This window comes from Polyodon spathula, chromosome 20 (assembly GCF_017654505.1).
Source record: "Polyodon spathula isolate WHYD16114869_AA chromosome 20, ASM1765450v1, whole genome shotgun sequence".
NCBI lineage: Eukaryota > Metazoa > Chordata > Actinopteri > Acipenseriformes > Polyodontidae > Polyodon > Polyodon spathula.
Genome location: NC_054553.1, coordinates 30,148,594 through 30,387,320, shown reverse-complemented (window position 1 = coordinate 30,387,320; position 238,727 = coordinate 30,148,594). Strand labels below are relative to the sequence as shown.

The following is a 238,727-nucleotide window of genomic DNA, read 5'->3' as shown; positions in this document are numbered from 1 at the left end:
CGACTCCTACACAGTCCCAGCACCCCCAAGACTGACTCCTACACAGTCCCAACACCCCCAAGACTGACTCCTACACAGTCCCAACACCCCCAAGACTGACTCCTACACAGTCCCAACACCCTCAAGACTGACTCCTACACAGTCCCAGCACCCCCAAAATTGAATCCTACAGTCACAGAACCCCCAAATCTCTTTGATGAGTAAATGTGTGATGTGTTAATTTTTGGTATGTTATCTGCCAATAATGTTGTTGTTTAGTTTTTATTCTTCAATGGGATTTTTTACTTGGTGTCTAGCGCCTCTTGGTGGTAGATTATTGTAACCTACACTGTTATTTTTACGATTGTTTTGATGTTGGTTCTAGAGTTGACCTGCGAGCCTTTGGGGTTCTCAGAGGGTTACATTTGCCAGGGGAGTTCAACATTCCAGCAAGGAAGATAAAGATCAAAACAAATGGACTACAGATTCATACATTTTATTTGTACACATTACCCTTCAAACTACAATTAACAGGGAACCAAAGCATAACATGCAAAACAAGTGTAGAGAAAGCACTAGTTGAGAATTCAGAAAGAATTAATAATAACAATAATAATGACAATAACAATTATTATAATAATAAGAGGAATAGGTACTATAAAGACGATTGTTAAGTAAGAATTAGTAAAAAGAACGAGCACTTTGTCAAGAGCAGCCTGTAAAATACAATGAAATAACAAGAGAAAATAACTTTCTCCTGGTACCAAATGAATATCTCAGAATTGTCACATTCCCAAATGGTGCTTGGCTTCTCTGTTAAAAGTCAACTGATTCACAAAGTGCAGCAGGTATAAACTGTGTCGTACCTCTGACTGGTTACTGTATATAAAACTGCTGGAAGTGCATTGAAAGAGCTTCCTTTGAAAGAGGTAAGTGCCAAGCACTTTGTCACACTGTTACACTAACGTTGATAAGAATGTATTTATTGTTCCTTAGAAAATGATGAACTGTTACATTTTGAATACCTCTGAAAACAAACTTTTTTACAGTAGCATAAAGCATGTCTAAATAGCTTTGTGTTTATAAAGTGTTATATTATAAACCATGGAACTCGAAGGGGGTGATGTTAATTTGGTCAGCATATTTAAGATGTGATTGTCCAGCATTGCTAAACTATATATATAAGAAGAGAAAAAAAATGGTACCATTTCATAATTAATAAATATTTCCAGTGAGACTAAGCAGCAGATTAAGGGAGTAGTCAGGATTAGCTCAGCACAATAGACGGGCGGCAGGATTTTAATATCTATCTATCTATCTATCTATCTATCTATATAATATAGATAGTTCGTATATATCATGATAATATATAAGAATATATATAATACTAAATATATATATAGGCTATATATATATTTAAATATAGCCCTCAACCAATGGTATAAGTAGATCAACATGTGCTAACTGAACAAGAATGGCATGCAAAGTTCTTTAAAACTGGCCAAGGCAGCCTGAAACAATATCAGATTTCATTCACATGATATAAAACAAAGATAGGAGACTTCATCCTGAATGGGAAACTTTCTGAACTCATCCCTAGACAATAAAGGAAAGCTGTGGGGTATGTGTTAAGCTGTGGGAACACAAAGACACTTTTTGAGGAACAGTGGTTTGAAACCTGACTCCAGGAAACCTAGTTTGAGGCAGCTTTGCTGTATCAAACCCCAAGGAGCAGCATCTTGAAACCTGACTCCAGGAGACCTAGTTTGAGGCAGCTTTGCTGTATCAAACCCCAAGTCTCCCCTGGTGTGCCGCGCAGTGGCCTAGTCTCTTGAAACCAAGTACCAAGCCACAAAGTGGCTTCATGTTCACTTAGCTTTAAAATACCCCAGGTCTTACACATCTGAATAGGATTTTATTTAAATCAAAGTCCAAAGAGAGTTGCTGTTTGGCGCGGAATTTTGTTTTTAAGTGCAAAATCGATATTGGCAACATTCTGTAATAACAACTGGGCTCTTCCTAACTAGGCATGCCTCTAGCCAAAGTCCAATCGCCTCTAATAACTGCTGTTAAAAACTAAACAGAGTCTCTGTTGTTATTCCTATCGACCAACCAGTAACTGTCTGCTGAAATCTTTCTATTTTTAGTCCGGCATTGTCGGAACCAATGGGAGAAAAATAAAACCTTTAATCAAGAACCACGAGCATCATTCTAGAGCATGAATGAAAACGTGATTTTGTCTATTTCTCAACAATGGCAGTAGCTTGTAAAAGGTCAGAGACCGCTTGACACTTAATTGACATGCTGTAAGAACTGCGACCCTGTTTACTGTATGAACCGCGCATGCAACACCGCATGCAACACCGCATGCACCTGGCTTTTACATGCATCTCCGGAAGGCAAAACTGTTTAAGTCACTGACAATACCAACAAAAAGATGCATTCAATCCAAGATATGCACAGAAAACAAAAAAAAAAGTTAAAAAAATATATATCTTCTAATACATCTAAGAGCAACAACATCCCATTGCACCACTGCCAGTGCACTGACAGCAAAGCTAAAGAACTCACTGAAGATCGTTTCCCCCTTGGACAGTTGTCTTTCATTTAAATTATCAGCTGACTAATGTAATAAAAGCACATTCAGTTATTGGTATAAAAACTGCAAGCTGCCATAACTTTTGAAAGTAAGACCATTTCTTGTAATACAAAAATTGTAAATCTGATTTAACATGAATGAAACTTTAACCCTATTTAATAAACAGAAAGAGAGAGAGAGAGAGAGCGAGAGAGAGAGAGGAGAAAAACAAACATTGAGTCAAGCATAAGGTAATATCTCTAAAAGAATAAACGTTCATTCCTCGACATCTAATTTATATAGCACACTATAGCACAATGTGAATTCAATATAATACTCTGTTTGATAGGATTATAGGGTTAGTACAGGTCTGTATGGAGGTTGAACAGAAGCATGCTAAGAGAACTGCATGATGGGTACAGATTCATCTCCATTTCTCTTTATGTACACTATGTCTAGCATCTTTTTAGTTCTGATTTCTTTTCATTTACTTTATAATTTTATAATTGTAAGTGCTCTTCATTTTTTTTCAGTTTCTTTGAATTTAGATGCAATATTTTCTCTAGCAGTCTTTGGCCTGCTGTAGAGCCCCACAGTGATCCATTCAGTTGGTACCTACAGTGCAGTACAGTGCAGTACAGTGCAGGACAGGACAGTGTGGTGCAGTACAGTGCAGTGCAGTACAGCGCAGTACAGTACAGTGCAGTGCAGGACAGTGTGGTGCAGTACAGTGCAGTGCAGGACAGTGTGGTGCAGTACAGTGCAGTGCAGGACAGTGCGGTGCAGTACAGTGCAGTGCAGGACAGTGTGGTGCAGTACAGTGCAGTACAGTGCAGTACAGTGCAGTACAGTGCAGTGCAGTGCAGTGCAGTGCAGTACAGTGCAGTGCAGTACAGTGTGCAGGGTGCAGTACAGTGCAGTGCAGGACAGTGTGGTGCAGTACAGTGCAGTGCAGGACAGTGTGGTGCAGTACAGTGCAGTGCAGGACAGTGTGGTGCAGTACAGTGCAGTGCAGGACAGTGCAGTGCAGTACAGTGCAGTGCAGTACAGTGCAGTGCAGTACAGTGCAGTGCAGGACAGTGTGGTGCAGTACAGTGCAGTGCAGTACAGCGCAGTACAGTACAGTGCAGTGCAGGACAGTGTGGTGCAGTACAGTGCAGTGCAGGACAGTGTGGTGCAGTACAGTGCAGTGCAGGACAGTGTGGTGCAGTACAGTGCAGTGCAGGACAGTGTGGTGCAGTACAGTGCAGTGCAGTACAGTGCAGTGCAGTACAGTGCAGTGCAGGACAGTGTGGTGCAGTACAGTGCAGTGCAGGACAGTGTGGTGCAGTACAGTGCAGTGCAGGACAGTGTGGTGCAGTACAGTGCAGTGCAGGACAGTGTGGTGCAGTACAGTGCAGTGCAGGACAGTGCAGTGCAGTGCAGGACAGTGCAGGACAGTGCAGTGCAGTACAGTGCAGTGCAGGACAGTGCAGTGCAGGACAGTGCGGTGCAGGACAGTGCGGTGCAGTGCAATTGCCCACTGCTTTGTCACCTCTTTGTTTACATTCCTTAAAATCTACAAGTAGGTTCATTTTTAGCTTCTTAAGATTCCTCTGCACTCCTTTTATTGAACCTTGCTTCCTACTACATCACTCTAGCAGCCAAATAGTCACACTACTGCTAGTTAAATAGGGATTCCCTATTTAAAAAAAAACAGTATGTTTAATATGAAGATGGAATTTCTCCAGTGTCTTTCATAGACTACTATTTCTGAAACCATAAGGGGCACGGAAGTGGAACATTCCTGTGCATTCCGGTGCGAGAGACAATACTGCAGTTTTCCAGTTCTTGCTTGAAAGCGCAAATACATCTTAACCTCTGACTTTATAAGGTAAAATCTCTTGTACCAGAATCCCCCTATCCTAGTACAATAGCATTTTGGCACACACAAAAATATATATATATATATATATATATATATATATATATATATATATATATATATATATATATATATATATATATATATATATATATATATATATATGTGTGTCACACACAATCATAATTTATAGTAGGAATTTTCTCATATGGTTGTATCATTTCTAAAAAAAATAAATAATTAAAACCAGTTACCCTCTTCTATGACAGAACTGTAAACATGACGTTCATGTCTCAATTGTGATTTAGATTGCACATGCATGGCTGAATCAACCCTGGGCTCGGTCAAGACAAGAAATGCCCTGCAACTGAACTGGCAGAAGCCTATGCAAGTGCATTCACTGATTAACGATAGAGGTTGGTTTGTAAAACGAGGATACACTATTGTAACCTGTTCCAGACACTCCATCCAGGCCACCCTTTCATTACCATTGGTACAAAAAAAACTCCTTTCTACACACCCTTGTTGCTCAACTCTGTTTGAAAATAACTGGTCTTGCTTTAACTGCCGAGTCTCGGCACTTCCACTAGCATTCATAATGGGAAGAGCCAAGAAAGTAACTGGTCCCTCTGGGTGTAACTGGAACCACAGGTTTAGGGGTAGAAGTACACAGTGAAGTACAGCAAGAAGAACAATATGTTAAAAGCTATTTTAAGAACTTCTCTTATTAGAAAAATCCAGTGGTCCGAACCAAACATGTTATGAACAGTGTGTACAAATTTTTTTAATCTAGGTTAATGCTCATTCAAATTCCAAACTTTGGCCGCAATGCACACTGGTTATGAACACATTTATTTCCACCATGATATGCATGTTATGTTTATTTTCACTTATTTCCATAGACTCAGTATGAAAAATTATTAAAATGTATTTTTTTGGTCTTTTTTGTTATTTGCTCCTGGATTAGAGATTTTGCAAACACGTCTTCTTTTTTTTCCTTCCTTCCTGTTTTTTTCTGTGCATGGTTGCTTCTCAGCTTCATACCACGCTCAGCAATGAGGGGGGGATGTACTGGGGGTTGACGTAGGAGAACCCCTCAAACTCATCTTGGTCGATGTTGGCGATTACCAGCTGATCCGGCGGCGTTAACATTGGCTGAGTGCGCGTGAAGAACTTGTCAAAGTTCTCTGCACCTTTACCGCTCTGTGGAAATAGAGAGAAGGAAAAATAGTTGCATACATGTACTTATGTATCCCTACTAATTAAACACTGAACAGAGTTAATTTAGAAACATTTAAAGAAACTTTAAATTGTTTAAAGTTTCTAAACCAAATAAACACAACGATTCGAGTTCCCAACAAAAGCTAAGATCCCACACCTACCACCAACTGTTATCTGTGTTATCTGTAAGAGAAAACCGCTCCACAAAAAGCAGCACTCTTCATTTCTCGCATCGACAAGACGTTTTGTAATTTACTGCACTGCTATTCTGTTTGATTTTGCTCGTTTAAATCATTTTTACATCGATCCTCTGGCAGCTTCCTTTTAAAACATAAATCCATGAAAAATCATTAGCAAATGAAGGGAGAATCAGAAACCACCTGGGGTTCAGGCTTAATCACTGGTAATGCTTCGCCGGAGAGACATTTCATTTACACTGCTGACTGCACTGGGGAATGTACTCAATCACTATCCTATAAATCAACCACATCTCTCCAGGGAAATGAAGGATTCCATGCTCTGGATCGCTGGAGTGGGTGAATGGAGCGTTGGGGGTGCCGGCTGGCTCAATGCAGGTCTATGAATGCAGGCATCATTTTCAATATGAAATTGCCTTTTAATGCTTATAATATTTTCCACTCTCTGCAGCTTTTAACTCTTTTATAGGAAAAATTCAGCTGATCAAGTACATATCATTACAAAATGAAACCGATTTTAAGGTATTTAAAAAAAATAAAATAAAATGCATTGTTCATCAATTTTGAAAAAGAACATGAATTGAAACCGACTACCTTGAAAGAGCTTCAATATAACTTATAGGAATGTGTGCTGTTGTTTTTTGTTTCTTATTTTTTATACAAAAGAATCTCATTAAAAAAAGCAAATTAAATGGCAGTGAGATCAGGCTTTAATAAAAATTCACCTTTACCAAAAAACACCAACATTGTTCAAAGGCTGGTAAGCTGCTGTACAGTGGTTGTTTAAAATAAAGTGTGACCCAATTAGCAAAATTAGAGAGAGAAAGCAAGCAGTGGCTTTAGTGCTGTTACCCAAAATAAACGCAGAAGAAAATCAATATTCACAATTTCATCACGACTTGTGTCCAGATGCGACTAAAATGATCTAAAAAGGTATGTGCTGTAAATACATTCATGGAAACATCTATTGATTCCACAAGTTCTGATATATTCCAGTTCGCGATGGCTCTTTGAAGGTCTCAGGTCAGTTTTACTGAGGCTTTGGGACCCTGTTAAGACAGAGATACGCTCTAGACTGCTCATCGAGTCGTCTGAGCAGAGTGATGAAGGAAAGCACCAGCGAGCATGTCTCTCATCATCCCACACAGGATGAAGGAAAGCACCAGCGAGCATGTCTCTCATCATCCCACACAGGATGAAGGAAAGCACCAGCGAGCATGTCTCTCATCATCCCACACAGGATGAAGGAAAGCAACAGCGAGCATGTCTCTCATCATCCCACACAGGATGAAGGAAAGCAACAGCGAGCATGTCTCTCATCATCCCACACAGGATGAAGGAAAGCACCAGCGAGCATGTCTCTCATCATCCCACACAGGATGAAGGAAAGCAACAGCGAGCATGTCTCTCATCATCCCACACAGGATGAAGGAAAGCAACAGCGAGCATGTCTCTCATCATCCCACACAGACTGTAGTGCTAATGCTCTGCACCGGGACTGTGCACAAAGGAGATTAACAACAGGAAACAGGAGAAGAAAGTCAAAAGTATATAAAACACTACAGCACCAGTGCAGGGCTGTCCCTTTATCACTACAGCACCAGTGCAGGGCTGTTCCTTTATCACTACAGCACCAGTGCAGGGCTGTTCCTTTATCACTACAGCACCAGTGCAGGGCTGTTCCTTTCTCACTACAGCACCAGTGCAGGGCTGTCCCTTTATCACTACAGCACCAGTGCAGGGCTGTCCCTTTATCACTACAGCACCAGTGCAGGGCTGTCCCTTTATCACTACAGCACCAGTGCAGGGCTGTCCCTTTATCACTACAGCACCAGTGCAGGGCTGTCCCTTTATCACTACAGCACCAGTGCAGGGCTGTCCCTTTATCACTACAGCACCAGTGCAGGGCTGTTCCTTTATCACTACGGCACCAGTGCAGGGCTATCACTACAATGGCCGTGGTCACGGTCCCCGACAGGCAGGTTCTGGGTGGATGCCGTGTGTGCACTGTGTCCCACCACGGAACTAGTGAGTGCAGTGGTGGTGGTGCCGGTGTGGTCGGTCGTCCCTACAGGAAATAGGATGGCGTGGGGTGACACGAGCAAGGCCGACAGGGAAATAGTAAGACTGGTCAGTTCATATAATGCTGACTGGAGATGCTCTAAAACGAAACTTTTTATTTCTTAAGAAGCCTTTTTTCATTTCTGAGAGAATATATTTATATATATATATATATATATATATATATATATATATATATATATATATATATATATATAAAAAAACACAGTTCTTAACTTTCACACCACATTCACCCCTCCTCTAAAACAAGGTATACAGTGTATACCGCAGGAAACTGGCTTCAATACAAATATTTTACAATAAAATTGAGCATGATTGTTTGTGGGACATTGCAGCTTTAAGAGGCTGTAACACTATATGTGTGTGCGCGTTTCTTTTTTGTTGCTGTACAAATGCCCTAGGCTGGGAGGAAGCCTGTATCTGATTAGCAGCTGGCTCCTGGCAAGAGCAGGAAGCCTGTGTCCTCTGTGCCGTGTCTGTGAGGCATGCTGTCCTGAGATGCAGCACTTGATGAATTCACAGAATTGACCGTGATGTGATTGTGCTGAAGACAAGCTTCTTTTCAAGTGCGCTTCAATACAAAACAACCTGATTTATTATCTTCTCCTCAACCATGGCAGGAAAGGTCATTTTGATCTTTACGCATTTCATGAGCAAATTAGTAGATTGTATTCTGTGGAGTTTTTTTTGTTGTCTGTTGATTTATTCTGTTGAATAAAAAAGATTAAATTAATATGTTGCTGTTCTCTCCTTTGAGTTATCAGGAGAGTCAGACTAGCCACACATGACCAGTGACGGTCACATGTATCTCCAATCCCATTTGGAGCACTTGGATCAATCTGACCCTGGTTGACACCAGAGAGATTTCTGATGCAGAACATCAAACAAATAGAATGCACCAGCCAACATAATTGCTACTATTAAGAATGTGTAGCTTGTCAGAAATCTGTACAGAACACATTGGTACTGGTGTGTTGACAATTTGCTACTAAATGATGGGCAAATTCTAGTAGGCTGAGAGTCATTTTTAAATACTGCTGCATGCCAGACTGTCAGCCTGTATATTAACCATCACGCACCAAACAAACCCAATACATCATTTATTTCTGCATGAAAACTATATCGCTTAACCAAGAGCTACTGAACAGGCTCTAAATAATTTACAATGTGAAAGAGGCAAAGCAGAAAAGAAAAAGATAAATGATAGATGGACTTGCTCCATCTGTACAGGTTCTCCTGATGGTTTTTTGTAGGGTTCTTAACAAGCCAATGGTGAAGAACCATTTCAAAAGGACCAACACATCTGCCTGCGCTTTTATTGAAATTCTATCAGCCACTTCCTTTTACCGGTTCTTCATTCATTTTCTTAATTACATGAATATATTGCACATAACGATATTGGAGTTCAAACCTCATCTACTCCTGCACCCCCTCTGAACCCCCCGGGGTGTGTCTTCAGCACTCACCACTTTGGGTTTGAAGGGCGGCTGGATCTCCCGTCCCTCCAGCCTGTCCCAGTCGATCCGCCTGAAGAAGGCATGCTCCTTGATGTCTCGCTCCCCCTCCGACCCGCAGCCCAGCCGCTTCGCAGGGTGTTTCGTCATCAGCTGGAAATGCCGGCAAAAAACAACGACTTGAATCGGAAAGACTTGATTCGTGGAGATCATGTGCAATATGCCTTGCATTTATTTCTTAATGCATGCTCTGTTTTTTAAAAGCACTAAAATGTGTTAAATTATATATATATATATATAATATATATAAAGAAGCTCCAGCTGTAGCAAACATTTTCTTTTTAAAAGGCGATGCATGAAATGTTGAAATGCATTTTCATCGTTGGGGAGCCAGTCTATACTGCACTGGTGCCCTGCACTCTGTGGAGAGGCCTGCCTCTCTTTCCACACTCTCTGTGTAGCAGTGATCAATGGAGAAAGCCCCCACACAGGGACAGCAAGCTCAGCTCCACGGGCTGTGGATGAACGCCTGAGGCTCTGCACTGCTCCTTGATCAATGTACTCGGCAGGAAGAGAAAGCCAATACGCTGTCATCACGGTCTGGAACTTTTTCCTTTCTCATTCTGGCTGTTTTTCAGCCCCGATTAAAACGCAAAAAAAGAACACCAAAAAAAAGGTGCCTCTTGGTTTTTGGGAGGTTAGGGTTAGGGTTAGGGTCTTCTAGTAGGACTGACTGAGGAGGTTATGGTTAGGGTTAGGGTTTTCTAGTAGAACTGACTGAGGAGGTTATGGTTAGGGTTAGGGTCTTCTAGTAGGACTGACTCAGGAGGTTATGGTTAGGGTTAGGGTCTTCTAGTAGGACTGACTCAGGAGGTTATGGTTATGGTTAGGGTTTTCTAGTAGAACTGACTCAGGAGGTTATGGTTAGGGTTAGGGTTTTCTAGTAGGACTGACTGAGGAGGTTATGGTTAGGGTTAGGGTTTTCTAGTAGGACTGACTCAGGAGGTTATGGTTAGGGTTAGGGTTTTCTAGTAGAACTGACTGAGGAGGTTATGGTTAGGGTTAGGGTCTTCTAGTAGGACTGACTCAGGAGGTTATGGTTAGGGTTAGGGTTTTCTAGTAGGACTGACTGAGGAGGTTATGGTTAGGGTTAGGGTTTTCTAGTAGGACTGACTCAGGAGGTTATGGTTAGGGTTAGGGTTTTCTAGTAGGACTGACTCAGGAGGTTATGGTTAGGGTTAGGGTTTTCTAGTAGAACTGACTGAGGAGGTTATGGTTAGGGTTAGGGTTTTCTAGTAGGACTGACTGAGGAGGTTATGGTTAGGGTTAGGGTTTTCTAGTAGGACTGACTGCAAACCAAACTATAACAATGTCAACGTGCTTCACATCTAACACCACGACTAGACCTGCAAACCAAGGAGCTCAATTGAAAGCCTTTTTAAGAACATAAGTTTTAGTCTTTGCTAGAAGAAAGTCTGAAAAAAGGCCTATAGGCTCTATAAGGAACCACAGATACTGCACGCCCATACTCTCTTTTTATGCTGATTTCAACACAGCTGTGATTTATCAAATGTTACAGCAAGAAAGCTCGGCTCATACATCTCCTTCTCAGATGAAATATATTAAGTACTGTCTCTTTTTCCCCATGCAACACAAGGTAGTAACACAGCTTCAAGAGAATGAGGTTTTACTGTGCCTGGTATCATTTTAATTGCTTCTTATGTGTGTCATTTGTTATACAGCATTCCCACTGAAGATCCTACTTAGGCTATCCAGACAATGCATATAGCTTTCCAGAATCACATAACCACTGCACAAGCTCGCACATCCCTCTCAAACGAATTCCCTTTGTTAGAATGAATAATACAGCTAAGCTAAGCTGCAGTATTAATTTGTATTACACTATCACATTAGACAGGGTTAGGCAGGGCGGTTTTAAGAAGCGCTGCCATGGCAACACAGCGAGGCTGACCCACCCCTTTGCAGATAGAGACCGCCTCTTTGGACATGGACTTCGGATAGGACACGTTGTGCTCCATGATGGACTGGAACAGCTCGTCCTCGTCTTCTCCATCGAAGGGCGGCTGGAGGGAGACACAAAAACAAGATATGCATAAAAGAAACCAAACACAAAGCATGCAAAATGACTGATCCTTCAATTGCATGTTATATATGAAGGAGGAAGACAAGCAGAACTAATACCATGCACAGCCATAGTGTATTGAGCCTGAACTAGATTCATAATCAGGAACAGGAGATGAAGGACATGCCAGTGAAGCTCTCCTACATTCACTGCACCAATCCTTCTCTATTTATTAAGCCACCCTCAAATTTAGATGTGCCAAAAAGAAGAGTAGACGGTGGCTAGTGGTTTGAAAAACACCACCATCCAACAGAAATTCATTTATACTGTGCATGCGTCCGGAGCTGTAAAACACTCAGCAGAGTTTAGAAATGCAACAAGATTTAGTTAATCCAATGACAAATATTTGGAATATTTTTCTGTATATTTCCTTGCCTGCTAGCTGTCACTGGGAGGGCACCATGCTGTATACACTGTACAGTGCACACAGCACATCTCCAAGCACACCCCAACTTGATCCTGTCGACTGAGTCAGAGTTTAGACAAAACTGACAAGAAGACGGAGCAAGATTTACAGAGTGAGAGAAAAAAAACAACACATCATAAGATAGAGGAAAAGATCAAAAATGAGACAGAAAAATGAAGCCAGTCTTAAAGAAACTGGGGCACCAAGGTACCAATCTATGAGCTTCCATTGCACGCATGGCATGTCACAGTGTGCCGTGCTTTTCAACATCTACACACCTCGCCACTGGCATCCCCGGGCAAACCAGCAGCCAGCAGACACCGATAATGGGAAGCGTTTCCGCACAAGCCATGAAGGAAGAGGGTGGACTGACTTGGTCTGTGCATGAGCCCTAAACCTGAACCCTACTGCACTGTGGATTTGTTAACAACCTGGTCTATTTAACCAAGTTCGGTAACTAACCTGCCCGGCCAGCATCTCGTACAGCAGGACTCCAAAGGCCCACCAGTCTACTGATCTTCCATATGGCTGATATGCAATAATCTGTCGAGGCAAAAATATAATTAAGGTTAAAACAAGTAAAACATTACAGTCACAGTCTTACTCTGTTTATAGCAAGAATCAGATTCCACATAGTAAACCTTTTATTTATTTATTTATTTATTTAAAGAAAGACTACTTGTACTACAGTTAATTCAACTTAAATATATATATTTTTTGTGGGATATTTTTAGCTGTAGAATCAGGCTTCCATTTCTTTAACACACATGCATGCAGTGCAACGCAATTAGGATGCACAAGGCAATATTTAACATATCAATGTCAATCGGATAATTTGCAGGAGCATCCCGCAATTGCTGAACAAATGCCACGTGAATACAACTTCTTTCCAAGAAATGCTTCTAAGAAATAGGAAAATGCTGAGCATTATGGAAACAAGAGTGTTATAAACAGAGATGTTGGGAACGAGACAAGGGAGAGCAAGGATGGAGAGATCCAGACAAACAACAATCTGCTTCTTACTTGCAGCACATTGTTTATCAGTTGTGAGGATCAATGCCACTTGCTGTAAGAGATACTGCTGCAATAGGAAGTAGTTATCTCTTTGCATAGCCTGTGAACTCATGTACAGTAGAATACACTATCTGTATTCTCTATTGCCTGCTTGCTCAATCGTTTACAGTAGCGTACACATTTATTAGAACACCTCAAGATTTCTCATTTAGTCAGAATTGCACACAAATACGTTACTCATTTACTACAAAAATTCATCTTGCATGAAACTAATTCAAAACTAAAACAGCTGTGTCTGAAGCTGTTGTTAATGCTAATATTTAGTCTGGCCCCCCTTTTGGTATCAGCAACAGCGTGGCATCTTTTTGGCAGTGTGTCTGTGTACTTTCTCAAAATCCCTGGTGTCATTTGATTCCAGTTTTCTTGAAGTAGTATCCACATTTTCTTTTCTACAGTTGGTACTTTTGTCAAACATGGAGTCCAATAAACTACAATTTATTGGACTCCAATAAATTGATACAATCAATCTTTATTTTATATAGCGCCTTTCATAGTGGACCAAAGTATGAAATGAAATGACCATTTAAAATAACCCTGAATCTGGAGTCTTCTTCCAGTGGCCGTGACCCGGAACTGAGGATGGGGGAGAATTCAACTCAACAATGATCTTGGAAGGAGTGAAAACTCTACCAAGGAGAAGAAACCATGGCTTTTTACAGTACTTGAAAATATAATATTATTCAGTGTGATCTTTTGACAGTTAATTTGATTTATTTAGTGCTGCACACGTTAGTGTAATTTAAAATAACGAGTCACAGCGTGGAAGTGCAAGGTCTTGCATAATGGAGTGCTGAAAAAGACAAGGCTAGGCTTGCTCAGAGCTCTCTCTTCAGAGCTGTTCCAGACACAATTCAACACATCCAGTACATTCTGTAATCAACCCAAAATATCAGCCTCCTTATCCTTTCAGAAATCAGAACAAATCTGGAATATTTAAGGTTGGAGGGGATGCAATAAAAAAAAAAAAAAAAAGTATAGTGACAATCTGATGTGACGTTTGTTAAAATGCAGTGACAGCTCATATGGTGCTCGTCGTCAGCAAACAATGTTGATTTGCAGGACGCGATGGTTACCGGTTCTGCAAGCACTTGAAATTCGTGAACACCTTCCTGTACCATGGACTGTCATGCCAGGCACTCTGCAGGATCAGTAGGGCTGCGGACACAGCGTCCAGGCCTGGTCCCATAGATCAATCTTTAAAAACTAGCAGCTCTGAGCTCCACATCCACCTCCAGGATGTTTGAAATTTTGCAAGCACGCTGGTCGTAACAAAGGAGAGATGAAATCTTTCAGCTAGCACGGGGTGACGTGACTCTACAGAAAGACAACGCTAGGATAACTTCATAACTAATTCCAGTAGAGGACAAAAAAAGGAAACATTGACAGTTTTCTACATGGGCTTACACAAGATTCATTTAGTGGTCTGCTGCAGCGAGTGGTGTTATTTCCTTCACTACAATAGCAGTCTGCAGTGCTGACTCTCTCACACACGCACTCACACGCACGCACACGCACTCACACGCACTCACACGCACGCACACGCACGCACACGCACTCGCACGCACGCACACGCACACACACGCACGCACACGCACGCACGCACACGCACACGCACGCACACGCACTCACACGCACGCACACGCACTCACACGCACGCACACGCACGCACACGCACTCGCACTCGCACGCACACGCACTCACACGCACGCACACGCACTCACACGCACACACGCACACGCACGCACTCGCACGCACGCACACGCGCACGCACGCACGCACTCACACGCACGCACACGCACACGCACTCGCACGCACACGCACTCGCACGCACGCACACGCACTCGCACGCACGCACACGCACACGCACACGCACGCACGCACACGCACGCACTCACACACGCACGCACGCACGCACACACACGCACACGCACGCACTCGCACGCACGCACACGCACGCACACGCACTCACACGCACGCACACGCACTCGCACGCACGCACACGCACGCACACACGCACTCACGCACGCACGCACGCACGCACGCACGCACACACACACGCACGCACACGCACTCGCACGCACTCGCACGCACTCACACTCAGTAGTTGAGTAGTTGCAGTAAACACATCGGGAAGAAGCATGTTTCCAAACCAAGGAAAGCAATTATTAAGTATGCATAGCATCATTAAAACTGTAATAGGGTTTTGTAACTGCTCAGCTCTGCGAGCCTGCAGGCACTTTCTGCACTGCTTGTTATCAAAAATCCAGGTGAATCAACATTTACTGCTAATTTGGCTCCAGATACATGCTCCCTTGAGAAAGATAGTCAAACGTTTTTTTGAATGGTTGCCTTTGCAAAATATCACGACTTAAACTGCAGTTTCACTTTATTAGCCATTACAGGGACCAGGGAGCTGATGACAGCCGAACCTCTAAATGTTTATTACGTTTCTGATTGCTCATGGTGCATGTGACTGTTCAGTGAACTTACAGTAATACAAGCAGGGCAGTTTACTCTTCTCAGTTGTGCATAGCCAGCATTGCTCCACACAGACTCCACATGAAAAAATCTGAATTGAAATTCTTATTGGAGGACGGCTGCTGGGTGCAGAATGGCTCCTGCAATTGTCGGCTACTGTTGCCGCCCCCTGATCTCTCTCTCCTGCATTTGTTCTGTAAAGCACTCAGACCAAGTTCCGGGAGAGATGCGTCTGTTGGTTTACTGCTCAGTAAAAGCCCTGTCCATTAGATTTCATAAATCCACACACATTCAATTGAACTGTCTCTTCACCGCATCCACGTCAACACAGCCACCATTAATAATGACAACATGGGCACACTTCCTTTAGGAAAAGGACGGACTGAACCGCGCTGTACTTGTGTTGCTTTAGTTCAATCTGATAAACTCATGCTGATAAACTGAAGAATCCCTATTTCAATTACACAATCGCAAGTCCAAAGTCTATGCATTCACTGGCATTACAGGCCAGACTGGTCTTTAATTGGGGAACGGGCTGTACTAATGAACTAAGATTTCTAGGCAGTTTTTCAAAAGCTAACCATAAGAAATGCAACACGATTACCCATCTGCTGTGCATCTTGCTGATTTTCATCTATTCCACACAGCATTACTGCTGAAGCTTTATAATGCTCAGCCTGGATTACTTTTTCACATTAAGTGACTGGCTTTGTAACGGCAGACCCTGAAGCTAATCTTCCAGCGATTCCATTAACTGATCCGAGTGCTGACCCCATTCCCGGACGTATATATTCACTTAGAATATATTAATGTGTGCCAGGAAGACCTCTGATGATATTTTCTGTAAGCTGTTACAGTGTTTGCCAAAACAAAGACAAAATAATAATTTTCAAGGATGTTCCTAAATAAACCAGCCAGTGTCTCTCCTGTTGGAGGAAGCAGACACTACTGCATGCTAGCAGAGCTAAATCATTCTGTGCTATGCCTAGAAGATGTCTGCCTGCCTGCCTGTCTGTCTGTCTGCCTGCCTGTCTGTCTGTCTGTCTGTCTGTCTCTCTCTCTCTCTCTCTCTCTCTCTCTTAAGAGAACTTGGCACAGGGAAGACTGCGTGCAGGATACCAGAATAGAAATGTTATAACATAGAGGCCAGAGATGGTGAATAAAGGTCTTGCCAAAGGAGCTAGAGGTTTGGCCGTCATCTTTGCATTTTCTAATCCTCACACTCCTAACAATCTAGTGAATGTGTTTTTTTTTTTTGCTCTTCTCCAGCTCAGTGCTTCAAAGATTAATGTATCTTGCTCTCCAGCTGAACACTGCTAATTCACTCCTGTGCCACTGCCACCGAGTTCTCCCGCCTGTTGCACTGGGAAAAGGAAGGATGAACAAAACACTTTCTAAGCAGGATTTTAAACAAAGAGTCACAGTACAGCACAGAGCAGAACAGGGGGAATGCTGTGCCTGGAAATACCTGACCCTGAACGGCTCTTTAGTGGAAATCAATAACTTTGTTGGGCTGGAAACAAAAGTACAGCACATGCAGTGAACCACATTTATCAGCACTGTGCTTCAGGGTGCAATTGATGGTGGGGGAGGGTTTGTAAGACTGCTAGTTATGTGAACACAGGCACATGTGTTCCACAGCATATGGTCTCATTTCTCAGCACAGACCCAGCCACCCGCTCTATAATAAACACAAGAATTTATAAAGACTTCACATGTAAATGTCTGTCTAGTCGTTATTCAAAGCAACAGCTTCTACAGTGAATCATTTCTTATGCTCTCCTTGCCTGCGTTTATATGCATGGTGTAAAATGCAGTATAGCAACAGCCCTGGTGTTCTTACCTCGGGTGCAATATAGTCTGGGGTCCCACAGAACGTCCTCGTTGTCACTCCATTGAACATGTTCTCCTTGCACATGCCAAAATCAGCAATCTTAATGTGTCCCTCTGCGTCCAGCATTACATTGTCAAGCTTTAGATCCCTGCGTTCACAAACAAAAAGAAACTAACTGAAGCACACCAGTGGGACTTGCACAGCGCTGGGGAGCAGCAGGGTTGCATGGTAGTCTGCCCACTGTTCAAAACCAAAGTAAAGAACAAAAAAAAAAAAAACAACACCTGACAAAACCATATTGTGACATCAGGGAGTGCGAGCCTTCCTTCATTTCTGTTTATTGCCTTTTATTTGGAGCAAAGCTGCCACTCTGGTCTAAACATCAAGGCAGCAGCTCAACATCTTTTATAGAAGCATCTAAAGAACATTTTAGAACGTACAGCAAGGAGCCTGCACTGCCACCTATAAAACCCATCTGCAAAGGCATACTAAAGTACTTCAGTAAAAACACTTACCAGCTTTGTAATCTATATAATTCTACAGATTTACATAAAGCTGGTGCAACACAGCATTTACAAGGTAGAATTACATGTTAGAAATATAAGCTGTACGAGTAGTATATTGGATATACTATATATTTATATTATATATACCTCTAAAATAATACACACACATATACAGCATTGTGAGAGAGCGGTTTTGTTTTAGTTTTATATTCAAGTGGAATCCCTTGTTTAAAGGAGTGGGACTCACCTGTATATAACTCCTTTCTTGTGCAGGAAGAGGAGCCCGACAGAAATCTCTGCTGCATAGAACCTGCAATGAAACACAGCGGAATAAAGGGTCACAGCCACGGACTGTGCAGGGGTGCCACTTCCTCACTCATTTTACTGCATGATGTGTTGCTGGAGAGATGCTGCTTGTGTACAGTGCTGGAGAAATGCTGCTTGTGCACTGTGCTGGAGAGATGCTGCTTGTGTACAGTGCTGGAGGGATTCTTACACTGCTTGTGGTTCTTTGAATTTCCCCACATGTTGGATGTGGTACATGAGGTCTCCTCCAGTTACATACTCCATGACAAAGTACAGGCGGTCCTGGGAAAGAAGAAACACAGAGATGTAAACAGTCAAGGAAAACTAAAGTTTATTAACCCTTTCAGTCCAGAATTATTTGTCAACCTGAAGAATGTGAAATTAAGTTATATCACTAAAAAAAAAAAATGCACATACATTTTGGTGAATGGGACTTTAAAATCCTGTGAGTACTTTAAGAACTCTAAATGGCGCTACGGTCCCGCCAGGACTAAAAGGGTTAAAATAGCCACCTTATGCTACAGCACTTTCAAGCGTGGGGAATAATCCTTATTGCATCACCCACTGATCCATACTTAACCCTGGATATCCACTAAAAACAAGTGACTGAAACCAGCCAGGTGGGTTAAAAAGCTCCAAAACAAATCCAGCACTGGCTTATCCAGGAGGGGTCAGGTAGAAACGCGACTAATGCCTTCATCAGTGTTGTGCAGTGTTGCTGAAAACAGTCCGGAATGGACTAACACAGGTAAACATGATGAAACACGAGTCCCACTGAACGCTTCTGTTCCTGTCTCCTGACAGAAAGCGGCTGAAGTAGAAAAGACAGCAGCTGTGTAGAGTTACACATGAAAAGAAACTTTGATTAATACAGAGGCAACTACTTAAGACAAGAGCAGGCTTCTGTCACATCTTATTTTAGAAACACTACATGAATTGCACGGGTGCACGATGGAGGGCAGCCTATTTATTCATATTCCAGGCTGTGTTACACGATAATATTTTAAAACTAAAATGAAACACCCCGTGGGTATAGAAAGACTGCAACCACTCTAGACCCCCCCACCTTTTCAGATTTATTAAAATGCAATTCAAGCAATGAACCAATCTCACCTGCAAAATTAAATTTCCGTGCAGATAAAACAGAACTCGTGTAAGCAGACGACAAGAAACGACTCTTTGTTTTCCTTACTTTATGTCATTCGTGTCGTTTGAATGCCAAATCCGTGATCAGATCACACACAGTGAAACAAATCATATTACTGGTTCAAGCAGTTAAAGACAACATCAGTCTTTCTCTTTTGACACTAAGCTACCCTGAAGTGTGCTCAGGTGGAGACTGTTTTCCATGTAAATCACATACAGCACCAGCTTGCCTCAGTAAAATCACACGCATCACGTGCAGTACCTACGAAAGCTGCAGAGTCAGTTATTTTACCTAAACACCACATTTGAAGGCGCCGTTGCAAAACTCTTTGAACAGCTGATCTGCCTCCCCATTAAACCCTAATTTACACACTATGCAAACAACCTCTCCACCTAATCAGAGAATTACTGCACAGCAGCACTATTCACATTCAGGGAATTTAAAGATGAAATACATTGCGTGCTACAGTCCCAGAATCAGCTTCTTAACAGCCTTTTGACAGTGGCACTAGAAAGACCCAGGCCACTCTACTCCCTGCCATCAAGTCTCATGTTAAGCACAGGCTAACCGCAGGGAGACGGGGTATGAAAGCCCAGTCCAATCTCCTGAGCAGTGGAAGTGAAAGTATACTAAAGCACAGGTAAGCATTGTAAAGCCCATGTTTAGACAGTAAGCTATCACTGTGCATCCCTCCGGGCTGCTTACCACAGTCTGGAAGCAGGAGTGTAGCTGTGTTAGGAAGGGCGGCTTGTCCTGCTGTGCCAGCACCCTCTTCTCCACCATGGTGCACTCCACGTCATCGTCCTGGATCACCACGTCCTTCTTCAGGATCTTGATAGCGTACAGCTCGTCTGAGCCCTTCATCTCCGCCAGCATTACCTGGAACACCAGCAAGGGGGCGCCATTCAGTCCCATTTCCACCACCTGCACTCATTACACACTCTCGGGCTCATCCACAGGGTTCCACTAGGGGCCCTATCTGCAAATACTAAAAAAGACTAAACTAGTTCAATGGTAAACATTTTGACTACAAGTCTGTTTTCAATGCCTTGAAAAAGTTTTCTAGTCGAAAAAGTCTGGCACTGAATTTAGTTTATTTTACTTTTTAACTAAGATAAACTGTATTGGGATTTTTGTATATTCCATCCCTCACAATGAAAAGTGGACAGAATTTAAATAACAGATGACTAAATAAAGGAAGTGTCACCTTGCCGAAGCTGCCCTTGCCCAGAACGGCCAGGAAGTTGAAGTCAGTCAGTTTGACCCGGTCCAGGTTGTTTGAAGGTAAACTTTGCTTATCATCTGGAGGGCTGATCACCTTCTTAGTGGGGCCGAGCCTGGCTTTCTACATCAACAAATGAAAGAGGTTCAGAGGCTGGACCTGAGGGGCGCACCAGAGCCAGTTCAGTGTGATTCAGGACCTGGATTCCACCAGCTCCTTCATTGAGGGGTGCCCTGGGGCTTTAGAAACCGCTGCTTGATAACCTGTCCTTGCATCATGTTACCAGCCAAATACAATCTTCTGAGGTCGGAATAGTTTGCGGGTTACTAGTTTTTTTTCCCCAGCACATTCCAGCCTTTTTTGACAGTAATATTTAGCTAAATTATATAAATCTGATATTGTGGGATATCACTTATCTAACGATCCAGCAGTGACAGACTCCTGCTGCAGTTCATGAGGTTTGGAGGAGCACTGCACAGACAATTGTGAGATCAAAAGATACTGGATTACATTTACATTTTCCTAATGTGTCATTTCTTACCTGTTTAATATGACATGACGTTGGTTCTGCAGGACTCTCTATTGTTGTTTCTTACTAACTATTCCAGACAGAATTGCTTCTGAAAAGACTCCTTAGTGCTGATTGCGGGCAGGTATGTTCACGTTGCTCTGAAGCCCCAACCGTCTTGCTCAATGCTGTGCGATGATAACGAGACCACCGCAGAGCAGCCTAATTAAAGCAAACTATTAAAGTCACTGAGTGTCTGAAAAGAGAGGTGGGGTCTAAATCAAAGTCATTGCCTTGATTCTAATGAATGCCTTGCCTTGCCTTGCCTTGCTTCAGCCCAAATCAGCTAAGAGTTGGATTTCTCACTGACTGATTTGTGTTACAGCAGGCAGGTCTCAAGCTGCTGTGTCCAGGAAGAGTCACAAGGAAAACGCAAGCACAGCACACACTGCCCCCGACAGGGCTGAGCGCTGCTTTGGTCCTGTTCTGCAATCTGCCAGTTAGCCTGTCAAGATCTCTACATGCTGCCGGATCTTGCCAGGTTGACCTGTCAAGGCTTTTGCAGCAGTGTAAAGAAGAGGTAAAGGGTGTTGTGACAGAGACTGTACACGTGTGGGCTGGTACTATGCACGCCTGTGCAAACGCATGATGTAACCGCCCCCCCTGACTTGTGTATTTTTATTTATGGCACAGAAAAATAATGCTGCCATCTAAGGGATATGTTTGTTTTTGTTTGTTTGTTCATTTACAAAACATATATATATATATAAGATCTAAATCGGAAATCACTTGCATGCTGCCGGATCATGCAGTTCTGTTTCTTCTGGGTTCCCTTTTATAAAAGGCTCATCACATGCATGCTTGACTGCAGAGAGACTTGGACAGGCTGGAGAAGTCATGCAGTGAACCAGGTTACTGACAGAAACAACAGGAGCTGGCTCCTGTGTCGTATCACTGAGGTGCCTCCGTGAGGCTCACTGTTGTTTCCTTTACTTCTGGAAACCAAAGCAAAGTGTCACCCAAAGCAAGGCAGAGCACAGAGCAAAAGCCATGAGCCTGTAGAGCTTTCAAACACCTGGAACAGGGGCACAGGAAGACAGCTTTGGGTTTACAGGGAAGAAGTGTATGAAACTAAAGGAATGCTATAACCATAACCCTTTTCTGATACAATTGTGTACTTAAATATCTTGTGCAAAATGATGGACACGTTAAGTAGATTGTAACTCTACATAATAACATGGGAATTATGTGTAGGTACACATGTATTTACAATGGAATTACTGTGTAAATACATAGTAATTAGAGACACTTAATGTTAAGTGTTACTGTTGTCCTGACTCTGCCTCTCTTTTGTTGTGGCTTCTGTACTGTACCTAACCTGTTTGTGTTGGTGCCTGGAAGCCACAATATTTAAAAAAAAAGCACCACACACAATAGAAAGAGACAAGTTCAATGAAAATTATTACAAGCACTGAAACTAGAACAGAGTTTTACTGTCACACACCCCTAAATAATATGCAGAGAAGAGGTTAACTGAGCCAGCCTAGAACACACACACAACTGCATTACCAAGTTCACTGAAGCAGCTTTGAATTAAAACGTCAAAGCAGATTAGACTGCACCCACGTGCTCAAGAAAACGATTCACTCTGAAAATCCAAGCCAAGCAAGCTCATCTTACTTCCTTCAGGACGCACCTTATCAGGGTCCTCCAGACTGTGATCCTGTAACCATACAGGACAGGGCACTTTACAACTGAGCAGAGTCATACTGCTGTGACCACTGGCTCAGACTGTGATCCTGTAACCATACAGGACAGGGCACTTTATAACTGAGCAGAGTCATACTGCTGTGACCACTGGCTCAGACTGTGATCCTGTAACCATACAGGACAGGGCACTTTATAACTGAGCAGAGTCATACTGCTGTGACCACTGGCTCAGACTGTGATCCTGTAACCATACAGGACAGGGCACTTTATAACTGAGCTGAGTCATACTGCTGTGACCGCTGGCTCAGACTGTGATCCTGTAACCATACAGGACAGGGCACTTTATAACTGAGCAGAGTCATACTGCTGTGACCACTGGCTCAGACTGTGATCCTGTAACCATACAGGACAGGGCACTTTATAACTGAGCAGAGTCATACTGCTGTGACCACTGGCTCAGACTGTGATCCTGTAACCATACAGGACAGGGCACTTTACAACTGAGCTGAGTCATACTGCTGTGACCGCTGGCTCAGACTGTGATCCTGTAACCATACAGGACAGGGCACTTTATAACTGAGCAGAGTCATACTGCTGTGACCACTGGCTCAGACTGTGATCCTGTAACCATACAGGACAGGGCACTTTACAACTGAGCTGAGTCATACTGCTGTGACCGCTGGCTCAGACTGTGATCCTGTAACCATACAGGACAGGGCACTTTATAACTGACCAGAGTCGTACTGCAGGATCAAAGTATGATTACATGAGGTTAGGACAAGTCTGGTCCTTGTCTGGGCTTAACCTTAGTTAATGGAGGGGAAAGTCTGCCATCTAGTGGTGTTCCTGCTACCCTTAAACACACTAACCCACGCCACCATAATACTCTGCTTCCACTGTAACAATAGGCGATAGGATCGGTATCCTGGCTTTAGCAGGGTGATTTGTTTCACTATTTCTAGAAATCTGAAACAGTGAACATTAAGATGTTTGCAGCGTGATGCTTTCTTAAGTCTGTAACATTTGTTTCAGTAACGGCATCAACCTCCGATCAGGTAATCAGTGAAATGAGTCACCCTTCTAGACCCATGAAACCAACCTTAATCTAGAGTTAGAGGGATGTGTGTAGATGGTCCTCCTCTCTTCAGATCATTGATAAAGATCCGCAGACTCGAGCGCTATGATACCCGCTCATGTTTTATTCAACCCCTTGCTCAATTCTGTGAGCTTCTTTGGCCGTCGATGGTCAATCTAACATCTACTGCAGTTCAGAAAGTTACAGAGCTGTCACCAGAGGAGGCTGCAATATGATTAAGTTATGTATAATGAGATCCTTATTAAGAAATCCCAACTTCCTTCTCTTACACCTCAAAAGATCACAGTGAATCCCTCCTCCCTCCCTGGAGAATTACCCTGCCGGTACTGAGAGTCTATAGAAACCCTATCACTTCTAATCAACTCTACAATGAGTATTTATACAAAAATGCGTTCAAGGATGAGGGATTTTTTGCTCTGCTTCCCGTTGCCTGGGTAACAAGCATTGAGCACATAGAACTTAAAGACTAAAGTAATACTTTTGTTAAGAATGCAGTCCTGCAGTAAAGCGAGCTCGCTCTCAGTCAGTGGCTTTGATAATTTCACACAGCATTTCAAAAGCTATGCGTGGCACGGCTGAACCACTGAAAACACGAGTTCTGCTTCTGAACCATTGCAAGTGCAACGGGCAGTGTGGTGTGATACACTGTCGGTTAAAAGCTCCAAAACCACAAATGCAAACAAGCCCGGCTCTTTTGCATTGTGGCTGAGACACTCGTTTGCAGATGCTGTGGTTTCTGAATAACTGTGCACTGGACTTGAAAGAACAGAGGATCCATTTTCAGTAATATTTCCTGCACTCTGTTCTTTTTTTATTTTATATCATGCACTGATTAATTTCTGTGCTCAAGATTCAAATCTGCCTGGAAGCTTCACAGGTTCACAGCAGCTGTAAATCTCTTCTCCATGGCTGCACCATCCTGAGCACTTTGGTTCCTGTGTGGATTTGTTCCTGCAGTTTAATACTGCAGCACAAGGGGAAGGAACTTAATTGCGCAACACCTGCTAAAGTTTGTTGCAGCTCCTTTACTGAACCTATGCACAGGTGGCACACGCATGCCTTCTTTATAATGAGAACAGCTTACAGAAGAACATCTGCCTCCTAGAACAAGTAGTGCAGAAGATACACCCTCACAAATCAGTGTAGGCATGAACACAGAAATGCAACTTCCAGTATAGGTCTTTACCCAAAGATGTGTAGAAGTGGTAAAGTGAACCATCTATCCAGGTTTATATAAGCACCACATATGAGCACAAAGCAGTGCATTAAAATGACAAGTCGTCATTAAGTAAACAGTAATGCAGTTCCATCTCAGTGCAGTGCAACAGCTGAGAGCAGCCCAGTGGCTTTCTTTTCATAGGCATTTGCTGCCATCTAATGGTTCATCTTGTCCTTGCAGTGAAAGGGCGTATTATGGGTATTTTGTCATAAAAATTATTATAATAATAATAATAATAATAATAATAATAATAATAATAGAACAGCTTAGCATTCATTGTTTTCTTTAGACATCTCTACTCAGTAAAAGTGTTTGTGTAGGACTAAGTATTTTTTTTAGCTCAGTTAGTGTTTTTTATCTAGTAGTATCTGCCACTATCTTGCTAATACTCTATCGAAAATAAGAAGCCCACCCCAAAAGCCTGATTTTGATAAAAAAAAGAAAATGTAATTTAGAGCAAAGGTGCCATCTTAAGGAAGTATATTTCTATGTATATATATATAAAATATAAATCCAGGGACCCTTTTTTGAAAACAAGTACCTGGTTGTACGTTTTAAGCAGAAAATACAAACTCTGCATTCATTTCGGCTCTTAAGCAGCAATAAATTGTTAATCAGGAACATTTTCCAGACAAAAAGAACCAGTGCACAGCACAAAGGGGCTTTTGTGTGCAGGTAGTGAGCTCGGTAAAAGTGCTTTAAAGTGCTTTCAAATGAAACAAGGTGTTGCCAGGCACTGAACCCCCAGTTTAACATGAGAATCAGGAATAAACCGTGCTCAGAATAATTACAAACACGCAACAGAACAGTGTCATTAAAATCTATTGTAAATGCATGTATTGCAACTGTACTGAATAAATGCATATGTCTGGCTATGATATATCAATCCTGTTTAAAAGTCATACACCCCTTAGGAAAAAACTAATTTACAGAATATAGAATGTTCCTCTTAATAGAGATTCCTGGATCACATTGGTTCTTGTCATATCTAAAGATGCTCTACAGATATGCAACACTGGCAAAACACTTCATTTTCTGTAGATTCCTAAAATATATCTGTAGAGTCTACAGGATTTTAATGTTAGGGACTGGCGCACTGAATGAACTACAAATAACAGTTAATGCAGTTTACAAACTTAATGCAAGCTGCAAAAGGAATAGGGCTAGCAATAATGATCCTGCTGTGATAATCCTGGACAGGAGGAGCTGCTGTGTCCTCCTGCTGCCTTCGTAACGACTGTGCTATTCCTGTTTCCAGGAGAATAACGACAGTATTGTACATCACTGAGCCCCTGACCCCCTGTCACTTTGACATTTCCAGAGAAGGACACCATCAGCAGCTATTTCCTTCAGCTCTCCAAGCTTCCTGATTGGAGAACGAAGTGGCAGTTTAACCCTTCTCCGCCTGGGTTGCGGTGGGAGTTCTACTATACATCACAGGGTCCTGCTCTGTATTTGCACAGCAGTTCTGACTGCTTTGCAGAAGTGAAGCCACTGATGAGGAATTGAAAGTCCTAACATAAGACTGTATAGGAAGTGTGAATAATGCACTGTGTTGTGAAATGTTTCAAATGTTTGGAGTCGTGATTGAAGAAACATTATTTAACATCCATTCATAGCGGGAGGCATTTGCATGTATGTACCCACTGTCACCTGTTATTCAAATAACTCAAAATTGCATTCAAATGATGAACAATTCTTCTGGCTCTGGTCCGAGACAGTCATGACACAGTGCATGGTCCGTACACCTCAGTAAATGCGTACAAGGCATGCCATTGTAGACCATGCTTACAGGGAAAATGAACCTTCTATAGTCTGTTGATGCAAAAGACTAGTAGAAGTAAAACACCGTACAGGAAAACAACTGCACAGTATTTCAGTGTTGTGCCATTTAAAGGGTGTCTTAATCCAAGGTGTTCAAATCCAAGGTCAAACCCCCACAGTACCTTTATCACTGCTTTTCATTTCTAATGCCGAATCCAAAGGCTCCCTGCTTCAATGAGAGCCCCCCCCCAGTTTAAGAAAAGCAGGATGGCACAGCATGTGTTAAGTGAAGGGGTCTCTAATAGAATGGACAAGCTGGACTTCACAGTGATAAGGACAGCAATGTCAGAACAACAACGCAGCTCAAAAAACACCTGGATTTTAAAAACCGCAGGGATCACACCTTTAAGAGCACTGGAAATGGGAATGATGGAGACGTGACATTTGAACTCGGGTTTATGCAGCGATGATCAATGCCGTCGCAACGCCCCAGTGAACTCACAGCTGAGCTACTAATTTACTAACAACTGGTTCCGTTCATCCGTGATCATCCCTGGCAGTGCCCGTGCAGGCCCCTGGCACCCAACACGTGCGCACCGCTGTAAATCAACTAGCACAGGCGGACGAAAAACATTGAAATGTTATGTTGCAAAAAAATCAATACAATTAAAGGCTTGTTTTGAACATCACTTATATTTTTAAATGGTGCAAATTGTATTTAATGTAAAGACCTTAAAAATAAATGTGGTACACTGTACTATATTTTACCTTCAAGGTATTGCAATATAAATAATACAGAGCTAACTGTTTTTGCTGAATTTCGAAATGCTAAAAAGAAACTCAAATTCAATGACAAACAGGTCGACTAGAAGTCTTTTTGATTGGTCTGCTTTTGAAAACAGTACAACATATTTCTTGTTGAAATGTTTGTCATTGAAATGCAGTTTCTTTCAGTATTTCTAAATTCAGCATTGCTGAGTGTTCTCAGAGACGTACATTTTTTAAAACTAAAATAAAGAATAGATTGTTGTATTTTCGGATGTTGCTTGTACGCTATTGCTGAGTTTCAGAATGACTAAAACCAATCACGGCTCCCGGATCTTGCATAAAACAAAAACCCACAGCAGGCTTTGTCTCATTGTTAGTAAACTGTATCTATTTGTAGCAGCAATAACTACAAACACCAGCGACAGAAAGTGTGTGAGGAGATGTGTGACTGGAACATAAAGGAGGAAGAGCTACCTTTAGGAAGTGGATATTAATATGACAGCCCTGAAAGAGACAGAGGAGAGAGAGACAGAAAGAGAGAGACTGTGGAATTAGTAGAGGGACAATGCCAAGCAGCTATTGTTAATAGTAAAACAATGTAGAGCAGAGAGATGAGAAGAGCTTACTGTAGTTACAAACCTACCCCTTTTAAAAGTTTACCACGCTGCTTCTGCACTTTACCTAGCTCTTTTGCATAGTGGTTAAGGAGCTCGACTGCGGTGCGCATGGTTGCAGGAGTATCTTTAAATTCAAAGCTGTTGTTTGTTTTGGAACTTCCCAAATACCACTATAAGGATAGTGGCTGCAAAACTGTAATAAAAATATATCCACGGAAAAAAAACCCACTATAATAAATATTTTTGTTATATGCTTTTCCACACAGCTCTATGATTTACCATGTTTCCTTATGTTTCTTTGTGGCCAGTGCATGGCATTTCAATATAAAAGCACACATTTAGATTTCACAGCACTGAAGAGACACAGAGTTTCATCACTGCCAGTGTCTTTCAATGACCCTCAGGTACCAAGTCCTCCCTCAGATGGTTCAGACTGGGGGCATCTCATAATGACTAACTGGTGCCTGCAACATTGCTATGGAAACAGCACAGGCCGTCAAAGACTGATAACCGGCAATACGTGATTACAGGCCCCATTGCCACAATGAAGCCTTGGATTTTACTGCAGTTTAATGGGCAAAAGCACTTCACTGGAGCATTAGAAACACGACCATGCCAGCCTGCCCTAATGGGGCTGCGTTTATACAGAATGAAGTCCCGACCGCTCCTGTTCCACAGTAACCAAGACCACAGGATGGCCGCTTGGTTTGTGTTCAACTTAAAACATGTGGTGATTAAAGGAGCTGAGCCCCAAGTAAACTCTGATCGACTTGGAAATGTGAGAGCATTCATATCATAATCTCACTGGATCAGCGTCAAGTAAACAGAAGCTGTGCAAACCAAATATGTACGTTATTATGAAGAAGTTTGAGGAAAGTACAAGAATAAATTATAAATACTCAACAGTGTAGCAGTGTCCTTTCTATATAATAAATACGCACCATGTCTAAGTGTTTACTTAATAAAACACATTGCTCCTTTTAGCCCACCCCAGGGACATGAGAATGTGTCCAGTTCAGGCCCTGGGCTAAAGGAACACCACAAAATCAATATTACAAAACGAGAAACAAACATCTAAAGGGAAATTGAAATAAACTGCAGTACTCGGTTGTTCGATTCTAGTTTTGCAATACTAAGATGTTTTTATTTAAAAGCTCAATTTAAGTGTCATCAACGTAATCCTTATTCTACACAATTACCCCAGCCGGGGCAAGGGTCTCACCTCAAACTTCTGCCTGAGCTCCAAGTTCCCATCGTCAGCCTCAGAGATGGGCACGTTGTAGTACTCGCCCTCCTCCTGGTTCAACAACTTAAACCTGAACGGAGGGGAATAAGAAACAAGTGAGGCCCTGGTGAGGAACACAAGCACGAAGGAACCGAGGAAAAGAGGACCGAAAGAAAGCAAGAAGGAAAAAAGAAAAGAACGAAAGAGTGGAAGAATGAAAAAGAAAGAAAAAAGAAAAAGTTTGCTCGATATATGTCGATAGATAGATCAGATAGGCAGACAGATAAGACAGACAGACAGACAGACAGCTCAGGCTCAGGGTTACAGCCCCTTACCAGCCACACACAGGGGACTTGATGAGCTCGGACACCCCGAAGGAGAGGGAGCCCATGAAGTCGTTCCTCGTCGTCCTGTCCCAGTCCCAGATCTCCACAGACAGGCGCCGGTCTTTATCTGTGGGCTTCAGTTTACTGGAAGCAGAGCAGAGGGGTGATGTGTTGAAACAGTGTCCTGGTAAACTTAGTTGAAAATCTCTTTAGTGCCGCTTTCTATCTTTAGCCAATTACAATTAAATAGCTAATTACCTGCATTCCACAATAACTTCTGAGAACTGCCTGGGACTTTCTAAAGCAGTTCCCTGGAGTTCAATTGTGAGGAAATGCTGGGCAGTATCCTCCAGTGTGTAGGACAAAACATTTAGTCTCCTATAGATGAAATGCTAATAACAGTGAGCGGTGCAGCACAGCACAATTCCAGTGTTACTAATGACCGCATTTATGATCTACTTAGTAAACGTTACAAAAAGAAGCAATTTATTATATGCATACAGTAAAATGAAAGACACTGCAATGATATGGAGGGGAGAAGCACAAGGATCTGAATGATACAGGGTGTCTCTTGTAATGATATCGCCTCTCCTCCGCATGTAAAAACCTTGCTCAGAATCTGCACGCTCTGTGTTTGTCATGTGTGCCCAAGCTTACAAACTCACAATGTGAAGGATTCGTTCCAGTTGGGGTTGAGGCAGGAGCGGATGGTTTTGGTCTTCTGTTTGGTTTCGTTTTTGGGATCTGGGATCAGCTTCAGCTTCACGTAGGGGTCAGAGGATCCATTCGGGTCCATCGGAATCAAGTTCTTCCCCTCTCCCACTTTCAGAGGAAAGAAGAAAACAAACTGTTACAAACATTAAAGAGAATGAAGCTCGGGAAATAAATAAATCAACAGAAGCAAACCCTTAACCTGTTGGAATTCATCGTTTAGTGTCATGTTCCAGTACAGAAGAAGAGCACGCGCCGAGAGTGCCAGTGTTAATCCTGAAACATGAGTTCATTTTCCATAAACTTGTGCTGATCACGAATCACAAAATGTAACCACAGTTTTCTGCAGCTATCTACATCCCAGGGCCTCACCCTTACACGGTCCTCCAGTGATACGGAAGCCTGTGGATGTGTCATTGTCTAACAGACTGCCAAGGTGTGCCTGTACCTTTTATCACACACAGTGCATGCTTCTCGTCAGCATTGAGTAAAATCTCTATTATCACTTTGCCCATCAAGAAACCTTTTCATTATATAACCTTGTTACCCTTAAATACAAAACATACAGTACTGCACTGTACTGCTAACACCAGAGGCAGGTTACAACATTTACTATGACACTACCAAGGGGGGCTGTTTGGATAAATAGAGGAGTTTACTGCATCTCAATAGCTTTGTGTCTGTGTACAGAATGATCAGGACTAAGCAGGGAACACAATCAAAAGACCACCTGAATAACTGCCTTGAACGCCACGTACTCTAAACACCAAAGCAACTCGAAACTGTTAAAAAACTCTGCCAGCGGCGACAAGGGATTCGGAGACCTGTGAAAACAATGTGTCTAGTCCACAATTACTGCTAAAGCCACTGTCTCGTTTCATCTGATATTTGCCCAAGACTAGAGACAGATATATTTTTAATAAGGTATGAAGAATGCCACTTATTTGTTGTGTAGGTGCCTGCTGTCCACAAGACTGTACACATCCAATTCAAACCACACATATTGACATAAACTGAGTTTCTGCTTCACTACCTATGAAAGGTATTCCACTCTAAATCGACTACAAAGGTTGTTCTTTTTATTATTAATAAATGTCTTTCATAAGACAGATGGAAAGCATTCCCTAAATTCGAGGACTCGCTTGGTTTTCGGGGCTCATCACATTATTTCTTTATAGTGCTCACAATCAATGCATCCGGCCAGGAAACAGAAGGATTTCTTCTCTGAAAAAAAAAGTAACTGAACTATTAATTGTTTGTAGACTGGATCCCTGCATGCTCCCGTTACCAGTGCATCAAATGCATTTTTGTTTTGCACTTATGCATTAAAATAAATAAATAAATAAATGAGAATATATTTTTGCAAATAATTCTGTATCCTTTTAGATACAGATATTGTGTGCAAGCTGAGGCAAAAGCCTAAGTTGATGCAATAGGAAATTATAGTAACAAAAAAAAGGTAATCATACAGTCTGCAGCCTGCTCTAAAAGCATGTTTATATGAGTCTGTTAGTAGTAATAGGAGCAGTAGGAATAATGATAAAAAAAAGAAACACACACACACACACACACTGGTTAGGGCATCTTAAATTGACAGTCTGTTGCATGTAGTTTTATTTCCTCCGGGAGTATTTCTCACTGTCAATAACATTTTCCCCTTTCCATTCTCTCGCTTGCTAAAGCTTGGCCACATGCATTTTTAATGCAGAGCATCCTTACAGAATTGGTGAGAGGCTTCTTGTTCTTGCACACTTGCAATGCTCTGCGGGGTCATCTGACAAGCATGAAAGCCTAGGAGAAACACTTTGCCTCAAGGCAGCGTGTTCTAGTTGATTAGCACCACAATTTGAAGCCCTTCGCCTCTTGGTTACAATGTTGATTAGGAAGACATGAACATCATGTCATCATTACAAGGTGAGCTGCTGTAATTGGCACTAATGGGCCCCTCGTTGTCAGTGTGTCAGGGAGGGTAAGTACGTACTGAAGCATGCCTGTTCCGTTCACAGTAAAATGATTTGCAACGGAACCCTGATTACAGGTTAGAACCTTGGCAGTTGACCCTGTCGCTCAGGTAGCTTTCTTACCTTCCCAGCAGCAAGATCTGCTTTCTGACTCAGTCGGGTATGTTAAGCCAATGGAATCCTGACTTTGTGCATGGCTTCCCAGGATTGCGATTGTAGCTCATGAGTTAGCATGCTGGTAGGACCTGTGGCTGTCTGATGCCTACAAGAGACTTCAGCACTGCCACTGTGGGTCTATCACTGCTATCCACACAACCTTGCAACTTCTGCCTGCCTAGTTCCTGTTTCCACCCGAATACACTGACAGCCAATCATTCTGAAGACAATGATACAAGCAGTGAGCTGCAAGTGTTCTCTGGCTCCCCCACAGTGTGTACTGCAAGTGGCGTAGGAGTGAATGAGGCTTAAGCTAAATGTCTTGTTCTTGGTAACGTTTCCAAGGTCTAATGAAGAGAACACTCTTATGCAAGATTACCTTTTTCTTTTCTGAATGCTTGTAATGAACTTTCACTATTAAAAAAAATCCCAGTCTGATACAATGCAAATGTCAATGTCAAACTGATCATCACTTTATTAAAGCTAATATTTCAACTGACAAAAGGCTGGTAGTGGACGGTCTGCGCCGGCAGACTGACTATTTGAATAGGAGTTAGTTCAGCTTGAGCTTCCATGTCTCTTTCAAATAACAGTACAATGCAGCAGGAAGACACAGCATTCGGCAACAGAAAAATAAAGCGATTCTGTTGGTTGAGAAACAATTGTAGTTTGACATTTTATTGTGGAAACAGTCTAGCCTCAATGCTCCTTTCTTTACAGCAGTGTGACAGTCAGAGTCCCGTCTCTGCAGATGGCAGTAGAAGCGTTCCAGGGCAATTAATATCACACTTCGAATGATAACCTGCTAATTAGAAGTAATTAAAATGCTGAAAGAAAAAAAAGAGAGCTACACTATCAATGTCAGTTTCAGCGTCGGGACCTTGCAGAATGAGGGCTGCACTGCCAAATATTTTAATAACCTGAGCGTGACAGAATTGCCATGAGAATCAGTAGTTAGCAGGAACAAAGCTGTCACCCTGTTCTGTTTGTTTACAGAAGCAGCAGAACTAAATCAAACCTTCAGACTCTGGCACAAAAACACCCAGCTGCTTTCATTTTTAGCTGCATCTCTTTGTTTCTGCATCTGAGCCTTCAGCGTCATCCAAAAGTCTCTTCAACCTCATTTGCGTGCACGTTACTGTAAACAAAGAAACTTGCTTTTGATCCCATCACACCAAAACAAGAAACAAAGATCAGGCCCCGAAGCTTGCTTGGTAAACAATGGTGTGCAGAGGACATCTGGCGCTTCCTGATAACATTGTCTCCACTGTAGCCTTGGGTGGCCACAGTCACCTCTGTGAAGGCTTGGATTACATTAGCTTGTGACAGACACTATGGAGTTCAGACACTCCCACACTCACGGAGGCTGCTGGCTTCTGATGTGTTTATCAAGAAAAATCAGACGCACTCACATAGAATAGGGCTTCTATCGATCGATGTGCCCATTTGAACGGCACCTTGTTACTTATTTAGAATCTTATATATAGACTTCTCCTGCCTAAACTCAGTATTGAGGTTTTCTAACATTGCCATAACCTTGATGAATGTCATGCATGCTCATTATTTTTTTAGTTTTGTTTTTGCATTCGTAAATTGCATACTTCCATACTGTGCTGTGAAGACACTGAAAAAGCCTACTAGTCCAGACGCCTGTCATCGGATTGTAGTTTCTTTTAGTTTCTAAATTCAGCACCCTGGACTGTTCAATAGCTAAGGATCACGGAATCAGACAGTTTCCAACTGCATGTCAAAAACTGCCCTGAGGTGCATAAGGACCGATGTCCTCCTTCAGTGAGACAGCAGGGCATGCAAGCAGGATGGGGCAGTGAATTAAATAATCCTTTTACTGGACCAGCCAAGTACGAGAATAAAAGTAGCAGAGCATTTTGAAACTACGAAAGCCTTTACACTGTTAAGGATTTTCCGCCCCAGTTGCAGAGTGAGACAATAACCACCAAGCCGCACGTGTCTTTTCAGCTGGCTCACTATCCACAAGGAGAGCACACAACCACGGGCAGGAGAAGCAGCTGGAAGGCTGTTTACATTCATCATCTACAGAAGGATATATTCTTGGCTAAACACTGAACATATTGAGTCGCTGAATTTCATGCAGACGTGTTCTACATAAATTCTTATCAGATTCTTATCTGTGGTAAAACTCTAATTGATGTACTAATTAATATGCTTGAGACCAAGTTTACCAAAACACACATCAAGACTAGCAAGAAGGATCTTTGGTACTTGTTGGAGCTGTTAAATGAATCCTGTATTTTTTACACTGTGTTGTAAATTGGGCCGTTAATGTTTTCTGTTACATATTGCTTTTTTGCTCTTCCTAACTTGTTCTTCACCCCTTCACCTCTGTGAAAACAGGCGTTGCTTTTTCTGAATCTGTCGGTACAGTCTCTGATAATCAAAACGCAATGCGTGTGAGAAGTGGAACTCACAGAACAAGTGGGACTCACAGAAAACATGTTAGTAAAGAAAGATTCGATTGCACAATACAGGACTAAAAACGACTAGAGAAATAGATTTTGCATTTAGTTGTCTACCAAGTGTGAAGCCACTATCTCAAAATATCCCCCGTCTTTAAATCTGTAAACCAAAAAGTGAATTAAGCGCAACATGACACCCACCTTGGATTGCAGTGGCTTGTAAAAGGTTCTCTCGTGGGGATGCTTAATTCACTTGAATATCTGCTTCGCACAATAAACAGCTTTGCAATGAGATGCTGTCAAATACTGTGTTTTTGTTCTGGTAATTGCTCCACGCCAGGTAAGGGGATCTTTTTAGGGCCATTGACTGTCCCCTGAACAATGGTGAGACTGTCAGCTTCAATTCACCCTTTGAAGGGGATGAATGCGGTACCATTAGTTTGCAGCATGTCAATACTAGATCAATACCACCCATAAACAGAACTGTCTGAAAAGAACAACTGCCTTACTGCTTTCCTGTAATTGACAGTGTTGTAACTCATTGCAAAGCCGACTGTCATTACAGAGCATTGCTTCCACTTTCACAATAAAAAAATTGCTCATTACTCCCTCAGCTCTGTGTTTCCGAATAAACAGAAACAGGCTCCACCGAGCAGAGCACCGCAGAGTGGCGTCCACGCTGCGAGGAATATTTAACAAGGCAAGACAGCTCCACATCTTGCTGACCTTATTCTAGGTAATATTTCAAGCTTTGCATGAAGTTCATTACGCCCCGCTCTGCATAGCGCTGAACGCTCTTTCTGTGGCATTAACTGATTCCGGTACGGTGCCAAGGACAGTGGATGTGTCCCTTACACTGTGCAAGGATAGAGAAAAAATTGACTCATGCACCTTAGCACGTCTAGTCTGTCTTCATATTAGCCGTATTCTATCTGTACAGCTCAGTGGCTGGGGCATAAAAATGTAAATCGCTCTGATTCTTACAACTGTATTGTTATATTCCATGCTGATTTTTTTGCATATTTATTTATTTATGTATGTATTTATTTATTTTTCAAATATGGATTCAACTCTTCTGGTTTGATTATCACTTGTTTTTATTTGCTGGCTAAAGCTTTGGATCGAACAATAAGCGCATGGTTTGCGAATCATCTGGATTCAAAACATCAAAGGAGTTAAGAATTTGGTGCTCATAAAGACAGTAGGCCAGGGTGTTAGGAAAGCTACTGCATTCAACCAGATCAACCTGCTACAGACATTACCAGCCAGGAATTCCACGTCTGTGTGGGCGAGGAATCGTCGTTGTTATTTCAATTGGAAGAGCGTTTTCAAATAGGGCACACACATAAACAAATGGACGGTCAAAGTTCTTTTTGCAAGTGAACAGTAAGACACAGCAGTACCCTGAAAGTCCCCACTGTTCTAACACAAAGCTTCTCTAGCGGTTGAATTCCAGCCACATCCATCAGTTCAGCACAATCGCTACCGACTCTACTCCAGATCCCATTAGTACCCAGACCATTCATTCTGGGCTGCAACTACATGCACTGCCTCCTCTGTAGCTCCAGACTGGGCACCAATAAATGTTCAGGAAACAATCTAATCAAACCCTGGCCTTTCATGACAAACACTGTGCAAACTGGGACTCCCATCTTACCTTTTTTGGTCTGCATGGTATCAGATTCTCTCAGTTACATTTCCTTTTTAATAAACAGCCACACAGATGGCAGAACAACTACTGTTGTATTTTCAATAGTCGTGGTGAAAGTGAAAGCTAAGGGACCAGCAATTGTGCACAGTGAACAGCACTCCATATTCAAAGAGCAGGCCTTGCCAGTACATAACCAGCAGCCACTGTGCAAGCCTCCCCACTGGAACCATTACTACATACTGATGTTTACAGCCGTTTCTTTTTCTTCTATTTCTTCATCTGTCATCTCTTTTCGAAACAGGCTGTATAAATTAGTACACTTCAATTATCTGAGGGGGATTATTATAAACCTAAATAAACAAAAGCATCTAATTGCATTGCACAGCTGTTATCTTGATACTTATACGCATATTACAAAGAAGCTCATTAAACTGTATCCCAATGGCAAGCTTTTCACAACGATACTGTTCTCTACACACACACTCACTCTCACGCATGCATGCATGCACGCACATGCAAGCACATGCACGCATGCACATGACTGTTATTCCATTAGGACATGACACTGTGCTGCATCGACAGCCCCCCCCCCACTCCTCCTCTGCTTTGATCCCTATCTCTTTCTTTCCCATCTTTTTTTCATTACCATTTTATTCTGACTTTATTTCTTCTTTTAATTTCCTCAAGCCTGTTTCATTATGTTTCCTAGTAGGTATATTTATCATCTGTCATCGCAGATTTATCCGATGGCTACGATTTCTGGGGGGCATTAAGGAAACCCAGATAAGACATCTTTCATTTTTCAGAAATATTAAGTAAGAGAAGTAAAACCAATCAGACACTAAGTCTGATTTGTTTTGGCTAGCGTCTAGAGTGCACTTCTTCAGTTTCAAGCAGAGCGACGTTGATGAAGGCACCAGCTGAAGCGCCTGTCTGCTTGACTTAGTACCTTATAGTCTTACCTTGCCATTGCGATTGAGCGTTTTGAAGGTATGGCTGATACACCAGACATCTGGGTTCACATACCTGTGACGTGCAGCTTGTCTCCAGTCACTTCGATCTTCAGAAACAGCCGCCCTCTTCTCTCCGTGAAGTCGGTGCCACAGAGACTGGGCACGTTCATTACACACACCTTGTGGACATTCATATCACAAGCTGGGGAGAAAGGTGGTGGGGTGGAGGTCAGTTTGCAGTGTAAAGGCAACAGGACAGAAACCAAACAGGGAGCAGGTACGACTGTGGTAATAAACATGCTCCACTTTGTGACCCGAGTGTGGCTTTCAATCGCTTTCTCCAGGCTCGAATGAAGATATCAGCAGACACTAACACCAAGTTTCACGATTTTTACCTAGACTGTGTTTGAGGCAGGTCAAACAAAAAGGATGACGTCACTTTATAAACTTACAGAGCACCCCCGTGTATTTTAAAAAACTCCAAAAGAAATGATAAGATTGGCACAGAAAATAGATGGAAACACAAGCAAGTGCCGGAGGTGACAAAGTGGAGCCTTTGACTGTTTTAATAACTCAGGGCAGACCCTCTCTCTGCCTAACACACAGCGCGTGTGAACGTGTGACAACCAGCATGTGAAGTCAATTCAAACAGCGCTTAACTTCCTTTAACAAGGAGACTGCCATGACTGTGAACCCGGGGAGAGGCATGCCCGTGACTGGAATGCAGACCGCGCTTGTTATTAGCACCAGCCTGGTATTTCTCAGCGGAGTCCCTGCAGACATCATTTAGTTCTAACGGCTCTCTTCATTAAACGACTGCGCTGGTCTCAGGGGGTCATTAATTGCATTTATTTTGTAATCTTCCGAGATCCAGCAATGCTAATAAAACTGACATGAGTTACAATGAACTCTGAAGTCTGAATTCTTAATGAGGAATTGAAGAAAAAATATTTCAAATGTGTTACAACTTACAGCATGTAATGCATCGAATTGCTGAATTTCAATTTGTCCAGCACTCGGGGATTACAAATCAGTGTCAAGCTTATTAGTTTGCAGGCTAACTGAAAACAAAACCTACTGTCACATTTCATCCCTTGGTGAATGAGTCCGTAGAGTAGTGAGCCGCAGTGATCACAAAACGTGGGGCTTCCATATGTGTGGATTTTAAACTTGTGCTTGCTTCTAGGATCCTGCAAAGAGAAGAGAATGATACTTTTAAATATACAGACACCTTACACTTACTAATGTTACATCACTAACAACTGTATACCAATAACAATGCTTTGTGCATTTCGTGTTCAGTACATATTGCTCTTGATAGTTTCTACAGTTATTTCAGCATGTTTGTGATGTTCAGAGAAGTACTGCAGCAGGTAAACTAAATTTAGGAAGCCTAAAGCTTAGATTGCTGACTCAGTTTGCCCTGTACTTAATGGAGATGTACAATCTTAACTCTGACAGACTCAAGACAACTACAATTATTTTTTTATTTTTATTTTTTTATTGTCAGTTTGCGTCTGGAATTCACTTTTGGTTATCAAATCATTCTTTTAATATGCTCCCTTTGAGAGACAAAAATCACACAAAAGCCAACAGACAATCATTTATGAGGAGCACTGGGTCTCATTGCTGGAGAGAGGAATGCGGCCTGCGCTTGCAACCCTGGTGTTTGGTCATTGCAAAGAGCACTAAAGGGGTATCTGTGGACAAACAAGTACACAGATATTACATAAGGATATGGCAGCCCTTTGTTTCAAGAACAACTCTGGTATATTTTTCGCAATCTCAGCTGAGACGCAGCAATACAATTCCTACTGCAGTAGCCTGTAACCTAACTGCAGTGCCTCCTGCAGACAGCAGCTCTGCATGTACCAGAGATTTTACCCACTGAAGTACCGAGTCATGCGGCGCATGAAGGTGCAGCGCTGGTCTCCTGCTCCAGTGTCATGCCGGGGAACTGTCTGCTGAACACCCAGCACACACCACTGTAAATCTCAGCTGTCACTCAAGCCTTGAAGCACCGAGGCAAAGGATCTTGGGTAGCCCCTGAGCACCCAGGATGCCCCCTGGCACAGCAGACCAGGTTGGCAGACTAATTATTAAACTAGAAACTGGAACTGGAATCCTAGGAAATTATAATTTCTACTAAACAAAGAATCTACTTGTGTTAAGATTCAGAGATTGAGAGCCATTAAAACCAGAGGTTCCAACTTATGCAAAACAGAGAGAGAGTATGATGCAACCTGTCAAGAACAGACTCACACTTGATCGGCCAGTATTCATTCCCTGATCTTTCAGTCGCTGGAGCTAAAAACGCTTCCTGCATTCCTTTGAGATTTGCATCATATGGCCTGTTACACGCTAACAGGTAATTTATGACTTTAATGCTGCATGTATTTTGAATCAGATATTCAATAGGAGGTTATTGCTAGAAACATTATTTAGGGTTTCCGCAGCTTGTTCTGTGTGTCTGCATGTTCTAAGACGGGGTCATACAATTCAGAACGGTAGAACATGCAGAAAACACAAAGTACAGAACCTGTGATTGTACCAAAGAGCCAAAGCTTTCCTGTTCCATGACCTTTTTCTGCTGAAACATTATCCCTGCAGGGTGAACATCATCACACTAGATGCTCACATTTTTTTAAGGTCTTTTATTAGCCCAGACACTGCATTGTAATATTGGTCAGCTATTCAACTACAACTACAGTTGGCCAAGGCTAGCGATAAATATTGTCTTTGAAACTAGACTTAAAACATTAGAGATCAAAGTTTTACCACATTCTCCCTGCTGTACTGGATGCCAGCTTTCTCCTGAACAGCAATTGAAAATCACTTTTTAAACCTCTCCTGGTTGTTTAGATATGTATTTATCCACATGATATGTTGTATCTCTTTAATTCAGTCAGTCTATGAAGGAACCAGCTCCCTGGGATAATGACGGATTCATTGTATCAACATACGCGTCACGTTTAATCGATTTGTGTGCCGAGAGAAAAAAAAAAGCTGAATTAACACAGAACACTATCCGTATTTAAGCAGGATGGGTATTAATGCTTTCCTCGTGTGGAGACATTACCTATTGATTAGTGCTTTGAGAAAAAGCCGTTAAACTGCAGATAAACAGCTCAGTTTACCATGTGTACTTCACTGACATTGACAATATGGGCGTCCTCTTTCAGAGCACAATACTCGTTGCCCACCATTGCTTTCTCCTCCACACATGATGAACGATCAGGGAGTTTGAATCCCTAACCCATTAACTACAGAACCTCTCAGATGAACATCCCACCCCAGCAGGTGCATCTCCCTGTTCCGTGGTGCTCTATACTTTTGTAAGGGAGTCCTGCTATTTGGCTGCAACACCAGTGGATGGTAGCGCTTGCGTTCTCCAGATGACTGCTGACCCACAATGTTGGAATGATGCTTTTCAAAACCCTTACAGCTACAGATGGCATATGTTCCTCAAGTCACCTTTGTTTTTTTTTTTACCTGATTTTCAGAAGTGCGAGTCACCTGAGCAGTCCAGCATTGCTTTTAGCCTCATCGTTTTCCCTTGACAAAGGAAACCTCTCTCTTTGTTTTTCTCGCTTGTTTGGCGCTCTGTCACTCCGCTCCCCGGCTCACAAAGCCCTGTCTGTCTGAGTGTCTGAACTTCCATCACTCATCGAGTCGACACAGAGCACCCCCCGAGCCGTCCTGCTGTCACCCCGAGTTGGGTAGGGGTTACCCTCTCAGTCCAGTGTTCCTGCTCTATGCACAAGCCGTGCGATGACATAGGGCCTGGCCTGGCTGTGCCAGCGGATCACCAGTGACCTGCTCATCCTGTGTCACTGATCAGAGGGGTTTGGAACGGGGCCAGCAGCAACTTCTCGGAGGCAGGAAACCGTTAACACAATTCATTGTTACTGACACAGCTATTATTAGCATGCATAGTCATGTTTCTCCCCCCCCCCCACTCTGCTGTGACATGTCATAATTACAGAGCTGTCATGTAAAGACTGAGTCTTTGAGTGAGTCATATCTTTTGGCCCCACTGAGTTTGTGTTTTTTGTTTCTCATAGACTGAACAATGACAAAGGCCTCACCAAGATACTAATGACTTAATGAACAGCCGGTTGCTGTAGCAGTGCTATATTTAGCGGTCATGCACAATACATACTGTACACGATGTGAAACCGGACGGCAGGCAACACAATTCTCAGAGCAAATGATGCTAGCTGACACATGCTGGTGAGATTTGTCCCTGTCCTGAGTGATGAATTGCAATGATTCTGGTCTACTCTGTTCTTTCTTGAACGCCCCCAGTATAGTTCTCAGACTGGCCCTGGAGTTACGTTTGAATTACAGCAGCTTAGTCCATTAGAAAGTACAGAGTTAATTAATAGAGGAAAAAAAAGAAGCTAGCAGCAGTTCTGCAAGATTTGAGAAGACGTGACCTTATTATGAATCCCCCAGAGATGTTTATCGTTTTTTTTTTAGATCCAACAGGAGAAATTGGGTTCTATTTAAGAGAAAAAGCAAATGCAAGTTTGAATTAGTCAAGAGCCCTATAGCCCTCTATTTATTAGCAGACACAAGATACAGTTAGAGTTAGGAGCAGTAGTTGAATGAGGCAAGGTATGGATCAGTTCAGTGCAGGTGCAAGCTGATGTAAGAACTGGTACAGATGCATGACACCTCCTTCAGCACTCAGCTCGCAATGCACGGTACGTTCGCTGAACACAGCCTTTCTTTTTCTCTTTCTAGAAATGAGGATTCCTATTATTGAAAAGAAGAACCACAAAGCTGTCACTGTACTTTCACCCCAGAGCGTTCTTCTGGTTTAACCTCAGGAGATAATTATGCCAGACGGGCGAGGACTGGGAATTGCTTCTCACTTTCGACTCAAACTGACCTGCTCAGCATGCCTTGCTCACACCCTCACATTCTCTGACTGCCATCACATCAGGCATGACTGACCCTTGGTGCCACTGCAGGGTAAACACTGCTCCATGGTGTCAGTCCGTGTCAGACCGGCTGCCTGTTGTACAAGCCTGCTTAACAGAGCTCAGTATACACTGGAGACATCACGGCCATGTCACATCTTATAAAACAGAAGCCTCTGCTGTTGATCCAGCTCATGTGTTTCTTTGTTTATTTGTTTCTTTGCTTGTCTGTGAAGTAGGACGTCGAAGTTACAAACCCACCCTTACAAACTGGCCACAGCGCACACCAGCCGGTCAGGCTGTCAAACACCATTCCCAATGGTCCGGTATCGTACCCAACACAGCCAGGTTTACTACTGGTCTGTGCTGACTGTGTGCAGACCCGGTATATCAAACCTGCCCTGGGCAAGCCGACCCCTGCAAAGAGAGACCAGACTGAGCTCACAGCAGACCCTGTCAGGGCTCAAGTAGGTGTAAATGTAAGCAGTTAGTTACCAAAAAAAACACAGACTACCTTGTGTCATGATAGACATCCTTTCGATGTCTTTAGGTAGGCACCCTGTACTCTGACTACAAGAACATATCTGCATTCATTTGGGTTCTTCAATAATGAAACGGAAAACAAAATAAATAAGACATACGACAGCTGTTTTGTGAGATAAGAGTTTCCCTCTGATCGAGTTTTCCTCTGGAAAGCTTCCGCTGTAGTTGCCTGTTTCAATACATTAATAAAAAAACCCATAATTCCTGGAAACACTTCAATTCAGTTTACTGTACTCAGCAGCCACAAGTACACTCAGCAACGCTTTCTACAACTTTATGAATTGCTGAACCAGTTCTCTGATTTACTTTCATAAAATGCCACAGTTTAATTGGGCGTCCGTTAAGCTTTGTCCCTGCAAAAAACATGATTGCAATTCCAGCTGTTAACAGACAGGGGGCAGCAAATACACATCCTGTTTGTCAGGCATGCCAGCGATTTACCCTGTGCTGAATTCACTCTTACAACTTTTTATGACACATTAAGAATAATTGCTTTGAAAAACAAAACAATAGAACAGAGTGGCTATTTTGAATGTATATGGAAACAAATTGAAAGTCGTTCCAGAAAAATGACAAAGTGTATGAGCATGAACATTGCGTAATATTAACGCATTACAATAAATTGATACGAACTGTTATGCAATAGAAGCTGTGCTGTTAAATGCAGCACAGAACTGTAATTAATAACACCATCCACTGTACAGTGCATCCCATAATACAGAGAATCGAAGGTTCTTGAGTAAACTACAAACACTGGATACAATGTATAAGGACTAGGAATAGGGTTAGGGATAAAGTTAGGGTTAGGGAATCTCACCCATAACTTTAAACACACAATACAAAAATACAGTCCATTAAATAATCTGTTTGGGGGGGGTTTACAAGTTTTCTGAGACCGCCCAATTAAAAACATATCTGTTACAGCTCAGTCAGAATCTTTAGAAAGTTAAGCGCGTACACATCAGCGCCTGGAATTCGGCATGTTGTATTTGCTGTTGGCTATTAAGACAGCACAGTCCCCATCACATCCCTGATGAAAGCAGCTTTGTTTTAATTGCACAGTGCCCCGAATCCCAGGCTCTCACAAGCTCTCTAATTAGCACAGCAACAGCCCCTCAGCACTGCACTGTACACTAGTTAACGGGAGTGATGCAGCCAGCTGCAGTTAGTCACGTCCGCCCACACACAGCTGATACACATGGACTGGATTTCTCAGCAATCACGGGTTATCCTTTAATAATAAATGTCTCACTGCGCTTACTCCTGCACCTCTCTCTTTCTCTTTCTTTCTTTCTTTCTTTCTTGTATCGTTATTGAGGGAGAGGTGTTATAACAGTATCATTATTGAAAGGGGGTGTTATAACAGTATTATTGAAAGGGAGGGGGTGTTATAACAGTATCATTATTGAAAGGGAGGGGGTGTTATAACAGTATCATTATAGAAAGGGAGGGGTGTTATAACAGTATCCTTATTGAAAGGGAGGGGTGTTATAACAGTATCATTATAGAAAGGGAGGGGGTGTTATAACAGTATCCTTATTGAAAGGGGGTGTTATAACAGTATCCTTATTGAAAGGGAGGGGGTGTTATAACAGTATCCTTATTGAAAGGGAGGGGGTGTTATAACAGTATCATTATTGAAAGGGAGGGGGTGTTATAACAGTATCCTTATTGAAAGGGAGGGGGTGTTATAACAGTATCCTTATTGAAAGGGAGGGGGTGTTATAACAGTATCCTTATTGAAAGGGGGTGTTATAACAGTATCCTTATTGAAAGGGAGACAAGCAGAGTTCGCAGGGGCAACTTATCTCGTGGTTAATAGTTTGTACATCAGACTGAGTTGTGTGCCCGCAGCTGGGTTCAGAGCGGTGTCGCTGTGACCAACGCACGCAGCGTGGCACTGTAAGCAGTGTAACTGAAGTCACACAATCTCTGGACCCAGACTGCTGCAGAAGATGAGAAAGGGCTGAGCAGAAAGTAAAGAAATACTATTGGAGATGCAAAGAGGGGTGTGGAGGGGTGGGAGGTTCAGAGTTCAACGGACGACCTCCGTTCCAGCTGTGAAGCCACTCTTTTTCCTCAGCTGGCCCAAAGCCACGGATGTTCCCAAGCTACTGAACTCTGGAGACAAGTGGAGAACAGACGGAACTCATTGAGCGCTTGACCAGTAGGAGTCACTAGTGTGCGAACATTCCCAAGTCAACTTTCCTCTTTAACACCATGGGAGCGCAAAGGCCAATGCATCGCTCCCTGGGGGTCTCCAGTCAAGATCGGCAACTTAGATTCGAACCACACTCTCATTACTCTCCCTGCCCTGCCTTTACTTAGGTAGGCCATTTATGAATCTAAATGCATTTAACCACAGAGCATGTGTCAGCTGCTATCTTCAATTATGATATATCTTTCACTTCATTATTACTGTTTCCTCATTTGTTTTTCTTTTTTTAATGAATCAGAAACAATATCCCTGGAAGGAGAGAAAGCAAACACAGCCTAGGCTAGCAGCGACATTTCCATTATTGCTTTCTCCCAGGCTGACGAACAATGGGATTAAAGATTATTTAAAAAGCACATCAGAGGAGACATTGAGGTATTAGCAGCTTAGAAGGGATGAACATAACTCCCATTGTAATGGCTCTGCACTGTGTTCCTTACAGAGAAAAAATGCATGAATGACAACTCTGTTTCATTTTCAACTGTGTCCTCAGGTCCTGCTTTCTGTGCTGTGTTAGTGTTACTGTAAACATGTTTAACCTTTTAGCAAAACAGTCCTTCCTTCCTTCCTTCTTTCTTTCTTTATTCATTAATTCACTTACTTTTAACAACAAATGATGGGGTGTCCAGGTTTTGGCCTTGGTAGAATCACATATAATACCAGCCCTGACACAACCCTCAGGCTGCTGTTTTGTACGGCCTTGGCTCACAAAGAGGTGGCTCTGACAGAGGGGTGTGTGGGTAATGTAATGCAATGCAATGCAATGCAACGCAATGCAAACCACCACTGGTGTGCTGCTGAAATGAAAACTCCTAACAGGCAGTGAAGGAAGCTGTTTTAAATATCCTCAGTATTCATGCAGTTCTGCCATACTGAATAATGAATGAAACAGTGAACCTGCATACAATATCATTTTATTACTTACTGGAAGCGCTTTGACAGGGAAAATGATTTGGTATCTTTTTAAGTAACATGTTGCTAAAGCGAGCTTTTCAGCTTCCTGTTCAATCTGAGCTTGACAAGACCTCTCAATTCAGGCTGAAATTATCACAGACTTCAGGGCTTCTGAACTCTCCCACTTTGAAATTCAAAGCTACATGATTTCAAACAGGCCTCTGCCTTGTCTTAGTGTTTACTAATGATTGGCTGCCTGTCAGTTTACACAGGGAATAATAATACGCTATTTCTTTGCAAACTTCTGCAACCCTTATGAGATTTCTTTTTAAGTCAGCAAAACACACGTGCACAACACAAGTCTTCTAATATAAGTTGACTGCACTATCATTGAATTGCATGGAAAGGCAAGAGCTGGACATGGACTGCAAACTGCATGGTGCAAGGATAAGTGTCTTACCATCAAACAAAAGAGCATGCTCTGTAGTGGAGTGGCGAGTACGTGTTGTATGCTGATGTCAGCATGTTTAACTCAACAGCTGCTAGGAGGAGATCAGTACATTGTTTTAATAGCCAGGATGTCCTGTACAGTATATAACTGTAATGGAAGTCACAGGATCATTATCACCGTATGGTTAAAAACACAGCATCTCCTGCAAACACCAAGCCTCAGTGATCAGCACACATGCACAAGGATGTTGGTTTATCAATGTCTACATCCTAGTGGGGAATGTGACACTAGCAGACTTGTTGGTATGTCACTTATTACTTTACTGCAGTGTTCGATACTAAAAGCTGTAGTGAAAACTGACAGAGTTAAATACTGCATGGATAACCCCTGTTTTCTCAGCCTTATTCATGACTAAATCATCAAAGAAAAAAACATACCTTTCAGCGGAAATGCAAATTCACAGCACTAATTTATAAGACACCAGGAAGTACTAATTAGAATGATTGTGTTGTTTCACCATTTCCATTAATGATTCAGTAATAGCTATAAATAAAGGAGCAGGTGAGTGGGCTTTACCTACCGTGAGACTTAAGTGGAGCCAGAGGTGACTGAACAGCGGTCTTTAGTGGCTCAGCCTCTCCTCCTTTGCAAATCCAGCTGAGGTTTGAGAACGAGATTGCACTACTGTGCTGTAGTCTCAATACGATCTGTGTACAGTATTACATTATAACACTAAAGTAATCTCTGTGGCTTTCAAGCAATAAATCTGGGGAAACACGGGGCTGTATTCATCACAGATCTTACACACAACTGCAATTTAAATGAAGATGCTTCTTTCATTTTGTGTTCAGATGAAGGCTTTTGAAAGGAATGCATTTCAGATTGGATTACTGTGTGGTGCTATTACAAAAAGGGTATAAAGCAAGCGTCTCAAATTAATCTTGTTTCATAATACATAATATAATACCTGATGATGGACTGCAAAGTACTGAAAAATGATTATATATTAAACTGACAAATTTGTTACGTTGCTCTGAAGCGCAGTCTACTCTGCAGCTCTGATACTGAACTTCCTTCAGCGCTCGTGGCGAGTCAAGTGGTACAGCACAAAACAATAAAAGCAAAAACAATAAAATAACCTGCAGGATTTTAACTTCTAAGTGCTTTCTCTGGCTGTGCTGGGAAAGAGAACCCACAAACCAAGCCTGAGAATAAAAACACAGGAAGTTCAATACTTGAAAGCAGAAAGAGGATAGAGCATGGATGGTATCCAACCACTTCCAACTGAATAATCCTCTTCTCTTTACAAAACCAGACCATGGCAACTCTCCATACGCGAGCCCCAAACCACACCAGTCACCATGATCTCTCTACATGCAAACGCTCAACACACTTCTGCGTTAAACCCCCCCCCCCCCCCCCCCCCCAAAAACAAAAAAAACACATGAGCGGAGATCAGGGTTTGTGTGCAGGAGGAGGCTGGATAATGTATAACCTCAATTAAAATACTGTACGAGAGTCTCAAGTGGCCACCCAGGCTGCAACATGAGGCATTCATTTAATCCAACGCCTGTCAAGTAAACCCCCATCTCCCTTGCTGAACCCAGTCTGTGAGTGACTGTTTACCATCCACAGGCTCCATCTCTCCAGCGGCAGTGCAGTTGAACCACACCACTGACGATGTGAAATGCCATTTCAGAGGCACTTCTGCACGGCGGGGTTGTATCAAAGCTTTTAGCTTCATTAACACTAAAGCGTGACAACAAAACCGCTAATGACAATCTGGGCATCAGACTAATACATACTAATTGGTGCACTTACTCTCACCGGCACTAGTTTAAACACGTCTCCGAATACACCTACTGTACATTGTGACAGATATGAATGCGTAGACCACATCTGTTCAGATGAAATACAGACCATTCTGTGGAAGACGCTGAGCCATGTTGACACATTGCTTGCTCCATTTTATACCACTTGTTCTGGAGGTTATTCTTAATAAACAACTAACAGAGGTTGATTTCAAGAGCTCCTACATGCACTAGTTCTCCTGGCTTAGTTTAAAGAGAGCAATCTCCTGTTATTACTGTGTAACTGAAAGCTTGTGAGCACCACCTACGAGGAATGGTGGGCTTGCTGCCTTGTGGAGAGGAGAACAAGAGAGATGCAAAACCCTTGATATAGAGCATTGTGTTTCATACCCAGTGGAAGCATGACTAGTACAGAGCGCATCAGAAGCAGGGGTCTAGAAACTCCATGTAAACTGCTCTGCAGTGGACAGGCTTCATCAAGCTGCAGGTGGCCCCTGCCATCAGACAGCAACGGAGTCTGCTAAAGATAGACTGAGCTGGGAGATTGATTACAGACAGCTTCGCTAGCACTGGGCACTGCACTTAAAGCCATGTCAGAAATGACTTTTAAAAGCAAAACAATTAAATGCAGAAGAGAGAGAGAGGACAGAAGTGTAGGAAGTGTTAAGTCAGTGGAACGTGAATGGTCTGTTGAAGTTGTTATAGAAAAGCAGGATTTAAAAGCGTGGTTTCTTTAATTGCACAGAAGCTGTGGAAAAATATTTGGCTGTTTTCAATATTTCATGGATGCAAGGGTTCAGAATTGTTTTGCAAACAGTCTCTAAGGTCCTTCTCCTTTCAGCCCCAAACCCTAAATCCTTACTTGACCCCAAAGAAGGGATTTAACATCAGGAAGTAAGCCGTACACATTCAATATTAAGAAGATGTTGGTCTACCATGATTCAAAATACACTCTTTCCACACTTCTTTCGAAATGCACAATGTGATATTTGCAAAGTAAATGGCAATGAATGGCCGGTGATGTGTGTGGGATTAACCTTCAGCTGTAAAGGGTTAAAGTGGGGATAAGTCAGCTTTATTTGGTGCACATGCTCATCTAGACAAAGTGCTCAATAAACATGTTATTCAGCGGGGGAGCAATTCATGTCTGGGAATGACTGATTCAGAGGTTGCCTATGTTTAATATAGAGATACCTGTGTGGGCTGAAGGAAAGTTGAACTCATTTATGGGGTGCAAGAGTATGCTTTGTATGTTTCTCAAAACGCCTCTATCCACCAACACAGCACCGCTGCATCTTAACCCAGATGAAAGAACAGAAAAGACGGCATCATACTGGGTGCAAACCAGGCAAGTGGAAGCAAACCAAAAGCGGAAGGGTATTATTTGCTCATACTGTACACTGAGGTGCAGCACACAGTGAGTGACCCTTAACTGAGATCAGAGGTTGGGTACGGGTGAAACTGACTGCTTTTCATGTTGTATCAGAAGGCCTCCTCGTTGCTCTGCAGTAAGCAAATTTGCATAACATTGTGAATGGAACATTCATAAGACTGATGCTGTAGCTTGATTTTAAGTGACTGCGCCACACAACGTCTGCAGCTCCCGAGTGCACCATGAATCAAGCACCTCAGGTCAGCCCAAAACAGACAGAGCAATCGGATCCTATATCTCTCGCAGTGAATGCTTATCAGACCATACACTGGAATGCTGATAGATCTCGGTGTACAAATTGCTTGTTTACAGAAAACTCCGCCTCTTCTGCTCTCCCATCATCTGTTTGTAAGAAATCTGCATGCTGTACCTTGTCTCCTTCGCTTCATTATGTAGTCAGTGTGTGCATTTCCCTTGCACTCCAAAGTGCCATTCAGATCTTTCATCACTTACCTTTGGTGTCCAATTCTAGTTTTAGATCTAGACTACCCTTCAACAAGCTTCCAGACACCCTCTGTCCAAAACAGTACCAGTACATGCTGGAGGGTGGTTTAGTTCTTCTGTGAATTCTGCTTTTAGAAAGATGATGTCTTTTGAAACCTACTTGTCACTTTGCAGCACAGAAATAATTATCCTGATGTGCACTACTTGTAGCAGAAGGTTATTCAGAAACGAAACCCAAAAATTCATTCTACAGGGGATACTTTAAAACTTGGTATGGGCAAGAAAAATCAGTTACCTACCTTATGCATTATTCTTTAGATCAATTTGTATGTAATTTATTAGTTTCAGTCATCACATCCCAGAGACTTTTAAGCTATCAAATTGTCTGCAAGACTATGTGGTATTTCTTTGTGATGTACTTCCACAAGTGTTGCAGGGGGACAGGTTAGTGGTTACACTCTGGTGTATCCATTGAACCTAGAAAGAAGACATGTTTGAGAGCTCTATAGAGGCCTGTGATGAGTCAAAGGGATTTCGGTCTGTGATTCAGCCTCCCGACAGTAGATGGCATCAAACCAACTCGGGACTTCCCTTACCAAGATCTCGTGACCATGGCAAAAGTCATCTTTTTGAGGGGCGGCACCTTGGTGAGGGGCGGAAGTACGAGTATGTAAATTCCAGCCACTGGAGTCAAGTGAAGGATAAGGACACTTGTCAGTTGGGGATTGGTGTTCCACTGAATACAGAGGCGGGACATTACATACTAAAGGGAACGTACTACTGTGTTCGGGGTTGGTCCGAAAGTAAAATAGGAGGAGTAACGGGTGGAGGGAGAGACTAGTTTGGTGCAGCGGGATTTTAAAAAAAAAACACTAACATTTCTTTTGTCTTTTTTTGTTTATGTATGGTTCACCACGAAGACGATTAAAGACGAGTTCTCACGATCTGTTTTGGATTTCACCCCTGCACTCCTTCCCTCACACCACTTTGTTTTCTTTTGTTATTTAATTATTTTGTTGTGTATAGATAATAAAAATAAATTATTTTATTTCTGTACCCATAAATTACTGTCTGGACATGCCATTTAATACACTCTCGCCTCACAAGGCCACATTTTTGCTTTAAACCTTTTTTTTTTTTTTTAAAGTCACAAGGATATGATATCTGAAACAGAGAATGATATACAAAGTAATTCTTAAGAGCAAGATGAATGCATTCATTACTTTATATATAATGGTCTCCTGAAATTATTTGCAAACCCATATGGGAGACAGGAACCTGTTTTTGGGCAATGTTTCATTGTAACAAACTCCGAAAGATTAATTAGTCTTGCAAATGTGCTAAGAGGAAAAAGCATCGATTGATCAAGCACACAGGCAGAAATCAAATTTCTCTTTGTGTTCATTCTTCTAATTAGAACTGGGGGCTTGGGTTACTCCTGGTTGATTAGTTGCACACGCTTGACTTTTCCGATGAGCACATTATTTTTTTCTTTTTGCATAATTGACTCATGTCTGAACCTATCTCTGCATTAGCCATTAGCTCCGAGACCTCGTAAACTAATCAGACAGGATTAAACTGTTATTCAGAAGACACTCTGCTGTGCAAGGGCTCTGACAAACAAAACATTTGTTTTTTAAGCTGCTGTTGGCTTACTGGGTGTGTATGAATTGTGGTACGTTTGTTTAATGGTGACACACCTGGGCAGTTTCATGACAGGGCTAGGGAACGGTGCAGTTTGCTGTTGAAACCTGAACACAAACAGTCTGATACTGACTGAGCCCAGTCATGTTATACACGGTTAGATGTGCCACTTCAGATCAGTTTCAAATTGATTTCTGCTCCGCCCCAGGAACATCTGTGTACTGTACAGCAAATCTAGTTTTGTCCACTATGTTATAACACATTTTGCTAAATTACTAACTGAAACGTTCGATTAAAAAGCGACCTGTGATTAAAATGCCCGGAGACCTGCCGATATATTCAGTGGGTAGACTTTGTCCCTGATAGAAGCTCTCCCTGAGGAACTGGCCACAGACAGCTCCTTTCAGAATAAGGGAAACCCAGGGTCTGAGGAGAAGCTCGGCTGCCATGTTCAGAGAACTCAGCTTGACGAGATCACGGCTAAGCTTCAGATACTGCTACACATCCCCACCCCACATTAAAACACTCTTGACTTTTAAAAGGTCAGACCTGCACGCTGATATTCATACAGCAATCTGTATCTCATTAAAAAGCCATCGGCTAAGCATCACGAGGTCTTACTATGCAACCCGATACCACATAACAACCAGACTGGTCTCAATAATCACTCCCAGTAGCACTGGGGTGTTTTTTATAGTGGTACTGTATAGATCATTTACATAGGGCCCTTCTCAAGATCACTAGAGCAGAGCAGTGTCTCCACACATACTGGGACAAGTTCACTAGAGCAGAGCCCAGTATCTCCACTCATACAAGGACAAGATCACTAGAGCAGAGCCCAATGTCTCCACACATACAGGAACAAGATCACTAGAGCAGAGCCCAGTGTCTCCACACATACAGGGACAAGATCACTAGAGCAGAGCCCAGTGTCTCCACACATACAGGGACAAGATCACTAGAGCACAGCCCAGTGTCTCCACACATACAGGGACAAGATCACTACAGCAGAGCCCAGTGTCTCCACACATACAGGGACAATGGGTCATAATGGTCGCTAAATGAATGGTACATTGAGGAGTCCATCCAATACAATGTCATTCTGCACGTGTGCAACCGCTCTAGGCATGGCTGTTGTATGATGCTGTATTTTGCTCTTGCGCTTCATAAAGTCCAGTGAAACCTTCTGAATAATGTTATGTTAACATACCGAATTACTGCTTTGTAGTTTTCCATATACAGTACTTAACAACAAAAATGACAAAAATTGAAAAGATATGACATTTCGAAATCTAATATGAAAAACTGTACTGTTAATATGGCTTCCAGTAGACTCTTGCGATTTCATTTTCATTGATTACATGATGTAAATAAATTATGTTCATATGTATTTCTTTTAATTATGCCTGAACCCTAAAATTCTAAGAGATGCAAAACTTTTGGTCACAGCTGTACATGGACTGGACATCCTATTTTCATTCAATTTGACTGTGAAGCAAGCCTAGTGAAGTTTATTATGCATTACTCTGTGCCTGTTGGGAGTCCTTTTCTTTTTCTATGTAATTCTGTAATAAGTGTGTGGGAGGAGGAGATATTTAGATTTCTATAAACTGCACCACTCGAACACATAAGGAGAAAACCAAGCTGAGCGGTAGATTTCCACTGTCAGCATTTTCCGCGTGACAGTTGAAGCAATGCACTGTATATAGAAGTTGCTTTTTTATTACACGCCTTTCAGCGCAGAACTTGGGCGTGCGTGGGATAACCCACTGCAAAAGAGTAACATTTCACACAGAATTAAGATCTGAATACACCTTATTTACACCAGGGATACCACTCATTCAGAAAGCGGAATACATTCGTAGCGGAGACCCTTATTTATTCCAGGGTGGTTGGCACAGCCTGCTCAATGATATACAGTAAAGAACTGAAAGGCTATGATATGGTCAGACATGCAAGTTCAAAGCTAGTTAGAGACATCCAATAGATACAAATGAATAACCTTTCCATTTATTACCATTTGTTTGAAATGGAAAAACCTGTTATTGTCTGTTGAGGCACTGTGACTCGACTGAAATGTTTGGGACGTGGTCTGTATTAAATGTCATTATTGTTTTTCTCGCTGTTATTTGCAGATTCATCGCCGTGCTGAAGTTCACTGTGGGTGGCAGATGACTAAAAGAAAAGAGGTGGGTATATAGCTGAAATGCAAACGCAGACAAAGAGTCATTATACTGAGCTGCAATGTTGCTTACACTGTAGTAAATGGCAGGGTAGGGTTAAACTGGTTCTGTCGCTTGGTGTAAACAACGCTTTACATTGTTGGCAAGCTCACCCCCCTACCCCCAACGCCCATGAAGAATTCCGGGATGTCTCGGATGTCTTTCTTCTACAGAAAGTACAACGTGTGAATGCGCTTGGGGCTCTCGTCCTGTTAAACATTTTCACAACAGCTGTTTGTTTTGTTGTAACTCATTTACCGCCCATGGCCAAATAAAAGTGAAAGCACCTGGAATGATGCGTCTCTTCCTGCTGTGTCTGAGATGGGGACAGCTTGCTGTGTGTTCACCAGCACACAGCACACAGCACACATACAGTATGGAATATTGATTTTGTGGTTTGAAAGAAAATTAAGTTTCTATTTGTTTCTTTGATTTGCATGATAGTATTACAGTCAATAATTACATGATTGGGTGGGTTCAGTATTTCCACATGCGGCACGCTTTACCATAAATATAACACTATAGGCTTGGTTTTCAATGCAGTAACTAAGCAAAACTTCACATCATACTGATGGATAAAGTGCAAGTAGCATTAGATGTCAAGGTTTTATTTGTTCACCTTTGCCATGTATATTGATGGTGTTTTGCAATAATTCTGCAGGCTCTGTGTTCTGTTGCTCAATCATTCTGAGGGGTTCTGTGTTCTATTGCTCAATCATTCTGTGGGTTTCTGTGTTCTATTACTCAATCATTCTGAGGGGTTCTGTGTTCTATTATTCATTCATTCCGATGGGTTCTGTGTTCTGTTTCTCCAACGTTGTTGTGACAGGCTAGCCTCACGGCCCAAGCTGTTACCAGAAGGAAAGAGACCCAGAGAGGAAGCTGCAGTTTCTGATCCAGTTCCACAGTTTCTGAGGCATATTGTTTGTCTCTGTGTTTCTGATCCAGTTCCACAGTTTCTGAGGCATATTGTTTGTCTCTGTGTTTCTGATCCAGTTCCACAGTTTCTGAGGCATATTGTTTGTCTCTGTGTTTCTGATCCAGTTCCACAGTTTCTGAGGCATATTGTTTGTCTCTGTGTTTCTGATCCAGTTCCACAGTTTCTGAGGCATACTGTTTGTCTCTGTGTTTCTGATCCAGTTCCACAGTTTCTGAGGAATATTGTTCGTCTCTGTGTTTCTGATCCAGTTCAACAGTTTCTGAGGAATATTGTTTGTCTCTGTGTTTCTGATCCAGTTCCACAGTTTCTGAGGCATATTGTTTGTCTCTGTGTTTCTGATCCAGTTCAACAGTTTCTGAGGAATATTGTTTGTCTCTGTGTTTCTGATCCAGTTCCACAGTTTCTGAGGCATATTGTTTGTCTCTGTGTTTCTGATCCAGTTCCACAGTTTCTGAGGCATATTGTTTGTCTCTGTGTTTCTGATCCAGTTCCACAGTTTCTGAGGCATACTGTTTGTCTCTGCGTTTCTGATCCAATTCCACAGTTTGTTATAAATGAAGAGGTCCCTACTGAATGTAGCAGAATTTGCTGAGACTGGCTGTGCCCAATGGGCTCCTGTTAAAAGCTTCTCATAAACATTTAAGGCCATTTCCGTAATGCATCGCGTTTGGTTAATAGGGTTAGAATTCTGCGCCAGGAGACAAACTGGAGATTAAATCCCTTGAGCTAGAGGATGTTGTTATCGTATCACCATGGTAACAGTGAAGCTGAGGAAATTCATTTTCTATAATGTGCAATGCAATGTCTCTTTGTAGACTTTGGGCATCTTTCTGGTTCTGCATATATAAAACCGGCAGCCTTTGACATAATGGGATTCATCAGCCAAATCAATGAGCGCCTTTAATGTTCTTTTTGAATAGCTGCTGAAAACTTTCATTTTTAATTACAAAATAAATACATAACATGTAATTTAGGGACTGGAAATGAGGAGCATGTATTACTGAAGCCTGACGCACATTAAACACAGTACCAGAACGGAAAAACGTTTACAGCCAATAAATATGCAAAGATCTCCCTGTCCCACGCAGGTGCCTCCTCAATGTGAAGCAGCGGGCAGCTCTGGGCTGACATGCTGCTGACTGCAATATATTCACAGCACAGATGGACCAGAGTGCCTGTGTGCACTCAGGGCTTACTGCCACTGAACATCGATCCAGCCGCCGTAGGTTACAGCTAAGGGCATAGGGCTATTTTGCCTTCCAAATGGACTGTTGGCAAACACAGGAGCCTTAGGAATTTGTGAGACTGGTGTGAAGACATGCTCGAGAGCAAGGCAGGGATCTAGGGTCAGTTAGTCACTGTACTTCATTACTGTACGTTTCATCTGCCTCATCATCTCCTGCTCTAGAGTCCCTCTCGGTTCTGCATGAGAAGTCCTTCCAGCCCTCACCAGCCACATAAATTCAGCATAACAGGCACTATCACAGATTGCGCCACACGTTTTCTCTCTTAAACTGGACGGCCACACCACGTATCCAAACGATCCGAATATGTTTTCCACCTTGACTTGGCAACATTTCACACCAGAGAGACAACTCAACATTCACTTATGGGAACCCCCTGTCCTTCAATACAATATGCTGCAGCACACTAGAATGACAATGCCTGTGCTCATGATGTATGAGCTATGCACATTATTATAATCGGTCCAAATGGTAAACAAATCACTTAGACTGGAGCGTAGTGAGACATCGATATTGGCACTAATTACGTTCTTCTGGAGCTTTACTACAGCTAAAGGCATTGTTAATCAATTAATGTAGCAGAAACTACTTTAAATTCAGCTTGTGCAGCCAGTGAACAGACACACTACCAACGAGAGAGGTGGGCTTGCAATGCACTCGCAGTACACTGAAACATTTTTAAAAAATCACCAAGCATTTAGAAAAACTGGATGCTGTTCAATAAAATTTATAGGGGGTGAAACTATTTAACAGATTTATGAGCTTTTGAAAAACCCTTGAGAAACCCTTGTCAAGTGAACCCCACAGCTCTCCCTGCGCTCTCGTGAGGTTGTAATCCCTGCCCCTCGTCTACGAAGACTCTCGCGTTGCAATAAACAGATGCTTCTCTACCTGTTTCTGCGAGATCTGTAACGTACGAATGACTCTGGCGATTACAAAACCCAAAATGAAAACAGCAGTTCATTATTGAACACGACATCGCTGTTTCTATGCACACTGTTGTACCAGAGTGCAACATGTCACAGCCAGCTCCTGAATCTTGTTAAAGAACAGATTGCTTGAACTGAAGAAGTAGAGATAAACAGTGACTGAATGAGTACTCCAAACTGAAGCCAAGTTGAAACAGCTCGTAACAGCTGCCAAAACAGAATTTTTCCCTTTTTCCCTATGGAAACTGCCTGCATTCTTTATGAATATCGTGGATTTACATTTGACACCAGTTTTGTGCTAACTCCCTTCCACTTAAAACGCTTTGGCAGTGTCACCTGCCCCACTGCAAAACATTCCTTCGCAAAAATCCTGTGAACCTGGAGGTCTGGATGCTTAGGTATGTCATCTTGCAGCAGGTCATGGCAAGAAAATGAATCTGCTCTTAAATCACCTGAACCCCACCCAATGCCTTCTTTGGCACATGGTGAAGGACTGATGCACAAGGAGATAGAATGATTGGGGTTCTCGGTACCTGCTGCTCATTTGGCGTTTGTGGAGCAGATGGGGGGGGGGGGGGGGGGTTAAAGTAAGGTTCTACAAATTGCACAATTCATATCAGTCAGTAGGTGGCGCTGCAGTTCTACATGCAAGCAGAAGCATTAACATGCACAGGTCACTTGGGAGGGGGTAGCAGTACACATCGGTCAGCTGAGTGTAGAAAAGAGTGAACAACTTAAGAAATAAACAGCTCAACCCTGTCAGTACACCTCAGGAAGCTGCTTTAAGGGTTGCAAAGTGGCATTTTCCATGGTACGAACAGACCAGAATCATCAATGACTCAGACAAGAAGTCCCTGTGGATTAAGTTGAACCCAGCCCCTTTCACCCAGCAAACAGGAAGAAGGAAGGCAGGCAATTAAGAAGGTCTCCATGGAAATGCTGATGTTTACAGCGTGTGCTTTGCCAGTCATTTCAACCCCTCCGCCCCAGTGTGATTCAATCAGTAATTACTAATTCATCCATCGCCACGGCTTCTGATACATGAGGACCCAGGGGGGATCCTTCATTTGATAAGCAGCCTACTCACATTTTAATAAAGGTGCCCCACATGCCCTCCTGAACTTAATCTGATTAATAACTACAAAGAACAAGCATTTATAAATATCTTTCATGTTATCAAGCAGGAGAAAGAAAAAGAGCGCCAGGAAAGAGATAAAATCCCATCCTTAATTGGTTCACTGTGGGCTGGGATTCATGCAGCGTTCATTAACACAGCTAGTGTGCACAGCAGAGCGTAGCCCGCAGCCTCCAAACCAGGTCTTTGTTCCAGCCAAGGCTTTAATTATACATCCAACCTCTGGCCAGGTCCTAAAGTTCTAAACCAAATCAATGGTACACATTAAACATGGAATGGATTCACACACCAGTACTGGAGTTGCCTAACCCTAGTGTAGACAATATTGTGATCTACTTTTATTATGTCAGTAGAAATCTGCAAGAACTTTGTCTTCCCCCATTCAAGAGAACCATTCTCTTAAACATGTCACCAGGTGGCACTATACGCCAAGTAAAATACAGTGTTTACTTAGTCTTCAGATTACCAATAAAGCAAAGTATTTCCTTCAAGGATAGAAATAAGACTGTAGTTTCACCTAATTCCAGTTTTAATACAGGCTCGATTATCCAGGTAGCAAGCTCAGGTGTGTCTTACTGAACTCCTAGTGAAACAGAACTTAAATAAAGACAGGGGGGGACTTTGAAAATATGGCCCGAGGCCCTGTTGTTCTCTTTCGTGTTGTTCTGTTTGTGTTTTTATATAATCAATCACATTTTTGCACAGATTAATATTATTATTACTATCACCGCCTGCAATCATTCAACCCAATTAGCCTAATTGAAAATCACATAAAACCACAAAGCTACACAAATTAAAAAGGACAACCGCTGATTTTATTTTGCTCATTAAGATCACATCTGATCTTTTGAAAGCGCTAGGGACGCATATCAAACAACACCGCAAATCAAAGGATTAATGTCTTCAGAGTTGTAACTTAACTGCCAAAGAAAACTTGCTTGTAGCTTCTCAGTGAGGCTTTCCAAGCTGCTGCACTTCTAGACAATCTAATCTGAAGTATTGATCTGGTTCAGTAACAGAAGCACACACGCTTTTGTCGGCCATCCCCAGCTCCCTCGTGGTGCCTGCATGTGGGATTTCAGCAGGTTCACCACAATCAAAAGTTTACCCATCAGTGATTTTCATTGCAGCGCAAGAAACGAACCACACCAATGTTAAGAATTAAGAACATGTAACTTGTAAAGTATGTCTTTAAGCCACTGTAAAAACTGTAGAACGCCGTTTGAATCTAACCGGAATCCTTCAAAAACTGCCCCCTCCCCTCCTCTCTCTCCTCTCCCCCCCCTCCCCTCTCCCCCATCCCCTCTCCACTTCCTGCTCCCCTCAGAATATGACATGCCCTTAATTGGGATAAACACTCTGAAAATCCAGTGTATCTGCCAAGCCGCTAAATGCATCATATCAAGAAGTGCCAGATCCTCAAAAAATGGCTTTGAGCAAGAAAGAACAAGTCTGGAGCTTCATCTTAATGTGGAATATACAGTATATTAATGTGGACAGTATGCAGGGCAGAGTTTAATAACGAGGTATTTTTATATACCCTATATTTTACTTACTGTACGTATCTATAGCTGGGGAATTGTTCTTTAAATACATTTACAATTTCACACAGCACACCATTCACCATGTAAAAGTAAGATGTCTTTAGCAGCTCTGATACGAATACAGCAGTTCCCTCTGAAGCACACAATATAATAAACCCACAGAACTCTTTCAGTAAATGAAAGATTTCAAAGCTATTGCAAGCGATGTTGACAGTACAGTAACAGAGGCAGTGCAGACAAAGCCATGCGGTTTCTCCGTACGGTAAAGGTCAGCACAACGTTTCACACACATAATTCTGACCACCCTCGAGCTCACCCACACACGGCTTCACAGCGCGGGATCAATCCGTAAAGGGAAAACACAGAGAACTAACACTAAGAGCACTACTGAGGACTGGAAGAGACTCTTGCTGCAAGGTTGCATCATGGCCATGCTGGTTCCATCAAATCTGATGCTGTTTGTTTCTTTACTGGGAGATATCAGTCAAACAAAATGAGATATATAATGTGTAATATCTACCTGGAAGCATTGCACAGCTTCATTTTTCAAGAACTGCAGACCCTGGCAGATTCTCTCAGAGCAGACACTGCAGACTGCTGAACGTTTGTGTGTGTGTCTATATATATATAAACTGCATTCCCATTGATATGACACTAATTTGATTAAATAGCATTCACAATAGAAGGGAAAAGCCTCCAGGGGAAACTGTCTATGACTAGTTTTACTTCATTCACCAAGATGAACCTGTCAAGGCAGTGCTGCTGCCTGTCGTTACTGTACATGGTTCCATCACCACACAACTGTAGTGTAACTCCTCCAGTGCGTGGCTCGTTCCACCGTCACTGTGAAGACTCTGGAGTCACATGCGAGTCGCCGCTTCCTCTCGCAACAGCTTTACAAACAACAAACACTCTAGTAGAGCACCGAGGAGGACATCATTAGTGGTTTCTCAAACAAAGAAAGTCTGTCAAACCAATGAAAAACCCCCCCCCCCCCTCCCCCGTGGAAGCTGAAGAAGCATGATTAGCAACAGGGCTGTGTTGAGCGGTTTGTAAGGAGAGATCAGTGGGAACAGGCTGAGAGGGAAGTCTGTCTGTGTCAGCTGCGTATGAGCTGTGAGACGTGGAGTCGGAGGGACACAAGGTGTTACACAAAGCCCAGGGCCAGAAAACACCAGGGCTTTCAGTTTAGTCAATGACATAGAGGGCTGCTCGGGATTACCAAAGGGAACACAATTATATTTCAATCATGCAGATGAAAACTTAACCCATGTGCACACTTCCTGTGCTGAAAACGGGGCTTCCTTTACAGCGCGGTAATTGAGAATCCTGAGGCACATCTAGAGGGGGCTGCTTTATGATGTGAAGGAAAGGTCCTCAGATTTCCTTTGGCATGCTGATGCTGCCTCTAAATGATCCAGTGTAGGTATGTTAAATGAAGCTTGCTAAAAAGTGTTTGAATTCTGAGTGCTTCACTATGGTGTTACAATTCCAAAGAATGTCAGGTTTGCACAGATCAGCAACAGCAAAGCGTGTCGGTACAGTGCAATGCAAAGCATACAGGTCCTGGACTAGCTTCTGTTCAATTCCAGCAGGGTCCACATGGTACTGTACAACAAAGCAGGCTTGTGTAATTTCAATGCAATTGCTGGCTGAAGGAAATCTGAAGACAGTTTAGCAGCCTTGGCAATCCTCTGCCCGAGCCCTCTGTATAAACCGGGATAGGATTACTTTGGGCTTGGTTCTTGCACTGACTTTCACAGCCAGCTCCTTTCTGCCTTAGCTTATCTAGCTAAGAGGGACAAATCCCTCAGATCAGACCAAGGCAAATTCTAATGCAAAGCAGGGCCTGGGAAACACCGTGCCGGCTTCTCGTTAGTATTCCATCCAGAGTATCAAGACAGTAGATAATTAACAGCTTACCCTGTTTAATGACACCTGCTGTCACTATCTGCAGGTGCTGCTAGCTTCCCGTAAGTCATCTCCCGGCATCCTACAAATCCAGCAGCCATAATGACTTCTAGTGACTCAAAGAAACAGACAGCAAGTTGCTGTTTAGTTTTTTTTCCCTTGCCCTAAAATGTCCGTGCTGAGGGGGGAGAGGGAGTACAAATTCACATATGTCAGGCAGACTCATAAGTTCTGATTTATATAGAGAATGGTGTGCAGCCATTATCAGACATGAATGCTGCTTCATCCCAATAAATGAAGATCAACGTCGAAGACAAGCTGGTGCAATAGACTGTCGGACATGGATTTAGTAAATCAGCAGAACTTTAAGCGTTAGCTGTGAACAGTAGTTACAATCGGCACATGTGCTGTCAGAATGCTTGAGAACCTGTTAACAAGCAGACAAGCAAGAGTATTACTCACACCTAGGGTAGCTAGACCGCAAGCCTCTCATCATTTCTGACATGCTGCAGTTCACACAGCCCTCTGTACCTGGAACACATTACACAGTGACACACTGTTGTCTGTCTGCCTGTTAATGCTTGAACCTTTTTAAAATTCCGCAGAGCTGTTTCTCGTCCCGCCGCGGAGCTGTTTCTCGTCCCGCCGCGGAGCTGTTTCTCGTTACAACAGTATAATGGATTCCCAGGTAAAATTAGAGAAACACTGCAGCACAATGAAGGAGGTTCGAGCCGAATCCCTTTGGTTCTTCTAGTTTTACCTTGGAATCCATTATACTGTCTCAGTGCATCACTCAACACTTTGTAATGTTAAACAGTTTCTGGAATATTACTGCATGCATTTTTTTGTTTGATTTGCTTAGTGAAGATTAACACTTTCACTACATAAAGTACAATACTTGGGATTGAGAAATCTGATCACGCATCTTTTAAAAGGAAGTGATGTCGCCTCGTAAAAATAATGTATGGGCTGCTGCTGACAGCTTGAGCCTTATACACATCATCATAAAGACGTGATGCATCTCAAATCACCTGAATACGTGGCATCTTACTCTATATATTATAGGCACTCAGCCATATAAGTTATGGGATTCATGATCACAATATACATATACAGGAGTGACTGAAATATATATATATATATGTGTGTGTGTGTGTGTGTGTGTGTGTGTGTGTGTGTGTGTGTGTGTGTCTGTGTGTGTGACCCGAGTGTAAATGTTGTAATGAGTGCTTGAAAGGGGGTATAACAATGTACAACTGTTTTTTTTTTAATGTAATTAAAATGTTTCTTTTGCAAGTACAGGTTTTTCCGCTTGTTAAAAAAAAACAAAAAAACAACAACACTTTTTTGTGTTCTGTTTTTGTACCAGTTAAGCTTGTTTAAACCTAAATTCACAGAATTCCAGAGAACAAGCTCTGTGCAATGTGCCCCAACTTATTGTGCTGCTGGATTTGAATGAAAACACGGCACATTTCAATACATAAAAAAAGGAAATAATACTGATACTACGATGACTACTACTACTACTTATTATTATTATTATTATTATTATTATTAGAAGCTATGCAGTTCTGCAGTACTAGTTGTTGCATACAGTATAAACACAAATTATAGACTGTAGAATAAACAATGTCCAAAAGGAATGACAAATATACATTAGCATTGCCGCTTTCTGCAAACTCAGCAATCTGTTAAAAAAATTAAAACCTGTGAAGCAAACAAAGGGAGATGTAGTGATAAATGCTGTGAGTGGATGTGCCTTTCTGTGAACAGTGCCATTACTCAGAACTAGGGCTGCTGGCAGCCAGCTTCGGGAAAGGTTTTACATAGTAATCATCAGAAGTAGGGGCTGGTTTGACGGCGAAACCACACTAAGACTGCTGCTCTCACACACAAACCACACTAAGACTGCTGCTCTCACACACAAACCACACTAAGACTGCTGCTCTCACACAAACCACACTGAGACTGCTGCTCTCACACACAAACCACACTGAGACTGCTGCTCTCACACACAAACCACACTGAGACTGCTGCTCTCACACAAACCACACAGACTGCTGCTCTCACACACAGACCACACTGAGACTGCTGCTCTCACACAAACCACACAGACTGCTGCTCTCACACACAGACCACACTGAGACTGCTGCTCTCACACAAACCACACTGAGACTGCTGCTCTCACACACAAACCACACTGAGACTGCTGCTCTCACACACAAACCACACTGAGACTGCTGCTCTCACACAAACCACACAGACTGCTGCTCTCACACAAACCATACTGAGACGGCTGTTCTCACACACAAACCACACTGAGACTGCTGCTCTCACACACAAACCACACTAAGACTGCTGCTCTCACACAAACCACACTGAGACTGCTGCTCTCACACAAACCACACTGAGACTGCTGCTCTCACACACAAACCACACTGAGACTGCTGCTCTCACACACAGACCACACTGAGACTGCTGCTCTCACACACAGACCACACTGAGACTGCTGCTCTCACACAAACCACACTGAGACTGCTGCTCTCACACAAACCACACTGAGACTGCTGTTCTCACACACAAACCACACTGAGACTGCTGCTCTCACACACAAACCACACTGAGACTGCTGCTCTCACACACAGACCACACTGAGACTGCTGCTCTCACACAAACCACACAGACTGCTGCTCTCACACAAACCATACTGAGACGGCTGTTCTCACACACAAACCACACTGAGACTGCTGCTCTCACACACAAACCACACTGAGACTGCTGCTCTCACACACAAACCACACTGAGACTGCTGCTCTCACACACAAACCACACTGAGACTGCTGCTCTCACACACAGACCACACTGAGACTGCTGCTCTCACACACAGACCACACTGAGACTGCTGCTCTCACACACACACACACACAATTGCAAACCACACTCATGCCAAGTTCCTAATCCTGGTTGGAGGCCCAGGGGGAGCGCTGCATTAGCTTGTGCACGCCTGTGGGGTTATGGAGGTCCTGTAAACAGGCTGGGGATTATCACACATTACAGCCCCCTACTGTACAGGCACCTGATCAGCAACTTCCCAAGCTTGGATCTTGCCATCCAGGATTCAGCAGCTTGGGTTCCGTAAAAAGAAAAAAGTGCATTACAGGGTTAAATCAGTGATGGCAGAAACCTTATGGGGTTAGGAGAACTCGGTTTGGAGCTTGCATCAAGTGCTATCTGCGATCATCTGCAAATTGAGGACAGCATTGTCCAACAATCAATTCCATGAAATGAAATGGGAGTGCAGTCACATGTTCAGAGTGCTCCTGGGCACACCCTGGAGGCACCAGGCACATCCCAGGGAAGACTCAGACTGATGGACCCCAGTGTTGTTGCTGTTTATTGCTCTAAACTTTGATAGTCTCAGAAAGATGGAACGGGTGGCAGAAATGATTATAGGAGGAACAATCTGTCATTATCCAGTATCCTGCGATCAATGCAGTGCCCTGAACAAATTGAAAATCAGGAGGCAATGCATGCATTTTAATATACTGCACAATACAGACTAATCATTTGAAATGATCAAACCTTCTATTTCTCTGTGATACATTAGGTATCATCACCTAGCAGCTGTTTACTGATTTTCAATGAAGACTGCTTTTCATTACTTTCATTGCTCATAGAAGCCCTGTACTCTGGAAATAAAAAAAATGTTTGTACTCTGGAAATAAAAAACTAAATGTTGATAGATATTCTAGGCGTTTTCACACTGGTAAGCAAATTACAATGTTTTGTTTTTTTCAAGCAAACAAGCCTACTTTCACAAAACACCACATTGTTCTTGACAGGACTATTACTTTTTTTGTGCACAATGCTAAATAAGTATTCCTGTGGGCAAAGCATACTGAAAACAACAACTGCTGTGTCTGTAATAAATAACTCTACTGTAGGTTATTGAACAGCCTCATGCTATGTGAATATCAATGCACACTCGCAATCACATTTCACTGTTTGAAATGGTCAGGCAGAGAGAAACCGGTTGATTTATTAGGTTGCAAAAGCAAACAAGCAGTTAAGATTGTTACATGGCAGGATTTTCAACAGAACAACAAAATAATCAATTGAAATGACTAGCTCCCAGCTCTTTTCAGAGAGAACCTCTAACCTGTAAAATGTACGCTCTGTGAAGCTCTACAAGCCCAGCCCATTACAGTCTCTTACAAAGAGAGAATGTCTGCTGATGGCGTAATCAAGGGTCATTATTCCATTCAGCACAAGTGCAATCAACTGAGCACTGTTGAAATATGTGCAACCAAAAACTGAGAAATCAGAAACTCAAACTGTGACCTATCAAAAACAACGCTCAAAAACTCTGAGTCATTAAAAACCGAGCTCTCAAAAAAAAACTTTTTTTTCCTTTAAAATTATTCCATCATCATTGTTTTAGTTGCAACCCGAGAATCAGAGCAAGTCATCAGGCACAGTAATGGAATTATCAGTTCATTTCCCCAAGCAGAGCTGAGACCAGAACATACTGAAAATCACTGCGAGGATGGTAGATCATTCCTCTTCAATAACTGCTATTGACAAAAAGAGGCTGCAGAAAAATCAGATGCTATTAACAAGACTATGACAAGAAATAAAACACTGTGCACCTAACAGCTATCACTCTCAAATGTGTACTGGTACTGTATATACACTGCTAGTAAATGTGGTCAGTTTGCATGGTTCTGTATTTTAGCAAGGTTTTCACCACCTTTCCCCCCCCCCCCCCCCCATGGTTTTTACTGTGCATTTACCATAATGTGCCATATTTTTCAATGTGCATTACCATACTGTACCTCTCTGTACTTTACAAAGCTTCCCTATGCTGGGAGTCTTATTTCCACCCCTGAATTGTAGTCTACTCTACAGTACTGTGTATTGGAGTTTCCTGAACTGGACCGACAGGGGGTCTCTGCTCCAGCATCCCATTCGCTAGTTTCCATTCTAGAATCCCTGGGTTCCCCTCCTGTAATTTGTGCATGTGTTCTACAGAACAGTTGTAGTTCTCCAAGTGTACAGCAGGTGGCGCACTGCTTGTGGAACGCACTCTCAGCAAGACGAGAAAAGCTCGTTTAATTCCACCACTTACTCTAAGAGAGGTACCTTACTCTTCAGGTAACCAGTGGAATAACCGGTGCGGTACAGGGCCCTAGTTATCCAAAATATAACAGGACTAACAGGTTTACCTGATCGCTGGATGACCTTTATGAAATTCTGTGTAATAAATGTGACTATTTCACTTTGTGATTATAACAACACGATACAATTTCCCAGATCCTGTTACTAATTAAGTGCTGTGGTTAAGATACTCCATGTTTGCTGCTTGAAATGTCGTCAGACGTACCTTCCTATGCGTTTTTCAGACCAGCCTGACCAGGCTCTATGTATCTTCTATATTTTGGTGATGGCAGCACAGCAGTCAGGAGGATCATTTCATTCTGTTCTGAAATTACAGTGATTCTGCAGCCTCTTGTTTGCAGAAATAGCCTTTTCAGCACAAGTAGTGTAGCATACACAAAATACAAGACCTACAATAACATTAAAATTCAAATCCACACCAGAACAGGGGTTTAAAACTGACCAGACCTTTCAACTCACAACTAGCATCTATGCTGCGCTATTTCTAATGCAGGGCGCATTGTGATTCATGGCTTTCAGTTGTAAAAGAGCAGGTTATGAAATAGCTCGGGTAAGACACCGGTTCAGCTAATAGGTAAGAAGCAAACAAGTTTCACACTCAGTCTCTGCTCAGTTTACAGGTCGCTTCTGGAACTGTGTGGTGACTAATTCAACTTCTGTAAAGCAATGCGGTTCTTTAAAATCACCAGACTAATACACCTGGCTGACCTGCTGCACGAGTTCAATGATGAAGACAGGTGAGACAATTACTGCATATCGGACACCTTTTCCTTTTTTAAAAAAGTAGAGGTTGTACCTGCTAGTTTTTATCTGTACTAGTAAGAACAAACAACTAGGGAGTCTAAGAAAAAAAAAAAAAAACTACAAATCTTACCTCATTTGCATATTTATAGCTATGGTTAAAACAAAAAAAAAGACCTGCAAGAAAGTTTTTTTTATAGTAATTGCAAGAAAGCGTTGTATTTGACTGGAAACACTGAAACGCCAAAAAGCCCCATTCGAATCAGTGGTAAACAATAACACCCTAAATGTGGGGAATGTGATTGTAGCCACAGCCTTCTCACCATGGATAAAGAGGGCCATACAGACAATAGCCCCCCCCACCCCCCCACCCCCCCCCACAATGGACAGCACAAGATGATCTGACTAATCCTAGCGATACTAAACTAAAATAGAACACATTTTCTTTTTCTTGCTAGAATAGCTTACAAGGACATGCTCACTCAAGGTTGCAACAAAGGTATTTAAGAAGACTGGAGCAAAGGGATTTGAAATGAAATTCAATAGCCTGGATCTGCGCGGTCATTTGAACACCTAATGAAATAGAAAATCTCTCTGCTCTCATTGTCTTAGCGCACGCCACGCTGCTGTCCTACAGAAGGGGGAAACCGTTAAAGCAAGCTTCCTTCCAATGAAGATTCTGCAAGAAGCACGCCCACAGCAATAAGCTTCAGAATTAATTTTAATTGCTTTTTTTTTTCATTTCCCTTACTGTTATAGTTTGCAATCATTCTGCGTGGTTCTAGGTTTTGTGGCACCACTATTGCGTTATAATCATTTCCTCCTAAGGATGCACTTATGAATCTTCTGTATAATGACATCTGAAGTGACTTACATAACATAGCTGAGCTGCCTGCTTCTACTCATTGACATTTCACGTGAAACCCTCCCGCATCTATACCCTTGTATGTCGCCCCCTGGTGGGCTAGGGTTATTGGCCTCATCCACTGGCCAGAGCCATAGTTTACTGGGACTTGTACATTCATGTCTATCCTGCTCAAGCTGTAGTGGTTGATCTGTTCTACTGCACTGAGAGAAATGGCATGGACAGGGGGTACTCACGTCAGTGTCGGGCCCCTTGTCTGCACCAGGGCATGAGAACGTGACAAACTCATGACACCGCTTGTGGACCACAAAACAGCAAACTGGAGAGAGAGTGAGAGAGAGAGAGAGAGAGAGAGAGAGAGAGAGAGAGAGAGAGAGAGAGAGAGAGAGAGAGAGAGAACACAACAACATGATTAATTTATGAAAGTAGACACAATGTTCAATTTCTATCTGCAGCTGGCTTTGATCCCAGACTCATACTAGATACACCTGCAACATGAAATACATTGTTTTTTGGATAATAATAATAATAATAATAATAATAATAATAATAATAATAATAATAATAATAAATTCCATCAGACTACGTTTGCCAAGCTTATCATTTCACCAACAAATATTGAATCTGATTGCAAAGATAGAGCTGAGCATTATAACAAAGGAAAGGTATTGAAGTCATTCAGGTTTACCTTTTGAGTTACAGTAGCCAATTGCACTTTTAATAACAAGCTTTCAGCACAATTCTACGTAGTTACGCAATGTAGTCACTATTATTTGCTAAAGGGTTTGGTTTATGTAACCACTAATCTCTAAGTAAACAGCCAGACCAAAAACAGGAGCCCTTCATCTGACTGAAAGGCGACCCACAGAGCACACACTCACGGATAAGAAAGCAATAGTCTGTGTGCCCCAGACTTGGGGGGGAAAAAGCAATAAGGTGACATTTAAAAACCGTCATTCAGGGAGTACTTGCACTAGATTTTAAATATGCAGAGGCAAGGTGAGGCAGGCTAATAGACCACCATTAATTACCTCACAGCTTCTCTCCTGCTTCCTTAAAGCGGAAACTAATTACCTCTGGAAATGTCTGGAGGTTCAATTTGAATTATACTTTAGAGTAGAATAATGCAGATTTCAAAGCAGCAGCCCTTTATCTTTAAAAACAGGTGAAGACAAAGGGTAGGCAGCAGCCAAGATGGAACTGTGTCGATGTCACAAGAATGCCAGGTTCTGAAGGGATGCAAGTCTGTTCTCAAGGAGTGACGCCTTTAGAGAACAGGGAAGTGCAGCTTTTATATATTACAGAATACACGTTCCACTTGCAGACAGATCCCTGCCTCTAACGAGCTGCGTGAGAGCTGACAGCTGCCTTTGATGTGTTTTCATTTGTGTTTTACTTTTCTCATGCGTGACTGTGATCTGATGGAGACGCCACTGCAATGTGTGCCAGCAATGCTGATAGCCAGCCTATGACCCAAATGATACCTGATTTATTACATTTAAAAAAAAAAAAAAAAATGTAACCATGAAAATCTCGTTGATGTGCGCCACTTTAGAAACAGGAGCATCCTGGTAATCCATGCCCCAGTACATTATGCAATGGGTATAAACATCACAAACACAACCTACTTTACAGAACAAAGACAAGTCATTTACTCATAAAAGAAAGATGAAAGTGAACAGCTTTTAAATAAAAAAAAAAAAAAACATCTGGGGAGCGCCGTTTACCATCGTGATAATGATAGGCACTGTTCCCACTTATCTCTTCTTGGAAATGAAGATAATTAGGGTCCGTGGAGTCAGCATGGTTTTAGGAAAGGGAGATCCTGTCTAACTTGCTTGATTTTTTCAGGATGCAACATCTACAGTGGATAACTGCATAACATATGACATGGTTTATTTAGATTTCCAGAAAGCTTTTGACAAAGTCCCGCATAAAAGATTAATTCTCAAACTGAATGCAGTAGGGATTCAAGGAAATGCATGCACATGGATTAGGGAGTGGTTAACATGTAGAAAACAGAAAGTACCAACTAAAACCTCAAAATGGAGCGAGGTAACCAGTGGAGTACCACAGGGATCAGTATTAGGTCTTCTGCTATTCCTACTCTACATTAATGTCTTAGATTCTGGCATAGTAAGCAAACTTGTTAAATTTGCAGACGACATGAATAGGTGGAGTGGCAAACACCATTGTAGCAGCAAAGGTCATTCAAAATGATCTAGACAGCATTCAGAACTCGGCAGACACATGGGAAATGGCACGTAATATAAAAAAAGTGTAGACGTGGTTACCGTTTTACTCTTGTGACCTCAGAGAGATAAGAATGGGAGATAAGAATTATGGGAGATAACATGGGAGAACATGGGAGATCAGAATTATTCAGGGTTTAAAAGGCATGTCATATGCAGACAGGCTAAAAGAATTGAATCTGTTCAGTCTTGAACAAAGACGACTACGCGGCGACCTGATTCAAGCATTCACAATTCTAAAAGGTATCGACAATGTTGATCCAAGGGACTTTTTCGACCTGAAAAAAGAAACAAGGACCAGGGGTCACAAATGGAGATTAGATAAAAGGGCATTCAGAACAGAAAATAGGAGGCACTTTTTTACACAGAGAATTGTGGGAGTCTGGAACCAACTCCCCAGTAATGATGTTGAAGTCGACACCTTGGGACCCTTCAAGAAGCTGCTTGATGAGATTCTGGGATCAATAAGCTACTACCAACCAAACGAGCAAGATGGGCCGAAATGCCTCTTCTCACTTGTAAACTGATGCTCTTAATCCATACTGAACTGTAGGCTGGTACACAACAATAAATACACAGATAATCAGTCATTATTTGGCTAGAAAGTCGGCTTTATGAAGCAGGGTCCACATCAAAGTCCAGCCTACGGAAAGGGTTGCCTGCATAATTTCATCAAATGTGATTCAATAATGAAACCCACTTGCACATCAATAATGAACCACACTCACACAAGCACACACACATTCACACTCACACACAGGAGCCTCTGCTGGTTTAAACACTCACACATGTCAAACAGCACTATAACAAGACAGAAAGACAGTGGCTGGATCACAGGAGCACGATTCCCCTTTCACAAAACTTTTTAAATTAAATAACAACAAGAACAAATCAATAAGATATTTTAAGATAACACAGCGGTGGAAGAAATCTTCAGTGTTCAGCGCAGTGCACTGGACAGGTAAGAGGCCCCTATATTTGAACAGCATCATGAAACGAATGACTTGAAAGATTTTGTTATTTCTGCACAGCACCTTGTACTCCACAACTTGAAGATTTTCCATTTTATATGTAAGGAAATACTAAAATTCAAATGTTTCACACTAGAAATCTTTTTCAATGTCCTTTTCTAAGGAGTCTAGACTCTATTGAGAGTGTAATCGTCATGCATCATGATTGTTATCTTAAGCAAAAAGGAAATAACTACACTACTGATCAACAGAAAATGACTCCTTAAAGATTTCAATCTACAATTACAACTTTTTTTTTTTTAAGTTCACATTTATTTTAGACGTCTGCCTCCAGTCCACAGTGCTGTAACACCCAAGCCTGACATTTAAAAAAAAAAAAAAGCAGCGAGACAGACGACATATCGGGAACGAAGGCCCCCCGCCACTAACACCCGAACCCGGCAGGGTGTCCTCTTTTATGTCTGCCTATCCCAGACAAGCTAGTGAGCTCTCAGACTGGCACAGCTCAGCAGCAAGAGAGACGCCGGAGAAAAGGGCACTGCAGCTTTCCATCTTCAGAGCCACTAAAGGAGTGCTAATCAAGGCTTTACAATGCATTTCATTAGCGCTGGCAACTGGGAACCAAAAAAAAGGGCCACTGATTCCAAAAACAACCTACTTTCCAAAAAAAGGGGCTATCGATTCCAAAAGCAGGGCCAATGATTCAAGATGTGGCGCTACTTTTGTTCAAAGATTCCCTTTGCTATTATTTGAGGTGAAACATGATGCTGCTGTCGTTCAAACTCACTCCAGCAGTCTAGCTGCAATCAAACTGTTAATAGAGTGCAGTTTTACCATTTCACACTGTGTACAGTATCTTGTTTCAAGTCTGAGGATTCATACCGATAGCCAAGTACGACACATGGGACACATGATCTGCTATTACTGCTTAATAGAAGAAGAGGGAACCTATCTGACTTATATAAAAGTACTAGAGGGGGATACGGTTCTTTGGTTCCTTTTTATTTTTCTACCACAACTTAATTTTCCACTCTGTGATTGATGCCTGCGCTGGTAAAATGTTCAGCTAATCCAAACCCCAGGTCCACGACTACGCCATTTGTCTCTATTTCCATCCAAGGCTGCGTACAGCAGGTGACACTGCTTGGGAGACAGGGCGAGCATCAGGATGAGTGAACAGCAGCGGCAATGTGTTTTACAGATGCTACTGCGGCTCTGCTATGCATGGAAAGGAACAGGTTTCTCTCTGTCATTTCAAATAATACCCTGCATGACTTTTACCTTCACTGCAGAAATCTATGTTTGTGCACAGCTGTGACCCACTCTCCTCTACAAACACATTTCCCAAGAGGTAAATGAAGTGGCTTGCAGGTATTTGGCAGCTCAGACACCGTGGTTAAGACTGTGGTTAAAGTGAAATAAACCCTCTCCAAATGATGTCAGTGCAGTGTCACTACGCAGTGTCCTATGATCATGCAAATCTGTGTATGCACTTGTGTAGCAGGGGGTGCGGTACAGTAATACACAATGAAGTACTTAAAAAATAGATGGTGAGTAAGTAGATTCAAGAAAATGCACAGAGTCCTTTTCTTCAATCAGTTGCCAGGTTTATTGAAATATGCAGGGAGTCTGGTCCCAGGTACAGGACATACAGAACTCAAAATTACAATGCTTGCGTGACATTAAATACCCTTCTGTATAGATGGTCCACCTCCCCTTTCTCTGACACTTAACCAATGGTCAAGGTAATTTAATTTATTGTGTGAGTGTTAATGTGTGTGTGTCTGTGTGTGTGGTCTAGTGTGACAACCTCTGAACTCAGTGCATTCTTCACACTCCTGGAGACAAAAGGTCCATACATCTGCCTTTTGTTATCTCCTTGCGACCCCCATTGATGCCAGTGGGATTATCTCTTTTGATCTCTCTGAAGTCTAGAGCCTGTTCCCTTCTAGTCCACAGCATTGTTATCTCATTAGCTTGCAGTCATTGTTGGGCAGTTTGTAGACGCATCGTCTCTATCAGTGGTTAGCAGTACATGCAATTTGAACCAAACAGTCTGCTATCTGCATAGTCTCTTTTCAGAAAAGAACACCAGTATAGCTCTGCTAGTCCACATGCGTAGCAAACCCCTAATCAATTCTCAATCCATGTTTTCCAACACACAAGATCAGCACATGTCTTATATTAGGGAATATTTTAGAAAATTGCTGAAGAGATGGTGAAACTATATTAGGAGTCCAATTCTCTAATGTGGTATTTTATAAAGGTTACTGACACAATGCACCATGCAGGTGTACAGACCTATAACCCTCTTAGCCCTTGCATTTGCACTTAATACCTTGAGCTGTGCTGCGCCTACATGTGGTTCAAGCCCACCGTGAAGCCTACGCTACAGCACGTTAGTCATTCCCACTTCACTGGGTAACAATGGGAGCCAGTTTTACTGTCCTCACGACCAAAAGTCTCCCCCGGACTTCTCACTAAAATACAAGCACAGGGATTCTAAGGCACAAACATGCATCCCATTGTTACTGAAAAGCACAGCAGGGCTCAAATAGGCTTTGATAGACCTGTGGAGTGGCTTCACACTTGACAAACCATGATTCAGAAACTTCGACCCATTCCAGCAGTCGCTTTTTGTGCAGAAGAGAGTGCTTTAAAAACCTTCCAGGAAATAAGCCTGTCTGCTTTCATGATTACTTTTAATAAAATGCTGTCACGGCTACACAAAGGTTTACTGCTTTTAATGTCCAATTTTCTTTACTCACTCGGCAGGGATCTTTTGTTACGCCAAACAATCGCAGACAGTTTCCTTGCAAACTCTTCTCCTAGACAGCAGTTCAGAGCTGCAAGCTGCTTCAATTAGAAAACGCCTCAAAGGCTAGTTTTTTATGCTCCCAGTTGGTTTAACCTACTTTGCTGAAGGTGGTTGGAGACGCAAAGCATTCAGATTGTGAGGCCGTGAAAAACGTTCCTCTGAAGGCAATATTGTTTCATTCTAATATAGTATATTTGTACACAGTGTATACTCTGTAATAATACTTTCCAATTGCCTCATTGATATCTAATAATCTAATCCGATTTGAGGAATCTATTCCCTGATCCTCTTTGTATCCCGAAAGCAAACCAGTTTCGAGCTGGGTCATAAATATGACAGGTTATATTTCCTGTTTCATATTCATGCTCATACGCCCTGTGATAACTGTGAATACATCCTCTGGACCACCTGCTGCCGTCTCTATGCCCCAGTCATCTTATAAATAAATTACCTGCTACTACATCCTCAGATATCAATATTTAATCATTTGAACTTTTGAAATTTTCTGTGAACTGATAGCTGTAAAGAAAACAGAAAAAAAAAACTGTAAGTTACAGCAGCTACTGAATAAATTGTAACATCAGATTTTTTCTGTTAAAATGCAGTTAGTGTTGGTGGGGACGGTCAGTCAGTACAGTTGTCTTGTGTGTATGGAGACGGCTGTCGGTTTTCTCCTGGGTTTCAGGCAGCCAAAGCCCAGTAATTCATTATTATGCAGATCTATGTTAGTAAGTGTCTAGGGAGCGGATTTAAAAGAAGCAATGCTCAAATAAATATTGATTTATTTTTACACTTTTCATGAGGTTGTTCATTACCTTATAAGCACATCTACAAAACAAACATTCTGGGATGACATTAATAACCTCCTGCTGCTGCAGGCACAGAAGCAGCGGAAGCCATGCCTACTCACAGAGCGGCAAGAAGGGGAATTAAACAAACTGGAGAGCTGACAAGGCTTCTGAGAAAGCAGCGTGCAAAGAACAGCGGGGCACTGCGAGTTCAATGAGAACCCCCTTGTTAAAATCGCATGCGTTCAGAAAGGGAATGTTTTCATATATATACTGGCGACACCCTGGCTGAAATGTCATGTGTGTGTGTCTTTTTGCAATGTTGTTTTTCTACCTTGCAGACTGCAGTGCTCTTAGGAATTTCTCCCGGAGAAAGGTAAATGTAATTGTTACCAAAGCAAGCTGTATGCATTCACAGAAAATGCTTCAGAAGCCCCAACGCAATGTAAAGCAGAATCACAAAGCCTTGGTGTCGTCACTGTATCTATCTACAGCATGCAGAACAGCACATAGGGTTGGCATCAATGCTTTAAGGTACTTTCTTCTCTCTTTATCCAATATAACACAACGTACATTTCTCGGGGAGGTAATCCAAACACTCAGAACGACAGGATCCAAGAGGATTTAAAAGCATGACCTACAGCAACTGGTAGGTTGTTATGGAAATGTCATGTGGGGCAGGGGGACAGTGAAGCTGGTTGCCTTGGGAACAACACTAATGATATAATAAAGGATTACTTAAAAAAAAAAAAAAGGTTCATTATAAATTAAACAGCCTGTAGATCAGTCAACCGGGGGATAGCTACTGTGAAGCACAGTGCTGTGGAGCAGGGGATGTGACTCTTGTTAAAGAATATCTGATGGAACCGGTTACCATGTGCACAAGCTCCTAGTGCACACCCTGTTATATGCTGCCTCGTGCAACTCTTGGAACATGTGAATGACCCTTTAGATTGGTTTGAACATCTGTATGCACTAAACCTATTGATCTAAGGGCATAACCATTCCAGAACATGTATTTGGTGGGATTTGCCATGCTAGGCATCCCATTAAAAGTAAAAGTTATTTAGTTTGGTGTATTTAATCGTCAGACTTAGACTTGGCCCCACATGGTCTTCAGAAGTGGAGAGTATTCAGCTCTGAATGAAGCAGCGTAGGCACTCCGATTGAATATGCATTACTGCTATTGCATGCGTTCAGCAATGCTTCACGTAAATCAGGCAAAGTGCTAGAATTACAAAGAACTATAAGGCACTTAGAAAAGTTATTTAGCATTGGTTTAGTTTTATAGCTCTGTATTATTAACAGTTACAACTTGAAATCACCTGGTTTATTTACTCCACCTTACCAACATAAATTGTTTATAGCAACCTGAGCATTACTTCACATGGCTTCCACCACTTAATATCAAACAGCCTGAAACACACCAGCACCACCTGTAACTAAAGCAACGTGCTTCAGGGTTTAAAGCACGGAGGTTTTGCTAACAGTATGGACTGGCATCTGTGCTTCAACAGAGCGCGTCTCAGTACTGTAATATAATTCACAAAGGGTCCGTGATTAATACTGCTTCCCTCACGAGATAAATATCTCACTCACCGCAACCACGGCCTTTCCTTTTCTCGCTCACTTTCTGTATTGTACTGCTAAGAATGAACTTTGCATGCCACACATAATAAAATCTCTATGTTCCTGGCACTGCTCAGCTGCTCTGCCACCTCGACTGAACCCAGTCAACTGAAAAGCATGACAGAAGTGGCTCACACTGATGTCGACTTGCCTTCTATATTTTCATAAACAATGCGTGCCCCGGAGCTGCTGTCCCCGACGGATTTGATAAAAAAAAAAAAAAAAAAAACACAAGTGACAGAAGGTAAATTCAGGACAGGTACTTTAGTTAATTTTTTCTTTAGCATATATCAGGAAAAAGATTGAATCATTATAGATTACAGGATAAGAAATCCTTCCTGGGTGAACTGCCAGAGACTGACTGGAAAAGTGAAAAGCACTGAAACAAAACATGATCCCCTGGGGGACATTATTAAAATATATTATGCAATTACTAGGGAGTAACCTCCATTCTAATTGCCACAGTCCAGTGCACAGTGTCTGTTTCACAGTTAAATAAACAGTGCATCTGCAGCCACATTCAGTAGCTTGCAGAAACTGCTTTTTTTGTGCACAGTCTGCATACATTTATAAAAACTGCATGGCTTTTGGCAGATGTAACTCTCCCTGCCTTTTCCAGAACATCAGCTTCCACATAATGCATAATCCCAGAGCAATCATAGCCTTCGAATGATGGAAAACCAGAGGCAGCAAAGGGGAAACCCTGTGCAGTGTGCAGTGTAAACTTCCTCCCTTCGGATTATCATCAAAATGAAGACAGATCGATGGGAGTTTAACAGTAAGAGAGACAGATTACAAACTGTATCTGATATGAGTGATTTCAGCAAAGACCAAGCTGGCCCCATGTCTACATCCTCAAACAAACTGTGCTCCAAAGCCAGCAAGGACTCCAGGAATGTAATGAAGCTGTCGTTGCTGCAGCTCGCTGACCTCGTTTATTTGCATTTCTTTACAGGAGTCGTCGGTACTGAAAGCGAAGGCATTACAGTAGTTTCACACAGAGCAGGGTGTGGGTTTTTTGTTGTCTGTGTTTTAATTAGAATGCAGGGCACACTTTCTGTGGTTATGGATTGCTGTGCTTCATACTATCTGTCTTAACCCTCCGGTACACAGTACTGCATAGATTCGTTGGATTCCACCTGCATGAATATTTAGGATTTATGTGCAGTAGTATTAGTGCATATATACTACTAAACAGAAATAATACTAAATAGAAAGGAATGGTAGATTGTTAATTATGTAGTAAATTATATCACAAGCACAAACATTAACAGATTTCAACAGAAATAAGTGTAGTTACCATGGCATCAACAGCCTAGAAATACCTGCACGGTTTGTTTTCAAACACACACACACACACACACACACACACACACACACACACACACACACACACACACACACACACACACACACACACACACACACACACACACACACACACACACACACACACACACACACACACACACACACACACACACACACACACACACACACACACACACACACACACAGCCTGATGATGCATCTATACAGCAGCAAACATGATACAACTGCATGTTCTGCTAGCTGCTTGTGGACTCCACATCCTACAGTACCTGAATTAAACAGGCCTGCATTCAGTGCTTTTGGGACCATGGGGCTGCAGTATTGAACACGTCACAAACTACCACTGCCGGGGAATCAAGGCAGTGCAATGTCTGTTTGGGGGAGGGGACCGAGCCAAATAACGCTGCCTCTAATACTGTACTGCCACCCTTACACTCTGTATTAATCATGCAGGAGCTCCCCACAAGCATTTAGAATTGTACATGCATCCACACCTGTAAAGGATCCATATACCCCAGCTCCTAACAGTTAGTTAAATACAGATATTACACAGTGCTCTGAACACAAGGGAAAAAAAGCAAGCTCCATTAAGAAATGATTGTCTAACCCTATGTAATTTAACTTTAATAGGACGGGTGAAGAGGCAGGCTTCAGGCAATAACTACTTTGTTTAAATAATAATAATAATAATAATAATAATAAATCAACACTGTAGCGATGTTCAAGTTACTTGGATTGGTTTTGTCAATACGGATGTGAATCTGCGCAGATGAGCGCCTGTAATGACGGTCATACAATATATAAGCTTTTCTTTGGTAGTTTAGTTTTTTACAGCATTGGTAATCAGAAGGCGGCCAATAAGAGATAGAATTCCTGTTGTATTTCTTTAAAGGAGCTGAGATTAAGCACAGGGGTTAGAATAAGGATCTCTTATTCTGCCCAGAGTATTCAGGGATGGAGCATGAGATTAAGTCCAGATTGATCAGTATTCTACAGGCCCGGGGTGCTGGAACATTGGACAAACAGGGCAACGAGAGTAGCATGCAAATGGGAAATGCACTGCAATCGGATTGGTCACCACTATGCTGTGCAAACCTCCAATTGGCTGAACAGACTATTCAATAGTTGAGTCCAAACTGCCCAAGTCATACTCTACAAGTAATGTTCTGTCCACGCTATGGATATTGGATTCCAGTAGTGACTATTCCAAGCGTGGACAGAACTTTACTTGTAGAGTATGTCTTGAACGGTTTGGACTCAACTATTTCGACGTGGGGGTTTTGGGGAGAGAATAGGTTTCTTTCCTTCAATCAATTTACTCACAACAATATGCAAATCAACCATGAAACCAAATACAACAATATGCAAATGATGCATTTGGTAGATAACTTTTTTTTTTGTTTAATTTATGAACACAGTGCTCATGAAAGGACGAGCGAAAACCTGAACACCACGTCATTCAGTCCCGGGACTCTCTCAAGCAGGAAAAAAGAGGAGACGATTCATCAGGCACAGTGGAGGTCAAAGGCAAGCCATTCAGATCAACATCCAGAAACGAAGCAAGCTTTCCTCTCAACGGTATCAGGGGGGACAGAAGCGTTGACTCTGCACCAGTCCACAGTGCTACAGAGCCTTAGCACCAGACCTTAGAACCTCAACTTTCCATGGGTTTCCACTCGTTAGAGCCATTCTGGTTCACTGCCACTGCAACAATGTTGCTCTTGGTTGTTCCCTGTCAGCACTGTGTATTTGTAGACGCAGTGACATCACCAGGCATTTCAGTGGGGTGGGGATAGCATGCTCTACTGCATCATGGGAGACGTTGGACAGTTGACCCACATTTGGAGTGTTTTTCTAAGGGTGAGCACAGTTCCACCAGCATGAGGAAAAAATGCAAGTGATCAGGGGGGATAATGAAGACAGAGCATGTCAGCAGATTCTATATGGTGGGTGAAGCAATCACACACTTCTCCCTGCCTTGATGCGAAAGGAAGACGGAATGGTTTCATTACGTTTTGAATTCAAAGAGCCATCATCCTGTTTGAACTTCAGTGCAGTCAAATTTTACTACGTCCGCGGGGCAGTTGCTATCTAACTTCAGTTGCTATTTTAAAATTCCGCATGGCAGTCAGTACCTGCTGCACTGGCAGGTTTGAGATGCACATGAAATAGGTCGAGCAACAAGAAATCCATCCACTACCAAGGCCAGTGGGAAATTAGTGGATTTTTGTACACGTAACAGTTTGTTAAAACAGTTCTAGAAGAAACTGATGACAAGGGCACATTCTATAAAACCAGAGCACATTCAATGACAGCTCTTCTCAAAGACGTCAGTTTCACGTCTCTAAGACTGCTTCTGCAGGCACCTATGTTTTTTTCTACCACAGCACTCAAATGGGCCTGAGGCCAGGGACTCGAAAGTCTGTCGACTCTACCAATTAATGGGCATTCACCTGGGCTGATTCAAAATGCATTACTGAGTAGACTATGATCCATAAGCACTTAACACTGCTGCATTAAGAACTACTCAAAGAATACAGTCAATGCAATGATAAACATTTGGACTGGAAGCCTTTCTCAACGTCTTCAATCTTTGAGTCTTTGAAGACATTGAGAAAGACTTCTAGTGGCAATGTTTGCCATTGAAAGTACTGTGTTTCTTTTAGTGTTTCTAAACTAGAGGAGTATATAGCGCTTGAGTTGGGGAGGCAGTGCTGTAGCTAGACCCATGCTGACAGGAATACAGGCAGGACTATGTTATTGCAATGCATAAAAAAGCTGAACTCAGAGTTAATCCTTCACATTGAATGTTTCAGGCATTGACAGTCAACTCCAGCAACTAGGAAAGAGTCACTGAAATAAATAGAATAAATATCTACTCCCATGTAAACTCGCAAGACATTTTCCATTAGACCCCTCTTGTCTTTCTGTCTTCAAAACCTCTCTGCTTTTTTAAATTCAAAATTAAATTTCTACTTTCCCATATGAAACACATTAGTCCTGTTTTCATCCTGCTTTTAAAAATACATTTTTGTTAATGGATATGCAGTAGAAATTTGATTAGCTTTCCATTTGATCTTGTGCCAGTCAGTGTACCACAATTGTTGTCTCAACCAACCACTAGCAGCTATTAAATATGTATTATACTAAAGTGATCATGTGCTTATTTTGGGTGGGTGTTTCTATACAGTTTTAAACCATGCAAAAAACAAAAAAAAACAGCAAATGACATTAAAGAAGTACCTACTGGTTTTCCAGCTTGTGTGGTTTAAGGAGCAGAATTTGTCATTCTCAGTAGTTTCTAACCATACCCTACCCTACCAATTTCATTTATATAGTGTTCTTCAGGTGCCAGCAATCCAGGGCGCGTTCCAAAAATGAACAGAAAGCCAAAAGAAACCCAAACTGCTCGCTGGTGAAAGGCCAAGTCAAACAGAGATGTTTTGACTTGGATTCAAAAATACTGACAGACTCAGCATGGCAGTGAGTTTCAAAGTGAAGGAGCTCAAGAGCTGAAAGCCCTCGCACTGTTCAAATACCACAAGTGAACGCTAAAGAAAGGAAGTGGGAAATAAGGCATGCAGGTGGTCCTGTAACTAGTTCATGAGGGAATCAGCCATTGTACTGTTGCCCTGACTGCTCAGGAAAAACAGGAGATGCTGTATAATCAGCTAAGGAGCCTCTGCCTTAACCCATGTGATATTACACTGCAATACAGGCGCTTATTATCACCCTGCACAGTCTGGCTGCTGGGAAATCCAGATCATTCCTGGCGTCTCTGGGACCGCTCATGTTCGGAAGATCAGTTACTGCAGAGATGAGAAGAAGGAAATCAAAAGCACAGCTTCTTGCTCCTCTGTGAAATGACAGCCTGGCTCAAATGCTGATCCAATGCAGGCTTGGCCAGGAACCAGCTCTCAGACGAGCAGCACCGGGTATTGCAGAACAAGGACTCGATTAAAAAAATAAAAAAGAGGAGAGAAGTTGTTCAAAACAAACAAAAACTAAATAACTAAAAACCTGGAGCGCCCCCCAGGAGAAAAGTCAAGGGGAGTTTAGAGTCCGTGGGGTTAAGAGAATACTAATTCAACAAGGTGCTGTCCAATGAAGCTTTCAGTTTTTAAATTTTAAAGTCACAGACAGGAACCTTAAAGCTGCGAGATTACAGAGTAATTGATAGGTTTTATTTAGCCAGTATTACTGAACATCCAAAACCAAACAGCCTAGCGCTCATGACACATGATCCGATGTACAGTCGGTGGACAAAAAAGAAATGATGGCTTGTGGGGTCCGTGAACTCCCCCTGGGCCTTGAACTGAACTTGTACTAATAATGGAGAGAGGTTCTGTGAAGCTTTTTACCCAATGTAGTTACCAAACCAGATATTAACTCAAGAGAGGATCCTGTATAAAACAACGATCCTCCCAAACAAAGCCAGTCTGAATAAGGAGCTGAGAATAATGTCTTTGCTTCATGAAGGCAAACAGAAGAGCAGTAATACAATAGGGAAGAACTGTAATACAAAGATATTGACAGGGAATGTGAAACCACAGCTTCACATCTCAACCCTAATATGACCACGCCTGACCAGACCACATCCTCCTGCGTAGCGCTCTCTCAAGCAGAGACTGACACTTGTGCCACATTGTGAGGGGGCATTGTGATATGTACTCATGTTCACTGGGGGCTAAGAGGAGCCCCAACTAAGACAAACCTGTAACCTGGAGATGGATTCGAACCCAGGCACATAATGCTGGTGGAATAGCCCGTCTGCCATATATGTAACAGCACTTGCATTTTAAGGTGGAATTTAGGACCTCTTTCAAAAGTATTTTACTTAGAGCCGATATGCTTTCTCTGGCTTGCTGGAAGTGTACAGGCATGAAGAATTCAAATGTGAAAGTTATCAGACCAGCCCCAGCTGCTCTGAAGTGCAGCATTCCTGCCTCTTGTTGGCTGGATTCAGAGAGTCAGTGACCCCTGTGAAAAATGCACTTCCTGTTCCCTCTTGTGCTGTAGACACAGCTATTTTGTATTTAGATATCTTTGCTCTTGCTGCAGAAACTATGTACTGTATTTCTGTCTTTTTATGCTGACATTTAGCTATAACACGGAAATAATCCCTTTTCATTAGTTCATATAATGTCCCTAAGCTAATTAAAGACTTTACTGTGTAAAGACAATTAGAGGGGCAGGATTTTAATGAATGGATCATATTGCTGTCCTATGGTGGGTGTTTCAGAAAAGCAATGCCCTCCATAAAGACACTTTTATTTCCTTTTACAAGTGATCAAGATCATTTCCAACTATATCACCAGGCGTTCTTTTAGATACAGTAACAGCTTACAAAATCCAAAATCATCTTCACTCCAGCCCTGAACAGACCGGCTTTGTATCCTTGTGCTGATTCCTAATCACTCCTTTCCTGTTCAGGTTAGCTGTTAGATTAATGATGCGTGTCGCAAGCAGTTAACTGAACCCTTCATGCCTGGAGAACAGCCCAGGCTTTCACCGTGACTTACGAGCGCAGAGACTGAAAGCCACACAGAAACCGAAATAAAATTAAAAAAAATTAAAACAGCCTTACAGAAATAAAAACCACCAGCTAAAATTCCACTGATTAGTTTTACCTGATCAGTGGGCTTGCATGTAATACCCCTACTGCGCAAGCATTTTAAAACAGAGACGCTCCTCTTAAGACTTTCATTCCACTCTAGTGCAGGACCTTTTTACAATTAGATCTTTAAATCATTAAATTGAACAGTCTGGAGCTTGGCTCCAGACAGATTTGTAATAAGTGAATCAAGCCTTGATTATGTATTGTTATCCTGTTTAAACTGAATTATTTAATTGTTGTTTGATTAAATAAACCAGGACCTGGCTGGAACAAGGTCCTCAGCTGGAATGTATAAAATGCCCTGTCCACAGTACCCAAACACTGCGCCATCATTACTTGTTGAAACCGTGACTGGGAATTAAGGGACTGGCTTTGATTAAGTAGTGTAGTGTGGGCAGGGCGAGGAGCCACAAGTGAGTGAAGAACAGCTTGTATCATGAGCGTCACTATCATTCCTGTTATTAGAATTAATATAGTTACTGCTTGTATTATTATTATTATTAATAGTTCAATTAAAATAACTAGGACACCAACGCTGTGTGTCTCAGCTGGACAGCTACAGCTTGCACACAGTGTTTGAATTAGTTAGCAGGGTTACATGAATCGAACACTGTGGCCTTGGATTGCTTCTTTCCATGAGCCGGTTAGACACTGCGAATGCTCACTCATACCTTCAGGAAGACAGAGTTTTCAGCGCCTCATTGTTCGAGAGTGTAAAGGCCCTTTGAATAGACTCAGACTCCTCAAGGTGATCTTTTAATTAGAACACTGTGAAACAGTGGTACAGAATGATTCCTTACATACTGTTCAGGGCCAACAGAAAGAACTTTGCTCATTAAAACTGACCCCCAATGTCCTCCCGAACCACCCAAATCTATTTTCAAAGTTTTATCTAGTGCAACACCTGGCACTCCTAAAGAGATGATTTATTAGTTAGCCCTGCAGATCATTCTATTTGAATCCCGTGTGGATTGTTGCAGAGAATGGTTTTTAAGAGAGAAACGTAATTGGTTGCTGTCGTTCCTGCAACATGATTTAGTTTACTGATTTATTATTTTTCTCTTCTTTTTTTTAATGACTGATGACTGGAAACTGCGCAGTTGGAGATCTGAAGTCACATGTTCAGACTGTACTGCAACAATACAAATGCTTACAAGCAGGGCATGGGTGCTGCACCAGTTGAATGCATTTGTTCAATCTAATTCTTGAGACAGCATGATTAAAAGGACAGGGAATTAGCTTGTTTCTGAGCACAGAATGACATCGCAGGTGTGTCTCTCCAGGCAGAATAGACAAGCAACGTGGCTGTCCATCACTGAGGTTGCAGCGATCGTGGAGAATGAAAAGGAGGGCGTAAGGCGATGGCTGCTAAAGTAATTAGCTGCATTTATCATAATACAGATAAGCCTTAATAGTATTGCTTGCTTCACCTCAGCTCAATCAAGTCTCAGAGTTAGCAGAAAAGTTCTTCCTCTCGGATCCTGATTAGCTTTAAAAAAAAAAAAAAAAAAAAAATCCTGCATATTGCATAGCATTATGCACTTTCAATATCCTGCCATCCTAAGAGATTCACTTAGCCAGCCAGAGCAATAATGTTTTTGCTCCAAGATGTATATTTGGGGGAGCGAATCACCACACTTGAACCTGTAATTGCAGGCTAAAGGGAAACTCAGAGTGCAACTCCGATCCCTTTACTCTCTCTCTCTGACTGGGATTATAACATACTGCATGCCCATGAGCACTGCTGGTCTTCACTTTCATTAGCTCTCAGCAGGAGGTGTTCAGCAGCCCAGGGAAAGCTGTGTTGTTTGCATTGGAGGCTTTGCACATCAGCGTTTCTGGCTTTAAAAAGGTCGAACTATGACATATCCTCACAAGAGTTTATCAAAACCACTCAAGAAAGAAAGCACAGAGCTCACCCACCCAAGTGAATATACTGTGCGGTGTAATTGGAGGCTGTCGGGCTTCCTGTTTCAGACAAGGTGAAATTACACTCCAGCCCAACTCGGAAAGTCTGTTAATTCGGATTCCAAGTTTGGTACAAAAAACGACATTGTGCACTACATCCACAAACATGACACGCCAAAGAGGAAACCTTTATACTGCCAAATCCTTCGAAAGCTTATCTTGTTTGCTGTAGCAGGAATATTTATTTTCTTGTATCATTGGACTCTGCGTCGTCTGACAAATGGCTTTGTCAGAAGCATTTGTAACAGTAAATGTTGTTCGTTATACTGTACATCCTATGATCGACGGATCCAGGCTTCCTGACAGACAAACACAATGCCCAAAAGCCTGGGATACGCTCTGAGAGATACGGCAGTAATACACGTTTGTAAGTGATTTATAAGAAATTGACTGCGGCACTTACAGATAGCGATGTAGTAAAACTGTAGAGTCCTGTAAGTGACGAAATCGGCAGATTTAATACTAAACACTGAGGCAGACTCAGCAGCTCACAGATTTGTAATTATTTATATATTAAAGCGCAGTACCACTGTCATATAGCTGTAATGCAATCTCTGCGTATCCTAGTGAACTTGTGAACTCACTAGGGTTTATTCATGCCCCCCACACCTCTGGTAACACCTAAATGAAATACACGCCTGTGTTTGAAAGTGATGAAATTCAATGACTCTTGCACAATCCTCTTCTCACTTGGGAGAAGGCACTCAGTTCAATGATTCCTCAGTTCTTCAGTCTGCAGCTTTAACACCTTGCAGTGTGTACTTAACAACCTTCCCGTATTCATAAGCTGGTTCAAGTCAATAAGCCAGAAACGAGCATGGTATGTACCCAACAGCCTTACCTTATCCATAAGCTCCTCAGCTCACCATACACCATTAATGCAAAGTGGCCTATATTCTTTTAAGATATTCTTAAGTGTATACTGGAATGCGGACTGCAAGAACAATGCCAAGTGAGAGTACACAATAAAATCACGCTTTGTTCTTTGGACAAAGACACTGTGCTTTTAGTTATATTAGAACTACAGTGCCACTGATCTGGTGGAACGGTGGTTAGAGCTGTGGAAGGTCCCTGGATGACATTGGCCACAGATCACACTGCATGGTACTAGACCTGGGTGCAGGGAGCTGTTCTCTTAACCACATCAAAAGCTTGTGTTGTATGTTTTTCCAATACCTGGCAGTAAATCTGACAGTGGTACCGTTAGATATGCACACAACAGGACCCTGCGTTTTTCTATCATTAGAGTTTAACTCAATTTGGGAGGATGTTTACAAACGTCTGTCTGCCCGCCTCCAGCTAGCAATACTACAATAAAAAAAAAAAAAACACAAAGCAATATCTTTCAGCGCTAATCTCTCTCTGCTTCGCCACCTAGCTAGAACAAATTGTTCTGCTCATTTGCTGGTTGGTCGGTTGACTTATTAATACTGGAGTTCCATCCCAGAAGACCCATTAAAGACAATGATCCAGGACGGTCCTGTACTGTAGAACAGAACTGTATCGTTGCCGCATCAGTTATGGTTATCAGAGCAGCAGAACTGGTTTATTGATTTTATTTATCGGGTGGGTTTTGTCTCCACTATCAACAACCAGAGCCATTGAAGAACTGGAGAATGAGTGCAGGCACAGCCCTTTATTAATTTTCTTTTTTTTTTATTTGACCTGAAAATGCTTTTCAACCCTCAGTAATGTCTTGCAGTTAACATGAAAGATATAGATGTTGATACATGCATTCTTGTTCCAATACCCCTGCAACTGCAAAACAATGATAGGGTTCGCTCTGTGCTAAAAACAAATTATGCTGGCTTTGCAACTTAAGCTAAAGCAAAATGCATTTTTTCTACAATATAGCTTGCCGTGTGGGCATTTCTCTGACATTTAACAGACAAAACTGTAGACACAGCACTGGTGTTAGGTAGCTCAGATTTCTAAACAGTGACATAGGCCGATGTATTTAGCAGCAGGCAATTCAACGTCCTGGAGGTTTCCTGAGGTGTACACTAACGCTGGCAGCTCTTATTAATAAGAAGAGCATAGGCTATCCCACATAGAAATATCTTTAAATTACAGTGTAGTAATGATTTCATATTGCATATCTGTTTTTTTTTTCTGCTTAAAACTAAATAAAAGTTGAATTAATCACAGAAAAAAAGCATTTTAACACAGTGTATGAATGTAAACATCGCCGTCTCCATCTCGGAGCTGTTTGATCTGATTATTATTTGCTAGAGAACCATCAATTCTGCGTTTTGCACAGTTGGCTAATTGCTGCTGCTCCAAGCTGTCGAGGCCTTGTGAAAAAGTGCCCCCGAGAAGCTGTTCATCCATCAAGCACCCTGACAACCCCACTATTTAGGACTGAGGAAGAAAGCACATGAAAACTTATTTCAGTCAAAACAAGATGTATTAATAGTCTGGATGATCATTTACGCTATTCAGTAATTGACTAAGCGATACGGCATTTGGCTATGAATCAGACACTGCTGGCGTGATTAAAATCCATCTGGCTACCTTTAATGAAAACTCAACTTCTAGTTATACTTACAATGCTGTAGTTTTAAGTGCTTGTAAACACTTAATAAAGGTACCAAACATCTGGCAATTTTCCGAAATGAATCCCTCCATATTTCCCTGAACACTTAAAATGAGGCACGGCAATTTACACAAACCTGTCATGCTTGTGTATCTCTGAATAAGGAAGAAATCCATAAACAAATAAAACACACTACGTTCTAACCCTAAGCAGCTCCTGGCGTGCCTGTCTTTAGTTCTAGCCGTGCACGCCCGCGGCTGTGAGAAAGACCATGTTAGATACATGTGTTGTGCATGTTGAACATGCACCGAGTGGGTCTGCTAACGATGGTTTTAATTGAATTATTAGGAAACACTAAAAATAAGCAGCCCAACACCCCCTACTGCTGGAACTCTGTAGGGGCTTTTTGCTTTTACCACTCATTGACGTAGCAGTAAGAATGTGATGCTTTTTTTTTTTTAAATCCTGGTCCTAAAGCTCCTTTGTTGCATTTAATCCCCAAGCCAGGAGCTCTTCATATCACGTCACCATTCGCCACAGAACAGGTCACTTTCAAACAACGGGAGATGCCACAACAGATAAGGCAGAAAGGGTGGAAGAACTAAAAATAGCAGCTCTCCCCCCGAGGAACGGACAGAGGAGTTAACTCAGGCTTTCATCCAACATCTCTGCGGATATGGGGCCAAGCTCATTTTCAACATAATTACTTCCACTTAAAAGGAGAAGAAACCCAGACTCTGCTTTGTCTCTTGTTTTTTTTTTAAGTCACTATGATGTCATCAACTTGCGTAGTGCACAAAAGACCACCCTCCCCCCCATTATTGTATGTTAGGTCAGTATCATTTGTACACATTGTTACCTTTTTGCGACTGCAAAGAGGCTGGAATGAGCTCTATTCATAATATTGATTTCAATTACCAGTACTGCAATGATGCAGTATACACAGATGAACATTAAGAAACAGTGTGTGCTACTGAATACATTGTGAGTTTCAGCTGCTCTGGATATTAATTCACTGGACTCTGCTGACTGTACACAGTCATTACAATATCCCAGTGACCTGCAGGGTCTACTAATATTTGAGTTAATGGGTCAGTGATGGAAATAAGACTCCCGTTGCATAATAGTTTCATCCATTCCTGGTTTCAATGTGAGTTTACTAAGACACACCTAAGTTTGTTATCTATACACTGCGGCTAATCAAGCTTGTAATAAAACCTGGATTGGGCAACACTGCTTAACACAGTCCTGTACGTGATTACATTTTCTGCCTGTCTCTCAAGGTAGAGCGTCTCTGATAATGCATATCGCAGCTGTTTAACAGCTCTTGGCAACAGGTTGAAAAGAATGTGCCCGAGAAGATTGCATACAACTCTGACAAGCCTTCGGTAAATATGCACTACACATGGGAGAGGCCCTGAGCTGCACAAGTGTAACCCACTCACCACAGCAGGAAGTACCGTACTGCAGAAGACACAATTACTCACATTCTTTATGGCAGAGCTACAGTATTTGCTTACTTTTCAAAGGCTAGTTTAACAGTTTGGGTCCCCAACTTTCTTGCCCCTTTAAACCTCAGTATGTGCCGTGAGCTGGTGGGAAGTCGATTGGTTTTCAGGTCAATCAATTACAGTGAGGATGTAGGTAAATTGAATAGCTGGGTTAATAATCAAGTACCTATCACCGTCTGCGTTTGTGTTGGCTGGGTTACAGCAAAGCTTGTCATTAGCGGCTGGCTTTGTGGTTTCAGCTAGGCTCCTTTATCTTTCAGACAGATTGATACAAATCTTCTATGAAAGTCAAGTGAAACAGCGTTAAGGTTAGATCACAGCCTGCAGGGCAACACACATTCCGGGAAAACACACATGCCCCTCAGTCCCATTCCACAAGCACTTGCGCTCTTGCTATAAGGAGGAACAAGGATAGCCTGATCTCTTAACTCCAGCATTGGAACAGGGGGGGGAGCACAGGTAAAGACCACTGCAAGTGAATTTGTTTTGCATGATGCATCATCTTCTCGATTTCAATACCCCTCCCCTTCTATTCTATTAGGTAGGTTTGATTCTTTATTGAAGCAACTCTCCTGTCACTCCCTGGATACACCCAAGTGAAATTCACCACACAGCAGCACTTTTCACAGCAAAAACATGCCAGAAATAATACCCTGCTCTCCGGCCACATTATCTGATCTGATTAGGAGTACTGATCTGAACAGAGCTCTGTGGGCACAAATGCTACAAACAAGTTTAGCAAACCTGCATGTTGACCTTTTATGCCTTTTTTGTTCCATTGATGTATATGGAGAAAAAAACAGCATCTTCATATGAGGTCATCATGCATTTGTGTCTTCAATGTAAGACTGTCCCCATATGAGGTCACCGTGCATAAAAGGGTTCATTTTTTTCTACTGTAAACATGTCAACCTATGGGATTATTTGATCACAACCAAAATGATCTGCTTTTCCACCCTCTTGTGAAGAGACAAAGTGTGGCGTGACGAACGGCATATATTTATAGCAATGAAACAGCTTAGCTATTATTAAGCCCACATGCTCAATACCTTCAGTATTATCATCATTATCATTACATATTTATTTGAAAAAAAGACATTAAAAGTACATTTACATTGTCATACATGTATAAGACATCGGCCACGGCTGATCTGTTGACCCGCCCATGATTCATTCATATATATTTATACATATATTAAACAGAACATACGTCGGGGTGTCGTTTCCATAATAAATGAAGCAGCGATGTTTGTTTTCTTCAGGCTCTGTACATCATGACTCACGGTCCGGCATGAATCAAATTTCAACAAAACACATCCTGCAGGCTGAGAGGCGGATCCTAAAATTGTCATCATCACCCAACATTTCATGGATCTAAATTGAATTGTGGTTGCCTGAGCTCCACCATCTCCCAGCATCACTTACAATTTCAACAGTGCCAATCAGAAAGACACAGCGATTTCGTTCTCTGCAAAAGCACTGATTAGATGAGCTGTCATGTACAGCTCTTGTTTCCACTGTATTCCCTGGAACTCGAAATAAATACATACACGAATAAATAAAATAGATACATTTTGGCCCCAATCTAAACCAGTCTTCAGTCTGTAAGAAGCTAGAATCATTAAACAACAGCTCAAGGACTGTGTGCAGGACTGCCATTGGTTTGAAGCAAAAACAAGTGCCCAGTTCCATCCTGAGACTGGGACTTTTGCTCTCTCCTTAGGGAAAAGACACTTTGAGATTCCTGTACTGTACACACTTGCTTGCTATGCAGGGCTTGCTGTATGTCAAGCATTCTGGGACGCACATTATCAAGAGTTTCTCACATTATCATTTGTAATAGCACAACTACATGTTCATTATAATATTTATTATGATGATTCACTGGTTACATGATTTATAGCACTGTATTGCTACAGTCAGGTATTATTGTTTTATTATTATTGCTACCTAATATTTAAGTTAATAAGTCATCTCTAGGGTCTTTGTGCAGTTAATATTGCCACCTCTGTATGTGTACCAATAGGGCTTCACAGGGACACACAACTCCTGTTGATGGACGGCTCTCTTTACTTCTGTAAGGCTCAGCAGCAGCTCACAGTAGCCTCCTCAACAGCCTTTAGGAAGAAGTCTTCACTTGCTGAAGATGTCTGCTAGCTTGGTTTTACATACACAGTATAAGCCATATCTCAGTCCAAAACAAGCAAAGAGATTACTTTGTTTTTGGTCCAAAAACCTTGAGAATTTGTCTCATTTTTTGATGAAACGCTTTTGCAAACAAATCATCCAAAGGACAAAGAGCAACACAAAAGATAAAACGTTCCTGAGCACTGTTACAGCTCTTTTCTGGGAAGATAAGTCTGCTGTGTGGAACAACGAGCGTCCCGGGATAACGAAGGTGACTTATTTTTTCACAGAGGGGTTATCCTTAGAGATGGGCTCCTATGCTGGAGGAGGGTCCCGTGGGGTCGTTTCCAGCAAAGTGTTTCGGCAGGTCAAGGCATAGAGGCGGAGGGCAGGCATTGAAGTAGAACAGGCATTGAAGATTTCAGCTGGGAGCCAGGGGAGAGAATTGGGTTCAAGTTTAATTTATTAATGCTGTTCATTTGCTTCTAGATTTTGAAGCGTTCTAACATTTCACAATCCCGGAATGCAAATGATCTGCAGTAATAGCATAAGGATTGTGCTGAATTATGTATAGTGCATTTGTAAATTAGACCTTTTAAAAGTCTTTTCAGAGATGTTTGATTTTTAAGTGTGATGCTTTCTTATTTATTTTTTAATTGTGCAACAGCAGTGTAACTAGCAATTCAGTCTGGCTTGCACCCAGTTTCCACCAAAAACAAACTTCATGAGTTACATTCCACAATGAATTTGAGTCAAGTCACAGCACATTAGGCACCGTTACTTCAGTAAGATTTTTAGCAGCATCTATTTACATAGATTACAGGACATTACTGTGGCACAGTCCCAAAGGAAGCTATATCCATTTTCTGTTCCAAGATTAACAACATTAATATAAACCTAGTGTGGAACACTGTGCGTGTCCTGGAAAATCAAGTCACCAAATGGAACCCATGCAGCTTTCACAAAGAGACACCTTTACCTTGCAGACAGCCACTCCAATGTGAAAGAACCTCAACCTACAAGCTGAAGACGCTTCAGAAAGCATCAAAAAGCATGTGTGCTTCCCACCTTCGTTCTAGCTTCAGGAGTGCAAAAGTCTGGCACGTGGGTGCTGAGCATTCATTTATGAAGCAGATATGTGTAAACATGTGCTTGCAAAATCACGCTGACTGACACACGGAGGAGAGAATTTGCAGAGCTGAGCAGCCACGGCTCTGCAGGCTGTAGGCTTCAATATTACAGACCCTTTATTAAAAGCTATAAAAGGAACAACAGTTAAGCATTAAGGCATGAAAAAAACGTGCAAGCTGCCCAACAAGCTAGCTGAACTTGACTTCCATTGAGGGGTGAACGTTGATCCAACAAAAAGAAAGAGGTTCTCGTCAAGCTAATGCTGTGTTTAATGCATAAAGCATCTTTAAAAAATAAAAGCATTTGCATAAATTAAACAATGGCACCATAGTATACTACATGATGTGATGCATAATGTACTGCTTCAAACTAAACTATTCAGCACAGGATTACAAGGGATTACCCCAGACACCCTGGTAAAAAACAAACAAACAGAAAAAAAAAAGCCTCAAAGTGCTGGAAACAGGAGCCATGTTCAGGTAGCTACCCGTGGCTAAACATACCTAACACGCTGAGCCTTGGTCATCAGTTCACAACTATACAGTTTCAAATCACTGGTTTTGTTTCTCTGAAGTGGAACTCACACTTAGACCAGATTGGAGTGATTCCTGTGCAGTTGTAAAGCAAGCAGTCTCAGTAGAGATTGACACACTGCATTAGAGAGGCATTCAGGTGTGCCGCTGAATTGAAAACACCAGCAGCTACCTGGAAGGCCTGTAGTCATGTGTTCATACAGTACATGTTTACACATTCATTTGTATTGCTCCCTTAAGTATGATTTTTATTGTGCTCCCTCAAATGCTCCGTCCCTCTTACGATACCAGTGTCTCCAATACTTCTTAATACAAATGATTCCTTGGCAGCATCAGTAACGAATGGGTTTCCAGAACTAAATTCTATTACTGTAATCACTGCAACATTAATGTACTTGTTCTTCCAGAGACTGCGTATTTAAAGCTCTGCTTAATGTGCTGGTCTAATTAATACACAGGAAAGAACATCTCTGTAGAATGAATGAATTTAGTTTTTGTGTGGCTATTCCAACTGTGAAAGAACTTGCTACTGGCACACAGCATCTGTTTATGAAGGTTTATGAAACTAACTAGACAGAGAATCTTTTAAGCCAACTAGGTAGTGTAGTGAAGCTATAAAAAAAAGCAAATAGAATGCTGAATCTGTATCTGTAGAGCCTAGAAAGAAGAAGGGCAAGAGGTGACTTAATAGATGTATTTCCAATCGCCAAGGGGTTTAAGAAAGTAACTGCTGAGAATTATTTTTCACAGGTCACAGAGAGCAGAAGCAGGGACCACAGGTGGAAGCTGAAGGAGGGTATATTTTCAGAACCGACTGAAGAAGGAGCTTTTTCACAGAAAGGGTGGTGAACAGAGCTGTTGAAGCAGAGACTATCAGATCCTTCAAGAATAGACTGGATGCTGTCATGAACAATACCGTATAACCCTCTCTGTGACCATAATAATACAACCACCTTTAGCTAGCCACCTGGAGGAAGGGCGGTCCGCTTATACACGGATTCCCAGAAGTTTCACTTCCCCTACTAACCAAATGGTTAGGAGTTTTTGTTTTAACTCTCCTGAGTGTTAATGGACTACGGTTGCATAAGCGAGTGAGCATAGGTGGGCCGTAAAAAAGCCTTTTCTCGTTCTAGAATTCCTTAGGTTCTTATATCAAATGGCTCTGTCTATCTTAATGCAACCTAGAGAAAACACTGTCCTTTTTAACAAGCTTACTATTCAGAGCCGCGACAAGCAAACATCGTATCAAACACAACAAGCATTTTCCAGGAATTCATTTTCACAGCAAAAAAAACAAACAAACAACCAAACAAAAAAAACAAGGTGCTGCAAGCGAGTATACAAATTGTCTACTCCTCGTTGCTACCCCTCAATAAACCCCGCCCACACAGGCACGTTATCCATCGCAGAAACAACAAACACACACATTACAAACACAAATCCTTTCTTGAAACTCTCTGCTAACTTCAGTGCTTTCAAAGAGCATCAAATCAATACAAAATGGAAATTATTATTTTTAAAAGGAGTTATGATCAGTTGAGCAGATGCCTTTCTCTTTATTTTAAAAAGGGTCAAAAGTCCAGTTGTCAGTGGTGGAAACGTGTTCTTCACAAACTCTTATTCCTGGTAGTTCTGTATTGCCCCCCACTGATTGACATTACAGATCTCATAGCACTTTTCCAAGAAGAAACGCAAGGGAGCTCCCTGACCTGATCAAACTCTCCCCTCCCTTGATTCAAGAGCAGGTCTTCAATATCTCCACCTCTTATCGCTGGTCCCCCTTCCCACTTGCTCACCTGCATTCATTCAAGAAATTCAAATACAACCGCTGCATCCTGGTACCTGGTCACATGGTCTGATCGCAGCCAGACCATTGGAGTGAGTTCAAACTACAACACAGGAAGTGATTAGGAACCAGGAAGCAGCTGCAACTTTACAGCTGCAGCACTGCATTTGATCTGCATAATGACCATGTTGCTCGCACGAATTGGAGGTATGGAAAGTGCTCTTAATAGAATCGGTTAGCACTGCTATACATGTGTAAATGTTTATAAGGGAAGTAACCAAACCATACCATACAATGCAGGTGCAGTAAAGCTAACAGTTAACAACGTTACTCCAGAAGATACAGCCCTACTGTTACAAATCAGATTATTCATGACAGTTTCTGGTTTATTTAAAATAAAGGGAGCATTAACAGCGACTGTCTTGCAAATCTACTCCCGTTATCCCCAGAAGCACATGACGAGGGGTAATGTACCGCTACCCTTCTTTGGAAGTACCACAGAGTTATTAAATGGAATTTGATAACAGCTGAAATTGAATTCCATTATTTCATACTGAAGTACACCAGACCTTACTGAGACTCAACCGCAGGAACTGAAAGATTGACATTAACTATAAATTAGCATTCCTTCTTGCAAGGGCAGTGAAATGCTATATATATATTTTATATATATATATATATATATATATATATATATATATATAGAAAAAATATATTCTAAAATAAAATGTTGTTTCACTTCCCTTTCAGTCAACAGATATTACAGGATCCAGCACTGAGAAGGAGATTGAGTTCACAATAAGCACACAGAGACACCACCGCAGGCAGATGATTCTCTCGGGTTACAGAAGTGACTCTCAATTTGAATAGAGCGACGCCTCACTTCAGATGAACCGCAATTTGTTTAAACACGACGTGTCCCACTATCTTATTTTCAGATTTAAACTGCAACATGATTACAATCTGCTTGAGATTACTATGGGTTCTGTTCACAAAGCCTTACAGTAATTCATGGGCTTGTCATAGAAGCAGACACTTCAACCAGCCACCCTTTCTTAGTATGTATTGACACATGGGTGCTGTATGTGATCTAACATGCAATTACAGTGTTATTCAGTAGGGTTACACATACTTCATGGAATGTAACCCATTATCCAGTCTTCATTTTATCATGATCACGACATCTCAGTGGCGACACCCTCTTGTCCCCGTTCTTAAAGGCTTTTATAATTCCCATTTTCAGAAAGCAGTCAACAAAAAATACAGAATCCTGTTTTTCACCTTACGAACAAGAAAAACCCCTTCTTTATCGGAGACGTGCTTTAAAGGTTGATCCATTACTGGCGCTTACACTGCCTGCTGCCTGCTGATTAAGACCGGGCAAGGGCAAGGACAAGAGCGGGGCTAACAGTGCAGTAACAGGCTTGAACAACAGGAGACACTATAGAGACTGAAAATAAATACATTGAAAAACAGTCCTTCCTGTGTAGGTCAACAACAGTACACCGGGAATCAGGTTAGTGTATCGTTTTCTATATTGGACCCTGAAAGAGTTAAAATATTTTCCCGGATCAGTCACCGACAGACGGCACATGCCCCCACACTGCAATACAAGACAATAACACTGTGTCATCACAGTTCAATATTCTGCATGGTCACATGAATAAATCATGCGTTGGCAGCTTGTCAAAGTGTTCTCTATTAACGCCTAAATACACATCTGGTCATGCAAAGCCATGTTGACTGGACTCTGTCCAGTCGAGCGCTGGAATAAATAAAATAAGAGCAATGTGTGAATAGCCCACCCCACTGGAATAGCAATCTGCTAATCTGTTTATAATGTGCAGCGAAGGTGCAAATCCCCCAGCTAATTCTTATCCAGCATCAGCTGCTGGCTCTGACACAGAGCCAGTCGGTCAAACACAGCACCTCTCACAACCCACCTTGACACTCTGCGTTCGTTCTGCTGTGGTCTGTTCAGTGCCTTTCGGGCCACTGATGAGAGACAATACAAAACAATATAGTACAGACTCTCCACACCCGTGACTAAATGACACCTGCTCGACAATGCTGTTTATTATCAGCGAGACCCGTCAGGGAAATCCCTCCCCCTGTACCAAACGCTGCATTCAAGCAAACAAGCAAACAAGCAAACAAACAGGAATGTAGTACTGCGCAGGCAAAGCATCATTACCAAAGACAGAAAAAGCCTTGGACAGCTCTGATGGAAACAACTTTAACATTTTATATAATGGAAATCCAGGAAGACAGCTCTTGCTTGTAGAAAGGTCACCATTTGCTACTAACACTAAACAGCTGTAATTACAGCCTGTATGTATTGCACAGACAGCACTAGGCTCTAATAAAAAGCCACTCAAAGTGATACATTCAGGCGATAGACGCACACTGAGCACTAAATAGCATGTTTGAGAAGCCCGAACTGTCCCAGTGAACAGGGTAACCCTAAAAATAAGCTTAGACAAAGAAATAATAATTGCCACTAGCAGTGCTAAAAATACATATTATTATTAACTAAAGCCAGCAACAGGCATTTAAGAAGACTGCATGTTGCATCTGAAATCAAACCTTGCTAGTGAGCTGTATTGCAGTTCCCTTTGCTGAATATTAGTAAATATTCCCCCAGGTAGATCATGGGAAAGGGGCTTTAGGATGGCTGAGTCAATTAAACGTTTGGGGCCGAACTCCTGCAGTGTGCGATGGAACAGAGAGCTCTGCCAAGGGCACCGAATCAAATTCGTTTCAGTTTGGCAACACATCTGTGTATTTAAAAATAAAGCCCTTCTGATGCCAAGTGTAGCCTCTATTTATGTACTACCCCTCCCCTCCCCCCCTCCTCCCTAGAAATCCAAGCTGACAGCACCTCATTCCAAGGGTGTCCTTGACAGTGCAACATGGCCAGCTCATTCCACAAATACAGCACTTGCACTGAATGCCAACCGTTTACTAACACAGTAACGTTCTGTGCAGGAGCCTCAGTGGGTGGTGCAGTATCAATGATTAAACACATGAAGATTGGAGGCTCTTTGATAATCTGAGGCGTACTGTTTTAGGCATTGAAGAATTTCCCCATCTCTCACCTGGACAAGCTGTTTCAGAGCATATTGATTTACTGGCATTAGACCTGCTGCAAGATTATTAAAAAAAAAAAAAAGACAGAAATGCATTCAGTTAAATAGGAAGAAATTGAAAAACAAACTGTGGTATTTTGGTGCCCCGAGAATAAACAATGCTGACCTTAGATTTTCCCATTAGTCATGTTCCACTTTGTTGGCCAGTAACCAGATATAATTTCCCAGTCCGCTGCGCTCCTCTTATTATTAACATATTTATTTTTACAAAAAAAAAAAAAAAAACACATCTACTATATGTATTCATAATTTTTAGGGCTTTTTATAACCCCCTGGGAATGATACATATGCAGGAATGCAAATGCCCCACAAACTTAAATGCTAATGTGGTGTGTGAGCTCCAGTTTCTTCAGATGAAAGGAAAACAAAAACACAGATGAAAAAAGCAACGGTTACGAGTGAGAGGAAGCTGCTGAACAAGGCTGGAAATGAATACCGCTGTCCTTTACATCAACAAACAGAACCTTCCTCCCTTGTGTTCGACATCTTCTTACAGACAGACTTACATTAATCCGATGTGATGTTTCATTTCCATAATCTTGGTAAACGAAATTCAATGATCCCAGAAGATATATGTAGACCTGCCCCCATTTAGATCAAAGAGATGGACCTGGATGTCTTTTTAACTACACCAGTGCATACAGGGAATAACCCAGGTTGGCATAATTCACTGTACTCAGTGTTACATAATTCACAGTTTCTTCTAAGTACTAGGCCTACTTGATTAATCCTGATTTTTGAAAGCATTCCTGAAAAAACAAACAAAGTGCAGTGACTCGAAGGGAACCCAAAAGGAGGCACAAGCAAGGGTATTATAATCGCAAGATTCAGACCGAAATATAACCTAAAAACATCTGCATATGCAAAAAACATCTGTTTGGTGTACAAGCGCATTAATATCCTCCTCTTTTGTTAAGTAGCCATTGTATTGGTCTTGAATGCTTAATTCTTGGACCAGTCATGCAGGACTGATGCCTAAGTGCGCCTGAAGGGTTGCCTCGTCAGCAGAAAGCAACATTTGGACACATGCCACAGTCCCTGGTAACGGGTGGCTTCAAATTGGCTGGGAACACTCGTCACACAATTTGTCAGTTTGAATTACAAACTGGCAGCCTCCCCTCTTGTATATAAACTTGTATATAATCTAAACAACATTACTCGGGAGGTCCCTTTAATCAAACAATGCTGATTGCACTGCCTAGTTAACAGCTTTCTGCATATCAAGTTGTTTGTTTTTTTAACCGCGACTGGGGTTTCCACCCAGGGTGTGCCTCCAGCAACAACAATTCTGACAGATTTCAGCAGCAGTGGCAAGCGAAGGACAAAGCTGTTCTGGAGTGTTGTAATAGCCAGCGCTTTCAAGTAAGTGCCTCTTTGTGTTGAATGGTCTAGCATTATGAGTTAGGGTTTGAGTTTCACAATCTAAATTACTGGGATGGAACAAGAGTGCTGTGCTATCCAAATAAGCACTGTCACACTTCAGGTAAGCACTGCAGCACCATGCTGAACTCATGCAGAGGCACTGAGGCTGAAGGGTGCTGCTCTTTCCAGGACTTGCATTGTGCAGTTCAGAAAGAAGGGATGCCCCAGCCACCATCTAACACACAGTGCAGCACACCTGTCCATTGGCACGCATCTGGAGTTGCTCTGGGCTCGACCTTCATTTGCATGCCTTTTCACATGGTCTGAAAGACGATCTCATGGGGAGTCCCCCACCATGGGGTCAGCAGTATAGCTGAGCCACATCTTTAGGAACAGCACATCACTGGCTGATTCATACACAGAACCATAAAGTCCTGGGATCATTTCTGACCTTCCTTTATTTGCTGCACACTGTATTGCACCCCAACCACATGCCACTCATTCTCTGCATTGCTTTGCCGTACAGTATGCATTTCAGGAATCTGTCACATATACTGTTTTTTCTTTGTTTTACTATGCTCTAAGTAATAACAGTCTGTGCAGTTGTAATGCAAAGCTTGGCCACTGCCCCTCACGTGACTCATTAATATGTTATGCAACAGTACGAAAGCTGCATCTGTTTAATGGTGACCCTATAATCCACTGGCAGACCCTGTATGTAGGATTCTGCTGCTTTGCATGGAGCTCTTATATAATCCAGCCAGGGGACCTCAGTTCATATGCTGGCCAGGTTTGCAGGAGACTGTGTCAGACTTGCAAGTAGTGTATTCCAGTTCCTCCTCTGACATCATAAAAAAAGATAGCCTTCTTCCTATAAGAAAGCTCCAGCAAACCCAAGTCTTCATGAGTTAGGAGGCAGAGGACAAGAGCCTCCCACAACTGTTGATATAAATAATTTCCAGCTGTTTGAATGAAATAGTATACCCTCCTAAAACTAGAGCCCTGAGCCTGCATTGTGACAGAGGGGGTCACATGCCAAACCCTTGAGCTGAGTTGGGATTGTCATGCAGCTGAGATTCCATCTGTAAACGATAAGAACAATGCACTTCCTGTATACGCAGCAAGGACTGTCCGACGGGGGCGGAATAAAACAGAGGAACACTTTTTGACGGCGTGCCAATTACATGTGTGTCATTTACCTGTGAAAGAATGGCATTAAAAACACAGGCAGCGTGCTACTAAACAGAGTGGGCACTTGCACTGGCATTGCCTTCTCAACAAAACAAAGAAAACAACTTTTTAAATAATTGCGACCTGCCCTACTCAGAGAATAATGGAATGTCCCACAGAAGGAAAAGATGTTTATTTTGTTTGCAAAACTTTATAAGTTTCCAGATGTCCTTTTTAAATGAGACAGCAATGGTTGGCAGCTTCAAATATTGCATGAAAAGAAACGATTTGGTTTAAAAAAAAAAACAAAAAAAGTAGTGGTTTTTATTCAATTCCTAATTCCTGTTGGGTAAGATTCTGTTTTTTTTTTTTTTTTTTTTTTTTTTCAATTGAAGCAGTATCAACGACCACATGTGCAACAACAGATGTGAAACACGCGGTCAACTGCATGAGCCACAAAAGCAAGCAGTCCTGACCACCAGCCTGTCTACGCTATCATTTACACAGAAAGACAACCTTTAGAGGATGCCCAAATGGCTTTGATGGTTGAGCCTGTACACTGGTAACACATTGAAAATATGCCTATAACATGGCTTTGGCTTTGGCTTTGTGCTTGGCTTTATTTACGGTATGTTACACCCTATTTACTAGATGAAGCAGCAACATTTAAGCTGCAGTCGGCTGTAATGATGCAATCAGTACAAGCTGGCCTGTTCCTGTGGGCAGACATTCTGAGTTCCCTTCAACAGAACATTCTCTGCCTGTCTGTGAAATTGATTATCTTTCTTTAATAAACTGTCCTGGGAAAGGGTGTTTTTTTTTTTTTGTTCCCAGCAGCCTCTTAGAAATGTTTACCCCAGTAAATTAATGTGGTTCTTTGTCGTTCCATGTGCTTTAAACATGTTTCCTATTTGGTTGTCATAGTTACCTGTGATTAACCACACTTGCCTGTACTTTACCATGATTTTACTGCACTTAACGAAATTACTTCAATCACAACTACCAGAGGCATTAGTGTGTCTGTGTGTTTCCTTTGAGAGTCTGCCCAGGCCAGCTCTTAAATGCAGTCACAGTGAGACCCGGACACCTGTAACTGTGCTGGAATTGTTTTAATTCCATGGAAATGCAAGAAATCCAAGAAGTGCAAGCAATCTCCGGGGCGTCTGAATCGCACCTGCTCCAGCTAGATCAGCTATCACTGCTCTCAGATCTCCCTTTATCCTTCAGAGATACAGCTCAGATTGAGCAATCCCACAGGGAAAGCAGATTAAAGGATAAGACTCCATTTACACCGGCAAGGCTGAGTAACCTCCTGTGACACAAACCACGTGGCCAAAACACAGCCCCCAGTCCTTTCTTTAGAGCCGTGGTGCATTTGGCACACAGGATCCCCCTCACTGATAACACTACGAAACCATCTTCAGTGACGAGGCATGACTTAATTATTTTCCCTTTGAGAAATGTGCACGGGGTAATTCTGCAGTTTTCCAGTGCTTTTCCCAGTTATACTATTCACTTACCATAGCTTACCATGTTTGCATGTCTTTATATGCTTCATCATACCTCTCTGGGTTTTACAATGTTTACCTATGCTTTGCCATTCCTTCATTGTACTGTATTACACTTTTCTGTGTGTTTACTATGGAAAACATTTAGAAGGGAAAGTGGAAAATCTTAGCTAGTGGCACTGCAATGAAAATATTCTGCAATTCTGCAATGTGCTGCGATGGACTAGAACCACAGGTAGAAGAGACCAGCACCACAGTAGCACCGTTATACTGAGCAAACCAATACACACTGGTGATCTGTTCAGGTACCATGGCACCACACCAACCAGTCCACACCCCATGCATGGTACACTACTGCACATAACCTTTAAAACACAAGATAATGACTTTACATAAGAAACCTGCTCAACAGCCCTGCAGATGCAAAGAAAAGGAAATGACAGAACGCAATAACAGCTTCTAAACCACAACAAACCACAGCGGAGATAAATGTGCACTGTCTGTTGAATTGTTGTTTGTAAGGCATTCAGAATTCATAAAACCACATCCTAGGTAATGTACAAAGTAATTCTAAGATTCGAATTCAGCACACCAAGCAAGGGGGATGGAAATGCCAGATCCTCGCCCGTTTCTGCAGTCGCTGATGAAAGAAAAAGAAAGAAATTATATCTTCTCTGTACTGCTATAGAAAACATGCTTGTAATACAACAGCTATACAGCACATCTATGGAATCAGTGAACCCCATCCGAAGACTGCTCTGCCTCACAAGCACTATTTCTGATGCCCCTGACAGCCCCTTACTAAAGTGTAGAAACAAACCAACGACTTCAAAGTCGTCTTTCCACAAAACTACCATGATGACAGCAAACAAGGCAAGAGCAGTCGGGCTCCAGCTCAGCAGGAGTACCCACTACCTCACCTCTCTGCGTGTCACCTCGCAGGACGCAGGTATCACGGATTACAAAAAGCGCATTATAACAGAACGAAGCCTTCCTCTACAAGCCCGCCCCAGCATCAGCAAGGTTATTCCACAATCAGTCTACGTCTTACCTCCCTTCAGTAATCGTGCCTCAGTGACACCAGGCGCCACCTCCACGGCAGCTCCGACATCCTGCGTGTGTACTGTGTGCAGTTTCTTCAGGAGGGCATTGTCTCAAACAGCACATGATACAAAAGCAGCAGCAGCAGATGGAAATTCATACAAAAGATATTAAAAAAAAAAAAAGTATCATTTACATACCTTGGCACTGAAATCCTTGCTTTCCAAAACCCCTAAAATAGAAAAGAATTTGAATCAGTCCTGTGCACATGTATAATATATACTGACATGATCATTACTGTTTCTGAACACAGTACCACCACAAAGTGGTTTGTTTTGGCAAGACTGATTAGCATAACCGGTTTACAGGAACTAACTTTGACAGCTTGCAACCAGCAGAGAATATCAAATAAGTGATTCCACTAATGACCTGAAAAGCTAGATACACACACACGGTGCAATGGTGATGCTTTAAATCTGATTCAACCCAGATCTGAATGTTTGCTACAACACAAGACACAAACTAACACATGCTACAGTTTAAAGAGAGAAACTTCAAATCATTGTAATGCATTTGAGAGGATAGGTACAGATTCAATGAAACAAGTGGTTCTGATTGTAATTACAGATCATATTAATTAAAAAAGTAATTTATTTAGGGAAGGTAATATACTGTCTCCTCTACAGTGGCTCTGTCCTGCATTGCTCTGGAGAGATGGAAATAAGACTCCCGTTGTATCACGGTTTGATTAATTCCTAGTTTTATTATGGCTTTAATAACACATACCAGAGAATGTTACCTACTCCACAGTACACAGGTTGTAACAACCAAACACAGCGCTGAATGAGGTAGCACGTGTGAGAGGCTTTGCTTAACACATGCACAACTGTGTGACTAGGAACTGCATTGCTACACCTTGTTTACAGAACACCTCCAAGCAACCACTCCATGACTGAGCGCTCGGACATGCCCATATACACGACAACACATCAGAGCAATAGATTACAGCTATTGTAAAACTATAAAAGCCAAGAAACCATGCAAGCTCACCGACAGTTATGTCATGCTGCGGATTCCGCAGGGAGATTAATGCATTTACAACAGAGATATGAGGGTTGAAGCAATTAGGAGGGTGTCAAAGTCTACAACTATCACTCCTATCCTGGGGACGACACAAGTTAGCAAATCGGCTGACTCATCTCCTGAACTTCACGTATTCAGAACTTGCAGTACACAACAACCCCTGTTAACTGGAAGAGTGCTCCCAATGACTTGCTGCACGAACTCTCTTTGTCCAAACGCCTGCTCTGTACAAATCCGTACCCCGAGGAGTTCAGACAGCAAGGCGTTCCGATCTATTCATTCTCTTGTGGCTCAGGCTACGCTTGATTGCGGTGCTCCACTTTTCAAATGTATAAGAGAGGGAGGTGCGGTGGCGCTGGATCAGAGTAGAAATAAAACGAATCTCTCTCTGGAAAACTGCATTTAGAAGAGACGGAACTGACAGGGAGTGTCCAGGGCACTGAGGAAGCTCTGCCAGAAAGCTTACTGTACATACAACAATGCTGTTTGCTGCCCTGTCTGATCATCTTTAAAGAAGTAACCACAGTAAAAGACAGCAAAGTGTTATAAATCACAGTGAATGCATGACTAAGCATAGGTGTGTATTGTAAAGCACAGAAAGGTATGGTAAAGCAGGTGAAAAAAACATAAACTTATGATAAACTAGGATATATTCAAGGGAAAAGCATGGCGGAAAACTGTCATGGTAAGCTTGTATCAGGGTAAACACAATTCAACCTCAGGGTTTCTGATTTTAGTTTTTAAATGTTTTACTATCCTATAGATGCATGAATGTTGGGATTCCAATCTGCAGTGTACAAAAAACATGAACATTTCTATTAATAAGAACAGCAAAAGTCATAAATATCCCTTGAATAACCCTACTCTTATCTGAAGCCCTGCTAGCACCCGTGGTCCCGTAAGCAATGGCATCCTCGCGACTCACACTCGGAATTGTTTTTAACTGCGCTCTGAAGCAGCAGAGAATCGACCCAGTATTTCAGGAAGACCGCAAATAAATCACACCAGGGCTCCACGGGCCCACTTGATTGATGACAGTGCTAAAAATACAGACAACTTATTTCCCCATCTGCCGGACAGTGATCCTTGACTTGTAATATTACATTGCACCTGCATAGCTACAGGTCGGTTGAAAAAGTAAGCGAAGGTGTTTTTGAGTGGAACAATTATTTCATGTTCATGTTAATTTGCTACAGTAGAAGAGCGCTTGTATAACCTCCTTCTGCTGTAAGTGCATTTGGCTCACAGCGTGACAGCAGAAAGCAGGTTTTAGGGTGTAGGAAGCTTTGCTGCTCCTACTTTTGGATCATGTATGCCAATATGATGTGCTTCCTATCAGTGAAGAGAAGACTGACTTACAGATTGCCACATTACTATATTTGATTATTGCACTTTTGAGAGGAGTTATCCTTCCTATCCCTCTATACAGATCTGCAGTGTTGAGTTAGTTTAAACCATCGGATAAACATAATATAACTCTCAATAGTACAATACACGCTGTCATAACAGACTGCATAAAAACGGGTGTGATTTACAGACTGTTAAAATGAAATGCAACTAACGGGTTCAACTATGGGCTGCTTATGAGAACATCAATAGGACTGTATTCCAACAGGGCTTGCTTACTTCATCTGGAGATGCCACTTTTGTAACTAAAACGTTACTGTGTTTACATATAGCAGATGTGGTTATGTGGTGATCGCTAGGCTACCTTCTACAGTGCATATTGTATAAAAGGTACACTGTATCCAGTCCAAAGCAATACTGTATTAATATCTAGCTCGGTGAAGGGCAAGACCATTGCTAGCGATGTATTCCCCAATTCAGAACACATTGGTCGTGACCGAAAGGGTATTGCGTGGAATTCCATGTGCGCACACCACTGGTACGCAAATGGGCGTGTAAACGCAACAATGTAGCCTGTACGATTGGCCTACAACTTGTCTGGCACGATTATCCAAAACATGTGTTCCGCTGCCACCAGAAAGAAACTGCATTTCCTTAAGTGTGAACCCTTATCCAAAACTTCAATTTCCATTGCAATGATGCCAGCATGCAATCCGATTACTGCTGCCGAGTGCCACCCTAGTGGTCGCACCCCTGTTGTACAGCGCGGGTAGAGCCCTGTGACTGGAGAGACTGCGAAGAACTCCAGTTTCGAATACACAGCTACCACAGGAACGTTATTTGACCTCATATATGCTCGGCTGTTTATTAAATTAAACGTATATTCTAGTACAACATATAAAAACACCCAGTCTTGCGGGATGCTAATAATTGATATTATTATTATTATTATTGCAAGAGTGGGGATAATTTGTCAGCTATAATACAACAACAAGTTTTATTTGTATATATATACATATATATATATATATATATATATATATATATATATATATATATACATATATATATATATATATATATATATATATATATATATATATATATATATATATATATATATATATATATATAATAATACTGCATGAAACCTAAATGGATCACAGACAAGAACAAAGTCAGCCGCTTACCAAATGAAGTCGGTGCAGTGGCTGCAGAAGGTGGGCTGTTTGAAGAACCGGGCTGTGAACTTGTGGTCCTTCACTTCGTGGACGTTTTTCTGTCTCAGAGCTCCTTTGCGGGCGAACCGGTTGGCTACGTCCGCGGAGGACGAGTCGTTCATGTGTATCACATCAGCCATAATCACCAGAAACTTTTTACACAAGGAGCCAGAGAGAGAAAGCAAGAGGCAGAAGAGCAGATAAGAGAGTCCCTCCTCTCGGGTTTGCTTTGCACAGTCCGGTGTGCTGCTTGTATATTGCTGTTTTTTATATGAAGGTATAACACAGCGTTCCCCCGGTGGCTCTCTATAACATAACTAGTTAATGACAGCTCTGACTGAACTCTCTCTCCTTCCTCCTCTCGCTGGGGCTGACGTCACCAACACACCGCTCTCAAATGGGAGGCGACGTTTATCTGCTCCAGTGTGAGACGGCGCCGTGCTCAAAGCGCCTGTAGGGTCCTTGCAAAAGAAACAGAGCAACACATCTCTTACCCAGAGATGCATCCCCTTGGTCCCGGACAACCTGAATGGGTGAAAGGGAGTGAACAGTGTAAGGGTTTGGCACACCTGTAGCAGAGTGCGGCAAGTCATAGTAAAATAAACTGTGAAGACGTGGCTACGCACACTCAAGTATAGCAAATCACAAATCTCAGAGACACGATACCATGCGGAATTGTCACGAAAAGATGCTTGTGGACTTTGTCTTGTTTAGTTTTTTTTTTTTTTTGCTGGACCTACTGTGAGTTTAATCGATCGCAAACTAAAGGTGCGCCCGAGTGAACTTAATTATGAATTAATTATGAATTTCTACGCACACAGTAAAACCTGGTAAAGCTCATGCTGTTTCACAGCAGTAACATTATGTAATCATATTACCTGTAATAGAATAAGCAACTGGAACATTTTTAATATTCTGGAAAATATTCGATTAAAATGTAGGTACCTCACTATGAACGCAAAGCCAAACGCGCACCAACAATGTCTGAACTCCTTGGTTGATTTAAAACTAAGATTTTTCTTTTATTATTTTTTTTCTGTGATCTCGGTATATGACCGCATGAGTGTTCTCTCTGTTGCTAACGAAGAATTAAAAACGTTGAAAGCAGTGGCGATTGAACAACACTGTAACCCCTGTATATAATTGAAGCCCTGCTTCCAGCGCCCCCGAATGAAAGTGAAGGGTAAATAATATTGATGGTAGGCAATGTCTCCACCTTGTGGCTAATACATGAAATAGCACCATCCTGTTCGATGCAACTGACCTGCTCAGAAGGGGCCGACAGTTCAAGAGAGGCTCAGGCAATACCCAAGCAAGGGTTCTGTAATGGCTCTCCTGTTCGCAGCAGATGAATCGGTATTACAGAGCTGTCCCCGAAGCCGATAGTGAAGCGTGTAGAGCAGGTTGTGATGAGGTGTAAAATGTCCTGGGGAGACGGCATTTTGAATATTGCCTTCAGTACTGGTCCCTGAACTACAAAAGGGACACCACGACTGCATAGAGTCCAGAGAAGAGCACCCAGACTAAAAGGAAGATTGAAGATGGGCTCAGGGTACTGAATCTGTTTAGCCAGGAACAAAGAAGGGTAGGAGGACGTACGTTTTTGCACAGAGAGTGGTGAGAGTATGGAATGGTTCGCCAAGCCACATCAGTGATGCTGGGTCACATTGGGCTCATGCAGCAGAATTGTTTTATGTTAAACAGCTATCCAGGGCACAGAACAGTGTGATCTGCTGGAGTGAACCAGTACTAAGTTCAGTTCAAAGAAGCTGATGGGCTAACTCTGTGCAAATACTGTGTAGATTTCACATCAACATGCAGCCCACGCGATGTTTGTTCAAAGAAAGTGACAGGATTCTGCAAATAAAACTAGAAATGAACCATGAACTAGGATCATGTTTATAATCCATTACTTATAATTAATATTAAATAAAAATAACGATCATTTGATGAATGATTACAGTTATGAGGGTAAAACATGAGGTGTTTATTTGTTTTTTGTTTTGGCTCTGTTTAAACATGTCATCAGCTGTTTATTCTGGAAAGATTAAGGATTGTATAAGTTCGTTGCTCTCCACTCAGAGACTCAGATCAGCTGAATGTCATTGCTCCTCTGCACAGCACAACACCAAAACCAGGACGATGCTGAAGAGACTTGTCTTATTACTGGTCTGCCAGGTTTCTTTGTGTAACCTTGTGACTTTTACCAGAGATAAGCACTTCTTTCAGTTATTTGAGGGCACATGCTTTAAACTTACGGCCGAGACGGTCTTCTGAAAGGAGGGAGAATCTGTGCATGCGGGGGCTACATGCAGATACAGACATGGGGGTGCAAGCATTGATTCTGTCTTTCTTGACTCAAGTAAGAGCAAGTTCCACATCACTGGCTGAGAGCAAGCAACGGACAAAATCATCGCTTTGGACAGTTGAAAGTCTAATAGTTGTACTGCTTGCTCACGTGCCCGCTGTGTTCCCAGTTCCAGTTCCACACACGCATGCACGCACGCACGCACGCTCACACACACGCACACACCCACACACACACACACACACACACACACACACACAACACACACACTGACACCACGTGACAACGGCACGCATGCACGCACGCACGCACGCACACACACACGCACACACACACACACCACCCTCACACACACACACACACACACACACACACACACACACACACACACACACACACACACACACACACACACACTCACACACACACACACACACACACACACACACACACACACACACACACACACACACACACACACACACACACACACACACACACACACACACACACACACACACACACACACACACACACACACACACAGTACATTTACACACACACTCACACACACACACACACACACACACACACACTCACACACACACACACACACACACACACTTACTCACACACACACACACATCTTTATAACCCCAAGCCCCTTTTTCACTGTGTGTTTGTTGCATGATGTTTATAAGGCTCAATGCATCCTCCTGCGGACACATACCATTGGTTATTTTTAAGATGAATTGTGACTCTATGACATATCCCTTCGAGACTGCATGCTTGCTGCTGCAGCTGTCCACATTGTCTGACTGCTTGTGCTGCCAATAACAACAACAATAAATATTAGGGGCATATTGTTAGCGTTTGTCTTTAAGTGACTCCCGATGTTAATAGAAAAGGTCTTAATGGTACAAAAACTGATTAGAGCCGTCAAGCAACTAAAATGTATGGGTTACATTCTCACAGTGCAGAGTTACATTCTCACAGTGCAGAGTATGGGTTACATTCTCACAGTGCAGAGTATGGGTTACATTCTCACAGTGTAGAGTATGGGTTACATTCTCACAGTGCAGAGTATGGGTACATTCTCACAGTGCAGAGTATGGGTTACATTCTCACAGTGCAGAGCATGGGTTACATTCTCACAGTGTAGAGTATGGGTTACATTCTCACAGTGCAGAGTATGGGTTACATTCTCACAGTGCAGAGTATGGGTTACATTCTCACAGTGCAGAGTATGGGTTACATTCTCACAGTGCAGAGTATGGGTTACATTCTCACAGTGCAGAGTATGGGTTACATTCTCACAGTGTAGAGTATGGGTTACATTCTCACAGTGCAGAGTATGGGTTACATTCTCACAGTGCAGAGCATGGGTTACATTCTCACAGTGTAGAGTATGGGTTTGTGAAAGGGGTGTGGGTAATTCACTGACCAGGAGACAGACAGGTGTATTCGGGAAACACCACACAGGTGCCCAGTTTTATTTTAGACAAGTTATTTTTTTTTTTTTTTTCTTTCTCTCCGGCAGAGGGCACTGTTGACCGTGGGCTGCCTATCAACGATGATAGACAGCACCACGGAAATACCACAGCTGGTACACGAACCGCAAACGCACTCGCAGGTGCTCAAAGAAATAATAATGAAAACAGAAGGCGAAAACAACAAGGGAAAATAAAACAGTAATAAAACTACAAATAAAAGGTGCTGCACTCGGCAGCGTTATCCCGGTCGCCGCTACCCGCACGACCCGGATCACCGTCCTACTCTGTCGGCTATCTAGCCTGCTCTTTTACAATACGTCCGGGGTCTGCCCAAGGGTTCCCCGCTCTCTCTCTCTGTCTCGCTGATTCCCGGTCCCGAATCCAAGTGTCCGCACCCTTAGCGCGTCTAAGTGGGCAGACCTGAGGAAACAACAGAGCGTTATTTTATAGGACCGACAATCACCCAAGACCCGCCTCTCGGCCATTCAGAGAGGGGGAAAGTCCACACTCACACTTTCCCACCTCCCCGTGTCACTGCCATGACTCACAGGCGGTTGTTGGGCGACTGCCGCCCTCTTCCTGCAGCCCGTGAACACGCCAGCAGAGTCAGCACAGATCTCTCCCTGTTACATATCCTTCCCCTCAGAATGACACCACCGGTTCATTCGAAAATCTTACACCCCCATGCCTTCCCGAGAGAAAAAGTCTGCGTTTTGATGCAGCTTTCCTGCTCGGTGGACTACCCTGAAGGCATAGGGCTGCAAGGCCAAGTACCACCGTGTGATTCTGGCATTGCTATCTTTCATCCGGTGAAGCCATGCTAAGGGGGCATGATCTGTAACCAGGGTGAAGTGTCGCCCCAGGAGGTAGTACCGGAGTGACTCGACTGCCCATTTTACCGCGAGACACTCCTTCTCGATGGTGCTATAATTTTTCTCGCGGGGAAGGAGCTTCCTGCTGATATACAGGACTGGGTGCTCGCTTCCCCGAACCTCCTGAGACAACACTGCCCCGAGACCTGTCTCTGACGCATCCGTCTGCAGGGTGAACCTCTTACCAAAATCCGGGCTGCATAGTACTGGCTTACTACACAGCCTCCGCTTCAAGGCGAGAAAGGCCCTCTGGCACGACTCCGTCCACTGAACCGTATTTGGGGCAGCCTTCCGGGTGAGGTCTGTCAAGGGAGCAGCGAGCGTAGCGAAACTCGGGATGAACTTTCTATAATAGCCCGCTAGTCCCAAGAAAGAGCGCACCTGGGTTTTGGTTGTAGGAACCGGCCAGTCAGCCAAGGCTTTCACCTTAGCAACTAGCGGTCTGATCTGGCCGCCCCCTACTCGATACCCCAAATACTCCGACTCACTCTTCCCAATGGCACACTTCTTTGGGTTAGCAGTGAGCCCCGCCTCCCGCAAGGATTGCAGCACCGCCGCTACCTTACACAGATGACTCGGCCAATCCTCACTGTGGATAACCACGTCATCTATGTAAGCAGCGGCGTACTGCTGATGGGGCCGCAAGATGCGATCCATCATCCGCTGGAAAGTGGCGGGGGCTCCGTGCAACCCAAAGGGCATGGTCCTGAATTGGTACAACCCGAAGGGAGTCGAAAACGCCGTCCTCTCTCTAGATTCCGGAGTCAGGGGTATCTGCCAGTACCCCTTCGTTAAATCCAGTGTCGTCATAAAATGAGCCGTGCCTAGACGCTCCAGCAACTCATCTACTCGGGGCATCGGATAAGCGTCAAATTTCGATTTCTCATTGATTCGTCTGAAATCAATGCAAAATCGAGTTGACCCGTCTGGCTTATCGACTAAAACGATCGGACTGTTCCAGTCACTTTGGGACTCTTCTATTACCCCCAGTCTCAGCATTTCGTCAATTTCCGCTTTTATTACCTGTCTTTTACGCTCAGGTATACGGTACGGCCTCTGGCGAACTAGCGCCCCCGGCTCAATATCAATGTGATGATGGGCTACTCGAGTCTGCCCCGGGACTGAAGAGAACACGTCAGGAAACTCCGCCACCAGACCGCGAGCCTGACATTTCTGCGTTGGTGTCAGATTCTCAGCAATCTGTACCGATCCTTTTCTTGCCAACACAGAAAGATCAGGTCCCAGGTCCGTGACGTCATCTGCATGCGCCACTAACAACGCCTCTGGCTGTAACCAAGGCTTTAAGAGATTGATATGGTAAATGTGTTTCTCTGTCCGTCGCTCCGGCTGGCAGATCTCATAGTCCACCTTCCCAACCTGGCGTGTAACCTCAAAGGGTCCTTGCCACTTAGCCAAGAGTTTCGACTCAGAACTGGGTAATAAAAGAAGTACCTTATCCCCCGGCTGAAATGTGCGCAACCGGGCTCCTCGGTTATATTGTGTCTCCTGTCTGTGCTGCGCCTGCTGCAAATTGTCATGCGCCCATTTCCCAACAGACTCAAGACGTTTGCGCAGGTCCAACACATACCGGACTGTATTGGTCGAATTGTCCTGCTGCTCCTCCCACATCTCTCTGACCAGATCGAGCACGCCCCGGGGTCTCCGCCCATACAGCAGCTCGAATGGTGAAAACCCCGTGGAAGCCTGGGGAACCTCTCTGATCGCAAAGAGAAGGGGAGGAATCAGCTGGTCCCAGTAACGCACATCACTACGAATAAATCTGCGCAACATGTTCTTAAGGGTCTTATTAAAGCGTTCCACCAAACCGTCTGTCTGAGGATGAAACACAGAGGTCCTAATGGTCTTAATTCCCAAAAGCTTACATGTTCCGCGGATTAGCCGGGACATAAAATTGGTGCCTTGATCGGTTAGTATCTCTTTGGGAATCCCCACCCGGGAGAAAACCTTCACAAGCTCGTTGGCAACAGACTTAGCGGACATAGATCGGAGGGGAATTGCCTCTGGATAACGCGTAGCGTAATCCAGAATGACAAGTAGGTGGGTGTATCCTGCCGCACTCCTTTCTAGTGGCCCAACTATGTCCATCCCAATACGCTCAAACGGAGCTTCCACTAGGGGCAAAGGCACCAGAGGGGCTCGTGGAACGGCTCTAGGGCTGGCCTTCTGACATTCCCCACAACGCTCACAAAACCGCTTAACATCGCCATCCAGCCCCAGCCAGAAGAACCGTGACACAAGCCTTGCTTTAGTTTTATCCCTTCCCAAATGACCAGACAGGGGAATAGCGTGAGCCAGCTGCAACAAATCCTCCTTAAAGGGCTGAGGAATGAGCAACTGATGACGCACTTCACCGGTCTGGGGTAATTTATCAACACGGTACAGTAGGTCTCGATCAATTTCAAAGTGGGGGTACGTGGCGGCGCGTCTGGGCTCGACCACCCGACCATTAACCACCGCTGCTTGGTCAAAGAGCCTGCCCAGCACGTCGTCACGCCCTTGCTCGAGTCGGAAGTCACGGGAGCGAGCTAAGAAATCAGCTCCCATGGCTTCCAACTCGGGGTCAGGTCGGTCCCGAGCAGAGGCAGCCGAGCCAGACCCCTGCGCTGGCTCCGCGACCTCCCCCCCGGACTCTTCACCAACCGCCCCCACCTGAAACTTCTCCGACTCCCTCCATTGCCAGCCCTCATTCTTAGCGATCCGACGCTCCCGTTTAGTTTTACGGGGTTTAAATCTATGGCAAAACCATTCTGGATCGCGAAAGGGAAAAATCTCTCCAATTACTTCCTCTTTCTTAGCCAATAAAGAAGACGGGGCTGTCAGAGCAGCCAACCAATCTTTAAACTGCTCACAGTCCCGCCCCAGAACTACTGGTACCGGCAATCGAGGACATAATCCTACCTGCACCTGCGTCACCTGCTGGCCAATAGTCATACACACATTGATCTTGGGATAAGAGCGGACATCCCCATGAATACATTTAATATGCACCCGTCCCAATATACGTTTATGCCCCGGTGAGACTAGGCTCTCCTGTACTAGAGACTGACCACACCCTGAATCCAGGAGAGCCTGGGTTTTTGTACCATCCACTGTCACAGGAATAACAAAACCCGTGTGCTGAAGCGACTGAGGTAATTGAACGTGCTTACCTGGTCGGCTGAGGTCACACTCCATCACGGGGCAGTCCCGGGAGAGGTGGCCCACCTCCCTGCACGTCCAACACCTCGGTGGGCTGGTTTCTCTCCCCGAAGTTTTGGAAAGAGGGGAAAACACTGGAGCCATAAAAGGGGCCCGCCGATAGGGCGTCCGCGCGAGACCCCGGTCCGACACTGCAGCAGCCCGTGGGTATCCCCACCCTGCCCCAGTCCCCGGGCCGGGAGCTCCCGCCGACACCCCCCGACCAAATCCTGGACTACCCCTTCCCCCCAGTCCCTTCGCCCTTTCCGGGGCCAGTTGATGGGACGATCCAGCAGCCACACTCCTCCCGGGCAGTTTCGCAGGCGTTGGCTCCGCTGCCTGGTACTGCTCGGCCAGTTCGACCGCCCGGTCCAGCGTGTCCGGCGCCTGCCGCTGGACCCACAGCCGAGGTCCCGAGGCTAGACACTCCAGGAAGCGCTCCACCACGATCATTTCCACCACCCTGGCTTTGGTGTTTAGGTCAGGATTCAACCAACCCAGGGCGTAATCCTTCAGTCGGTGGGCGATGGCTCGTGGGTGCTCCCCTGCCGCAAACTGCTCCTCCCGGAATTTCTTCCGGTAGCCCTCCGGTGTGGCCCCCACACGATTTAGGATGGCTGCCTTCAGCAGGGGGTAATCCAGCATGTGCTCCGGGGACAGCGTCCTCGCAGCTGCTTGAGCCTCCCCAGTGAGTTGGGGCAACACATAGCTAGCCCACTGGGCTTGGGGCCATCCGGCCGAGATCGCCATAGCCTCGAACACCTCCAAGTAGGCGTCCGGTCGATCCTCGGCCGTCATTTTGGTGGGTCTCTGGATGGAGTGGTCTGGAGCTGCGGGTCTAGCCGCCCCCTGTACTGCCGCGGTGAGCGTCTGGCGCAGGAGGTCCATCATTGCGGCAAACTGAGTCGCATCCATCGCTAGTCTGCTCCTTCTCTAGCTGCACTGCTTGGGGCAGTGCCAGTGAATCCCACTTCTGACACCACGTGTGAAAGGGGTGTGGGTAATTCACTGACCAGGAGACAGACAGGTGTATTCGGGAAACACCACACAGGTGCCCAGTTTTATTTTAGACAAGTTATTTATTTATTTTTTTTTTTTTCTCTCCGGCAGAGGGCACTGTTGACCGTGGGCTGCCTATCAACGATGATAGACAGCACCACGGAAATACCACAGCTGGTACACGAACCGCAAACGCACTCGCAGGTGCTCAAAGAAATAATAATGAAAACAGAAGGCGAAAACAACAAGGGAAAATAAAACAGTAATAAAACTACAAATAAAAGGTGCTGCACTCGGCAGCGTTATCCCGGTCGCCGCTACCCGCACGACCCGGATCACCGTCCTACTCTGTCGGCTATCTAGCCCGCTCCTTTACAATACGCCGGGGTCTGCCCAAGGGTTCCCCGCTCTCTCTCTCTCTGTCTCTGTCTCTGTCTCTGTCTCGCTGATTCCCGGTCCCGAATCCAAGTGTCCGCACCCTTAGCGCGTCTAAGTGGGCAGACCTGAGGAAACAACAGAGCGTTATTTTATAGGACCGACAATCACCCAAGACCCGCCTCTCGGCCATTCAGAGAGGGGGAAAGTCCACACTCACACTTTCCCACCTCCCCGTGTCACTGCCATGACTCACAGGCGGTTGTTGGGCGACTGCCGCCCTCTTCCTGCAGCCCGTGAACACGCCAGCAGAGTCAGCACAGATCTCTCCCTGTTACAGGGTTACATTCTCACAGTGCAGAGCATGGGTTACATTCTCACAGTGCAGAGTATGGGTTACATTCTCACAGTGCAGAGTATGGGTTACATTCTCACAGTGCAGAGTATGGGTTACATTCTCACAGTGTAGAGTATGGGTTACATTCTCACAGTGCAGAGTATGGGTTACATTCTCACAGTGCAGAGCATGGGTTACATTCTCACAGTGTAGAGTATGGGTTACATTCTCACAGTGCAGAGCATGGGTTACATTCTCACAGTGTAGAGTATGGGTTACATTCTCACAGGGCAGAGTATGGGTTACATTCTCACAGTGCAGAGTATGGGTTACATTCTCACAGTGCAGAGCATGGGTTACATTCTCACAGTGCAGAGCATGGGTTACATTCTCACAGTGCAGAGTATGGGTTACATTCTCACAGTGCAGAGTATGGGTTACATTCTCACAGTGCAGAGTATGGGTTACATTCTCACAGTGCAGAGTATGGGTTACATTCTCACAGTGCAGAGTATGGGTTACATTCTCACAGTGCAGAGTATGGGTTACATTCTCACAGTGTAGAGTATGGGTTACATTCTCACAGTGCAGAGCATGGGTTACATTCTCACACTGCAGAGTATGGGTTACATTCTCACAGTGCAGAGCATGGGTTACATTCTCACACTGCAGAGTATGGGTTACATTCTCACAGTGCAGAGCATGGGTTACATTCTCACAGTGTAGAGTATGGGTTACATTCTCACACTGCAGAGCATGGGTTACATTCTCACAGTGTAGAGTATGGGTTACATTCTCACACTGCAGAGTATTATATTAATGTATGTTTTTTTGTTTGCTTGTTTTTTTTTTGATATGTGTTTCAATTGAAGCGCCTTTCATCAGAAGTTATTGTTGTTGTTGTTGTTGTTGTTGTTATTATTTGGAATGAGGAGTCGAAGGTAATGTTATAGGGTATCTCATTAAGGACATAGGAAAAACTCATTTAAAACAGACTGTGTCAAGATCATGAGATAAATGATCTCTTATCTGTTCTCAGTCTCTGATTAGTTTAAGGCAAGGTGTTTGCAAAAGGGGAGGGAATGGGGAATGTGTTTTTCTAAACCAAATGATCTAGGAGACTCCACACCTCCACAAGCATCAGCACAAGCTAACACTAAACGTACCCAAAAGGTAACCCTAACCTTAGACTCCTTTGCAGAACTGCTTTTCAGTCTCTATGCCACAGATGCTAATGAAACAGCGTGAGTGTGCACTCAGCCCTGGCGTTCACGTTGACCCTCTTGTAGAATGGCGCCCAGTCAAAACAATGAGAGCGGTGGAGTTTCTGACATCCCCTTTCTATATGAGCAAACAAATGGATGGGCTTGCACTGTGCAAAGACTGCAAGCCACAGCTCCTGTGCTGGATCACATTGGAAACATGTGGCAGAATTTTACATTAGCTTCTCACATTAAACAGCTTTCCACGGTACAGACAGTGCGATCCGCTGTGGCACCCGAAGAAAACAATGAGAACCACCCTTTCTATAACCCCTTGGGGTGAACCAACGCTGGTCAGGGCTGCACTGTCAGCACATACTGATCAAAGAAACTAGTCACTGTGCAAATACTATAAGAGGGATGAAGGAGAGGGACAGTGGCAGTCAGCTGTTAGGCTAACAACCTAAAAACACTGCAAGTACTCAAATGTAATATTTCAGTTTGGTAATTTTCTGAATTAATTTCACAAACTTGGAAACAAAGTATTGAATAAATCAAAGTTAATTTTCAACCAAGGGTAAATACCAGTAGGGTCCCGCTGTGGACTCTGTACCAGAGTGTATCAACCCAAAACTGGACTGTAAATAAACACTTCACTACATTTCTAAAACTAGGCAATTTGGGTTGTTCATTTGTGCTTTGCAACATATTTGCTTTTAAGAGAATCTATAAACTTGCTATTTAAGGTAATATAATTTGGTTTTCCTATACATGTAGAGGAAAGCTTCAGATTGTGTTGCACAGTAATGCTATCGTTTTGTACGTTACCAGGGTTACTTGTTCTATAGGAATGTATTGGTGACATGGACACGTCTGTGGCCTCAGTGGCAGAATAGCTGTCTGTTCATGTCTATAAAACACGTGTAATTATCCCAGAAATATGTTATGCATCAAGATATTTTCATCACAAGGCACTGACGACCGTCTTGTTTGTTTGCTTGTTTTTCTCCCTTTGTCGTTTCAGATGTTTTTTTCTCCTTGAAAAATGACCTTGTTATCTAATGTTATCAGTTGTTTACTCTGGAAAGAACAACCATGAGTTTATATTCCCTCAGTCCACCCCAGACAGCCCCAGAGATCAGTGGTCTCAGTGCCTCTCTGCACAGCACAACACCAAAACCAGGACGATGCTGATCAGACTTGTCTTATTACTGGTCTGCCAGGTTTCTTTGTATAACCTTGTGACTTCTAGCAAAGGTAAGCGTTTTTTTTAGTTATTTAAGGGCACACTTTTATAATCTTTTGACCGAGAGGGTCTTCTGAAAGGAGAGTGAATCTGTTCACGTGTGGAATGACATGTAGATACAGACATGGGGGTGGAACTCTCCCACCCCTACCTGCAGGAAAGTCGTTAGACTTGTTAAAAAAATGAAAAGTGAAGTGTGTTCTCATTGGCATCTAGAAGAACTTAAGAGCTTGTGGAGAAAATGACAAGAAGGTATTAAAAAAAAAACCTCAAATATGGACAGGCAAAACAATAATCATTATCTATGTGAAGAACATTAAAAGCATTCCTGTGTGTGCAAGTTGTGAGCAAGGCCAATGTATCTGCTACTATATAAATACACCGAAATTAGAGACTCTTCTTGTAAAATGTTACCAGAAAAGCATGTAAGGTAGATGCTTTATTCAGACACTAGCCCACTATCGAGTCTTGTTTTTTAGAACTACCTTCAATTGAGTATATCATTTAAAGATCCAGGTGTTTGACTCCTTTTTAGCTGTGCATGCAACAACTATTGTAACCCTACAGCCTCATTTTAATAATGCACCTACACAAAGCTTCTGAAAGCCACCACAGGATGTGGATCTTGTCCCAGTTTCCATCCCTGATTATGCCAGCACTGTAGTACCTGTCCCCTGTTAATGCTTTCCTGTGTCTTAAACGTGTCAGGGAGATGCTTCTAAAATGTTTCCAGTGGAGCGGGGATGACAGTGTTGTTGTTGTGTTGCAGTGTGTGGTCGCCCCCCGAAGGTAGCGAACGCACATGTCCAGGATGAGATTCAAGTGTATGAGCCCGGACAGGAGATAGTCTATCAGTGCAACACCGGGTACAAAATGACTGCTGGTTCAAGAAAGAACATCTGCAAAGCTACTGGAACATGGCCCAATCCGACCATAAAGTGCTCACGTAAGTACTAACCTTCGAGACCATGTGTGTCATACCATGTGATCACATTTACCATGGCATTTACTTACCTACCATGACCATGCTTTCACAGTGCTTTACTGCACATTGCTGTACCATGGTATGAGGTTGTTACTGGACACAGATTTTACTGCAGTTTGAATTGCAGTAATACTGGGTTACTGTAGAAGACTCAATAAATGTTTAAAATGTTCCTGTTTTTATACAGCAAAAATGTGTTCGTATCCTGGACCCTTGGTAAATGGGCATGTACTTTTCTCAAGCCTAGATTTTCAGGCCACTATCAACTTTACCTGCCAAGAAGGGTAAGAGAATGATTCTGCTGTGCGTACAGTACAGTAATATTTTGGTGAGTAGATATCATGCTCCTGGGATATTGTTATTTTAATCCCACTGTGTTAGACCCCCCCTCCTCCCACACTTAGTGGATAAAAACCCCATGACACCCACAACACAGTTTTAAATATTAGGGAATGTAGGTTTCTGTGACCTGATAGCTCAGCAGTAGGTCCCCAATGGCTAGCAAGACACATTTCTCAGATTGCTGTATTTATTTATTTTGCCCTGTGGTGATGTATAGAAATCTATAAGGGACCTTGTTGCAGGCGATAAAATGATTTCCGTTTTCATCAGCCGGTTTCTGTTCTTTGCAGGTACATCCTCCACGGACACAATAATAGTGAATGTCAGCATGACAGCACATGGAGCAACCCCCTACCTGTCTGCCAACGTACTCTTTCATTCTTTATTTTAAAAAAGCTTGGCTTATGCATGTAGTGTTAACTGCCAGGACTGAATAAAGGCATGTGACTATAATGTGTCTATGTACAGTGCTGAACACTACATTTGCTTTGTGTTCACTTCCTGTGCAACCAGTACTAGAGCCCCACTGGAGCCTGGCACACTCTTTCTGTTCCATGTGGGGTCTAATTATTGTTGCACAGGAAGTAAACTTGGAGAGAAAGCTGTGTGTGTTTTTCAATGTAATTGATTAAAGCTTTTGTGATTAATCGATACATCCTTAAAGCTCCTTCATTCAGCCTTCTAATCAATTTCTCCAGGAAGCATTAAAGGGATCAGGACTGATCTGCGCTAACGGTGTTCTGCTATATTCCAGCTGTGACCTGTAGTCTCCCTGAAACACCCAGACACGGACTGATAAAACATCACACCAAGTTAACAGGAAACACAACACACTACGGTGACACTGTGGGGTACGAGTGCTCCTCCCCACATGTCCTCTTTGGGAATGAAGTTGGCTTTTGTCAGGCCAATGGCAACTGGACAGACACTCCAGAGTGCAAGCGTAAGTGAAGCCTGGCGCTCCGGACAGCCATCAGCTTTCTTCGTTTCATTATTAGTCAATCTTTGCATGGTGGAACCGAGTAGAGTTTTAGATTATTTCTTGATGCAATGAGATAGCGTGTGCCACTCCATGATCAACGATATAGCAAAGTGCAGATCATTACAATGCCTCTGGAAGCCACAAGCCTTTGCTGCATCATCAGTCAGTCACAGGCCTATGACTCCAGGTCACACCCAAGTTTTCGTATGCACAATACACACATCTTCACTGCATTGCACTCTACAATTAGCAAGTAAAATATACACACCAGTATATGTACCATGTATTTTGTATTGCAGTGGTGACATGCCCACCCCCAACCGACATTGAGAACGGCTTCATGTCTTTCGCTATTTTGAGAAACCATGGCTATGGAGAGAAGATAAGGTATGGGTGCCACCCAAATTATGTCCTGGATGGTTCGATGGAAATCCAGTGTGAAAAGACAGGGAATTGGTCTTCAAAGCCAGTTTGCAGAGGTAATCTATGCGTTGGTGTTCATGCTTCTTAGCACTTCAAAGTCAAGGTATTGGATTTAGGCTTTACTGTGGTCATGATGACTTGGATAACAGCAGATTGTAATGACCCCTAACCCTCTTTCCATACCAGCTTATTGTACGGTACAATCTGCCTGATCCAGCCCCTCTACAAAGCGGCATTCTGTTTAATCCGGCATGACTTTCAAGTCCCAGCCAAATCCCCTTTGAAATGAATGGTGCGATCTCCTTTACAATCTGGACCCTGCATGATTTGTAACCCTAAAGTCATGTGATTTTTCTTTTCTAAATTTACCATTTATCATTAAATGAGACCCGGCAGACAGCAAAGAATGAAATAAAAATATCAAACACCAGTAGAAAGTTAACAATGTACAGCTGCAGTATAATTGTACATGACTTCTAATAGCCCTGCAGGAGTCATGAAACTGTACACAATTTGGTAACACTTAACATCAAGTGTCTCTAATTACTGTGTATTTACACATGTGTACTACACATAATTACAATGCTATTATGCACAGTTATATTGTGCATTGTAACTATGCATAATAACATTGTAATGATGTATAAGTACACCTGTATTTACTAAGTAACTACTGTGTAAATACACAGTAATTAGAGACACTTCATGTAAAGCGTTACCCACAATTTTGTCCTCCCCAGCGTCATGCATCATCAGTGTAAAGAAAGCTCGCATCTTTTACAATGGGAAAAAGATATGGCTTGATGACTTGCCAGAGAGGAGAGTCCAGCATACTGACATGGTGGCGTTCTATTGCAAAGATAAGGACAGGGATTGTGGCTACCCATCTTTAACCCAGTGTGTGGATGGCAATCTCATAATTCCATCCTGTTTCAAAGGTAGGCCATTCTTATTCCTGTGCATATGAAGGTCAGGGTGTTAGTCAAGTAAAACACATCAGGCTACATTGGAGATATTGGATGTGCAATGGCTCAGATTTCTTTGGTGGTCTCAGTTTATGCCCCTCCCAGAGAAAAATTAATTTGGGGAACTTTTTGATCTCAGTTTGAACCTTTCAGTCCTGACGAGACCTCAAGGTCTTGCTTTTTCTTAGCACTGTGTGTTAACGCATACCGTTGGGAATCACGCTGGAACCTCACATGACTCCTAGGACCCAGTCTGAGGTTGTGTAGAAACATATGCAAAAAATAAACTTTTTGTCCTGTTCTCATGTTTACTCAATAAAGGAGTTTATTGTTCAGTTCAATAAATTCAGGACAGAAGGGGCTAAGCATTCTCACTCACTAAACTGATCTTCACAATGTATTCCAATGAAGTATTTTCAAATCTTCAGAATTAGCAGCATTGGTCTCTACTGTGTGCTCACCTTAGATGAGGTCTAGATCCACCAAATTAAAGATATTTAAATTATAGCTACTGCAGAATTACAACTATACAATTAAAGAGTGTGTTGTTTTTTTTCTTCTTTTCTTTACAGAACCTAGTGGTTACACATATAAATTGAATTATTGGAACCTGCCATCGGAAATAAAACAGTGCTGAAGCAACAAAATCTGATGACTAAAGAAAACAGCTGCCACTCAACTTTTAACTGCTGTTTACACCAATCATGGCAGATTCCTTCAAATAAAATATATTGTAATCTTCTTGTCTGTTATTACATACCTCTCTGAAGTGATATCTGTGTGTTTATATTGTACTGTGGGTCCTGAGGCAATAGACCAGTCTCTATAACTGCCTACACAAGTGAACCTGGCTCCTTTGCAAGAGTGTATTAATAAGAATAGCTGCTGCCCCCTATGGTTATAAAAGTCAGTCTCTACCCAGAGTGCCAGAGGAGTGCAGAGGTGTGATAAGCATTTGCTCTTCTGGACCCAAGCAAAGCCTCTGTACTCCAAAACACTTGTCATGTTGTAACTATTACTTGAGTGTCCTTGCTGAACATCTACTAAGAGTTGGAAGTCAACACACAACTATGTAATTAGCATTGAATTTAGCTGAAAATATATAAGTAAGCGCTATGGGAAAAAATGCATAAAACTCTGCATTGGAAAAACAGAACCATAAAAGCACACACAATGAATAGGACTGACACGAAAAGGCTGAAGAATACACCATTTATTAAATTTGTTTTGCTTAAATAGAATACAGTATATCTTGTGCGGGCCTTTTTATCAATCCAAATGGAATTACAATACGTCCTTAAACTATGAAGAAGCTTGACCGTTTGCATTTCTAACTGGCTTCTCTGGTTTCCACGGCAACGACTGACGCCTCCCTGCTGTCTGCGGAAGAAGGAAATGACGACGTTAGTGTTTGATGCGATGGAAGTTTAAACCGTTTGGAGCTGACGTCTCTGCGCCGCTGTGAATGTAAATATACTCGCTATTTTGCTGTAGTTTATTAATATACTGCATATAGACAGCGCTAATTTCACAAGGTTAGAATCGGATTGAGTGTATTATTGCAAGGTGCCATGAACTGCACATATGTTATGATTTTAGTACGACTAGTTACCGGTAGTATAGTAGCAAGTTAATGCCAATAAATATGAAGATATTCTCAGCCGTGATTAACTTTTTATAAAACATTACAACGATAAAGTTGTGTCTTCTTCGTAAAAGGGTGCTCTAAAATCGATCCCGAAAGTATACGCTGCTGTTCTTCATGTAAACTGTCAATTGAATTGTACTGTTAGTGTGAGAGATTTCTGTACGGCATTCAGTTAATTAACTATTATTTATTTATTTATTTATTTTTCATAGTGTAGTTTTGTTTTTTTGATAACCGTAATGCCAAATTCAATGTAGAGCTGTAGTTCTTGCACACAGTGCACGTGGCTGCAAGGGCAGTTTTTAGACTTGGCGAATCAAGTTGTATAAAATCTAGTGGAAGCAGTCTTATTGGGGTTTCTTATAACCAGTACAAATGATACTGCCTAAAAGACTGCTGCCACCGGTATTTTAACATCTTAAGGGTTGCAGAAAGAGAAACACTTACTGGTATAGTTTATTGACTTTGGTTAGATAAAGTGAAACTGGTAAATATATAAATCATTTGTTTTGTGCAGCTACTGGAAGTAGCGGAATCAGCTGCCTTAGTGCCAGTACTTCTTAAACACTTCTCTGCCAAGAAACACTTCCTCTTGCAGTCATTGATTGGCTACACAGAATAATAGAGTTTTCTCATTGGCTCAGACACTTGCCTTCCTGGCTCAAGGTTGTTTGTACCAAAAGTGACTTTAAAAATAAAGTAAAGGTGAGATTTGAAATAGAAGAGCAGTAGACTCCCTCCCTCTGAACCCCCAAACTGAGTTGTAATCCCACTGAAATCCATTGTGGTAGCAGCTGTAGAGACTGAATTTCAACACAGAGGGGAAGATAAATTAGACTGAAAAAAACGTTTTTCTGGCTGATTTTTAGGTAATGTTGAAGAAGGCTCTTTTCTGTATTTGTTGAAAGTGTTATGTATAAATGCGCTGCACCTTTTCTTCACAGTCGTTCTCTTTTGCATTTTCAGCTGTTGCTCGACGCAGGCCACAATGAGCAGCCAGGAGCAGACATGGGAGAAACTGGATTCAGAGTTTGATCACTATCTGGTGGACATGAAACCATATGTTTTGAAACTACCACACAAATCAGGTACAATTAGGAGGACAAGCACTCCCTGTAGAATGGGCTCAAAGTGGACGAAAGAGCCCACTTTCTGAGCAATTAATCAGCGTGATGCAGAATAATAAAACAACTATTAGCAGGCTTAATTCAGACATCCCCCAATCTGTAGCTGAAGAATGGACCAGCTTTACCACTGGGGAAAAAGAGATGGCATGATCTAGGGGTTTGTGTTTGGGGCAGTGCCAGAGCTGTGGGTTATGGTGCTGATTGGTCCCATTGGGTATGGAAAGGGTTGATATGGGTAGGAGGTTTGGGAGGGTAGTGTAGTTAATAGAGCACCAGCCGGGAGTGTGCAGCAGGTAGACTTGATGCAGACAGCTAAAGGGTGCACACCTGTTGTGGCTCCATGCACATTCAAATAAAATCATTTTGCTTTGGGATATTCACCTGATTCTTCAGTATGCAGTGATTGTCTTGATCAGACTATCTCTATTGTATATGCAAGGGCAGGGATTTTAATCGGCTGCTTTGGGTCTAATGAGTGGAGTGGTTGTTAAAACAGCTGCAGGTTTGGTTAGTGCCGATCACATAATGAAGTGTCAGTGCTGCAGTGCCTTTCCTCCCTCCTCGACAGAGCGTCAGAGATGTGCCCTGTGGATCAAGAAGCTTTGTGAGCCCTCGGGTTCAGGCACAGGAGTCACGGGCAGGAAGAACCGCAACATGTACGCCAGACTCTTACTGCACATGCTGAGAAGAGGGGTCCTGGAGGGGCCGTTTACCCACAGACCAGAGCCAGGGACACTGAAAACACTGCCCACCTACATGGTACCGCATCACAACCCTTTCATGTGGCTTCCCTGTGTTTTGCAGTGGCCAGGCATAGCCACTAGGTGGCACAGTTGACTTATTTTAATGCGTGCCTATGCCCTTTTTGAAATGTTATTGTATACTTTTCCGTGTGCTGTAATTGTCATTCCTAAAAAGTTCTGCAAACATAAAATTATATTTATTTTTATAATTATTGTTTTCAGTAAAGTTGCAGTATCTACAAACCAGCATTTAAACACATGTGTTCTAGCTGGATAATCTATTTATCTGTAAATTCTGGCCAAGTATTAAAAATAACAATATATTTTACTAAAAGATGTATGGTAATTCATTGAATTGAACTCTTTAACTCTCAAACACATTTCTTCCAGTCAATCTACTTTGACGAGCCCCTGTCCGCGAGACCCCTGGACCAGAGCTCCGAGAGACTGCCTGACTGGGTGACGGGTGAGCTGGGCAGTAGAGACTCCAATGTGGACGACTCCTGGAGGCTGACACCCAGAGAAGACGGGACCTTGACCTCCTCACCACGTCCTGCACACAGGTCCGTTTTTATAGCACTGCGTGTTGTAGTGATGGCCAGGCTGCTTTGATATTAATCCAGGGCAGAAGGCAGTATAGAGAGTGCAGACACAGACTGTGGGTGCAAGCACAGAGCACATTTATGTTAGTAGTCATAATCTTCAGACCAAACATTGCCTAATTCCACAGTTCCATTCTGTTACATACCTGTCACAATCAGTTGCTGTGCAAATGCATACATACACATGTGCATAGGTCTGACAAATTCATGAAAATGCTCCTGGCATAAAAAATAAATAAATGTACTGTATCTTGGTTTGCCTGTCGGTTACAGTCACGCTGTACTCCTTTTTAACCAGCAGAGGGTGCTAAGGAACTGAGTGTACACAGCAGCCATTGTAAGTAATGAGTCCATCTGCATTGGCTGGTACAGTTCAAAGCAGTCTTCTTCTCTAAATATGTGTTAAATGTTCTCACTGAATTTGAGACACTGTTCAGTTCCCAGTTTGGATCCCCTAAAGACATCAGTAGTTCATGTCTGTTCCCAGTATACTGCGCACTGCAAGCATGCTTGTTCAGGTTATTCCTTGTGTCACATTTCTACCATGCTTGTTGTTTTGGCTTCACGTCTTACAACATGCAGTTAATAGCAATAGTAGAGCTCTCAAGCCTGAAATAATGTATGCAATTATAAACAATTAGAGCACTTCCCCCTCTCTGGAATATCGTCTTAGACAGGCAAGCATTTGTATGTCCTAATGATGTGCTTGCTGCCATGAGTTTGAGTTTAATAGTAATTAATGTGCAATCGGTGTCAAGGCTGAATAGCCATATTTCTGAATTAGCATTATAAAGAGAGCAGACCTTCTTTAATATTCATACTGGCAATTTGAAGAAACAAATGGCCCTTTAATGTATTATTTAATGTAGCTTAGTCTTCCCGTTTCATCTGTGCATGATGTACATATTTTGTGTAATTTTAATGGGCAAATAGTTTATTTGATAGTTCTGACCCGTGCTGGCCTTTTATGAGATTTGTATTAGATATGTGTAGTAATGTTTTTATATTTTATTATTAAATTCACAGAATTGGTAGTAATAATCAACATGTCCAGCAGATGGGTGTGTGTGTGTGTGTGTGTGTGTGCTGTAATGGGGGTGGGGGTGGGGCTTTGGTTGGTTGGGTGTGCTGAATGTTAATTATTCAAGCTTTGAAGGAAATGTGTCTGATGTTGTCCTTGCTTGTATTTTATTATTGGGATTGCATTCCTCTTTAGAATTAGGGAAATTGGAATATTCTCTAAAGTCAGTCCTATTAAGCTATCTGTGATTTGTGAGCTAGTTAATTTTCCTCGTTTGCATTCATTTAATGAACTCTGGAGGGTAGTTCCAGCAGAGAGCAGGGATTTATTAACTACAGTTTAAATATGTGTCGGTCTGGTGAAATGAGAACGAAACTCCCTGTTCAGGCTTTACAAAACAGTTGAAAGTGTACTGGCTATTGTTTTAATAAAAACATCCTTCTGCCTCTGAATTAAGCTCTTGAGGCAGTGGCAGAGTGTAAGAGCTCTACAGTCTCCCTCTGCTCACACAGTAAAGCCCTGTACACTTGAGCTTTATCTAGTGGGGCTGTCATCCAGTAACGGGGATCCATGATACATGTGGGCATTTTAATTCAGCTCAGTTGAAAACGAGAAGCCGGGTTAGGCTCTGGCTCACCTCGACCCTGTAAAATGATAAAGTGGTTATGGATGAAAACGAGAAGTTAATTAGCCATCTGAGGGTTAAGTTGTGTCCTTCACTGTCTTTTAGATGGCATCCTTTTGTAGCGCTGATTCAGCAGAGTCATGAGAAATTCGGTATAGTTCTACCTGGGAAGAAAGTAAATGGAAGCCTCTGGAGGGAAGCTCAGGATCGTTACTGAAAGTGAGGAGGTCTCAGAAAGGGAAAGGTCCTATTGGTTATTATTATTATTGAAACACACTCGCCTTTAATGCTGACAGTGCAGTCACATGGAATCAAGCCCAATGTTCTGCGTTGCTGATGGAGGCACCACTCTACTTCACGAATGGAAAGACCGGTCCACTGATGCGAACGTGATCATTACCCAGTACTTTCAGACTCTGATATTATTATTATCCGCTGGAGATACGCATGTGTGTCACAGATAGCTAGAGAACCACTTGTGGTGAAACCTGGTCAGGACATTCTTTACCATTAGTATTTGAGAGTGCCACAATATGGGCATATATGGAGGAACTTTTTTTTTTCTCTTCATATGTGTGCATGTCACATTCTTTACATGCAAATGCAGTGGCTATAGGTCACGGTTAGCAATCTTTGCACGATACTGATAGATTTGTACAGCTGTGGCAGGGGATGTGCTGTATGTTCTTACATTCATTACTTTTTTGATTTAGCTGTCCATCAACAATGTTATTGTTCTAAAATGCATTTATTAATTTTATTAGCTAAAAGAAGGCAATTGTAAAAACGCTCCGTGTTCCCTACAGATTTAATATGTGTGGTTTTTGCCTTATTTGGAAGTGCACAAAGCTATAAAAATCACAGCACAGAACTACAATAACTTTGTGCTCTCTCAGCATAATCTTGTGAAGTTGTCTGAACTTTCAGCTTGAACTTGACCTGGCGCATCAAAGAAGTACTGAAGAAAATTCCTAAGGTCCGATTACCGCGTCTGAAACAATTCAACTGTTAATTTGTTCTAGCGTTCATTGATATCTGCCGCTTTTTTTCTTCTGTGCTAGCAGGGATGAAAAGAATAACTGGGTTTTCTAGTAGTTGCCATGTGTGTTTTTCTGTTGAATTATTTATTATCCTATGGAACTGTAGTTTGTTGCTGTCTCATAAATTTTACAGCTATTTCAAGCCTCCCTTTGAAATATTGTTTTTAATCTTAAGATGATTTTCTTTATTCCTTTTCGGACCCCACTTTCTCATCACTTTATAAAACCACTAGTACAGATTATCAAAGGCTTGTTTCATCCAGTTGCAAAAAAAATGTTTCATACTTAATTGTGCATCCCAAGAATGTTTAATATGTTAAAAAAAAAAAAAAAAAAAAAGCTGTGATTCCACTGTGTTTGTGAACTGATCACAGGTCTTAGGCACCTTTCTTTGAATTCACCCTTTTGAGTTTCAGTTTTATCCAATGTTAAGGTACTAAAGATTGTGAGGTTAGTAAGCATTTGCACATTTAAATGCCTGGTTATCCCAACAATCGTAACACCGGGCAGGAATCCACATGCAGCAAATACTCACTGACCTGGAGATGACCATCTTTAACAATGTTAATCTTTATATTACCATCCGATACCACTTTAAAAAAAACAATGCGAACTTGAATTTTATCACTTGGCAAAACCTTAATAACGTGCCAATATTAAAATGTTAAAATGCAACTTTTGTCAGCTACAAGTCCCTTGTCACCTACAGGTTCCTTCTCAGCTATAGGTCCTTGGGTAGTCCCAGACCCTTTATTCCTCCTCCTGACAATATTTGACTTTAACCTTCTTGAAGTTTTCTTTAAGGAGCTGCAGCATTGTAAGCTCCTTGGCTGACCAGCGGGTGGTGATCTTTACTTGCAGAGTCTCTGTAGCAAGAGAGAATTTCATGGGAAAGTGATCAATGGAATCAAGTTGTGCTTTGAGGGGGTGGTCTGTAAACCAGTAGAGTGTATCTACTATAACATGGTCCCAAGGTATTGCTTACGTGGTCAGTGTAACTGGTACAGGAGTCTGCTCATAGACTATACTTTAAATGCATGCCAGTCCTATTTGACTTACTGTTTATTGTGCTAGGACATTAGTAAAGTGAATAATTTGAGATTTAAAACAAGCTCATTTATTATGTTAGGAACATCTGCTGATTCAGTGTTTTATTTTTGCATAATGCAAGATCTGGCTTTCTGCTAAGTTAGTGATTTGATAATAATCTTATGAATTATGACCTAATCTCCTGCTTGAAGTCCTGATGGTGCAAAATGAGTGTGACATCCACAGCTCCCCAGATCCCTTGGAAACAAGGTGACGGATCTGGTCTTTGACAGCCTCCAGTGCCGCTGTGTAAATGCTCTATCAGTCCATCTGCAGGTTAAGTAAATAGAGATTCATGTCAGTTTCCTTTAATCAGTGCAGCAGCACCTCATTCCTCCTTAGGATGTCTTGACTGTCCTTCCCTTTTGATCTTTGCAGGCTCAAACTGTAGGCACATCTCATTCGATTACCCTAAGCCAACAGCTGAGGATATGTGAGGGTAGATTTAAAAATGACATTCCAGTAGAATTCCCCTGTGGAGGAACACAAAGTCTTGTGTGCTGGTGTCGTTGTAAAGATTTTCTTAATGGGCAATTATCTCTTGAGCCACAAAGATCATTTGCAGCGCTGTGTCTGTTTGTCCGCTATATGTATATATCTGTGTGTGTGCTGGAATATCGGTCTGGAATCTGTAGTAGAAAATGTTGTCAAATATAGATCTATATAGTACGGAGTGCTGATCAGAGTTTAGCCTGCAGAGATACATTGTATACAATTACTATCAAGGCCTTAAAAATGGTTATATTGTATTGTAAATGCTGAACTATTAAAAAAAAAAAAAAAAAAGAAAGTTTTGCAAACACAACAGCGTTCCATAATTTAAGGAAGGCAGTGGTTTTTAGGTATAGCATGTCAAATAATAACAGCAGCCTGTGCAGAAATATAAAAATAATTTTCTCAGCTTTTGTAGACCCCCATTTGGATGTCATCTCACTGAGATTATTTCAATCCATTAAAGACAGCTTTGAGGGCTTGTAATTAGCTCAAATGAATATTCGTAATTAGGTACTGAAACAAATTAGCGGTGCCTGTCGAAACTGAACTGCAAACATTTATTTTTGCCTGGGATGCTCCAGGATTTTGTATTTTTTTTAAATATATATATATGTGTATTTGGCAGCCACTATCAGCCTATCAAACCAAGGATTAACACTGTTACACTTTACACTGTGGCTTTAAGTCTTATTTTATTTCTCAGAATTATTTATTAACAACTCTGTCAAATATTGAAGCAGGTTATATATTTATAGTCTACTGGTTATTTAAGTTTGCAACAACAGTACGACTACAAGTACTACTGATAATAATGAGCTTGTTCTCTGAATGTTGGCTACAGTTATTTACTGCTTCGGACACAAATTACATGAATTGGTAAGAAATGTTTCAACCTGATTCCACAGTTCTGTAGTGTTACAATATGACGAATGCAGCAACATTCGCTGCTGCACATAAACCCGGTTTCTCTGCGCTCATTCTTTCCCATGTGATTGGTTAAAAGCTTCAGTGTTCCTCTGTAGAAGCGGCACAGCTAGTGAAACGTTAGCATTATTGTCTATCAGCACAGTTCCGGCTGTCTTCATTTGTGGATTTGTCTGGGTCACTGTGTTACTTTATTTTTATTTCTTGTCCTCACTGTTAAAAGTGGGTGGGCAGTGGCCCCTTGGCCCTCCTGTCTCCAGCGCCTATAAATGTACACAGCACAGACATACTGGATATTCTGAAAGCAGTGTTTTATTGTGTAATATTAACTGCAGACAAGATCAATTTAAACTGGTTTCTGGACTAATCTGAAACAATGTATGCGTGTCTCTCTCTCTCTCTCTCTCTCTCTCTCTCTCTCTCTCTCTCTCTCTCTCTCTCTCTGCACTCTGTTTTTTTTGTTTTTATTTTGAGATTCTATTTTTGCTTACTTGATTTTTACATAATTGTTTTTTACTTCATGGCCCCGTATACAGTGTATGTACAGTAGCCTATATAAAAAGATCAACGTCAGTACCCTTATTTTCATGTTTAAGTTGAATTCCTGAAATACTTATGCTTATTATTCTGTGTATTGACTACAGGAGGAGACACACGTACAGTGAGAAGTTAGCATCGGAAGCACGTCTCAATATTTTGACACACAGATCAGATGAAAAAAACCACGTGGCTCAACAGGCTGTAAGTTCCCCCCTTCCCCCTTCCCCATTCCCTGATAAAAAGAACCTAAAGACATTTTCATAGCCAGTAAACAGAACGTCACTGTACTGCACCGTTTCCAACAGGAAAAGAGCAAGGACCAAAATCACATTGTCTGCTTTTAAAAAATGTGTACCCTTTTCAATCTTTGCTGCTTTTTATTATTTCCACAAATAGATATATGCTGTATTCTAGGAATGGAAATAACACTAAATAACCTATTGCACAGCAGTTTGATCCATTCCTGGTTTTACTGTGTAAGACACCACTGTGCTTGTCACCTGGGGCTAATCAGGCACATAGTAAAACCTGGAATGGGTGAAACCTCTATGCAATAGGAATATTATTTCCATCACTATATTCAGATTCAGAATTGTGAAATTTCACACTTTTTCATTTATGAAAAGCCAAATATTTCTGCCTTTATTAAACCTTTTATGTTGAACGTTTGTGAGGAGAGGGAGGTACTTTATGGGAATGTTTAGATTATATAGCCTATTCCCATTCCCTTTGAATCAATTCCAACACATCATTGATCACAATTGCAATTAGCAGCATTCTGTTAACATGAGCTTCTCACAGTGGCAACACATTACTTCAATTGAAATGCCTGTTAGTCAATTAAACTGGCTTCAAATGAAAGCAGTTGAAGAATCACAAGAATTATTACATCTCTAAAATATCAATTCCAATTCCATCTCCTTTGGAGGGATTGGAATTGGAATTGGGATTGATTTGAAATAGGAAAAGGAAAAGGTCTAGCTCGGTGCGGTGTCCTGGATTGGAATGGAGTGAGTTTGGGATTTTTCTAGGAAGGTTTGGGTCCCATGTGTTGGATCTGGGCTGTTACTGCTGAATATTACTCAGACATTCCACTCTTGGCTTGCTGGCGATGTGTTCAATTAAAGATAAAAAATCCAGCGACCTAAGCAGTCTGAATTGTCATCTTCTGCAGCGGTGATTAAAATGACTTTCCTTATTGGATTTCAGAATGACGAGCAGAGGAGACTCGTAACCTCCCTTGATGACAGTGATCTTGAAGCCCGTCTGAACAGCTGGAACCTGGGGGTATGAGTGGAGTTTTTAACATTGTTTCTTGACATTTTTCACATTTTTGTTTTATTCTGAAATAATAATTGCATGCAGTATTATTAAATAAGTTGACTGTTTTTTTTTTTTTTTTTTTTAAAATGGGCATTGGATGGCTTTTAGGATACCGAAACAATGATGGGTTTTAAGAAATGGAATGACATCTTGACTAAGTTGCTTCTAAGTTTCTATACAAATTCCGATTTAAGCGTTTTGAACTTGCGAGTGGTCTTTGAGTGCTTGAGAATGACCCCTAACAGTGCCTTGTAACAGGGCTGCTGTTTCAGTACAGAAACAAAAAGAAAGAAAGAAAGAAAAGATAACGGTGGTGCCTCTTTACACTACAGACTAAAGAAGAAAAAGGGTTTCGGATTGCACAGGAGGGTAATGTACGCTGGCCTGTCACCTCTGAAACAATCTCAGTGCATACATGGCAAGGCTGCCATCCAAAGCACATCTTCTGGAGCTGGCAGTCCACAGCCTTCAGAAAGAAACATAGAGATAGAAAGAGTCCTCGCTGACTTCTGGGAAATGCTTGAAGTCGTCAGATGCTACATTTGGACACAAAATTATTTACACTCAGGAGACACCAGCATGGCCTTTGTGAAAAGAAAAATACCAAGAGGAAAAACTGTTTGATTGTGATAAAATCTGAGCCGTTGGCTGGATAGACTTATGTAAACTTAATGTAGCAGCAATGTGAAATGTGGTTGGCTGGCTCTTATCTCTGTCTGGAGTGTCTTCTGTCTGAATTTAGACAAATCCTGCCCTGATTTTCCTTACCCCTCTATGCACTGATCGATGCAGGAACAATCTCACAGTGGATCAGATGTGAACGTGAAGGTTTGCACCATTACAGCTTTTTCTATACTATAATAATAATAGTAATAATAAAACATTTCCTTTCATTTTTCTGAAGGGTCTAATTGAGTCCTCTATAGCGAAGCATATTTGGAAGATCATGCTGGGAATTAAGTGAAGCAATTCCAAAGGGAAAGCACATTGTGGTGTGAATCCACTTTGTTTAAAAAGGGAATCGCTGATTGTTTTGAAGTAGTTGTTTTGTGTTGAAACAGTACTGTCCACTAAACAGATGAGTAGGGGTGTAACGGTACACTCATCTCACAATCCATAATAAGATCAAGTGATCATTTGAGGATGGGCCGTTTTGTTAAAAGACACAAATGAAATGAGATACGGAGAGTTTGTATCCATACCAACTATAAAACATTCTTCCATCAAGATCCATTTGGTGATCTACAGTTAGCTATGTGTATCTTGGTTTAGTCCCAGTACTGACAAGTGAAACAAGAGTCTGTTGAGATTGGAAAGGGTGTTTTGTCATTCTTTTGTGTTTTCCTGTGAACCGAAAATAATGATTGTTTTTTAATCATGGCGCTTGTGTTGCAGGCAGCATTATGTGTAAATGCATGTGTACTTTCACGGAATCCAGTAAAATCCTGTAGTGTTGGAACACATATCGAATGCTGTTTTGTGTGCTTCGGTGTTTGTTGGATAGGTGCTTGTTTCCACCTCTGATGTCAGTCGTTGAATCAGAAACAACATATTTAATTGTCTGTCACTACCTAGCCTATACTTAAACAATTGTAGCAAGGCTTCAGCGCTGCTCTTTCCATTAGTTTCATAAGAGTTGAAAGGACCAGGTCCTTTATTCATCACCTGGATTCTAACCAGCTGTGTTCACATTGATGTAAACAGTTTGCATCTTGGCATCCAAGTGGTGTATGCCGTGTACGCTCCCATGTAAATGTTCAAAAGTCAAAAAATATTCCTGTTGCTTCTTTGTAGATAACAGTGACAGAGTTAATGTCTTTGATTGAGATTAAATCTGGCGATGCTGATGCTAACATTTGTTCCATGACCGCTTGCTTATCTCTCAACTTTTTTTCTCTTCTGAAATGTTATTTTTTTTCTTTTGATAATTCATTTGACATAAGTGAAATCTTTTTTTTTTTTTTTTTTTCTCTTAATCCCTTCTGCCCCTCTAATGTGGTTGTGTAGGAGTGATCTGGGAGTGGACTGTCTGTCAGCATGCATGCCTCCTTGCACAGCACCGGGGTTGAAAAGCTTTTAAGGGTGGTGCTGCAGTGAACTCCGTATTCAGGATAAGAGTCAGGAGTTACTGTGTAGCATCTCATTTGAATGCCACCTGAAGTGGCTGTGTTAGGCTTTTAAGGTATACATTAAAAAAAAAAAAAAAAAGCTGCTGTTGTCTCCAAATGTCACAGTGACCTTTATAAAGGTGCATATGAGAGAAATGTCTTCAACAGCCAGGTAGAGTATCTGCCTCATACTGGATCTTGTACAGCCCCAAACACCCTCCGATTCCCTATTGATTTTCAGGAAAGTACAAGGTATGCCTTTTTGAAAACAAGAAAATCAGTTTTCTTATGAGACTATTACTAAACGTTCACAGTGGCTATGCATTTCTCAATAGTGATTAGAAAAATGAGATGCACAGAAACAAAGTATTTGGAATGCAATGCTCAGTCTTTTACAAGTAAAGGCTGTGTTAAATATAGGGTATAATATTCTAGTTATCGCTTTTGTTTTCCGAAACTTGCTGTGCAATATGGCACAAGCCAGCCGAAGTCAGCTGCTGCCAGCAATGGATAATTCAGGCAATAACTACTGTAGTTCGCTTTAATATGATAAACAAACCCAAAGTAACAGCCAGTGCAGTGTGTGTGTATGTTTATAGTACATGCAGTACTAGTGTGTTGCACAAGAGTTGCAACACAAAGCTGCTCTGTTGTGAGTATACATTGTATTTACAGTACATTCTAATCTACTTTTTAATGTCACACAAGCATGCAAACACTCTATTATAGCAATTACATATGATGGAACATGACATCTGGACATCATTTTAAATAAACCATTATGAAGAAAGCATTATTTTGCATTAAATTCAGCACCGTGTGTGTGTGTGTGTGTATATATATATATATATATATATATATATATTATATATATATATATATATATATATATATATATATATATATATATATATATAGTATATGATATACTATATTATAAAATAATGATTGTTAAGAATAAATAAAATGAATCAGCATGTTCTGTTCTTGCATTTGCCCTGACCAGCACATTCATTTTAATAGGGATGCTTGTAGCTTTAGACACACTTAAACTATTTGTTTAATTCTTTTAGCCTAGAAAAAACATAAAGCCAAAAAATAAAGTATGAAGAAGGGATTCTAATCTGATTGCTTAAAGCTCCATTACCTTTTGGCTGCACTGAAATCAGACAGACATTCCCTGCCTCCTGTTTCTCGGTAGTGGAATCAGATCCATTTGGATGTAATGGACTCATCTGATCTGATTCAACTGGTTTATTCTAAGTGGTTAGTAAATCATTGACTCCTTTTAAAAGCCTGTGTTTGTGTCTGCCGGGGAGGATGGGAGAGTACTTTGCAGATGTCCTGTACAGGGATTGTGTACAATATTAATAGGGTTTACCATGATAATGAAGCTCATCACTTTCATGTTGTGAGAATGGGATGAAAGAAACCCTGGCATCTGCTGATCTCTGTAATACCCTGAACATGACAGGAACATTATAACAGCATTCACATGCTGTGAGCCACACTAAGAGCACACACTCTGGCCTTTTATTCCTGGATTTTGCTCAGTGGCACCGTTTATATTTGCACTAACGCGGACCCACAATAGCTTTAACTTATAGATGAGCACCAGAGACACATGGCTAATTGTGTGTGTGCTTGGTGATGACATCACCGTGATGCCCTCTGTGTTTTTAACAGGTATTGTGGCACACTGTAGATATTAAAAAATCATTACACTTTGGAGTCTGTGTTACAAAAAAAAGGAATCAAGTGTCCTGTAAAAGGCTGTCTTATAATTCGCTCATTAAAACGTTGAAGCTGCTTCAGTAATTGAGTACACAGGCTTCCTGTACAGTGGCAGTACTCACAATGCTAGTTGATTGTAATGGGAGTTGTCCTAAAGGGGATCTTTAAGTCCTGTTTGTGTTTAAATAAAATGTATTAATATTGTTACATTTAGTTGTAATGCTGTCTAAATTCTGAAGATGATTGCAGTGTTTACAAGCAAGCGTACAGTGAGGTTTAAGTTTCTATTCTATTGGCAGTACTGCATGTGAATTTGTTTTTTATTCATACTATTTTGATTCATTATTGGTTGCTGAAATGGGTTTGTGTTGGATGCCATATTTACTTAGATTGTGTTTGTGTGTTTTAGAAAAGTCTCTTATTGCCACATGGTAACGAGTTGTCAATTTTTTAAATATTTTGTCTTTTAAATGTGGTCACGGCTATTTTGGAGCCTGTCTTTCTAGTGGTAACTCGACTCTGGGATCGTGTGAGATCACAGAGTGTAAGACGTTTTGTACAAGAACAACTTAAAAGAAAGAAGAAAATGTTAACGCATCGCATGTTTACCGTGGAGGAAAAGCTCATGTTATTTGTTGTTGGCTACAAAGTGGGAACATTCAACTTCAAAGGACATCTGGTTGGTGTTATACGGTCACCAGATACATGGATAATGTTGCCACGGTCTTATAAAGTATTCAGAGAAACAGACGAAAGGACACATATAGCACATGAGCAGTTTAAAGTAAATCTGAAGAGATTCCAGAGTTCGGGGAACACCTTTAATAAATTTGAGTCTTCAAGGTAAAAAAAAAAAACCTGCTTTCTATTTGATGTTGTGGACCGTGGAAGGCTCAGTTACATTACTTCTAGGAAACAGAAGTGAAGCAAATGTACCCTAATCCCAGCAACAGGGGAACTATTCAAATGTACCCTAATCCCAGCAACAGGGGAACTATTCAAATGTACCCTAATCCAAACGACAGGGGAACTATTCAAATGTACTCTAATCCCAACAACAGGGGAACTATTCAAATGTACCCTAATCCCAATGACAGGGGTACTATTCAAATGTACCCTAATCCCAACGACAGGGGAAATATTCAAATGTACCCTAATCCCAACGACAGGGGAAATATTCAAATGTACCCTAATCCCAGCGACAGGGGTACTATTCAAATGTACCCTAATCCCAGCGACAGGGGTACTATTCAAATGTACCCTAATCCCAATGACAGGGGTACTATTTAACTCCTTAAGGTACACAAGGAATTAATCAGTTAAATGGTTTCTTCAGATTCGTTTTCAAATGACTCAAATATCACAGTTTGGATGACCAGATCCAACCTGTCAGTACATTTGAAACCCTGTCTCGTACTCTGTCTCTTGTACCTTAAAGAGTTAATATTTAAAAGTATCTATAATATTTAGTAGAATCCTACCCTGCTGATGTTTTCCACACCAGTCCTAGGTGATGTGTTTGCCCCCATTTATTAAAAGCACAGCAGAAATCAGATGTATATATTTTAGGGCGCCTGTATTTAGTTCCACTGCTGTTTATAGGTTATTATAATAGACCCCAGCATCTCAGCGCCCCATCGCACACAGTAAAGGTTCACAGTAAGTACAGTTATACACAGGTTAGCAATCCCCATCAGCCACCACATCCCAGTTATATTCTAAATACATACCCTGTTCACCATGCTTTAACTGTTAACTTGTTTGTCTTTATTTTTTAGTTGTATTTGTTTGGTCTACATTGATGTATAGCTCGAAACACAGATGTTTTACTCTGAACTATTGTATGAGTCCAGCTTTTTTTCAAATACAGTTTTACTGGTGTGCTTGTGTCTGATTTTTATCACAATGAACTAGACATGTACTTCACTATAATGGCGCAGAAAAGCTTAAAAAAAAAAACACAGGGAAAGGCAAAGAAGTTTAACTGGCGTAAAGATGGAAACAGCGGTGTGGAGCCCTTATAACCAGAGCTAAGATGCCATTTGTATCCGCTTTCATTGTTGACTTCTGTTCCTAAACTAAAACGGAGAGAGACCACATTCCTTTGATCGTTTAGTTGACAGAGTTGTTGTCAAGGGCCGGATGCAACTAACCAGCAATGACCAGTCACTTTTTAAACTGCACGTTGTAATCCCTGCCTTTAATCCCTTTAGTGTTCTGAGCTTGACAAGTACAAAGTCTGATGAGTGCCGTTTTGTGTAGATCAGAGGCGTAACCCTATTGATTTCCCTTAAGATTTATTTTTTATTTTATTTTTTTTAAAGGTGGTTATTTCTAAGCGTTTAATCCACTTTGCCCTTTAAATGGCTTTCCATCATTTCCAGGTTGCCTTTGTTAACGAAGCAGAAAACAAAGTGGCGGTGTACAATACACAGAGGTGGCCTGGGATATTCTTTAGATAAACAGTTCAGGCAGATGAAAGACTGTGTGCATTAGTGATACTCTTTGAAGTTATTCAGCATTGTTTATGAGAAATAAAGGGGAGGGGGAGATGGTGAGATGCAATAAGGGTTTGTTGCATTGTTTTGTGTTTTTCAGATTGAAAATCCCAGGTACTTGAGGGAGAACCCTATACCCCTGTCTCCGGTAGGTGTTAAGTTCCCTGGCCACAGTGGGCAGACAGTCCATAGCCTGCCTTTGATAATTATGGCAATGCTTTCCCACTTGAACATGACTCTTCTCTAGGTGTTGGCTTTGATCCTTTAACCTGATCTTTCTCCTTTTAATAGATTTCTCTCAAAACGAGCCTGGGAAAAAATAGCACCTCCTATGATGACCAGACTCCAGTTCACATGCATGAGAAAGAGGCAAGTATAATAGGGCTGTGTGTGAACTTCAGCTCCCATGCTATACCTTTAGATAACAGGAGGAAGGAAGGCAATATGGTGGTGGCGCCATACTGTAGCTGCACTTTATAATGGCTATGGCACCGCTATAATCTTTAATTTAATCCATTCCCAATATTGTTTTTATTTCTTTTAACCACAAAAATGATTTAAGCTGTGTGGCAGGTTCTGGCTTAGACAGTTATCCTCTGAAGTCACTTTTCACTCGAAGCCAGATTCGAACCCAAGCCTCCAGATCAGAAAGCTGTAGTAGTAGAAGATGACAGACTAGCCAGTTGGTTCTTCAAACAGATTACAGTAAGGAGCACATGTGAATTACCCTGCTGTTAATGTGAGAAGTGTAAAAGAAAAAGAGACAGTGACTGTTGACTGGCTTGAATGACCCCCTGCATCGAACAAAGAGAATCTGTGTGTTTTTCATTACGGTTTTAAAGCTTAAATCTGCAGTCAATACAATTGTGTATCAATTGCAGAGAGAAAAACTCATACATAAATAAAGAAGCATCTTTTATTCTCTTTCTCCCCTCACACACCGTGTTCCTGGAGAACAAATGGGCACTCCCAGTTTCTTCATATAGCAGCCTGTACTGCAGGTGTATTGAATTGATCAGTGACACACAGCTCCACTTTTCAGAACCCATTAAGGCTTTTCAGGGTGTTATTGTTTTTTTATTACAGTAGAAAATAGATTTAATCCGCTTTTGTGTGTGTGGATAAACGAGAACAGTGAAACTTGCTCTTAATGTTTTGGGGTTTTTTTAGGATGGTAAATGATGGCTTTGCTTTCAGTGTTAGAAATGGGATTTAGAAGTTTTCAAGGTTAAGTTGCAGTAAAGTTTATTTAATAATGGGGCTTTTCCAAGGATGACAAGCAGGATTGTTGGTTTCAAAGGAGATGCACTTAGCAGGAAGTGAACTAAGACAGGTGTCCTGTAATGTAAATCTCATTGCAGTGTTGCAGTGCACGTGTACAATGTCATACCTGTAATGTAAATCTCAATGCAGTGTTGCAGTGCACATGTACAGTGTCATACCTGTAATGTAAATCTCATTGCAGTGTTGCAGTGCACGTGTACAATGTCATACCTCTACCAGATGCTCCCTGCTCATACCAGCCAGGTGGCCTTTTATATTGAGAGCCTTTCATGTTGAGAAGTGTTCAGCACCAGGAATGACACAATGATTATAGTCAGGCAGACATGTCACTCACAGGAACTGATGAGATGTTTGAAATGGCTAAATCTCTTTTGAAGCTGTATATTTTGCAATCAAGCTTTTTGTGATCTGGCCACTAAATGTTTTGCTTGTTTAGTTAGTATTCAGCCTGTGGACTTGCAGACTCCCTTATAAAACTTTACCGTGCTATTTTTGCACTGTAATTTAGTTGTTTTCCTATGATTTTCCCATGGTACTACATGCTATTCATTTACCATGTGATAAATACAATAACATTAAATTACATGAAATTACTGAATCTAAATGATTAAATTACTGTAGTTTACATTCATTACTGTTAGGTCTAATTGTGTTTGATTACTAAGAAATTCTAAGAATGACTGAATTCTTACCATTTGTATATAGTTAACTGATCCAAATCTAAGAAACTGACAGACAGTACAGGATACAGGATGCAAATTGTTGCCACTACCCGTGAGTGGAGGGTCCCAGGTATTGCCTCTAGAAAGGCTTTGCTGCCCTTTTCCTCCATGTGTCTGTATGTTGTTAGCAGAAGGACGAGCATTTAGTTATTTCCATCTTGCAGAATGGAAGTGATAATGAAGGGTAGTGTTTTGACCTCTATTCTTGTGCTTGTACTGTGTTTCAGAGAAGTACATCCTAGCTGCCGTGCCTCACACCTCACTGATGCTCACAGCACATCACAGAGAAGATACTTTAGGTTATGTAACCTGCGATGTTAGCACTGAACTGGAAATAGAACTGCTGTCTTCAAGTAAAGAGCATTTTGTGCTGTATTCAATTGATCAGAACAGTGTTGGATCCTTATATCACAGGGATCCTTCAAAACAGGACTCTAGCAACTGTAACTGCAAGTGAGATTATTTAGTGCACTTCTCTCTGTTCATCATTTGCATTTTAATGGCAATGGAATTAAGATCCTCCACTGTTGAGGGCAATTGAATAGGAGACCCCATTGTCCGAAACCTAATTTGCTCCATTTGCCATTCAAAAACTGCTTTGTACGCAGCCCCGATAAGGTACACTCAGTGAGGGTAGCCCTGCTTTGTACGCAGCCCCGATAAGGTACACTCAGTGAGGGTAGCCCTGCTTTGTACGCAGCCCTGATAAGGTACACTCAGTGAGGGTAGCCCTGCTTTGTACGCAGCCCCGATAAAGTACACTCAGTGAGGGTAGCCCTGCTTTGTACGCAGCCCCGATAAGGTACACTCAGTGAGGGTAGCCCTGCTTTGTACGCAGCCCCGATAAGGTACACTCAGTGAGGGTAGCCCTGCTTTGTACGCAGCCCCGATAAAGTACACTCAGTGAGGGTAGCCCTGCTTTGTACGCAGCCCCGATAAGGTACACTCAGTGAGGGTAGCCCTGCTTTGTACGCAGCCCCGATAAGGTACACTCAGTGAGGGTAGCCCTGCTTTGTACGCAGCCCCGATAAGGTACACTCAGTGAGGGTAGCCCTGCTTTGATTTGGTGTCGCCCATTAGTTTGGTGGTTGTTTTGTTTGCTGGTAATTGCTTCTTCATGACATTCTTGTTGGATATTACTTTTCTGATTTAAGCGGTTTAAAGAGAGTCAGGAGGCCTGCTGTGTCATTTCAGCCTCTTTCTCAACACTCTCATCCCACCCCCTCCGGAGCACCTGCAGCACGCATTGATTAACCCCTTTTTATTTTTTATTACTGTCTTTAGTAATCCAGTTCCACAGATTTTCATAAAAATAAATAAATCAATCATTCCCTTTGGAGTGACCGAGTAAAATAGTGTTCTGTAAACATGTTGTCCTGAGAGTCTGAGTATGGATAAATATTAAAGTATCTTGAGGGTATGTACATTTCACTCTGTGTGCGTGTGCATGTGCGTGTGCATGTGCCTGTATTATTTTTAGGTAGCTACAGTACAATTTGAATGTCATTATGAGTAGAAAACTTAATACTTTATTTTATCCCTCAACTAACTGGAGAAAGGCGTGGCCGGGTAGTTTAGAGCTCTCTGCTTTGATGGATGTTTCATAGGGGTAGTGTTAGTCAACCAGTCCACGGCATTGTCTTGATAGATAAGCCTGGCACCATCCACCACCATGTGCTACACAGACCAGCTCTCTACACCTGCAGCAGGGCTATTACATCGAAATGCTTCAGTTGCAAGGAACCAAAAGTAACTCGCTTGATGTATCTGTTTTTAAAAGACAGCATCACTCTTTATACTTCTGATTTCCAGTGCAAGTAGTCTCCAGCTTTGCTGCACAGCACTCCTCGGGCAGACAGGCAGAGAATGTTCAGCAGAGGGCATTGCAAAAGCTTGAGACCCACAGTAGTAATAGGGTAGCTGTGAAATGAAAATGGTTCACAACAAGCTTTCCTGAAGAGAACGAAAAATCAATCTTGGGTAAGAAAACTCTCCCGTGATGAACGTGATCCCATCATTGTTTCATGCGCTCTGTTGCCGAAGTGCGCAGCCTTTCCCAGCAGTAAATCCTCATTGGGATGTGAAAGGTCACATATTTTCCTCACACCTTGCTGCTGACAATAAGTCATTTATTTTGACATGGGTCATTAAGGGAGGTTCCAGCTGCGATAAGACTAGATAAGTCTGCTCTGTCATGTTACAGTACAGACGGACTCATTAACATCAGCACAACCTGAAATACTGGTAATTAAACCTGTCTTGAAGAAAGTAATAGGGGCTACAAAGTAAAAATGCAACCAACGTTTTCAGATATAGTAATCATGACAAGTGTGTGTGTGTATTTTTTATTATCCGCAGATGGATAGCAAATTAGAAAAAGGGAGTTTGATTTTTAAACCCCAGTGCAAAGAACCAGCCCATCCAAACAGTGAATTTCCAGTAGTTCTCATGCACACTAGTTCACACAACCCCATAAAACAATAGTCACGCACATATCATTCGTGGGGGCGTTTTATAGTACTTTATTTCTTAGGAGCCCTGACAATGCAGATTTTAATATCTTTGAGAAACTGTCAACATTGCAATTGAACTGGCTTGGAATGAAAGGGCCGCAGAGCAAAGAAGTAAAACAGCGAGATCGGTTTCCAGAGCTCGGTTTGAGAGTCAAATAAAAAGCAGATGTTCACAGAAAGCAGTGATATGCTGTCTCGAACCCCACCTCCACTCATTCCATATGCCACCCACTAATACCAAGCAGCTTCCTGGAGATTTACAGCAAAGTGACGTAACCACTTCATGCCTGATCGTAGCTAATGGAATGGAAGTGTCTTGTGTTCTGGTGAAGTGTGATGCTTGCCTGGGCTGTGATTGATGTTAATCTCTTACTGAGGTGGATGCAAAGTCCCATGAAACACAACCACAAAGAATTTTATACTCCTCGGTTTCCGATGATCACTGTAATTGTTTTCTTCTTTGTATGTAATGCACAGTGACTTACTGAATATTTCTAACAAAAATATATATTCGGTTGCCCTGGAAGTAGCTGAGAAAAAAACTGTAGGGTTAATTGAAGTAATTTCCATGTATTCAGTGCAACACAGTTTACTCTCTATTGCATGAAAAGCAACACATCTAGCGAGGGTTGGAACAGTGTGTTTTCTGCCACTGGAGTAAGAGAGAAGGAGATTCAATCAACTGCTAGTTATTGACGATTTCATTCTTAAAACGTCAGTGTGAGCCGGGTGAAAGCGCAGATACTGCAGAGTGAGAACCACAGGCAGATCGAGGTTTTTGAAACGCAAAGGAGAATGCCTTCCTGAGCACATTCTTGGATGGGCTGCTGTCCCTTTTTGAACTGAGAACATCTGCTGAGTCTTCCCGTTCCCACCAATCAAGCTTTTTCATTATTGATCTCCCATTAATGCTCCCCAGCCCAGGTTTATATAATGGTGCCAGAGTTTAGTGTTTTAAAGAATGATACGCTTTTAATGGAAACCTTGTGACAGCGGGGTTTGGTTTTTCTGCCTGAATGAAGTAACACATTTAACCCCATTTCTGGTTTCTAGAGTTTTTTAGCGGGGTGGAATATTTTAAATAGCCATTCAAATAAAAATAATCTGTTAATGTGTTATTAGTAGATAGTTGTTAACAGTTAATAAACTAAAAAAAAAAAAAAAAAAAAAAAACTTTTAGGTCTGTTACCAAAAGGAGCTGCCTTTTCTCTTCTGTCATTGATTAGAAACTCCATACGGCGATTCTTCCCATTATACGATTTGAAGTAAAATCAGCCTTTGTAGATCTTGCCAGAGTTATCCAGTTGATGATGAAATGTGTTGATGTGCTTTGGAGAGAACTCAAAAGAGTGCACAGTTTAATGAACTTCTGCAAAACTTTACTTGCAAAGGCTTAAGCCCCCACCAAAAAAAAGTTTGTTTTTTTCCATAGCAAGAAAGGGATAAAAAAAGAGATTAAGTCTGACGGACGAACACTATAAAGAAATAGCCTGCTGTCTGTAACTGCAAAACGTTGTGTTAACTGCTAATCATACACACACACAAGCAACGATAACATGTTAGAAGCGTCTTCCTTTTAAAAATAAAATATATTGCAAATAATAATAATTAAAACGATCTGAAAGAATCCTGCATATAAATTCTGAATGTATGGTGTCTGTACATTTTGTATTAATTTGTGAGTGCAAACAGCATGTGAATTCTAAGTCTTCAATTATGTACCCATGGGATTTGGGTAATGTTTTCTTTTATTCATCCAACATATTCATTGGCATGAAAATAGAAATGGAAAGTGATCATTACGTCTCCTTCAAGGGGGCTCTTTCCTGAGCCTGTGTCGGGATCAGTGCTTGAGCTGTGCGTTCTTATTTGTGTTTCACACGTCAGGCTTATTTTGTAGAAGCTCCCAGCTGCATTCAGCTGATATTATTTAGGTCTTGCACTGTTCTTTATATTTTATACAACTGTCTGAAACATGCAAAGGGCTGTGGAGATCACCCAGTAAAGCTAATAGCTGCGTGCTGGAAAATCCTCTCTTGATTAGGTGGCTGTGCAGTGTTTATTATAGGAAGGATTATTTAGACGGCAGTGTGTCAGGATTATACAGTATATGTTAATCTTATCCAAGGGTCTCGTACTGTGTGGAGTTTTTTTGTGTCTGAAAGTTTTACAATACTGCCCTTCAAGTAGTTCTCAGCGCCTCAGTGCAGTAGGTAACCTTGCATTGATGTCACAGTGTAGCTGAATACTGCTATAGTATTACATAGGCAAGTAGCCCACCATGTGATCTGATCTGTTAACAGCATCTTTTTTAAATCGAGCATAGTTGCCGCTGTTTTCTGTGCTGATATCCAGGCAAGCCAGCCTGGTTCCAGCAAATGGCTCAAAAATGACCAAATAACATTTTTTTTAGTTTTTTTTGTTCTTGCATTCCGAATCTCTATGCAGCAGCTATGTGAGGCACTTAGATCTAGATGGCTTTCCACCATGTGACCACTCAGTCTCGCAGGAAGTCGGGGATGGCTCTAGGTGAGAGGGAAGGATTATAAGGGGCTGTTGAAGGGCAGCGAGCAGGTCTGAGTGCCAGGAGTCTGGCATTGCCGCCGCGACGCCTGGAGGTGCTGCAGACCAGTTGACAAAACAGTGCTGGCTTGATGACAAAACACCAAACATGGGCCGACTGATGACCCAGGTTAAATCGCTCTCAGGCAAGGCCTTCAAAGATACAAAGTGCCAGGCGTCTGTTATCACACAGATATGATTAGCAGCCTGTATCTAGCTCCAGACGTGCTGCCCGTTGATGCAGCCGCAGCACTGTAGGGTTAAAGCAGTATAAACTCACTCTACTGCCTGCTCACTGGATGCAAGCTTCAGTATATTATGTTTTTACTCCCGGCTGCTAAGTTGTAGTACCGATTAGCTCTGGTGAAGATAGCTGCTCATACGGCCCATGTCGTTTGGGTGATTTCTTCCCTTTTATTTTCCCCCTTCCCTATAACGGGATGACCAGTAATTTTGCTGTGGAGCCTTAGCCCTAGCTGTGCTTATCATGAGACCGTTAGCAGCTGGTTAAAGTGGCTTGGGACCTCTGTTCTCAGTTACATATCAAGCAGGCTTTCACAGAAATGACAGGACCAAATCAGTCTGATAAAGAAAGTTCAGGGAACCTTCAAGTTTAGATAGAATTATTATTATTATTATTATTATTATTATTATTATTATTATTATTATTATTATTATTCCCGGAGTTATTTATTAATTAAATGCACTTTTAGTTGCATCTCACATTTTAACATACTCTTGTTACTTTCTTCAGCTGGTGTTTTCTGCTGTATCTTTCTATAAAATGTTATAAACAGATTGGGGGGAAAAAAACTACAAAATTGACCAAAGTAATCAAAGCTAACAGAGTTTTGTTAGACAATTGCTCATCTAGTTATCAGTCAAACTCCCTGCCTTTCAAATGAAGTCTTGCCCCTCACTTGCTGCTCACGTAACTGTATGGTTGCATCAGGTTTGATTTCTGTCACTTTGATTGCTACCAGTAATTTAAATGCAGATTGTTTAATTTAAGCCCATGTTTAGAAACATGATACTTGCATTGAAACTTTCCTGTCACGTTTGTCAGGTTCAGGTATAGTACAGTCACAGAGCGTGAAGTTCACCCTTTTTATGTTTTGTTTTTCTTTCTTTTTCTTAAATGCCTGCTTTCCAGTCCGCTGTCAAGCGGCAGCATTCAGTTAATGGTGTTGGCACGCATCCTGGGGAACCTGGAAAACTCTTTTATCCTCCTCGATGCCACCTCTGCCCTAGAGGTGATCAGATAAGGAAAGACAAGCCAGCGGCAATCATTGGCAGTTCAAAGGAGATGGCAGCCCGGGGCTCAAGATAACGAGAGGGCATAGTGATGGGTTTATAAAGCAGCAAATTAAACAGATCAAACAGATCTCTCTTTAAAAAAAAAAAAAAAAAAAAGAAAAAAGTTTTTAGCAAATACATTTAAAAAAAAGAAAAAGAAAGGGAATTAATGTCAGAGTGGTGCCAAGTGAAAGCTGCTTGAAATAGAGTTAAGAGACAGAACTACTGTTAATAATAATTACTGTGGTACAGACTTGCGAATCCGACACAATGAACTGTACGATTTCATTAGCCAAGTATGAGCTCTCTGCAAGCAAGCAGACAGGTGAACGCTTTTCAACTTTCGTCCCTAAACCACTTTTGATATTTGTTTTCTAAGCACTGAAAGAATTTACCAGGGATTTTCCACTATGTAAGGTATAATTAGACGAAACACACAATTCTTTGGTTGGATATGTTAAATAACAGCAGCTCTTCTGTCTGGAAGTATTAACAAAACAGCCATTGCTTGGTCTTTGTTTACTGCAGTCTTTTAATAGTTAGTGAGCCTTCTGTGCATCAGAAAGCAGGACTTGTTCCAGTCTAGTATTTCGAAGTTGCTCTGATTTCATGTTCTCTATATAAATGTATTCTGTTCTGATTCATACTGTTCTACCATAAGAACAAGTCTTTTTTTTTTTTTTCAAGTAGCGTAAAAAACAAAATAAGGGCGTAGTTAGTTTTATAAGAACCATTAAGTACTAAAAATGTTGTATTTTTGTAATAAAATAAAATTTCTTTTCATCTTGTATTCAAGTAAAGTCTGTTTTTGTAGTCCGTTAATATAAAGTAGCTGTAGAAACACAACATGACTCAAAAAGCTAGTTATGCTAATCATTTTTAAGCAATGTTCTTGTGGTGTGATCTCAGTCTAGCTTTGTTTTGCTAGCTGTCGGTGGCTCTTGTGATACATGCAGATTTGAAGACGGTGACTTTCTTTGTAATTTGTTAAGCAGCAGGCGATGGTGTAGTGGAAGTAAGAGCACTGGGATGAATTCATATCTGTGTATGCATGCAGAATTGTTAACGTGGTTTAATTTCATCAGCACTTTCTTGATTCTTTCAAAACTCACCTTCATATTCAGCAGAGAGTATTTCTTAATAAGTTACTTACAAGTTTAGGAGCTAAAATACACAAGAGCATAAGTGGGACACTTACACAACCACGGAACAATCTGATTGAACTTATCTTGCATTCAAACTTTTAAACAGGCATTTTATTCAGTTTTTTTCTTGCGGTACTTGAAGTAGTGTTCTTACTTCTGTTAGGTAACGTGTAAAACAACATATTAAACTTATAAATCTCTTTTTTTTTTTTTTTAACTATACCAAGCGATGCAGTAGTGGCAGTTTGGTTGCGGATGTACAGTACTGCCCTGGGTTCATAATTTTCCTAAAGCTTAGCAGAGCTGTGCATGGTCAGTACATGGAAGACTGTAAGGGAATATAAGCAGAACTGTGGGGAATGCGGCAGTAGGGGACACTGTCCACTGTTAGGCAAAAAGCAGCCTGTAATTGCTTTGCTGTCCTCTGGATTCTGTAAATGAAACCAAGGTTCTGTTCAGTCCCATTAAAAGAAAGTGTTAACCTCAGCATTCTGATTAAATCCTCAGACTTGCCTGGTTCTGACCCCCCCTGACCCAGCTAATCCCCTTCAGTTTCTCAACACCTACTCAGGGTGCACACTGGCAGCCTTTGAGAATGGGATCTCTGCAGCAGTCATGTGTATTACACTTATATATATATATATATATATATATATATATATATATATATATATATATATATATATATATATATATAAAACACAACACAGGGTATAATTACAGCGAGCTGGTGCTTTGCACATCAGGACCCCTATCGTTTCACTACATGATAAATGATTGTAATCCAGCCCTGGATGTGGCTGTAATAAAGGCGTGTTGCTCATATTGATTCTAGTTGCTTGTGCTTTATTTGTAGGTTGAAATAAAGACGCAGGTTTTGGAAGCCAGATATCACGAGGAGAAGCTGAAACTGCAGCAGAAGCACGATGCTGATGTCCAGAAGGTGAGGAAGTGCACTTCCACTAAGCATGTCAGCGCTTTGAAATATTTAACATAGCATGCCCAAGCAAATGTTCCCGTTCTTATACAGTATCATGCACTTACTGTGTTTTATTAACGTCGTCTGTCAGCATGCTTTTGGTTTTACTATGCTTTTACTGTTCTTCCCTACACTTTAATAATGATTTACCACAGTGACTCCTCTGTAAAGGGGTGTGAGTATGAAAAGTATTATTATTGTTGTTATTATTTTTTCTGCGTGTCACAGATTGTGCATGAGTCACTGAGCAGTGATTGCGTGTTATCTCTTGAGATTTCACAGGCCTTTAATATCGGTCAAGTAATGGAAAACATATTTTTTTTCCAGTCGACCTGCAATATTTTGTTAGTTAAACGCTGATGATGATATCAGACACATGTGTTTTGTCAGTACAGACCGCTGAGTCAATGGAAAGCTTGCAGTGGCTGTTGAACAACTGGAATTAAACAGTCAGGCAGTGACTGATAAAGGCACTCAATCAATGTATTTTCAAAGAATATAATTTTACTACCCATTATATTGTCACCTTAGGCTCTCAATGAATTATTCCCTTGCTATAGTAAGCTGTTAGCCTTTTGTTAGTTGTCTGCAAAAAAAAGGATAAAAAACCTGTTTCGTTAGTCTAGTGTATAATAAAGTCAGACAGTCCTAGATTAGTACCTGCTTCACTAAACGCATGCTTACTAATTGTATTAGTTAATGTGGGGGCTTTGAACAGAGAAGCACGCAGGCTTTAATGCTCCTGGTGTCTCCTCCAGGTCAGGGTGAGGCATGTTAGGAGACGTGAGTAATTGCAGGAAACCCTGCCTTGTGTAAAACATTCCATCATTCAGCCTGTGATTTGCCAATTAGCCCTCTTCAAACACAGCCATTGAAATGTCACTGTAAAAGAGCCATCCCTTTCATTAGCGCAACTCGCAAGTCACAAACCTAGGGAACAGTTTCTGACGCTATGAGTTACGTTTACATCGTAAACCTCTTTCTGCACGAACAATGGACTGCACTGTACAGCATTGTGTTTTACTGCCAATAGCTTTAAATGGGTTTTGTTCTTATTTTATTGCGCAGCCCTTTGTGATGGCTTTATTAAACCATGAGGATTGTTGTTGTCCACCCAGAACCTTAACTGTCATGTCTCATGATTAAGCACTAAGCTGGCACACTCCTGCATGCAGCGGTTTGATTTTACTTGCATGTCAGCCCAGTGTTTAGGGTCCTGATGAAGGCTGTGGGCTGCTCTGTAAGTAATAATAAACTGAATAGACTTCTTTGTGGCATCCCGTATGAGAGTTTGCAGACTTACTCACCTGTGCTACTGGTCTTATTTTGACTCGAGATATTTTGGAAAAAAAATGTCAGGTTTACAGACTAGAATAAAAATCTCGGCAGGGTGCCATAAACATTGGCTTTTGCTTGGAGGGAAATATTTAAAAACCTTCTGCTTTTCCTCTGTAATATTTGTAACTGGGGAGCTTTGTGTGTGGCAAATGAAAATACTAAAATATGTCTATATAACCTCAAGAGTCAGTACCATGAGGCCTGAAGGGTTAAATAAAAAGGAATAGCAGATCATCACATCAGTACCTCCACTGTTTATTTTCAAACACACTTTCCCTTGACATTCACTTTTTCCTAATTAGTTTCTTCCTACTTTATGTAGCAATTTCACTTGCACCTGGTCAGACTGTTTCCACAGAAATGAGTCAAATTGGGCATCAATATGAAGCATATGTACTACTGCAAATCCTTTGTAAGATCTTTGAAAATTCCATCTAGTCTTATTCAGTGATTAAAATTGACACCAAGATACATTGTACATGACTTGGTGTATCCAGGATTTCCGTGTGCGAGCTTATGTATGAGTGGCAGAGGTTTTTGTATCTGAGATTGTGGTTTTACTGTGGCCGAGCTCAGACACTTGGTATGTGTTGGTGTCATGCAGCCTCCACAGCAGGTATTGATCATGTTCTGGCTCTCACGGGGCTTTGCAGCCATACGTTTCACGGCATTATTTGTTACGTTTCTTTAGCGGTTTATTCATGATGGATCGCTGGTCAGTCTTCGTGCAAGTCTTGGAATGGACCAATCGACATTCTCTTCATGACTAGGCATGTGCAAATGACAAAAACAGCAAATGCTGTCCAGAAGTGATCAAATAAAGTCTGTATGCAGGGGCTGGACTAAATGGTGTAGGGCCATCACTTGCAGCCAGGATGGAACTGAATCAGTGGTTCTGGAGGGATGTGTCAACAGCTTTCAGTGATCTTTTGAGACTGTTGAAACAATTTAGAAATTCAAGCCTAGATTCCTAGATTCAGCCCTCATTTAAAGTCTGTTTACTTGTTTACCTATAATGTCAGCTGTTTTAGGGCTGGTACTGAACAAAGAAAATCTTGGAGGTTAGTGTAATGTCTGTTCTTTTAAACACGTTTGTGCTGCTTTGATATTCTGTGGAATCATGTGATGTGGCGGATAGCTTGGGTATTTCAGCACACCCTGTGTATATTAAGGTCCCACACATTCAATTTCAATATTCTTTTAACTATATAAAACTGAAATCAGTTGCTACAGTAGCTCTTCTTCTGTCCCAGCTGGAGATGTTTGAGAAACATTTCATCTGAATAAGTCATCCTGTCTGGATGTCTCTCTCCTTCTCTCCACACAGGACAGAGCTTCGTTTGGGTTGCTTTCAATATTGACTGTCTCTAGTTTTCCAATTGTAATCGCAGACAGAGAGGAAGCTGGTCTGCACGGCACTTTCATATATCAAAGGCGTTCATTAGGGATGCTCATACATCTTTCCATCCACTTGTACAGTTTATAAATACATCCAGAGCAAAGATGGTTGTCTGAAGGAAGCATCCTAGGGAGATGATTAAAATGGATTATAGATTTATTACTTTTTCCTATCAAGGAAATGTTTTTTTTCTTTTTTGTTTCAGAAAAAAACACAGTGTGTAGTTTATGAAACTGCTTCTTCACTTTATCACAAAACACTGTCTATTAGTTATTAGCCAATGATCTGTTCAGTGTGACCAGACTGCTAAGTGTCCACACCCCCCCCCAACATGGAGTGGGTCTTTAGACAGCACTGGGATGGGCTTTGTCCAGTTTAATCCCCCCCGTATAGGTGTATATCTTGTGCAAAAAAGACAGAATTTCCTGGGTAAAAGAGGAATATCAGGCAGCTCAGAATGGTTATTAGACACATCTAATCTTGAGCTGATATCTTTGAAACTCTGAACAGCTGTTTTAAGGCTTGTGCAAAAAAACAATGGGGGGGGGGTTTAAAGTCCATTCTTTATCGGTTTCTTTTTTTTAAGAAAAGCGGTTTGCATTTTCCATAAACTTTGGTGGAGCTGAAAAAGATCCATCTCACAGATGTTGGTCTAGGAGCCAGCTGGTGTATTGCCTTTTGTTTCTGAGAGCATCAAAGCACCACATCATGAATACATACATATAGACATATATATTTATGTATTACACAGAGTACACACACATATATGGAGATGTTGTATATAAGACCCAGAGGGTGACTTAATGGACCAGTGGATACATTTGTAAAAGCCCTGGAGTCTTTCAAGCACTTTACAGCACACTGTATAAATATTAAGTGGGAATCAACAACAGTCCTTCAATTGAAGTCCATGAAAGATGCATTTGTCCCTGTATAAAATGTAAGAAACGTACAGTGTGTTCACGGCAAACAGAATATCAGGAGGAATGGATCTGCCGTGAGGTCACCAAGGTGCTGTTTCAAAGAGATCCCATTTCTGCAACAGATCCAGGCGACAGGCGTTTGTTCCATATCTGTTTCTTCTGCTTCTTCCACTCACTGTAATGGTAACTGCAAAGAAAGCATCAGAAGCTAAGTAAAAACTCCCTTGTTTGCCCTGTTAAAAATGTGTTGGTCCCAGATCCAAATTTCAGCTGGTAGTAATTCGGTATTCGCTTTGTTAGAAATGGAGGAGATACTGCTAGAAGTCTGTCAAACAGCAAATTGAGAAACCATGAAGTGTTTGTTAAAAGGATTTGTCCATGTTTAAACCGTGACATTTTGTGTGTCAGATTTTGGACAGGAAGAACAATGAAATTGAAGAATTGAAAAACCTTTACAGGACCAAGCAGAAGGAATCAGAAGAGGCAAATAGGAAACTGGAGAAGAAAGGTACAAGATGTGAAAGCTATGAAACTTTACTGAGTGTCTTCAGTAAGCTGTGCTTAACAGAACTAAGGCCAGTATTGGTCAAAGTATTGGTGAAAACGTTGCTTGATCAAATTGTGTTTTAAATGTGCTACAGTTGCTAAAAATTGAAAAAGCGTTAACTCCTTGCTAAGCTCCACTATGAGTAATAGTGCAGCCTCTGGTTTCTGTTGTGTCTCACACTCTGCTGAGGGGTTAATAAAAGCAGCATCACTGTAGGGCTGCCAAGCCTGTGTCTGTCTATCTCTGTCTGTCCGTCTGTCTGTCGGTGGTGGCAGAAAGCTCCCAGTGGCATGACCTGAATTTGTTTGTTTGTTTGTTTTTGTTTGTTTTCTGTTTTAACAGTTCAAAGCCTGGTGCGAGAGTCCCAGGTTATCCGAGAGAGCAAAGAGAACCAGATCACAGAGCTGAAGAAAATGGCTGATCAAAGTGCTGATTCTTTGAGAAACGAGTGGGAGAAGAAGGTGAAAAAACACATTGCGGATTCCTGTTGTTTTATTTAAGCCCGGGAGTGCGCTACCATGGGACAGGAAGAAGTAAACCAGGAGTTACCACAAGTGGGAATAAGCTGTCCCACTAATGTCTGTGGTGCCCTGGTGATACACCACAGATGTGTTCATAATTTGATACTTTGGCAAGCGGTACTGCCCTGGTTTTGAATCCCCTTATAATGACACATGGCAATCCACTGTTCACCCGATCAGTAGTGTAACCCTTATGAAAGTTGTGTGAGTCAGTGCTGCATCAAAACTGCTACCTCCTATCATTCCTAGTAAACACAGGTGTGTACAGCACACATCTATGAAAAATATCTAACCCCTTTGTAACAGGTTGATTGATTCAGATGTTCACGTAGAAGAGTACGAATGTGTTGCTGAAAGTGCGTGATGCCTGAGTTCTCAAGCTGTTAAACACAGTGGGAATAGGACTGGCAGAGTGCTGGAGTGTGACCTGCGGAATGGATCTCTAAAACAAAGCTCTCTGTTTAAAAACACCGTCCTCGGTCCTGTATTCTGTTTAATCCTCGTGGCAAACACAAGTGCTTTTAAACCATCCATACTGTATGGGTCATGTTTTACACTTCGTGTGACAGGCACACTTACTAAGCTACGTTTATTTGCTTGCTTGTTTAAAAAAAAAAAAAGAAAAAGCTTAGATGGGCAACAAATAGACAGCGTGTAGAGAGTCATTTTAATCTGGCCTCTTCTCTCTCTTGTCTTTTTGGGTTCAGTTGCACAATGTTGTGACTGAAATGGAACAGGATAAGTTCAAACTCCAGAAGAAACACACAGAAAATATTCAAGAGCTGCTTGAAGACACGAACTCGCGTCTCTCCAAGATGGAGGCAGAGTATTCTGCCCAGTCTAAGGCTACAGTAAGGCTTCGAGTATTTCATTTTCCTTAAACTTTATTAAATGTATAGATATTTTGTGCATACATTTCTGTTCAACCTCAGATACTTGCTGACGTGGCCCTGTCCACCATTAAGTGATGTTTCTTAATCAGAAAATCTTGACTTTAACAACTGTCAGGTACTTGCGCATTCACATTGCTAGTTCCTCTGTTTCCTTTTAATGGTATTGTTACAGAGACAGATAAAAGTTGTGTTTCTTGCCAAGACATTGGCACATAAAATAACTTTTTAAAAATGTTATTTGCTGTTGTTAAAAAAAAAAAAAGGAACACCACTATGGTCCTAATATATCAAAGCTTTTTACAATATGACTGTGTATTTTTGCTGTGCTTTGTTTCTAAAACGCTAAAAGCAAAGTTTATGGCAAGCCAGAAAAGGGGCACTGCCATTCCAGTCAACACATCAAAGTCACAGAACAGAGATAATGTGAACAAGCAAGAAAAAAAAAAAAAAGCGTGCAGTCAAACGAAATGTCATGCTGTCATTAATGAATATTACATTTTAAAATTAACATTCAGCACTTGTCACAGGTAACTGTACATACAGAGGAGAATCACCACTGTCTGTCAGCGGGATTGAATTTAAGACCCATCAAAAGTAGACAGGTCCTGCCGAGCAGCACCCCATTTAATAATTAAACAAAGTAGAGTTCATGGCCGGCTTCAGATGAAAGAGGGCTCTCACTGGAAATGAGTTTCTCTGTTTTCTGTTCTTAGATTGTCTCTTCTTTTCATAAACTCTGGGGTTGTCTATGTCAGTCAAAGTGAGTGGAACAGCTGCCCTTTCTTGTTGTTCTGTTTACGCCTGTTCTGTGTTTTGTTTTTTTACTGTACCATACTTTTTATTACAAAGTGTAATCTCACAGGTGTGAAAGTGAAAATAATTGAGCAAAGATTTTCAACAGCTGTGATGATGTCATAGCAGCAGAATGCAAGGCAAGGCCAGAGCTTGCTTTGCTGGAAACTGTGTAAAAAGACACGCTCTCTGCTGAGAACTTGGGCTTCATAACTTAAACAACAGCGATGGTCTAGAACAGTCGATCTGAGGGTAATTTCTAGAAAAAAAAGCATTTTATAAATTACAAAACCTCTTTGCTGGTTGATATAGAGCAAAAGGTTATTTTTTTTTCTACCTTTTTAATAGGACCAGCTGGAATAGATATAAAAATGTGTATGCAAACAAACTAGCCTTTTTTCAGGTGAAAAGTGGAAACTTAACGTGGTGACCGATCATACTGATAACGTAATGAAGCAACTCAAAAAACAACTAATCATAGCTACAATGGCATGTGACTCCTGTCTCAGGTGCAGTATATTGTTTTAATATACAGTCGTGTGCAAAGTAATCAGAACACCTCAAGATGTGTCATGTATGTCCTCTATATACCTGCCTGCTGGAAAACCTCTGGATGGGAGAATTTACATTTCCCCTCTGCAATCAGCGATCTAGAAACAGGCACTCGTGTGAAAATGTTAGACCACTTCAGTTAGGCATTTTAAACAACTTCTGAAAAGTCTCATGCATTTTACCAACTAACTAACTTTCTAAATGTTTACACTGTAGGATAAAACACGTTTGAACTTTGAAGTGTTTAACATATTAGGAATGTTGGTAACCAATCAGAAAAGGTTTAATAAGGAGCTCTCAAGAAACGCAGCACATATAAGCCTGCATTCTGTACAGCATTCAACTGTAGATGAACTAATACTAAAACTAATACTCAGTATATAATAAACTGTACTCTGGAGCTGAAGGAACTTTGTTTCAGGAGACTAGGTTTCAGGCCACTGCATGGCACACCAGGGAGACTTTGGGTTTGCTACAGCCTCAAAATAGGTCTCCTGGAGCCAGGTTTCAAGCCACCGCTCCTGAAAAAGTGGCTTTGTGTTCCTTCAGCTTGAGGCTAAGATCTATATTTCTCAGGCATTTTTTTTTTAATGCAAAATTCTAACACATGATTGACACTTGCCATTAAAACTTTAAACTATTAACACCCCCACTTGCTGTTAACAATCCTAAAGGTTACAATAAAATCTGCAATATTTTGATGATTACACGAGGAAGGAGAAATGCAGGAGTTTGTTTTCTTTTTCTTTTGTTGCATTCCTCTTTTCTTCTTGGTGTATTATGATTTAATATAGCTCAAACAAACATTTGATCTTATTCAGTGTTGGCAACTATTGGGTTTCCTATTGCATTCAGTGGACCGTTTTGCCTTCAGAATGCAAGTATATCAGTTAGGTCCGGACTAAAGAATGACTTCCTGACGTCCTCTGTCTAATTCTCCTTTAGGGGAGAGCTTCGGTTTCATTAGTCAGATAACACTAAAGCTTTGTTAAACAGCTGCCATTGCTGGGTATTAGTATGGCAAAACAGCACTTCTGGGGTTTGCTTTTCCTTCATAGAGGATGTGAAATGAGAAAGACAGTATATTTATACCTTTACATCAAACGAGGAACCGTTGGCTCAGTGGAGAAGGAAGGATTAGCAACAAAAAACAATGCAAAGCATGAATGGAAACAGTCTTTTCTTAGTTTGGAAAGGGTTTTTATTTATTTCAGGGAACTGAGTTGTTGTGTGTTCTACAGTTTAGGAATGCATGCCTGGTTCCTAGACGAGTGAAATATTTTAATATGTCTCATTAAAAGGAGTTGCCATTGATTTGCGCTCCTTGACTTTCAATACCTTTATTAAGGAATGCACAATTCAATCTGACCATTTCAACTACAACCCTGTTGTAAGTTTGAATCTGACAATGTGTGACATGTCTGACATTTTCTTTAATTTAACGTTTGTCCTTAATCTTGCAAACTGCTCATCATGGACAGGAAACAGACATTGTTATACTCTATTCCCCATGCTGCATTATTATACCCTATTCCCCATGCTGCATTATTATACTCTGTTCCCTATGCTGCATTGTTATACTCTATTCCCCATGCTGCATTATTATACTCTATTCCCCATGCTGCATTGTTGTACTCTGTTCCCCGTGCTGCATTGTTATACTCTATTCCCCATGCTGCATTATTATACTCTATTCCCCATGCTGCATTGTTATACTCTATTCCCCATGCGGCATTATTATACTCTATTCCCCATGCTGCATTATTATACTCTATTCCCCATGCTGCATTATTATATCTATTCCCCATTGCATTATTATACTCTGTTCCCCATGCTGCATTGTTATACTCTGTTCCCCATGCTGCATTATTATACTCTATTCCCCATGCTGCATTGTTATACTCTATTCCCCATGCTGCATTGTTATACTCTATTCCCCATGCTGCATTATTATACTCTATTCCCCATGCTGCATTATTATACTCTATTCCCCATGCGGCATTATTATACTCTATTCCCCATGCTGCATTATTATACTCTGTTCCCCATGCTGCATTATTATACTCTATTCCCCATGCTGCATTATTATACTCTGTTCCCCATGCTGCATTATTATACTCTATTCCCCATGCTGCATTATTATACTCTATTCCCCATGCGGCATTGTTATACTCTATTCCCCATGCTGCATTGTTATATTCTATTCCCCATGCTGCATTGTTATACTCTATTCCCCATGCTGCATTGTTATACTCTATTCCCCATGCTGCATTATTATACTCTATTCCCCATTGCTACATTCTGTGTGTATGTTACTAACATGCCTGGAAGTGTATAATATCAGTAAAGCAAGAACTTTGTCTTGGAGGTTATCAAACTGGAGTGTGTGGTTATGATTGTTACTGGTCTTGTTGTTTATGAACAGTTACATGTTTCCAAGTCCCTTTGTTTTCTTCTGAATAAAAATGTATTCTTCTTTTTTCCCCACATTATGTGCAGAACAAAGGGCTCCATGCTACATCAAAAGGTGCATTTTAAAAATAACAGCAGATAAAAGCTGAAAGTACTTTAAAGGAAGCTTTGCACATGGCATGAAAGTGATGTGAAGTTCTGCGGTCGCTGCTATGCAGCATGTTGGGGTTGAGTAGAAACACACTGCTATTTAGTTGTGGACCAGGTTGTTTTGGTAACCTTATCAGGTACCTTTACCTGGTTTGATATGGAGCAGTATTTGATACTCTGCATCAAAGAAGGAAAGTGAACACCTTCGTTTTGCTTTGAGAACCATGCACGCGGATGTATTGGTTTCCAAACAAACTTTGATTCAAGTCAGAACAAACCTACCAGGGGTAGCAGCAAACATCTTCAAACACACGGCACAGCATACCTGCCTTTGTTTGAAACGGTAGCATGTCTCATTTTCCGTACTTTAAAACAGTAAAAGACTTTCAGGAATTTTGGAATTGGGCCTCTGGATAAGTTGAACCATAATTATTGTTGTGGATATGTATTTAGGCCTAAGAGCTCTATATGTATTTTCCTAATCTCCAGGCATGTTTTTGATTTATTACAATAAGCAGTTAAAGCTGAAAGAATAATTTCTGTGCCTTTTTTTTTTTGTGTATGCACAAAATGTCTTATTAATTGTGCTTGGAGAGCTAAAGTGAGAAACCCAGGGGGTCTGTACAGTGACAGTTATCATAATGCCCCCGGACCACCAGAGAACCAAAGCAGCTCCAGGGTATTGTCAGGTAGAAGACATTAACGTTTGGAGGAGGTTCTGATTGAAGTCTTGTGTCTGTAGAACGAGATGGTCAGAGAGCTGGAGGCCCGGGTCCAGCAGCTCACGGTGGAAGCTGAAAACAGCAATTTGCAGCGTCAGAAAGTGACCCAGGAGAAAGCAGAGCTGGAGCATCACAACACAATCATCAGCACAGAGCTGCATGAAGCCAGGATAAAGTAGGTGTTGTACCTGCATGGTAGACATTGCGCTGTGCATGTAATGAACAACTTGAGGTGAAGTGACACTCGAGCTCCTATACCAGAATCCTCTTAAAGTGCCCAGTAAAAAAAAAAAAAAATATATGTATATATATGTATGTATATGTATGTGTGTGTGTGTATGTATATATATATATATATATATATATATATATATATATATATATTATGTCGTATATGTGCAGTATACGTATGTGTTTGTGCATGTACATCATTTATGCATACTTTCACACAATTAATTAAATATATTTAGTTTAACCAAATTTTAGTATTATCCCTGCTGCAATACCCTGTGTACAAAACTATGCAGATCCAGCATTTGCACAAGAACCGGAGCAGCAGTGTTTTGTATGGAGGCCCACGAGTGTGTCCTACCCTTCCTATTTTAAAGGTACAATACCCTCCAGAGGGAGAAGGGAAAGCTAATCGAGGAGCATGAACAGAACATTCGCCAGATAACAGCCAGCCACGACTCGGACCTCGTCTACTTCAAACAGGAGCATGCACTGTCAGCAGCGAAGGTACTAACACACAGCCTGAAGAGCTTGTTAAAGGATGCTTCCCAGTCTAATCACTGCACTGACAGATAACAGTGGCTACAACCAAGGATCAATTAGCTCTTCTTTGTGGGGTTCCGCCCTGTTTATCATGGTACAGGACCAGAGACAGATCACAAATGACAACCGAAAGACAGGGCTGCTTTGAAAACCATGACCGGGCGATGCAAGATAACCAACCTTTTTACTCCCTGTAATTCAGTACATGTGCAATTCAGATATGGATGCCCAAGAAGTATTTCAAATATGCAGCATTTCACAGAGTTTTGTACCAGAAAGTGACAGTGCAAGTGTGATAGTGGAAGTGCTTTAAGTGTTATCTAATCCTGTGTTTGAAATGTACAGCTAATGATCTCACATGAACGATGGTACCGGCAGTGTTGTTTGATACACTTACAGGTGCTGCACTATTTCAGTGTCCTGGGCCTCACCCTTTTATACACTCAAGATACATGCAATCTTACCAGCTTAGTGTTTAAATATTTTAAATATAAACATTCTGCTGGATGTTGAAGCAATTTTCTGATCTGGTTGAAAAGTTTTTAAATGTTTTCTTATGGAGCGTAAAACACTAGCGAATTAAATCACATGTTCACATGTTCTTTGTACTGTCCTCTTAAACTCTTGATCGCTTTCTGGTACAATCAGGTACAATCAGTGCTAATCAAGGTCTGTGAAACCAGCTGTAGGACTTTTGTAAGGTATAAGCAGAGTCACCCATGTGGTAGAAAATGATGTCTGCTTGTCTATTTTATAGATCCACATTATATTTCTATAATGTATCCTGTATTTATTCTGCCCTCGTCGGTCCTGAGACCAAGCTCATTAACTAAATTTGCCTGTGAAATGATTTGATTTAATTTACATGAGACCACAAAAACATACAAAATTGGAGACCAATATTTGTGACCCTGGCATATTGAAAGTTCAGTGTTCTGAGCATCCGTACCCGTTGGCTCTCCGGCTGATAGCAGCGCCGGCAATTTCAAATGTTTGGTATACTGAACAGAAGGACTGAGGGGGCTATACTGGATGCATTAGCCTGTGGTGTATTTGTTTGTAGAATGCTTGTTTAATCTAGTACATGACTTTGTTTGTCTGTTGCAGGCTGCAGATGTAATAGATGATTTGGAGCAGACTGTGTCTCAGCTGAAAAAGCAGCTACAGGAGAGCGAGCACAAGAGGCAGCATCAGCTCAGGGTAACAATGGACTCTCTCTCTCTCTCTCTCTCTCTCTCTCTCTCTCTCTCTCTCTCTCTCTCTCTCTCTCTCTCTCTCTCTCTCTCTCTATATATATATATATATATATATATATATATATATATATATATATATATATATATATATATATATTTTTTTTTTAAATGCACATTAGTATCTACAGATGTTTCTCAAGGAATGATGCTAGTTTAGGACTTAGGAATGCTACACTTTGCCTTTCTGGATGAATCCAAAGGTGGAGTTCTCTGATTACTAGTCTTCTTGTTTTCTCAATTATTCCCAGGAACAAGACAGCAAATTTCAGCTTGAGAAGTCAAATATTGAGCACCTTAATGAAAAAAAGGTAAACAAATTGAAAACTTTTTCCTTGTCTTAAAAAGCGGGCTTTGGAAGCTAAAATATTAATTACTTTTTTTTTTTTTTTTTTTTTTTTTTTGTTTTTTTTTTTTTTTTTTTTTTTTTTTTTCAAACAACATTGACAAGCAGTGAAGGTTCTTTGTTAATTAAATATTTATTTTTGTTTCAAGACTTTCAAAACCAATTTAAAGCAGTTTTGATCTTTAGTAAAGTGGGGGAAAAAATCCAAACCTGCTTGTCAGTGAACATGCCAATAAACCAGAAGAATGCTACTGACAACGAAGATCAGAAATCCAGACCTGCTTGTCAGTGAACATGCCAATAAACCAGGAGAATGCTACTGACAACGAAGATCAGGTGCTGCAATGAGTTTAGGGCAATCGTAAAAAAAAAAAAAGATTATTGACTCTGTCCGGATTCTATTTGTGTATCCGTGCTCGGACTCATAAAGATCAGACAGAAACCAGGGACAGTCAAAGCGAGTGGGTCGCTGTAAAGAGAAACATCATTGTCTAATGAATTGGTCTAATCTGCTACATCAGGGGCTGGTCGGTCTGAGTAAGTCAAACAGCAGCAGTAACACCTGGCCTCAGCCGATAGCCTGCTCTCCCTGTCCCCATAAAGTAATGAAGGGAAAGGCTGATGGCACAAGCCTGGGGAACCTGTCAGGTGAACACCTGCTGTGAAAGTGTATACCCCTCCAGGTAAGGAAGGCCTTTATGGTGTTTCACAAGCATTGAGGGTCTCGGGATTCAGCGTTATATACAGTGTTTTTCTAAGATGTAGGGTTATCTTCACAGGGTTCTCATTAGCGCTCCACTCTGTTCATAAAATACAATGCTCTAATAATGGCTGCACCCAAACAATGTAGAAAAATAGATAGATATTGTGAAGGATTAATATAAGGTTCATTTGCCCCTAAAAGCAGACCCAGACACAAGTTTTTAAAGCACTTTCCACATGGAGTACTAACTAAACTTTTAACTTCACGGTTCTAAACTAAATCGGATGGCTAAACCATTTACCGATTAAAAAAAAAAAAAAAAAAAATTGACAGCCTCTTTCCTTCTCGCAGACTGCCGACAACAAACTTGTCCTGTTTAAATACATGCCTGTTAATAACAGGCAGGTGATGCTAATTCATTATTTAAATAAACTAATCACAGCTATAATATAATAAACACACACACACACACACACACACACACACTCTCTTATCTGGCAGGGACAGAAATTAACCCTATCCCTGCCAACCACCAACACATTTTATTTAAAAAGGCAGGGATTTGACCTGCAACTATATGTATTTTAAATAACTGACTGTTAATGTCTGTCATTTGTAAAACTATATTGCATTTTATATGCCCTGATGACGAAGCCTGTATTCATTACAGTATATTTTCTGATCATTATCACTCCCGTGTTTAAAAAGACAGGTGTTCTGTTGACTCCCATTTAAGCTGACTGGAAGTAATTAAGAAATGATCAATTCATTTATTCAACAGCTTCGCTCACTGCAAAGCGGTGCTCAAAGAGACCAAGCTGAGGCCAAGAAGAAAGTGGACACACTGGAGGAAGTTGTAAGGTAAGTGCTTCTAGTGTTTCAGTTTTGTTTCCACTGCCTTTGCTGCACCGTTTGGAAGCCTGGGTTTGACGCTGTCTTAGGTGTCCAGTGAGTTTGATAACTCTGGTTCTCAGAGGACAGCAGAAGCCAAAATACAGAATTTCAAAAAATGTGGCCAAGAATTTGTTGTAAAAACTCACACAGCTCCCATCTGTGCATGGTAACATGCTGGATCCATTGAGATCAGTACAGCTTTTGCCTGCATGGTAACATGCTGGATCCAGTGAGATCAGTACAGCTTTCGTCTCCATGGTAACATGCTGGATCCAATGAGATCAGTACAGCTCTGGTCTGCATGGTAACTTAATGGATCCAATTAGACCAGCATGGTAACATGCTGGATCCAATGAGATCAGTACAGCTCTGGTCTGCATGGTAACTTAATGGATCCAATTAGACCAGTACAGCTTTCGTCTCCATGGTAACATGCTGGATCCAATTAGATCAGTACAGCTTTCGTCTGCATGGTAACATGCTGGATCCAATTAGATCAGTACAGCTTTCGTCTCCATGGTAACATGCTGGATCCAATGAGATCAGTACAGCTCTGGTCTGCATGGTAACTTAATGGATCCAATTAGACCAGTACAGCTTTCGTCTCCATGGTAACATGCTGGATCCAATTAGATCAGTACAGCTTTCGTCTGCATGGTAACATGCTGGATCCAATTAGATCAGTACAGCTCTGGTCTGCATGGTAACATGCTGGATCCAATTAGATCAGTACAGCTCTGGTCTGCATGGTAACATGCTGGATCCAATTAGATCAGTACAGCTCTGGTCTGCATGGTAACATGCTGGATCCAATTAGATCAGTACAGCTCTGGTCTGCATGGTAACATGCTGGATCCAATTAGATCAGTACAGCTCTCATCTGCATGGTTACTTGCTGGATCAAAGCAATCAGTACAGCTCTGTCCTCACGGTAACTTGTTGGATCCAACGCAATCTGTAAATAATAAAGAAATAAAGCTGGATGTGTTAACCTGATGATAATTTTTAAAAACTTATTGGTTCTAAATGATTCCAGCTATAGTCCTTTGTTTCACAGTGATGGAAAGTTTGGCTGAAGGAGAGGTTAAAAGTACTGGATCTATTCAGGTTGGGGAAAAAAAATCTGGTTAAATTGAAGGTTAAGTGTGAAGTGCTGTAATGAAAATATAATGTCAGCTCAAGCAGTAAAGAGCGTTAATGGGAGTTGAAATTGTACAGCTGTGGTTGATAACAGGACTTGCGTTTGACCGGAGAATCTGTGGGAGAGCTCTTGTTCTAGTCCATTAACCTTCTTTTTTTTTTTTGTCAACAACACTCTATCATTTGGCTATGAATGAACCTGCCAGTTATGCTTCCATCAGGGGCTATAAACAACGTTCAAGTGCTTTGTTTAACCACACGATTTCTGGGGCGAGCTGTTCTTTGTAAAAGTAAGAGCCGTTTTCCTTCAGATTTCCGCTCATTTACCATGAGCACGGGAAAGCAGCACTATATTCTCTCTCTTTACACTACAAGTAAGCTGATTTGGGTTTGGTTCAAGCCGTGATGTCATTGTTTGCTTCTTGTTTACTCTTGCCTGTGCGTTTTCACGCTCTCCTTGGAGCAGTTTCCCAGAGTTCATTACAGTAGCGTCATCAGCACAAGGCCTTGTTTATGCGAGTTGCGTGCATTTCACTGTTTGTACTTGAAAGTTACTTATAGTTGTTTTTTTAGCATATATGCATTTGAATTTTGAAAATCATGCAGGTCGGAAACTGAGATTTTGAAGGATGAGTACTGGTAAGGGTTGCAAAGTTAAACAACAATGCAGACAATACATTTATTGGTTATTGCCATGAACATTCTCCTTTGTTACTAGCTTGTGCATGCACCCAGATATTGAGTACTTTATGAGTTTTATGATTAATACTCACCCTCTTTCATACTTAGTGGATATAGTAAAATACAGTGTTGTTTATCTTTTAAATATGCAGGGAACAGGGGCATGGTTTGTTATATAATGACCTGCCCATTAAATCTCATGTTTTAAGAAACATTTTTGAAGCCAAACCATAAAAAGTAAGCTCAGTAGTAAATAATGTGTCTTTTGGGAAAAGAAAAACAAAAAACACAGTGTTTGCCAGACAGTAATGTGTTTGCATTCCGTGAAGGTCCTGATTTTGAAGCCAGTCCTCAGGTTTATAGTAACCCGTTTCAGATGTTTCTGTTTTAATGAGCAGGCTTGTCCCATCATGCAGATATCATGGGTAAGGTTCAGAAGTTCTCCATAGCTGTAGACACGCCTAGTGGGCATACATTATTCATTTTTGGAGGTGTTACTTAGGGGGTGTTGATCAACGCCATCACTTTTTCTTGTCTTTAGATGGAAAACTTAAATAGAGTTGCTGCATCTTAGAAGTCGAGAGACTGCAGACCTGGTCCTGTGATTGCATGTATTAGATTTACAGAGCTTCAACTGGCATGTGGATATGCTTCCATGTATTTAATGTAATATAATTAATGGGACTGAAATTGTTCTAATTAGTTAGGCGAACCCCTTTGTATAAGAGGTCACATCTCAATGGACACACACAAATAAATAAATACACATTTTGAGGATGACATAAAACCACTTCTGAGGGATGGAGAATCTTTAACCTATGGTTACAAAAAATGGTTTCACCTTGTCGAGGAGATCGCAAGAAAGAAAGGAGTTTGGGACAGCAGTATTGCTAACTTTAGCTGTTGATAAAGTTAATGTACCTCCTATATCTGTCTATCCTTTTTGATTTCTGCATTTCAAGAATGTAGACTTGATTCCCAGGTTCACGTTACTATGGCAACGATTTAAAGAACTGCGAAGCACTGAACGCAGACTTTTTCAGCAGCCCTTTCATCCTCGCTTCCCGGAGATGATCAGAGGGAATGAACATAACAGGAACACATTACAGGGAGCAGTTGTGAATCTGGAATGGCTCTGGCAGAATAGCAGTGATGATAGAAACATCTTGCATTCAAGAGGATGTTTCAGGACATTGGCATTTCCTTTTTCAGGAATCTGGTTGTTTGATTTGCAATCCACTCATCCTCCCTCTTTCCTTATCAAAACCATTCAGCTTCAAGGTGCAGTGTCGCCCTCTGTCCACTACTCCACGGTATCTGTTCTTCATTAGCTGTTAGCTCAAGGCCTCAGTTCAAACCCATCTTAGTTATGGTGTTGAATCAGGCCCTATTGGACAGCTCCACATCTTGGCAGTGTTGCAAAATCTCTGCTTGTCCAAATAGTAATGAAAGGAAGTTCTTCAGGTCAGAATTATTGAGGTTCTTTTGGAAGCCTTTTTTAGTCAGTCACCTTTTTATGAGCACTAAAATAAAAATAAACTTTAATGGTCAAGACGTTCTTTTTGTAACTGCTGTATATGAAGAAAATGAATGATCTCTGTTTACAGAGTTGCATACACTTCTACGTGCTCACATAAACAATCATCACAGCACAACCCGCTGTACATATTTTGCATAATTTCAAATGGTCGGGAACGCAGCAGTTGCATTTGATTTATTTAGTTTTCATTTGTTTTATTTAAACGAGTTAGGCATGCTTGCGATGTTTCTGTTTTAAATGCACAGTTGTCCAATGGGAGTAATGCACCCAGCCACAATTCACTGTGCACTCCGATTTATCTTTGTTTTATGCAGTGTGACCTTTTTTTGATTTGGAGAGATTGGCTTGCGTGCAAATCAATAAAGCAGCGTTCAGTTGAGGCCTCCTTATCTCCCCGCACACTCTTCCATGCTGATTGCAGGTACCGAACGAAGGGCTGTGTAGCAGAGTTCTCTTCACAGCTCAATAATCAAGCACTGGGATGGCTGGGGAAATTGGCTAACACGCAGCAAAGGAGGTGCTTGTTACGCTATTTAGTAAAACGAATGCAGGCTGAAATCCATTTGAGGGTAAAACTTGCAGTAGTGTGCTTGGCGATTCCCCTTGTCTTGCTTCTGGTCCTTTAAAGCAGTCATCTCTTTCATAATAACAGCAGTGTGCCTCACTAGAATACCCACATCAATGCCTTCCTTACATTTAAATGATAGCTTGCTGACTTATCAGTGTATAGTAATTAGAATCGCAAAGCTCCAATATTAGATAATAGATGATATTCTGGGTTAAACTCCAAACAATATGTTACACTCGACAGGGTAGACTTCATAATTACATAGGTTCACATTTTACTTTGCATTTAAATTTAGTTTCCAGTTTAGTTTGAAATAAAGAGCAGCAATCACAAAGTAATCTGCGTCTTGTTTTAATTTCCATTGCCTCGCTGGTGCAACAAGCCTTAACTGTTGAATCACACGTCTCTTGCAGTCTGTGTTCTTGTATAGTACGTTTTTAATTGAAGGTCTTCTAAAATCTACACAATGTGTAATATTGAGAGGGAGCTTCTGCAAGGCAAATGTAACGTCTGCTTAAGAAAACCGAACAGTTCTCTTCAAAGCATCCACAACATAGATCTTTATCAGCAACAAGAAAGAAAATCTAATTGATTTGGATATAGCTTCTTTTGTAATAGAAGTATGCACAGGAACAAGTGGCCTTTATTACAATGCTATTCATTGAGTTTTAATAAGATTTTACCTTTTTTATTAATTATTTTTTTTATTTAATTTATTTATTTATTTTTTTAAAGCTTGTTAGGCAGTGTGCTAATTAGAAGGATTGCCATTCCTATAATTGGGTGGACAGTGGAACTTTGTGCTGTCTCTTTAAGAGACAGTGATCTTTTGTGTGTATCAATGGACAACCAACCAGCTGTTTTGTGCTATGTGCCTCCTAGGAGCATCTGAAAGCGTTTAAATCAAAAGCAGTCACAGTTTCCACAGTGTATTATAGGCATTCCATACGCTCTTTACTACATGCTGGCTTGACCCTCACTCTAGGGGGCACAATGTAAAGTGGGCACACAGGACCGAACTATGCAGCGCAGTGGGCTAGCTTCAGGAAACTTCAATAGAGAGAATGCAAGAATAGCTTTTGAGTCATAAGCCCTTTCGGGAACTTTGGAGAAAACTCTTGGCGGTCCTGATAAGTCATTGGCATTTGCTATTTGGTCCGAATCTTCCATAAAAAGAGGCACTGTAGTATTAATGGTTGAAAGGGGAAAGGGTTTGCTTAAAATGAAGTCTCTTAAGTCAATATGGAAATTCAGTACATGAGAAACTAGATGGGGTTGAGGGAATCCAATTTTGTTTATGTGTTACTGTTTTCAGTAATAATCATACTTCACCTTCATGATTTACATTGTTTTGTGTTGAGTAATTACAAGTTTCATTCCATTTAATTAATGACTAACAACTTCAAGTTTCTTCAAGGTAATTACTCTGAGAATAGGAATATCAGCACACCCCGAGTATCCAGTGCTCAATACTTTTTGTTTTCTGATCCACAGATGTTTCTGTTTGCCAGGATTAGTATCAAAGAATTTCTATTGCATGCGCCTTATTGTTAAAAACAATCAGTTCCGTTCAAATCTGAGGAAAAGCATGAACTTCCACCCATGATTCTCCTTGCAGATTGTCGTTCTGGTTTTGCATTCCGGGTGTAAATGTTGGGATGCTTGAAGTGAACATTAGTCACTTGTCACAGCTCGAGAGGTCCCAGTTTTCACAGGTGGCAGGTGTCTCAGATCAAATTTGGGGTGCTTTGTGACATGAAAGCAGCATTCCACATGAAAACCTGCGAATGCACTGGAATTCAATAAGCTGACATGGGTCAGAGCTCAGAAAGAGAAACGATGAAGGCGAGATCCTGAACTCTGAAGGAGGCAGCCCAGTTCTGTACAGAGCACAAAACAGACTCTTGGTGAATGAACAGCAGGTGGCCCAGTTTATTGGAATGCATTGCACCAGCACCTGGCTAGGAAGTGGCCAGCATGACAGTCAAGGGACCAATAAAATGCAAATAGTGGGGTCGTCTGAATATTGAAAGTCTGTTGGAATTTGGACTATAAAAATGTGACATTAATTGAGGCAAGACTTTGTATCAAGGTGGCCTTCAGGCAAGGTTTCACTGTATATAAATTGAGTTCTAACCCAAACACAAACAAAGACTTGAAGTACTCAAAATGTTGTGCCAACAAGCAGTCCTAAATCCTTGATATGCTGACATGTTGAGTAAGTTCTGAATTTCCCAGCGCATTTTCTTCCAATCCCTCTTAAACAGCAGGCTGCAGTTGGGTTATGAAATTCCCACACTAAAACCAGTGAATCGTTCACCAATGAACACAAAAAACAAAAACACAACAAAGAGCACGCAACACCCCCCTACCCATGGTACGGGGGGGGGATTTCTAGAGATGCTGATGGTGATTAACTCATCTTTATGTTTGCTTATGTGGAACCAGAACCTTGATGCTGATAATGACCTACTGATTCACTGCAGTTATTGGAAGTGTATGATTTAGGACAACAGGGGACAAATTGTATAGTGGGTTTGGGGTGTCGATTCACTTGTTAAACTAGTCAGACACAAAACCCAGGCCCCTCCAGAGCTGAAAGTCTAGTGCCTTAACCCACTGTGTCACCAAAGGTCAGATGGAGCTCATAGTGATGGATTTCAGTTATCTTAATATAATTGCATTGTGTTGCAACTGAATAAAGTAACACAAGTACAGTGAGCATGGTTTAGATGTGCATCTGCTAATTCTATATTGTTCCAGTATGCATGGTATGAAACGATTAAAACATGGGCGTTACTGTTGAGAGATTGATCGCTACCCAGAGAAAAGGAAGGAGGAGTCGTATAGCAGGGGGCATGCAGCACATTAATATCAGTCCGACGCTTTTTTCCATTTAATAGGTAAAAGAGAGAAATTTTATACAACCAACGCAAAAAGTGGTACTCTGATGAGATTTTGCTATATATATATATATATATATATATATATATATATATATATATATTTTTTTTTTTTTTTTTTTTTTCCTCATCTGTTTCATCCTAAGGATTCTCTTTTGACGCCTAAGAGTTAGAATGAATTTCTAACCACAGTCTAATACTCCTGGGGGAGGGAGAGCGAGAGAGAGAGAGAGAGATATGTTTTGAAGGCAATAAATATTTCAGTTTTGCATTTTTAGCTCTTTTTTCTGGGGTTCTTTGATCTGGCTTTGGTTTAGTTATCATTCCGTTTGGATGACACACTGGCTTTCTTCCTCTCCACTCCAAAGGAAATGGGATCTGCATGTCTTCCATGTGTTTTACACTTTTTCCATACATTATTTAAATAAAAAATCCCACGCTTATTTATCCCGTTTTGCTGTAAATAAAAAGAGCACATTTTTATAGCTTTACTAAGCATTAGTGCTGCTTTTACTGCACAGTACATTGGTTTGACTTAAGGAAGACAGACATACCATTTAATGAGCGAGGGAAGGGCTGTTTATCTGTCATTAATTCCAAGACCAATCACCCATTTATAATGCCCATCTGTGTAGTATCTCTATGCAGAATTCCTCAGGTGAACCTCACATTCAGTCTTTAAAAGAGCTTCAGGAACATTGCTGCTTTTTTCCTTTTTGATAGAAGTCAGACATCCAGTTTTGTGATGCTACAGTAGGCAGGCTGTCTGTCATTGTCAGTGAAAAAAAAATATTGGATTCCCTCCAATTTGACATTAACTCATGTATTCGTTATTTTTAAAAGATTCAGGAGGTCCTACACAAAAAATGTATTTTGCTTAAATCATTTCCTTAAAACTTAAAGCTTTTAAATGCTTGCAGATGTGTTTAGGAGGCACACAGCAGAACCCTACAGCCCTGTTTTGTGATGAACACGGCTTTCTGCTACAGCATAATGGCTATGTTATACATGGAGCAGGGTGCTGTATCCTGGCTGTGTTATACATGGAGCAGGGTGCTGTACTCTGGCTGTGTTATACATGGAGCAGTGTGCTGTACCCTGGCTGTGTTATACATGGAGCAGTGTGCTGTACCCTGGCTGTGTTATACATGGAGCAGTGTGCTGTACTCTGGCTGTGTTATACATGGAGCAGTGTGCTGTACCTTGGCTGTGTTATACATGGAGCAGGGTGCTGTATCCTGGCTGTGTTATACATGGAGCAGGGTGCTGTACCCTGGCTGTGTTATACATGGAGCAGTGTGCTGTACCCTGGCTGTGTTATACATGGAGCAGTGTGCTGTACCCTGGCTGTGTTATACATGGAGCAGTGTGCTGTACCCTGGCTGTGTTATACATGGAGCAGTGTGCTGTACTCTGGCTGTGTTATACATGGAGCAGTGTGCTGTACCCTGGCTGTGTTATACATGGAGCAGGGTGCTGTACCCTGGCTTTGTTATACATGGAGCAGTGTGCTGTACCCTGGCTGTGTTACACATGGAGCAGTGTGCTGTACCCTGGCTGTGTTATACATGGAGCAGTGTGCTGTACCCTGGCTGTGTTATACATGGAGCAGGGTGCTGTACCCTGGCTGTGTTATACATGGAGCAGTGTGCTGTACCCTGGCTGTGTTATACATGGAGCAGGGTGCTGTACCCTGGCTGTGTTATACATGGAGCAGTGTGCTGTACCCTGGCTGTGTTATACATGGAGCAGTGTGCTGTACCCTGGCTGTGTTATACATGGAGCAGTGTGCTGTACCTTGGCTGTGTTATACATGGAGCAGGGTGCTGTACCCTGGCTTTGTTATACATGGAGCAGGGTGCTGTACCCTGGCTGTGTTATACATGGAGCAGGGTGCTGTACCCTGGCTGTGTTATACATGGAGCAGTGTGCTGTACCCTGGCTGTGTTATACATGGAGCAGGGTGCTGTACCCTGGCTGTGTTATACATGGAGCAGTGTGCTGTACCCTGGCTGTGTTATACATGGAGCAGGGTGCTGTACCCTGGCTGTGTTATACATGGAGCAGTGTGCTGTACCCTGGCTGTGTTATACATGGAGCAGGGTGCTGTACCCTGGCTGTGTTATACATGGAGCAGGGTGCTGTACCCTGGCTGTGTTATACATGGAGCAGGGTGCTGTACCCTGGCTGTGTTATACATGGAGCAGTGTGCTGTACCCTGGCTGTGTTATACATGGAGCAGGGTGCTGTACCCTGGCTGTGTTATACATGGAGCAGGGTGCTGTACCCTGGCTGTGTTATACATGGAGCAGTGTGCTGTACCCTGGCTGTGTTATACATGGAGCAGTGTGCTGTACCCTGGCTGTGTTATACATGGAGCAGTGTGCTGTACCCTGGCTGTGTTACACATGGAGCAGGGTGCTGTACCCTGGCTGTGTTACACATGGAGCAGGGTGCTGTACCCTGGCTGTGTTACACATGGAGCAGGGTTCTGTACCTTGGCTGTGTTATACATGGAGCAGTGTGCTGTACCCTGGCTGTGTTATACATGGAGCAGTGTGCTGTACCCTGGCTGTGTTATACATGGAGCAGGGTGCTGTACCCTGGCTGTGTTATACATGGAGCAGTGTGCTGTACCCTGGCTGTGTTATACATGGAGCAGTGTGCTGTACCCTGGCTGTGTTACACATGGAGCAGGGTGCTGTACCCTGGCTGTGTTACACATGGAGCAGGGTGCTGTACCTTGGCTGTGTTATACATGGAGCAGGGTGCTGTACCTTGGCTGTGTTATACATGGAGCAGGGTGCTGTACACTGGCTGTGTTATACATGGAGCAGGGTGCTGTACCCTGGCTGTGTTATACATGGAGCAGTGTGCTGTACCCTGGCTGTGTTATACATGGAGCAGTGTGCTGTACCCTGGCTGTGTTATACATGGAGCAGTGTGCTGTACCCTGGCTGTGTTATACATGGAGCAGTGTGCTGTACCCTGGCTGTGTTATACATGGAGCAGTGTGCTGTACCCTGGTTGTGTTATACATGGAGCAGTGTGCTGTACCCTGGTTGTGTTATACATGGAGCAGTGTGCTGTACCCTGGCTGTGTTATACATGGAGCAGTGTGCTGTACCCTGGCTGTGTTATACATGGAGCGGTGTGCTGTACACTGGCTGTGTTATAAATGGAGCAGTGGAGCTCCTCATGCCTTGCTTTCTCCAGATGAACTGGAAACACTGCCAGACTCTCCTTCCAACATGCTGTCTCTGCTTCCCCTAATGCCCATGTGCTGAGACCACCTCTTGAAGATCAGTGGGATTTCCCTGGTTCTCTCTGAGCACCTCACTAATTTGGTTTCCTTTGCATACCACTTCCCAGCCAGAAACCTTTTTAAAGCAATTGACTTCAAAGGCTGGCCTTCCCACGGGATGCCTTCCCTCTCATCAGTCCCAGATAAGTTTGAATTAGTTACCCAGTCCCGTTCAGCATCACTGTATCAGACTGTGTGTGAAGTCCTTGACAGATCTCTGTACAACCCTCCAATAAGTATTGGGACAGATGAACGAACCCAAATGGTTTTGAGGTTTGGGGGCGATTTTTATTGTTCGTTTTTACCCCACTGGGATCCATTTGGGTTTAAATAGCCTCACATGCACAAAGGGCTTATCATTCAAATCCGTGCAGAAGATTTTAATTGTAACATGCCTGTGAGGGGCGCGTACATGTGTGTCTACAATATAAAACATTGTTTCGCTTAATTGGGTAAAGAAGAGAATCGCTACTTTTAAAACAAAAATTGAGACAAATCCTAACAAAGCTGTTCTTACCCCTCAAATGCACATTTGAAGTCCTATAATTAAAAAAAAGGATGCCATTTTAATATTTGTTATGGCAGGGTCTCAGTACTGAAACACAGGCTAGTAACACTGTAATAATGGATCATCAAAGTTCAAGTGCCACCCAGTTGTTCTCAGCTTAATTATGGAAAGTGTGTGTTTGAAGACCAAAGAAAGTCAAGTAAATGGAGTGGTGTGCACTAGATATATATATATATATCTACTGTACATATACATACATTCACACACACACATATATACAGAACGTTTCAGACACAAGCTCTTCTTCAGCTATACAGAAAGAAAAGTAAACCCAGTGCAGAATGTACACCGTTGCTGTGTATGAATGTATTTATATAAAAATAATAATGAAATTCAGAATGGGATTTCTTGAGACTTTATCTCCTGTAAGCTTTACAGGATGAATCTCCCTTCGGTTCATGGTATGAGGGTGGTAAGAAGCATGCAGTTATGATAAAATTACAAGACAGGGACTGCAGCTCTAATCTAATCAAGATGTGTAGAGAAATCGTAGAGGTAAGCAATTTGATTGTTTTAAAATAAATTTAAAAAAATAAAAATAATAAGAATCAAATCCAAAGTACACACACAGAATTTCCTTTGTTTTTTTTGGTAAGAAATCTTTTGTTAGGAAGTTTGTATATCTATTTTCGTATGAATATTTTTCTTTTTCACATCACAGCTCTAAAGAAGTGCTTTTGTGTCTCGGTTTGCCCTGCAGGCAGTCGTGTTGCGAGCCAGATTAATAATTACAGAGTACACAGCACTGGGGAAAACAGTTTCTCGATCTTTTGATGTCAACATAAGAGGGACCAAGATTACAAAGAGAAAAATCTTAAAAAGAGGAAAGGTCCTACAGTTTTATTTATTGTTATTTTTTTTAAAAGCTGTGTTTTCTCTTATTGTTAGTGTCTACTGTTTGGCAAAGCATTACAAAAATATATAATAAGAAAGCCCCATGCCATTCCTGGCAGGGCGCCTGAGTTTGTGACAGAGATGTCGGGAGGGCAGAAGAACAAAGGAACTATTTCTTGAGTCTCTTGGTTATGTGATCAGTATATAAAAAAAAGAGAACTGAAATGAAATGATGCTGGGCCGGATCTATAAAGGGCTTTCAGCTGAAATGTAATTTGCACCTGTTTTCTGGAAAAGCAAAGTCAGTCCGTGGTGTGTATGGGTATCTCATGAAAGTTTTTATTTTTTTTTTATTTTTGCACAAACAAAATGATATCTCTAATACAGTAACAGACACGCTACATGCAACATGTTAAGTTTTAGACAAGCCAGCATGTACAGGGATGTAAATATGACTCCCGTTGCATAGCAGTTAAATCCATTCCTGGTTTTATTATGAGTTTAGTAATACACACCTGAGGTTTGGTTTAGGGCTATGGCTGTCCTTTGGATGTGGATTACTCTTCTGTTGGAAGTTAGAGGACAGGATTTAAAGCTTTCTAGAATAAAAAAAAAAAAGTCCTTAAAAAAAAAAAAAAAAAAGAATATTCCGCACTCACTTATCCCAGTATAACCTGTAGCTGTCTTTTCATCCGTGTCGATTTCAGTTGGAGAAGTGGATGTGCAGCTCTGTGCAGATTAAGCGGTGTTTTATGGATTAACAAATCAACACAGAATTGAACTGGGGATTTCAAGGCACAGTAGCAGTGTTTATCCTGTCAGAAATATTTCAAGTTTTCAATGCCCAATAAATAAAAAATCCCTCAGAACTGAGATGAAAGGTTAGATCCAAGTAATCATTAGTGTCACTTAGAGCACATTACCTTTTTGAAGATGAAGCCGTTACAACTTGCAATACCCCGCCAACATTTATGTTTGGAATAAAGGCTCTTCTAATCCAATAATACCTTATTAAGTATTAAAACCTGCATCCATGTTTTGTTATATCCACAACCTCCTGGATTATAATTTCAGGGATTAATAGAAACATAACTCTTATCACCTAAACCATGTGAACGAGCTAAGCCATTCCCTGCATTCTTCAATTAAAAGTGATTGTGTGCATGGTTTAGGATGTGCTGCCTGTCTCGTATGTTTGTTTAACGGTGGTTCAAGATATTTCCACGTCTCAAATTCGAATGATATTGTGTCCAATCGTCGTATATAGTTCTTACTTATCTGTAATTAATTAAACTCACAATAGTTCTGTATTTAGAAATACTGGGAAACCTACAGAATTCAGTAATACATTTCTTAACTGGAAGCCTTTTTCAATGACACTTTGTGGCTAATCCCAGCTCATTAGGTTCATTTACCCTTGCGTTTGAAACCACTGAAGTGCAGGAAGGAGATATTGAATCTGCGCTGGTTATCTGAAGGCCCGGTGGAAAGATGCCTTCGTAATGAAGTGGAAAGGGCTTGACACAGCCTGCAATGTGCCCAGGCTAGTGCAGTGAAAGCTTGTGTGCTTGTCTTTTCTGCTGTGCCTGCACAGGGAGAAGGAGGAGCAGCTCGCCAGGCTGACAGCGCAGCAGAAGATACAGGCCCAGCAGGCAGAGGGCGCTCTGGAGCAGTTCAAGAGGCAGGTGGCGCTCAACTCAGAGAAGGTGTACTCTGAAATGAAACAGCAGGTGAGCATTGATAGTCAGTCTCTTTGTATATTCTACCACTTGAATCTGTCTTTTAATCCGTGTCGTTTGCAGTTTAGCTTGGCTCTTAGTCACTCTACTGTACAGTTCTGTGCAAGTTAAGCAGCATCATATGAATTACCGGAAAGACCAAATCAGAGCAGAATTAATATAGTAATAGTTTGCTGTGGCAGATGCTGTTTTATGCAGTGTCCTTTGCTCTAAAAATGCTAAAATGAATTTCTTCTTTCATTCTTTTAACAAGCCGGAAACTACATTTGAAAGACATTCTTGAACAAGAAATCCCAATGAACAACCGTCTGTAATAATATTACTTCCTAATAACTTTAGGCAACAGGTAGCTATAGAGTCTTTGATTTGTCTTTAAAACACCAGTGCACTTCTTTGAAAAGAATGACACAGCATTATTCAGCGGAAATTCCTGTCCTTCTCACAGCTGGATGAAACACGGAATCTAATACTGACATCATACAGCAGTATTCCTACTCTTAGGGCTGGATTCACAAAACCATTTAGTGTCATTAGGACTTTTTTCAGTTAGTAGAAACACTCCTAATAAAGTTAACAGCCTAGAAATAAACAACTCGGATTTCATTTAGGGGCTTGTGATTAGTCTACAATTGTTTTATTATCTGTTTTAGAGAATGCAAATTATGTTTTCTTTTTATTCAGATATGAGATAGTGATTTGGAGTAAATCGCTTTGAGAATTTAGCCCTTAGTCTCTATAACCGTTTATAAAAATCTGACTTTTTGAAGATTCCTCCCATCGTTGTCCATTCCCTGGTGCTGTGTGAGGTTGGGCACAATGACCCGTACAGCAGGGCCTGCTGTCTGTAATCTTTAGCAGCAGAGACAAACAGCTGTATTTAATTTGATAATTTCATTATTTTGGGTTGTTTATCTGTTAGCAAATAAGTTTAGTGTCCTGTCAATGCTAGATGATTCAGGGTTAGTTTATTCTCCTGCTTGATTTGAGTCAAGAGAAGCCAGATGCTTGGAAAGTCAGTTCAGCGCCACTAGATAAATGATTAAGTAAAATGAACCTAATTATGGTAGATTTTTTTGGTTTGTTTTTTACTTTTACAAGGGCATTTAAATCAGGTATGTATACCGCAGATCGTTAACTACTCTTCAACTGCATGCAGACTTTCTCACTGGAACAATACCCATTATGTTTTAAATTACATCACTGTTTCGTCGCAGTGTACTCAATGTGTTTTAATGGTAATAAAAAATGTTACAAGTCACAAAGGCCTTTATTCATACAGCGGGACGTACTCCTGATGCAGTTTCCAAACATTGTTCACTGCAGATTCTTGAGTAAAGCATGTACATGCAATTGCCGCTGCCTTGCTCATTTATTAGAAAAAAACCCAGCTGTTGCATTACATCCAAGCAATTAAACATGCAGTAATGCTGGATATTGACTTGTTTTTGATATACTGGGTGACCTGCCATTGGTGCTCCGTCTGTTTGAAATGCTCACAAGTATCAGATTATGTTCATCACAGTAACGGAGGCACTGCTCACAATACTTATCATATCAGGTTGGAGCTTATAGAGCTGTAGGACACTGATGCTGACAAACATTTCCGACTGTCTTCAACCATCATCTTCATGTTTTGAGGAAGACATTCCAGAGGGGACCTCTAGTCGCTTGTCAAAGATATTTTGTCAGGTTCTCTTGTGGAGTACAGCGCAATGTAGCCACAATGTATCTGCAGTGTTTCAAACTGTGCTGTATTAGTGTGGCTGATAACCCTAACAGTGCTCCCAGGACATCGCACTGTAGCTGAGTTATGCTGGATGAAATGCATCAGAGTTTCATGAAAGAAACAGGCACACCATAACCTCAATGAGAGTATCCGTTTCAGCTTCTGCATATTACTAATTTATAATGCACTTCAAAGCCGTTTCATAGGGGATGACTTGCAGCCTCAGATTTGGTATGCAGCACATCCTGAGCACTGCCAGACCTCATTATTCATCTTCTTATTAAGAGTTCATATCCTGCCATGTGCCATTGTGTACTTGACCCTACTTCTTACAGTGACAATCCCACCTCCCCATGGCACCGCACAGCACAGCCTAATGGACAGGTTTACAGAAACGCCTCGTGGCCCCAAGCAGAGCCCCAAGCTGTTCAACAGATTCATTAAATGAATGCCTTTCTGATTATTGTGGTAATCAGAAAGCAGACCTTGTTAACAGTTCAGTTGGTTTATGTTTCACAAAGGTGGTTTGCAGCTCCAACACCCCCAGCTTATAAAGGTTTATCATAGTAAAAACATAGATCAATGTAATAAGGCATAGTGAATGCATGGTGAGGGATAGGCAGGTATGGTAAAGCATATTAACTCCTTAGGGTACACAAGAAATTGTGCGTTTGTTCCAACAGGTTCTTCTTAAAATACATTTAACAGTATGACAAGGAAACTGACAATTAGATGCCCAGATCCAACCTGTCAGTTCAGTGTAAACCATGTTTCGTGCACCTCATTGTACAAATAAGAAAGTTAGCATCATTTTTTATTTGAGGGACACACATGTCCCTTGTACCTTAAATGATTAAGCATGCAAATTATGCATAGTATAACCATGGGAATACAAAACTACTCTTCACATTTACTGTGGTAAACATTTATAAGGGACAAACCATAAAACATTCTTGCATTAGGGATTTTGAACAGTATTTGCATGGAGCACAGTTTGGCGTTGGGCTTCAAGTAGTCCTGTTTGGTGGAGTCAGGCGTGCGACAGTGGGCGCACTCCAAGTTGACTCTGTGTACATTTAAATAAGTTAGCTTTATCTTTGAGGCCATAAACAAAAAATGAACTGTTCTCTTTCTTCCTTTGCAGATGGAGAAAGTTGAGGCAGATTTGAGCAGATCAAAATCTCTCCGTGAGAAGCAGTCTGAGGAGTTCTGTTGGCAGGTCCAAGAGCTCAAGCAGCGATATGAGCAACAGGTTGGTCCTTATTAGGAGGTTTTCTTTTTCTTCTGTATTAATGAAATGTGCTTCTCACTGTCCAAGACTCCTTCAAGCACTTGGGTGGGTGGTTTATTACAACACAGCTTGTAACTTTGCAGGACTGCACATAGTTTAGCCTCTAAAATATTACAGTTCTAATTTATAAATGGGCAGATTTTGGATCATAGGCTGTTAACATATGATGCATTTTATAATACAAAATAATTAAAGTGAATCCAAAATGTAAAATCTGTAGCAAAGGTACAAAGGAAAACATTATTGCTTTTCCCTTTATCACACGATTGATTGCCTTTGATTATTTTTTTTTTTATTTTTTAACAAACACAAGGTTATCTGTACCATGGGATCAATCTGTGAGAGAAAACTGAAAGATCTGCTTTTACCAGCACAGCAAGTGACTGACAGGCCTTTCAGAATTAACGTCAGAATGTGACAAACACACCAAGTCTGGTTTTAAAATAGGAAACCTCCTGGGTACAGAGCGCAGCCCAAAATTAAAACGACATCAATATTAAATTACAATCTCCGAGACATCAAATGAAGGGTTTGCTCTAATGACGGGTTCGTGCAGTTCAAAGCTCTGTGAGAATGTCTCTTTCTATTCCCAAGATGTCGAAGCAACGTGCTCCCAGCTGTCATTACAGCGAGGCAACCAAAATAAAATTCCAGTAGCCCGATTGCCATCTCCTAGCCTGGGGATGGAACTGGCTGCTTTGGAAGCGCTGAAAGATGTGTTCCAGGGTATTGTATGGCTCAGAAACGTTGAAGGAAGGAATAACGAAACTACTTTAACGACTGGATCAGGCCAGTTCCCACACAGCAGGTTCCGCTATTGAAACATGCGCCATGTACAACTGGCGAGCCCGGCTGCAAAGAAGCATGCTTGTGCAATTAGAAAATGAAGACGGAGCCATCTATGTCCTCTTTCAGCAGTGAAGCACTAATAACCCGTTCATGATGAACACGGTCAGGTTTACTGCAGCATTTTTGCCTTTCTCTTTGTGTTTGTGGTGCTCCGTCAAGCCGCTGTATGAGAAACAAAGGTTTAGTTCAGGTTGGAATGCAACCAAACCACTCTACCCACGAGCATTGGCATTAATAGTGTCCGAGAAATTATTTATTCTTTGAATCCTTTCCATCCTTAAAATTAGCAGATTTTTTTTATATAAACGCATCATCCTGATTTAAAAAAAAAAAAAAAAGCTTACGTTTTGGGTCTTTCCATGTTGTACCCTTTTAGGAAGAGAAACCATGAAAGTTGAAAAACACAGTAATGCACAACTGAGGCTCAGCAGTTTGTATTCAGAAACCTGAACAACAAAAAAAGAAGACTGCTCAAACGCATGGCAAACAGGGAGATGCTCCACAAGCCTTTCATTGGTTTTCTTATGTAAAATACACTCTTGCACAACAGCAAAAACAAAGAGCATATTCTAGCAGCAACCGAAAACAATTAAACCCTTTAAAATGTGTGGCTATTCCAGCTCTGCGTTCACACAGCACAATACTCGTCTTTATATAAAAGAGCAATTTAAATGCCATCCAAACCGACTATCCCAAATTGTGCAATGACAATAAAGTCAAGTCAATCGCCGCTCTCACACTGTATCTGGCATTTAAAAAAATCTAAACAAAAAACCCCAGCACTTTACTGTTTGGCACACAAGCTGCTGGAGGCCATCCCAATAATGGCTCCAGTGTTCCAGCCTCTGGTAGCTAGCAGAGTCCCTGGAAAGGTCCAGGGATGAGCATCAGAGAGGGTGGGGTCTCTCTAGTGTTATTTATTTATTTAAACAGGGAATACACAAGTTATATAGTGAAGAACCCTAATTTACAGCTACCTTGTTCCTGTAGGGCAGTAATACATTTAAACAGACAGTATTACAAAACGCTATCTTTGTTTGTTTGTTTGTTTGTTTTTGTTTTACCCAAAACATACTTTCAAGTCTTTATCCAAGAGAACAGTGTTCCTTCAGGGTGCATTGGCATACTGCAGAGCTTGTTAGGAGATTGCCAATCTACCATAGAGGAAGAAACTTTATGAGCAACAGGATCCCAGTGATTCAGCATTAACAACGTGGCTAGGTAACCCGGTCTCTACCCTCACTGCTTCCGGTGCAGAGAAGAGGCACCTGCCCTCTGTCCTCAGTCGCAGTCTTGTACTGATTCAACTTTTACAATAGCATAAGTAATGACTTGCTTCTCCGTTGAAGCTGGGACATTTTTGAACATCTTACTACCCATCTACCCTTTGTCTAATTAAAATGAAAAACAAACACATGTATATGTTTTCAACATACATATCAGCTTGTTCAAGATAAATCATTAACTATATAATTAGATTTAAGAATGGGATGTTTCAGAACTTGAATGTACTGGTTACAAGTTAAGGTAAGCAATAATATTGTTTGGTTCAAAGAAGTCCAGACACTTATTGAAACTAAGCAAACAGTCTTGAGCTGTATTGTTAATGCTTATACTTTGCGTTTTGATCTTGTTGTATAGATAAAAGATTCGATCTGGGTTCCATATCATATCTTTAAAAGTCAGCTGCGCAACTGAAATAAAGGTATAGAATAATCTCCCTGTGAGCAATGTGCAGCTCCCCCCCCCCCATTTTTTCACAGCAAAAAAAATCCCAAACTCTGTGCTGAAGAGCCCCCCTGCTGAGGCCAGACGAGTTGCCGCTCTCTCTCTCTGTCCCGCCCTGCCTCGCTTGTCTGATGCACAGAGCCGTCCTGCCATCTCTGACAACTTCACTGTTACAGGACAGGCAGGGGGTGATAATCTCATCAAGCAGATGACAAGGTGCCTCCAAAGAGTCTGCTGCCACTGCTACTGCCTACGGCTCTGGGCTGACAGCGTTCGTAATGATGGGTTGGTGTCAGTAACACACTGCAGCACAGTGCAGCTTTTACATCACCTGCATGCGTTAGATTCACCATTTTATAAAATATAACATACAGCACTTAAAATTGTTGTGCCAAAACAAGAGTTCCGTTTTAAAAATATAGAGTAACCATATATATGTGTGTGTGTGTGTGTGTGTGTATATATATATATATGTGTGTGTGTGTGTATATATGTATATTTTAATACATTTTAAAAAAGCCTTTTCTCTTGCAAGATTGTGTGAATGACAGTTAAACATCCTTTGAGAGAGGTCTCTTGCAGGTTAATTTTACAGGTATCAGTTGTGAATTTTTTGAAGCTGTGATCGAAGAGATTTTCATTACAAAACAAAAATAACTTTTACATGTACCTTTGCCCCCAATTCGGGGGGGGGTTGTGTCAAACTGTGAGCGGAGGAAAACATTTAATGGAGGCGCAGAGCAAAAACAGATTGCTCTTTGGAATTTTTTGTTGCAAAAATAGCAGGGAGTAGTTGTCGCAAAGAGAGGCTACAGCTTTAAGACTGAGTGGTCCAGGCGATTTCCTCTCTGCACAAATAGGATCAATTTGAGCAAGATTCCTACTGTTAGCTCCTTTATTCTGTGTTTTTTTTAATCTTGAGAGAAGCAATTCTCACACTAAATTCATATGCGCCTGCACACACACACACACACACACACACACACACATATATATATATACACACAGAAAGAAAAAAAACACAGTCTTCTTTATTCTTCTTATTTTGAAAATCCACCAAAACTGAAGAAAAATCCAAGTGACTGTTTTAAGCAGCTGTGTGGCCTGGAGTTCCCTGGAGAAGCTGGCTTCCTGCAGCCCCCCATTCATCACCTGCTTCAAAGGCTGCATTGCTGCCTATAGTTCACAGGCCAGGTAGGGTGCCATTGTGCGCAGTCTGAGAGGATTAGTATCAAAGATGTGAAGACTAGGCCTTCGGTCGTGGGCTGCCATTCAGCCCTGGCAGGGAGAGCTGAGGACCGGCCAAGGTCACAGTATCCAGCATGGTTGGGATGTGGAAAGGGTCCTGGGAATCAGCTTCTTGCTATACAGTCATGGTGGAGGCTAGCAGCACAGCAGGTGCCCTGCTGATACATGTGCATCTGTTTGTGTGGGTATACCGTAGCTGACAACGAGATAATGCCACCACCGCTCGCTCGCTTGCTTGCTTGCTTTTTCTTTCTTTCCATCTTTTTTTGTTTCTTTAAGAAAGAAAAAAATAAGACAAGCGTATGTACGTTTATAAAACTGTGCATTGTATTAAGAGATACGTATTTTTATTTTTTTTAAAGAGATGTACTTATGAATGTAGAGGAATTATAATTTTGTTTTTAAATGCCGTAAAAAAAGAAAAAGCATTAGGAATAGATTAGCACTGCAGAATTAACCCTTTGTGTCACTTCTTTTGCAGCCTGTTGGGGAGACAGTAGTAGTCTAGGTAGAAGTGATTTGCCGCAGCTCAGGATGTTTTTATGTTTGCTCGTATTCATTTGGCCTCTGATTTGATTAACGTGGTTATTGATTATTATTTAAGTATTTAAGTAGGGCTGTCTGTCACATAGTAGAGATGGGGCTGGCTAGCTCCGGTCAAAGGGGGGGATGATTATTACTTCATTATGAGAGCGCTGGCCTGTACTGTACTTGGGAGGGGGAGGGGGGGGAGGCTTGCAGACTTTTACTTGTAATAATTAACAATAAGTGAGTTAACGATGATGTAAAAGCACTTGTCAACTCGATTAGTTTGAGGCAAGAGAGAAAATAAATGGAGCCGTGGACAAGTTGTCATGACGACAGGGATGTTCTGCTCATGAAGTGTTGCTCCTCATTGTCCAATCAGATAGTGGAGCTAAAACTGGAGCACGAACAGGAGAAGACGCACCTATTCCAGCAGCACAATGCCGAGAAGGACAGCCTGGTCCAGGACCACGAACTGGAAATGGCCAATTTAGAGAAACAGCTGCGAGCCGCCATGGTGCAGCATGACAGCCAGACACAGGAGTGGAGGAAGCGGGACAAGCAGGTAGGGGCATTTTACTGCTTTGTACTTGTTTTTATTTTTTGAATCATTATTGTATTTTAATTTTTTTTTAAAATGCATATATATATATATATATATATATATATATATATATATATATATGAAGATCTATAATTGTTGTAAATTCACATTTTTTATACATTTTGTTTTTTCAAATGAGTGCAGCGCGTGGCTGCGCTGGTTAGGGTAGGCGTTTGTTTTTTCTCTTCGTCTTCGTTGTTATTCAAAGACTGAAAAGATTAATCTGCAAAAACCACAGGTAGCCCAGATTAAAAATCTCACGCTGCAGTGTAAATCGGGCCTTTTATTCCAAACCCTAGGTTGCATTTTCTTTTCTCTCCCTGTTTTGTTGGATTGGGATCACAGATATCCAATCGCGGAAGCATTTCGGCTCTATGAAATATGATTCGGTTGGTAGGGGCGTCCATCTTCTTTTATTTTCCTCTCAGCACTGCAGGTAGCCATCAATGGCCTGCCGTAAGCTTCCGTTTTGTTTTTCATTATTGCATCTCGGGCCAGAATTAATTTTTTTCTTATCATTTTATTACTTTTTTTTTTTTTTAATATAGTCACTGGGGGTTCTTGTGGTAAGGCGATTACAATGTCACTTTCTCCCCCTCATCAGGTTTGTTTGCGGGGTTATTCTGCCCCCCAGTACCCATCCCCCATGGTCCCTGTGGGATGCCCTTTGACAGACTCACCCCCAGCTGTGGGTGTATTTGACTCTTCAAACTTGTGGATGAAATGTGCATTGTCAGCATGGAAAACCTTTATTAGTTTCAAGATGTAAATGGGTAGAGCTTCGGGGTATCAGGGCCAGGCTCCAGTGGCGCGGGGACCTGTGCTGTAAGTATCTTTTACACAGATGCTTATTCAGTGCGCAGGATAAAGGTGGTGGCGTCCGTGAGCATAGTTTAATGATACACTCTGCTTCAGCAGCTCGGCACTGGTACCCAGTATTAAAAGCGTATTGCTAACAGCCATTTCTGGGTATGAGCATTTTGAAAATTACTGCCAAAATGAATGTAATATTGTTGGTATTATTTTTTTGTATTCCCAAATGTAGGATTTGTTTGCTTTTTTTAATTTTGATATATATAATTCCTTTGTAAATTAGAGAATGGTTGCTGGGTGTTATCCATGCATGGCTTTCATTATGTAAAATGCGTGCATCCACTCCATTGCCTGGCTTTATAATGAGTGGTTATGTTGTGAGCAGTTTTTAAGTTGGATGTAACTGTGGCCAATCATTATAGCGTAGATTTCCAAGTGATGCCATTTCTGATACCTGAGCCCAGTGAACGCAGTGGGCAGTGTAAAGTTTTTGCCCAGCCTGGACAAATGCTAAACACACGACTCTAGGGTCTGTGCGGCAGGGAGTGTGATTGGCCACTACAGGGAGAGTGCTCAAGGGATCATGGGTAAAATGTATCCACTGATTTTCTTCACCAATATTTTGAAGGCTTTTTGAAGTTATGGTTAAATTGCATCTGTAACTTTCTCTGAATTAAGAAATATGGCAATAAACTTCAATGACAGACGTTCAACTAGAAGTCTTGAAGACATCGAAAAAGACTTCTAGTCTAAATGTTTGTCATTGAATAATTATTATTCGTTTATTAATGGATAAACTACAGCATGAGTACAAACAGATCCCTCATCTTAATGTAGGTGACATTTATGCTACAGCCTTAATATTCACCCTCTTGAGAGCTGACACGAGTCTCTGAGATATTCTGACAGATTCTAAATACCAACATTCTTTTAGAATCTGCAGCTACATTTTCCAGAGCGCACAAAGGCCAGCCATTGCTGTCTCCTGAGACTTCAGAATGCATTGTGCTCAAAGGTTTAGTTTTATCTATTCTTTTTTATAACCCATTATTGTCTGATGGAGCATGGTTTTCGCAACAACCAAAAATGTGCCAAGAGCATGTGGACGCAGGAGTCTGTCTGCAAAGATAAGTCAGAAGTTGAGTAAGTCTGAGCTGGAACTGAAACACATTTGAATGCAATTGTGTGATTCTTCAGCAGGGGAAGGAACAAATGAGAGCCTCCCCAGGTGTTTCCTTATTGATCGAATTGGCTTACTGTCGAGTGAAGCCTGCCATTCGGAGCCTCTGCCCACACGACACACTAACACTGTGGTTACTACAGCTTGGTTTCTCAGGGTGTCTCTGCTTATTCATTGGGCCAAGCAGCAAGAGGTACTGATCCCACCTGTTTGGCTGTTCAGAGAACTCCTGACCAAGTCCTGTTCCGAGCCAGGCTCCTGTCTCCGGGCTGATCGTATAATTAAACAAGTTTGTAGACCTTAACCACGTGGCACCGAGGTGCATTTGCAATGGGAACAGGATCTCATTCTCTGCTGCCTTAAACATAAAAGTCTGTAGACTGGGGGGATGTGGGACAAGGGACCAAAATTTATCCATCTGGTAAAATTCCTAATGAATTTGCCAAGTCGGATTCCTTTCCTGCCTGGACATTGAGGTCAATTGAGGTTTATCTTATTTGTGCCGAACTCGAAAGATGTCCTGCAACTTTTTAAACTTTTTTTTAAGCAGCCCTGGTACTATGTGAAACTCTACTGCTGTGCTTCAAATTAGTGTCACAGACCTAAAAGATTGGAAAATGTCTGCAGTCCTTTGAGCTTGCAGTGAGGTTCAAAGATCAAAAGACAAGCAAACAGAATCAATAAACATATTTTTCTCTCTGGAGACCAAGATCCAAGCTGGCAGCCAGTCACTGCAGGATAGTTGTTTACCCAATAAGACTTGCCTTAAGCTAGTTTTTATTATGTGCGTAACAGTCCGAGACACTGAGATGAGGGATGGGGGAAGGCTTGTTTGCAGTTGTTGCTGGTTCACAGCTGTGTTGAAATGAGAATAGCAACCAGAATCGGTTCTGCTGTTCCAGTTTATCTTTTTTCATCCCTTCTGTTCACGCAGAAGGCTGCGTTACCATAAATCTCCTTCCTGCAACCTGAACTGTGTTGGATCACAGGGTTCATTGTGTTACACCTTCAGTGTGGAACTGAGATTGGAAAGACTGAAATCTTTTCTCTAAACCCAGAGCTTAATCTGGTCCTTGACACCTGTTGCTGCATGCACTTTAAGATTCAGGATTAATCACAAAACTAAACAGTTTGAACATAGTTAGACCCCCCCCCCCCCCCCTTGCCGTGCTTCCCAGTTAATCATATTGCAAAAAGTGACACAAACTGGGTGCTGTACTTAGTATGGGTTGAGGGTCTCTAGTGCTGGATTCATTCAAGTCATGTAATCCCAGTGAAATATGTAACACGATGTTCTGTTGTGACAGTTACCAACTGCTTTGGAGAGCCAGCCAAGCAAATGCACCATGACAGGAAACTGGATCTGCTCAAAGATCAGGAGGGAGGGGAGGGATTAAGACGCAACTTCAAAGGTTTACGTATTTAGAAATATGATTTGTAATTTAAATTTACAAATAAGAACCTTTCTAGAAGTAAGACCCCAGTGGGTTCAAGTTGGAGGTAAGAGCTTGTAAAATAATTAATACTAAACTAGTTATTTTAATGAAACTACACGCAGAACACATCTCCTCAAAGCATTAGTTGTCTTTTTCTGTTGGGAGCACTGTTACACATTCCTGCAAAGGCACCACACAACTATTTTTGGAACTGTTAGGTACGAGACATGTGGAGAGCAACCAGGAAGAGTCTAGTTAAGTTTGAGAAAATTAAAGGTTTTAGTTTTCAAAAAAGCATGCGGTCAGAAAATGTCTACCTTTCTCTTTGTTTTTATGAAGTCTCCACTTTATTGCTTCCTTCTTATTTTTAAACAGCATTTATACCCAGTGTTTACAGAGGTTGTGTGAGTCTGACCTACCTGTTAACTACACAGGAGCCTCAGGGCATTTAACTCAACATTGTGCTACTTTTATTTTTCATTGTTTTAAGAACGCCCTTGCTGCTCTTATTTCTAGGAAAAGCACATTGCACTTGTAATCACATTTCAAGACCCCTTTTACCCTGCTGCACCAAGGTCTAATTTCTGTGTATGAATTGAGTGCTCTGGAAAGCATTGACTTCAGCTCTGTGCAGCTGTGCCAGTGGATATATACCTGTCCTCTGTAGTACTCCATCCACATTACCTGTTTTCAAAAGGTGGCAGGCGTGCATTGTCTAGGTATATAGGTTATTGTTTAAAGGGATGTGGTCTCCCGAGCAGAGGCTGCCTGGTCACATTGAAGTTTGTGAGGCTTTTGTGATGCAAGTTGCAGAATTGTTAAGATTGTTGCCACTCTCATTTCACTCCTTTAAGTTATACCTAATGGCACCATTCCATACATCTCCTCGTCCAAGTTGTTTTTCAAAATGATTATTATATCTGACACCATACAGATTAGCATTTACTTTGATAGCCCCAGACTCAGGACTCTTCAGTGAAGAAGACTGACCATTGAAATTCTTTAGGGCTGTTGTCTTTAACAATCAGTTTTCTTATGTTGCAGGCTTGCTTTATTGATCATTTTTTCTCCAAATTATTCCTGCACCCAGAACTGCACAATCAGTATCGTATGGACAGCTGTGTGGAGATCACAGGGAGGTAAAGCAGAGATCAGTTTCCAAGCTAGTGATTGGCAAAATGACCAAATTAAGACCAAAAAATTTTGACTTTTTCTCTCACAGTCCTGTCTGTTTTCAGACTGTGCAGTTCAATGTCATGCTTGAATGTTTAAAAAGCTTATGATGACAACATTGCAGATATCCTGTCTTCCAGACAGCCCCGCTTCCTATTTCACAGAGTTTTTACTAGTAATACAGTACAGTGCATTGCTAAGGAGCGAAGTCCCAGTTCAAGCCAGGTTACCGTTTTTAACCTTATTTATAAATTATAATGCCTTTTACCACAGTGTCGTCTCAAGGCCATTTTACAGACAGGCAGTATTTCTGAAACAATGCAAATATTACCTAGTAGAGCACCAAGCCAGTAAAAGTGGCTTGATAATTAACAGGACCACAAAAATAAGGTTGTAATACAAAACGGTATCTTGTGTTGCTTTGAGATAAATCAAAGCCAAATTATTACTTAGCAAACATTTCTAGGACATCATCCAGCACAGTCTTATCTGCTTGATAAGAATCAGAGCGAGCAGGGAAGTAATCAGCCTGGGTGTCAAAACCCAGACCTGGTGGCCTGTCCGACCTTGAAAACCCTTTCCACTGTCTCTTCAGCTGGGTCCAGCTGCACTGGCATCCTCATTAGCCATCCGGTCTCCACCACCAGAGTCAGACTGCTGTGAAAGTGTATGACAGAGAAGCACATGGGTGTAAGATGGGAATTCTGCATGCAAGTGATGGCCAAAATGAAACCTTTCATATGGAAGCAGTTTCACCTTTAAGGGGGATATTTACAGAAATAGCTACAGTGGTATTTTTCTTGTAGGTAAGATTCCCCTCTTATAGATTCTTTGCTCTATATTTTTAAAGTTTACAGTGCTTGTCTTTTACTCAGCTTTGCTAGATTTTTGCAGTTCTTTTACCGTGGTTTAGCAACTAATCTTCACACAGGAAGGGTTCCTGTTTTTAATGAGTAAATGATCATTCTAATTAAAAGTAAAGATATTATGTAAGAGAATGCATTGCCGTCTCTTTGTGTTGTGATTATTTCCCAGTAGAAAGCGGCCTTGAGCCACAGATGTATCGTATCTGCTGACATTTTTATTTGCAAATGCTGTCTGATAAGCTACCAGCTCAGCAACGGCCCTTCCTGGGCAGGAACTCTACAAGAGTGGCCCCCCATGGAAAAAGGTTTGGCAAGCTGTAAAAAGTCTACATATAGAGAAGTGCTGCCGAGTAACATTTGGACATGCTGCTGAACAGTATGGGGTGGGGGGAATGGGGGCACGGGCTAATAACGCGCACAAAACTGCAGACAGAGTCTTGACAAATTAAATAGTTCCAGTCATTACCGAGCCTCCTGGCCTTCACTTCCCAGAATGACAAGCTCTTGCCTTGCTTGCTGACATCTCTGAAAGTTTTTACATCTGTTGGTCATTCAGCCACTTGCGGGGGGGGGGTTGTATATGTTCCCATTCTCATTCTTTCATACCCATTGTTTTTAATTATAGCTGCCCCTTTCAAGTTGGAAATATGTTTGGTTTAAATGGTGCTGTCCTTTCATGCTTTTTTGTAAAGTCTCACAGCTGCGATCGGAATAAATTGAAGTGGATTCAAAGGCGGGACTTTAAAGGAAAGGTTTGACAGACGTGGGCTCGGTACCAGATGGGGTTTTCTGATGAAAAGGGTTTAATCCCAGCCCAGGCATCGCTTCCATCAGTTGAACAGTATCCTGTATAGGATTCGCAAGAAATTTTTATATATATATATATATATATATATATATATATACACATACACACACACACACATATATATATATATGTGTGTGTGTGTGTGTGTATGTATGTATGTATGTATGTATATATATATATATATATATATATATATATATATATATATATATATATATATATTAAAAAACAAGCACAAGATCCTCTTGAAGACTGGCAAATGTGGCATTAGCTAATATTGAGAGAGCTGCTTTCCTTTTATCCACCAGAGACCTCGAATTGGAAATGAGAGCTGCAGCTCCGAGTTTAAGCTGCAGCTGCCGATTTGTATTCAGTGTACACGTCACTGCAGGACATGCTCATCTAGGCCGTATTTGTTCACAAAATAGACTCCATCAGCTGTAATATTAAGAAGAGGAAAGCACCCACAACAGCAATTAAAGTGAGGCGCACAGTAACACAGCAAGAGGGTGTACTGAACATAGTGTAAATGATCAATAAAGGAGTATGTTTGCTTGTCCATGCCATGCCCTGATTTCAATACAGAATATGCGCCTGTGTGCATTTCTGTGTGTTAGATTGGAAATATTGCCTTTGTTTTTCTTCTTTTCTGGTTTTTGTGCAGCGCCTTGAACCTTGTGGTGTGAAAGGTGCTCTATAAATAAAGATTATTATTATTATATACAGTACTAGGTATGCATTCCAAGGCTGTGCACACATGTGTGATTCGGTGTATGTATGATTGGTTATGTACATACATGATGCACATGCAGCTGTCCAGATAAGCTGTGTACCTGCCGTTTATTTCCAAAATAAGCACTACATTTTAATTTCATGCATAAAAATACACATAGCAATTCTGCTGCACAGCTTGTATGCCTCTCTTCCCATCTCCCCTACATCTCCAAGAATACAATGTCTTCGGTTACTAGGAAACTGTACACAAGAAAAAACAACCCAACAAACATGATCCAATCTCTGGCTAACCCTGTTGTCTTTGCAGCCAATGACAGTAAGAATAAGAATAACAGTATTTATCGAGTATACTCATGACTTCAAGGTAATGTTTCATTTTACTCCCTGAAAATACATTTTACTCTTTCAGTGTTAAAATTAGAGGGTAAGACCCAAGACCTTATCTGGCGTGCAGTATACATGCATTCACACATACATGAATGCATGCGGTAGATCCTAAAACTGTCCAATGCCATTGTTTGCATCCTTCTCACCTTGTCGCTCTGCCAGTAAAATGCTGGCAGTTAAATTGCTGGCTACCAGTGAATTTAGGTAAGCAGCTGTTATCTGGATATAAAAAGTTATTCTTTAATGCTGCAGGGATCCACATCTACACATCTGCAGGGGTGCTGCGAACACTTGTTGAGAAAACTGAACAGCACAAATGAAATATTCCAAGGAAAACAATTAGGCATCCTTAGCTTAACTTCAGGGCTTATGACTCCTAGATACAGTGCAGCATTTCCTAGGAAAAATATTCTCCCCTGTTAAAATGATCAGGTATACTGGGCTCAGGTGGTCTGTAGTGGAAACAGGCAGAAAGTGCTGACAGTGAAAAAATTATGTTTAGGTTATTTGTCCAGCATGTTTTCAATGTGTCGTTTACTCAGAAGTATTGTCTTATTGCCTCACCCAGTCTCAAGGTCTTTTGGAACACAGTTGCTATTCAGCAGGTCTCTACCTGGCGGTCTGAAATATTATAAAGGACCCTGAAGACCGAGTTATTGTTGGAATGCCTCGGAGCCCTGTCTGTTTTTGCTTTTAATATTATCATTGGTATTACTGTTATTGTCTTCTGTTGTGTTTGACCTCCCATCTGCACTACTACTGGTAGTGTTTGTGAAGCTAGATTAAATATTACCTCATGTTCATAGTATAGTATGATGTAAGTATAGTTATCTTAATTAAAACCTGTACATTAGCATTATTACATCATCCTTCTTTGAACAATAGTAATGATTTGCTTTCAATGCTATTTTTAAAACTCTGCCAAAATGTTGTTTTGTTGTTTCCAAACCCATAAACCTTGCATGAAAAATAAAGTGGTGCAACTTTTAAAGTTCAGATCTAGCAATTGGGACCTCTTTTAATGTGGTCAAAAACAACCACAGCTAAAATTGAAACACTGAAGCAAGGGGGTGGGGTGGGGTTTGTAAAGCGCATTTGTTTTGAAATACAAACAAATGAAAGTGGATTCTTTTTGAAGTTGCCATGACAATGGTTCTTCGCTGGGCCCGCAGCTCCAGGATGGTGGTGTTTAATTGCCATGTGATTCTTAATAACTTCCATCCACGCTGGGATTGAAGACGATGCTGGCTGAGAAAAGTTCAGTGTTGTGTGTTTTTGAGTTATAGCAGTTACAAACTGTGTTGTACTTCTGCATGTCCATAAGGACCATCAGGTACACCTTGCTTCCCGAGGGAGTCCATGTTGCTGTGATGGTCTAACTGGTCTTGGATTGTACTCCTTTCTGTCGATATAACAGTGGCTGCTGTTGCTCTTGGTTGTAAGCATGATCACGTTTAAGGCTCCCGCGGTGATGTATATCCGTGGCAACAGGAGGCAACGCTTCTGTCTGTCTGTCTGTCCGTCTGTATGTCAGAAAGACCTTTGACATCTTGTGAATTGCTTATCCAGTTGTGGTGATCATTGAAATTAACATTCACTGCGATTTCAGCTAGTAAAATCTAGTCTCTGGATTACTTATGCGTGAGTTCTGACTCAGGAGATTGTCTGACGGCTTGTAGGCTGAGAAACTGTAAACTATATCTTGGGAACTTCTTTAATGACATTATGCACAGATGATTGTTTAGAGGTGCCTTTTCTACATTATTATGACTGCCAGCAACACTTTTCTTACAAAACCAACCTATTCCTTTTTTTTTTAATTCACCTCCTAGTAAGCAATCTGAAACATGCAGTCTTATCTGAGGTAACACTGCATGTTTCAGATTTGCTTTGGTCTGCTGGCATTTCATTAATGAAATTAACAGCCAAATGAATGCTTACACGTGTGTCTCATCAGTGAAGAGATTAATGTGCTGGTTCTGCAGAGAAATTTCATTTGAAGGTTCATTAAGGACCGCCATGCAGCATGCTCAGGAATCTCACTGAATACACCCCCCTCCAACCACAGTAAATACTATATTTACCATCAGCCAAGCGTCATGTCATTTAATGATTGAGACTTATGCAAAAAAAGTCTTTAATCTGTCTCTGTTTTTAAGCTTTACTGCAGGGAAGGTCAAACTTTAAGGTACTATGCCTCTCAAAGAAGGATTGCATATATTGATGAGTTGCGGTTAGCGCTTCGGTCCAATGTTCTGGATACAGTGTGACCATGAGAAGGTTCTGTACAGTACAGTGAAGTCACCACTTGAAACCAGCAGTAGTTTCCCCTACACACCTTGCTGATGGTCTTAACTTCCCAATGATTGCATCAGAGGCCAATATGTCCACAGACCCTATGAGGCAGTGCAGTGAGCAAGTGCACAGTGTGGTGGGGTCCGAGGGTGGCTGGGTGGGGGGGGGGGGTTGTTTGACTTTGTTCCTGGAGCTAACCATGTTGCTGTCTCCCTCTAGACCATCGCGGAGCTGGAGAGCCAGGTCCATTGCCTGCGGGAGGAGCGGATCCAGCTGGACACTCAGCGCAAACAGCAGCTGCTGGAACTGGGGCTGCTCCATGAGGAGGAGAAACGGAAAGCCGCCCAGGAGCACCAGGACGCCATCGCCAAACTGCAGGCCGAGATGGACAGGATCAGGCCAGAGCTGCAGAGCGTCCATGCTTCAGAGATGGAGCTGGCAGCTGAACAGGTGAGAAGGAACATCCTCTGTCTGTCAAAATAAACTGGAGTGCGAGGTTCGAGCTGATGTGCGGGATGTGATCTAAAGCTTGTAACTCTTCGTAGCACTGAAACCCTGAAAAAAAAACCTGTGCTGCATCGTTCTGTACTGTACTGTTCCCATCTGTCTTCCATCAGCTACCCTTCACTAAAACAGTGCAGATTCCTGATTTTTTTTTTTTTCACATGAACCTTCAGGCTTTTGTTTCACCACTCCATCTTCTTTGGGTTTTGTGTTTACCAAACCTTTAATTCCTGTTAACATAAAACAGATATGTACAGTACGGCCATCCGGATACTGCAATAACTGTTAAAAGCTGGTATTGATCATACCTTGTAATTTCTATCAGACTGGTCAAAGCTGTGGGCTGTTCTTTGCAGCACATACATCACTTATCAAGCCTTTAAAAGACATCTGGAGCAGATTATTGTGGTATGTGAACGTTCATAAATCGAGCCTCCATTTTGGTACCTTATGTGAGCACTTCATCCCAAATGAATCCTGATCTTAAAAGAAAGCGTCATACAGGAACATGTTGGTTATTTACACAATACTGTAAGAGATTCACATTGCAATGGTGTCATCACTTCTAATTAGCATCAGATAACAGCTTCATCGTCTCCATCTCTTAGGGGCTAGCTGGTGTAGGATGTTGTTGCACTAGCTCTTGGCTCGTATCCGGCTAACATTTCAAGTGAAACACACCTTGTTGTTTCAGCAGCCGTCCACTTCACAAAAACACCATTAAGTGGGCAATGTGCCACTTCATAGGAAATCTCAAAAACATGTTAAGACGCTGATGGGTTGTACCTCCAGTGTCTATTAACTGGTAAACTGAGAAGACTGCACACTGCTGCCAGTAAACACCTTTCTCAACATCCAGAAATCAAGAAAATAAAGTCTCAAGTCTTGCAGTTTGCTGATTTTGTATGTATGGACGTGTATCTGCAATGTGTGTGTGTCTATATATATATATATATATATATATATATATATATATATATATATATATATAATGTGAATAACGACTTGAAATAGTTTTGAAGGCTGTGCAGTAATGGAATGTTTCTCTGTCTGGTGCCTTGCTGTGTTTATCTCCTTTGTAAAGAGCCCCAGGTTCACAATCTTCCTCTTCTGTTCAGCAGAGTGCTGGATCCAGAGCACTGTATCATGAGATAAGCCGACCTTCCCTGGAACACTTTACACTGATTTCTCACACTTCCTAATTTTGTTGATCAAAAAATTCTAAAGCCAGGACAGCAATCACTTGCTTGACACAAGTCCCTGGCTGTTTGTACCAGTGTAAGTCTGGCATTTCACATGATCACAAAAGCTTTCTTATACAGCATGCTGCACTCATTCCAGAACACCCCTTCATTAATAAACAGGGGGGACCAGATATAATTAATCTGCCCTGTCCCGTCCCCCACCTCCACCACCCACCTCGTCACTGAAATCATCAGTTGCCTTTGAACTGTAAAGTATTTGCATATATTTTGCAGAGAACATTTGATCTGGGTCTGAATTCTTTATGTATAGTTTGTGTTTGATCTTTAGCAAACTTTCAGAAGCTAAAAAAATAAGAATGGAAAATTTACAAAACTTGCATTGATATGAATGATAACCCACAAGCGTGCTAATCATTAGTGAGATGCCGTTTGCAAACTGGAGAGTGTTTTAAAATCTGGCATGAAAGTACTAAACAAGTATTGATTATGAAGATAATGAGAGACAATTTGAATGTCCCTGCTGCAGCTGTCTCCGAGATTACCTTTTGATTTGTCCTTCAGACTGCTTCAGTTTCATTAGCTGTGTTTGCAATCATTAAGAATTTTAATTGACAGTCGACTTACACAGTGTATGTGCTTGCAGGTCACGTACAATATTGCCTTGAGAAAAAGCATTGGGGGGAGGCATTGCATTAACTACCTCCATTCAACCTAAACATATTTTCCTATGTAAACCAAATGTTCCGAACATGGTGTACACTCTGTGTATACCATGAATGCCTCAGAAGCCTTAGCAAAAAGACCCTAATGTACTATGTACTGTGAACCTCATATCTAAACACATTTTTAAAAGGATGCACGTTATATTCAGAAACGTTACTGTTGTTTCGGTCAATAAATAAAGTAAACAGAAATTGTTCTTTAACAGTGTTGTTTTTGCCATGAAATAATCTCTCTTGAGCTGAAACAAAGTGTCAGAGTAAATTATGAGTCATCTAAAGATTAGTAAATTAGTAAGGATGTTGCCTTGTCTCCTAAATGAATAAGGAAACACAAAGTCAGCTATGGAATCCATATGGATGTTATGGACATGTTATGTAGGGGGCGTGTTGTGTTTTTACGAGTGAAGATGAAGCAGGTCACAAGCACACGAGAGCAGTGACACAGACAGGCACAATGGAACCAGTATCAACCAAAATACTTTCTTCCCTCTCTGAGTGCCAGTGTTAAACTGGGGTTGCTAAACAAAGTACCCTGGGTAAATTTGGTGCAGGTTGAAAAAAACGTGGCTTGGCTAGTGGCAAAAAGTTCTGTCCTTTACAGAATGAATGAGTGCACGTCAGGGTCTCTAGAAATGAGATCTGGCCCATGTCAGCAAATCTGTCCCGCCTCTGTGTTCTCTAATAAATGTGGCAATTTTGGACAGTTTGAGCTGTCAGTGGACACATGTAGTGTGTAATTTTTCTTATGTTGCGCACGTTCCAGTTTTGAAAAAGCCCCAGTGTTTGATTTTGCAACCCCAATTAGCTAATAACTAATAAGCTTGCCAACTTCTTTTGACTTTTCTCTTTTAACTGTAGATCCAGTGAGCTTCATTGTATACCAGTCTTGTCCGTCATTGTTTAATGTCTGGCTTTAGTTCATTCTGACCTCTTATGTGTAGCACGGATCAGATCAAAATGCATACCCGGCATGTTTTCAAGATCACGCATGACTGCACACCTGGCATGTTAACAACCGCTTAAAGCTTTGCCCTAATACTTCCACCCCCACCCCACCTGTGTAGTGGCTTAATACAGCAAGCACCCTCACCAGAGTCAAGAATGCAGTGCAGGAGACTCTACCGTTACATTGTTGCAGCGTCGCTCTCTAGAACTCTTTGAAACAGAGCATGTCCTTTGCATTGTCAGCAAAGCTTGGGAAATGCATGTATATAAAAACAAAATGTAGAATCAGGTTCACTTCTTAAAGCAGTGAAGACCCGAATGGGGGTGAGGTTATGTTCATGTCACTGTTATGTGGGTGTCTGCTTTGAGGATATGTTTTGAATCGGTGCTGAGCGCACCTGCCAGTACTTGGCTTCAGAGGCTTACTCTTAGCTTCTCACACTCATTGTAAGCTTTTCAGCTGCTGCCTGATACAAACACAGCCATCTCCTCCCTGTTCATCTCGGCTACTTTCCCCCATTGTATTACTAGAAAAAAAAAACATATATAATCATCAAAGAAAACCTGGCTTGTTTACTGTAAATATGACAAAGTGAAGGTTTTAGTTTTTTTCCCATGGCCTGTGCCCTGCTTTTTGTTTGATTCATTGCACTTTCCTGCATCTGTAATTCATATATCAATCATAATCCATCTGTTAATTTCAATCTATAATAAACCCTCACGCCCTGATGCATTGATTCCAAACCAAATCAAGTAAACAACAAATCAAGAAAAATTCTGCCCTTCTATCTGAGGAAGTTCAGTGCGTGAATATGCTGGAATAGAGAGATCATATTTGCAGTTGTACACATGCTTGCTGCAGGGCAAGCAGGGCCCTGTGCACACTTTCACAACACCAGCACAGACTGTTCCAGGCATGGGCCATCCTCAGTGGAGCTCATTTAAAAGCACTCACCTCAGTCATGGTCTGCAGCACTCTGCCTGCATTGCTTTGAGAGTAAACATGCCTGGAGGCTGCACTTATTCTTGTAATGTAGTTTTAATGGAATTAATGAGAGAGATTATACGAACAGACACATAAAATCAGCGTAGGCTTCTGCGATCCTTTCATAGATCCTGAAGTATGAAGTGTAGCACAGCTGCCAGTGGACAGTACTATAATGCTGTTGCTCATTCGGGTATTATCCCTTGCGGTCCGTGACTTCGCTCTTCAGCATGTGGACATTTTCCGTTTCAAACCTGTTTACTACTTTGTCATCAGTGACAGTCAGAAGCTGTCAGGTAATGCTACAGGACGCTAAATCAAACACACACATGTTCCAGCTAATGGCTTATTCAAACAGTTTCTTCTAGTTTTGTTACTCGTCCGAAAGACCTCTGGCACACTTTGGAAAACAAAACAGGAGTTTCAGTTTTACTTCTTCAACACGTTTTGTTGTTGTTTTTTTTTTCAGATTCTAATTTTTTTTTTTTTACATGAAATCCCAGGCTTTATAGGGTAACTTTATTAGAAATGCACTATTTCAACATTTTTAAATGCATCTGCTATACTGCACCATTAAAAAAAAACTTGTACCTTGGTTTATCAACGCTGGGGTTGAAAATGACTAGCAGTACACTGCTGAGCACATGCACACACACATTCGCTTCTACAGCGCTGAAATATTGAACACTAAAATAGTATTAGAAAAGCAAATGGGTCAGATTTTGTAATCTGTCTTCAATGTCAGTTCTGGTGCCAGGGTTCCCTTATCTATCTCTCAAGCATTGCTATCGCCATGGTAACTAGGTGCAAGCCACGGAAACTGCTGCAAATATTTTCAAGTTTGAAACAAAAATCCAGAAGGGCCGGCCTCATTGGTAAGTGTTTGCAGATGTATGTTTTGGACGTGGGTGCTGTTTGTAACTTCCATCTGTGGCATGTTCTTGGCAAGTGATGCTTGTATTCAGAAAGAGTGACCCGCGCAGATCAGAAAACATTTTAACAATATGCTTAGGAAGTAACCTTGGACCATTGAAAACAGCTTAGGAAACAGCTATATCTTTTGAGCCTTTTTAGTATTGATCTAAAAAGAACATGCTACTCCGCTTGCCTGTCCAAATGGAGCGTTCTCTTCAAACACAGCTGCCCGTATCCTTCAATTTGTAATTTCCCTCTGTCTCTCTTCCTGTCACATCTGCGGAGCAGCGCACAGGGTAAGCCTTTTGAAGGCTGGAAGGTGGAATAATTTAGCGTCAGGCTCAGCTGCGACGACATCTTCCACATGTCAGGGTTAGATTTGGCTCAGCCCAGGTGTGACCTTGGGCACAGCCCAAGCTTGTTGTTGCAAGTTCTAATCAGTTTGTGCACAGTCAGAAGTTTGCTGGCAGTGAAGTGGGTGCTTAGATGAGGCTTTATTGTTTAGGTCAGGCTTAGTAAAAAATAAATAAAATTTCATCATAGTGTAGTCCAGTACATTTACCGTGACACCATTAAACTATAAGTCTACCCTTTATACTTATGACCTGTTCATGCAGTACTTACACTGTGTATTAGCTGTTCTGATACACACCAGTAGGTTTTTTGATTGCACCAAATATACAGGGAGCGTAAACAGATTTTTTATTTATCATGAATATATGTTGTTTAAAACAGCATAAACTGCAGAAAGCCTGTTATTACTGTAGATATCATTTATATATATTTACTGAGAAGTTTTGAAGCAGCAACAAACTTTTTTAATTTTAGCGAGTCCCCAGAAGGTGTTAGACTATTGCTAGTTTTGCCTAACGGAGAGAAGCTTTGGTTGCAAGGAAACATGACGGCCAACCGAGAGCATATATCTGATGGGGTTGAGAGCTGTCCTGTGTTCAGTCTGTGTTTATTTCACTGTAATATGATACTGACGTGCCAGTATATCTTTTGTATATTCTGCTGCCAGGAGGCTTTTATGCTTGTGCTAACTTATTAATTTCTGTCAGCTGCTTTTCTGTCATTCGGAGATACAGTAAATCGCATTATTGTTTTTGTCATAGATTATGTAATGCAATAAATCAGAAAAACTAAATATGAAAGAAGTTTCCCAGTCACCTCTGAGTCTGGGAGGGGGTGTTTAACTGTTAGAAAATCAGATTTAGATGAGAGCCTCTCTACTCTGGGAATGTTTCAAACAAGTCCTGAGTGTTTGGTTAAAAATGAGTGAGTTCAAACCCTACAAAGGAATTCAGGCTTTTACAGTAATTGCTGTGTTTTCTTACTTGTTGAATAGGAGGTGAAGTGAGGACTGAACTGGCTCTGAATTATTTTGCCCTTGTATTTAGGTTTGAAAGCAGCCCAGATTTCAGTGACCGAAGGCTGTCATACTTGCTTTTGAAGAATTTTAACAAAAACGTCTCAAAAACAGAACAAAACATGGGACACAGTACCAAAGTATGAAACACACAGGAAAAAAAAACACATAATCCATTGCACAAGACAAAACAAGAGCCCCAAAAAATCTAAAAGAAATAATATGTGAACGAGTTGAAAGTAGAGATATCACATTCAAAACTATTGTGAGACTACTCCAGGCTATGACATACATTTTGGTGCTGGGACAAATATTCTAATATTGGAACAAACAATTTGCTGGCAAAAATAACAAGGTTCATATTTGTTCGTAATTTTTTTTTTTTTTTTAATATCTGAATCAAAAATATATCATGCAAAGGAAACCAATAAATGATGTCTGAAATAAATAACACCCATTCCACTGTACAGAAGAGTCTTGGGTAATCTGATGTGGGTAGTGGGTTTATTTGACTCCTGAGAGAGATTTCCACTCTTAATATGGCATGAACTATGCCTTTGTTTCCCCAGCTAATTCAAAATGAAAGAATATTTGTACAAATGTTGAAAGAATATTTTAGCTCGTGTTCATCCTCGCCATACACACTATAGTGGTGTTAATTTAGAAGAAAGCAAAAATAGGAAAAGACAGGCACTGCCTTTTGGCACATGTCGATCACCAAACTTTTAGCTTGGAGAAGCCAAGGGGGCTTGTAAAGAGGTTGCATTTTGCAGGTGACTCAGCCTCCGGCCTCCGAAGAAGCAAATAAGCGTAATGGCAAACATGTAATAGTTACTTCAGTGGTTCGGCAAATAAAGGCAGTGCTTTCGCCCCTGGACTTCAAAGCTGGAATCTGCTCCTGTGTCATCCCTAATTGATTTACTGAGGCCCTGCTGCAATCCCAAAGCCCCCGGAGCTGTCCAGTCCCAGCTGCAGCTTGTTCTGAAAATGATATAACCTGCAGGGGACAGACTTTATTTTTATATTCTAAAACAAACCCCAGTAGGACAAGAGTGGCCAAAGTTGGTCTTTCCACTCCTGGTCTTTGTTCCAACCCTGTTCTAAATTGTTTAACTGAACCGATTAAACCAGCACCCAGACCCTGAAGTAGTTAGTGGTCTCATTTTACCTGTTAAACCTGGAGTGGAATGGCTCTCCAGGACCGGGATTGGACACCCCTGCAGTAGGACTGCAATGCCACAATGAATGTCGTATTGGTAGTGGGATTCCCATTCATTAACAGCTCTGTCCTTCAGCATTTCAGAAATTCAGTGTGTTTAAAATAAATAAATACATATATACATCTAACTTCATGCATTCTGCATACACTGCTGCTGGTTCCTCAGAGATTAAAGCATCTACTGCATGGTGCATACAGAGCTTCCTCCAGTCACTGTACAGTGATGGTATCTATTAAACAACAGAAAGAAACATGATGGCCCAGCACTGCTCAGTGGATGCCTTCTGATTGGTGTTCCAGCCACTGCTCCTGGGCTGTTTCTCGAAGGCTTGTCTTGGTATCTGCTGAACCAGGGCCAACAATTATTGTCTTAATCAGGTTTTGGTACAGCGAGTGTGTTTGCTGTACCCGTGTTCATTTTTTTAAGACTTCAAAGACCCATGTGCCGGTCAGGATTATTAAATGATTACATTATCTGGTATTGCATCTAGCTGGCTGGAGAATTAAAATGCCAGTGGCAGGGCGCAGGTACTAAAAGATAAACCTAGCTGTCGTTCTTTGTGGAACACAATGGGAAAGCCTGTTTTGTGCAGCAATTATCTAATTTACAGAGCCCTCTAGACACAGAAGAGGGTATAAGCTATGAAATGTCTAAGCGCTCGTTGTCTAAGGTGCTTTGCATGAAAGGCGAATAGTGGAACACTTGTTTCAGCCTGCTCACCTGAGCCTGTCATTTCAGAATGAAGGGAGAGGTGTGGAATCCACAGTAGCTCACTTAGCTAGCTCTTTGGGTTCAATGCTTTGTTTTTAAATTAAGCAAGTAATCTTTTCAAAAGCATTTTATAACTGTATTTAAAAATCCAGTCCTAGTAAATGCAGAGACACGGTTTTGAGACGGGAATACTGGATTGAAATTGTGGTGTTTGTGGTATCAGGAAGAGTCTGCCGTTGATCATTTATTGTGTTAGTTGCATGCATGTTCATCAGTGCACTAGTTACTAGGTTAAATCTACCTGCCTCTGTTTTGAAAAGTGCATCCAAACATCTTGGTCACAAAAACACAATTGTGTTCTACGAGGTGTGGCTTGTGGGATCAGTGTACTGTCAGCATCTAGACCTGGAACTTATGAAACAACACAATGTTAAAAAAGGTCTCTGTAGAAACAGTGGAAATGCCATCCACAAAGGGGAGTAAGGAATCGGGAGAGCTGAAGCACAAAGCCCAAAGACTGCAGCTTTCTGTAGGTGAGCCTCCAATGAGGGCCAGTTCAGTGCAATTCAGCCCCTGGTAGTTTTCCCATCAAATGCATGTCCCCTGTATATATGTAGTCCTGCCTCTTCCTGATCAGCAGCTCAAGATTCAGCCCAGATCACCAAGCAGGCAGCTTAGAGGAGAGAGAAAAGTAGCATTTGATAGCTGATCCAGCAGGCTGTTTCTCATCTCCCAGGGAAAGGTCGTAACCCAGGGGGATTGACCATTTCTAGTGGTGCTGGCAACAGCAGAATACCTGTTCAGAAAGAGGAGCATAAGCTTTCTGCAGATAGAAGTGAAAAGCGAGGAAAGACCACTGAATCGGACAGGGATTCCATGTTCCATATAAACTAGGTTTTCTATTTGTTATCTGCTAGGGCAGGCTCGGTTTAAATACAATAATAATACAGCAAGTCCAGAAAGTGCTCTTTCTTGTAAGATAGGCTGGTAAATTTTCTTCACCTAGTCTCAGGTTATTTTGCAGAACGGGCACAAAGTCTGTCCTGTTTTAGGGTAGAGCTGGTTTCACAGACCCAGATTAGTACTAATTGTAAACTACATAATGTAACTTTGGGTAAGGTTGCCAAGATTAGTGCTAGTCGTAAATGTGTACTGTTTGTATAAATGATATTAGCAGTTGTGTATATGGCTTCAGATCAGTTCAATCTCCTGTCTCTCTCTCTCTCTCTCTCTATATATATATATATATATATATATATATGTGTGTGTGTGTGTATATATATATATATATAGCCACCTTTTATAACACCTTTGTAATCCTTATCAATGGAGGCTCTCTTGGATCCTGTTTGTACTCACGTTGTGACACTCCTCAAATCTCCAGAGGACACCTACCACATAGATAACCACATGTTATTAATTATTAACAACAGATCATTACATTACACCTGTGTGTGTGAGTGTGAGTGTGTGTGTGATGCAGTACCCTAATAGCTGCCGTCAAAGAGCATGTGTCCCTGTTTATGCTAAGGTGAAGTCATCCTGAACTTTGTAAATTTCTCTCCTCCTCCCCCCCCTCTCTCTCTCTCTCTCTCTCTCTCTCTCTCTCTCTCTCTCTCTCTCTCTCCTCTCGTCAGAAGCTCATCCCAAAAGATTTCTCGTCTCTCCTCTCTCCTGACTCGCTCTAGATTTCTCTCGTCTCGTGCTCCTCTCTCTCTCTCTCTCTCTCTCTCTCTCTCTCTCTCAGAGGCCTTCTATGTTTTTCTAATAATTGGCAGCAGAGGTTGATTTTTTTCATCCTTTTAAGTGATGAATAGTTGGCTGCAGATCAAAGGCAGGCCCCTGTGCTTTTCTGGCTGCCACAAAGGGGCGTTGGAGTTGGCGCGAGGCCCAGCTCCTCAGCGACAGGCATGCAGATGAGGTGCCAAGCTGAGGGGTCAACAGCAAAGTGTCTGTGCATGCTCTTCCTCCAAGCCGATCCGGTTTCATCTCTCACTCTCTTTTGTTTTTGTTGTTCTTCCAGACCAACATCAGGCTGAAGCAGATTGAAAAGGAATACAGTCAAAAGCTTGCTAAGTCTTCCCAGGTAAACAATCAATCTGAGCATTTTCAAGAACTAACCAACGTTAGCATTACACACACACACACACACACACACACACACACACACACACACACACACACACACACACACACACACACACACACACACGCACCCCTACCCCCATTCAGAGGTATATACACTGCCCTTACAAAAATAAATGCAGAAGCTTTTACAGGTAGACAGTCCTGTGATGAGTATAACTGGAGGGATTATGGCAAAGCCTGGAGTGGGACTGTATATAATGGTACCAGATAAACAGCAGTCTTTAAACCCAGATCGGGTCACAAAGGATGCTTCCTGACTGAGCCCCAGAGGGAACGGCCTCACAGTGTTGTACTCGCAGAGGGGCACCAGAGCTGGTAATCAAGGGTGGGGTGTGGCAAGGAGTGGAGGAGTGTTTCTTTATTATAAAGCTTTCAAGAAAGCTCTCACTGCATTCAGCATGCCCTAATCCTGAGTTTTAAACAGTGCTGTATTTGTTTTAACCCTGTGTTGCATAGCATCCAGTGCACTGAATACATAATAATATAATGACTGTCCGGTCTCTTAAGGGGGTCAAAGAAAACTCCTCGATCCGTCCTACTCATTTGAAAGGGTTGCAGGTGAGAGCAGTTCAAGGCATCAACAGCAGTTCAGGACGCTGGCATTTTCCATGCCCAGTCTATGTAATTTCTATTGCAAGTGAATTAAATGTTTAACATGAGATTCAGATTTATAACGGTGAAATTAAGGAAAAAATAAACTGACAGTACTTGACTTCTGACCTTCTATTTTAGGTGTACTAACACACGAGGCATTCAGAGAGGGATGTAATTATGTAATTGTGCTTGATTATCACTTTACATCTTAAGTTGTTATTTTCAAGGTACTGTACTGTACTGTAGAGCAGCAGACATTGTAATGAAAAGTAACTTCTCATGTTACAAAATTGTATACGCTAGATGTAAACATGTGTAGGTATCTGTGTGTTTATATTCCTCTCTGTGAACACAAAGCACCAAAAAGAACAAAGCAAGCTGAACGCTGCGATCGAACCGTAGCTAATCATGTTCGTACATTTTCATCTCAGAATTTTTTTTTTTTTATAAAAAATTAATTTGAAATAACAAAGACATGAAAAGAAAAAGAGCTGGTTTCTAAGTTAAAGCTGTACAGCAAAAGCACATTTGATCTCCCAGCTCTTTCTGTCTTTGTGTTTCTTATTTCCTGCATAAGAACTCAAAGCAATTGTAGTTTTCCCTAGCAACGAAACATGTGGAGGTATACTTGGTTACAGGCGCAATACTCCCGAGTAACAGCCTGATTCACGCTGTTTATGGAATCTTATCAAAACCCTTGTCATAGTAATTTTAGAGCTGTCAATTACAATATTATTGATCCCCATTCTTCCCACAGCGCCCTCCCCATTTCTGTCAAAGCTAAGGGAGGGGATTTTCAAATGCACGTTGTTTTATTTGGAGTAAGCAAAGCTCAGGGTTAATGAAGTGCGTCTCTGTGAAGCTTCTTGATTGAAGGGTTAGGTTTCTCGCTGGGGTGATGTGTCCAACAGTAGATTATGGAGCTACACCCTTGGAAGAGAAACCAGAGAGACAGACCATTATAATCAAAATGTGGCTCATCTGACTGTGCAGAAGAGTTAACTACACAAGTCAGAGAGGGACAGGCGGCACAGCGGGATAACGAGGTGGCTTTACTAGGATACTGGTTTCTGTATACATTGTGCAGGATGCTAGGGTTGTTTAGGAGGAAGAGGCCTTAGTGTTGTAGCTACTGTCAGACGCTTATATTGTAGGGTTGGAAACACTCACTGAAGAGGCCCATCTGTGATTTTTTCTAATACATGGATACCCTTGTGATGCTAATATTAAAGAAGACGAGGTTCAGCAGTACAGCTGGGTTTTTTAAACATTGTGTTTCAGTGCTGTACAGACGTTGTGTTGCTATCCATTTCTCCAGTGTCTCTGAGATACTCGTTCTGTTATTCATTAATGAACATTGCTGTACTGTGTGTATTGTCGAGTGATTGAAAACGTGACATTTTGTGTTTGAATTGAAAGTGATGGGCTCGAGGAGTCGAATGGGTCAAAGTTCAAGTATATTTTCCTCTAGAGGAATTATCCCTTTGTGATGTCACTGCTGTGGTATTGTGCCTTTTTTTTTTTTTTTTTTTTTTTTTAGAATGGCTCAGGATGCAAATATATATAATTTTCTTCCTTTTTTAATTGAGTTATTACAAATTAAATTGTCTCTTTATTGGCAAATAGTTAATTTTAGATCATTTGGCTTCAATACGATAAAACTGAGTTTCATACTGTCCTGAAGGAAGTCCTTTGAAGTGGAGAAAATAAGTTTGAAACTGAAGGAAACTGGAATAGAAGCAGTAATAAGCTTCAGAAGACCAACCCAGTGTGACATGTAGTCAAAGCAACCTTAAAACAGCAGGAAAAGGCTAGAACAACAAGCATTAGTCTGCTCCTTTAGGCTACAGAGTAGTTTTAAGGATCTATATTGCGAAATAATTATTACTAAGAAAACTGATGTTACCATAATACTGGGTCATTTGTTACTTTTATGTGGTTCCACTGACAAAATAAGCCTGATCTATCTCTCTGTGGCCTCTCCAAATCGCTCCCTCCCAACACCCACACACTCTGTGTATTCCAGTCAGATTGTTCTTCAGAAGTTTGTACACACTAAACAATTATCTGTCTTGCCCAAAGCGCGCAGCAAAGGGCTGTTCTCTGCTTCTTGGCTCAGGTTTAAATAAAATGTTAATTTTGACTTGAGGATGATTTGAAAGTAGCCCGCCTGCACTTTTCCTTTTGATTTGTGCCATGAGTTCCCCGGCACAAAGTGACTCTCTATGTGATGAAAACAGATCTGCACACGAGAGGCTGGACAGTGACCAGCACACTAACGTGAACACAGTCGCAACAAGCCCGTTCTGAGAGCTTTTCTGCTGTCAAGTTTGCAGCTGTTAGGATTATTGGCTAAATGTAACTTTGGTACATTGACATAAAATGCGTGCGCTGTTGATTGCACACAGTACTGTGGAGTGTCTCAACAAGGAGGCCTGTTTAAGCAAATCACCCCATTACTACTCTTCATAATTCACTGATGTGATAGAAACTTGAGCCTGTGTAATATCTTCTCGACCTGTGTATTGCTTCGACGTCTTGGGGAGCTTTGCAAAACAAGGAGCATTAGCGCAGCAACAGTGCTTTCTGGGAAATGAAGTTTTGTAACACTCAATAATAGTTACACCCCCCCCCATGCAGACGATCGCAGACCTGCAGTCCACAGTGAGCTCGCTGCGAGAGGAGGTCGGTCGGCAGCAGCTGTCAGCAGAGAGACACCTCCAGGAGAGGCTGGGCAAGGTGCAGGAGGAGAAGAGGAGGCTCGCCAGAGAGCACGACAAGACCAGCAAGGTGAGCATGGGGAAAGCCAGCCAGAGCAGGGAGGGGAGGAGCCAGCCAGGGAGCATGGAGCTGGGGGGTGGGGGGGGGGCTGCATGAGGACACAACAAGAAATATCTCAGTGGTCATGCACTCTAATGCATATGGAATCAGATTCAAAACACGCTTATTATTTGATTTCCAACATACATTTATTGATAAGGACGATGAACAAGATGAAGTGCTTTAGTCGCTACTGTTGATTGTTTACCTGGAGAAACTGTCGTTGTTGTATCTGTTTCATCCAGTAAGACACACTGTTCCTCTGGTGGAGGGATTGGGGGGATCATAAAATAAAAACCTGCAGTGAATGACTTTAGTCCTCAGTGGACCAAGAAAGGCCAAGGATTGAACAAGCATGGAAATCCAGGGCTGCCGGACAGTTACCCACTCAATAAACAACACAAAGAGAAGAGGATAGAGGGTTTGTTTTATTTGTTGTTGCATATGTTGAATTATAATGTGGGTTTCTGTACGAGTTAAAATGCACATCCCATAAACTGTAAATACAGCTCCCTAAGGCAGCAAACCATAATACAATGAGAAAAACAAGAGAAATAAATAAAATGAACTACAGACGCTCAGAATCGGCAGTACACAGGCGCAGGACTGAGTGATTCAGTCAGCCTTTGTAACCTGCACAAGAAAGTCAGAGATGTACAGATGTTACAGGCTCACGTCTAAGTGCAGTTTTAATTCATCATTCATTTGCAAATTGTGAATGCTTGCATTCCGTATTGCTATAGTCTGACTGGCAGTCACTGTAGACCTGGACTTAGCAAGAAACACAGCTTGCTTTGTCTTGAATATTGACAGCAACTTAAATATTACAAATGACCCCAGTCAACATACGATACATATTCCAACTATTTGGTTTCTGTAAGCTATTGTGTGATCCGTCCTCCACAGTAGTAACTAGAAAGCATTCCTTTGGTGTGCTCATTTCATGAACTGTAAGAGTTAATTGTAAGTTAACAAGCTCTGTTAATTGCAGGCTGGTAATTACATTCCAGATACTGTGGTGCAGGCTTAGGTAGAGAAAAAAAGAAAGCTGTTTTGTCTCTTGCAGTACATAACAACCTTGTTGCATACTGAAAGTGTTTCCATGCCGCCTGCTTCAAAGACTGCTTATGAATGCTAAAGGGCAAAAGAAAAACATCAAAGTACTGTGCATTGAAATGTAAGAATTCCAAGGCAGTAGTTCTGGGTGCCCTGCTTCATGCCAGAAGTCCTTTTCTCCTTGAAGATTAAGCCACAGTTGGTTTTTAATTTTGCTTGGAGTTGTACTGTCCCTTTCCTAAACCTCTGTCCTAGTTAAAAAGTATTTGGTCTCTTTCATAGTTTTTTTTTTTTTTTTTTTTTTTTTTTTTTTTTTTAGGGGTTATTGTTTATACCGTGAAAATAATGTGGTACTTGATAAGATTTTTTACTCCTCATGCTGTTCCTGAGCTATGATCACTTGAGTATGTTGTGTATAACCTCCAACTGCTGCAAGTTGTAGTCCCCACTGCTAAATCCATCATTAGGGAATGAAACCAAACTGACCTGCAGGGTCTAATTTGAACAAGAAAATTGAATAAGATTGTCAGAGTGTGCTGCTTTAGGTTTTAGTGCATTCCATAATCTCAGGTAAGAGTGGTGAGACTGTAGGGGAGTAACGTTTGCTGTTTTGCATACACGGTGGGCTGTGCTTTGTTTGACTAGCAAAGATCATAATCTCAATGCAAATACCAGGCAGCGGTACACTTTTGAAGTTTCGTAATGCAAATCATGGAAGTGCTGTCTTTAAGGAATTGAAGATTAAAGTACCCCTCCTCCCACTAATCACACACACACCATTATAGAACATTATTTTAATAATTGACCTACTACTACTAGGACTTCCAGCAGACTTTTGCAATATCATTTTGTAGTTTCTTTGAGTACATGATTTTAAATAAAAAATCTAAATTATGTTCATATAGTTTTGGTTTTTTTTTTAAGTATGGCTCAATCCTAAAATTCGAGGTGATGCTAAACTTTTGTCCATAGCTGTATAGTCTCAGAGGCAATGTTTAGTGCTATGTTTTACAGGAAAAGGTCTGGCCTGTTTACAGCCATTTGGAACTGGATTTGAGAACCACTGAGCTAGGGCTGGTTTAGGATGACTGGCATTCAGAGGGATTGATGGGATTAAACTGGATCTGACAATCAACGCTGAGTATAAACATTTTGTATTTGTGATCACACGGGGGGGGGGGGACCCCAGGATCACAGTTGGCTCAAATCAGAGAGGAAAGTAGACGCTGCCTCTCTGCGTGGACCGCAGTGCCGTGAACTTCATAATGTGACAAAGTTCCCACAGTGAGGCCAGTCTGAGATTGTTTTAGTGAAAGCCTTTCTGAGCTGCGGTCCGTATTGTGGACAGTTCATTCTATCAACATGCCGGTCAGATTGTTACTGTTTCCTCTGTGGTTGTTTCAATGGACTCAGCAGTAAGTAAACAAGTCCTGTAGCATAACACTTCTTGCTATGAGATCGGCCCTTAAATTAGACCCGAGAATTGTAAGCGATTTTTAAAATGGTAAGTCGTTTAGCATTCTGTTTGAGCTGTTGATTTGCATCAAAAAGATGAAAGCTGCACTTCACTGCAGACAAGTGAAATCGTTGAACAGAAACGTCGTTCTCGCTCCGGCAGCGCAATGCTTCCTGGCACACAACACGGCAGGTACAGTGCAGTGTTCCTGTTGCGAGTCAGCTGTCATTCTGAGAACAGGAAGACTCCTCAGTCCTCCTGACTGCCGTTAGTAATGTGTCAGAGCTGCGAAATAGACATCTGAGCTGAGAGAGAGTAAACAGAACAATAAACATACAGCTGACACATTTGTGATAAGAGGTTGCAGGTAAGAGGAGAGACCAATTTCATTTGAATATGCGCAGGTATGTCCAAATAAATGATGGGCTGCTTCTTTATAGGTGGTACGAGGTGTGGTTGTAGCAAACTCAATGTTTCCATATAATCTTGCACCTTTCATGTACCTCCATTCGCTATATAGGGCGCACATGTGCACTTTTGAAAGTTTCAGCAAACGCGTCACTTCAGTTCAATGCTCCCACGCCTCACACAGTAAACTGTACAATATGTATTCTGTTGGCACCTAGGTTTGTCATTTTGAAAATGCCAGGGGCGATAACATGTAGAAACTTGATTTGCCGAGGACATCAGTTCACTGTGTTTGTATTGTCTGCAATAATGCTAATAAGTGGGTTAATTAATTACCCCTCGGGATAAAAAAAGAGTTAAAGACCCACAATGCTGAGAACGCCCATGGAACGCAGGCCTGTGTAAGAGGCTGCACCCACTTCACCTAACAGTGAAAAGCTGAGGATAAGGAGTGCCTGGCGTGCTTTGTAAGCGCAGAGGTCACCGAGCTAATGGTGTTGAATGTGATTAATAGATACTGATAATAACTGTACCACCACAGCTTATTGTTGGCTTTGATTTCTCAAAATCTTAACCATTTGTGTTGTAATTAGAAAAAAGAAATCTATAATATAAGCATAACATAGAGAAACGTATTGTTAATGCAGATGCGTGAAACAGTTGTATGTGTCGTCATATACAATGTAATTAAATCACTGTCAGTTGACGTTCTTGTTGACTTTGTATCGCTTTTGGAGCAAAGCATTCTGCAAGCACACAAGTGTCTTCGCTGTGATTTATGTCTTTGCGTAGGAGAGCTCAGCAATACGTCTCTGCTCCAGTTTAACCCGTAGATATTTGTGTTCGGTTTGTTATTGAAGGCAGCCTGCAGGAGCACAGTGTAAAGATAACTTTGCCCATGGCAAGGACTGCTTGTGAGGATCAAGTTAAGCTTTTTGATAATACTTCACATTCCAGAAACACAAACTAGTTCTGTTTCTTATGCTTTGATAGTCTGTTTCATGTTGGATATTTCTTTTGTTTTTGTTTTGTCTTGCCATAAAGATTTTTTCCATCACATGGTATGAGGAATCAGAGGCAATTGTGATTTCTTATGAATAAATAAGAAATAAATATTTATAGAGGACATTCCAATTGGTCTGGCTTTGCAAGCTGGGCAAATCTCATCTGCAGTACATTTTGTGTTGTGTCATTATGTCGTTGTTTTAAAGTGCTATTTCCATGGGGCACATGTCCTAAATCGGAATGTTAAAAAGGTTCTAGAAGCTGGGCTGGGTGGTTAACACTGCTTTGGAAGCTTTCAAAACCCTGCCACGTCCACCTTTGAAGTACGGTTTGCACGATTTCAATCGTTTGTGATTTGTTTCGTATTCATGATGACCGCATGATAAGGCTCAGCGGATCCTCATTCTCACTTATCAAGACTAGCCCATCAACCAAAGTCAAAGATTAGAGAATTCAAACGTGTGCCTCATTCTCCCAGTCTTTACACATGCCTGAGAGTTTTAAATCATGAATTCCTAACAACTTTCCTGCAATCCGTGTCTGTGCTCTGCAGCTGCTTTTGAATTCGCTACATGTACTTTTAACTTTGTTTTTTCTTCTAAAATAAGACAGCCCGGCAGGAGGTTGTCCCAGTAGTGCAGGAATGAGGTGCAAAAACAGAGGCTGAAGGGTTTTGTGCTCGCCATGGCTTCGACTGTGCAGAAGATAAGAGAGATTCTGACTCAAACAATGCTCGTCTTAGTTTGTTTTTTTAAGGTGGATTTTATTTAACTTCCCTCCTGTACTTAAGGTGGCAGTTTTGCTCATGAAGATCAGGCTCTGCTTGTTCCTGTTGGACCAGAAGATGATTTGACTGTACGGTTAGCCCTTAAAATATCTGCTCAAGTGGATGCTGTGTAACTTTCCATGTCATAACTCAAAGCTAAATTAGGAATTCCGCTGAATTGTTAATAGAATGTCAGGAAACGGGTGCATCTCAAATATATAAGAAAAGAAATGCTGTGAAGATTGCTAGCACTATAAATTATAAAAAAGAACTTTGAGACATTCCTTTTTTGGGGATGGCCTGTTTTAAGTGAAAGTCTAGAGTGCTTTGCAAATGTGCAAGCATCACGTTCAGGTCTTGCTGCAGAACTTCATCCACATCCCACCTACAGTGACCTCATTTCACTTGTCTTTTCATGCTTTTGGACAGATAGGTGGCAATCAAGTGAAATGCTGTCCATACAATAATACTATGGTCTGATTTATCAGAAGCCTGGTTTTCACTTGCTGCCAATTTTCTTGTAAAGGCGCAATGATCATTGCTGTTAAAACCACTGCAAGCGTACTAAATTGAACAACACCTAAAAGGTGTAGACCTTGGCAGTAGACATCTGCATTGATTCAGCATTGTTTCAAAAAGCAGTACAGGCTGCCCCGGATACAGAATATGTGTCGCTGATGATGAAAACGGCGAGCTGTTTGATGGATGGCTCAACATTCAACGTAGCCCTTATCCTGCGCACCCAGACTTTGGAAGCTGTGCCAGACACAAAAAGACGCAGACCACAATTCTTCTTCTTCTTCTTCTTCTTCTTCTTCTTCTTCTTCTTCTTCTTCTTCTTCTTCTTCTTCTTCTTCTTCTTCTTCTTCTTCTTCTTCTTCTTCTTCTTCTTCTTCTTCTTCTTCTTCTTCTTCTTCTTCTTCTTCTTCTTCTTCTTCTTCTTCTTCTTCTTCTTCTTCTTCTTCTTCTTCTTCTTCTTCTTCTTCTTCTTCTTCTTCTTCTTCTTCTTCTTCTTCTTCTTCTTCTTCTTCTTCGTTTTAAATCAGTAGCTGAATGAAATCCGAAGCACAAACTCACTTCAAAGCAGAATTCTTTGATTATATATTGTGTTGCAGTAACAAAAAAAGGGGTTCCCACCAGTAAGGAATTTTAACATATGTGAAAAGAAAACATGTGGATTAGGTTAAATCCATACGATTTCCTTAAAGGGGTGTAATTGTTGTAGAGTTGGTGGGGAGATAGAGAGGAAACCACAATACAGAGAAAGAGACCTAATCCTGACAAATCAATATACAGGGTCTAGAGACTCCACAGCCTGCAGTTTGGTGGTTTATATAGTTTACCTTCTGTGTGCACCCTATTGAATCAAGCAGAAAAAAGGGGGCCTTACCCTAACAAAACAAGTGCTGAACCCTGAAAGGACGTCCAAACTTGTGCTTGAGTTACAGAGGGTTTAAAATATCTCCCTTATCTGTGCACAAAGACCACCCAGGATGTTCATGTCCCACTCAGAGAAGTGAGTCATGGTCATTATCCTTCGACGGAGTTGAAAAAAAGAAGAAAAGCCTCTCAAACCGTGGCGGGATTATTTATGAAAACAGCCGCGTCATCACAGGCCCCTCAGGAAACGGACTTTTGAGAACTTGTGGACTGTTTTAATTCAGTACCGTGCACCAGGAGTGATAAAGAGTGCATCACTTCCAAGCACCTGGCCCCGGTGGAATGAACCCCAGTAAAGAATGAGTGGGATTAACTCTCCATAGCAAGACACCTGGGACTGACCCGGGCACAACTGGACACTTACTGGGGTCTGTTCAGCTGATCTAAACAGTGACCGGTCTAAATACCACCACTGGTTTATATTATTAAAATAGCAACAAAACTTCTTTTAAATCATTTTTTACTTGGTTTAGAAGGCATACATCTTTCCACACACACACTCACACACAGTGTTAGAGGTGTCGTTTTTCACAGTCTCATACTTTAATTGGTTTAAACCACGGTTGTATTTAGACCTGTGGCCGTTTAGATTAACTGTATAGACTCCACTCTGTTGTTTTAACACAGAGCCGTACATGGGATGGATTAAAGAAAAATCATACTTCTACAACTTAAAATAAAAATAACATCCATCCAATCATTGGAGCATATTGGACTTAAAGAAGAAAAAATATGGTTTACTTACTGTAAGTTCTAGGGAGCTGATACTGAGACACAAGACAAGGATAAACTGACTAAGACAATCTAACACTCAGTACTAGATAACAAACTGTTCCTGCCTGGCACCAGTATAGCTCTGGTATTCTCTAATTACACTTTGCTTTAGGCATTAGAGTGTTCTAACTCCCTTTTAATGTGTACTTGATTACCTCCAATTCTAAGGGGATTTGAAATTGATTTGCAGTGATTCATTTGTGCAACCAGGGATGAATCTGTGAGCAAAAATGGAAAGCCCAACTGATATGGACCTGAACGTTTTCCAAGAAAAGCAGGTTTTAAAAATTTGGGAGGTTTGTCAAATTTGTTGCACAGCCCTGTCAGGACTGTCACACTCGCTAGCAGGAGGCTGAGCCTCACAGTAATGTGGAAAGTGACCCTTAGCGTTGCCTGGATATCTCATCTCTGATGACTGGAGCTTCTCGATCGGAGCGACAGTGCCAACAGCAAAAACACAATAGACAATTTTTCTTTTGATTATAAAACGTTAATGCTCTGTATCACGCCTGCTTATGTGGTAAGCTACCTTCTATATCCCAAAGCACCATGGGACTCTGTCTGCATTCTTCTCGTGCCATAGGTGCAGTGCAGTTTACTTTTAAGTACCCTGAATTAAAATCGGTACAACTGCTAATGCGCTTTAATGGTGAACTCTCTGAGAAATTGTGTGCAGATGTCGAGGTTCCAGTTGTTCACAGCGGGTCTGTGTGGTTGGTTGCTGCATCCTCCCCAGCAGTAGAGAGGGATGATGCATGCTGCAGGCAGCCTCGGCTAGCCCTCATCCCGTCCAAACCCAGCCAGCGCGTTGTGAAGAGGGTTCACAACTGGGTTGCTGGGCTGCATTGCAGGTTTTGCACCTGCACATTGACCGCAGACAGGCAAGAAGACAGACCCTGCAAACAGGACACAAGCGCTCCAATGCCAGGATGGCACTACAATACAGAGAGGGTCACATTCTACATGTGGAGGTGCTCGGGAGACATTGAAAAAGATACAAATGTTTGTCTACCATTTACTGCCTAATTTTAGCATCACCGATGGTTTTCAGATTGTTATGGCTGGTCACATTGAGTCACACTGCAGTCGAGCAATGACATTTGACCCTTCCTATAGAAATCACTCCTGTTGTTGTCCAGCTGTCTATCTTTGGGACTGACCTGTATCACAGCTACCTGCTGAAAAGGAGTTTCATTGCCCACTCTAGTTGTCAGCAGCATATTTCTCCGGCTTTTAAACCGTGCTTTATGTTGAAACTACTATTGACACACACATTAAAAGCTTGGCAGTGCTTGAATTGAACTGCAGCTGTGCTGTGGGACCAGTTCTCAGGTCACCTGGTCCCCGATTTCACAGCAAGGAGGCGGGCTGGAGCACAAGGGGTCAGTGACAGGGTCAAGATCCTTGTGAGTCTGCATGGCTTGGGTGTGAAGTACAAGACAGTGCTGCTGCTGCTGCTTTCTGGGGTAGTTATTTTAAAGTCCCTGAAGTTCTGGGGAGCTGAGGTTTTATAGAATTACATCTGACTTGTTCAGTTCAATAACGAGATGGACTGAACTTCACAGGACCTATGCCTGTTCCAGAACTCCAGCATATGGCATACAGTACTGGCTACAGCTGAGACCCCACAACTCATTTCACTTGTGGCCAGACCTAGGCTTTCACACTGTTTTTACAAACCTCGTTTAGTTTTTACAGACTTTGTCCTCTTGAATGCCTAAAGTAGAAGTTTAAAAGTGCTATTTTAATGTGTGTTTGTTTATGTATAACCTTGTTGTGTTTTACACAATGTTAGCAATCTTTTTGTGTGTTTGTTGTTTTGATTAGGTTTCTCATGCACTTACCTAGAGACACCACTAGCCAGCTTTCAGCTACATTCAGAGCTTCTGTTGAAAGCTAACTGTTAACTGACTGTCATTTATTTCCTCCTTGCAGAAAGCGTGCCGTTGTGACCTTTCAACTGTGCTGTCCCGTCCGTTGTTATTAATGATTAGCTTTGAATAACTGAATGAAGCCGTTAGCTAACCCGATCTTTGCTGCACACATCAGCACTGCTCATCCACCAAGCCCTTTCATTTTTTTCATTGTCTGTTTTAGGCTCTTCAGGACAAGATTGAAAGCTTTCAGAATCAATTGCGCTCTGTGGAGAAGAAACTCCAGAACAAGGAGCTGGAGACCCAGGAGCAGGTAGCTTTTTATTGCAGCTTTACCCTGGGGCAGTAGGGCTGTATTTTGTCTCCAAACCTGAAAATAATATCTTACTGCTGGATAAAGGCAGCGTTCTTCATTTCTCAAATTCAGCATTCTTCTGATTTGACTGTCTGTACCCCGTAGGCAAAGACACACTTATCCAGGTCTATTAGATTTCATACAGGTATTTTGGCTATTTCAATTATAAATGTGTTTGACAAAGTCAGAAAACACTGAAAGCAAAGTTTTTATGGCGATATTAGTGTTTGCATATATATATATATATATATATATATATATATATATATATATATATATATATATATACAGTTCCTATAGAAAGTCTACACCCCCTTGAACTTTTTTCACATTTTGTTGTGTCAGTGCCTCAGAGTTTCATGCATTTATCCACTTATCTACACACCATACTCCACACTGTTAAGGGGAAAAAAGTTATATATTAAAAATACATAACTGAAAGATCATAATTGGATAAGTCTCCACCCCCCTGAGTTAATAGTTGGTGGAAGCACCTTTGGCAGCAATTCCAGCTGTGAGTCTGTTGGGATAGTTCTCTACTAACTTTGCACACCTAGATTTGACAATACTTGACCATTCTTTACAAAACTGTTCAAGCTCATTCAAGTTCCTTGGTTAGTGCTGATAGACAGCAATCTTCAAGTCATGCCACAAATTTTTGATTGGATTTAGGTCGGGGCTCTGACTGGGCCACTCGAGGACATTTACCTATTTGTTCCTTAGTCACTCCATTGTAGCTTTGGTTGTTTGCTATGAGTCGTTGTCTTTCAGTACTTTTGGCCTCTTGGTAGCCTCTCTGGTCAGTCTCCTTCTTGCTCGGTCATCCAGTTTGGAGGGATGGCCTTATCTAGGCCGGGTCTTGGTGGTGCCATACACCTTCCACTTTTTAATAATCATCTTGACCCTGCTCCAAGGGATATTCAAGGCCTTTGATATTTTTTTATACCCATCCCCTGACCTGTGCCTTTCAACAACTTTGTCTCTGAGTTCTTTTGAAAGCGCCTTGGTGCTCATGGTTGAGTCTGTGCTTTGAAATGCACTACCCAGCAGAGGGAACCTACAGGAACTGCCACTTAAATTGGTGTGTGATTTTGAAGGCAATTGGTTACAAAAGGTTTTGAAAGGGAGTGTAGACTTTCTATAGTATCTATCTATCTATCTATCTATATATATATATATATATATAATATATATATATATATATATATATATATATATATATATATATACGACTCGTGTTTTATGTGTAGCTCATATGAAAGCTGTATCCTCTGACAGGTCTAGCTTGAGATGAAAGCTCATATATAATTCAGTTAAAGACGCAATTTATCGTTTTCCTTGGTTCCTTGCTCGAGATATTGCAATGGTATATCTTGGTGAACTTTCTTTTATTCTTGTAATGCTATCCCTTCTATTCACACGGGAAGACATTCCATTTTGTCCAGACCTCACGCAGAGCAGCCTCTATCTCTCTCTGAGCCTTGTGTTTCTAATATCCCTTTGTTGCCACCTGGTTGAATATTAACAGGCATGAAAATAAAAATCACCACTTTTCTGGAGAAAATACTTTTTGTTAAACATATGGTAAAGTGTAGTTAAACACAGTTTTTCTCTTTTTTTATGTAATAGATTGAGTTTAGTCTTTAATAAAACATGCCGTGATTTCATCATTAATTTGGAGCAGCCAAAATTATTTTCTGGTGTAAAATATGGTTTGAAGTGGCAAGACAAAATAGTCATGAAACTGATAGGGTTGAGCCGTTTAATGTAAGGCCCGCTGGTATTTATTTATTTATTTATTTATTTAAGCCAACAAATTAACTATGAGTCAAAGATGATCTGCAAATTGTCTGGTCAAGATTTAAGATATATAACGCACACTGTATAGATAACGCACACTTTATATATTACACACACTGTATAGATAACACACACTGTATATGTGTGTGTGTGTGTGTGTATATATGTGTGTGTGTGTGTGTATATATGTGTGTGTGTGTGTGTGTGTGTGTGTGTGTGTTATATGTGTGTATGTGTGTGTGTATATATGTGTGTGTGTATATGTGTGTGTGTGTATATGTATGTGTGTGTGTGTGTGTGTATATATATGTGTGTGTGTGTGTATATATGTGTGTGTATATGTGTGTGTGTATGTGTGTGTGTGTATATATGTGTGTGTGTGTGTGTGTGTGTGTGTGTGTGTGTGTGTGTGTGTGTGTGTGTGTGTGTGTGTGTGTGTGTGTGTGTGTGTATATGTGTGTGTGTGTGTATATATGTGTGTGTGTGTATGTGTGTGTGTATGTGTGTGTGTGTGTGTGTGTATATATGTGTGTGTGTGTGTATATGTGTGTGTGTGTGTGTGTGTGTGTGTGTATATATGTGTGTGTGTGTGTATATGTGTGTGTGTGTGTGTGTGTATGTGTGTGTATATGTGTGTGTGTGTGTGTATATGTGTGTGTGTGTATATATGTGTGTATATGTGTGTGTGTGTGTGTGTGTATATGTGTGTGTGTGTGTGTAACACACACTATTTTTATGTAATGCAAACTGTTTATATTACACACACTTTAGTGGTCATCCATGCAAAGCTTTCCAACCTTATGTGAAACTGCAGGCTCTGCAAAGTATCTTTTGGGCAGCTGTGATTCAGAAATGTACTGTTACAGGAACATAACTAGAAATGTGGAAATAAAAATAGGTCAAGCAATATGCTAACCACTTCTTTACTGATCATTATTACTATGCCTGAAAAGCCCAATAGAAAAATAAAATCTGGTCCACTGTGTCGCCTCGCTGCAACACAGGCTTAAGATCATCGAGCGCACTCATCTCCAGGAGCACCCCCTGCTGCACGCAGAGAGGCACGGCGCATCCTCCTCTCATCAAAGCCTTCCTTAGAATGGGCCACACTTTGAAATGTTTTTCTTTATTTTATTCTTGAAAACGTTGGCCTGTTTTTCTTTTTTTTTTAATTTCTTTGGTTTTTTTTTTCTTCCTTTGCAGCTTTTTTAAACTCAGCTGGGTTTTCTTTTAACTTCCACAGGCGTAGGGAAGCATACAGGGCATCCCTGAAAGAGAGTTCCTGCATCTCAGTGCTCTGTGTATACATTATACATGGAAAAGACAACTGGAGGGAATTGTTCCTTAAAGTACTAATTGAGTCAGTCCGGATCTCATGCTTGAGTGAATTGCAGTCTGAAAATGGTAGTAAGGATGAATATTAGATCCTGACTAATATCTGTCCAGCCCTTTCTTAGAATGTGCATATTGCGGTTTCTGCTTAACTCATTTGTTTGCCTTGCTTATCAACTGTTCCAACAACAGTTGCTTCTGAAAAGACTCCTCAGGGCTGATTGTATGGAGAATAATGATTAAAAAAAACTAGCTAAGACGGTTTTAACAATAGAGAACGTACACAAGGCACACAACAGGATATTATTAGTCAGGAAAAAAAGATTATAAAAAGTATCCCTTTTAACATGTGCTACCCCATCCTGCATTGCTGAGGCAGTGGGAATGACACGATTAAGAAAACCTGTTTAGAACTAAACAGGGAAGAAGTTTGAAAAAAAAGAATTAAGAGTTACTACAGCATTTCGGTGTCTTCAGTTTGGGCAGGTTTCTGTCTCTCTCTCTCCTCTCTCTCTCGTAAAGGACGAGCTCTCCAGGCCCTGTCTGCGGTCACATTGACAGGGCAGCACGGGGCAGCCTTGCATTGTGCCTGCTGTCAGCACTGCACCTGGCGTGCTGACAGACAGGGCAAGGCACTCTCCCAGACTCCCTTCGCACCAGCAACACCTCCACCGAGAAGTAAAGGAGAGCTCCACGAAGGTTTGCACTTTCCAAAGTTAGAACCACTCAAAAACAAAACTCCAAAAAGCTGGTGACATCCTGGTTGGAGGTGTGACCCGGCTGGTGCCGTGTCTGGGAGAACACGTACACACTGTGTCAGTGGGGGTTGCATGGGCTGAGCCCATACAAGTAGAAATAAACCTGGAATGCAGAGTGGTTTTGTCAAAAAGGTTTCTTCCAGGAAGTAGAAGCGAAGTTAGAAAGGAGATCAGATAGACCACGGGGGGATTAGTTAGAAAGGAGATCAGATAGACCACGGGGGGATTAGTTAGAAAGGAGATCAGATAGACCACGGAGGGATTAGTTAGAAAGGAGATCAGATAGACCACGGAGGGATTAGTTAGAACGGAGAAAATGGTGTTTAGATATTGCACCTTAGCGCAAGCCATAATTAGAAGAGATTTACACTCACTCACACACACACACACACACACACACACACACAGGTAGCTTGTGTAAGACTCCAAAGCACTTTTCCATCAGCAGTTCAAGGCCTCCAGCTGGAGGAATGTGTACTATTCTTCAAGAGGTTGTTGTTTGACCTTGAGAATGCTAGCTTGTGGTATTGCAAAGGGGCCCCACCCTGACACATGATTCCTTATGGAAGTGGCCATTTAACTCAATGTAAAGAAATGTTTCAGGTTTCACAAATCCCAATGTGTGTTTAGTATTTGTTGCTGAGAAGCTAGCAGATTATTATGTAAGGTAAGACAATAAATACAGTATTTGCTTTCAAAAGTGGTTCTAAGCTTCTAAATTCATGTTTTATCTGATGCATTGTTTTCCTTTATGATGTGGAACTGCCAATTCAGAGTTTATGAATAATTGTTAGGTTTTTGCACTTTACTGAGATCTGGAAACTTCACAAAAGCTCCCGAGTTTGAATGTACCAGGAGCAGTTTGGAGAGCTTTCACTGGCTACAGAGCTTTTATTAGCACGCATGAAGATGCTGATGAAGTGACATCGTTAATCTAAACCTTCACAGCACTGCGAGACGTCTTCTTTGTGCTGGCAGCTGTCAGAAACCTCAGCAGATGCCACTCGCTTGAGGAAGAGTTTAATCTCAGTGAAATTTAAAAGGCTATATTTAGATGACACGTTTATCACTTTTAAAATGTGAAGACAGTGTTTCTGAGATGCTGGAGTTTAGATCTTTGTCAGAAAACTGCTGTTCCTGATCCAAGCGCTGTAAGTAAAGTCGATGGAACCAGCTCTTTGTAAATGTGTGCATCTGTGAATCACTGATCATTTGTTGTAGAGGAATATAATGACCCAAGCTCTGATGCTGCTGTTTTAGTATATCCTTTGACAAATCAAATGTTTTCAATACTATTGAACGCATCCCAAGTCAAGTATATTATGAAACCTGTTTGCCACAAAAATGCTGGCGCTCGAGTCAAGACGTTTTTTTTTTTTTTTGGTTCTTAAAATGGTTCTTTGAGAAAAATAGCTGACAATTGTTCCAGATCAGACATTTGAGAAATCTGAGAGTGTAGCTGACAATTGTTCCAGATCAGACATTTGAATAATAGTGCATGGACATGTAAACATATAATGAAGTCAGACAGACAGGTGTGTTCATATTGTCATATATATGCTCATAGCTTATCTACAGAAGGTCCTGACCAAGTGAATAAGCACTGTAGATGAGTTTCTCGATATATATATATATCTCGATCAATCAATCGTTATTTCTTATATACGCCTTTTCTGAACTGGTGCACTAGAGTGAGAGAAACAGGTGGGACTGATTACAATTCTGAACTGGTCCACTGGATCCGAGAAGCAAGTGGGACTGATTACAATTCTGTTGGTCCAGGGCTAACAGTCTTTTTATTTTAGCCAATCAAAGCACTTATGTGTTGCAGCATTCCAGACCAGATAACACTCTTTTCAGTTTTGCTTAATCCAGCCCCTCTGAAACAGTGTGCTAGCACTGAAACAGAGCACCTGTTTTACAATGTGACCCTCTAAACTTGCACCCTGTTTGCTCTGGTACGCAACTTGCCTGTAATTCACTTTCAATGACTGGATCTTTATCACCAGTGTGGCTAGATCCTTAGGGAAAGAGCAGGGCTTGTAGAACTCATCGCAGCTGGGACTTGCTCCTTCTCAAGAGGCTTCCCTCTCGGACATTCCGAATGCAGCGCAGAGGAATGGAACAAAGTGGCCGTGCCACAAATCACAGGCAAGGAAAGGAAAGTGATGGGGAAGGAATTTCATAAGGCTTCATAAGCTACTTCCAGACAGCTGTGACCCTCCTTCGGGCTCTGTGATACAATGGCAGTGCATTGTGGTTCTTTGTAAGACGGTAGTCAGATTTAGTAACTACTTGTGAAGGTAATTTGCCTGCTGTTTGTAGTACTGTAAATGCAGCTGTGTTTGGTCTTCAGTTAAGGCCCATTTTTAGTCCTGACTCCTGACTGAGGGAATCCCCTTTTCAGTGATTTGAGAAGCGGTCTGTATGTTTGCAAGTCTGTAGAGCACATTGGGTTGGATTCTCAAAGCTATTTACTCCAGATCTTCATTAGCTTGTTTATGTCCGGTGAGGGGGTGGTTGGGTGCGTGGACACAATTTAAAATTCTTCGTTTATTTCTGGCTTGGGGGGGGGGGGGGGGGGGGGGGGGGGGGGGGGGGGGTGTTATTACTTTGGGACAATATCATACTCATGACGTTATGGAGTAAATAGCTTAGAGAATGTAGCCCACAATCTTTTAACTGGGAGCGTTTTTGCATTTGTGTATTTGCTGCTCAGTTTTGATATGTGTGCGTCTGAGTGATTGCGTTGTCTGCTTCCTTTTGTTTTACTGCAAGAATGTTTTCGCAGCAGTCCAGCGCTGTTATTGTAAAGCAGCTGCTGTGCAGTATAGTGCCTTGAGGTGCTTCACTAAATGGTATAGAAGTGTATGTTGGGTAGTACAGAGCTAAAGGCACCCTCATTATCAGTAACCTGTTTGTGACCTGCTGATTTGGAGATTCCTTTGATGAAGACATTTTAGTGACCTGACACTTTTGATTAATAAAAATTGGCAAACTGGCTAAGTCCTAATCTACTACAGCACACTGTACTTGGACAAAAACTGTGCAGTGTGTTCAGATCATTTATAATATTTTCCTTTGATGTACTTCCCACTTCTCTTGTTGTCACCAGAAAGATTAATTGCAGAAACCAAGAACAATCACTTAAATCCATAACAGGAAAATGATTTAAGGAAAGCAATAATCTTCTTCTTTTTTTATGAACATCTTAAGCAAAAGGAAAGAAAAAATACACAGACAAAAATTCTGAAGCTGATAGAATGGAATTAAAGGAACACTTCTGTAATTATTAACATATAATCAGCTGACTGGCACAATAATGTAGCCATGGTTTTTTAATCTTATCAAAGAACATGAAATACTCCTGTACAAATGACAATTCAGCTGTCTATTCAGGGGATACTGATAGCATTTTAAAAGCTGTCCATGGCAAATATTAAATAATTATGTGAACTTATCCTGTGATTATTGTGGAGCTGAAGTGGTTTTTTTGTTTTTTTTTAATCAACCAGTTTCTGCATGTCCTCACGTGAAGATAAGATCGGCTTCTCCGTTACAATTGCTTTATTACGAGAAGCTATTTTTACTTCCGAAAGCAGAGCCAAGTGCCAACCGAATATTTCCTGAAAAGTTTGTGTCCTTTTTCCTTGCAGATAACCCATATTCGACAGGAGTGTGAGCTGAAAATAAAGGGGCTGATGCCGGCCGCTTTGAGACAGGAACTCGAGGACACAATTACCTCTTTGAAATCTCAGGTACTTCAAAACGTTGAATTCAGATTCGCAGTAATGTGATATTTCTTTTGTTCTCCTCAGTCAAAAGAACCCCCAGTTGCCTGAAAAGTCGTCCGACTGTGTTTGTGTTTGAAAGCATTACAAAACAGGCTGAGGAAAAGCATTTCTTCTTGTCACAGTACGCAAATGATTTTCAGTTTGCACGAAACTTTTTGCGACTGTTCCAGGGAGAATTTTTTTAGAACTTAAATAGGACAATTCGTCCTCGTTTTCCACTCTCGTGTCACCATGAACAGTTCAAGCTCGCTTGATAGACTTGGGCTTGATTTTGCTGTTCTGCTTTGAAGTTTTCCTACCATTTGATCAGTTTTGTAGACAATTATACAGTGGAACCTCATTAATACAGACTTCAAGGATTCACTAAAATTAGTTATTAGTTACAGTGATCCTTGTTCTGCATGCAAGTGAGTGTGGTTGAGAATTTATGTTAAATATTTAAACCAAACAATAGCTTTTTTGTCTCTAAAGTAGTCTAGGACTTTGTGAACATTACTTAAGTGCACTTTCAAAGACTCAAACTGGCCTATAAAGGTCACTTACATAATTCTTTACATGTAAAAAAAAAAAATGCTCAAGAGCAAATTTTAATGTATTTGCATTTAAAGGCTTTTTGTAGTTTAGCATATTTCTATTTATATGTATGCAATGCTTATATATTTTTAAGTATCCGAATGCAAACGTGTGTCTATCTAGCAGCTGTTGTGTTGGATTCTCCGATAACTGTTAAGCACCGTAAAAGAGATTTTTAAACAAATGGCTAAAATCAAAAGCGTTGTTCAGAAGTGGACCTTTAAAGAGCTTCACACAATACAATATGTTAATATTGTATACATATCTGTTAGAACAGCACATATGTATTCATTCAGATGACATCAGTTACATTTCAAATTTGCATAGAACTAAAGCATTCCCATTGTATTGTCAGCTTTAATGTGTTTCAATTCAGTTAGCAGTCATAAAGCATAACCACACTCATAATCTCATAATGGTCTCTTCGTCCTGCAAGGTGTCGGACACACTTGTCAAAGCTGGCACACCTACTGCCAGGTTGCCATGAGGCCACCTCGCCCATTTTACACACGTTTTCTACCAGGGCTGGCAAAAATAAGAGGTCTTGCCCTGGTAATGGTGTCTAGAAAAACAACACAGGGCAGGAAGGGTAAAGAAATCATGCAATGAAAACATGCTGAAGAGCGCCCTAGAGGCAGGGCAAGGTGGAACTGTACAGGAAGAATGCAGCATGTTTTCATAGCATCATGTCTTTTCTTTTGCTACGGTAATACACCTTCAGTAAAGACCATGGAAACAAGGTTAACATTTTTACATTTTTGACAAGCCGTTTCTCTGTCTTAACCTGTTTTTTTTTTTTTCTTTTTTTTTCGCCTGAAATTTTTGTCTGCCTTCAGGGTCTACTTTCAGATTACAAAATCCTGTTTGCAAGCACCCTACGTGCTGCATAAGGATAGAAATAGAGTATTCTGTTTGCTTTGGGCTGATGCTATTTAATTATTTGTTTAGCCTTCTCTGACTTTGCATGTCATAGCGTACTGTGCTGGTGAAATTGCAGTGAGGTGGCTTGACTCTTCAAAGAGCACACCTCATTCTCAGCCAGTCAGTGCTTCAGCTGAGTGATTATTGACTGAGTGATTGATGTTGTTTATCTTTGTTTCAGGTGAGCTTTCTTCAGAAGAGAGCCTCTGTGCTGCAGGAGGAGCTGGATTCCTATCGGAGCAGGAGGTAAACCTTTGCTTACCTACAGCCTGACACCGCTAAACAAACACCCCTGTTAAAGAGAACAGTGCAGGAACTGGCTAACCACTTAAGAGCAGGAAACCGCCTTTAATACTTCTGTTGGGCTGTGCAGAATAATGTTTGTCGCAGACCTCCAGTTTATCCTGTTCTACACAGCGAGAGCACCTGTAGATACAGACAGGTATTCAGTAGGTCGTAAAAGCAGCTCACACACACACGCATGCACGCTGTTTCTTTGTCTTAGGATTAATGTTCGTACAAACTACCTCCCTTGAGGTATTCAGGGAAAGAATTCATTGTGCGGTTTCCTAAGACAAGTGGGTGTTTTTAACTTATTTAATTGGTTTTGATGATAATTTGTAGATTATTTAATTGGTTTTGATGATAATTTGTAAAGGAGTAAACAGGGTCACGTTGTGAGTAATTGTAGGTCTGGCAGGTGTGTCTTTGTGGTCTTGCTGCTTTTATCTCATCCCTTTTGTGATTCAACAAACAGTCAGGTACTCCAGCTAATCATCAAGCAATAATTAGGTCCAACCCAGTGGGCATGAGCAGATATTTCATCAGATTTGGACTGCTCAGTACTTTCAATACAAATCTGTAACTGTGACTCCTAACGCGGAGAGGGTTATTGCAGTAATAATTCAATGAAGATACGCACTAAAAGTTGGATTTTTGTATTCTTCCTTGGGCTGACAGTAGTACCTTGTGTTTCTTTCTTTGCGGTTACAGGAATGTTACTCCCAGCTTCTGTAGAAGAGGGCTCAGGCAGGTTTCCAGGATTTAAAAACCCTTTTTTTGGCCAATGATCCAGAGTTTTCCACCAATTGACTTGTAATTGAGTTTAATTGTGGCTTTTATGATGAAACTTCCTAATGACGGTGAAGGAAAATTTTTAGCAGTGGCTAATCACAGCACATCAAAAACAAGCTTTGGAAATGAATCCCATTATACAGTAGTTCAAGTGATGATATGAACTGTTGAACCTGTGGGACGAAGAACCACGTTTGTGTAACAAGCAGCAATAAACCCCTGAATCACCCCTGAAAGCATGCTGGATCACAGAGCTTGACCTGATCGAGCCTGTGGGTTCTGTCTGGAAGAAAATCAAGCCTGGCCTGATTTCAAATCTGTTGCTTCTTAAAGTCATGCAGTAGAAGCATGGTATGCAAAATAACACAGGGAGGACACGCTAACAAAATGATCTTTAACATGGAGGGAGATGGGACTCCCATTGCATAGCATTGAGATCATTGCCAGGCTTTACTAGGAGCCCAACTGGGTGAACTTAAGAATCTCATGTGAACCTATTAGGCTCTTAATAAAAACAGGAATGGCTCAAACTGCTCTTTAACAGTAGTGTTATTTCCACTTTGAAGCTTCACCGCATTTGGCACACAGGAGTAAGACAGGCCACTAGGCAGCTCAGCAGGCTGCACTGAAGCTCAGCAGGCTGGTTCGAGTCCAGGCTGCACTGAAGCTCAGCAGGCTGGTTCGAGTCCAGGCTGCACTGAAGCTCAGCAGGCTGGTTCGAGTCCAGGCTGCACTGAAGCTCAGCAGGCTGGTTCGAGTCCAGGCTGCACTGAAGCTCAGCAGGCTGGTTCGAGTCCAGGCTGCACTGAAGCTCAGCAGGCTGGTTCAAATCCAGGCTGCACTGATAACACGACTAAGTTTTGTTAAGTGGAAACCAGTTTAATGAAATATTAAACAGTCCTGAAGCTGCAGCTCCCAGTTGAAGATCTTTTCTCTTTCCTAATCAGTACATTTTTTTTTCTTCTGCTTGCTTTCAGGTAACCTCTCAAACAGACTGCTCCTTTACTGGGCGCACGTTTACGCATCAAAAGCTGCAATGAATCTCTGTCCTCGAGCACAAGAAGACATGGGGCAGTTCGCACGAGGCAGTGAGATCTCTCTCAATTTTATCAATCACATTTATTTCTGTGAAGCTCATGAATTCACAGCCATATCTCACCAAGAGTGTTTTTTACTGTCATTAAATGTTATTTTTTTTTATTATTATTTTTATTTTTTGAAGTATTTATTTTATTCTTACATTTTTAATACCCAGTTTGGATTTTGTGTAATGCAGTTTTGTACACATTGTATACCAGATATTAACTGTTTTTAACAAAAAATAAATCATAATTTGGACTATATATTGTAATACAGCAAATTGCTTTTTTAATACTAGTAACATTTTATTAAAATATTTTACGGTGTTGCATGTAGCAGTTATTTTGTGTTTTTTTTCACATCACAACACATTTTCATAATGCAATGGTGATTTTGTTTTTCGTTGAACAGGGTCAATGAAGGAATTTTGGGAAAAGGTTTTAAACATACAGTATGTAACCGTGTAACAGTGTTTTATATATATATATGTTTTGCTCACTTACGTGAACGACAGGTGAGTGTCATTCACAGCAGTCGAGAGGGTGTAGCAAACGCATGAAAAGTAACCAAGTAGCACAATTATACCATCCTGTCAAAATGGGACAGAGAAGTACAAACTCACTCCAACATATTTTGAGGGAAAGGGCTGTGTCCTGCACTTTAGGTTTGTTGGTGCGCTTTGCCATTTTGCTGCTTTTGTGTCTGCTTTTTTCTTTTGTTCTTCGCTGTTTTCGTTTTTGAAAGAGCGATCGGGGCAGTGGTGTTACCCGAGTGCTGTAGTTTGCCAGACGGCAGTAGGGTTTTGGGTTCTGTTGTGCTCTGGTTCTGGGCTCGCTTTGATTAAGATGTTTAATTCCAATGCCACTCTCTGCTGTGACGGAGGTGCTTGTCAGCCTGTGAGGGAGTTTGGAGACCATGCTGTTGCTTGCATGTGGCTTGATGGGAGTTTGGAGAGGGTCGACCATGAGGGAACTGATAACAGAGGCAGAAACAAATGCTCCTTAAAAGAATTAGAAAGCGTCTTTACATTTTGAATCTGCATCATGTTCCTATTCCTTTTTTTTTTATAAATAAGTGATCTGTTTCCTTGTAATGGTTTTCTCACACATTTAATATATACACACTGGCGTGTTGTTTGACATCCTTTCCCATTTCCTACGTACCTGAAGCCCAGGTGCACCTAGGTTTGAAATGTCTGCTAGTCTCAGTCAGGTGGCAGCCCATTTAATTAAGCCCTTTGGCGCACTTGGCATGTTTTGTCTGGGAGATGCCAATGGCAAACCAGGTCAGGATTGCAGTGCATTGATGGAGCGTTGTGGGTAAGCTTGCATATGCTTTTGGTCACCTTTCACAAGCATAATAAATAGCAATAATACCAAACACAACTTGCACCAAAGCGACCGAAGGAAGGAAGAGCTATTTCTGACCCACTTGCTGTAGTCTAAGCCATTGCAATTACATGGATCAGTAATATGAGAAGCTTCTCCTGTAATCTTTTATGAGTTATGAGGTGTCTTCGCAAGAGTAATGAGTGGTTTTTAAATGCAGAGCAAAATGATTGGATGCCGTAGTAGTTAGCCACATGTCTCCATTGAGATTCTCTTGAGATAGAGAACTGGATGATGCAGGTTACATGATGACGTTCAGAACAGAAATAAATGACCTCTCTGAGACACATACGTGGAGGGTTCTTGCAAAGCTAGTCAACTCCCCCAGTATTTCTCATGCATACAAACTAGTCCAACTGACAAACCAGAGGCTGAACTCTGCAAAACAAATAACTATATGTACTAGTGCTTTAAAACGCATAGTCATAATGTTCTTACATGGGGTGTCTTTAGTGTTGTATGTAAGGTGATTCTTGTTTCAAGTGTGAACGCTGTACTTTAATGACTCAATCACAGAGGGTGAGAGGGCGTCAGGCGACAGCTGGAAGTCCATCTACTAGGGGAGCAAGTCTCACTATGTGGTGGTTTAAACAATGCAGAGCCAGGCAAAACCTGAAAATATGCATGTGATTTATTATGAGGTTATAGCTGTAACTCCTTTGACAAAGAAGATATGTTTAAGAGATCGCCTCCTCCTGTCTGTCGCAGCATACTCAGCCCTCTATGAAGAGGTACGATTGGGATCAGGTTGGTGTGGGGAGCTTGGTTTGCTTTTTTGTTGCTCTTTATTGTAAGTACTGATAGGTTGTATTTGTTTTTTGTTCTTGTTTGTTGGGTTGGGATTGCACACCAAAGTAATGCCGTGTTTACTGTCACAGTGTGAGCTGAGGCTTTGATATTGATAAATAATGGTTTGGGAGTTTGGAACAGCAGTTGAAATTCATGTAAATAAAGTTGCATAGAGTTTTCCTTTCCTGTTCGGGAGAGGGATAATCACTTCTCTCAGATCAACTTGTTTACATTTTAAACAAGCACCTGCTGGTTGACTTTAGGAACGTACTCCTCTCCTGATATTTAAAACACCTACACTTTTATGGCGCCTCTTTTTATGGTAGCACAGCCATGTTTGTAGAGTGGAAACTGTTTTTACTGAAAAAGAAAGAATGAATGAATTACAAATTGATTTCAATTTAATTTTGACTCTGAAACCCAGTCCAATTTGCATGGAGAGCTGATGAGCTGAAATGAAGCAATCAGGTTTGCACGAAGTGTGAAATCGATATCTGAAATACAGCCCCTGCGTGAGACTGGCACAGAAGAATGAGTGCACACTCGTATAGCGCCTTCACTTACAGTTTGTCTTCATCTCTTGTACTTCAATACTAACTGTCTGTTAGTAAATTTAGTGTTGATTACTGACACAATATACTTTAAATGCTCTGTTTTAATGGAGCAAGACATAAGGCATGTAAAATATCAGATTTTTGTGTAAATGTAGTCAAAACTGCAAATGTTGGCAAGGTGCTCATTTCAAACAACTCTTTCCAAACATAATTGGCTTCAAATGTAAAATGATCAGAAACTGCATTCAGTGATTTCATTAAATGCAAGTTGTCGTTTTGGTTTTTTGTTTTCAGTTTATTTTACAGCATTTTGTTTTTTCAGGGAGGGGGGTGGTAGCGAGGCAGGGCATAGCTTTGCTGGATAATTAATTTGCTCCATAGTTTCACTGAAATGGCGAGAGGAGAAGGAGGGCGATAACAGCTTTCTTTGCAGACAAATCAAAAAATGCCGGTTCCCTCGCTGCACCACTGGATATTTGGAATCCTGATATTGAACCAGCCAGATAGTTCTGCTTGTCTCTAATCCTGTTAGCATTGAGAAGCGAGTTCAGGTAATGTGTCCAATTTGAACTCGCCCTCTGGCAAGCACGTTATAAACAACTGTGCTGTTGTGCCTGTATGGGTTTCTTTTTTAATTATAATGCTGAATTTCTGTAAAGAAAGACACCTTAGAAACTCTACACAAGATCAGTGGAGGAATCCTCAGCCTCGTTTAAATCAATGAAAGACACTACTAAAATTGCATATTCCAGTTTTCATTCGCGATTCCCTGTGCAAGATAGAGCGCTCACAGGGATGCGCATTATATTTGAAGGCTGACATTGGAATCGTTCCCCTTTTAGGAGGTTACTGTTGACCTTAAAATAAAGTTTTTTGTTCATTTCACATCTTCAGGTGGCTGATCAATTATATTTTCACAAAGGGCCTGATTCAGTCAGTTCATTTGTATTCCTTTAATATATCTGTCTATATTGACCTTTAAATATAGTTTAGGTTCTAGGGAGGGAGGGATGGATGGAGAGATTGACAGGGGGTGGATAGATAGCTACAGGGGTATATCAATAGGAAGGAGGGAGGAGTGGGTTGATAGATGTGTCCCCTTCACTGTTCCCCTGGGCTGGAGAGGGGGTGTTTCAAAGGCTTCTGACCCCAGTGCACTCGCAGACACTTCAGCCAGCTTTTCATGCACGGCCCTGTCTCTTCCCCTGATGTATTTGTTTACAGCTGCGCACAGAGAGGCCCCCTGCTGAGCTGTTTGATCAGGGCTGTCCTCTCAGGGAGGCTTGGAAAGGGGCTGACCCCACTGACAGATGGTCACCTAGTGTGTGACTCGCACGGCTAGTGCAGCGCTTGGAGGGAAGCAGAGTGGCTGCAGTCTTGGAGCTGACCATGCAGCGTTGGTTGGTTTGTTTCTAGAGATATGACTGACTGAGACCAAAGCCCATCTTCCAGTGGGGTCCCAGGCTAGATTACAAAGACCTGATAACAGAACGATCCCCATCTCTGTATCCCATTCCTATCTCAATGTTTGAATACAGCCACCGTTCCCATGCATAGTTCTTTTAACCCCTTTTATATACAGTAAAAAGTCAATACCGTATAATAATAATAATAATAATAATAATAATAATAATAATAATAGGCACATGCGTTTGCATGGGGGACTATTTTAGAAAAGAGTCAAATTGAAAAGAAGCGATTGAAAAGACTTCAGTGTGACAATTTCATAGTTTACCAGGCTGTTTATAAATATTAGAGCCCCCTGGCACATCTTACATTTCCTTCAACCATGGGAGACTGCGTACACTCGGACACAGGCATGCGGGCTTGTACATGAAGCCTCCTCTCTTACTCTTAACTGAGCATCTTTGTTCTGTCTTTAGGTCCTGTGTGGGTGAGTCTCTGACCGGCTCTGTGTCGATCTATAGGTACTGATATATGGATCTAATCATACAGGCTGATTCTCCAGCAGTCCCTCCACTCGATAGCTTCAAGTGGGCACTTTCCAGTTAGTCCTAATGGGTCATTTTAAAAAGATCCTTGGGGTAATCCAGCACTTACCCAGCAGTTAGCTTTTTAGCACTCAGAACTATTCCAAACTCCCAAAGGAAAGCAGACTCTGGAGTTGCCAAAACAAGAGTAGCTGAAGTTCATGGTGCTGCAAGAGCGAGAGAGATCAATCTGTGATGAACACTTGGATCAGGGCGTTCGAGGTGAGGCACTGACAGATTGTTAGGACAGCTTGGGTGTCGGGTAATACAAAGAAGCCCTTAACTTTAACACCACCCTGATGAACAACAAGCCAAGGAGCTATCAGTTAAACCGAATCCTGGATGAGTTGAGTAAGAGCTCCTGGAATCTTTGAAGGGCAGGGACTAAGTGAAGATCCACTGACAAATAGTTCATCCCATCTGCTGAAAGGAGACAGGGTTTGAAGCAAGAGGCTGTCCTAGGAAGTTGGGTCTAGTCGTCGACATAATGTGGTTGAAACTGTATAACAAGTATTTGTAATTATACATTCATTTACTGTCAATTGGGTTTAATGACCATTTCAGCCTACAATCAGCAAATAAAGGCTAAATTCATTGTCATGATTCTTTGGTCTGATTTTGGTCAAAATAGGTTACTAGCAAATAAGCAATTTTGGGATAAAAATTATTATTTTTACAACTTAGTTAAGATTACTTTGAAATATATAAAGTGTACTACTGTGTGTGTTTTTTATTTTTATTTAATTTTTTTGGCTTGTAGAGAAGTTTGCATTTTTACTTCAAAATGTTAAGAGCAGTCCCAGTGTTGTTAGAGACATGGGAGCGGGTTTGGAAGTCCACTGTGCTTTTTATAGACCTGTTTTACAAGAAATACCCTTTGTTGTAATGTATTGTGTATTTAACTAAACACAAACCATTCAAGTGTGGCAAAGTGTGTGCCGTGACCCCATTCTAACCTTGTCTTGTAAAAACAAAACAATCATTGAAGAATTAGAAGTTATGTCAGGTTAGCAAAGTTAATAGTGGACAAAACCTGAACCCAGGGTATTCTGGAAGTGCATAGCCAATGCACAATCATTCAGAAGGTTCAACTAGACACTGATAAAAGGATCAGTTTTACTAATAAGGGGCAGGAAAACAAGAGCTTCCCCTTTAAGATATACGGACACCACCTGTGTGTTTTTGACACATCAGTCTTATTGAATTGTTTTGATCTGCTGAGTTACATCACACTTCAGGCAGCGCTACAAACAAGCGAGCAGTAAAGAACACAAAGCATAGGCTGTCACTCAGGAGGACAGGCTCCAGGACTACCACTGTCCACATCACAAATCAGAGCTCCGCACAACTACAGGACGACTGGCACTGGGCTCGTCGCCAGGAGAGAAACGGGACTGGGTGGGCATGCAAACCTGTTGCCCTTCACTCCCTCACCAGGAGAGACGGGACTGAGTGGGAATGCAAACCCGCTGGCTCTCACCCCCTCGCCAGGAGAGACAGGACTGAGTGGGCATACAAACCTGCTGCCCCTCATTCCCTCACCAGGAGAGACAGGACTGAGTGGGCATGCAAACCCACTGGCTCTCACCCCCTCGCCAGGAGAGACAGGACTGAGTGGGCATGCAAACCTGCTGCCCCTCATTCCCTCACCAGGAGAGACAGGACTGGATGGGCACGCAAACCCACTGGCTCTCACCCCCTCGCCAGGAGAGACAGGACTGGATGGGCACGCAAACCCGCCGGCCCTCACCCCCGGAGAGTGTAGTCCCTCCGGAGCAGGTGATGCTGAGGTGCTGACGAGCTCTGACTGGCACTGCTAGTGGGTCTTTTGCATTTGTTTCTATTGTCAAGTAACAAAGTAAAGCAAACCATGCAAGCAATCAATGTGACATTCAAAGAATTGGGCAGTGAGAAACAATTCAGGTTTATACCTGGGGCATATGAAAATATGTATAATTCAATACAAATAATCACTGAATTTGCAACAAGGAAAAAAACGATGCATGTATCGAATGATGTATTAATGATGTACTAATCAGTATTAAACAGGACCCCAGGGCTGACATGCCACAGCCTACCAGGTCCTAGCAGATCATAGTCAATGAAAATAATCTTGGGACTGAGGTATTTTCAGGAACACTGAAAAGAAAAACAGTTAATGGCCCCCACGCCAAAACTAAACCCATAGCGGTGTCTTCATTACCGCAGAGTCCGGGACTCCTGGCAAAACCGGATTAGACTGAACGTCAGACGTTGTTTCCATACAATTTAAAACTTTAAAGTCAAGCGTACAAATTGGATTTAAAAAAAAAAAAAAAGAAAAATGTAAATACTCATTTTATAGATGTGTCGCATGTTACTTCAAATGTTAAATGTTACTTTAAATAACCTACGCCACGTCTTTTAGTTCAAATATTTGATCAGATTTATCTCTTCAAAGTTCAAATTAAAGTTTATTTTCTCAAATTGGCCCTTTTAACTAGATCCTCTTAACAGCCCGTAACACTCCAGTGAATGGCAGCCTTTTCTAACTTTAAGGGTGTTCGGCAGCATGTCCAACATCAAAGCTCTTCTCCGCTCCACACTTTAATTGCATCGTCTTCTGATGCTTTTACTTTCTCAATGATTTTGCTGACAACCCGGCTCCCTCTCTCCATCGCCCCCTCTGTTCTTCCATTACTTCGAGATTATCGCATTCTTTTTATTTATTTATTTAAAATGTGCCTGCCTACCCTGAGGCTACATTGTAGCGACAGACAACAACGCCCGTCTGATCTCCCCATACCCCGTCCAGCTCCTATTAAAAACGGACATTCACACTGTTCTCCTCTGGCTCGTCTACCCGCCCGCCCCCCTTCTCGTTTAGTAATTGTTATAAGCCTAGCGTGGTTGCATTTTCCATTGTCGTCTCAGAAATCCTGACATTCCGCGGTCCGGCCCACATAAAGGGCTCAT

General features: G+C 41.6%; 3 protein-coding genes across 6 annotated transcripts; 2 read left to right on the top strand and 1 right to left on the bottom strand.

Moving 5' to 3' along the window:
• Nucleotides 1-4,607: 4,607 nt before the first annotated feature.
• LOC121295549 (protein kinase C alpha type) lies at nucleotides 4,608-107,928 on the bottom strand. Of its 2 annotated transcripts, XM_041220322.1 has the most exons (18): nucleotides 107,512-107,928; nucleotides 104,092-104,123; nucleotides 68,899-68,981; nucleotides 38,670-38,781; nucleotides 37,665-37,793; nucleotides 30,390-30,546; nucleotides 29,734-29,868; nucleotides 29,396-29,489; nucleotides 28,031-28,060; nucleotides 20,477-20,614; nucleotides 19,975-20,148; nucleotides 18,313-18,404; nucleotides 18,064-18,126; nucleotides 17,320-17,458; nucleotides 12,387-12,467; nucleotides 11,352-11,459; nucleotides 9,388-9,528; nucleotides 4,608-5,624 (listed from the first exon to the last, which is right to left on the bottom strand). In XM_041220322.1, the coding sequence occupies exons 1-18, from the start codon at nucleotides 107,679-107,681 to the stop codon at nucleotides 5,460-5,462; spliced, it is 2,043 nt and encodes a 680-aa protein (XP_041076256.1). In that variant the 5' UTR covers nucleotides 107,682-107,928; the 3' UTR covers nucleotides 4,608-5,459. The 2 variants fall into 2 exon arrangements, with proteins under 2 accessions (XP_041076256.1, XP_041076257.1); XM_041220323.1 differs by lacking the exon at nucleotides 28,031-28,060 and having other exon boundaries at nucleotides 107,512-107,926.
• An 11,501-nt stretch (nucleotides 107,929-119,429) lies between these two features.
• On the top strand, nucleotides 119,430-124,009 carry LOC121295447 (beta-2-glycoprotein 1-like). The gene is made up of 8 exons (XM_041220064.1): nucleotides 119,430-119,582; nucleotides 120,341-120,517; nucleotides 120,744-120,840; nucleotides 121,189-121,265; nucleotides 121,653-121,841; nucleotides 122,180-122,359; nucleotides 123,044-123,241; nucleotides 123,841-124,009. The coding sequence occupies exons 1-8, from the start codon at nucleotides 119,513-119,515 to the stop codon at nucleotides 123,903-123,905; spliced, it is 1,053 nt and encodes a 350-aa protein (XP_041075998.1). The 5' UTR covers nucleotides 119,430-119,512; the 3' UTR covers nucleotides 123,906-124,009.
• Nucleotides 124,010-124,113: 104 nt separating this feature from the next.
• cep112 (centrosomal protein 112) lies at nucleotides 124,114-231,252 on the top strand. 3 transcript variants are annotated; one of them, XM_041220059.1, is made up of 27 exons: nucleotides 124,114-124,735; nucleotides 125,883-126,004; nucleotides 126,612-126,802; nucleotides 127,177-127,349; nucleotides 133,227-133,323; nucleotides 134,332-134,409; nucleotides 140,886-140,933; nucleotides 141,077-141,154; nucleotides 151,164-151,250; nucleotides 155,355-155,454; nucleotides 155,836-155,954; nucleotides 156,722-156,865; nucleotides 161,556-161,710; nucleotides 162,144-162,273; nucleotides 163,417-163,509; nucleotides 163,814-163,873; nucleotides 165,393-165,472; nucleotides 178,638-178,773; nucleotides 181,653-181,760; nucleotides 186,532-186,714; nucleotides 196,666-196,896; nucleotides 207,046-207,108; nucleotides 210,405-210,554; nucleotides 219,587-219,676; nucleotides 227,265-227,366; nucleotides 229,078-229,142; nucleotides 230,948-231,252. In XM_041220059.1, exons 2-27 carry the CDS (start codon nucleotides 125,905-125,907, stop codon nucleotides 230,949-230,951), a joined length of 2,865 nt encoding a protein of 954 aa, XP_041075993.1. In that variant the 5' UTR covers nucleotides 124,114-124,735; nucleotides 125,883-125,904; the 3' UTR covers nucleotides 230,952-231,252. The 3 variants fall into 3 exon arrangements, with proteins under 3 accessions (XP_041075993.1, XP_041075994.1, XP_041075995.1); XM_041220060.1 differs by lacking the exon at nucleotides 230,948-231,252 and having other exon boundaries at nucleotides 229,078-229,146; XM_041220061.1 differs by lacking the exons at nucleotides 124,114-124,735; nucleotides 125,883-126,004; nucleotides 126,612-126,802; ... (1 more) ...; nucleotides 133,227-133,323; nucleotides 134,332-134,409 and adding an exon at nucleotides 134,568-135,273 and having other exon boundaries at nucleotides 230,948-231,250.
• The last annotated feature ends 7,475 nt before the right edge of the window (nucleotides 231,253-238,727 follow it).

Coding starts and splice junctions, on each gene's coding strand:
- LOC121295447 (XM_041220064.1), top strand. CDS start 119,513: ATGCTGATCAGACTTGTCTTATTACTGGTCTGCCAGGTTTCTTTGTAT. Junction 119,583..120,340: donor CCTTGTGACTTCTAGCAAAG/GTAAGCGTTTTT, acceptor GTTGTGTTGCAG/TGTGTGGTCGCCCCCCGAAG. Junction 121,266..121,652: donor CCCCCTACCTGTCTGCCAAC/GTACTCTTTCAT, acceptor GCTATATTCCAG/CTGTGACCTGTAGTCTCCCT.
- cep112 (XM_041220059.1), top strand. CDS start 125,905: ATGAGCAGCCAGGAGCAGACATGGGAGAAACTGGATTCAGAGTTTGAT. Junction 126,005..126,611: donor GAAACTACCACACAAATCAG/GTACAATTAGGA, acceptor CCTCCTCGACAG/AGCGTCAGAGATGTGCCCTG. Junction 141,155..151,163: donor TTCACATGCATGAGAAAGAG/GCAAGTATAATA, acceptor CTTTATTTGTAG/GTTGAAATAAAGACGCAGGT.
- LOC121295549 (XM_041220322.1), bottom strand. CDS start 107,681: ATGGCTGATGTGATACACATGAACGACTCGTCCTCCGCGGACGTAGCC. Junction 28,061..29,395: donor AGCTCAGGCAGAAGTTTGAG/GTGAGACCCTTG, acceptor TGTCTCTTTCAG/GGCTGTCATATTAATATCCA. Junction 12,468..17,319: donor CAGACTATATTGCACCCGAG/GTAAGAACACCA, acceptor TTGCCTCGACAG/ATTATTGCATATCAGCCATA.